Here is a 254,537-nt window from a genome sequence, read left to right on the forward strand (position 1 = left end):
CACTCTCTCCTAACAGGGAGAATGCAGATTCTAATTGCCAATACTTTCTAGTTTCTCAAACAAAAGACAACATAGGCAAAGCTCACCTTACTAATTTAAGATATTTTTTACCAATGGGCTAAGAATAAAATAATGCAACAAGTGCCTATCTTTCAGAGGCAGATTTGAAGTCAAATATCTTCTCTTTTATCTACTAACTGGATGACCCTGAGCAAAATAAATTATACTCTCTAAACTACTTTCTTCACCTGCAAAATGAGAGAAGGTTAACACTACTTTTGAAGGGTTGCTGTGAGGAATAAATGAGGTAATGAATGAAAAGTCATTATGGAAGTGACTTATAAATATATAAAAATATGTGTCCCTAAATTTAAAAATTACCTAACATATTCTAAGTTTTCTAAGTAAACTAGATTCAGTTTTTTGTGAAATTACCTTCATCAAACTTTAAAGAATCTCAAAATAATGTACAAAGATGATAGAAGCAAAATCAATAATGCATTGTTAACTTGACAAAATTCTATTTCACATTCAAATTTAAAGACAGCTAAATAATGGCAAAAAATTTTAAAGATCACCCCAAAATAAAGAAGCCATTTGCCACAAATGAAAAACATTGTCAATGTATTCATTTTTGTGCTGCTGTTGTAAGAAATCACCACAAACTTAGTGGCTTCAAAGAACACAAATTTATTATCTTACAGTTCTAGAGGTCAGAATTCCAAATGGAGTCTCAAACGATTAAAATCAAAGTGTTGGCAGGGCTGGTTCCTTCTAGAGGCTCCAGGAGAATATTCCATTCTGTGCCTCTTCCAGTTTCCAAATGCTACCAGCATTCCTTAGCTTGTGGCTGCATCACTCCAACCTCTTGCTTTCATAGCCACATTTCCTGCTACTCACTGTGATCTCCTGCCTCGCTCTTATAAAGGTCCCTGTAATTATATCAGCCCCACCTGCATAATTGAGGCAAATCCTCCCATCTCGAGAATCACAATTTAACCCTATCTGCAAAGTCCTTCGGTCATATAAGCTAACATTCACAGGTTCTACAAGTTAGGATATGGACATCTGGGCTAGGGGCACTATTCAGCCTACCACAGGGAAAAATGCAAACACAGTCATAATTCAGGCAACAGACACATTAAGAGCACTGCAGTGAGTCACACAAATCAGGTTAAGAAGCAACACATGATACAAGGGTGATTTAACATTAAACCCTCCACAAAGCATCTCCTGATTCCCTTCAATAAGCTGTGAGCAATTGTTTTAAGGCTATGTGTTTAAAAGCATGTGTGGCAAAAAGGGGAAATCTTGACTGAACACCTGCTGTGTGCCATGAACTGTTTGGGCACTGAGGATACAACAGTGAACAACCCAAAGTCTCTGCCTTCATGGAGCCCTCATTCCAGCAGAGGGACACAGTATACCAACAAGTCTTCTAGTAACACCAGCAATGTTGCCTTGATTGAAAGTAGTGAGATTCATACATTCTGTACAACTCCAGTATAAAAGTCTGGAAAATATTAACAATACGATTCCCAGGGCACCTGCCTGAAATAGACAAGGCTAGTGCAAAAAAAGTTAGGACTTATTCTAAAAACTAAAATAAAATAAGCTTACACCTGAAGACATGGGTTTTGCTTTGTTTTTGTTTTTGAGAGGGAGTCTCACTCTGTCACCCACGCTGGGGTGCAATGGCACGATCTTTGCTTACTGCAACCTCCACCTCCTGGGTTCAAATGATTCTCTTGTCTCAGCCTCCCGAGTAGCTGGGATTACAGGTGCACGCTGCCACACCCGGCTAATTTTTTGTATTTTAGTAGAGATGGGGTTTCACTGTGTTGCCCAGGTTGGTCTCGAACCCCTGAGCTCAGGCAATCCACCCACCTTGGCCTCCCAAAGTGCTAGGATTACAGTCATGAGCCACCACGCCCAGCTGAAGACATGGGTTGCTTCATACCCTAGTGAAGGATAGAAAAGAAAATTTGGAAAAGATGAATGAATTCCAGAGGCCATTAATAGTGGGCTGCAGATTAAATAGACTACCTTATGAAGAAGGGAAGCTATTTTTTTCAACCATATAACTCAGTTTAAGGTACAAGAAGACTCCTGAGATATAAAACAGAATATTTCATATGAAGGAGTAAGAATGGCCTCATTTTTCTGGCCAAATTTGACATTAACTAAAATAGGAAAAAATGAATCTGTGTCTTCCAATTACGTTAAACTCACATTTGGTTAATTTGAAAGGTTAACCAAAAAATGTAGCTACAGGAAAATATGAGAGGCTGATCTAATGGGATGATTAGTTTCTTGGTGTGAAATTCTTTTGGTTTATTACTATCCTATTATATTTTCCAATATCCATTTTCCTCTTTCTCCTAATAGCCTACTTCTTCTGAGCTCCCACCTCTGATTCAGTTCTCCTTGGTTAGGGTTTTCTACTTATCTATATGAAATTTACTAAAGAAAGGCAGTAATTAGCATCTTGGCTATTCTGTGTGCCTCATCAAGAAACCAAAAAATAAAAACTATTTTTAGCACATCAAACTTTGACAGTTCTTTTAGAAAAAGTAAGTCTCCTTTTTAAGGCATAAGGAAACACGCTGAGACAGAGAACAACATGGGGAAAATATGCCTCCATGATCCAATCACCTCCCACAAGGTACCTCCGCTCACACGTGGGGATTTAAATTTGAGATGAGACTGGGTGGTAACACAGCCAAATGATATCAATAAGGTAATGTGCAATCAGCCACACCTGAAAGAAGAAGGTGGGAAATCATTAGCAGAATCAGTAAGTGTATCCATTAGAGCTTAATCAGAGGAGGAGGATCACAAAGATGGACACAGAAGAAGGGATTTATTAAAAAGTTTAAACTTTAAAATTGTTTGAGAAGCTGGGGAAATAAAACTCCAGAAGAAAGCATTTTAGAGAATTAGAAAAAAAAAAAAAAAGTCAAAAACCAGGAACCTCAGGCAAGAGCTGATGGAGAGGTCTTTCTGCAAGTCTCTTACCTCTGCACCTGGCAGTGAGTCTGAAGTTGCTACAGGTCAGGTAGGCCAAGAGATAGGAAAATAAATTTGGCTACAAAGCTGGAAAAATCAAGGAAAAACTAGAATCCACGAAGGCCAACAGGAACTCACAAAAACAAACTGAAACCCAAGAGGACAAACAGAAACATACAGGATATCCCTGTCCATAGTGCAACAGTGGTGACCTACAGGAATCTGGTGCCTTTCACTATGGGGCTGTGCAGGTGCCTGGCCCTGGACTTGGAGAAGCTGGAGGAGGGGACCCAGCAAGATCTGACACAGATGCAGACATTGATGCAGATGAACTGCAGGTCTTGCTGCTGCCCGCCCCAAAGAAGCAAATCAGCAGATCATTGGCCATATACATAGAACCCTACAATGAACCTTCTGAGTGCCATTGCCTGCTGCCTCCTCTGCCCTCCAAATGTCACATACATTTCTCCTGTGCCCAACTCTAACCCAGAATCATACAGGAAAGGAGCATCCAGCACAACTTTTCCTTACATATATAATTTATTCAATATTATTTCCCAAGCCTACTATATATAAATTCACATTGTCTCCGTTTTTCTATCCTAATATCCCCCAAATCCTCTAAAGCAGTGATTCTCAAACTTTAGAGAATAGAAGAATCACCTACGAATCTTCCTAAAAGGCAGATTCCAATTCAGTAGGTCCAGGATGGGGCCTGAGGTTCTGCATGTCTAACATATGTCTTTATGAGAGGTGACAGCCTCTCGGCAGCCCTCACAGCCCTCACTCGCTCTCGGCGCCTCCTCGGCCTTGGCGCCCACTTTGGCGGCACTTGAGGAGCCCTTCAGCCCACCGCTGCACTGTGGGAGCCCCTTTCTGGGCTGGCGACTCCCTCAGCTTGCAAGGAGGTGTGCAGGGAGAGGCCCGAGCGGGAACCCGGGCTGTGCACCGCGCTTGCGAGCCAGCTGGAGTTTCGGGTGGGCGTGGACTTGGCGGGCCCCACACTCCGAGCGGCCGGCCGCCCCTGCCGGCCCTGCCGACCCCGGGCGATGAGGGGCTTAGCACCTGGGCCAGCGGCTGCGGAGGGTGTGCTGGGTTCCCCAGCAGTGCCGGCCCACCGGCGCTGCGCTCGATTTCTCGCCGGGCCTTAGCTGCCTCCCCGCGGGGCGAACCCACCAATTCCGGACACATTTACACAAGATTTAATCCTCAGAAATAAAACTGCTGTTGTGGAAATTTTTAAATTGTGTTTCAGGAGGTCCTGAAACACAATCATATAAATAAATAAAAGATTTCATATAGATAAGTAAAAAAACCTAAACAAAGGAAACTTAATTGGAAGAGAGAGCTCAGGAGAATTAGGTTATGGAGAACGAGGAAAAGGGATAGTGGAAAATACAATAGAAAAATAATAAACCGGCCGGGCGCGGTGGCTCACGCCTGTAATACCAGCACTTTGGGAGGCCGAGGTGGGCAGATCAAGAGGTCAGGAGATCGAGATCATCCTGGCTAACATGGTGAAACCCCGTCTCTACTGAAAATACAAAAAAAAAAAAGAAATTACCTGGGCGTGGTGGCGGGCGCCTATAGTCCCAGCTACTCTGGAGGCTGAGGCAGGAGAATGGCGGGAACCCGGGAGGCGGAGCTTACAGTGAGCCGAGATCGCGCCACTGCACTCCAGCATGGGCGACAGAGCGAGACTCCGACTCAAAAAAAAAAAAAAAAAAACAAAGAAAGAAAAAAAGAAAAATAATAAACCAAAAGAGTTTTGTACCAAGAAGCTAATCATCCCGTTAGATCACCTCCCCAGAGGTGCCTAACAGGCCATGGTTTGGTGGGGAAAAAGAAGTAACGGACAAGTTCGGCCTCTGCACCTGCCTTGTCTGCACTACTTTTATCTATTTCAAGGTATTCGAATTTCGTGTAAAATTTCACTTGCAGAAAAATATAGATGAGTTCCCTGGTGATATGGTTTGGGTGTATCCCCACCAAAATCTCAACTTGAGTTGTATCTCCTAGAATTCCCACATGTGGGAGGGAGCCAGGTGGAGGTGATTGAATCATGGGGGCCAGTCTCTCCCGTGCTATTCTCGTGATAGTGAATAAGTCTCACGAGATCTGATAGGTTTAGCGGGGGTTTCCGCTTTTGTTTCTTCCTCATTTTCTCTTTCCACCGCTGTGTAGGAAGAGCCTTTCACCTCCCGCCATGATTCTGAGGCCTCCCCAGCCATGTGGAACTGTAAGTCCAATTAAAACTTTTTTTGTTCCCAGTTTCGGGTATGTCTTTATCAGCAGTGTGAAAACGGACTAATACACCTGGTTTAACGACAACACAGCTTGAAAATCATTTGAGTTTCAATGACCATGAGCTTAATTACAAAATTATTTTGGCATTGTTTTTGAAGAAAGGAAATTAAATGTTCCACTCGGCATTCTCTGAACTACATTATAAAAGTCTTAGTTTGGCACATTGAGAACATATGTTAATTTATTATTTTATTGATCCTTGCCTGTTCAAGAATATGAAATTGTCCTCAAATACTTTTAATTTTTATTTATTTTTGAGAGAAGGTCTCACTCTGTCACCCAGGCTGGAGTGCAGTGGTGCCATCACAGCTCACTGCAATCTCCAACTCCTGAGCTCAAGTGATCCTCCCACCTCAGCCTCCCAAAGTGCTGAGATTACAGGCATGAGCCACCACTCCTGTCTTTCCTCAAATATTTTTAATATATTAACTGAATTCCCTTTATAACCTTAGGCGAAATCACTAACTTTCTCAAGAACTTATTTACGTATGTTTAAATTCAAGTCAACAAACATTCGTTGAATACTAAATATGTTAGGGTGGGGATGTATTGCCTTAGGGTACAAGGGGCTTCACTCATGCTTTCTGTCTTTGAAGAGATTTGCTTTCTGTTAGGAAGAACAAAATGACTTACTATAAAACACAGTGAGAGGAAACCCATAAAAGTATAAATGTGCAAGAATTCAAGTGAGAAATTGTCTCCCGTTGGAATGACCAGGTGGAGTTTAGAATTGGTAATGGAAATAAATCCTCAAAGGATGGATACGAATTCTTCTATCATTAATGAAGAGAAAAAAGTATTTCTGGTGAAAAGCACAGGTTGGACAAAGAATGGAGTCCAGAAAGTTAGAGAAATCGAGGTCCATGGGAAACAAGATGAGAGCGGATTTGGACAGGGAGCAGTGTCTCCATGAATGTTGTGGAATCACTTGTCACAGGAGTTCAGTCTTAATTGTGGGAGGAGCTGGGAAAATGAAGATCCAGAAGAGGGAGTTGGAGGATCAGAAAAGACACTCAGCAGTCCATTTAAGAACCCATGTCCAGCGCAGCAAACGGGACTGGGAAGCGGAGTTCATAAGGAGGTGTATAGGCAGCTGTTGTTAATGTGAAGCTAGCACATCTGAGAGTGCACAGACATCTGGAGGCTTCCCAGAGGCTGATGTTGGTCAACAGGACCAACAGTTGAGGAGCTGGATACAAATCAGAAGAGAGTCAGAGCAAGTGGGAACCCGCTAGGCACCTCTACATCTTTTCATTACCTTATACGACTAAAACCACCTTCAGAGAGTAATGGCCACTACTTCACTTTTGCTTTTTGATTCTCACCTGAGTTCTTCATAAGCCACACAGGGCGACTTATCCTGGGAAATATAGTGCCCAACTTAAATGAGTCAACTCGAACAAGCCACCACATAAGTTGTCCTGTTTAAGAGATATAAGATGCATATATCTCTTAATGTGCTGAAAATCAGTTTGGTTAAGGTATCAGGGAACATGAGAGTGACCATGACTTCCATGGTGTGAAGTTGATAATCAAGGGAATCATCTCTAGTGAGGTGAGAGTGAGGTTTATTTTTGCAGGTTCAGGATGAAAAGCCTGAGACTGATCCAAAATTATCCAATCCAGCATAAGAAAATATTCCTTGACAGGATATCGTAATCCGTGCAGCCATGAGAGGGTTTTATTTAGATGAGAGAGAGCTCTGTAGCAGTGCCTTCCAACTCCTGTGTCAAAGCAAGCCATTGTACTGGTATATGGAAAAGGGTTCAGGTATGCTGAGATATTCATCCTGCAAGCCTGCAGGGCAGCATGTTCACAATCAGAGCTCCTAGACCAGCTGCCTTGGGCAGTGAGCATTTCTGTCCAGGGCTGAAGGCAGTGAGCATACTGGGCTACATTTATTTCTTGCTGCTTCCCCACCATGCACTCAGCACAGTGCGTGGTACTCTAGCACCTGGGCATCTCTTCCAGCAGCCATCTGCAGCATGAATTGCTATTCATAATGAACAAGGTGCCTACAGAGCTGCTGAAGGAGTGCATATTCCAGATGCCCAAGGAGCTCAGCAGGCAGCCATAAGTATACTAGCAGGAGGTAAGAATGTCAGGAGGCCAGGGAGACAAAGTTTTTGGCAGGCACCACCCAAGGAGTAGCTCTGAATCTCTCCCTTCAGTATTTGTAACACATGGGTTTGTGGCTAACTTGTTCCTTTTCTGATTCCAATTAGCTTCAGGTGCACCTACATTCTAAAATTAGAGCCTTGTCATTATTTTAAAATTGTGACATAAAAAATTTCATGTGGATTCAAAATCTGTTAACATTAAAGATAATTTCAAAGTTTCATCTCTGAGGGAGAAATGAGGTCTTCTTTAAATACAGTTTTCAGCTGTTACAAACACTTGAATGGCTGAAAAAAATGGTTTTAATTCTTTAAATTACATGGCTATGTGAACAAAATTTATTTGATGGTAGCTATAAACAAAGTAATCATCATCTGAAATCATTAATATGGAATTTATTATAGCCATTGAGCACATAAGACCTAATAACAAAATGTTATGTTCATGGAAGCAAGTATGAGTTTTTTATTAAAAACCTTGGAAGATTCTATTTGTAAATTTTAATCATGTTCAATTGGTAACAACTAAAAAGTATATATCATGTAAAATAAATGTAATAAAATTTTTCACTAAGCACCACGGAGATTCCTCCAGATCTCCCATTTACTCCAGTGTATTGTATGATTGTAATTTTATGGTTTTCTATTTATTTCACAATGTTAAATATAAAATTGTCATGAAGAACTACTCTTGAGAAGAAAGGTTAGAAATGCACATTTCTTTGGGGTCAGAGAGACACAAATCTTGTAGCTCTAATTCCATATGTCCCCCTTATATCCCAACATTATCTTAACATTATATCCCAGTGGGCTGGCATTATTATGAAGGATATTTACAATTGAGACTCCTGGATGCAGGACTACTCTCCAGCTCCATGTCAGATAAAAAAAATCACCCAGTGCAAATGATTAGTGATTGGTAGCTACTGATTTGTCTTCTCAGTTTATCAATGTTTCTCTGAAAGACTGTGTTAACTGAGTTCTTTAAAACTTATAGATTCAAGACTGCATTTTAAGAAGACCAAACTGGCTGAGACTATATATGATGAGGAGAAAAGGGAGGAATGAAAGAAGAAAAGGAAAGTTGTATGCTCTTGCAATAGTCAGAGGACAATAACGAAGACCTAGCATAAGGCTGTACAGTAGCTGTGGAAAAGAGATTCTTGAGGCACTTTGTAAATAAAATCTTCAGAACTCTTGAGTTTGGGGAGAAAGAGACATATGAAAGAAGTCAAATATGACTGAAATCTTGATTGTGAGAGGATGATAAAATAGAGTTAAGGAAGAGAAAAGGAAGAGCTGGTTTATGGAGGAGAATAATGTATTTGGATCTGGAAATGTTAAATTTGGGTCCTGGGGTAGGACAACAATATAAACTGTTCTGCCAAAAAACCAAGTTACTGATTCAGAATATGAGGAGAAATGCCCTCAAATATATAGCTTAATTCTCAAACAGAAGGAGGAACATATTTTAAAATTGTTTTTCCATAAGTTATTGGGGTACAGGTGGTATTTGGCTACACGAGTAAGTTCTTTAGTGATGATTTGTGAGATTTTGGTGCACCCATCACCTAAGCAGTATACACTGCACCATATTTGTAGTCTTTTATCTCTCACCTCCCTGCCATTCTTCCCCCCAAATCCCCAAAGTCCAATGTATCATTCTTATGCCTTTGCATCCTCATAGCTTAGCTCATACATATCAGTGAGAAAATATGATGTTTGGTCTTCCATTCCTGAGTTACTTCACTTAGAATAATAGTCTCCAGTCTCATCCAGGTCACTGCAAATGCTATTAATTCCTTCCTTTTTATGACTGCATAGTATTCCATCATATATATATGGTGGAATATATATATATACCATATATATTTATATATATGATATATATGATATATATTTTGATATATATAGATATATATATTTTGATATATATTTTGATATATATGATATATATCATATATGGTATCTATATGATATATATCATATATGGTATCTATATGATATATATCATATATGGTATCTATATGATATATATCATATATGGTATCTATATGATATATATCATATATGGTATCTATATGATATATATCATATATGGTATCTATATGATATATATCATATATGGTATCTATATGATATATATCATATATGGTATCTATATGATATATATCATATATGGCATCTATATGATATATATCATATATGGTATATATCTGATATATATCATATAAGGTATATATCATATATGGTATATATAAAATATATATCATATATGGTATATATTATATATCATATATGGTATATATAAAATATATATCATATATGGTATATATGATATATATCATATATGGTATATATATAATATATATCATATATGGTATATATAAAATATATATCATATATGGTATATAAAATATATATCATATATGTTATATATAAAATATATATCATATATGGTATATAGCATATATAAAATATATATCATATATAAAATATATATATATACACACACATACACACACACACACACACACATACACCACAGTTTATCCACTTGTTGATTGATAGGCCTTTGGGTTGGTTCTACAATTTTGCAATTGTGAATTGTGCTGCTATAAACATGCGTGTGCAAGGATCTTTTTCAAATAATGACTTCTTTTCCTTTGGGTAGATACCCAGTAGTGGAATTGCTGGATGAAATGGTAGTTCTACTTTTAGTTCTTTAAGGAATCTCCACACTATTTTCTATAGCAGCTGTACTAGTTTACATTCCCACCAGCAGTGTAGAAGTGTTCCCTGTTCACCACATCCACGCCAACATCTGTTTTTTAATTTTCTGATTATGTCCATTCTTGCAGGAGTAATGTGGTATCGCATTGTGGTTTTGATTTGCATTTCCCTGATCATTAGTGATGTTGAGCATATTTTCCTAAGTTTGTTGGCCATTTGTATATCTTTTGAGAATTGTCTATTCATGTCCTTAGCCCACTTTTTGATGGGATTGTTTGTTTTTTTCTTACTGATTTGTTTGAGTTCACTGTAGATTCTAGATATTAGTCCTTTGTCCAATGTATATATTGTGAAGATTTTCTCCACTCTGTGGGTTGTCTGTTTACTCTGCTGACTGTTCCTTTTGCCATGCAAAAGCTCTTTAGTTTAATTAGGTCCCAGCTATTTATCTTTCTTTTTATTGCATTTGCTTTTGGGTTCTTGGGCATGAAATCCTTGCCTAAGCCAATGTCTAGAAGGGTTTTTCCAATGTTATCTTCAAGAATTTTTATAGTTTCAGGTCTTAGGTTTAAGTCCTTAATCCATCTTGAGTTGATTCTTGTATAAGGTGAGAGATGAGGATCCAGTCTCATTCTCCTACAGGTAGCTAGCCAATTGTCCCAGCACCATTTGTTGAAAAGGGTGTCCTTTCCCCACTTAATGTTTTTGTTTGCTTTGTCAAAGATCAGTTGGCTGCAAGTATTTGGGTTTATTTCTGGGTTCTCTATTCTGTTTCATTGGTCTATGTGCCTAATTTTATACCAATACCATGCTGTTTGGGTGACTATGTCCTTATAGTATAGTTTGAAATCACATAGTGTGATGCCTCCAGATTTGTTCTTTTTGCTTAGTCTTGCTTTGGCTATGTGGGCTCTTTTTTGGTTCCATATGAATTTTAGAATTGTTTTTTCTAACTGTGAAGAATGATGGTGGTATATTGATGGGGATTGCATTGAATTTGTAGATTGCTTTTGGCAGTATGGTCACTTTCACAATATTGATCTACCCATCCATGAGCATGGGATGTGTTTTGATTTGTTGGTGTTGTCATGATTTCTTTCAGCAGTGGTTTGCAGTTTTCCTCATAGAGGTCTTTTGACTCCTTGGTTAGGTATATTACTAAGTATTTTAATTTTTTTGCAGCTGTTGTAAAAGGGGTTGAGTTCTTGATTTGATTCTGTGCTTGGTTGCTGTTGGTGTATAGAAGAGCTACTGATTTGTGTACATTTATCTTGTATTCGGAAACTTTGCTGCATTCTTTTATGAGTTATAGGAGCTTTCTGGAGGAGTCCTTAGGGTTTTCAAGGTAAACGGTCATATTTTCAGCAATCAGTGACAGTTTGACTTCCTCTTTACTGATTTGGATGCCCTTTATGTCTTCTTGTCTGATTGCTCTGGCTAGGACTTCCAGTACTACGTTGAATGGGAGTGGTGAGAGTGGGCGTTTTTGTCTTGTTCCAGTTTTCGGAGGGAATGCCTTCAACTTTTCCCCATTCAGTATTACGTTGGCTGTGGGTTTGTCATAGATGACTTTTATATGTCCCTTATATGCCAATTTTGCTGAGAGTTTTAATCACAAAGTGATGCTGGATTTTGTCAAAAGCTTTTTCTGCATCTATTGAAATGATTATGTGATTTTTGTTTTTAATTCTGTTTATGTGGTGTATCACATTTATTGACTTGCATATGTTAAACCATCCCTACAACCGTGGTATGAAACCCACTTGATCATAGTGGATTATCTTTTTGATATGTTGTTGGATTTGGTTAGCTAGTGTTTTGCTAAGGATTTTAGCATCTATGTTCACCAAGGATATCAGTCTGTAGTTTTCTTTTTTGGTTCTTTCCTGGTTTTGGTATTAGGGTGATGTGGACTTCATAGAATGATTTAGGGAGGGTTCCTTCTTTCTCTATCTTGTGGAATAGTGTCAAAAGGATTGGTACCAATTCTTTGAATGTCTGGTAGAATTCTGATGTGAATCCATCTGGTCTTGGACTTTTTTTGTTGGTAAATTTTTTTTTTTTTTTTTTTTTTTTTTTTTTGTCACCGAGGCTGGAGTGCGGTGGCACGATCTCAGCTCACTGCAACCTCTTCCTCCCAGGTTCAAGAATTCTCCTGTCTCAGTCTCTCGAATAGCTGAGACTACAGGAGCCCACCACCACACCCAGCTAATTTTTGTATTTTCAGTAGAGACAGGGTTTCACCATATTGGTCAGGCTGGTCTCAAACTCCTGACCTCAGGTGATCTGCCCGCCTTGGCCTCTCAAATTGCTGGGATTACAGGCAGAGCCACCATGCCCAGCTGGTAATTTTTTAATTACCATTCTAATCTTGCTGCTTGTTATTGGTCTGTTGTATTTTTCCAGGAATTTATCCATCTCTTCTAGGTTTTCTAGTTTATGTGTGTAAAGGTGTTCATAGTAGCTTTGAATGATCTTTTGTATATCGGTGGTGTCAGTTGTAATATCTCCTGTTTCATTTCTTAGTGAGGTTATTTGGATTTTCTCTCTTCTAGGTTAATCTTTCCAATGGTCTATCAATTTTATTTATCTTTTCAAAGAACCAGCTTTTTGTTTCATTTGTCTTTTGTGTTTTTTTTGTTTGTTTCAATTTCATTTAGTTCTGCTCTGATCTTGATTATTTCCTTTCTTCTGGGTTTAGGTTTGGTTTGTTCTTATTTCTCTAGTTCCTTGAGGTGTGACCTTAGAATGTCAGCTTGTGCTCATTCAGTCTTTTTGATTTAGGCGTTTAGGGCTATGAACTTCCTTCTTAGCACTGCCTTTGCTGTATCCCAGAGGTTTTGATAGGTTGTATCATTATTGTCTTTCAGTTTGAAGAATTTTTAAATTTCCATCTTGATTTTGTTTTTGACCCAATGCTCATTCAGGAGCAGGTTATTTAATTTCCATGTGTTTGCGTGGTTTTGAAGGTTCCTTTTGCAGTTGATTTCCAGTTTTATTCCACTGTGGTCTGAGAGAGTGCTTGATATAATTTCAGTTTTCTTAAATTTATTGAGCCTCGTTTTATGGCCTATCATATGGTCTGTCTTGGAGAAAGTTCCACATACTGTTGAATAGAATGAATAGAATCTGCGTTTGTTGAATTAAATTTTCTGTATATATCTGGTAAGTCCATTTGTTCCAAGGTATAGTTCAAATCCATTGTTTCTTTGTTGACTTTCTGTCTTGATGACCTGTCTAGTGCTGTCAGTGGAATATTGAAGTTCCTCACTATTATTGTGTTGCTGTCTATCTCATTTCTTAGGTCTGTTATTAAATGTTTTATAAATTTGGGACCTCCAGTATTAGGTGCATATATGTTTAGGATTGTGATATTTTCCTGTTGGACAAGGCCTTTTAACATTATATAATGTCCCTCTTTGTCTCTTTTAACTGCTGTTGCTTTAAAGTTTGTTTTGTCTGGTATAAGAATAGCTACCCCTGCTTACTTTTGGTGTCCATTTGCATGAAATGCCTTTTCCCACCACTTTAAGTTTACATGAGTCCTTATATGTTAGGTGAGTCTCCTGAAGGCAGCACATGGTTTGTTGGTGAGTTCTTATCCATTCTGCGGTTCTGTATCTTCTAAGTGGAGCATTTAAGCCAGTTACATTGAATGTTAGTATTGAAATATGAGGTACCATTGCATTCATTGTGCTCTTTGTTGCCTGTTACTTTGTTTTTTTGTTTTTTGTTTTGGCTTTTTAACTTGTTTTTTTGTTTTATAGGTCCTGTGTGATTTATGCTTTAAAGAGTTTCTGTTTTGATGTGTTTCCAGGATTTGTTTCAAGATTTAGAGCTCCTTTTAGCAGTTCTTGTAGTGGTGGCTTAGTAATGGCAAATTATCTTGGCATTTGTCTGAAAAAAACTGTATCTTTCCTTCATATATGAGGCTTAGTTTCACTGGATACAAAATTCGTGGCTGATAATTGTTTTGTTTGAGGAGGCTGAAGATAGGGCCTCAATCCCTCCTAGCTTGTAGGGTCTCTGCTGAGAAATCTGCTGTTAATCTGATAGGATTTCCTTTAAGTTATCCGGTGCTTCTGTCTCACAGCTCTTAAGATTCTTTCCTTCATCTTAACTTTGGATATCCTGATGACAGTGTGCCTAGGCAAAGATCTTTTTGCAATGAATTTCCCGGGTGTTCTTTGTGCTTCTTGTATTTGGGTGTTTGGGTCTCTAGTAAGACCGGGGAAGTTTTCCTAAATTATTCCCCCAAATATGTTTTCCAAGCTTTTAGAATTCTCTTCTTCCTCAGGAACACTGATTATTTTTAGGTTTGGTCATTTAATGTAATCCCAGACTTCTTGGAGGCTCTGTTCATATTTTCTTATTCTTTTTTCTTTGCCTTTTTTGGATTGGGTTAATTTGAAGACCTTGTCTTTGCACTCTGAATTTCTTTCTTCTACTTGTTCATTTCTATTGCTGAGACTTCCCTGAGCATTTCGCATTTCTAAAACTGTGTCCAAAGTTTTCTGAATTTTTGACTGTTTTTTCTTTAAGCTATCTATTTCCTTGAATATTTCTGCCTTCACTTCTTGTATCATTTTTTGAATTTCCTTGCATTGGGCTTCACCTTTCTCTGGTCCCGCCCTGATTAGCTTAATAACTAACCTCCTGAATTCTTTTTCAGGTAAATTAGGGATTTCGTCTTGGTTTGAATCCATTGCTGGTGAGCTAGTATGATTTTGGGGGAGTGCTGAAGAGCCTTGTTTTGTCATACTACCAGGGTTGGTTTTCTGGTTCCTTCTCATTTGGGTAGGCTCTGTCAGAGGGAAGGTCTAGGGCTGAAGGTCATTGTTCAGATTCTTTTGTCCCACGGGGTATTCCCTTGATGTAGTACTCTCCCCCTTTTCCTATGGATGTGGCTTCCTCAGAGCTGAATTGCAGTGATTGTTGTCTCTCTTCTGGGTCTAGCTACCCAGCTCTGGGCTGATACTGGAGGTTGTCTGCACAGAGTCCTGTGATGTGAACCATCTATGGGTCTCTCAGCCATGGATACCAGTGCCTGTTCCAATGGAGGTGGCCAGTAGGGGATACAATGGACTCTGTGAGAGTTCTTAGCTTTGGTGGTTTAATGCTCTATTTTTGTGCTTGTTGGCCTCCTGCCAGGAGGTGGCGCTTTCCAGAGACCATCAGCTGTGGTAGTATGGAGAGGAACCTGTGGTGAGTGGGGCCCTAGATCTTCCAAGAGTATATGCCCTGTGTCTTCTGCTACCAGGGTGAGTAGAGAAGGACCATCAGGTGGGGGCAGGGCTAGGTGTGTCTGAGCTCAGACTCTCCTTGGGTGGGTCTTGCTGTGGCTGCTGTGGGGGATGGGGGTGAGATTCCCAGGTCACTAGAGTTGTGTACCTGGGAAGATTATGGCTGCCTCTGCTGAATCATGCAGGTTGTCAGGGAAGTGGAGGAAAGCCGGCAGTCACAGCCTCCCTCAGCTGCCACACACACCAAAGGGCAGGTCTCAGTCCCACAATGCCTCCCACAACAGCCTTTAGTCCATTTTCAGGTGGAGAGTAATACAGGTTTGAAAACCTGCCCCTGGCCACCTACTTCTCAGCTGCGAAAGAAAAGGGCTTGTTTCTTCCCCTTCCCGTGGAGTCTGCACACTAAATTTGGGCCCTCACCCAAGTTCTGGCCAGGAGGCTTCCCACCCCACTCAAATTGTTACAAAGTTCAGCTAGAGATTTGCTTCTCCCAGTGGAGTTTTACCCCCTGGTCTTCTCCCATTGGATCCCTGTGGTGCCAGGCAGGAATGGGCTGCTAGGGGACCCAGCAAGCTCCCAGCACCTTTCTGCTGCTGCTTCTACCCCTGTATTTCATTTAGCTCTCCAAATTGACTCAGCTCCAGATAAAGTCAGAAACTTCTCCCACAAATAGACCTTCAGCTCCTCCCGTGGGAGTGTGTGTTTGGGAGAGGAAGGTCTCCCTTTCCCACTTCTGTGGTTGGGGCACTCAGTTTTTGGGGGGTCTCCCAGGTCCTGCAGGAGCAGTCTGCTTCCTTCAGAAGGTCTGTGGGTCCTCTTGGGATTGCTGGTTTTTTCTTGCAGTAGATCTGGAGCTAAAATTCATGATGTGAGCCCCCTGCACACTGCTCTGTCTGGAGCTGCAATCTAGTCCTGCCTCCCATCCACCATGATGATCAACAGACCAAAAGGAGGAACATATTCAGTTGGTAGCAAATAAGAGTAATTCAGGCAACAGTAATTCAAATAAAGATTTTTGAGATTCAAGAAGTGTTTTTCATGTTTTGTGCTCTTCTTCTGCATGGGTTTATAGATGTTCTTGGCTTCCCAGACTGTATCCCTAGCCTAATCTTGAGAATTACCTAATTCATGCAGTTACGAAATGGTTTTGTTTAAGAGCGAGAACTCTATAGCAGGGCCGTTCAACTCCTATGTCAAAGCAAGCCTTGTACTGGTGTATGGGAAGGGGTTCAGATATGCTGAGATATTCATCCCCCAAGCCTGCAGGGCAGCATGGTCGCAGTCAGAGCTCCTAGACCAGTTGCCTTGAGCAATGAGCCTTTCTGTCCAGGGCTGAAGGCAGTAAGCATACTAGGCTGCATTTACTTCTTGCTGCTTCCCCACCACACACCCAGCACAGTGCCCGACACTCCAGCACCTGGGCATCAAAAAATTTGTTGGACAACCATATGCTTTCAATAAATCTTTTTCATGCCTTTAGTCTTTTCCACTTGTAGTATTTTCTTTAAACTATTATTCCTCTGAAATGTAGCAAATATCCAAAGTAATGATATTAGCTCTGAACAAATAACACAGCACTAAGATGGAAAAAATGTATTCGTAAGTCTTTTTATAAAATACCTCTATTAAACCATGCCTCTGTGAACTGAGAAATAAACAGTATGTTAGCTTCTGTATCACAGACAGGCTTGAGAATAATTCACTCTGCTGCTGAAGATTAGTGATTGGAAAAATGGTTAAAAAAAAAAAAAATTAGGTTAAAACTTTTTATTTCATTGCAAATATGATAAGTAAATGTGAGCAAATGTCTCAGCAGTACAAAGCTTTATTTCTTCTCGATGAAATGATTGTAATGGCATAGAGAGAAATATCTTTAAAAATGCATCCTTGACCAGGGCAAATGAGTGCATTGAGGCAAAATATCATGATTCCTGTCAAAGCTTTTTCTCTCTAGAGCCTTACACCATCATAGAGAAAAACAAATGTAAATTTCTCATGAATTGCAGATACATTACATATTGTATGAGTCATAAAAGAAGCAAGCGATACTTCATTGTTTAGTTGAAATTACAGACTTATCATTACAATCTTCTTCATACATTATACTATTCAGAGAGATAACCATGCTTTTTTTACTAAAAAATGTGGAACAAGACAAAATATTACCCTCTGTGTCTATGTAATAGTTTTGCCACTTTTAATTAAGTTGAAGTAGGTCATAGAGCTGGAGGAAACAGGGGAGGAGGCTAATAACTTTAAATTTAATTTTGTTTAGTATATGATTTTCACCAGAAAAGTAAAGTCAATTAAAAATATTGAAAGTTTTTGCATTTTACATTTAGAAGGAGATTGGAGGTAGGGGAAGGGTATAACACACTGTTTTACTGTTTAGTAAGTTACAATTTACATAAAATAAATTGCACAGATTTGAAATTTGTTGCATTTTGAGAAATGTGTACACCCATATAACTGAAAAATATACCCATATAACTGTGCTCAAAAGGGCCCTCACGTTTGCTATTACTGCTGTCTTGAAATTCTTAATAATTTTATCACTGAATTTGTGTTTTATAAATTGAGTCTGATTGGACAATGGAGAAATGTGTGTGTCTGCTGTTCCTTGCCATACCATTCACATATGGCCTTTACAATACCACATCAAGAGAGAATTCCAGGGGACAAATGATAGATGGGAGTTCATTGAGACTCAAAGAGAGCTAAGCATGTTGCCTTTATGAATAAGTATGGGTGCCAATAGCCTCAGAAGCCACACATTCTATTCCAAGCAGAATTTCTTTCAAACACAGAAAAAAGGCAATGATTTTCTTTTAAAAACTCCTACTTAGGAACCCTATCATATACTTTGCTACTTGTGTTCTTTGCCTGTATTGGCCAACCACTTATGTTGGAAATGATGCTATAAAAGGAAAGGAAAGATAGGGCAAATGTAACCCATATTTCCTTTTCTCTTCAGACCTTACCTACTCATCACTAAGCCACCAGTAGAGAGGGTAGTAGAATGTTCATGTATCAAGAAGTGAAATAAAAACAGTAGAATTAGTTTTGTACAGTATTTCCACTGTTTGAATAGGAACAGAATACATATGCGTGTATGAACTACACAATATGTGCTGTGTTCTGAATACTTGTGTCCCCCCAAAATGTTGAAACTTAATCTCCAGTGCAGTGGTCTTGGGAAGTGGGGCAACTGGAAAGTGATTAGGTTCTGAAGGCTAAGACCTCATGAATGAGATTATTACCCTTAAAAAAGAGGCCCGAGAAAGCTTGTTTGTCTCTTCTACCACATCAGGACACATCTAGAAGGTGTCATCTTTGAAGCAGAGAGAAAGCCCTCTCTAGATACCAAATCTGCTGGCACCTTGATCCTGGATTCGCGGCCTCCAGAACTGTGAGCAATAAATTTCTATTGTTTACAAATTACCTAGTTAAAGGTATTTTGTTATAGCAGCCTGAATGGACTAAGACAGTATGAATTGTGTAAGTTCAGTTATTCTGCATAAAAGTTAAATGTCCTATATTTGCATGTAAAACTTATGTTGTACAAAAGATGAACAATAATTTTTACCACTTAATACTAAATTAAATTTAACAACTTTAATTTTTCCTTTTGTTACAACAATATTAAATAGCAAATAAAACTACTATGACATGTCAAGAGAGAAACTGTGAAAGAAAGAAAAGGCTTTTATCCTAGTACTTAAAGGCACTTTTTTCCATTTTTGCACATTTTTGTTTTGCACTGAGCTACACAAATTATGTCACCACCTTGCTGCATGACAGAATGAAGTTCTTACAGTTTTGCTTTGTCGTTTTTAGCTATACGTAAAACTTTTATGCGGTTTTTCCATGTTATATAGCAGCAGTTCATTCCTTTGTATTGTTGAGTAGAATTCCATTGCATGACTATGCAATCCCCCTTTGATATTCATATTATTTCAAGTTCAGAGGTATTGAGAATAAAGCTGCTATGAACATGCTTGTAAAAGTCTTTTTCTGGATATTACTTTTTAAATGTTACATGAATATATATTTATAATTTTAAATAAATGCATGAATGGGATGATATTATTCATACAAGTTTAAAACATTCTTTTTTAAATCATTTCCTATTTTTAAAATTTTGGTTTACTCTCCTATCTCCCTGTCATCCCTATACTCCAACCCATATCACATACACCCTTGAGGTACTGATATTAAGTTAGAATTTATCATTCATATTTTTCATGTTTCTGTAAGACATGCAAATATATAAACATACACGGATGTAGCATATACACATATTAATATGCACGTATGCACATGTATACATCTAGCATGTATGTGATAACACCTAGGAAAAATAATAACCATCTCAATACACACATTTCTTGCTTTTTTCACTCAGCAACACCTCATGAAAATTTTACTATGTCTACTAGTATAGCTAACATTCTATTTTGATGAACATTTACTGTTGCTTATTTACTTATGTATTCATTTATTCTATTCATTTGCTTATTTATTTTTATCACAACAAATGATGCAGCAATAGAAATCTTTGGAAATATATTCTTATGTGCTGAGGCTTATAATTCCGTGGGATGTTTTTCAAGTGAAGGACCACTGGGTTAAAATGCGTGTTTGTGTGTGTGTGTGTGTGTGTGTTTTAATTTTAATAGATGTTTCCCAGTTTCTTTTTCAAAAAATTATCAAATAAATATTTTCATAAGCATGTTTGAGAATTCACGTTTTAAAATTCACATTCCCTGTATCCCAGGAGCAGCTGGTGTTAACAGCCTTTTTAATTTTAGCCAATCTGATAGATGGAAAATGATATTTATTTGTGAGTTTTTAAATTTGCCCTTTCCTGATTATTAGTGAGCTTGGTCTTCCTCTCAGCTCTTCTTGGTCATTTAGATTTGCTCTTTTATTGCCTAAATAAGTTTGTCATATTGTTATGTTTTCTATTTGTTATATTAATTGAAACGTATTTATATTGTTATTTGTTTTGTGAATTGTGTTTTTTGCCGTATATTTTTCATGTCTTTTAGTAAACTATTTCTACCTTTATTTGCATAGTTTCTAAGTTTCTAGACCTGCTTAGGAAGGTCTTCCACAAACCTAGACTGCATGTATCCTAGATTTTAATGTGGGAGTTTTATCTTATTTCTTACACTTATAAATTTATTATATAATTAATTTCCAATTGTATTAGAACCATTTATTAAATAATTCACCCTCTGTCCCTGAAGCAATAGCTTTGTCACTTACTAAATTTATTCTTAAGTATTTCACAGCTTTGTTAATATTATGTGTATATATATATATATATATATTTTTTTTTTTTTTTTTTTTTTTTTGAGATGAAGTCTTACTCTGTTGCCCAGGCTGGAGTGCGGTGGTGCGATCTTGGCTCACTGCAATCTCCACCTCCCGGGTTCAAGCAATTCTCCTGCCTCAGCCTCCCAAGTAGCTGGGATTACAGGCACCAACCACCACCCAGCTAATTTTTGTATTTTTAGTAGAGACGGGGTTTTACCACGTTGGCCAGGCTGGTCTGGAACTCCTGACCTCAAGTAATCCGTCCGCCTCAGCTTCCCAAAGTGCTGGGATTACAGGCATGAGCCACCGTACTATTATAATTTTAAAATTTTACTATACAGGGGTTTATTACTACAGTGGAGAACAATGCTTCTTTTCAAATTTAGGTAGTATTTAGTCATTTTATTGTATTTTCTTTTTAATTCCAGTGGACTTCTTGTCCCTCTACCCACATTCATTTTGCCAGGGATATATCCATACCATCAACAACAACAAAAAAAACTAGCTGTAGTTCTCCTCTCCCAAAATATATGCCAGCTATTCTTTTCTTTTCTTTCTTCCTTCTCCTGCTTTTTTTTCTCCTCCTTCTTGCCTTCTCCTCCTCCTTCTTCAATTATTGAAATGCTAAAATCACCAAGACAATTGTAAATAAAAAGGACAATTAGTATGGCAATAGCAAGCATCCCAGCTAACACTTAATTTTAATGGAAATGAATTTAGTTTTGCTATTTCAAGTAATACTCATTTTTTTAGCAAATAGTATGAATCACCTTAAGATAATTTCCCTTCTATTTTCATTTTATTTTGTTAGGAATAGCTACTAAATTATATCAAATTATTTTTAGGTTATTATTGAGATGATCATATTGATATTTTTGAAATTTGTAAATATAGTACATTATTTTAATAGATTTTTCCTCTCAAAATGTAATAAACCCACATGGAACTGGTTTTTTATTGATTTTCTGTGTGGCTGGGCTCAATATGACACTTTTTTTCTGAGATGGGGGGGTCTTGATATGTTAACTAGGCTGGCCTCGAACTCCTGGCCTCATGCAATCCTCCCATCCTGGCCTCCCAAAGTGTTGGGATTACAAGCGTGAGCCACCATGCCTGACCATGCCACATTTTTAACAGAATTTTTTACTAATATATATCACAAATATATTCATAAATTTAATATCTTTTGTGCCCTTTACTCAGTTCTTCTCAGTAGTAACATCTTGTAAAACAAGATGGCAACCAGGACATTAGCATTGATGCAGCCAAGATAGAGAATATTTCCGTCACCACAGGGATTCTTTATGTTGCCCTTTTATAAAGATATCATTTCCCACCTGTCCCCACCTGCTTTGTAGCCCCTGCCACTAACCTATTCTCCATTTCCATAATTTTTGCCATTTCAAGAATGGCATATAAATGGAATCATACAGTATGTAATCTTTCAGGATTAGTCCTATTCACTCAGGATAATTCCCTAGAGATTCATCCAGGTTCTTGCATGTATCAATAATTTATTCCTTTTTGTTGCTGAGTAGTATTCCATGGCATGGATATGCCACAGGTTGTTTAACCATTCACCCACTGAAGTACATCTGGGTTATTTCCAGTTTGGGGCTGTCACAAATAAAGCTGCAATAAATATGTATGTGCAGATCTTTACATGACCATACATCTTCATTTCTCTAGAATAAATACCTAGGAGTGCAATTGCTGGGTCAGATAGTTGTATGCTTCATTTTGCCAAATTGCCAAACTGTTTTCCAGAATGATGTGCCACTTGGCATTCCCATCAGCAGTATATGAGTGATCCAGTTCCTCTGCATCCTTGCCAGCATATTGAGTTGCCACTATTTTTTATTTTAGTCATTCTGATGGGTTTGTAATGATATCTCATTATAGTTTTAATTTGCGTATTCCTAATGGCTAATGATGCTGAACATCCTTTCATGTGCTTATTTGCTATCTATATGTCCTCTGCTGAAATCTCTTCCTGTCTTTTTGTCATTTTTTAATTGCATTGTTTGTCTTGAGAGTTCTTTATATATTCCAGATATATCTCTTGTATACTCCTTTGTAGGATATGTGGTTTTCAAACAAGTGTTGAATTTTATCAAATATGTTTTCAGCATTGATGGATATAATCATATGATTTTTAGGGCTATGGTTGAAGAACTACAGTATCAGTTTCTTTGGTGTCAGCTACGGGCTTCCCATAGCTCCTAGACACCTCTCTCTGGTTCCTGCACACAGACTCCTACATCTTAGAACCAGCAATGAATGGTACATGAGATCCTTTTTATGCCCAGAATCTCTCTGGCTTCTTTTTCTGCTATATCTCACTGGCTCCAGCTAGAGAAAAATTATCTCCTTTTATCAGCTCCTGTTATTAAATTGGGCCCACTCAGGTAATCTAGGATAATCTCTATTTTAGGCCCTTAACCTTAATTGCACCCTCAAACTCCCTTTTGCCATGTAACACAACATATTCTCTGGTTCTAGGCATAGCGGCATAGATGTCTGGAGTGCCACTCTGCCCACGATAGTCTCCAACTTTCCATTGATTTTTAGTATTTGTCCCATTACATGATTCATAGTTCACAATGTGCCAAGCAGTGTGCTAAAACTTTTATGGCCATTAATTCACATTTCTTAATAAAAATTCTACTGTGTAGGTACTATTATCATTTCTATTTTTACAGATGAGGAAACTGAGACACAGAAAGGGTAAGAAAATCCTCTAAGGTCTTATAGCTGATATGTGGCAGAACCAGAATTAGAACCCAGGCCAAATGGCTCCAAAGTCTGCATTCTTAGCATTTCATTATATTGCTGCCTTGTAATTTTCCATTTTATATTTTCTTTGATCCAGTGGTTATGTTCGTATGTAATAGGTTTCAGAGGACGTATAGTCCCTGCCACAATATTCTAATTAAATTTTTGTATTTGTCATCATATACTGTCTCAATTTACTTTGTTTACTGCTTTTAGCCTGACGTTCTTCTCATCTGACATCAATATTGCCATTTCTGACTTCTTTTTGTTTGTATTTTCCTAACATGCCATTCTCCTTCTATTCATTTTCCCTTTACTTAAAGTATATATTTGTAAAGTCACATAGTAGGGATTTTATTGGCCCATCTGACAGTCTCTGTCTTTTAATAGATTAATTCAGGTCTATTTACATTAAGAGTAATGACTCATTTACTAGTCTTCTGTATCTAACATTTTTTCTTATGTTTCTCATGCAATTTATGTTTCTCATGCAATTTATGTTTCCTTTTGTTCTTAGTTCTTATTTTTAAAAATTTGTTAAGTGTTTTCATTCCATAGTTTTCTATGTACATTTGGAAGTTCTACTAATTTCTAACATTTCTTTAATGATTACTACCCATTTCCCTATACTAATTACCAGATACCTATTTCTCTACTATTGTTTGTAAACAAGGTACTACCTTTCTCATCAAGGCATACATTTTCTCCTACCAAGATGTCATAGATCACCATGGCTTTCCTTAGAGGGCTAACTCTGCTTCCACTTAGGGTGTAGAACTCCACAAAAAAATGTTGTTTCTACCTAATAACAACAACAGAAGAAACTAGATAATTTACCAAAAAAAAATCTTTCTTATGCCCATCAGATATACGAGGACACAAGGCAATCAAGTGAAGTAATTTCCGATGAATAAGCAGGCCTTAAAAGGAGAGAGGGGACCTGAAAACTGTTTTATCTTTGGCACTGCATGAAAGGATGAGTTTAACCATCATAAGAACAGATGAGAAGAAATCAGCAAAAATTTTAACAAATTCTTAAAAACTGATTAGAGACAAGCGTGATCACTTAAAATAATTGAAAGCCACAAACCCAAGAGGATTTCTTACTGACAAGCTCTATTCCACTGGCCTTCACTGAGTGCATGCAAAAAAAATTGGGAGTAAAGCAGGCACAGCTCATCTCCTGATTATATTGACTCAACTTCTCACACTGACAGCCCAAAGAATAGGCATCACCATTTCGGGGCATAAGTTCTATTTATCTCAATCTCTGTTTTTCCCAACACAGGATATCTGCCCTTAAATAAAACATAATGAGATACACAAAAAAAAAAAGAGGAAAAAAGCAACCTGTTGTCAACAGAACCAGACTCAGCAATAACCTAGATGTTGAAACCATTAGACAAAGACTTCAAAATAACTATGACTAACATGTTAAAGAATGAAGTGGAAAACATGAACAGCATACTTGAACAGATAAAGAATTTCAAAAAAAAGTTGAACAAATAATTGTTTTAAAAATGCTAGAAATAAAAACATGGTATCATAGATCTGTGCTGTTCAGTATAATAACAGCTAATGTGGCTATTTTCTAATCAAAATTAATTAAAGTAATATTTAAAATGTATTGCTTCAGTCACACTTGCCACATTTCAAGCCACATGTGGCTAGTAGATGCTGTATTGGACAAGAATTTTTTCATCAGCCCACAAGGTTCTATTGGTTAGCACCATTGTAGAAGAAGAAAAATTTTTATAGGTTTATCAGCAGACTAGATATAGCTGAGGAAAGAATTGGTATACTTGAAGATATGTCACTAAAAATTATCCAAACTGAAATACAAAAAGATAAAAGAGTGTAGAATAACAGAGTGTATAAGGGCTGTGATGTATCAAATAGTCTAACATACAGGAGATTGGGTATTCAAAGGAAGAATAGAAAAAGTATATGGCAGAAGAAACAATTAAAGAAACAGTAGCTTAGAATTTTCTGATATTAATGAAATACAGCATAGAACCCAGAAGCTCTGAGAACTCCATACAGAATAAATACAACACACATAGACATTTTCAGATACATCACAATCAAACTGCTGAAAACCAAAGACATACAGAAAATATTGAAGGCACTGAGAGAAAAAAGAAACATTACATACAAACATGAGAATTATACCAGATTTTTTGTCAAATGTTATGCAAGCCAGAAGACAACAAAGGGACATCTTTAAAATAAGAAATGGTCAACCCAGAATTCCAAATGAAGTTAAAATATGTCTCGGAAAGGAAAGCAAAATACAGACTTTCAGACAAACAAAACAAAATTCAATGACAGCAGACCTATACTAAAAGAAATGCTAACTCAGATTGTTAAAGTAGGAAAAAAAAAGTATGCTACTACATGGAAATGTATATTTACACAAAGACATAAAGAATGCCAAAAAATGATTAAATGGTAAGATTTAAATCCAACCATATCAATAAACACAACAAATACAAATTGTATGTAGATATTCCAATTAGAAGATATAGATGGTCAAATTGGATTATTTAAGAAATTAAGGCCCAACTAGATATGGTCTACCAAAAACTCACTTTAAATATAAATACACCAGTTAAAAGCAGAAGAACAAAGAATATATATTAGGCAATGACCAATCAAAACTGGATTATCTATATTAATAACTGACAAAGTAGATTTCTGAACAAGGAATGTGCCAGGGATAAAGAATTATATTACATAATGAGCAAATGATGAATTCATCAGGAAACTATAAAAGTCCTATGTATTTATGCACCTAATAATAGAACTCCAAAAAAAAAGCTGATAGAACTAAAAGACAAAAATGAGCAAATTCACAATTACAATTAGAGATTGCAATACTCTTCATAAAATTAATTGATAGAACAGATTGACAAAATTGCAAGGATATGAAAGAACTCAACCACACTGCCAGAAAACTTCATTGACATTTATAGAAAAATACACCCAACAAAATTAAAATGCTCATTCTTTTCATGTTTAAATGACATAGTGGCTAAGATAGGCCATATTCTGGGGTTACTGAGATAAATTGCATATTTAAAAGAATTGAAATCATCCAATGATATATGAAAATTCACAGTGAAATTAAACTAGAACTTAATAATAGAAAGACATCTGGAAAACCTCCAAATATTTAAAAATTAATGCACCTCAAAATAACCCACTGGCCAAAGAGGACATCACAAGAAAAATTAGAAAATTTGAATTTTATAAATTTTATAAAAATGAAAAGAGAATATGTTGAAATTTCCAGAATGCAGACAAATCATTAGTTATAGGGTATATGTGTTAAATATTTATATTAAAATAAAAGTCTCAAATGAATAAGCTTTCATCTTAAGAAACTAAAAGAAGAAAAGGAAATTAAAGCAAGCAGAAAGAAGAACGTAATTAAAATAAGAATAGAAGTCAATGAAATTGGGGAAAAAAAGAGAAAAAAAATGAAGACTTAAGACCTGCAACTATAAAACTACTACAAGAAAACCTAGGGGAGAGCTCTATGACATTGGTCTGGAAAATGATTTTTTGGATATGGCTCAGCACCAGCAACAAAAACAAAAATAGACAAATGAGATTACATCAAAATAACAGTCTTCTGTACAGCAAACAAAACAATCAACAGAGTGAAGAGATAACCTACAGTATGGAAAAAGAAAATCTCAAACTATACCTCTGATAAAGCATTAATGTCCAAAATATATAAGGAACTCAATTCAATAGTAAGAAAGCAAAAACTGAAATAAAAAATGGGCAAAGGACCTAAAGAGACATTTCTTCAAAGATCTGCAAATGACAAACAGGTTCAAGGGCTCAATATCACTAAACATCAGAGAAATGCAAGTCAAAACCGCAATGAGAAATTACCTCATATCTCCTAGAATGACCATTAGGAAAAAGATGAGAGATAATATGTGTTGGAATCATATGAAGAAAAGGGAATACTTGTACACTGCTGATAGAAAGGTAAATTAGTACAGTCATTATGGAAAACAATATGAAGCCTTCCTCAAAAAATTAAAAATAGGACTACCATATAATCCAGCAATCAGAAGATGAAGCTGCTCACATAAAACCAAGCTCTTCCAAGGAACATGCTTAGCTTTCATTTGAAGCAACACCTATTAAAAACTAAAGTTTGAATAACTCTCTCTTGGAATACAAGTTCAAGCAACTGAAAAGGCCCTGACATGATATGGTCGAGGTAGTCATAATTATGTATACATATAAAATTCAGTCACACACAAAGCAAATTGTGAAGCCTGTCTGAAACATTAGATAGAAAAGGCTTCAGCTAATCGTTGGTGCAACTCTATAAGGTATCGGGGAACACATTCCTAAAATCATTCTAAGATTGAAATCATGCGACTGATAACAGACATTAAGGTTATATGGTTACAGCTAATATTATACTCCATGGAAAAATTGAAACCCTTTCTCCTAAGATCCAGAATAGGAAAAGGATGCCCTCTCCTGCCACTTCCATTCAACATAGTATTGGAAGTTCTTACTAGAGCAATTAGGCAAGAGAGACAAATAAAAGGCACCCAAATTGGAAAGGAAAAAGTGAAATTGTCACTGTTTGCTGACAACATGATTCTATATATATAGAAAACCCTAAAGATTCTACCAAAAAAGCTGTTAGAACTAATAAACAAATACAGTAAAGTTTAAGGATACAAAATCAACGTACAAAAATTAGTAGTGATTCTATACACTAACAACAAACTTTCTGAAAAAGAAATCAAGAGAACAATCCCATTAACAATAGCTACAGAAAAATAAAATACTTAGGAATAAATATAACCAAGGAGATAAAAGACCTGTACACTGAAAACTATAAGACATTAATGATAGAAATTGAAGAAGACACAAATAGATATCTCATGTTCATGAATTCGAATAATTAATATTGTTAAAGTGTCCATACTACCCAAAGAGACCTACAAATTTAATGCAATTCTTAACAAAATTCCAATGGCATTTTTCATAGAAATAGCAAAAAAAAAAAATCAGAAAATTCACATAGAATCAGTAAAAAACAAAACAAATAGACAAGGCAATCATGAGCAAAAATAAGGCTGGAGGCATCACAGTATCTGATTTCAAACAATACTACAAAGCAATAATAAAACAACATGGTAATGACATTAAAATAGATTCTGACCAATGGAGCAGAATAGAGAGCTCATAAATGATCACACCCAGTGCAGGTATGTATGATCAATTGATTTGTGACAAAGTTGTCAAGAATATGCCAATGGGAAAAGGACAGTTTCTTCAATAAATTGTGTAGGAAAACTGGATATCTATATGCAGAAGAATGAAATTGGACCTTTATCTCATACCATATCCAAAATTGACTCAAAATGGATGAAAGACATAAACATAAGACCTGAAAATTGCAAACTACTAGAAGAAAACATAGGGCAAAAAACTATACAACATTGGTCCAGACAAGGATTTTTTACATTTGACCCCAAAAGTGCAGGCAACAAAAGCAAAAATGACAAATGGAATTAAATCAAAATAAAAAGCTTCTGCGCAACAAAGTAAATAATTAACAGAATGAAAAGACACCCAATGGATTGGGGAGAAAATATTTGTAAGCCATACATCTGATTAGGAGCTAATATCCAAAATACACAAGGAACTGAACTCTACAGACAAAAACAAACACAACTAAAAATGGGTTAGGGACCTGAATAGACATTTCTCAATAAGCAGCATAAAAATAGCAAACAGATTAAAATTAAAACTTTTTAAAAAGATTGGTCAATTGTTTATGGGTAGTTGTGTACTGAAGTAGCTTGAGGAATCCCTGTTGTATACACAAGAAGAGAAAACAGGAAGAAAATGATAGTTAATAATAGGTGGGATGTCTGCTATAGCCAACCCTTATTCTTCTTTGCCCAGTAGAGACCTATCGCCCATGAACAAGGCCAGTCTCAATGGCCACTTATCACAGCAGCAGACTTAGAGTGCAGGCATACTTTGCTTTATTGCACTTCATTTTATTGTGCTTTGCAGATATTGCCCTTTCTACAAATTGAAGGTTTGTGGCAACCCTTTGTTAAGCAAGCCTATCAGTGCCATTTTTCCAACAGCATGTGCTCAAGTTGTGTGTGTCACATTTTGGTATATCTTGCATTATTTCAACCTTTTTCTTTTTCTTCTTTTTATGTATTTTATTTATTTATTTATTTATTGAGACTCTGTTGGCCAGGCTGGAGTGCAGTGGCACAATCACTGCAACCTCCAGCTGCTGGGTTCAAGTGATTCTCATGCCTCGGCCTCCTGAGTAGCTGGGATTACAGGCGTGCATCACCACGCCCGGCTAATTTTTGTATTTTTAGTAGAGTCGGGGTTTCGCCATGTTGGCTGGGCTGGTCTCAAACTCCTGACCTCAAGTGATCCGCTTGCCTCGGCCTCCCAAATTGCTGGGATTACAGGCATAAGCCACTGCACTCAGCCTTATGTTTTTATTATTATATCTGTTATGGTGATCTGTGACTAGTGATCTTTGATGTTATTATTATAATTGTTTTGGGGCACCACAAACCACACCCATATAAAACAGCAAACATTGACAAATGTTTTGTGTGTTCCGACTGCTCCACCAATAGACAGTCCCCCCATCTCTCTTCCTCTCCTCAGGCCTCCCTATTCCCTAAGACACAACATATTGAAATTAGGCTAATTACCCTAAAATAGCTTCTAAGTGTTTAAGTAAAAGAAAGAGTTGCACATCCCTTACTTTAAACCAAAAGCTAGAAATGATTAAGTTTAGTGAGGAAGGCATTTTGAAAGCTGAGATAAGTGAAAAACTAGGCCTCGTGCACCAAACAGTTAGCCAAGTTATGAATACAAAGGAAACATTCTTGAAGGAAATTAAAAGTAGTACTCTGGTGAACCCACGAATGATAAGAAAGCTAAACAGTCTTATTGCTGACATGAAGAAAGTTTTAGTGGTCTGGATAGAAGATCAAACCAGCCACAATATTCCCTTAAGCCAAAGCCTAATCCAGAGCAAGGCTCTAACTCTCTCCAAGTCTATGAAGGTTGAGAAGTGAGGAAGCTGCAGAAGTAAAGTTGGAAGCTGCAGAAACTGGTTCATGAAGTTTAAGGAAAGAAGCCATCTCCATAACATAAAAGTGCTAAGTGAAGCCCCAAATGCTGACAGAGAAACTGCAGCAAGTTATCCTGAAGGTGTGGCTAAGGTGATTGATGAAAGTGCCTACACTAAACAACAGATGTTCAATGTAGATGAAACAACCTTCTATTGGAAGAAGATGTCATGTATAAGTTTTATAGCTAGAGAGGAGAAGTCAATGTCTGGCTTCAAAGTTTAATCAACAGGCCAACTCTCTTTTAGGGACTAAGGCAGCTGGTAACTTTAAGTGGAAGCAAATGCTCATTTACCATTCCCAAAATCATAGGGTTCTTAAGAATTATTCTAAATCTACTTTGCTCATGCTGTCAATGGAATAAAGTCTGGATGACAGCACATCTGTTTACAGCATGGTTTACTAAATATTTTAAGCCTGCTCTTAAGACCTACTGCTCAGAAAAAAAGATTTCCTTTCAAGATATTACTGCTCATTGACAATGCCCCTGGTCACCCACGAGCTCTGATGGAGAGGTACAAGGAGATTAATGTTGTTTAAATGCCTACTAACACAGCATTCATTCTGCAGCCCATGGATCAAGAAGCAATTTTGACTGTCAAGTCTTATTACTAAAGAAATACATGTTGTAAGGTTATAGCTACCATAGATAGTGATTCTTCTGATGGATCTGGGCAAACAAAATTTTAAAACTTTCAGGACAGGATTCACCGTTCTAGATTTCATTAAAAGCATTTGTGATTCATCACAGGGGGTCAAAATATCAACATTAACAGGAGTTTAAGAAGAAGAAGGTGACTCTAATCCTCATGAGTGACTTTGAGGGGTTCAAGACTCAAAGTGTGGAAGAAGTAATCATAGATGTGGTAGAAATAGCAAGAAAACTAGAATTACAAGTGGAGCCTGAAAATGTGACTGAATTGCTGCAATCTCATTATGTACCTTGAATAGATGAGGAGTTTCTTATGGATGAGAAAAAAAAAGTTCTTATGATAGAATCTACGGCTGGTGAAGATGCTATGAATATTGTTGACATGACAACAAAAGGTTTAGAATATTACATAAACTTAGTTGATAAAGCAATGACAGAGTTTGAGATAATTGACTCTAATTTTGAAAGGAATTCTACCATAAGTAAAATTCTATCAAATAGCATCGCATGCTGCAGAGAAATCTTTCGTGAAATGAAGAATCAATCGATGCAGCAAACTTCATTGTTGTCTTATTTTAAGAAATTGCCATAGCCACTGTAATCTTCAGCAACCACCACCCTGATCAGTCAGCAGCCATCAACATCAAGATAAGACCATCCACCAGCAAAAAGATTACAATTTGCTGAAAGCTCAGATGATCATTAGCACTTTTTAGCAATAACATATTTTTATATTAAGATATGTACATTTTTATACATAATGTTATTGCACATTTAATGGACTACAGTATAAGAGACACATAACTTTCATATGTTTATATAGTTTGAATGTTCGTCTTCTCCAAAACTCATGTTGAAATGTGATCACCAGTGTTGGAGGTGGGGACTAGCAGGAGGTGTTTGGGTCATGGGGCTGGATCCCTTATGAATGGCTTGGTGATCTCCCCAAGGTTATGAGTTCACATGACATCTTGCTGTTAAAAAAGAGTTCGGCATCTCCCCCTTTTCTCTCCCTCCCTCTCTCACCGTGTGTTACACTGCTCCCCTTGCCTCCTGCCATGAGTAAAAGTTTCCTGAGGCCTCACCGGAGGCCAGGCAGATGCTGGTGCCATGCTTGTATAGCTTGCATAACCATGAGCCAAATAAACCTCTTTTCTTTATAAATTATCCAGCTTCAGGGACTTTTTTACAGCCACACAAATTGGGCTAACACATATGTACTGGGAAACAAAAAAAAATCATGTGACTCATTTTATTGCAATATTTGCTCTACTGCAGTGGTCTGGAACAGAACTTGCAATATTTCCATGATATGCCTATAGTTGGGTAAGAAAACAGAGATTTAGAAATAGATGGCTGGATGTGGTGGCTCACAGCTGTAATCCCAACACTCTGGGAGGCCAAGGAAGATCACTTGAGCACAGGAGTTCAAATGCAAAACCCATCTCTACAAAAAAAATAAAAAATTAGCTGGGTGTGGTGATGTGTGCCTATAGTCCCAGCTACTCGGGCGGCTGAGGTGGGAGGATCACTTGAGCCCAGGATGTCAAGGCTGCAGTGAGCCAAGATAGCACCACTGCTCTCCAGCCTGAGTTACAGAGTGAGACCATGTCTCAAAAAAAGAGAAAGAGTAAAGGACTCTGCAAACACAGAGACACAAACTGGAAACTCTGCCCTGCACCAAGTAAACTTCATTTATTTAATTTCATTATTATGCATTTGCTTTAAGGTAAATATTCTTTGAGAGAGTTAAATCTATTGGTGTTTTGCCCAATATTGTGAATTATATATGACAGATAAGTATCTTTTAAAAAAAAGGAAGTCTTTTTTTATAACCCTTTGGTGGTGGGGAGCTTACACGTTGGTAACTACATGACTGTTCATTTTGCTGGGCCCCCAAATTAATATGCAACTGAACATGTAGGAATTGAGGAAGAGCTGAATTGCTTCCTGAACAAACTAAAATTTCAAAGTCTAGAAAAAAACTCTGGAAGGAAGAAGACTAAAGTTATAAAACTGGGCACTAAGGGAGGGAGAGCAAAGGGACAATGATGGTTTCGTGGCAAAGAAAACTTAGGAAAAAAACATTTAAGATACACTTTAGGTTTTTTGCCATAGATATATGCAATGTAACCTCTCTCCTCCAACTCACCTATGATATAGCCTATAAGTTCTATATTGCTCACTAATTTTTTTTCGGAAACAAATTATTTAGGGAAAGCTCAAAGAAGGCAGTGAGGAAACAGCTGATATCTGATTGAGTTATCATCATTGGGTTGAAAGCTACAGGAATTAGAGTCTCAAGTGGAGGGCAATCCCAAAATGGAAGAAGTAATTTGAGAGCCTGTGGCCCTTTGAGAAAGAGGAAACACGGGCGGAGTATCACAAGTGGGTACTGTGGTGTCCAGAAGGAAGCGCTGGGAGACTGACTATCTGAGGTCTAAGTGAGGGGGCAAAAAGGAGGAAGAGATATCATCAGAAAATAAAGTGTTTTGGGTATTGACAGACCATCTTTTAAAGGTGGATCATGCCAAAAATCTAGAAATCAGTTCTGATTTCTCTTTATTTCACTCCCTGTTTCACATTCTAATCTAACTATAATTTCTGTAACCTCTGCCTTCAAAGCATTTTCTGAGTCTCACTACTCACAGCTGCTGCAGCCACCACCCTGTCTGAGGCCATCATCGGTTCATCTCTCTGAGGAACTCATCAGCAGCTTCCTAACTTTCCTCTCTCACTGTTACCTCCCTCTGGTTTGGGATCGTTTGCCTCCCTCAAAATAACACAAGAGCCCTGAAGGCAGGAGATCTGTCCTGCTCACCTCTGCTGCTCCAGTACCTAGACCAGTGCCTGGCACACAGCAGGTGCTCAGTAGCTATTGAATAAAAGAGTAAGTACTACATTCCAAGTTCAGTGCTGACTGCATTTTACACATCACACTAATTTTCAAAAAACCCTGAAACTCTAAGAAATGACTAAGGTTATAAAAACCACAAAAATAGACCCATAGGGTTTCTTTTCCCAAGAAGCTGAGTTAAATGGACAGAATTTTCTCAAGTTTTGTCTCCTATAAATGTTGCCTAACCAATTGTGCCTACCACCACTGGACACTGTGATGTCTTGTGAGTTATTTATACCACAAAATTATATGCTATTTTATTTTATTTATCAACATTTCATGGTAATGTTGTAAAAACAAAGCATTTCATTTCATTTTGTAAAAAAAACAAAAATATATTTCTAGGCATTCCACCAGTGGAAAAAGTGAAAGAACAACTGATTTACATTATTCATTTTATTCTCAAAATACTCATATGGAATTGGTTTTATTTCCTCCATTTTACAGATAAGAAAATTGAGTGTTGAAGATGGTAAATCATTGGTGGTGTTAAAACAAGAGACTTACATCCATCCAGCAGGAAATTATAATACAGAGATACACAATGTCTTCGATGTGCTCTCCTCCCCTTCCCCAAATTAGGCAACAGCATAAGTTTAGGTGGCTCTGATTCAGCATATCGTGTGGTCAGGGAAATTTAGTTAAATGTTTCCTTTTATAAAAGCAAATTTTATTGAGTATCAGTTTCATCTAACATTTAAACATAAGTGTTTAGGTTTTTCCACCATAATGCAATATACACATTCCTAAAAAGCATCACATTCTGCAAAATTTTGTAGTAAAACTGTCAAGGTTCATGGTGAAGATAGGGTTAGGAGCAGACCATTCAAAACTTATGCAGCTTTCTAAGCACAGCATTAATTACTTAAATATAGCTCATATTAAAAACATGATAAATACATAATAATTAAAGAAATTATACTTTAGATGTAGTTTCCCTACTTCTCAATCATGTAAAAGAAATATTACAGGAAACACAAGACTTTGCCTTTTTTAAAATGTGGAGTCTGCTTGACTCCAAGAGAGGATGGAGGCTGCTTGCCAAGACCATATGTAACAAAAGTCAGGAACAGGCATGGAAACAGTCACCTCCACTCAGATCATGTGGTAAGACTGCCCCAAGGGGAAGAGTGGGCAGGCAATTACTCTGCATCATTCACAGCCCTGCATTCCCCCACAATTTGCTGCATCCAGGGCTTCAATATACTTTGTGTTTAGCTACTGGTATTTAATGATGCAAACCATGAACGTGCAGAGAAAAACCTCATATGAACCGACAGTTACTGTGTTACCCTGACAGTATCCCCTCCTCATTTACCAGTCATGAATGAGCCAATTCACATTATAGAAACACATGTTGTAACAGAACAAGTGTGTTTCTTCATTTTGCAAATAAAGCGAAGTATGGAAAGGCTGAAAAACTTGCCTAAGATTAACAACCAATAAGTGCTGCAACCAAGATTTGAACCCAAATTCTTAACTGCTTCATTAAACTGCATCTTTCAGTTTTCACAGATGGTTTCAAGAATGAAATCTTCCCTTGCATCAAGGCACACATTATAGGTGCTGAGCAAGTGGTAGCTGATTGAATGATTCAAATTTTTATATACTGATCTATCTTCGATTCCACCCTCAGCTCCATCACTGTGGTGATGCATTAGAGGAACTCCTAAAGACCTATTTGTAACAATTGGCTAGAATAGGTGAAAAGTGAAACCTTGCCTGGATCTCTTTCACACATTCTGAATGCAGAGGGAACATTCATTATAGTCAATAGGTGCTCCTGGCTCAGAAAAATAATCTAGTAATATTGTAGATACAATAGCAAAATTCCATTATTATAGCAGATCTAATGTAGGGCTTAATAATTCTCCTACAAATGGGTACTCCACAGTCATTCCACATACTCATATGTGAAAGTATCTTCTGATCTAAGTGTAGTAGGTTTTATACTATCTGATTCACTGGATTGGCATTCTTTCAAATCAAGTACCCACTTTCCTGCCAGCAGCAGGAGTTGCTGTTCATCCTTTGCCCCACAAAAATGAGGGCTGGAAAGCAGGAAGTCACCTTTCTCCCAGCTGCTTTTCACACCCCCGAAGCATTGTGTCAATCTGAAAGCAAGACGTGCTCCAATATCCCATGCCCTTCTCCCTCCATCTCTGTTGATTTCTCTTTTATGTGTAGGCATAGCATATATTGTAAAATAAAAAGAATGAGAAGGAGAATATACAGGGTCATTCATTATAGCCCATGTGTTAGCATATATATATATATATGTATATATATATAATTTTTTTTTTGAGTTGGAGTTTCACTCTTGTTGCCCAGGCTGGGGTGCAGTGGTGCAATCTCTGCTCACTGCAACCTCTGCCTCCTGGGTTCAAGCGATTATCCTGCTTCAGCCTCCTAAGTAGCTGGGATTACAAGCATGTGCCACCATGCCCAGCTAATTTTTGTATTTTTAGTAGGGATGGGGTTTCACCATGTTGGTCAGGCTAGTCTTGAACTCCCGACCTCAGGTGATCCACCCGCCTCAGCCTCCCAAAATGCTAGAATTACAGGCATAAGGAATATTTTGTTTTTAACAAAATATTTGCTACCATGCTGGAGTGCAGTGGCGTGATCTCAGCTCACTGCAACCTTTGCCTCCCGGGTTCAAGTGATTCTCCTGCCTCAGCCTCCCGAGTAGCTGGGATTACAGGTGTGCGCCATCATGCCCGAATGATTTTTGTATTTTTTAGTAGAGACGGGGTTTCACCATTTTGGCCAGGTTGGTCTGAACTCCTGATCTCAAATGATCTGCCCACCTTAGCCTCCAAAGTGCTGGGATTACAGTTGTGAGCCACCATGCGCGAATGCTATATTTTTTGATATAATCAGTTTATTTGCCTGATTAGTTTCTTACTTTGATGTTACATCAAAAAATTATATTTCAGGTTTAAAATGTGTAAAAATACAAAAATTTATACCCATATGTTCATATTAACTCTCTAGGATTTCAGTAGTCTAGGAGATTTTTGTTTCCATGTTTTAAAAAATAGTTTAAAAATGATTTAATTTTCCTATTACAAATATAAATATATGCAAGCTAATACCTGCCTCCTATAAACATCTGAACCATTTCGAACTCTGAAACTATTGACATTTACAAAACCAAACAGGTAAAAATGTCCTTGTTAAATTTATGGCTAGATTTGCAGTTTTGAACTGAACATTTATAAGTGTTTTTTAATGAAAATTAAAGAATTTCATAACACCTACACACACACCCCACTCTCTATGCCCAGCAACAAGGTTGCTATTAAATGGTCTTCAACTTTTTGGCACTCCCCAGCCTCATATCCATTATTCCAATAGAGGCAGAAAAATGGGTCATAAAAGGCCACACCACTGAAGCTTCTTCCAATTTATAAACATCCTGAGCCATTTCCCAAGGGATTGAAATTTCAAGCACACAGGTCAGAGGAGTTCAAGACTGGCTACGTGATGCTCTGCATAGTAATTGCAAAATTTCTAAGTTATATCACTTGCCAAGAAACCTCTGAGTCTCTTCAGGGCTGACTTTGAGATTTCATAAGCAGAATCATAAGTATGACTAAACATATTTTTAACCCTTTGAGTCCAATTCAGTAGCCATTTTGTATTCATCCTCCAGGGAGGTGGAATAGCTTAGTATCTAAGAATATGGGCTTTGGGGACACTGTCATTTTATCCACTTGCCAGTATGGTGGGGTTGAGCACACTACTTAACCTCCCCAAGTTTTATATCAATAAAATGAGGAATCAGAGTTGACATTTTGTGTGTAAAACTTTTAGCACAGTGTCTGGCAATAGTAAGCATTCAATAAATTTTATTTATTAGGAGAGCGTAAAGCAAGTCACGCATCTTTGCCAATATACACAGTGTGTTCAGAACGCAGATTATCAGAACATTGGAAGGTAACTCTTAGAATCATTCTGCAACTCATCTGTTGCCGTGAGTTAGACACAACCTGAGGAAACTTAGGTTAATCCATGTTGAGTGAAACTATAATTCCCCAGATTAATTGAAAATTGCATGAAGGGCAAGCAATGAAAGTTTTACATGCCATAATTTTATTTTCTATAACTTTCCCTATAACTGGAATTTTTCCACAGAATTGTCAAAAGGGCTTGCAATGAGTGAGACATGTCTTTATAACTAAAATACCTGTAATTATATTAAATAGCTCTAAGTATATAAATAATAGAAACTCTAAATATATACAGATATTTCAAATATCACTACAAAAATTAAAATTGATGTACTGGAGACTTTGAACTAGCCATCATCAAACTCATAAGACATCCGTCATGCCAGGACATTTAATACTATATAAAATACCATGTTCAATAGATGTGTGAACTTTATTAAAAACTTAGTAATGTCAAGCTGTGTGCGAGGAATTGAAAAGTGTAACATTAAATCCTAACCATCAAAGAGTTCGTAATCTAAAAAAGGAAACAAACAAACATATTTAAATGTACCTGTTAAGTACTATAATAGATACATATTTGAACAGCCAGGGGAAGCCAAAAGATAAATAAGAGGAAACCAGAGTGGAATACAGAGATGGTGGTGGCTAGAAAGGTAAAGAGAAGTGGTACCATTCGCACTATACTTTAAAGAATGAATAATAACTTTCCATGCTGGATTTTCCAGATAGATGGCATGCTTGTTACATTGTCTCTTAAACTAGACCAAAATGCTCGTGTGTAATTTTTCACCACGGCCCAGAAATGCTAGTTCAAAGGTAAACAAAGCCTCTTCACCTCATCTCTCCTCTCACAATAATCACCCATTTATCCCCCAACTTGCCTATCTGTGGACTTCAGTTTTACACCTCGACTTTCCTATCTATCTCTTTCCCCATTTGATATTAGTCACCTGCTAGATGGTTAATATTTTCTTAGAATCTGGTATACCTACAAAATTTTGCACTTCATTTGTTCCAGTCATGAAGAAATTGTCACAATCAATATTTTACAGTTTTTTCATTTATTTTCTAAGTAAAAATACACATAAATATTGATTTAGGTATTTGCATACGTACAGAAGAAAGAGGAAAAGAATTTCCTACTTAGAAACAACTACTGTCCAACTTGGGGGAACCATGGTAACATTAAGACCTTTTTGTTCCACTGAGCACTTTTGTAGAATAGGTTATATGAAGGTGGGCCTAGAGGAACTTCAGATTTAATCATGGTGAAATAAATTATGCATTTTGTCTTCTATAAGAAATATAAGAAACAGAAATATGCATCTGTCTTTGATCAAACTAGAGAATTCTGCATTTCCAAATCATGAAACAAAAAGGTTACAAAAAGATGTGAAGGCTCAACCTCTATGAAAAACAGTATGAAGATTTCTCAAAGAACTAAAAATAAAACTACCATTTGATCCAGCAATCCCACTACTGGGTATCTACCCAAAGGAAAAGAAATCATTATATCAAAATGACACCTACACTTGTGTGTTTGTTGCAGCACTATTCACAACAACAAATATATAGAAGCAGCCTTAGTGTCCAACAATGGATCAATTGATTTTTTGTAAATGTGATATGTATATATATATATATGTGTACATATGTGTATATATATGTGTATGTATATGTGTGTATATATGTGTGTATATATATTTATATATGTGTATATATTTATATATATGTGTATATATATATGTATATATACACACACACACACAATGGAATACTATTCAGCCATAAAAAAGAATGAGATTGTGTCTTTTGCAGCAACATGTATGGAACTGAAAGTTCATTACCTTAAGTGAAATGAGCTAGGCACAGAAAGCCAAATATTGCATGTTCTCACTCATAAGTGAGTGTTAAAAAATGTGTACAGGGCCAGGCACAGTGGCTCACACCTATAATCCCAGCACTTTGGGAGGCCGAGGCAGGCGGGTCACCTGAGGTCAGGAGTTCGAGACCAGCCTGGTCAACATGGTGAAATCCTGTCTCTACTAAAAATACAAAAATTAGCTGGGCATGGTGGTGCACACCTGTAATCCCAGCTACTCGGGAGACTGAGGCAGGAGAATCACTTGAACCCAGGAGGCAGAGGTTGCAGTGAGCGGAGATCATGCTGTTGCACTCCAGCCTGGGCTACAAGAAAGGGATTCTGTCTCAAAAAAGACTTCTATTTCACCCAGGTATAGTGGTTCATACCTGTAATCCCAGCACTTTGGGAAGCCGAGGCGGGGGGATCACTTGAGGTCAGGAGTTCAAGACAAGCCTAGCCAACATGGGAAAACCCTGTCTCTACTAAAAATATAAAAATTAGCCAGGCATGGTGGTGGGTGCCTGTAATCCCAGTTACTTGGGAGGCTGAGGCAGGAGAATCGCTTGAATCTGGGAGGCGGAGGTTACAGTGAGCTGAGATCCCTCAACTGCACTCCAGCTTGGGCAACAGAGCAAAACTGTTTCTAAAAAAGAGAAACCACAAGAGGATAAACTTCAGCCAAACAATTAAGGAATGAGTAGATTACTCCAAAAAGATTGGCATTGAGTATTGATGTCACTTTATAGGACCAAATCTCAAAATAATAGGGGGATTATAGTTAAAGGACAAATATAAGACAAAAATCCTGATAATCTAGAAATAATGTAACAAATGAAAATCATAATTGAAGTGATGAGAAAAGGTAGGAAATAGCATACATATGTTGATTTCTTCACTTTCCACACCTGAGCATGCATCAAAATATACATTAAAAACTATCGAATCAAGTAATAAAGATAAAAGTATATTTAAGGTTATAAGAGATACTAAGGAAAATCATAAAATCTATTGAAACTGGCAGTGAAGAAGTATAAAAGGAGGAATTATGTTATAGCTCATAGCCGTGGATATTGGCTAAAGAAATAGTGGATTAAATATTTTAACTAGTTCTGTGACACTATAGACTGAATAGAGTTGACAATAATTTATTATACATGTTCAAAAAGCTAGAAGAGAGGATTTTGCATGTTCCCAACACAAAGAAATGATAATTATCCTAATTTGCTCCTTACACATTGTATACATGTATTGAAATATCACTCCGTACCCCCCAAAAAGTTATTAAAATAAACAAAAGCTTTGGAAGAAGTTATATTTTAAATAAAGGTTGAGTATAAAGGTAAACACCAGGAAAAAAACATGAAACTGCCCAATTATCAGAAGAAATATGCAAATTAAAATAAACACAGATCAGTTATAAAGATTAAAAAGGAAAATCAAAAGAATCCATAAAAACAGAAACATAAAGTATTATGGTAGAAGTAAGTGCAATCATAATTAAAATCTAATTAATGCATATAAGCTGAACTAATCTATTAAAATGCAAAACATACAAAAGACTCATAAAAAACAAAGTCACTTCCCATCCCACAACCACACAAATTGCAGGTGGATCCAAAATAGATTAAATTCCAGGTGGATCCAAAATAGATCAAAGATTTAAACATAAAATGAAGTTACAGATAAACTACCAAAAATATGGGAGAATTTTTAATAGTACAGTATTAACGTGGGGAGAATCTTTGTAAAACCATAAAAGTTTTAATAGATTTATTTATAGAAAACAAGAATAAAAAACATTGCTAGTCCACATTTTCAAAATCTAATCAAAGGATAAATGAAAACCTAGGGAAAAATATCTTCAAAATATGAAATGATAACTTCTACAATTGGAGAGTTCTCCTATACCATAATCTAAGTGTGATGGATTGAATTATTTTTAAAAATATTCCATGCTTCTCCTGTGGGATATACAGCCCTGCCCTGTTGAATGTAGATACAGCCACCTTTGCTTTGAGCAGTGGAATATCAACAGAATTGACATATGTTGTTTCCAAGCAATATGTAATCTTTTTTGTTTGGCTTCTTTTACTGGGCAAAAGAATTTTGAAGTTCCTTCATGTTGTTTCACGTATCTGTAGTTTCTTCCTTCTTGTTCCTAATTAGCGTTTCATTGGATTACTATTCCACAATTTATTTATCTGTTTTCCTGTTGATGAATAGTTACGTTGTTTCTAGTTTAGGCTATTATGAATAATCTTGTTATGAACATTCTTATGCAAGTTTTTTTATGGACATGTGTTTTCAATTCTCTTGGGTAAATACCTAAGAATAGAATTACTGGGTCATAAGATAAATTTATGTTTAATTTTTTAAAAAACAAAAACCTAAAACCATAAAAACCCTAGAAGAAAACCTAGGCAATACCATTCAGGACATAGGCATGGGCAAAGACTTTATGACTAAAACACCAAAATAAATTGCAACAAAAGCCAAAATTGACAAATGGGATCTAATTAAAGGGCTTCTGCACAGCAAAAGAAACTATCATCAGAGTGAACAGGCAACCTACAGAATAGGAGAAAATTTTTGCAATCTATCCATCTGACAAAGGTCTAATATCCAAAATCTACAGGAAACTTAAACAAATTTACAAGAAAAAAACAATCCCATCAAAAAGTGGGCAAAGGATATGAACAGGCATTTCTCAAAAGAAGACATTTATGTTACAAACATACATATGAAAAAAAGCTCATCATCACTTCATTAGAGAAATGCAAATCAAAACAACAATGAGATACCATCGCATGCCAGTTAAAATGACAGTTATTAAAAAGTCAGGAAACAACAGATGCTATTGAGGCTGTAGAGGAATAGGAATGCTTTTACACTGTTGGTGGAAGTGTAAATTGGTTCAACTATTGTAGAAGACAGTGTGGTGATTCCTCAAGGATCTAGAACCAGAAATACCATTTGACTCAGTAATCCCATTACTGGGTATATACCCAAAGGATTATAAATTGTTCTACTATGAAGACACATGCACACATATGTTTATTGCAGCACTATTTACAATAGCAAAGACTTGGAACCAACCCAAATGCCCATCGATGATAGACTGGATAAAGAAAATGTGGCACATATAAACCATGGAATACTATGCAGCCATAAAAAAGAATGAGTTCATGTCCTTTGCAGGGACATGGATGAAGCTGGAAGCCATCATTCTCAGCAAACTAACATAGGAACAGAGAACCAAATATCACATGTTCTCACTCATAAGTGGGAGTTGAACAATGAGAACACATGGATACAGGGAGGGGAACAACACACACCAGGGCCTGTCGGGGGGTGGGGAGCAAGGGAAGGGAGAACGTTAGGACAAATACCTAATGCATGCAAGGCTTAAAACCTAGATGATAGGTTGATAGGTGCAGCAAACCACCATGGCACATGTATACCTATGTAACAAACCTGCATGTTCTTCACATGTATCCCAGAACTTAAAGTAAAATTAAAAAAAAAAAGAACAGTTTTCCAAAGTGAGAATTCCTGTTACACAATTTCATCACTAATATTGGTTGTTATCGATCTTTTTAATTTCAGCCATTCCAGTGGGAGTAAAATGGTAATTTGCTATGGACTTAATCTGCATTTTCCTGATAATTAATGATTCTGAGTACCTTTTCACTTGCTTATTGGCTATTTGAATATCCTCTTTACAGATGTCTGTGCAAGCATTTTGCCTATTTTCTTCAAGCTGCTTAGCTTTTTATTATTCTGCTGTAGTTCTTTACATATGACTTTCAATGAGATCAATTTCTTATTTTACTAAACTTTATAAATATTGAGAGTATGTAATAGGTGTATATATTTATGAGGTACATAAGATACTTTTGGTACAGGCATACAATGTGTAATAATCACATGATGGAAGATTGGCTATTCATCCCCTGAAGCACTTATCCTTTGTGTTACAAACAATCCAATTATACTATTTTAGTTAAAATGTTTAATTAAGTTATTATTCATCATAGCCCCTATGTTGTTCTATCAAACACTAGGTCCTATTCATTCTTTCTAACTATACTTTTTGTACCCATTTATCATCCCCACCTCCCCCTGCCCTGCCCACGACCCTTCTCAGTCTCTGGTAACCATCTTTCTTTTTTTATTTTTTTTATTATACTTTAAGTTTTAGGGTACATGTGCACAACGTGCAGGTTAGTTACATATGTATACATGTGCCATGTTGGTATGCTGCACCCTTTAACTGGTCATTTAACATTAGGTATATCTCCTAATGCTATCCCTCCCCCCTCCCCCCACCCCACAACAGGCCCCGGTGTGTGATGTTCCCCTTCCTGTGTCTGATAACCATCTTTCTGTTCTCTGTCTCTATGAGTTCAATTGTTTTTATTTTTAGATTCCACAAATAAGTGAGAACATGCAGTGTTTGTCTTTCTGTGTCTGGCTTATTTCACTTAATAGAATTACCTTCAATTCCATCCATATTGTTGCAAATGACTAGTAATTTACTGTGTATATGTACCACGTTTTCTTTGTTCATTCATCTATTGATGGACACTTAGGTTGCTTCCCAATCTTAGTTATTGTGAACGGTGCTGCAACAAACATGGGAGTGCAGGTTATCTCTCTGATATAGTGATTTCCTTTTTGAGGGGCATATACACAGAACTGGGATTGCTGGATCATATGGTAGCTCTGTTTTTAGTTTTGCAGGACCCTCCAAACTGTTCTCCATAGTGGTTGTACTAATTTATATTCACATCAACAGTTTATGAGGGTTCCCTTTTCTCCATATCCTCACCAACATTGTTACTGCCTGACTTTTGGATAAAAGCCATTTTAATTGTGATGAGATGAAATCTCATTGTAGTTTTGATCTCCATTTCTTTGGTAATCAGTGATGTTGAGCATCTTATCATATGTCTATTTGTCATTTGTGTGTCTTCTTTGAGAAACATCTACTCAAATTTTTTGCTCATTTTTTAATCAGAATATTAGATTTTTTCGTCTACAGTTATTTGAGTTCCTTATATATTCTGGTTATTAATGCCTTGTCAGATGAGTAGTTTGCAAATGTTTTCTCCCATTTTATGAGTTGTCTCTTCACTTTATTGACTGTTTGCTATGCAGAAGATTTTTAACTTGATGTCATCTCATTTGTCCATTTTTGCTTTGGTTGCCTGTGATTGTGGGGTATTACTCAAGAAATTTTGCCCAGAGCAATGTTCTGAAGATTTTTCCCCAATGTTTCCTTGTAATAGTTTCATAGGCTGAGGTCTTCAATTTATGTCTTTAATTCATTTTGATTTTACTTTTATAAATGGCAAGAGATGGGAGTCCAGTTTCATTCTTCTGCATATGGATATCCAGTTTTCCCAGCACCATTTATTGAAGAGACTGTCTTTTTCTCAATGTGTGTTCTTGGCGTCTTTGTTGAAAACAAGTTCACTGTAGATGCGTGGATTTGTTTCTGGGTCCTCTATTCTGTTCCATTGGTCTATGTGTCTGTTTTTATGCCAATACCTTGCTGTTTTTGTTACTATACCTCTGTAGTATAATTTGAAGTTAGGACATGTGATTCCTCCAGTTTTGCTCTTTTTGATTAGAATAGCTTTCCCTATTCTGGATCTTTAGTGATTCTACATAAATTGTAAGATTGTATTTTTCTATTCTATGAAGAATATCATTGGTATTTTGAGAGGGATTGCATTGAATCTGCAGATTGTTTTGGGTAGTATGGACAGTTTAACAATATTGATTCTTTGAATCCATGAACATGGAATAGTTTTCCATTTTTTGTTTGTCCTCTTCAATTTCTTTCATCAGTGTTTCATAGTTTTTATTGTAGAGATCTTTCACTTCTTTGGTTGTTAATTCCTAGACATTTAATTTTATTTGCGGCCATGGTAAATGGGATTACATTTTTAATTTCTTTTTCAGATTGTTTGCTTTTGGTATGTAGAAATACTACCAATTTTTTCATGTTGATTTTGTATCCTGCAATTTTACTGAATTTGTTTATCAATTTTTTGGTGGCCTTTAGGTTTTTCCAGTAAAGCCATTGAGTCCCAGGCTTTTCTTTACTGGAAGACTTTTTATTACAGCTTCAATCTTGTTACTTGTTATTGCTCTATTCAGGTTTTGGATTTCTTCATGGTTCAATCTTGGTAAGTTGTATGTGTCCAGGAATTTGTCCATTTCTTCTAGATTTTCTGATTTATTGGCATATAGTTGTTCATAGTGGCCATTAATGATCCTTTGAATTTCTGTGGTATCAATTGTAATGTCTCCAGTTTCACCTCTCATTTTATTTATTTGGCTCTTCTGTCTTTTTTTCTTAGTTTGTCTGGCTAAAGGTTTGTCAATTTTGTTTAGCTTTTTAAAAAAACAACTTTTTGTTTTATTGGTCTTTTGTATTGTCTTTTTCATTTCAATTTGCTCTTACTTTTCTAGTTCTTTAAGATGCATCATTAGCTTATTTATTTGAAGTTTTTTTGATGTAGGCACTTATAGCTATAAATGTACCTCTTAGTACTGCTTTCACTGAATCCCATAGGTTTTAGTATGTTGTGTTTCTATTACTGCTTGTTTCAAGAAATTTTTAAAATTTCTTTCTTAATTTCTTCATTGGCCTACTGGTTATTCAGGATCCTATTATTTAATTTCTATGTGTTTGTATGGTTTCCAAAATTCCTATTGATTTTTAGTTTAATTCCATTGAGATTGGAGAAGATGCTTGATATCATTTCAATGTTTGTGAATGTTTTAAGACTTGTTTTGTGACAACATATGGTCTAACCTTGAGAATGATCTCTGTGCCAAGGAGAAAAATATGTATTCTGCAGCCATTGGATTAAATGTTCTGTAAATATCTATTAGATCCATTGGTTCTATAGTGGAGATTAAATCCAATGTTTCTTTTTTGACTTTCTATCATGGAGATCTGTCCAATGCTGCAGGTAGGATGTTGAAGTCTCCAACTATTATTGTATTGGAGTCTCTCTGTCTCTTTAGCTCTAATAATATTGGCTTTACAGTATAGCAATTCCTCAAAGAGATAAAAGCAGAACTACCATTCGAACAATCCCTTTACTGAGTATATACCCAGTAAATAATATAAATTTACTGGGTATATACCCAGTAAAGGAATATAAATCATTCTCCCATAAAGACACATGCATGCAATTGTTCATTGCAGCACTGTTTATAATAGCAAAGACACAGAATCAACCTAAATGCCCAGCAGTGACAGATTAGATAAAGAAAACGTGGTATATATATACCATGGAATACTATACAGCCATAAAAAAAGAATAACATCATGTCTTTTATGGGAACATGTATGGAACTGGAGACTATTATCCTTAGCAAACTAATGCAGGAACAGAAAATCATACACTGCATGTTCTCACTTATAAGTGGGAGTTAAATGATGTGAAATCATGAACACAAAGAAGGGAACAACAGACACTGGACTCTACTTGAGGGGGGGAAGGTGGGAGGAGGGAGAGGAGCAGAAAAGATAACTATTGCGTACTGCACTTAATACCTGGGTGATGAGATAATCTGCACAACAAACCTTTGTCACACAAGTTTATCTACGTAACAAACTTTCACATGTACCCCCAAATCTAAAATAAAGTTAAAGAATAATACTATTTGCTTTGTATATTTATCTGGGTGCTTCACTGTTGGGTGCATATATATTTACAATTATTACATCCTCTTGCTGAATTGATCCATTTATTATTATACAATAACCTTCTTTGTCTCTTCTTACAGTTTTTGTCTTGAAATCTATTTTGTCTGACATAAGTGTAGCTACTCTTGCTCTTTTTTAGTTTCCATTGGCATGGAATATATTTTCCATCCCTTTATTTTCAGTCTATGTATATCTTTATAGATGAAGTATGTTTTCTGTAGGCAATAGAGCCTTGGGTCTTGTTTTTTCATCCATTTAGCCAGTTTATGTCTTTTGATTTGAGAGTTTAGTCCCTTTACATTTAATGTTATTATTGATAAGTAGGGACTTACTCTTGCCATTTTGTTGTTTTCTGGTTGTTTTGTGGTCTTCTCCTCTTTCTTTCCTTCCTTTCTGTCTTCCTTTTAGTGAAGGTGATTTTCTCTGTTGGTATGCTTTAATTTCTTGATTTTTATGTTTTGTGTATCCATTGTATGTTTTTCAACTTGAGGTTACCACAAGGCTTGCAAATACTCTCTTATAATCCATTATTTTAAACTGATGACAACACTGATTGCATAAACAAACACAAAAATAAAACTAATAAAAACTCTACATTTTAACTTCATCCCCAGCTCTTTAACATTTTGTTGCTTCTCTTTATGTCTTATTGTACTTGAAATGCTGTTTTAGTTATTTTTGATTGGTTCATCATTTAGTCTTTCTACTTAAGAGAAGAGTAGGTTGCACACCAAAATTACAGTGTTATACTGTTCTGTGTTTTTCGATGTACTTAACTATTACCAGAGAGTTTTGTACCTTCAGATGATTTCTTCTTGCTGATTAATGTCCTTTTCTTTCAGATTGAAGAATTTCCTTTAGCATTTCTTTTAGGACAGGTCTGGTGTTGATTAAATTCCTCATCTTTTGTTTGTCTGGGAAGGTTTTTATTTCTCCTTCATACTTGAAGGATATTTTCACTGGATATACTGTTATAGGGGTAAAAGCTTTTTCCTTCAGTACTTTAAATATGTCATGCCACTCTCTCCTGGCTTGTAAGGTTTCCACTGAAAAGTTGGCTGCCAGACATTCTGGAGCTCCATTTTATGTTATTTATGTCTTTTCTCTTGCTGCTTTTAGCACAGCTCTAGACCTTGCCCAAAGTCCTTCCCTTCATGGTGGTGAGTTACCTAAGGCCTTGGGCCTGACCAGAGATGCTGTATGGGATCCAGGGATTGGAGTCAAAAACCTTAGCAATTTACTGGATGTTCTACTGTGGCTAAGCTAGTACTCAAACCACAACACAAAGTCCTTTATCCATAACCTTTGGGAGTTTGACTATTAAGTGCCTGGAGATAGTCTTCTTTGGGTTAAAACTGATTGGTGTTCTGTAATCTTCTTGTACTTGAATGTTGATATGTTTCTCTAGGTTTGGGAAGTTCTCTGATAATATTCCTTTGAATAAACTTTTTATTCCTATCTCTTTCTCTATCTTCTATTTAAGGCCAGTAACTATTAGATTTGCCCTTTTGAGGCAATTTTCTATATCCTGTAGGTGTGCTTCGTTGTTTTTATTCTTTTTACTTTTGTCTCCTCTAACTATGTATTTTCAAACAGCCTATCTTCAAGCTCACTAATTCTTTTTTCTGCCAGATCAATTCTGCTATTAAGAGGCTGATGCATTCTTCAGCATGTCAATTGCATTTTTGAACTCCATAATTTCTGCTTGATTCTTTTTAATTATTTCAATCTCTTCATTATTTGATAGAATTCTGAATTCCTTCTCTGTGTTATCTTGAATTTCTTTGAGTTACCTCAACACAACTATTTTGAATTATCTGTCTGAAAGGTCATATATGTCTGTTTTTCCAGGATTGGTTCCTGATGATCTATTTAGTTCATTTGGTGAAGTCATGTTTTCCTGAATGGTGTTGATGCTTGTAGATGTTAGTCAGTGTCTGGGCATTGAAGAGTTAGGTATTTATTGTAGTCTTCACAGTCTGGGCTTGTTTGTACCTGTCCTCCTTGGGAAGGCTTTCCAGGTATTCAAAGGGACTTGGCCCCCATGCCCAATAATGCTCTGGTTTTTGCAGACTTGTAGAGGTACTGCCTTAGTGGTCTTGGATAAGCTCTGGAGGAATTCTCTGATTACCAGGCAGAGACTCTTGTTATTTTCCCTTATTTTCTTCCAAACAAATAGAGTCTTTCTCTTTGTGCTGAGCCACCTGATACTGGGGGTATGGTGATGCAATTACCTTTGTGGCCACCACCACTGGAACTGCACTGGGTCAGACCTGAAGCCAGCAAAACACTGGGCCTTGCCCAAGGCCCTTCCTTTCATGAGTTACCTGAGGCTCTGGGCCTGACCAGAGATGCTAGATGCTATATGGGATCCCGGGATTGGAGTCAAAAATCTTAGCAATTTACCAGATGTTCTATTCTGCTGTGGCTAAGCTGGTACTCAAACCACAACACAAAGTCCTTCCTACTCTTCCCTCCCCTTTCCAAAGACAGAGGAGCCTCTCCCTGTGGTCACCACCATCATTTGACAGGGGGTTCTGCCAGGCCACTGCCAATGTGCACCTAAAGCCCAAGCGCTGTTCTGTCAGCTTGTGGTGAATGCTGCCAGGCCTGGAACTCACCTTTCAGGGCAGTGGGCTCCCCTCTGGCCTAGGGCAGGTCCAGAAATGCTGTCCAAGAGCCTAGGCCTGAACTCAGGGACCCCAAGAGTCTGCTTTTTGTTTTACCCCACTGTGGCCGAGCACTGGTGCCAAAGGTGCAAGACAAAGTTCCCTTTACTTTTCCCTCTGCTTTTCTCAAATAGAAAGAGTCTTTCACCACAGCCACCACACCTGGGAATGTGCTGTGTCACCCCTGAAGCCAGCACATCTCAGAGGTCAAGACCCATGGTGTACTCCCTGGGTGTTGTTGGTTACTCAGGGCCCAAAGCTTCGTAAGTCAGCAAATAATGAGTACTGACAGGACTGGGTCCTTTTCTTCAAGGCGGTGCATTTCCTTTTGGCCCATCCAGGAATGTCTAGAAATGTCATGGAGGAGCTAGGGCCTGGAATGGGGGCTGCACAACTTTTCCCAGTGCCCTATCCTATTATGGCTCAGCTGGTGTCCAAGATGCAAGACAAAGTCCTCTTTACTCTTTGCTCACCTCTCCTTAAGCAGAAGGAAGGAGTCACTTTTGTTGGTGTGAGTTGCACTACCTGGGGTTGGGGGAGGGATGGTGCAGGCACTTTCTTAGCTGAGCCAGCTGGTGTCTCCCTAGGTCACATGCCACCCTAGTTCACTAGTTCTAAGCCTAGACTAGCACCAGAAGTTGCCTAGGAATTGCTTGTGTCCTAGACTGCTTTTCAAGTTAACTAGGAGTACAAAGCACTTTAGCCCCCAGCGGCTAGGCTTGCCAAGAAACTCAAGTTCCACTGCTGAGATGGGCGGTTCCCCTCTGGCTATAGCTGGTCCAAATGCTTTTTCTGTGCAAGGGTGCTGCCTGAGCCCAGCACAGCTTTATTCCCCAATGTGACAGAGCAGCACTGAGTTCAATGTAAAGTCCCCCAGCCACTGCACTCTCCTTCCCAAAGTGCACAGATTCTCTCTCCATGCCATACAGCTGCTGCCAGGGGATGAGGGACGGGACGGGTCGTGTCAGCAACTCAAGACTGTCTCTTCCGTCCTCCTCAATGCCTCTTTCCACAATATGAAGCTAAAATTAGATACTGTGATTGCTCGCCTGATTTTTGGTTCTTGTGATGATGCTTTTCTGTATGCAGATAGTTGTTAAAATTTGCTGTACCTGTGGGAAGGACAAACAGTGTAGGCTTCTATTCAACCATCTTCCTCCACTCCTCAAGGTAAATATATTTTTCTTTCTATTACATTTAGTGCTTTCAGCGTCCTTGCTAAGAAATCTTTGCCCACCCTCAGATCGTGAAGATATTGTAGAAGCTTTTCTTTTTATGAAAGAAGCTTTCTCCTATGGAAATTTTACAATTTTAGTTTTTATGTTAGGTTCACATTTCATTCAAATTAATTTTGGGTGCAGCATAAGATGAATGTCAAAGTTCCTTTTTTCCTTTGTATTTACCAATTCTTATAGGCCTATTTGTTGAAAAGAATTTTCTTTACCCATTGAATTGAATTGAAATGATTTTGCAACCGTTTCAGAAATCAGTTGATTGTACATTTATGTCTGTTTGTGGAATTTCATTCTGTTCCAGGGATCTATTTGTCTGTTTTCATGTCAGTACCACTCTGTCTTGGTTGCTGTAGCTCTGTAGTAATTCTCGAAATCAAATAATTAGAGTCTCTAACTTTGTTCTTCTCTGGCAAGATTCTTTGAGCTATTCTAAGTTCTTTTCTTAGAATAGTGAGAGAAAATTAATGATGCAAGAGAGAAGACAATTGTTCATGATATGTCTGTGAGATTACCCACAATCAAACATCATCTATACTAGGTTTGTTATTTTAAAATTGTATATCAATTTGACAGTTGAAATTGATATTTCATTACCTTTATAGCATCACTTGATTACCTAGGCATTTTATGGTTTTGTTGTGGTTTTTACATTTCTTTAAAATTATTTCAATGTTCTTTGTTCATCATTATAGTGTGCTTTTGTATTGTTACTGGTTTTTCTTCAGACAAGAAAGAATAGACCACTCCTGGACTCTCTCAAATGGTGCCAAATTCAAACTTGCTGGGCCACAGTGAATAGTACAATACAGCAGGAAAATTGTGCATTTGGAGAGCAGGCGGAGATGCAAGTAGAAACTGACATGTGAAAGATCTTATGTGACATGAACAAGAAATTGCAGGTGGAGAGTACTAATGTGAAAGCCGAAAGGATGGGCAAGACTGGAGGCACGAAGAGAAGTTAGTGGGCAGTTATTACAACAGTGGGGGAGAAGAAGACCTTTAAAGGATATCCAAGAGCAAAAACAAAAATCATGTCACAGCCAATATCAGAGAAACAAAAACAAAACTACAAGGGGAATATAGAGGCTGGAATAAGGCAACATAGGTGACTTAAGTCAGAATAAAGAAACAGAGGCACAGAGGCCAATTAAAAAACTAATATGACTCATATGAATCAAGTTAATTATAACCAAGTCCAGACATGGAGAGAACCTCAGGTCGTCGGGATAGAAATAAACAACCCACCTCAGGAGATGACTGTAAGCAAAGAACATGCATGTAACAGTTATTCACAGCTAAAAATACTCAAAAAAAAGAAACAAAGGCAAGAACATTCATACATCGGTTTCCAGAACAAATTTTGTCAACACAGTTAAGTATTATTCCAATACTTCTTTTTTGTCTGGTCCCATGTAAATTTTTTTACCCTCAGATCCTAAATGGACAGCATCGCTTATACTAATCAGACATGGAGAACAGGAAAAGTGGAGGTCAAAGATGGTACCAAGATTATCTGCCTGATTGTCTGAGTAAACGATGAAATGACGAGTAAATGATCAAACTGAGTAAATGATGAAACTATCAGCTGATAATTAGAATTCAGAAAAAGTATCTTCCTTTAATATAGGATAAGATGATGCATTGATAAACCTAAGCCAGGAAATAAATGGCAATAAAATCACAAAGAATTAAAGCAAAGAAGAGGACCCAAGAAAAGTGATAAAGATGTGAAATGGTTGTTATAAGAACTGGGAAAAGAAATTGATTAGAATTAAGTAAGAGTACCGCTGAAATGCCAGATGAAGAAGGCATTTATAGATGTGTAACAGAGGCGGTCATATGGTTTTGCAATATTCTGTAGTAGCATTCTGCAGATCAGGCATAACAAGGAAGAAAGTGGGAAAGTAAGCTACAAGTTAAAATGTAGTGAATTCTCCAATGTTTGTGAAATTTTTAAGTCTCTCTAATCAATCAAAGTTTCAATTCCTTGAGAGTGAGGACCTTGAGATACACAATTGCTAATGCTTCACAGCTCCTAGCTCAGTGCCATGTACAAATGAGTGCCTAATATGTAAATATTAATGGATACGATACTGTTATTTGTACCTCTTTAAATGCAGACTATAATAGTATTGAAAATGTCTAGTGTCAGAGGAAGTTCATTTGTTCATGCCTATCATACGAATTGAAATACCTTTCCTAATTTATTTGCATACGTTGTAGTCAAAATTTTCAACTCCAAACAGAATAAATTTTATATACCATAAAAAGCACAGGCATAGAAAGAGTCAAAAACTACTCTCTGAACTCCTTCCCAAGTATAGCAATTACCCAACGCCCTGGTAAAAATGCCAGTCAAAATGTTTAACAGGTAGAGCAGGGATACTCGTTCTTGTAGCCCCAAAATAAGAGATCAACAGAGAGAACCTGAGATTGAACAAAACAAATTCAGAAAAGAGAATCAGAGCTCTTTTATTTCCCCCCAGGGCATGAGCAGTTGCTTAGTCAGAAGTTTCTCCTGCTGCCCAACCCAGTGGGTGACTGAAGATATGAAGATCATCTTCTAGGTTTTGTGTAAAATTTCCTAGATATTTCAGGTGTCCATTTTGGAATTACAATTTTTTATAACTTTGCCCCAGAAGTTTATTAAAATTGGCAAGAATTGTCTCTGAAGTGAATTGATAGTAGTGAACAATTCAACAAGGTACTTAAAAAGAGACACAGGCATTTCTTCCGTACTTTGGTTCAAACAAATGACATAACTGGTTAAAGTATTTCAGCTGGTGGTATTTTCCTACCTACTCCAACCACTCTCCTATTGTTGGTATTCTTCAGCCAAAACTGTAAGGTATGTTTGATTTGTGTAATGAGTACTTTCAGCAGTTTCTTTTTTTTTTTTTTAATTTTTTTTTATTATACTTTAAGTTCTAGGGTACATGTGCACAACGTGTAGGTTTGTTACATATGTATTACATGTGCCATGTTGGTGTGCTGCACCCATTAACTCATTTACATTAGGTATATCTCCTAATGCTATCCCTCCCCCCTCCCCCTACCCCACAACAGGCCCGTGGGTGTGATGTTCCCCTTCCTGTGTCCAAGTGTTCTCATTGTTCATTTCCCACCTATGAGTGAGAACATGTGGTGTTTGCTTTTTGTCCTTGCAATAGTTTGCTGAGAATGATGGTTTCCAGCTTCATCCATGTCCCTACAAAGAACATGAACTTATCATTTTTTATAGCTGCATAGTATTCCATGGTATATATGTGCCACATTTTCTTAATCCAGTCTATCATTGACGGACATTTGGGTTGATTCCAAGTCTTTGCTATTGTGAATAGTGCCGCAATAAACATACGTGTGCATGTGTCTTTATAGCAGCATGACTTACAATCCTTTGGGTATATACCAAGTAATGGGATGGCTGGGTCAAATGGTATTTCTAGTTCTAGATCCCTGAGGAATCGCCACACTGTCTTCCACAATGGTTGAACTAGTTTACAGTCCCACCAACAGTGTAAAAGTGTTCCTATTTCTCCACATCCTCTCCAGCACCTGTTGTTTGCTGACTTTTTAATGACTGCCATTCTAACTGGTGTAAGATGGTATCTTATTGTGGTTTTGATTTGCATTTCTCTGATAGCCAGTGATGATGAGCATTTTTTCATGTGTCTGTTGGCTGCATAAATGTCTTCTTTTGAGAAGTGTCTGTTCATCCTTTGCCCACTTGTTGATGGAGTTGTTTTTTTCTCGCAAATGTGTTTAAGTTCTTTGTAGATTCTGGATATTAGCCCTTTGTCAGATGAGTAGATTGCAAAAATTTTCTCCCATTCTGTAGGTTGCCTGTTCACTCTGATGGTAGTTTCTTTTGCTGTGCAGAAGCTCTTGAGTTTAATTAGATCCCATTTGTCAATTTTGGCTTTTGTTGCCATTGCTTTTGGTGTTTTAGACATGAAGTCCTTGCCCATGTCTATGTCCTGAATGGTATTGCCTAGGTTTTCTTCTAGGGTTTTTATGGTTTTAGGTCTAACATGTAAGTCTTTAATCCATCTTGAATTAATTTTTGTATAAGGTGTAAAGAAGGGATCCAGTTTCAGCTTTCTACATATGGCTAGCCAGTTTTGCCAGCACCATTTGTTAAACAGGGAATCCTTTCCCCATTTCTTGTTTTTGTCAGGTTTGTCAAAGATCAGATGGTTGTAGATGTGTGGTATTATTTCTGAGGACTCTGTTCTGTTCCATTGGTCTATATCTCTGTTTTGGAACCAGTACCATGCTGTTTTGGTTACTGTAGCCTTGTAGTATAGTTTGAAGTCAGGTAGCATGATGCCTCCAGCTTTGTTCTTTTGGCTTAGGATTCACTTGGCAATGCAGGCTCTTTTATGGTTCCATATGAACTTTAAAGTAGTTTTTTCCAATTCTGTGAAGAAAGTCATTGGTAGCTTGATGGGGATGGCATTGAATCTATAAATTACCTTGGGCAGTATGGCCATTTTCACGATATTGATTCTTCCTACCCATGAGCATGGAATGTTCTTCCATTTGTTTGTACCCTCTTTTATTTCATTGAGCAGTGGTTTGTAGTTCTCCTTGAAGAGGTCCTTCACATCTCTTGTAAGTTGTATTCCTAGGTATTTTATTCTCTTTAAAGCAATTGTGAATGGGAGTTCACTCATGATTTGGCTCTCTGTTTGTCTGTTATTGGTGTATAAGAATGCTTGTGATTTTTGCACATTGATTTTGTATCCTGAGACTTTGCTGCAGTTGCTTGTCAGCTTAAGCATATTTTGGGCTGAGACGATGGAGTTTTCTAGATATACAATCATGTCATCTGCAAACAGGGACAATTTGACTTCCTCTTTTCCTATTTGAATACCCTTTATTTCTTTCTCCTGCCTGATTGCCCTGGCCAGAACTTCCAACACTATGTTGAATAGGAGTGGTGACAGAGGGAATCGAGTGGTGAGAGAGGGCATCCCTATCTTGTGCCGGTTTTCAAAGGGAATGCTTCCAGTTTTTGCCCGTTCAGTATGATATTGGCTGTGGGTTTCTCATAAATACCTCTTAATATTTTGAGACACGTCCCATCAATACCTAATTTATTGAGAATTTTTAGCATGAAGGGCTGTTGAATTTTGTCAAAGACCTTTTCTGCATCTATTGAGATAATCATGTGGTTTTTGTCTTTGGTTCTGTTTATATGCTGGATTACATTTATTGATTTGCATATATTGAACCAGCCTTGCATCCCAGGGATCAAGCCCACTTAATCATGGTGGATAAGCTTTTTGATGTGCTGCTGGATTCGGTTTCCCAGTATTTTATTGAGGATTTTTGCATCGATGTTCATCAGGGATATTGGTCTAAAATTCTCTTTTTTTGTTGAGTCTCTGCCAGGCTTTGGTATCAGGATGATGCTGGCCTCATAACGTGAGTTAGGGAGGATTCTCTCTTTTTCTATTGATTGGAATAGTTTCAGAAGGAATGGTACCAGCTCCTCCTTGTACCTCTGGTAGAATTCGGCTGTGAATCCGTCTGGTCCTGGACTTTTTTTGGTTAGTAAGCTATTATTGCCTCAATTTCAGAGCCTGTTATTGGTCTATTCAGAGATTCAACTTCTTCCTGGTTTGGTCTTGGGAGGGTGTATATGTTGAGGAATTTATCCATTTCTTCTAGATTTTCTGGTTTATTTGCATAAAGGTGTTTATAGTATTCTCTGATGGTAGTTTGTATTTCTGTGGTATCGGTGGTGATATCCCCTTTATCATTTTTTATTGTGTCTATTTGATTCTTCTGTCTTTTCTTCTTTATTAGTCTTGCTAGCGGTCTATCAATTTTGTTGATCTTTTCAAAAAACCAGCTCCTGGATTCATTGATTTTTTGAAGGGTTTTTTGTGTCTCTATCTCCTTCAGATCTGCTCTGATCTTAATTATTTCTTGCCTTCTGCTAGCTTTTGAATGTGTTTGCTCTTGCTTCTCTAGTTCTTTTAATTGTGATGTTAGGGTGTCAATTTTAGATCTTTCCTGCTTTCTCTTGTGGGCATTTAGTGCTATAAATTTCCCTCTACACAGTGCTTTGAATGTGTCCCAGAGATTCTGGTATGTTGTGTCTTTGTTCTCATTGGTTTCAAAGAACATCTTTATTTCTGCCTTCGTTTTGTTATGTACCCAGTAGTCATTCAGGAGCAGGTTGTTCAGTTTCCATGTAGTTGAGTGGTTTTGAGTGAGTTTCTTAATCCTGATTTCTAGTTTGAGTGCACTGTGGTCTGAGAGACAGTTTGTTATAATTTCTGTTCTTTTACATTTGCTAAGGAGTGCTTTACTTCCAACTATGTGGTCAATTTTGGAATAAGTGCAATGTGGTTCTGAGAAGAATGTATATTCTGTTGATTTGGGGTGGAAAGTTCTGTAGGTGTCTATTAGGTCTGCTTGGTGCAGAGCTGAGTTCAATTCCTGGATATCCTTGTTAACTTTCTGTTTCTGACTTGTTGATCTGTCTAATGTTGACAGTGGGGTGTTAAAGCCTCCCATTATTATTGTGTGGGAGTCTAAGTCTCTTTGTAGGTCTCTAAGGACTTGCTTTATGAATCTGGGTGCTCCTGTATTGGGTGTATATATCTTTAGGATAGTTAGCTCTTCTTGTTGAATTGATCCCTTTACCATTATGTAATGGCCTTCTTTGTCTCTTTTGATCTTTGTTGGTTTAAAGTTTGTTTTATCAGAGACTAGGATTGCAACCCCTGCCTTTTTTTGTTTTCCATTTGCTTGGTAGATCTTCCTCCATCCCTTTATTTTGAGCTTATATGTGTCTCTGCACGTGAGATGGGTTTTTTGAATACAGCACACTGATGGGTCTTGACTCTTTATCCAATTTGCCAGTCTGTGTCTTTTAATTGGAGCATTTAGCCCATTTACATTTAAAGTTAATATTGTTATGTGTGAATTTGATCCTGTCATTATGATGTTAGCTGGTTATTTTGCTTGTTAGTTGATGCAGTTTCTTCCTAGCATTGATAGTCTTTACAATTTGGCATGTTTTTGCAGTGGCTGCTACTGGTTGTTCCTTTCCATGTTGAGTGCTTCCTTCAGGAGCTCTTCTAGGGCAGGCCTGGTGGTGACAAAATCTCTCAGCATTTGCTTGTCTGTAAAGGATTTTATTTCTCCTTCACTTATGAAGCTTAGTTTGGCTGGATATGAAATTCTGGGTTGAAAATTCTTTTCTTTAAGAATGTTGAATATTGGGCCGGGTGCGGTGGCTCACGCCTGTAATCCCAGCACTTTGGGAGGCCGAGGCGGGTGGATCACGAGATCAGGAGATCGAGACCATCTTGGCTAACATGGTGAAACCCCGTCTCTACTAAAAATACAAAAAATTAGCCGGGCACGGTGGCGGGTGCCTGTAATCCCAGCTACTCAGGAGGCTGAGGCAGGAGAATGGCGTGAACCCGGGAGGCAGAGCTTGCAGTGAGCCAAGATAGCGCCACTGCAGTCCGGCCTGGGCGAAAGAGCGAGACTCCATCTCAAAAAAAAAAAAAAAAAAAAAAAGAATGTTGAATATTTGAATATTGGCCCCCACTCTCCTCTGGCTTGTAGAGTTTCTGCCGAGAGATCAGCTGTTAGTCTGATGGGCTTCCCTTTGTGGGTAACCTGCCCTTTCTCTCTGGCTGCCCTTAACATTTTTTCCTTCATTTCAACTTTGGTGAATCTGACAATTATGTGTCTTGGAGTTGCTCTTCTCGAGGAGTATCTTTGTGGCATTCTCTGTATTTCCTGAATTTGAATGTTGGCCTGCCTTGCTAGGTTGTGGAAGTTTTCCTAGATAATATCCTGCAGAGTGTTTTCCAACTTGGTTCCATTCTCCTCGTCACTCTCAGGTACACCAATCAGACGTAGATTTGGTCTTTTCACATAGTCCCATATTTCTTGGAGGCTTTGTTCATTTCTTTTTATTCTTTTTTCTCTAAACTTCTCTTCTCGCTTCATTTCATTCATTTGATCTTCCATCACTGATACCCTTTCTTCTAGTTGATCGAATCAGCTACTGAAGCTTGTGCATTCGTCATGTAATTCTCGTGCCATGGTTTTCAGCTCCATCAGGTCATTTAAGGACTTCTCTACATTGGTTATTCTAGTTAGCCATTCATCTAATCTTTTTTCAAGGTTTTTAACTTCTTTGTGATGGGTTCAAACTTCCTCTTTTAGCTCAGGAAAGTTTGGTCGTCTGAAGCCTTCTTCTCTCAACTCATCAAACGCATTCTCAGTCCAGCTTTGTTCTGTTGCTGGTGAGGAGCTGCGTTCCTTTGGAGGAGGAGAGGCGCTCTGAGTTTTAGAATTTTCAAAGACTGTTTAGATATTGCTAAAGTTTCATGGCAGTTTATTTTTACTTTTATTAAAAGTTTTAGGAGGTTGACCTCAGTCCTTTTCATGTCACAATGGGACAGCTTTTCTAAATGAAGACATTGAAAGAATTTTTCTATTTTATGTATGTGGAGGTTTAAGATGTTGCAGCTTCCCAGCAGCATGGTAGTATTGAGATAGCTATGTGTGTCTCTGTTTATGCTGATGTTTAAGAATGCTCTTCAGATATGAAATTTTCTTTTTGTTTTTGCTATTTGCCTCATAAATTAGATATTTCATGTGGAGTAGATAAGTACAATAGTGACAAGTGCATAGAATAATAAAGAAGACTTTGATCTTAAATCTAAGAAACTTGGCTAATTCTGGGGATAGCCATATAAAAACTTTAAAAGAGGTACAGGTATGGTGGCACATGCCTATAATTTCAGCATTTTGGGAGGTTGAGGCAGGAGCATCACTTGAAGCCAGGAGTTTGAGACCAGCCTGGGCAACTAGCAAGAATCTGTCTCTAAAGAAAACACACACACACATGCATTTTATATATATGACATATAGAAAGAAAGTAAATGTGGAATCAACCAAAGTCCTCATTTCTACAACATTCATTTACAAAGAAATAATGTTCAGTACAGCCCAACACAAGATTATTGGTTTTCTTTCTTTTTAAAAAATTATATATATAGATTACATGTAAAATTATATTTTTAAAAAAAACTTTAAAACAGAAGTATGGGTAGGTAATTTAAAGTGACCTTATGTCAAATAACCATAGGTTAAGTATCTCCGAAGAACTTGGATATTATTTCAGAAGAAAAAAAATTTTAACTTGAACACATAAATATTACAGAGAAAAAACCAATACCTTCCTGTGCAGTCCTGTTGGAATTTGGACTTGCCGTGAGGTGTTGAATGAAGCCTTGTTTCACTGAGTTGGAGAGACTAGATGTAAATGGCACAGTGTGACTTTGCTCCATCCTGCCTTGATTTTCCTATTCCACCGTCATCAACAAAGTTGTTATTGAATTTTGAGAAGCATTCTGAAAACTTTTCATGGACATAAGATTGTTATGATGTAAATTATCAACAACACAACTCTTCAGATGACGTTGATTCTGGTGTTGGATGTCTTAATGGTGGTAACTTTGTATGCAAAGAAAAAAATGGATGGCATACACATGGAAGAAATGGTACTGAACGCATAAATCATCGAGACGGATACCATGGTAGAAGTTCCTGTTCTTATAGCAGTATTTTCCATTCTGGGAAAAGACAGGTCTACATCAAAACAACATCCCTGACAATGAAACGAGGAGGAAAGAAGACAAGAGTGATTGCAAGCCATTTGAGGGTGAGGATTTTCTATCTTTAAATCTTGAACATGAGGGAGAACCAAATCAGAACAGATCTTTAGCTGCAGGTGTGTGGGAATACCTCTGAATCCTAAATCTAGAGTTCCAAGGTATTAATCAAGGTACTGAGGGCCAATGTGTTGAGCTCTGGTCATTAAGCTATGTAATACAAAATAATGGACTCACAGCCAGCTGGATTCCCAGTAGTAGGATATCTTCAGTAACAACCAGGTAAGAACGGAAATCATTCAAGTGTTTACAAAGATTTAGTCTCTAAATCTGCTGCTCTACCTACAAAACCTATGCAATGGAAAAGCCCAACTAAAGAGAATAAAGTTGGAACTTCTTTTCCTCAAGAGTCTACATATGGTATTGGCAACTTTAATGCTTTTAAATCAACTGCCAAGAATTTTAGTCCATCAACAAATTCAGTGAAAGAGGGTCATCACTCAAACTCCTCTTTGCCTGTTGACAAACTTAATCAGCAGCCTTGTCTAACCAAACTGACACAATGGTAAGAAGAGTGCATTTTTGAAAGCACTGAAAGGAGACAGAGTAGAAAAAGAACAAAAGATGAAAGGCATTACTGGCTCACAGACAGATGATGTCTCATTTAATTTACATAACAGCAATAGTACTCACTGATAGGAACCAAAACTTTGAGGAAAATAAAATTCCACAGGAGGATGACAATGCCCCACTTTGTGCACTCCCCCAACACCCAGAATAAACAAAAAGTGGACTGTAGCATGCTGGCTAAAACTGGAGCAAAGAGCACTAAAACATTAATTTTCTGATCTCAACTGTTGTATTGGTCACCTTTTAAAACATAAATTATTCTTTAGTCATTTGTAGTGCAGTAAATGTTACAGGAAAGACTTGGCCACATTTTCTTCCAAATTTTAAGAGGTGATTTTCAAGAGCCTTCTTTGGGTAGGTTGTCAGACCCAGATTTTCAGAGTAGATGGAGAAGAGTCTTGTGGGAAAACTTATTTTGATAAAATTATTACACATGCAGAAAAACCTGATTACACTGACTAGATCGGTTCATAACACAAAAAATAAACTGGATTTTAGGGGGGAAAAAAGAAGAGAGAGGTACAAGTTAGTATACCGAGGGAAAAAAAAGAGAGAGTGGAAAGCATCTCTGGCACCTGTTTATTATGATGTGGTCTCTAAGCAAAGAGAGAGGATAAAAAAGATGGATTTTAGGCCCTTAAAATTGGGGATTTCGAGGGGGATTGTAACCACAAACCACAAGACTCAAAGCCAATCCAACTCAATGACAGTGTCAAATTCATGAACCAAAACAAGAATAAGCTCTATCCTTCTAATTTAAACTACACATCATTTTTTCTTATTTAAAGTACATTTCAATTTGGAATTATTCACACTGACATATCATGTGAGACATGGATATAAAAGATGCACTAAAAAAGTTCATAAAGAAAACACACTAAAATCTGACTTCAGAGATAAGCCAGACGTCCAACTCTGGAAATGGTATTTAAGTATGAGTTACCTGTCTGCACCCCAACCATCAGAAGTACTTGTTTGAAGTAACATCGTATACAGCTATTGGGTTTCACAGACCATCTGTTCTTGGTCATAGTAACTACAGAAATGAGACATAACGACAAGGAAAGTTCTGGAAGTCATTTTGACTTTACTAGGCTCCATATAACTCCATTCCACCCCATCCAGGGCCTCTTACGCAAGCTATCTTAATGGAAGTGGAAGGAAGTGAAGATACATGAGATCAGTGCAGAAAACAGAGGTGGCAAAAGGTTACCTCTATTTTGGATCAGTTATTACAGAGTTTTAATGTATTATGAAGTCATTTTTAATAAAATGTGCTACAGGAATACAAGAAACTATGCTGTTATGGTTTTTAAATGCCATGATATTTATAAGCAACACATGAGGAAATTTTTATAAAGAATTGGCTATGTTCTAAGGCAGTTATAAAATACAGAAGTTGGTACCAATCAACTCTCTAAGGGTGGTGGTGAACAGCTTCTCTTCCTCCTTCTCCTCCTTCTAATGCACTGCATAATCTTTTTCTTTGGCAGACAGTAGCAACTACTTCTGCAGTTATTTTCAATTCTGACGTTGCTTCAAAATCACCTGCAAAACTTTTTTTAAAATATTGATGCTAGACCTTCACCTCTCAGATATTCTGACTTTGTGAAACTCACATAGAGCCCCAGGATTTTTATACATTTTCCATAGGCGATTCTGAGACAGTGGTGGGGACAAGAACCCCTGTCTTAATTTCACCCAGAACAGTCTATAACTTCTGTATAAATTAAAAGCAACATGGATCCATGGATCCAATTGGTTAATGTGGATATCACTTTGGTTTCAGGAATGAATGCAATTGAGAGATATAACAGTGTTATATAACAATAGTAGTGACACTATTTGAGAATTGGTGGGTTTGCATAAACACAGCCCCTCACACATCTCTTCAGACTTGGTTAATGATGAAGTCTCTATGAAAAGTCTTGATAGCACACTTTGGATCCATTGAGCCAGCATAAATTGATATTCAGCTTTCTCAAAGTTGTTGACAGAAGTAGCAGATTCTAAATACTTAAGGAATTTACTGACTGAGGAGGGCATAGAACAGTTCAGCCCTCCTCTCTCCGATAATGATTTTTGAGGAGTTTATTCTTGTCTGTCTTTCTGAGAACAATGTGAATTTTTCCCTGAGAACTAGTGTGTTTTCTTTTCAGAGATGACATAAAAATATGTAATCTTTTTCTTGTGCCCTTTTTTCTTTGAAAACCAGGAAACCTAGAACCAAATCTGTTGCTCAACTTTAGTAACTGTGTAGAACACCATGACCTGCATATTTTAAACTCATTTTTTCCCCATCTTGCATTATTGTATGTCTTTCCTCATTCAGATTTCAATTATAGTTTTTCTATTTTATTACATGAATTAATGTAATCTTTTATCAAGTCCACTCAATATGGAAAGTGTTTGATGATATTGGAATCAATTGGAATCATTTCCGAATTGCATAATTAGAAAAATGTTTTCTTTTAATTGTCAGACAAAGAAAAATTGAAAAGTTATCCTGATGAGGTTTTCTGAGCCTCTAAAGGAACTTAGAGATAAATTCTGTATCAGAAGGTGTCAGCCTCACCTCCAGAGCTAACCTTCATCACAGTTCACTCTAAACTTCAAATTTCTCCAACCTGGGAACTAGTAGTGATCATCTTACTTGGTTATATGCAGGAAGACTAGAAGGTGAGATGACAGTCAATCACCAAGGTACACACAGGACACAGCACCTAGATGATATTTGTAATCATTGAAACACTGATTTATGCTGTCTTTCCTATTTCATTTCCTAGGGTAGCAGTTCATATTTTTGTTAGAGAATGAAATGTTTAGACATGTCATTGGCTAGTGTATTTTCTGAGTGAGTATGCTTATATAAAAGTCAATTCAACTTTCTCTAGAAATTTTTCAGATTCTGTTCAGACCCTTTTAGGTATTCAATACTCATGACCAAGCAAGGTTTTTCATTATACTTGTAAGAAAAATTGGTCTCAAAGCTTTTGAAAGAGAAATTACACTGGAGCCTTAGAAGATGCTTTTATTTTTTATTACATTGTGCTGCTGTTGCCAAAAAACTGATTTTAAAAGGCCAACGACTTATTTCTATCCATTATTACTAAAATACAGAAAATGTACACGTTAGAGAATTAGATAACCCCTCCAGAAGCTATGACAATTTCATCACTGCCAATCCAAAACAATATTTTGCAAGGTCAGATCTTCTAGATAAGAAGAATAAAAAAACCTAATCTATCATCTTGAAGCTTCATCTTAGCTAGAGGTAGTATGGTAGATGTAGTGTTTGCCTTCTGCCTCCTGCCTTATCCTTAGGTACCTTCTATTTAATGAGGATTATTATTGAAGCCGATGTTTTTTGATTCCCAATCATGTCCCATCTCTAGACCAGTGGCTGCACTATTAAGATCCCATGATGAGCTCTTAAAACTCCTGATGCCAAAGCCAAACCCAGATCAATTGAATCAGGATATCTGGAGGAAAGACCTGTATGTGCACCAATTGTAAGTTCCTCCGGTGATTCCATTAAGCAAACAAGTTTGAAATCCAACTTCACATTTAATTAAATAATTTTAAGGTATATGTAATTAGAATCAAGAATCTCATTACACAATTAAAATAATCCAATCAATAAATGATGTAACTTAAAGATCTCTCTTGGCAATAAATGTCGCCTTGTTTTCTACTATCTCCTCATTCTGAAATTAACAACAGAATCTGAATTAGAGTTTTATTGGTAAACTGAGGTAAGTTCTATAAAACCCTTGATTATCAATTTTATTCAGGATAATTTTTGAGAAATTTTATATTCTTAGTTTAAATTGAGAGAGGGGTCTCAGAGTCAATTACTTTAAAATTTAAAAGATAACAAATTTAATGTCAAAACAATTTGCTTGTAAAATATATAGGGAGAGGGCTTTTAAAAGCACAATTTCTTTAAAATAAAATGCAATGAGCAAGTTCAAATTCTTCTTGAAAAAAATAACTTGAAAGAAGCAGCAATTCTATTTTGTTCCAAAAAATTGGTATTTGAGGGAGAAGAAAAGGCAATGAATATCAAACCTCATTTTTCTGTCATGAATCAGCTTCAAACAAAAAATAGATAGGGTTTGCCATCTTCTTGACGGATTTTTCCAAAATCTGATTTATTGAGGAATTTATTTGGAATACAGGTAGTGTTACAAGTATATACAAAATATCCAAAGAGCCATGGACTGTAAACAAACTCTTATTTGTACTGTATATCAACCTTATTCACATTTTCAAAGGAAAAAGTTGAGATACAAAGACATTGCATGACTCATCTAAGGGCATCAAGTAAATTCAATCAGCAGGAGAAGAAGTAAAGTCTAAATTTACTCATTTTTATGTCAGTAAAATGACATAAAAACTACTGAATCCCAGTAGTTTGCACAATAGCCTCTTTTTCCATGAATGCCTCCCAATTTATACAAATTATAGTTCAAGACCCTTGCCAGAGTTTCAAATATCTCTTAAAAGAAGAAAACACTTGTACCTCTTTTAAAGCTCTGTTCTTTGAGATTTCTGAAACTAATGGTGGGATTTAGTCTTTTGACATCAGTCAATGGAAGCATTCATCCCTGATAGGGAAGAAGACTACCATTTCCAATAAACTGAATAAACTTTCCAAGAACGATTCATGTTTGTGGAAAGATCCACATGTAGTGTTCCAAAGTCTGCCTTTCTGAGCTATCTTCTGTGCCTGTCATCAGACCAGCTGCATAAACCAGCACCTAGCCTTTCCAAGAATTTCCAGTTTTGCTTCCATGAATCATGTTACTGACCTTAGCAAGTGCTTAGCAACTCTTATCTTGCCATAGAAATTGGAGTTTTCTGTCACAGCAAGGGCTATGACTGCTGAGCAGGAATGGGTTGTATTGGGAAAAAGGATTGCTTATTTTCATAAGAATACTAGCCTCAAACTTGAATGTCTAAAATCATTTCATAATTTCCTCTTTATTTACAACGAGATGCATTTTAAGATTATTGAAAAGCAAAACCCAATAATGCTATTTAGAAGATGGGCAAATATTGATAGCCGAGACTCCTGAGCATGGCCAATTTAGCTGGTATCTGGTAACCAAACAAGACTGTCATTTAGTACTTACTCTATGTCATAATTTCCAAGTAAGCCTTACCAACTACAAGCATTATATCATTATTACTCAGAATATGCCAGTCAAGAAGTCAATATTCCAGCCAGGTGCGGTGGCTCACGCCTGTAATCCTAGCACTTTGGGAGGCCGAGGTGGGCGGATCACGAGCTCAGGAGATCGAGATCATCCTGGCTAACATGGTGAAACCCCGTCTCTACTAAAAATACAAAAAATTAGCCAGGCGTGGTGGCGGGCACCTGTAGTCCCAGCTACTCGGGAGGCTGAGGCAGGAGAATGGCATGAACCCGGGAGGTGGAGCTGACACTGAGCCGAGATTGCGCCACTGCACTCCAGCCTGGGCAACAGAGCGAGACACCGTCTCAAAAAAAAAAAAAAAAAAAGAAGTCAATATTCCAGGAGAGCTTAACCTTCCCCTTGTTGAGACGATTTACCCAAAACACCTCAGTGGTATGCCTTTCTCTAGTCTAGGAAGTACTACCCATCTCTCAGACATCATCCTTCCTTTTTCCAGAGATGAGGAATTATATTCTTCTAAGACACAGTTACGGACCCATCACCTATTACTAGACTCTCAAACTCTCACGTTTCTGTATTCTTGCTCTGTTAGATTCCGTTCCTTGATCTTTCTGTCTGAATTGTACCACCCCCTCCAAACCTCTGCTATAACTCTTCAGTAGTCTTTCCATGAGCCTATACCCCTGATGTCACTATCTCTTGACTCTGATGTCAGCTTCATCCTCTGAATTTAGGTACTTGCTTTTCTCATCTTGCAATGTTAACTCACTTGGCTTTCTCCAACTTGTGACCTCACGCTCTCCTCTCTGTGCCGCATCCACCAAGCTCTCCGGTCACTTGTGCCATTTTGTACTGACCAATTTTCATTGCAATCCATCACCCAGGACTGACAGCTGTACATGAAAACACATATTATATAGAAGCTAGGAACGTTTCTCAGACAGAAGTACACTGATCTTTTAAAAGACAACAAATGGTCTTTATTTCGCATACAACATGAGTATCTGTATAAGTAGTAAAATGAGCAACTCACTGAGAGACAACTTTTTAAAAATAAATAAAACTCAGAAAAACAATGTGTCAAAGACAACAGATGGTCAAATAATACAGCATGTATAAAACATTTGGGCAAAAACCAATTGGCTAAATGGAGTGGTTAGAAAAGGCCAAACAAAACACACCAGAGATTTTTATAAACAAAACAATATGTGTACTTTTCAGATAGTCATTTCATTGAAATAGGGAGACCCCCCCCCAAATAGTAGTATTTTTAAAATGGAGTTGACTCCTTTTGGAAATAATGTATAAAAATCAGAATTTTTTCTCGTATTAAATCTTTTAACGAATAATGTAAACTCACAACAGCATTTTAATGGGTGTGCTACTCAATGTGATCTTCTGTAATTAGTTTCACATGTGACTCCTGCCCTCTTATGCAATTACTAAAGGATATAAAGAGACTTGAAGGGTAACAACAATGTTTCATGTTTTATCTTTGCTGTTCCAGTGTGTATGCACACTTGCACATACACACATAAACTCTTTCTAAAATCACCATGGGAATAATAACTAAGGTCATCAGTTTATACCCTTTATGGGGACAGGGGTAGGTTATGCAGTCATTGCAGAAGGAAACTTCTGATGTCCCTTTATTCTTATGGAGCGGGAGTGGTAAGGCAAAGATCACTCCCTCAGATCAAACTGGTGTCATAACCTGTGAAAAGAACATGGAACAAGGAGAATCAATCTAAACAACTTTATAAGAAACATTTCTAAGAATGTGGTGCAGTGTTAAGTGAAGGCTGAAGAGCAAGCTGAAGAAAGAGATTTTTTTTCCATTATCTTCCAGAGTTTCTTTGTGCCTATTTTCTTTTTTCTGTTTATTTCTTTTTATTTTTTTATTTTACTTTAAGTTCTAGGATACATGTACTGAATGTGCCAGTTTGTTACATAAGTATACGTGTGCCATGGTGGTTTGCTGCACCTATCAACCTGTCATCTAGGTTTTAAGCTCCGCATGCATTAAGTATTTGTCCTAATGCTCTCCCTCCCCTATCCCCCCACCCCCTGACAGGCCCCAGTGTGTGATGTTCCCCTCCCTGTGTCCACGTGTTCTCATTGTTCAGCTCCCACTTATGAGTGAGAACATGCAGTGTTTGGTTTTCTCTTCCTGTGTTAGTATGCTGGGATGATGGTTTCCAGCTTCATCCATGTCCCTGCAAAGGACATGAACTCATTCTTTTTATGGCTGCATAGTATTCCATGGTGTATATGTGCCACATTTTCTTTATCCAGTCTATGATTGATGGGCGTTTGGGTTGGTTCCAAGTCTTTTCTATTATAAATAGTGCTGCAATAAACATATGTGTGCATGTGTCTTTATAGAAGAATGATTTATAGGCATGGGCAAAGACTTCATGACTAAAACACTAAAAGCAATTGCAACAAAAGCCAAAATTGACCAGTGGGATCTAATTAAACTAAAGAGCTTCTGCTCAGCAAAATAAACTATCATCAGAGTGAGTAGATAGCCTACAGAATAGGAGAAAATTTTTGCAATCTATCTGACGGAGGCCTAATATCCAGAATCTACAAGGAACTTAAACAAGTTTACAAGAAAAAAACAACCCCATCAAAAAGTGGGCAGTGGATATGAATAGGCACTTCTCAAAAGAAGACACTTATGTGGCCAACAAACTTACGAATAAAAGCTCATCATCACTGGTCATTAGAAAAATGCAAATAAAAACCATAATGAGATACCATCTCATGCCAGTTAGAATGGCGATCATTAAAAAGTCTGGAAACAACAGATGCTGGCAAGGATGTGGAGAAATAGGAATGTTTTTACACTGTTGGTGGGAGTGTAAATTAGTTCAACCATTGTGGAAGACAGTGTGGTGATTCCTCAAGGATCTAGAACCAGAAATACCATTTGACCCAGCAGTCCCATTACTGGGTATAAAGAGACTGTTTTTAGAGACAATTACTGGCAGAATCGTCTGAGCAACGCTGCTCTCTGACAATGTTTTCTCTCTGAGAGCAGTTGGGTCCACCACTTCCCAAACATAACAACGAAGGGTATCTCCCTTGTCAAGACCACATACTGTAAATTTAGACAGATGCAGGTTCAAATCCCAACCTCTTATGTGCCATTTAAATTCTGTGACTTGGAGCATCTTGTTTAATTTCTCCAAGCTTTAATTTCCTCATCTAAGAAATAGAGATAATAATATCATCCCCATAATTACTGTTAAATGTAAAGCATTTAGCTGTGGTGTTTGGCACAGAGCAGGTACTCAACAAATGTTAGCTAAAATGATAAACATTAATAACATTAATAAACTGATATTTAGAAACAATCCATTTGTTTCTCACCAGATTTACTTTGGTTCTCAAATGGCCTGATTGTCCTATCTGGTTGCCAAACTCTTAACTATTTTAATGTAATTGGAGTTCAGGCAGTGTGTAATGGTAAGACAGTCCCCATCAACTAATTATGCCTGCACCATTTTATATTTCTTCAATGTTTCATGTGTGTCTAGCCATTTGGTAGGTCCTTTGGAATTTATAATAACACCTTCCCTGAGAGATTGTAGGTTGAGCTCGTGGAACTGTCTAAGGCAAACAGCATTATCTTGATTAGAAAAACAAATACAGGTGGGAAATAAGCACAAGCCTACTCCAGGACAAGAAGCTACAAATCAGAAGCTCACAGTTCAGTTAGGAGAGCTTAAAAAAGAAGTTAACCATGGAACATGACTTAGTGAGAGGTTGAATAGCAACATGGAACTGAGAGAAAGTCTTAGAGAGAAGGCAGTTTCCTGGCTTGGGTGGTGTGTCATATTTCTCCTTATCCCACTTGTTAAAGATGTGTTTTAGTAGCTTAACAAGTTCTGCAGAAGAAGAAATAGGTTTAGATGACTTTGGATGGGAGGAAAAATTTTCTTTTTCTTCTACCCATCTTAGGTACATTGGCTGGAGCCCTGAGTATTAGACTGACAAAAGACACATTCACAAGAGAAAAATAAACAGTTTATGAATGTGTATAGTGCACATCACATGGAAGAAACCTCATTGATGAGTAACTCAAAGTTGTGGTTAGAACTTCAGCTTATATAGCCTCTTAGCAAAGAAAAAGAAATTTATAGAGAAGGGACAAGACAAAGGAAAAGGGTTTTAGGCTTCCAAAGGTGGCAAACTGTGAGAAGGTAACTATGTGTGGGAAACAGAGTAAGATTTGTTTATGCGGGTCCATCTCAGGACTGACTTTCCATCTTTTTTGTGGTCATAAAACTTCCACAGGAGAGATGATTTATGGCGGTTCTCATTTCTCAGAAATTTCTGCTTTTAGTTAAATAAGAGAAGCTCTGGAAAGGTTTCTTTCTTCATCTGTTGTTTCTTATTTGCCTCCAACTCAAAATAATCTTTATGCCAAGGTAACACATTTTGGAGTGGCATATTTTGCTCCCCTACAACTTCCTAGAGCAGGAAAACCATGTTAATTACTTGCACCCACATAAGCAGTGGGATAGCAACTCTATAATCTTCTCATAGATTACCTACCACCCAGGCTAATGAACTCACCATAAAGGTCACCCACTAACACATGTACTCTGTATGATCCCCCAGGATAGGAGTCCATTGTGTGACTTTAATAGGTAATTTTTAAGTTAGCTCTAAAGCACTAGAAGCATAACAATTGTAGTGGAAGAACTGCAAGTGGAAGAAATGGGAAACTTTTTCCAAAAATAAGAATCCAAACCCAGTAAAGAGCCACAGCTCCAGGTGTTTGGGAATCTAGCCTGGGGATTCTTCAAAACTCAAGGAGCACTGTACTGCAGGGCCCACTGACCTCCCTGAGACTATCATGATGCACAAAGGATCCTTTCTGCAGTGTGATCACCAGGTGTCTGCTTTTCTAAGAGGCAACATCATTTTATAAATATTTCCTGTGGGAATCAATATGTGTATATAACAAAAAATAAATGTCTAGCCGAGTGTCTTACTTTTTAATATTGTGTTATCTTTAAGAGCAAGGCAGTGCCCTTATCTTCACCTGTGTTGTTCATGTGTATAGATATTGCCTATAAAACACATCTTTCAAACATAATGACTAAATTCTGACATTCATTACCTGGAAGGCATTTGCATTTTCTTCTTGGCTTTTACAGCATATCACTGCATGTTCAAAGCACCTAAGGAGAGGTGAGGAAGGACATCTGAAAACATTCATTTTATCAAGGTAGATAATAAGAAAATATCCGAAGAACCTATTCAAAAAAGTGCCAGAATTATCAGTGGAAAACATTAGCGTGCACACACATCCTTGGGCTCCTGACGTGACATCAACTGTTTTATGGATGCTGGTAGCTTAAAAGAGATCTTGCTGAGCACTTCAAAGACTGTCAATGTACATGAGGTCTAGAACAGATAATGAAAATTTTTTGTACCATATCCTCAATTGCTCACATTGTCAAAGGTTCACCTTTTCTAATTCTCCTTTAATTCAGTGGGGCAGGAAAAGAAGTTTATTCTTGCCTTGCTCCATCTCATCACTTCTAAACCACTAATTTATCACCTTCCTTCCATGTACCTTCATTTGAATTTCAAATTTACCGTTCTCTCCAAAGCACCACTGAACTCCAAGAACTATTTCAAAGTTTTGAGATAACAAAAACTGACCAAAATTTTTCTTGTTCTCCTCAACCCTGAGAGTCTTCCCCTAGTCCCACCCCACTTAATCATGCATTTATTTACTCATTTATCCATTTATTAATTCACCAAGTATTGACTTCCTACTATCATGGCCAGTATACCTAGGACTGCCTAGACCTAAGAGGCTTAGACAACAGATATTTATTGTCTCACAGTTCTGAAGGCTAAAAATCCAAGATCATTGTGCTAGCAAGGTTGACTCCTTCCAAGGGCTATGAAGAAAGGATTTGTTCCAGGTCTGTCTCCTTGGCTTGATCATTTTCTTTCTATGTTTCTTCATACCATCTTTCTTTTTTGTATGTCTGTGTCCAAACTTCCCTTTTTTATAACTACACTAGACATGTTGGTTTAAGGGCCCACCCTACTCCAGTGTGACCTCATCTTAACTAATTACCTCTGCAATGACCTATTTTCAAATATTCTGGGCAACATGTTGAGGGACTGGTGGTTATGACTTCAGCAAATTAATTTGGGGTGCAAGGGACAATTTAATTCATAATAGCCAAGTACAATGCTAAGTAATAAAGATAAAAGACCCTGTCTGACATTCTCTTCAATCCCTAGATCTAACCAAAGGCCTTTGCCTCCTACTTTGGAATAAAAACAAGGTTTATTTTGTAGAAATTCCATCAACTGTCATCTTCTTTACCTCTTTATCACATATATTCTCTTGTATTATTTGTGCTTCCATCCTTCCTACTGAGCAAACTAGGCCACTAAGCAAGCCAAAACCCAATTCAGCATGAATAGTCCTATCCTAGGAAAATGAAACTGAGTTTTACCAAGTAGAAACTGCCAACAAACCTCTAACTAGGGATTTTGAGGCAACTGCTCCACTTTAATCTAATATTTTCTTTGCCTTGCTTCTACGTTCACCTTATAAAAGCCTTCCCCCCACACTCCTTCACTGAAGCCCCAAACCACCTGTGGTCTGGAGCTATCTAATTCATTAATTGCTAGTTGCTTAAATGAACTCTTCAAAAATTGAATGTTTTATCACTAAAAAATTGAATCTTTTATCACTATGTAAAGAGTCATTAAATGACTTGGTCACTATGACATCACATATTTGTGATTCAATGTATTAAATTCATGGCCAAGGCAGTTCCTGTTTTAGAATTTAAATGGTAAGTGTTTAGGATATGCTTGATTAGGATACTTATTCAAGGGTTAAGAGGCTCACTAATGTATATCCTGAATTGTCAGGTATATTTACAACATTTTTGTCTCTGTTCAATTACATTTGCCTTAGGAGATAAAACCTTTTATTATATTTCTAATTGAACACTTGTCTCCATGAATTGAAAAACATAGCTTAATTACTACAAAAGAGTACTGAGAAACCAGAGGCCCTGGAGAACAGCAAATGGTACACATTCATAGACATGCTAAGTAGGAAGCAGAAAAATGAGAGTACAAAATGTTTTACAAGCATTGAAAGACAAAATTCCATTAAAAAGTGAAATTGAGGAAAACAGATGTTTTAATAACCAAATGAGACATGTATAGTCAAAAGCTGCCTCTTGGGATGTGATTAAATTGATTTGATATTTATATGCCGGAAAGATCAAAATGGGAAAAGAGCTTCTAAAGAAGTACTAAGCATGACATTCATTCAATTGTTCAACACTCAAAAACATATATTAAGCCTCTGCTATGCTTCAGACATTGTGCTAGGCACCAGAAATACAACATTGGGTAAGAGAGACACAGCTTTAATTAGTTTATAGAATAGGATGCAGAAAAACATTATTCAACAAAATAAGATACTGTTATGAATAGGAAATGCTTGGGATGATGTGAAAGTACATAGCAAGAGCATCTGTGGCTCTTTTCTATTTTCCTAAAGGAAAATCTCCTAAGAGATGATCAGAGCAATGGAGAAAACCAGGTGTCCATGGCAGAGGTAAAGAGAGTCAAAGAAACTAGTTGGGAAGGTGCTGAAATAATTCAGATGGTGGCATCAGCTAACATACTGACAGTGGGGTTAGGAAATGGAATGAAATTGAGAAAGCTTTATGGATAGATTTGATAGCAATTAACTATTGGTGAGATGGAGAAAGTGAGAAAAAGAAAGGAGTCAAGAGTGATTCCCAGATTCTTGGCTTGAGCAAGCCATGTGGCAAGGACCACAAGAGGAGCAGAATTGGGAGGAAAGACAATGATGCACTCTATGCATGCTAATGTCAGGGTGCTGGTGAGACTGAGAGAGGATCTTTCTGGTAGGTAAGTATGGAGCTCAAAAGAGAGATCTTAGCTGGAGATATAAACTCAGGACTTAATGACAAATGGATGGTAACTGAAACTAGGATACTGATGTGATTTACCTAAGGCTTTATAAAAGTAAGATGAGAAAAAGGCTTAAGAAAGCAGTTTGAGGCCAGTACAGTGGCTCATGCTTGTGATCCCAGCACCTTGGGAGGGCAAGGAAAATCACTTGAACCCAGGAATTTGAAACTAGCCTGGGCAACATGGTGAAATCCCGTCTCTACGAAAAATACAAAAATTAGCCAGAGGTGGTGGTGCATACCTGTAGTCCCAGATACTTGGGAGGCTGAGGCAGGAGAATCACTTGAACCCAGGAGGCAGAGGTTGCAGTGAGCCAAGATGGAGCCCCTGCACTCCAGCCTGGGTGACAGAGGGAGATTCTGTCTCAAAAAAAAAAAAAAAGAAAAGAAAAGAAAAAAAAAAGGAAAAAAAAAAAAAGAAAAGAACACAAAACAAAAAGAAAGCAGCTTGACATTGAGAGGAATTTAATCCATTCCAAAACATTTGCATTTTTTCTTTTTCTTTTATATTTTATTTATTTATTTTTTAAATTTTACTTTAACTTCTGGGATACATGTCCAGAATGTTCAGGTCTGTTACATAGATATACATGTGCCATGGTGGTTTACTGCATCTATCAACCGTCATCTAGGTTTTAAGCCCTGCATGCATTAGATATTTGTCCTAATGTTCTCCCTCCCCTTGCTCCCCAACCCCTGACAGGCCCCGGTGTGTGACGTTCCCCTCCCTGTGTTCATATGTTCTCATTGTTCAACTCCCACTTATGAGTGAGAACATGCAGTGTTTGGTTTTCTCTTCCTGTGTTAGTTTGCTGAGAATGATGGCTTCCAGCTTTATCCATGTCTCTGCAAAGGACATGAACTCATTCTTTTTTATGGCTGCATAGTATTCCATGGTGTATATGTGCCACATTTTCTTTATCCAGTCTATGATTGATGGGCATTTTGGTTGGTTCCAAGTCTTTGCTATCGTAAATAGTGCTGCAATACATATATGTGTGCATATGTCCTCATAGTAGAATGATTTATAATCCTTTGGGTATATACTCAGTAATGGGATTACTGGGTCAAATGATATTTCTGGTTCTAGATCCTTGAGGAATTGCCACACTGTCTTCCACAATGGTTGAACTAATTTACATTCCCACCAACAGTGTAAAAGCATTCCTATTCCTCCACAGCCTTGCCAGCATCTGTTGTTTCCTGACTTTTTAATAATCACCATTCTAATGAGATGGTATCTCATTGTGGTTCTGATTTGCTTTCCTCTAATGACCAGTGATGATGAGCTTTTTTTCATATGTTTGTTGGTTGCAATAATGTCTTCTTTTGAGAAGTGTCTGTTCATATCCTTTGCCCACTTTTTGATCGGGTTGTTTGTTTTTTTCTTGTAAATTTGTTGAATTTCCTTATAAATTCTTGATATTAGACCTTTGTCAGATGAGTAACTTGCAAAAATTTTCTCCCATTCTGTAGGTTGCCTGTTTACTCTGATGATAGTTTCTTTTGCTGTGCAGAAGCTCTTTAGTGTAATTAGATCCCATTTGTCAATTTTGGCTTTTGTTGCAATTGCTTTTAGTGTTTTAGTCGTTAAGTCTTTGCCCCATGCCTATGTCCTGAATGGTATTGCCTAGGTTTTTTTCTAGGGTTTTATGGTTTTGAGTTTTACATTTAAGTCTTTAATCCATCTTGAGTTAATTTTTGTATAAGGTATAAGGAAGGGGTCCAATTTCTATTCTCTGCATATGGCTAGGCATTTTTCCCAGCACCATTTATTAGATAGGGAATTCTTTCCCCATTGCTTGTTTTTGTAGGTTTGTCAAAGATCAGATGGTCGTAGATGTGTGGTGTTATTTCTGAGGCCTCTGTTCTGTTCCATTGGTCTATATCTCTGTTTTGGTACCAGTACCATGCTGTTTTGGTTACTGTAGCCTTGTAATATAGTTTGAAGTCAGGTAGTGAGGTGCCTCCAGCTTTGTTCTTATTGCTTAGGATTGTCTTGGCTATACAGCCTCTTCCAAAACATTTGCATTTTAAAGAGGTGAAGGTTGGGCTAGGAGCTGGGTAGATAAATGAAATCTGTTTCATAAATACAAAGTTTGAGAAGCCTGAGATATCCAAAAAGAAGCTAGGTTGGATTTAGCTTCTAGCAAGCATCCTCTTACTTCAGTAACAGTCAAGGAATTACAAAGGTCAAAACAGAAGAGTAGCCACAAGTATTTATCTTCATTCTTTATCATGATCTCTTAAAATTATATGAAGGAGTATAATAGGTATAAACTCACTCTAAATCCTGTAGCAGGAAGATTCAGGATTCCAGGAAGAAGCTAACTGAAAAAAAATTAAAGATGTGATATTATTCTTGAGAAGTTGCCAACAACTTCAGAATGTAATAAAAAGTCAGTGCAATAAATTTGAAATATAAATAAAATCTTCATAAAAAAATTAAAAGATGCTTAAAAAGACAACATAATCATACAATACTGATAGCCAGAGCAAAAGTAATTGCACAGCAATAACAAAATGCACAGTGCATATTTACTGACTTGCAAAATTCATAATCAATTACTAGACAAAAATCCAAAAGAAATAGGATTACCAAATAGAATTTATATCTTATCAACCTTAACAATTTAAAGTGAAAGTTAAAATGTACAAATTTTGGTGAATGAAAGAAAGAAAAGGTGAAGTTAAGTCACATTAGAATGTGAGGATTCAAGATTTATTGCACATAGTTCATGGAACAAGAATTTTAAAAATTATTGAAATTTATTAAGAGGAATAGAAGTATAGTAATTATGATATTGGTGTGGGGAAAGGAAATTTAGTAAGTTTTGAAAAAGTATGCTAAATTTTATCTATCATGGCAGAAACTAATAGATCATGTTTAAATTAAGTAATATGTGCATAGTATATGGTGGTAGGTTGAAACTGCTAGAAGAAAAAGTTTAAAAATAGCGATCTCAAAAAATAAATAAAATTTAAAAAATAAAAACAGCTACCTCTCCAATAGAGGAAGTAGATAATTGAAAGAGATATAGGCCGGGCACAGTGGCTCACACCTGTAATCCCAACACTTTGGGAGGCCGAAGCAGGTGGATCACCTGAGGTCAAGAGTTCGAGACCAGCCTGGCCAATGTGGTGAAACCCTGTCTCTACTAAAAATACAAAAATTAGCTGGGCATGGTGGCAGGCGCCTGTAATCCCAGCTACTTGGGAGGCTGAGACAGGAGAATCACTTAAACTCAGAAGGTGGAGGTTGCAGTGAGCCAAGATCGCGCCATTGCACTCCAGCCTGGGCAACAAGAGTGAAACTCCGTCTCTAAAAAAAGAAAAAGAAAAAGAAAAGAGATATAAGTGAGAACATTTCATCATAAGCCCTTAGCTACTTTTTGATTATCAGCCATACACGTTTTATTTTTTATATAAATTAAAAATATATTTTAAAAAAGTAATGAAGTCTGCAACAGTCTACTCCCAACCTATTTGTCTAACTTTATTTCTTCTTTCTTTCTTGTCTCTTTCTCTCTCTCTCTCTCTCTGTCTCTCTCTCTCTCTCTCTCCTTTCTCCTTTCTTCTTTACCTTAGCTGCAACCAAAATTGTCTATCCAACAGAAGTTACTGAGACTGTTCCATTTGGTGCATTGGAGGAGCGTTATGTGGTACTAGGGGCAAATAAAAGCCAGCTGGAGTACTAAGTATACTACCAACAGCATTTGTCTAGTCTTCTTTCTTATAACTGTACACATACACACACAACCCACCAACAACAATACCCACTATAACAACACATTCATAAGAGATGGTGCCATTTGGTCTTCAACTTAGCTCAGATTCCAAGATTTTAAGCTCTCTGCTACCCATCTACTGTGAGGTTGTTCCTGATATTCAGTGCAGCATAGCTCTTTAGTTCTTCTTTCTCTATTTTAGTCATATTCTCTGCTAACTTAACAACCCACTCCACATTCTTGGTCAGCTCCCAATCCTCAGATTCTGCTAACTTCATAATATAGGTCACCATGTGACTTGTTGACTTCTCCATCTGTCCAAATCTTACACATTATTTCAGATCCACCTCAAATGCCAGTTCCTCATCATTTCTTCTCTTCACTCAACAGAGCTTTGCTTCCTATTTATAAAAACAAAGGTCACCGTGCTTTATATTACAAATTTGTTGTTTATCTAAATTTATTACAAAATTATTGTATATGTATATTTTAAGTTTCTCTCAATTTTAAATTCTTTCAAGGCCAGGATTAAAGCTTGCTAATCTCTTATCTAACATAGTAAATGTAATATTTTAATGCATATAATGCTCCTTAGATGAATATTTAACTATATTTTAATTTTGGTGAGATTCTCACTGTCTTAGTTCATTTAGTATGTTCTTTTAAAGAAATACCTGAAGCTGGGTAATTTATAAAGAAAAGAGGTTTATTTGGCTCATTGTTCTGCAGGCGGAACAAGAAGCATGGCACAAGCATCGCTTCTGGCGAGCGCTTCAGGCTCCTTCCACTTATGGCGGAGGGTGACGGGCAATGCACAGAGATCCCAAGCAAGAGAGGAAGCAAGAGAGAGAGTGGGGAGGTGTCTGATTCTTTTTAACAATCAGTTCTTGGAGGAGCTAATAGACTGAGAACTCACTCACCCCTACCCTTAGAGAGGGTATTAATATTCATAAGGGATCCACCTCCATGCCCCAAACACCTCTCATTTGATCTCCTATATTGGGGATCAAATTTCAACATGAGATTTGGAGGGGAAGAAACACCTGAACTGTAGCACTCATGGATTTTTATTAATTGGGCAATTCGGAATTATTTTCTGTAGGTTTTTGAGGGGAGGCTTTCATTTTCTTCATAGGCATTTACTGTATGTTACATACTTTTTATACTATGGCTCTTCCAAAATAAAGATGGCTTGCAAAATAGTAACAAAACAGTATTACAGGGTTAATAAAATGGAGACTGAAAATTTAAGTGTGGAAAGGAGTCAAATATGTTTCATATATTTTCTGTGATTGAGCCTTAATATTGTTTTTGCAGCTTTCTAATATCCAGAGCAAAAAGGGAAATATTAATTTCAACTGGTGTTTCTAGATAAATGCTCTAATTTGAAGGTGTTGGTAACCAGCTAGACTTCCCAGGGAACTTTCAAACAGTGTGAGGGACATATCAAAAGATCTCACACATGGGAAATTATGATCGATCCTAGAAGCAGCAAATGGGACAGAAAAAAATATTTGGTGACATAATGGATGAATAGCTCCCAAATTTTATGGAGAACATGTTTACAGATTCAAGAAGCACGGAAAACCCTAAGCAGTGTGAATTTAAGATAACCACATCTAGGCATACCATATTCAAACCACAGAACCAAAAAGTAAAGAGAAAATCTTGAAAACAGCCAGGAAAAGAACAGCATATTTGAACAATTATTTGAACAAATTTGAACAATGATTCAATATTTTTTAAGAATGAAAATAAAGACATGTCCAGATAAAAATAAAACTAGCAGGGTTCATCACCAGCAGCTCTGCAATGAAACAAATGTTAAAGAAGCTCTTTCATGAGACTGTCTCAAAAAAAAAAAAAAAAGAAAAAAAGAAGCTCTTTTGGCTGAAGAAAAATCATACCTGATAAAAATCCAAATTTTCAAGATGGAATGAAAAGCACGAGAATCTATAAACATCTAGGTCAATATAAGAGAATATTGTTTTCTCCTAATTTTTTTTAAATGCATATGGTTTCAAAGCAAAAACTGTAATATTCTTTTGTGTGGTTTATAGAATAAATACATATACGTATCAAAATTATAATAAATGGACCTATGGAGTCACAAAGTTTCTCCATTTTTCATGAAGCCATACAATATTAACTCTAAGTAGACTGAGAAGTTAAGAATGTGTGTTGTAATTCCATGAGCAACCATTGAAACTAATGCAAAAAACCCTGAAAATCTAATAAATAAAATATAGTTTAAAAATATTCAATTAATCTAAAAGGAAGCAAGAAAGGTGGAATATAGGAGCAAAGAAGCAGAGGGGACAACAGAAAACAGTAAAATGGTAGACCTAATTGTAAACATGCCAGTAATTCTATTAGCTGTTGTTGGACTAAACACCCCAATTAAAAGATAGAGATTGTCAGAATGAATTTTTTAAACACCAAACATGTTATCTCAAGAAGATGCAGGCTGGGCACAGTGGCTCATGCTGGTAATCTTAGCACTTGAGAAGACTGAGGCGGAAAGATCACTTGAGCTTAGGAGTTCGAGACCAGGCTGGGCAACATAGTGAGACCTAGTCTCTAAAAAATAAAAATAAACATAAATTAGCTGGGTGTAGTGGCAGACACCTGTAGTCCCACCTATTTGGGTGGCTGAGGTGGGAAGACTGCATAGCTCAGTCGGTTTAGGCTGCAGTGAGCCATGTTCGCACCATTGCACTTCAGCTTGGGTGACAGTATGTGATCCTGTCTCAAAAAATCAAAACAAAACAAAAAAAGAAGATGCACTTTAAATATAAAGATGCTGATAGATTGAAATTAAATAGCTGGGAGAAAAATGCCATGCAAACTATAGGCATGAGAAAGGCTAGAGTGTTTATATTAGTATGAGATAAGGTAGACTTCAAGACAAAGAGTATTACTGGAATAAAGAGGGACATTTCATAATGCTAAAAGAACCAATAAATCAGGAAGATATAACAATCCTAAATATGTATGTACCTAATACAGACTTTAAAATAAATAAAGAAAAAAATGAGAATTACTGGAGCAATAGACAATTCCAGGATCATGCTTGGAGATTTTAACACTCCTTTCTTAGCAATTGATGGGCCAATGATTCAAAAAATTTAGGGGAAAACAATGATATGATTTCTGCAAAAACAGATAATCCCTGATGTAGACAATAAAAAGATAGTTATACCAATATTGCTGCTAATATCAAACTGTGAAACAAAATTTACCAATGATCAACAAATGCATATACAGTCATACTTCACTTGATGATGAGGATATGTTCTGAGAAATGAAAAATCTACACAAATCTACATGAAATATCTAATTTTTACTATCACTTCTTGTCATAATACATCTTGGATAAGTTACTTTTTTGAGCCTCACATATGACATCCATAAAATATTAATACAAATATCCATAACTCACTCTCCAAAATCAGAAAGCTGGCCTGATACCTCCTTGGGTTTTCTTTCACTACCAATGTATATGATTCTGCAAAATTAAAGCTATGAATTTTTCACTTGATACCCAAAATCTTGTAAGCTTAGAACTTGAAGACAGGCACAGTATGCAGTCATATAATAAACACAAATAATGCTATCTATAATGAAATTTTAACATTTTGACATTTGACAAAAGAATTCAAACCATCAAAAAAAATATTTTGTGTGTCTGTGGAGAGTAACTTTATTCATTGTCCATAATGATAATTTTCTTATTTTTCTTTCCTGGAATGCTGTGTTAAATAAAATCTTATATATAAATACAATCTTTATAATATAAACACAATCTTATAGAGAAGACACATATATATAAAACAAATGAAACCACAACTGCTCTTGTTGACGTGATAGGTAGGAGCCCAGATTTCATTCCACCTAGGGGAAAATCGAGCACAGGTTCTCCCTCAAGGGGGTGCCTTAGAGCACAGCTGAAGGCTAAAGCACAGGTGGAAGAATCACCATAAAAGGAGTCTCCTTGGCTGGACATTCTTTCAGCTGCCATAATAGTTTCTTATTAAGACTTTCCTGAAACTCCAAAAATCACTGATCTGCATAGTCTCACTTTTTTCTACTCTTCTCAATGCCAGATATTGATGCATGAAAAAAATATGCATCTCAGCATTTTATTACATTCTGTTATAGTGCTTTAAATTGCTTTGCTGAATTGTGTTATGTATAAATCTAATCAGCATTCCCTAATTCCCTTCTACCATAAGATCTCGAAAAGAATATATAAATGCTGAATTGACTAAATTATCAGGATCCAACATCTGGTTTGAATTAAACATTAAAATATATGAGGAAAATATTGAAAGGCTCCAAAAGACAGCAATACAGATGAAAATATATGGAACATAAAGGAAGTGAACCTGTTTAATTGGTCAGTGAAAAGGCAGTGAGAAACTTACTGTCTTTGAATTAGGAGGAAAAAACTATTATGCAGTAATGACTTTTTGATCCTTGCTATTTCATGAGGGATTTGCTACAAAAAGGAGAGATTTCCTCTTAATGAGAACTGACTAGACCCACAATGCTAGTCAGCAATTCCAAATCAACAGACTCACCCATTGTTCTTAATAGTCTTTCTAAGCATTTACCGTATTCTTCAAGATTTCTGTCCCACTTTAACTCTCTGAGAATATCCAAAAAAGAAACTAAAAGGCACGAATAAAGGCAATGAGAGTGGGATTGCAGGGCATTGCTAATGAGAGAAAGATGTGGCAGCTTCTTGGAATAGAAAGGATGTTGGATTTCAAAAGGACAGAGAGAGGGAGAAGTGCCGGTTGACCTCCAGGACTCTGAACTGTGCAGCTCAGTTAGGGGTGCTGCTGTTCACCAAGACTGGGCATATCGGAGAAGGCAGAAGATGGAAAGAAAAGGAAGGAATGCTGATGATTGGGGGAATATGTGTATTCCTTTTGGATACACTGAATCAAAGTGCCTTTGGGAATTGCAGTGGAAATGTCTAGAATGCAGTCAGGTATACACAACTAAAGCTAGGTTGAAACACAGATTTTGGAGTTCTCGGGGTGGCCAATGTCACAGGTATGGTTGAAAATGACCAAAAAGAGCAAGTAAAAGAGAGGTGCTCAACTTGCAGTCCACAAACTCCTGTGGGTACCATGAGTGATCTTCAGGAGCATCCTTTAATCCCCTGAAATTTCATGAGATTTTTGTGAGCCTGTTCTTTTCCTCAGGAGAGAAGGCCTGTATCTTTCTCCATGTTCTCAAAAATTCATTACCCAAAAAGGTTTTGAACCAGAGATCTAGATTGAGAAATGAAAATATCCAGGAAACATGCTCTAAAGAATATGTCCATCCATACGGCCGGGCGCGGTGGCTCACGCCTGTAATCCCAGCACTTTGGGAGGCCGAGTCGGGCGGACAACGAGGTCAGGAGTTCAAGAACAGCCTGACCAACATGGTGAAACCCCTTCTCTACTAAAAATACAAAAATTAGCCAGGTGTGGTGGCGTACACCTGTAATCCTAGCTACTCAGGAGGCTGAGGCAGGAGAATCACTTGAACCCGGGAGGCGGAGGTCGCAGAGAGCCAAGATTGCACCACTGCACTCCAGCCTGGGCAACAGAGTGACACTCCATCTCAAAAAAAAAAAAAAGAATATGTCCATACACATAAAATATATAAATGTTCATACACATAAAGAGAATTAGTTGCCAAGAGGGAGCCTGAGAAAGAGCTGGCAGTCAGAGAGCAGAAGCAGAAAGACGCAAGACTGGATCCAAGAGAAGGCAAATTTTCAAATAGGAGAATGCCCCATTTTGTCACTCAGGGTAGAGATCAAATATTAACCCTCAGAAGGGCCTTCTCTAATCACTTAGCTCAACCACCCATACAGGTGTATTTCCCACATGAAAGAGAAAGTTCGCTGTGAGCAGGAACCCTGAATCCCAGTGCTTGCAACATAACGAACATAAAGTAATTGTCAGATGATTAACTGATTGACTGCTATTGGAGACAATCTGCAATTTTTAAATTTCATTTTTACCTTTCCTTGTTCCAAAAATACATTACATTCAAGTAGTTCAAAGACATTTTTGATTTAATAACTAAATGAACAAGTGAGCAAATATATTACCATTTGTTTCCTGGTACAACCAATAATAATAAGGGCAGAGTGCTATCGAAGAATGCAGAAAAAAAGGAGGAGGCAAAAAAAATAGGTAACTGAACAGTAAAGTAACTAAAAGGGTTAGTCACTGACATTTATACTTATTAGTGAGTTTTCTGACTAAAAGTTATTATTTATGTAGTATAAGCATTGTATTTTATTCTATAATCTATAATGCTAGACAGGAGCAAATGCAGCAGTTGTCAATAATTGCTAAAAGCCCTACCACACTGGACAATTCAAAGGTCTTTATTATAAGCCAAATGCTGTAAAACATAATGTCCTAAGGCAGTTAGGCAATAAATGTTTACTGAGGAAAATGAACTCTTCTTTCCTAGCCAATTTGAATAAAAACAACAAAAGTTATTTCAAACATTTTAGCATAATGCTACACACTCATCTCCAATAAAATACATTATTTCTCAGAGTTATAGGATATTACATTATTGAAAATAGACATGTTTCCTTACTTTTTATATTTAGGCCATGTTTAATACTTTCTATAAATAAACTATCAGACAAGATGATGCCTCAACCCTAAGCAAAGTATTTTATACTTTCACTTTCAGAGATTCATAACAACACTTGATTTACATTTTAAAATATTAAATTCTACTTTCTGAGATGCAGACATAACAAGTACATCAATTTCACAATGGGAAAAGCATCTGTGTATTAAACAATTCAGGTAGAAGATGGTCTCTGAAATCAAATAGCTTGTGAACTGATGCATTTTTCAAAGATTTGTCTTAAATGAATTCTGCTGGGGAGAGCAAGATTTTCAAAGTGGCTGTTGTATCCTCATTCCTGTACTGACTCGTAAGAGCCAAGAAAGGAGAAAGGAAAATTGACATCTGCGCACAGCTTAATGTTGGTACAGGTGCAGGGCTAGCTACACAATTTGCAGGGTCCAGCGCAAAATGAAAATTTGGGAATCCTTTTTCAAAAAGCAGGGGAAAGCATTTTTTAAAGGTACGAAAATATAAAGCTTTTTCATTTCTTCTCTCTCTCTGTCACAGTGGGGTTTTTTATTGAATTAGAAACTGGAGGTAATTTTTTTTCTTTTTTCTTTTATTTTACTTTACGTTCTGGGATACATGTGCAGAACTTGCAGGTTTGTTACATGGGTATACATGTGCCATGGTGGTTTGCTGCACTCATCAACCCGTCTTCTAGGTTTTTAAGCCCCACATGCATTAGGTATTTGTTCTAATGCTCTCCCTCACAGTGTCCCCCACCCCCTGATAGGCCCCAGTGTGTGATGTTCCTGTCCCTGTGTCCGTGTGTTCTCATTGTTCAACTTGTCACAGTGTTTTTTATTTGCACTATAATGTTGTTCTAGGTAAAGAAAAATTAAAATTTTAAATTATTAAAATGAATTTTGCTGTTCATCTGTGTATTGTACAGTGCAAATTTTAAATGCAAATATAGGAATATTTAACTTATACAAAATGACCACAATTAATTGATTTGTATTTCATAGCTCACACATCAATACACATTTTGTTCTTAGCAAAACAATGGAAACACTATGCAAAACTAACTCAACTGTTCTTATTTCACTTCTTAATACATCACATCCTACCAATATTCTCTACGGATAAATAAGGAAGGTTTGAAAAAACAAGGAACTATGAATAATCCTACTTTTCACTTTCCCTCTTTGTCATCATTTTCAGTGTAAATGTTTAGCTAGTATAAAAAAGAGAAAGGAGTAACAAGGATTATGCTAGGGTACCTATGTATGTCATTGGTTTAGAAGGACACTGCCCACTTTCAAAGCAGTTCTTGTTCAAATAGAAAGTGAGCCTCTCAGCCTGTTTGCACTGCACTTAGTTTGACACTCAACTTGCTTAGTTTTTTATTTGTTTTGTTTTGTTTTGTTTTGTTTTATTATACTTTAAGTTCTGGGGTACATGTGCATAACGTGCAGGGTTGTTACATAGGTATACATGTTCCATGGTGGTTTGCTGCATCCATCGACCCATCATCTACATTAAGTATTTCTCCTGCTATCCCTCCCCTAGTCCCCCACCCCCTGACAGGCCCCAGTGTGTGATGTTCCCCTCCCTGTGTCCACGTGTTCTCATTGTTCAATTCTGACTTAAGAGTGAGAACATGCGGTGTTTGGTTTTCTGTCTTGAGTTTGCTGAGAATGATGGCTTCCAGCTCCATCCATGTCCCTGCAAAGGACATGAATTCATCCTTTTTTATGGCTGCATAGTATTCCATGGTGTATATGTGCCACATTTTCTTTATCCAGTCTATCCTTGATGGGCATTTCGGTTGGTTCCAAGTCTTTGCTATTGTAAATAGTGCTGCAACAAATATATGTGTGCATGTGTCTTTATAGTAGAATGATTTATAACCCTTTGGGTATATGCCCAGTAATGGGACTGCTGGGTCAAATGATATTTCTGGTTCTAGATCCTTGAGGAATCGCCACACCGTCTTCCACACTGGTTGAACTAATTTCCACTCCCAGCAACAGTGTAAAAGTGTTCCTATTTCTCCATATCCTCTCCAGCATCTGTTGTTTCCTGACTTTTTAGTGATTGCCATTCTAATGAGATGGTATCTCATTGTGGTTTTGATTTGCATTTTTCTAATGACCAGTGATGATGAGCTTTTTTTCATATGTTTGTTGGTTGCATAAATGTCTTCTTTTGAGAAATGTTTGTTCATATCTTTCTCTCCCACTTTTTGATGGGGTTGTTTGTTTTTTTCTTGTAAATTTGTTTAAGTTCTTTGTAGATTCTGGATATTAGACCTTTGTCAGATGGATAGACTGCAAAAATGTTCTCCCATTCTGTAGGTTGCCTGTTCACTCTAATGATAGTTTCTTTTGCTATGCAGAAGTTCTTTAGGTTGATTAGATTCCATTTGTGTATTTTGGCTTTTGTTACCATTGCTTTTGGTGTTTTAGTCATGAAGTCTTTGTCCATCCCTATGTCCAGAATGGTAATGCCTAGGTTTTCTTCCAGGGTTTTTACGGTTTTAGGTCTTACGTTTAAGCCTTTAATCCATCTTGAGTTAATTTTTGTATAAAGTGTGAGGAAGGGATCCAGTTTCTATTTTCTGCATATGGCTAGCCAGTTTTCCCAGCACCATTTATTAAATAGGGAATCCTTTCCCCATTGCTTGTTTTTGTCAGGTTTGTCAAAGATCAGATGGTTGTAGATGTGTGGTGTTATTTCTGAGGCCTCTGCTCTGTTCCATTGGTCTATATATCTATTTTGGTACCAGTACCATGCTGTTTTGGTTACTGTAGCCTTGTAATATAGTTTGAAGTCAAGTAGTGTGATGCCTCCAGCTTTGTTCTTTTTGCTTAGGATTGTCTTGGCTATGTGGGCTCTTTTTTGATTCCATATGAAATTTAAAGTAGTTTAAAAATAAAAATTTTAAAAAGTAGTTTTTTCTAATTCTGTGAAGAAAGTCCATGGTAGCTTGATGGGGATAGCACTGAATCTATAAATTACTTGGGCAGTATGGCCATTTTCACAATATTGATTCTTCCTATCCATGAGCATGGAATGTTCTTCCATTTGTTTGTGTCCTCTCTTATTCCCTTGGGCAGTGTTTTGTAGTTCTCCTTGAAGAGGTTCTTCACATCCCTTGTAAGTTGTGCTCCTAGGTATTTTATTCTCTTTGTAGCAATTGTGAGTGGGAGTTCACTCGTGATTTGGCTCTCTGTTTGTCTATTATTGGTGTATAGGAATGCTTGTGATTTTCTCACATTGATTTTGTATCCTGAGACTTTGCTGAAGTTGTTTATCAGCTTAAGGAGATTTTGGGCTGAGATGATGGGGTTTTCTAAATATACAATCATGTCATCTGCAAACAGAGACAATTTGACTTCCTCTCTTCCTATTTGAATACGCTTTATTTCTTTCTCTTGCCTGATTGCCCTGGCTAGAACTTCCAATACTACATTGAACAGGAGTGGTAAGAGAGGGAATCCTTGACATGCTTAGTTTATACTACCAGTAGGTCTCCCTGAACTCCCATGCATGTGCATCTGCTAGAATTCTCTGCCTCTGGAGCACTGCAAAAGCTGTGTGCTAATGGATTGGTGAGGCTGTGTGCTAATGGATTCTCTAGGGCCAAAAGAGATTTTAAAATATTTTATTTCAGATCCATCTATATGCTGCCTTTCAAGAAACTCACTTCGGCTTTAGGGACACATGTGGGCTAAAAGTGAAGGGCTGGAAAAAGACATTCTATGCAAATTGTAATCAGAAGAGAGCAAGGATGGCAATACATCAGAAAAAATAGACTCTACATCAAAAACTGTCACAAGAGACAAGAGGGTCATTATATAATTATAAAAGTATCCTCTTATCAAGAGGATATAACAATTATAAATATTTATGCACCAAATATCAGAGCACCCAAATATATAAAGCAAATATTAATGTAACTGAAAGATATAGACAGCAATGCAATAATAGTAGGGGACTTTAGTACCTCACTTTCAACAGTGGATACATCATCTAACAGAAAATCAATAAGGAAACAGCAGACATGAGCAAACTATAGACCAAATGGACCTAACAGACATATTCAGAACATTCCATCCAGTAGCTGTAGAATACACATTCTTTTCAGACACCCACAGAGCATCCTCCAGGATAGATCATACGTTAGGCCACAAAACAAGTCTTAACAAATTTAATAAGACTGAAATAATATCAAGTACCTTTTATGACCACAACAGTATGAAACTAGAAATCAATACCAGGAGGAAAATCAGGAAATTCACAAATATGTGGAAATTAAACAATGCACTTTTAAACAACCAGTGGATCAAAGAAGAAATCAAAAGGGACATAAAAAATATCTTGAGAAAAATGAAAATGGAAATATACAGATATCAAAACTTATGGAATGCAGCTAAAGCAAATCTAAGAGGGAGGTTTATAGTAATAAACACCTACATTCAGAAAAAAAGAAAGATCTCTAATGAACAACCTAACTTTACACCTAAGCCCAAAGTTAGCAGAAGGAAGAAAATAAAGATTAGAACAGAAATAAATGAAATAGATACTAGAAGAACAAAAGAAAATATCAACAAAACTGAGAGTAATAAAAACAGAGAAAAGACTCACATAAATAAAATTATAGATAAGGGAGATATAACAACTGATATCACAGAAATACAAAGGATCATAAGAGACTACTTTGAAAATTATATTCCAACAAGTTGGATAACCTAAAAGAAATGAAGAAATTCCTAGAAACATACAACTGACTATCTTAGTTTGTTTTCTGTTGTTTATAATAGAATATCTGAAACTGGGTAATTTAGAAAGAATAGGAATATATTTTCTACAATTATGGAGGCTGAGAAGTCCAGGGTCAAGGGGGTGCATCTGATGAAAGTCTCCATGGTGAGGACTCTGCAGAATTCTGAAGCAGTACAGCGCATCACATGACCAGGGTGCTGAGCATGCTAGCTCCAATCTCTCTTCTTATGAAGCCACCAGTCCCACTCCCATGATAACCCATTAATCCATTAACCCATTAATAGATTAATGCATTCACAAAGACAGAGTCCTCATCATCCAATCACTTTTTTAAGGCCCAACCTCTTAATATTGCCACATTGGGGATAAAGTTTCAACATGAGTTTTGAAAGGGACAAATATTCAAACCATAGCACCTACAAAGACTGACTCATGAAGAAATAGAAAATCTGAACAGACCATAATAAGTAAGGACTTTAAGTCAGTGCTTAAAAACTTCCCAACAAAGAAAAGCCAAGGACCTGATGGCTTCACTGGTGAATTCTGCCAAATATTTGAGGAAAATTAAACCAATCCTTCTCAAACTCTTCCCAAAAAAGTGAAGAAGAAAGAGCACTTCCAAAGTCACTATGAGGCCAACATTACCCTGATAGCAAAGCCAGACACGGACACTACAAGAAAAAAAAATATGAAAGAATATCCCTGATAAACATAGATGCAAAAATCCTCAACAAAATACTGACAACTCTAGCAAAAATGAACAAATGTAATCACATCAACTTAAAACGTGTCTGTACAGTGAAGAAAACAATCAAGGAAATGAAGGGACAGCCCACAGAATGGGAGAAAGTATTTGCAAACTACCTACCTGACAAGGGATTAATTACCAGAATATATAAGGAGCTAAAATAACTCTCTAGGAAAAAATATCTTATAATCCAATTTTAAAATGGGCAAAAGATCTGAACAGACATTTCTCAAAAGAAGACGTACCAGTAGCAAACACATATATGAAAAGGTGCACAGCATCACTGATCATCAAAGAAAGGTAAATCAATGAGATATCATACAATGAGATATCATATCACCTTGGTTAAAATGGCTTTTACCCAAAAGGCAATAATGAATGCTGGTGAGGATGTGGAGAAAAGAGAACTCTCTTCCACTGTTGGTAGGAAGCTAAATTAGTGCAGCCACTATGGAGAATGCATGGGGATTACTCAAAAAAACTAAAAATAGAGCTATCATATGATCCAACAATCCCACTACTGGGTATATACCCAAAAGAAAGAAAGAAGTATATCAAAGAGATATCTGCACTCCCATGTTTATTGCAGCATTATTTATAATAGCCAAGATTTGGAAACAACCTGAGTGCCCATCATCAGACAAATGGATAAAGAAAATATACATATATAAAATGGAGTACTATTCAGTCATAAAAAAGAATGAGATCCTATCATTTGCAACGACATGGATAGAACTGGAGATCACTATGTTAAGTGAAATAAGCCAGGCACAGAGTGAAACTTTGAATGTTCTCACTTATTTGTGGGAACTAAAAAATTTCAAACAACTGGACTCATAGAGATAGAGGTAGAATGATGGTTACCAGAGGCTGGGAAGATTGGAGGAGGACAGGAGGAAGAGAGGATGGTTAATGCATACAAAAATATTATTAGAAGGAATAAGATCTAGTATTTGATAGCACAACAGGGTGACCATAGTCAACAATAACTTATTGTACATTTTTAAATAACTAAAAGAGTATAACTGGATTGTTTGTAACACAAAGAAAGGGTAATTGCTTGCGGTGATGCATACCTGACTTACCTTGATGTGACTATTACACATTTTATGCTTGTATCAAAGTATCTCATGTGACCCATAACAATATACATCCACTATTTACCCATAAAAGATCAATGTCGAAGAGTATTGTGAAGAAAAGGGAACACTGACACACTGTTGGTGGAAATGTAAATTGGCACAGCCATTACAAAAAAACAGTATGGAGGTTCCCTAAAACTTTTTAAATAGAACTACCATATGATCCAGCAATCCCACTTCTGGATATTTATACAAAAGAAATGAAATCAGTATGTAGAAGAGATACCTGAACTCCCATATTCGTCACAGTATCATTCACAAATAGCCAAGATATGAAAACAACCTAAATGTCTATTGGCAAATGAATGAATAAAGAAAATATGGACTATACATGTAATGGAATATTATTCAGACTTAAAAAAGAAGAAAATCTTCTTTGGGAGGCGAGGTGGACAGATCACTTGAGGTCAGGAGTTCAAGACCAGCCTGGCCAACATGGCAAAACCCCATCTCTACTAAAAATACAAAAAAAAAAAAAAATTAGCCAAGCATGGTGATGAACTCCTGTAATCCCAGCTATTTGGAAGGCTGAGGCACAAGAATCACTTGAACCCAGGAGGCAGAGGTTGCAGTGAACCAGTGAGCTGAGATCGTGCCACAGCACTCCAGCCTAGGCAACAGAGCAAGACTCTGCCTTAAAAAAAAAAAAAGAAAAAGAAAAAGAAAAAAAATCCTGCCATTTGCTGTCACGTGGATGGACCTAGAGGACATTATGCTAAGTGAAATAAACCAAACACAGAAAGACAAATACTGTAAAACTTTACTTATATGTTGAATCTAAAATAAGCAAACTCATAGAGGCAGAGAGTAGAATGGTAGTTGCCAGGGGCTAAAGGTGAGGAAAATGGAGAGGTGATGGCCAAAGATTACAACGTTTCGGTTATGCAAGATAAGTTCTGGAGATTTAATGTGCAGCATGGCAACTATAGCTAACAATACTGTACTGTATACTTAAAATTTTCTAAGAGGTTAGTTCTTAAGTGTTATTACCGCAAGAATAATAATAATAATAATTAATAATTATTATAACAATAAGGGGATAGGAGAAAACTTTAGGAGGTGTTGGATATGCCTTTGGACGTGATGGTGGTAATGGTTTCATGGGTATATATTTATACTCAAACTCATGGAGTTGTATACACTAAGTATGTACAGCTTTTTACATGTCAATCACACCTCAATAAAGTGATTTAAAAATATATATTTGCTTTTCAGATTTAAAAAGGCAGTTAATTCTCCTGATCAGCAGTTTATTTTAACCCTAAAAAGATATGTGGAATATTTTCAAGGCAATGGATATGGAAGATTTTAATTTGTATCTCAAACTGAAATTTCATGCTATACCATAGATATTTGCCAATTCAGATTATTGGAATTGCGTATTTTTTTAAAAAAACCATACCAGTACCTTGGCATGAAGTATTAGGCAGAGAGAGTCAAGGCATAGCCAAGTGGAGTGCCGCAGAGTCCCATAGCAACACCATTCAAGCCCACACTTGCAGGTGGGCGAGACCACTCATCTGTGTCCTCCTCTGATCTTGTCTGGTTCTTGTGTTGATGGAATGAGCCTGCTAACGAGCACACCCATCACTGCCCCTGAGAACCACTAGGATAAATGAGGAAGGATATTCAGAACGCTGCCTCATTACTGCTTAGATTTCTCCTTCCAGCCAGTCTGCACCGAAACCAGTTTAATGTCTGCACATTAAAAAAAGGCAGAGTGAAATGCTCTCCTCAGCTTCTCCCCACCTCCATCTTGTCCTAAAGAGTAACTAAGCCTTTCTGTTCTCCATCTCAACTTGATTAGGGGAGGGAGAAAAATTACTTCATTGTGTTTTAGAAACTTCTCTTTAAAAAAAAAAAAGCCTAGGCCAATCCAGAAATTGCTGGAGCTCCGCATGCTGACACTAACAATCATGTAGCAAAAATCAGTAGCAGTGGTAGCTCTGTTAACTACCATGAACATCCAGGACCATACAATGAAAGGAAGAATAAAGCCAAGTGAATATGGATGGACAGAGAACCAGATTTAATTTAATTTGGAAAAATCAAGGAATATAACATTTCTTGCATTTGTCTCATAACCATTTCTTACCTAAGGTTAAAAAAAAAAACTACCTCAGTTTATTTGTTCTTACCTTTTCAAAGTAGACAATTTCAACTTAAATTCCGTGTCACACAATTTCTTTTAACTGCAAAATTCTGAAGCCTTTTTAAAATAACATAGGGAAATATTTAACTTAAAGTTCAGAGCTCAGAAAAGACAATCCTCCTTATACACTAGATATTCTTAACTAGTGCTTCTATAATTTGCTTCTAAACAAAGAAAATCTGTTCAGCTGGTAACCACAGTCTATTGAAACAATTGAAATAACTTTCAATAGTTAAGTAGAAGGTATACATTAACTTAGAGCTTCTTTAAGAACTATGTGTATTTCTGGATTAAAGTAGTTTATATAAACTAGTTCAGTTAACTATTTTACCGGACACAATATGGCATTCTGCAAAATTCATTACTCCTATAACTATAAAGTCCTGTTCAAGAGACTTTCACAATTATGTTTGCTTCACACATTAAAATGAGAATGTAATCTAATAATAAGTGTTAATTTAGAGTTAAAGATGTAATAGGCCCAGGTTTGGTCCCAACAATGGAGCTTGGCTTTAGGACTTGCCAGCGCCACTTTCTAAAATCACTGGGCCTCAATTATTCTATTTAAAATAGACCTGCTTGTTCCCACTTAAAGTAGACAATGCAAAAACACATATTTTCTTCTTCTACACATACATATTTTCCTCCATTGCTCCCTGTGTTACTGGTTTAAGACAACATTTATTCTTAAAATTACTTCACCAATTCCTAGGATATGTTTTCCCACAATAAACAATTAAAAAAATAAAACAGTCTTAATTTTGGGTCACTGATTCATCTTCTTCTAGACCATGCTGATTTCTTTTTAGCATCTGGCACATGACCCAGTGATAATTTTTAACGACTTTCAAAGTACATTTTTCTGGAAATCAAATAAATACATTTTTCCCCTAAAGCCCCCTTGCATTACTATTGTAGTTTTTCCTCCAAAGTGCAACTTCAAAAGCCACCGTAGAAGGAACTCTCATTGTTTTTGTCTGATGATCAGTACTGATGGTTATTCTTTAGCAACTTGGATTTAGCCACTTAAAGAAGGAGCGAGATCTATGCCTGAAGACAAACATTCTTTATTATTTTTTCATCTCATAAATGAGATAAGAAAGATCTCAACTCCTTCTAGACCAGTGGTTCCCAAACTTGAACGTGTATGAGAATCATCTAGAGGGCTTGTTAAACCATGTGTCCCTGGGCCAACCCTAGGGTTGCGCTTCAGCCCCTGGAGTTGCAGCCTGAGAATCTGTATTTCTGATCAGTTCCCAGGACCACACCATGAGAACCACTGGTCTAGACTATCTGAGTGGTCCAATCAAAAAAACCAAAATTTTTACAAAAACAACTTTTAAGTCACTATTAGAAAAAATTAAGACATTCATACTTCTAGCTCTAAAATTTATCTTATCAGAACCTCACAATGTTTCTTAGAGGAATTTTAGAAAACAATAGTATTATATTCGTTTTTTAAATGTCAAAAATTTGTCTAACATCATTACACTGAATCTGCTTTTGCCTTCGTATTGGGAAGTTTAAGCACTACTACTTTTTATTTTAGCTTGTAGACAATTTTCCAAAGAACATATGTGGTTTTCTTTTTAGAATAACATATGATTAAAGACACTGTTTTACCTTTAAAAAGCAACTAAATTAAAATTTACTTCACATATATTTATAGATTTTCCAAAAATTCCAAGGCAAACTCAAACTGCATAGAAAGTTAATTTTTTCTAAATTCATCCATGAGTATATGGGTATGGTTTACTATCAATTATGCATACCTCTTATTAGAATAAGACCACATTCTAAAAAATTTCCAATTTGGCACCATTTATTATATCACCATTTATGCGATAATCTAATAAATAGCATCTAATGAAAAATACATTTACCTTGGAAAACTATACACATACTATATGAGAGAATAATTAAGATGATGATTGCAATAAAAACAGTACTGTACATTAGTTTCCTAAATGTTATGGTATAAATTAATGTCCAAAGGAAATACTTTTCATTCATCAAAGATTTGAAACCACAAATTATTAAACATATGTTCTAAGAAGCTATTTGTAACTGATTTTAGGCTCTGTGTATTTTTATGTTCATTGAAGCACTTTTTTAAAAGAACAACACGTGCTTGTTTACCGCCACTCGCTGTTCAACTCTCTGAAAACTAGCTCCTCTGCTGCATACTGACTAGTACAGATAAAGACAATTCTGTTGTAACAAGATTACTTTTTAGGACTTTAGGGGTTTTTTTCTTATTGTTTATTTAATGTTCAAGCATAGTTTTAATAACAACCCTGATCAGAAACTCATTTTAATGATGCTAGGAGTGGTAATTCTCCCAGCCTTTCCGAAGGATGTAAATTAGTACTGTGATGTGGAGACTTGCGAAGCAGTTGGGCACAATGAACAAACATGAGAAAATTGCTGGAGGTAAAAAATAGCTACTGTTTACTGGACAGAAGGAAAAAATGGCAAATCCAATAATGGTCATGATGGAGATGCAAGTAAATAGAGTTTGCCATCAATTGACTAATTTGACAAAGTGCACCTAGATTCATCATCTTTCCAACCCTGCTCTTTCTAATCTTTTAATGCATCACCATCATCCAAGGCTCCTTTATTCTAGGACAATAACTGGGCATCCAGAACAGTACTAGTATAATACCCAGTACAATACCAGACAATGTCTAAAGTATCCCATCAGCTGGTTAAAATAGTCTCAAACACAGTGGTCTGGCACACGAAATCAGCCCATTTAGCACCCACTTCCAGAGACCCATCCTCCTCCCACCTGCCCTTCTTTTCTCTTTATTGCTCAATAATGTCCAATAGTCTACTAAGCTTTGTTAAGTCCCTGTTGATTCTTGGTGTTTCCGATTTTTACTGCCCTGATTCTACTTGTCTTTATTCTATAGTTCAGCGCTTTGTACCATGACTGAAGCTGCTGTGTCCTCCTCACCAACTCCCTTTGGTTCCAACACTTACACACATCTTACAATATTTCACCCAGAAAATGTTTTCTTATGTACCATTATAGCAGATCTGGTAAGATATTTGACCCTAAAAAATATGTGACTGTTGAGTATATTTATAGATGGGCAAGTTGTGGAGAAAACCTATTTCACAAGGTGAACAGCAAGCAGTAAACATGATAGGAATGAGGAACTACCAAAACCTATCTCCACTTGGTTCTTACAACTAGACCCAATTATGTATTGTGTTTAGTTGGTCTCTGGAAAATACAATCACCGAGAAATTCCCTGTAACTATTGCATGACATGTAAACATGACCAATAGTCAGTTATCGGGGAAATCATTTAGAAATTCCAGGAACTCCAATTTGAACTCCAGTAATTCTAAAGGAAGATTAAATGAGAAAAAGGAGACACATTTTTGTTTTCACAACTAGGATTTCTTATTCTGACACCTTTTTATTTCAGTAGCACAGCCTGAAGAGTGTTATCTCACCAGGAGGAAAGTAAGATGACAAAATTGATCTGTCTTCACAAAGCAAAATTATAAACTTAATTACATAATTATTTTTTAATATGTGCATTTATGACTATTGTGATAATAGCAGTTACAATTCATGTTCTTCACAAGCTTCACATACACCAGTTCATAAAGCCTAATAATATTCTCATTCAACGTACAATAGTTAATGACCCATTTGCTTGCCATTTGTCTTTTCCTTTGCCAATCTTTCTTTTTCTCAGTACTTACCCATCCTGTTACCCAAAAGAGGCATATTCTGAAATATTCACTTTAGATGTGGCCAGTTCAAATCAATGCAAGGGAAGGATCTTCCAGAGTGTAGACAAAGGGCCATAATAAAAGATGAATTGGGCAGCCCCTGCTAGGGAACAGTCTCTGGGCCTAATTAAGGAATATTTCCTATCCTCAGGTTAAGGAGCCTCACCTTGTTCTACCCAGCAGGATTTGCTAGCCTTCTCCTTTCTAACCAGAATGTTATTACAGTTATTTGTAACTCTTATAGCTGCTCCAAATTGTGCTGTGAAACATACATCAGGGCAGATAGCTTATCTTTTTAGTTCACACATATTAAATCAAGAGAATCCACATCTAGACGTCACGTAGGAGCCACCTACTATGCATCACCCAGAGATCCTGAAGTGTGAGCTTGACACTGTGACTAGGTGTAACTTCTAGAATGTCTCTCTTGAAAAAGAGGTTAGTGCATTATGCCTAGAGATCAGAAAGGCAGACTGAAGTTATCCTTAGTAATGTTCATCAAAATACTTCTAGCTCTCCTCCTTCCAGGCTCAGGGATGGATTGTCCTTTCCCTATCACTTTGAAGTTAGGCCAATGAAATTTAAACAGACATGCTGTGGGTCCCTTCCAGATAGAATTCGCCATGTTTCCTGTGTCCTGCCTTGATAGTCGTGGATGTGTGTGTCAATATAGAATTTCCATCAGCCTGGTACCTGAGAGACTATGGTGATCAGAGCCCTCCACTGACTGGTGATAACCATGATGATCATGTAAAATGAGAAATAAATTTCTGTTGACTTAAGCAACTGAGGTTCTGTGGTTGTTGTATTTTTTCCACAGATCATCTAACCTATACTGACTGATAAGCCTTCTAAAAGCAAAAGGAAGAAAACAGCTTTGTTAATCGAGGCCTCTTCTGCAAAGTTCACCATAGGTAAGAAAGTATTTCTCATAGCATTGCAAATCTGCACCCAAATCTGTACCCAAATCAAAAGTCAGTGCTACCTGGAAGGAGCCAAAGAAATGAGGAAACCCTGACTTCCCAGTCTTTATCCAATATGCCCCACAGGGCAACCTTGGAATTCATGTGGCAGATTAGCTCTGCACATGAAACCATCTATTATTCCTCTCGTCTTGAAGCAGAAGCCAAGATAGCAGCCTTTAAACTAAGGCTTAGGGCCTCCAACAGATGCTAACAGGGAGACATACAAAGGCAGTACCTAGATTTGTTGACCATGACCCAAAACATTGGTTAATAGCTAACAGAATGCATTCTGTTTGAAGCTACTGTGTCCTACCATGATTTTAAAGGACTTGTGCTATCAGAGAGACCCTGAGCCTGGACTAGATCAGTGGTTCCCAAATCATGGTCCACAGACAGGGTCTATGGGACTTTTTACTCATCTTCAATGAAATGAGAAAAATAAGGACAATTTAGTCATTTTTAGTGAAACTAAATATATTCTGTTTAGAAGACTGTGTTTGAACATTATAGCTTTCCTAATTTTGTGATATTAAAATGTCTTTACATTTATCAAATGATGGTAAAAGATAAATGGTAGGGCCTTTATTGTTGCTATTGCTGTTTTTATTTGATAAAATTAAGTTTGGTAACCTTATGTTGTCCCCATTGTTTTTATTAAAATTTGACTTAATTATGGAAACTATTATTTTTACACTACCATCAGGTTTAAAAACTACCGAAGCTCTATAAATCTTTATATGTAGGACACGTATGGTTATGTTTAATATGATAAAATGTAAGTTGATGGAATCTTGAAACCTCTTGCCCCATCCTCTAGAGCTGCACCATCCAACGGAGTAACAACCAGCCACATGTAGCTACTGAGCAACAACCAGCCACATGTAGCTACTGAGCTCTTGAAATATAGCTGCTCCAAATTGTGCTGCATAGTAAAATACATACTGAATTTTAAAGATAAATAATAAATTGTTAGTTATTTGAGAAATCTCCAAACTGCTCTCTAGTGGCTGAACTAATTTACATTCCCAATGGATTCATTCACACTCTAAACATCAGCGTCACACAATATACTTTTGTAACAAACCTGCACATGTACCTCTTCATTCTAAAATAAAGGTTTAAAAAAAGAAATAAAATATCTCATTAATAATTTTTATATTGATCACATGTTGAAGTGGTAATATTTTTAATATCTTGAGTTAAATAAAATTTATTATTAAAACTGATTCATCTGTTTCTTTTTACTTTTTAAGTATGGCTTCTAGAAAACTTTAAATTGCATCTGTAGCTCACATTGTATTTCTATTGGACCTCCCTGTTCTAATGTCAGTGTGTTCATGATTAACCACTATTAAGATTATGTTCTTTCTGGTAATGTATTGTGTTTGCATGCCTTCTCAGTCACACAAATCATAATAGCTGACTTACTTCTGTTACTCAATAGCCTCATTTACCTAGAGTCTCTGCTCTTTCTCATCTTTTGTGTCATATGGTCATGAAACTAGTTTTCTTAGTTAGTCTCCTTTTGATCATATCACTCCATTGCCCAGAAATTGAAGAACAGGGAAGCCTTAGGCACTGGTGGTGAGAATGTAAATTAGTACAGCAAGTCCTCACTTAATAGCATCAATAAGTTATTGGAAACTGTGACTTTACGTTAAAGGACATACTGTATAACAGAACCAATTTTATCATAGGCTAATTGATATATAAACAGGAGTTAACTTCCTATGGCTTACAGTTTGCAATTTCACTTAAAGTCACAGTTTCCAAGAACCTGTCAATGGCATTAAATGAGGAATTGTTATATAGTTACTGTGGAAAAGAGAATGAAGTTTCCTCAAGAAATTAAAAATGCAACTAACATAGGATCCAGCAGTCCCGTTACTGGAGATATACACAAAGGAAAAGAAATCAGTATGTCAAAGAGATATCTGCTCTTCCATGTTTATTGCAGCACCATCCACAATAGCCAAGGTATAGACTCAATCTAAAAGCCCATCTACAGATGATTGAAGAAAACTAGATAGATAGATAGATACATACATACATACATACATAAATACGTACATACAATGGAATACTATTCAGCCATAAAACAGAATGAAATCCTGTCGTTTACAGCAAAATGGATAAAGCTGGAGAATATGTCGTGTGAAATCAGGCAGATGCAGAAAGACAAACACTGCATAATATTATATGTGGAATGTAAAGAAGCTTGTTTCACGGAAGTAGAGAGTAGAACAGTGGTTACCAGAGGCTGGGAAGAGGTTGGTTGACAAGTACAAAGTTACATTTAGACAGGGAGAATAACTTCTGGTGTTTCTGTTACACAGTAGGGTGACTATAGCAAATAACAATGCAGTGTATAGTCAAAGATATAGTTGAAGAGACTAGAAGATTTTGAATGTTATCACGACAAAGCAATGATAAATGTTTAAAGTGATAGAAGGTAATTACCCTAATTTGAACATTATAAAATGTATACAAGCATTGAGACATCACATAAGTATATACAATTACCATATGTTGATTATGAATTTAAATTTAAATTTTAAAATAAAAAATAACCTAATGTTTGACACTCTCCAACAAGGAATTATTCCATAGCTCTCCAATACCAATTATGTTATTTTCTGGCCATAAACCCATCCAGACCTGCTATTTGCACATGCTGAGCATTTGCACTCACTTGTCTTTGATATGAAATGTTGTTTCCATTACTTTCTCTCAATCTATGTCTTTCTTTGTCTTCCACACTCAGTACACAGCTCTTCTTCTCTAAAAAACCTTCCATACTTGACCCTACCCGGCCCTCCAAACCAGGCTCCTTGATGATCTCTCATATCTCTTTTAATACATTATGTTCATGGCATCAATTTATATTTATTGATAGATGTAGAAAAATATATATTTCAGACAATCAGCTATGTGCATTCTGTTTCCATAATTCATAAATTATCTTAAAGCAGAGTATCATATTTCATAAAATGACAGGGCTATAATGCAGCTAAAAGATTGACTGTTTATTTTACTAGTGAGGTAACAAGACTAAAGCTTTTAAGTGACTTATCAGAGTTTACATGTCTAATTAGGAGCAAAAGTGGGACCAGAACTCCCAATGTTCTACTGGTATTCCTGGAACAAGCCACTTTTACTTTTCTAATTTATTCTGTCTTCCAGCATGTAGGAAATACCCCGGTATAAATCAGGTAGTCTCAAATGAAGCATGAAGAAGCATCAGCAGGAGATAGAGCCCAAAGGAGAGAACATTGAGATTATCAGGATAGGGCAAAGAGCACCAGATCTCCAATGGATTGATCCCATGGGGTGAAAAGCAGGCTAGATGATAGGCAAGTGAGTGGGCTTAGAGACAAGGCTCCAATCATAGCAGAGTGGCTGAAGTGCAGTCAAGAAATCTGAAGCAGCTGAGGCTTAACCACAGTGACTGAGCATGCGCCTTAAGATTGTGATGGAAGAGAAAGAAAGATGGCTGCTTAGGGAGCACACGGGTTACCAGACATGAAACAGCAAGGTTAATTTCCAGATCCCACCCACTAACCCAGTCAACAGACTATATCACTTATTTTATCCCATCAGTCTTGATAGATAGTCTAGATAGAATGAACCTAAAGCTTGAATATATTCAATTAAGGGAACTAAGTAAGATAAAGTTAATACTAAGCTCTGCCCAGAGTTTGCACTTACCGTGTAAGATGATACAGAGATGGATAGATAAGGGGCAACACAAAAATCCACATGGCACTTGGCTTACAATGTAATGGTTGATTTTCTGCTAAAATGACAATAGCTTCTCGTCAGTTTTCATCTAGGGTGAAATTGTTTAGATTTTATATAAAATATTTTCTGAAATACCTATGCCTACTAACTGTCTGCTCCAGTTGCACATTTTGCTAGCTATCTATCACTCCCTAAAAGTCATTTCATTTCAGAATTGTTTAATGCTAAATCAAGCAGCTAGTATGTTTGGTGTGACACGGAGGTGATGAATTCCTCAAGGGTCTTGCCTGACTGACAGCTGTCAACTGGAAATGGATGCATAGAATGAACAATTTGGCAGCATGCATTTTAGCCTTTAGATTGCACTTAATATTTTTTAATGTATGGTTGGTTTACTATTATCTGAATATCTCTACATGATGAAGCTCTTATTGAGGTTTTACCAGCCTCTCGCACTGGGACTTTCTCAGGTCTACAATAAAAAAAAAACACATAATAAAATGGCTTTTTCTACTGTTGAAAATGGTGATTGTGAATAGGTTCAGAAACGTGGACAGAAGCCCTCAAGTGTCATTACCCAGTTTTAAAACATGATGATGAAAAAAACAAAGTCATGGTTTATTATTTCCGTCATGGTAGGATGAAAAAGCTGCAAGATTACTGTGGATGTGTATAGTGCAAACAAGTTAACAATGCTTGTTTGGTTTGACTCACTAGGTTGGTTTGAGAAGTAATTTTCAAATAGAAGGTTTTGTTATTCAAAGAGCCTCAACGAGGTTTCAAGAAGAGATTCAAAGATAAGAAAGGGTATCAGCCTCTATTAGCCTATGTCTAGGGTAGAAACCCCTGACATGCTCAGCCAAGTGGAGGCATTGACATCACAGATTCTATTGGGTCCAGAGTGCAAGTTTATAATTGAACAATGTAGGCAGGAAGTGAAGGCTAAGAACATACACCATCTGTTTGTTTTTAAAACTCTTTAATATGTGTCTTCAAACTGCAAAACAAGAGAATGAGAAAACACACTTTAATTCAAATCTTAAGAAGAATTCTATTTCCGTAATCGTAAAAAAAATAATAATAATACCTAAACATTACTTAGGGGAGTCTTTTGCTACAATGCAGTGGTTCTCAACCAGTAGCGATTTTATCCTTCAGGAACATTTGCCAATGGCTGGAGACACCTTTAATTGTCGCAACTGGAGAGTGCTACAGGCATCCAATACATGGAGGCCAGGGAGGCCACTAAACGTTCTACAATGTAAAGGACAGCCTCTCACAATAAGGAATTCTCCAGCCCATAGTAGAAACAGTACCTGCCTCAATGTATGGCCAGGGTATGCTATATTCACTTTTGGGTTTTGCCACCAAAATATTTCTATAAAACTAATAGGCCAGATTCACTGCCTTTGCCAAAAATAAAACAGAAGTGACACCCTGAGAAAACAAACAATGAAAATTATTCATTCAGATAAATATCTATTTTAGTAAAACCTAATAGATTCTTAATAAAATGAGAGGTGATTTGGAAATTTTGCCCTGATAATTTGAGAAGATTAAAACTACATCGTTAACGAGTACTTCCTGGCTACCCGTCCACTAATTGTATGTATCTGTGATATTCGCTCAGGCAAAATTTTCAAAGTTTGCAAAATAACATCAGAATGATTTTGAAGACCTCTGTATCAACAGCTTACTTTTTGTTGATAATTCCCAAAGCAAGTTATTCAATTTTACTATTAAGAAGCTTCTTATGGGTCGCCCTTCTGAAACTGCCCTTGACATGTTCCACAGCATCCTTCCAAAAAACTACTATTTCTAAATAAATTTTAAAAAATCCATGAACCGCTCACATAATAATCTTAAAATACTTCAAGTATTATTAAAAATAGTGAACAATTTATGGGACTAAATTCAGTTAACCATAAGCATGTCCATCAAAAGAACAGTGTCTTCACTAAATCTACTGCTAAATGAATAAGGACTTGTGAAGATTTCTATGTTAAAATTCTTCTTTCATGGAATTAATTATATTTATGGGGGGAGGAAGCAGTGTTAGTATAACCTTTTAGCCCTTATTTAGAAATAGGCTTATTATATTGAAGTCAATGATATACAGATATGTAATTCAAGCAGATTCTACTTGTATATCTACAAGTAGGGAGCATTAACCTCAAAAATAAATTCCTCATGTCAAAGGGCTACTACTCATTTGTTCCAGAAATTCATTAGCAAGTTGAAAAATAAGAATGACCCAGTCTGGTTAAAAGAAAATGCAGTCTACAGAAATGTTCATTGCATTTGCATACTTTTCCCCCCACTGGTCCAATAATAAAAATCATCATATGAATGACTGACACTTAGTAATCACCTATAATGCAGTAGGATCTACACCCCCTCATTATGCCCTGTGCTGGCCATCACAGCTACCTTGCTGCATACATATTTTGCTCCAGAAAAGCAAGGCACAGCCAAGAGTCAGCACCTGCATAACTCTAAAGTCACAGGGGACCTACAATTCAAACCCAGGCCAGCTTTGCTCCAGGACATCCAGTGACATGTCATGGTCTCCATTGTAACAAAATTCACAAGTTCAAAAGGATTTTAAGTTGTTTTATTCCTTTGTATTCTTCTTTCAACAATATCCTATTGTTCGAATTCCCAAACTCAAACAGTTTATAAACGATTGCTGTAGTTACACTTTAATTCCTGTCCCACAGTTAATTCCACAAAGGCATTTTGCCCTGTGTAATTCCATTCTTTTCCTAGTCGTGTGTCATAAGGGGAAAAAGTATGTTTTTGCTTGTGAGATATCTCTAGCTCAATTTCTTTCTGGTAGTGTGTCTTTGATCAGTTCAGACATTTCTCAGACTTCGTATACACCCTCGTTTGTAGATAGCATATGTGTTCTCTGAAACTTTTTATTGCTTTTCAGCTTTGTGTGTGTGTGTGCGCGCGTGCACGCGTGTGTGTGTGTAAAGAAGGAGATTAGGACATTTAGAGAAGGAGGGCGGGGAGGAGAGATCCTGAGAATAGAAAGGAGGAAAGAAAAAAAGAGGAATGGAAAGAGACAGAGAAAGGAAATGGGAGTGGAAGGAGGGAGGACTGCTTTGTAGCTGCTAAGATTGCAGACAGAAATAGCACACAACCACTGTGAGCTGTATGCGATTCAGAAACCAAGACCAAATTTTGCTCACTTTCATTAATCAGTTGCTCAGAGAGAAGGAAATGACATCTGGTTCTGTCTTCTTCTACATCTTAATTATTGGAAAATATTGTAAGTATGCTCAGTGTCTAATTTTGTATACCTTAGTATTTTGTGGAATAACCACAAGCACAAATGTTTATTCCTTATATTTATGCTTTTAAGATAAAATGCACTTGCTGATAAAATTGTAATCTCACTTCAGAATTGTTCTTCTTAGTATATGTCTGGTATTTGTATTAAAGACCATAATATCTTATCATAGTCAATAGTGAAGCAAGACTGATGTGCCGTGTAAACCTAGGCTTCATAATAACCAATTCATATAATTGATATTATAAGCAACATTATAATATTTAAAGAGTAGTAATTCTTAAACTGTATTCAAGGAATATATTCATTGAAAAATCCTAGGAAAGTCCTCACATTTGTGCCAGTTTCTGTGTAGTTGTAATGCTATATCGCCCTTATCCTTTGTGATTTGCTATCATAGGTGTGCTTCTGGGCAGGGAGATGCATTCATAAAACTCTTTTTATTTAGCAAGGTTTATCACTGTTCCTTGAAAGAAAAACAAGGGAAAGCACAAAGCAATGAAAAACATAGGCACAAAAGAAGCTCCAAATGGGCATGTTATTTTTACTATAATGACAAATTTTGTTTTTTCTATGTGTGCTATGGTTTATTTTTCAGAAAATCTTTTTTAAATTCAAGGGAAACAGTTGTGTGTTAAGCTCCATTTGAATTATAGTATGTAGATAGAAATAAAGTGTTTTTGTTTCTTAGGTAATAAATGATGAAAAAGTCAAAGCCAAACCAAGAACAAAACTTTCTGGGTATCTTTAATACTTTATGATTCCGGGAATGTGGGCTTTCACTAATTTGGAAATTAACAAGCCTTTTTATAGTCCTGTGTCTCTTAAAAGTTTGCATAAGTTTTGTTAACTCTGAGCTCTTCTATTAAGGAATGTCTCGGTAACTTTCAGTCCTGACTCTCCCAATTGTAATGTGTCAAAGTGATTATGTTTCCTTTTTCTCCTTCTTTCCTCCTTCCCTCTACTCCATCTCATCTAGAGTTAAAGTTAAAGGACAGCATCAAAACCACAGAAACTATTCAGAATCCTGGGGAAATATTCTAGTCCTAGCCTTCTCCATCTCTAATCTTGATTACTGACATTCCTATTTTTTAACTGAAGGGAAAACAATAAATTGCAAACCACCATCAAAAATGTAATGTTTCTAATTATAATTGCATGTTTAAACTACCAGAGCTTTTGACATTTGTGGCCAACAGCTTCAAAAATTAATGCCATATTTTACCATCCCTATTCCATTTCAGTGAAATGAATAGATTAAATAAGCCAGAGGAATATTTCCAAAATAGTCTTTCTAGTATAAAGAATTTAAGGGTATATAAAAGGTGTTTAGGGCAGGTTGGGAAGCAACTTTGGCCACTGTGTTACCAGTCATTTCAGGTTAGGAAAAAAATTCCATGTTTACCTGTACCCTTTTGTTAATAAATTATTTTCATGAGCAGAAAATAATAATGATGGTGGTGATGATGATGCCAAAACCCTCTGTCTCTTTAAATTTAACTTCTCTTTTGATTCAAAAGAAAATTTGGGAGTGTAGTGTAAGTTGAGAGCTCCAAGTTCTCATCCTTCCACGCCTTCCCCAGGAAATGAGGGCATAAACATTTGCAGCAAAGTTTGGCAAGGCAATTCCTGGCTACATGGTATTAACTGCATATTAGGGTGGGGGAACACTTGTCAGGGACCTCCTGAAATAGCACCCACAGCCGTGGCTCACCTTGAGTTTAGCCGCTCACCCAGGCCCCACCTAAGTGAGAATTTCCTGGGCACATAGCAATGGAAATCAACAGCCACACATAAGGACAAATTCTTAAACCTCTGTAAATGCCCCATGGTTGTTGTTTCTTTGTGTGTTTGCTTTGTTTTATTTTGTTTTTATATCCACTTTCCTGTTACGGGAAAGGTGATGTGATATCATGGAAGACACCTAACCTAAGATGCTTAGCTGCACTACCATGTACCGGTTCTATGATTTTCAGCAAATGATTTACCTCTTCTGGGCATGTGAAATGGCAATCAAATCCTTTACCCTGTCTACCTTTCAGAAACCCTGTGTTCCGTTCTTTATTACAAAAATTACCTCCTGAATCTTCACAACAACTCTATTATGTGGATACAATTAAGTACACGAGGTAGGACATTCAGTGCCTTGTCACAAGACTCGAGCTAATAAATGCCAAGATTGGAATGCTTTCAAAGCCCGTGCTCTCTCCCCTAGCCCATGATAATTCTCAGTAGCCATAATATGTATAAATGGGCTTTGAAAACTATAAAGCCTGTTACAGACGTAAGCAACTATTAGTCATCCTTTCAACCAAAAATACCTATGCATGCCAGAGCAGTGACCATGCTTTATTCACCTATCTTATTAAAGTAAGCATGGTCCCTGCTCTGAAGGGATAGAATGGAGAAGATGGCACGTTGATCTAGAATTCAATTCAATAAGACAAGTGCAAAAATTGAGGTCCACACGAACAGAGGTGACATTAAGACTTAGAAAAGATTTCCTTTTAGCCTTGAGAATTTTTCATTCTTTAAAAATCCTTCTGTCCGTAGTCTAATTAATTGTATTGTGCCAATGTTAATTTTTTAGTTTTGCAATGTACTAAATTTATGTAAGATTAAGGAAAGCTGGGTGAAAGGTATATGGGACCTCTCTGTACTATTTTTTCAACTTCTTGTAAGTATAGAATTATTTCAAAATCTGTAGTTAAAAAACAATCCCCAGGACAACTTGTATTATAAGTTCTTATCAGAAAATGCTGTATTATTTCTTAAATGATATCACTAAGCAAAACAATTCTTTTACTTAATGTTTTAGATAGGCAGGAAACAAGTGAAGATATAGGAAATAGAGGGAGTTCAAACATAAGCTTGATCCACATTAGTATTTTGCCCAGGACTGGCCCAGCTTAGTAAGGTCTTCTCTTTCAGACTCCTAGAGACACTTACCAGGCTACCTGGCCTTTGCTTTGGATCCCAGCACTGGCATAACTTGTAACAGTTCTCTTCTGTAACTATGAAGAAGGGAAAAGGAAGAGACAATTCCAGAACAGACCATTAGCTTGGTTAGTACATGGAAAAAGAGAAAGTTGGCATATTTATCCAATTCCAAAAGATGGGAGAATAAACATACCAATATGCAGACCACGGAGGTATACTTTGTTCCACCTTATACTTTGGTGGGGGAGGGGGTTGGGTTTTTTTTAAATTTGTATAAATTTATGGGGCATGAGTGCAATTTTGTTACATGCCTAGATTGCATAGTGGTCAAGTCAGGACTTTTAGGGTAACATGCATGGTACCAATTAAATAACTTCTCACCACCTTGTATTGTGGAGGCTGCTGACAATTTTGTATTGTTTTTACTATATATTTTGAATCATATTTTTAAGTTTCAAATGAAAGGAAAATTAATGAATCTGTGCAAATGCACCCTGATCTACATAAAGGGAAATTATTATGTTTGTGAACTAAATAGTCTTTCAAGCACAGTTTCACACATTAGTACAAACTTGTTAAACTAAAATGCCTGGAGTTGAGTATTCTAGTTAGGTTTAACTTTCTGTCTGAAAAACTGTAAGCATTTAGACCATTTGATTTCAATCCTTAGTTTACGGGTATAGTTGTTTTTCTATTTCCCATTTATTGAGAGGTCTCCATGGATGAGGAACAATGTAAGTGCTTTACAAACATGATCTTATTTTATTCCCATAATAACCCTATGAGATATTCTTACTTTACAAAATAGGAAACAGAGAGTGAGAAATATTTGGTAGCATTCCTGGCACCACTTCTTAGTAATGTTGCAAAGGAGATTTGAATCCAAGTCTATCTCCTTAAAAAGCCTATGCTATTAAACATGATTCAATTCTAACACTTTCTTAAATTATAATATAGAATTTAAAGTGAACTTAACAGACCCCTGACCTAGCTCACTGGCCTTCAAGCAAGTTAGATCTTTCTCTATTTTAGATATTAATCCATAAAGAAATATTGACCAGCCCAAGGTCTCAAAGCTGGTAAATCCAGGGCTTCCACCACCTACGGTGAGGGCCTCCCCATCCAAGGCAAGTTTAACAAATCCATGCTAGGAGTTTATATATCTCCTCTAATGAGCTGGTGCTATCTGCTTTGTATACATTCCTCAGTGTACACCAACAACTGATGAATTAGTATATGTAAATAATTTGAATATATACGAAGCACTTTTGTTTGCAGCACATGAAACTTAGCTATACATACAGCAAGTGCTAATAAATGTTGACTTAATTCCTACATTAGTTTACCTCTCCCTCCTCCTGGATATTTTATTCACCCCACAACCCCAACAGCTCTATTTCCTGCCTATGTGTAGTGATCCAATACTCTTTCATCTTTTTAAATTCTACAGCTTCATCTACTTCTGTGTTCAGAACAACAAGGACCCAACACTAAACCAAAAGCTCTTTCCTTCTTTGGAGATAAGCAGGGGCAAGTTGTGAATATTTCAAATTTAGGTTTTGTTCTCTATCACAACAAAAATAAATGTCAAATGGAAAAAGGACAGTGTAAAGTGAGATATCGTATTGTTCATGTTAGAACTTGGTATTTTCCTACTAAATAACTGTATTTTATAGCAACCTGGATATTATTAGATTTGTTGTTAAATAGATTCATTTTATAGTTATTTCAATACTACCTAAATTAACTGGGTCTCCTTATTTCTTCAATCTTTTATGATAATGAATATGCCTTTTGGAAATCATCAATGTTTTCAAGAAATTTCTGAGAGTTAATCTTTGGGAATGGTACTCTTGGGACTTTTCACCAGCTGGTCTAGGCCACCTGGAGCCCTTGCCTTTGGCCATTGTGCCAGCAACTCTCTCCACCTCTCTCTCCCCATCATTCTTCCTCAACTCCTCCTCCCATATTGCTCCAGGAACTCAAGTTCTCATTGAGTTCCTATGCAGATGGACACAGCTCTCTCTCTCCTTAGCTCCTGTTTCCAAATGCAATCCTAGGTTTACATTTAGACAGGGTGCTCACTTGAACCAAAATGTTACCCACATGATTAGCTACAAATGAAACAGCAGATAATCTGATACATTCTTTAATAGTAAGATTCACCCTTAAAAAAACAAAAAGTTGTTGAGATTTTAAATAATTTTTTGTTAGAGGATTGAGTGTCCACTTGAACTAAGAGGTCATATAATTATATGAGTTATTCCATTGATTAAAACGTATAGTTGGCCAGGCGTGGTGGCTCACGCCTGTAATCCCAGCACTTTGGGAGACAGAGGCAGAAGGATCACTTGAGGTCAGGAGTTCAAAACCAGCCTGGCCAACATGGCGAAACCACGTCTCTACTAAAAATACAAAAGTTAGCTGGGCATGGTGGTGGGCGCCTGTAATCCCAGCTACTCAGGTGGCTGAGGCTGGAGAATCGCTTGAACCCAGGAGGCAGAGGTTGCAATCAGCCAAGATCATGCCACTGCACTCCAGACTAGGTGACAAGAGTGAGACTCCATCTTCCAAAAAAAAAAAAAAATATATATATATATATACTGTTGCCTCCTACTAATCTTTTCCCTTGGTTCTCATCTAATTCATTTAAGGAAAAATGAAGTTTCTTTTTCCACTTCCCACAGTCTGATCCTCGAGTAAATTGCTATTACTTAGACAGTTTCTACTTAATGTCGCTCAAGTACTATTTTTAATTTCAGTTACATAAAATCAGACTTTTTTGAGTTGGAAGGCAAGGTAAAGCTATAAAGGACAACATCCTCATTTTTCACATAGAAACTAAGGCCATATAGCTGTGTTTCCTTTAGTTTTCAGCTGTCTTATTCTTAACTCACTTTTAAAAGTGGGTCTCCAAATTTCATATGTAGGACAAAAAGGGCAAGAAATATCAAAAGGGTAAAATATCACTTGAAAATAGAAAGAACCTAGACAGAAATTATTAAAATAAATTTATTATCTACCAAAATCCTAGTGTCAATGATTAAGACTTTGCCAATACACTAAGCTAGTATAATCCCTCTTCACATACCTACCTTGTAGAAGAACATTTAAATCATTCTCACAACCAAGGAGAGAAAGATTCTCATTGCACCTGCCCATCACCATGTCTGCAGCCAGAGGAACTTTAATGAAAGGGACTTTAAAAATGCTTAGAGTAAGGCAGGGGGCAGTGGCTCATGCCTATAATCCCAGCACTTTGGGAAGCCAAGGCAGGTGGATTGCTTGAGCCTAGGAGTTCAAGACCAGCCTGGGCAACATGGCAAGACCCCCATCTCTACAAAAAATACAAAATTTAGCCAGTCGTGGTGGCAAGCATCTGTAGTTCCAGCTACTCGGGAAGCTGAGGTGGGAGGATCGCTTGAGCCTGGGAGGCAGAGGTTGCAGTGAGCCAAGATGGTGCCACTGCACTCCAGCCTAGGCAACAGAGCAATACCCTGTGTCAGAAAAAGAAAAAAAAAAAATGCTCAGAGTAAGTCAAAACCCACTGGATGTCTTCACTATTAATGTCTCCTCTCCAGTCCATGCTCCTATCCTATTCCCCAGACAATAGAGTCATCTCTAAAGATGCAGCCCTTTTCATCACATGCCACGCAAATCATGAATCTGGCCCCTGGGGTCACCCCTCTAAGGTGAGAGAGGCTTCATGTGCCACAGGTTGAAAAATGAGACTGAGCATTGCTACAGCAGAAGAAACTTTGCCAACTTCTCAGGAGTAATTTATAGACTATCAGAATCTCTCAGACACTTCTAGTGTCCAGAGAAATGCTCTCTTTTTTTCTGGGTGCCCCAGATAATGTAGGCACCAAATACCTGGGTGCTTCACCGCTCCTATAACCTCTTCATTCCCACCAAAAAAGAATGCCATCTCTTCTGTCTTTCTGCCTATGCAGGTGCCAGAGAGGGCAGACAGTGGAGGCCCTGGTTGTAGGGAGTCGAATATCCCTAAATGTACTGTTTTCTTCCCTCTCCCCACCCCAGCACACACAGTTTCCTGAGATAGAGTAACATGTTTCAATCCTCACCTTTGTGGGGATTGAAAGGACACTCACAGAGCAACACAGAGCATCCTCACTGTTATGTTAAACGACCCCAAGATATTCATTCCTGATATGGTAAAACATAAATCCCACAGTGGTCATAAACTCTGCTATCATGAAAGTCTGATCTCTTTTTTCGCTTGCTTGTTTTGTTGTTGTTGTTGTTGTTGTTTATGAGACAGGGTTTTGCTCTGTGGCCCAGGCTGGAGTGCAGTGGTGTGATCACAACTCACTGCAGCCTCAACCTCCTGGACTCAAGTGATCCTCCCACCTCAGCCTCCTGAGTAGCTGGTACCACAGGTGCATGCCACCACGCCCGGCTAATTTTTGTATTTTTTGTAGAGATGGGAGTTTCACCATGTTGCCCAGACTGGTCTCTAACTCTTGGGCTCAAGCCGTCTGCCCACCTCAGCCTCTCAAATCTCTGGGATTACAGGCATGAGCCGCTGCTCCCAGACTCCTTCAAGTTTTGATCCTGCTACATGCTTGGGTTTCTCCTCCTTTGCTTCTCTCCCAGATTGTCTATTTAGTGCCAAGTGGATTCCCTGCAGCTTTCCCTTTCCTGGCTAAGCAACCTAGATACTGGCTTCCAGTTCTAATTAACCAGTTCCTCTTTCTCCCTCAGCGCTTAATTTCTCCTTCCTATCTTAACGATTCTCTGTATTCCTTAGTCTCACCACACCTTCTGACAAAATACCCACAAAGAGAAACTCTCCTGTCTTGGTCTCAAATCTTGCAACCCAAATTCTGATTTCTACTCATTTCATTTCCCTAATAAATACCTTCTCCTCATGAATTAGGACTTTCATAGAGAACAGCTGCCTGTTAAACATACTACTTGCAGATTATACGCCTCCCTCATTTTGCAGTTACCTGGGTTCATGGACATTTTTGGCCAATTTTTTTCAGTGTTGTGTAAATTGGTTCCAACACCTGATCCTCATAATACAAGCAAGTTATGACCCTGCAGTTTCCTGTAGTTGCAGCCATTTAAACAGATAAATCTTACTTTACAGAGTTTAAATTAAAACATTATAAAATAGAACATGCAAATAGATAGGAAATGACAAATTTTGAACAAAATTTATATGTGTGTGTGCCTGGACCTAGTGAAAGAAATCAGATAAGCTGCCATAGGAAGCTTTTTTGGAAGCTTTTATCCAGGCACATATTGCAAGTATAAGTTAACGAAAATAACTCTTCTCAGGTGCATCACGCATTGGCTTCTGAGATACAGCACAATCCACTCTGCCATTACCTTCACTCATAAAACCTCGGATTCTTTTTATCCTCTTCTCTCACCCTCTGTTGCTCACCCTAGCCTTTTGATATTTTAATGGTTTTTTCCCAGAGCAGGCTAGAAATGTTTGATTTGTTTTCAATGGTCCAGAAGATTTGCCGTTTTTACTTTCTCATTGTGGCTGATTTGCTGGAAATTGCAAAACTGCCTCATGGTTTATAAATGTTTCTACTTTCTCACACATTTCAAACTTAGACACAATGACATCATCAGTCATGCTTTCTGTTAGCTTCTTAACCTCCATTTAACCTCCCTTTTTGTGTTAAGATCAGGAGAGGTGGCCAGTTTAGCAAAGTCAAATTTAGATTTTTATTTCTGCCCTTCTAATTGCAGTCGTTACCCCTGATCCTGTGAACTTGCAGCACCACAGTTTAAGTTCCCTGGAAAGGAAAGAGGGATTGTTTTTGTTTGTTGATATTTTCTCAACCACTGAACATTCGTCTTCAGTGGTGATCTAAAATAATGTGGCAAGTCATTTGTCTATCAAATCCATTTTAATGGAAAAAATCTGTACAGAGCTTTTTGTAGCGCATCTGGCTCTTGGGCACCTTTTTTCAAAGTTTCTATGCTAGTAAACATAGCAGGTTCAATTTGAAAGCTCCACGCCCTCTTCTGTTCTTCAATCCCCTAGAGGCTTTGAGTCTTTTTTGAGACAGGGTCTTGCTCTCCTGGCCCAGGCTGGAATGCAGTAATGCAATCTTGGCTCACTGCAAACTCTGCCCCCTGGCTCAAGCAGTCCTCCCAACTAAGCCTCGCGAGTTGCTGGCACTCCAAGTGCATGCCACCATGCCTACCTATTTAAAAAAAAAAATTTATAGAGAGGAAGACACACTACATTGCCCAGGCTGGTCCTAAACGCCTGGGCTCAAGCCATCTGCCTACCTCAGCCTCCCAAAGTACTGGGATTGAGCCACTGCACCTGGTCTGCCTTTGACTCTTCACTATTTCTCTCTCTTTGATCCAAGGCCCTTGGCCTCACTCTCTGCCCCTCTGTTTCCTCCAATCACTCAGCCCCTCACTCCTGATCCTCTCCTGACACACATATTCCACTACTGCACAGGGTCATCTTGAACACAAAATTTACTTCTATTCTAATTTTTTCAGGAGAATCCACCCTTCGGTTTTTGTCCTTTTTTTCCTCAGAGAGCATGGGGTTGGGGAGGGGTTCAGGGAATGTTAACAAAGGTAATGCCAGCATTCTCTGACATGAAGTTTGAGGGTAGAAGGAAATGTTATAAACTACTACTACACACACACTTTAAATCTTATGCCATCATTAACATTAAGCATACCAAATCCAGGTATGATATATAGTGTAAACATTTTCATGTTTATAGATCACAAACCTCAGATGTGCAAAAATTATATTTTATATTTCTATGACTGAAATTCAGAGCTCATGACTCCTACATAAAATAATAGAACATTTAAATTTGCTAATTCAAAGTAGCTTGGTTTTAAAATCAGGCACTTTTTCTTTAAAATGCAATCTGGGTTTTCTTTTGGTTTGGGTTTTTTGTTGTTTGATTGTTTTACATTTAAGGGGTGTATGCACAGGTTTGTTACATGGGTATATTGTGTGATGCTGAGGCTTAGGCTTCTAATGATCCTGTCACCCAAGTAATGAACATACTACCTGATAGGCAGTTTTTCAGAATTTGCCCCCCCCCCTTTGGAATCCTCAGTGTCTCTTGTCCCCATCCTTTTGTGTGTGTTTACCCATGCACCCAGTGTTCAGCTCCCACTTATAAGTGAGAACATGTAGCATTTGTTTTTCTGTCTCTGTGTGAATTTACTTAGGATAATCTCCTCCCACTGCATCCCTGTTGCTGCAAAGGACAGGATATCATTTTTTTTTATCACTGGGTAGTATTCCATGGTACCATATTTTCTTTATCTGATCTACCGTTGGTGGGCATCTAGATGGATTCCATGTCTTTGCTATTGTGAATAGTGCTGTGATAAACATATATATGAGTGGAGGTGTCTTTTTGGTAGAACTGTGTATAAAATACAATCTCAATCGCTTAAGAAATCTTACTTGCGCAACCCTTTTTCCCTTCTGACCAACAGCATCTGATTTCGGTGACAGTTTTGCAAACATCAGAATTGAGGAGGCAGGTAGAGAGGTGAACATCTCGTCACTTTGCCAGCTACTCATGAGGGTTAACTCACTCTGGCCAGAATGGGTGACACCAGCACCCACCAAAGCATTCAACCACTCTTCCACATTGTTCTCCAGCTAATCCACATGCTTCTCACCAAAGATCACCACCACCGTCTGCTCATAGCCTTCTTAGGAGACCACAGGAAGCCCTCAAGTGTCCTTCCTCACCTGTTGGGAACTCAGGCAGATTCGGGGCTGGCAAAGGCCCTGTGTCTAGCTCACCCATTCACCATTGCCTCCCTCACTTCAAGACCCTGCTTCTCCTAGAGATGTGCCCTTTCTTTGAGCTGGACATTAGGATTTGAGACAAGAATCACTTCTGCTTAGGCAGTCCCCCAAATTCTCTTAGTAATTTCCACCTCCTCCCTCACCCTACAGAGTTTTAATACCAAAGGAACAGGGTGCTTCCTTCTCACATTTCATTCTCAGCAGGTTCAGGAAAACTGCTTTGAGGGCATCACACATGCTTAACCCTTAATTATCTCTAGAGCTTATGGAAAGACTGGATGTTCTGTGTCCTTCATTACTGGGTCTTAATGTTCAAGGCCAGTATGGTAGAATCTAACAAGTGAATAAAAAGAAAGAAAAAATATTATCTCTCTCAAGCACCTATCTTTTGCCATTGAAAGCCATGACTCTAAAGCTGTGGAATTTAAAGCCAAGAAGGTGAGGACTCTAGAAAGTTTTTGGGGCTCTGCCTTCCCTGAGCAATAAAGTACAGTCTAAATTTCTAGTTTTAGTGGTGGAAGAATAAAAAAGGAATAACCCTGAAGGAAGCATACATGGACATACCCTAAAATCAGTAATTATAAACACAAAGCCACAGTAATTAGAAATAATCATTATAACGAAATACCTTAGTAAGAGATGCACTCTTTTTATTTGCAAATCATATCATATCAGATTTTTAGCTATTTCCCAACACTGTAAAATAGACACAAGTGAATATGCATATTTACCCTTACTCTCAAGAAACTTCTATAGGAGAATTGGAATTTTCAAAACTTGCCTAATGATAGATAGGGTTAGTCTATCTTCATTTGGTCATTTATTTTTTAAGTCACACACAAAAAATGTGCTTGCCCTATTTGGATTCTAACTCAAATATCTTGGCTCAAAATTCTGTGCTCTTTCTGATACCACTTTTCCCTACTCTTCTATTCTGTTGCCCACAATGGTTTCTCATATTTCACTTACACCTGCCTTTCATGTAACTTTTATTTTTAATCTCTTTTCCATACACTTTTCTATATGCTTTTTTCCTATTGCTTTATTCAACACTAATCACAATATTATAGATGAAAACATCAATGTATAAAAGTGTTATTATTCAAAGTGTGAAAAATCCCAAATCATTAGGCATATTTATTAAATTTCTCCCATAAATTCTTTCTGATGCAATGTCTAAAACAATAGAATGTGTAATAAATAATTGGAAGGAGTAAGGAATAGCCTCACATGACACTCTCACCCCCTAGAAACTACTGGATCACATTCTTCTGTAATTAGTCTCCCAGGGACCTACACCACTTTTAAATTTATTCTGGGGAAATTGTGGCAGATATTTAATGTATATTATAATGTGCTTCTTTCCATGTACTTAGATACACAAAGTGTTCTAGATCAATGTTAAAATATTCTGAATTTTTTTTTTTTTTTTTGAGACAGAGTTTCGCTCTTGTTGCCCAGGCTGGAGTGCAATGGTGCAATCTCAGCTCACTGCAACCTCCGCCTCCTGGGTTCAAACGATTCTGCTGCCTCAGCCTCCCGAGTAACTGGGATTACAGGCATGCGCCACCACGCCCGGCTAACTTTGTATTTTTATTAGAGAGGGGTTTCTCCATGTTGGTCAGGTTGGTCTCGAACTCCCAACCTCAGGTGATCTGCCTGCCTCGGCCTCCCAAAGTGCTGGGATTACAGGCATGAGCCACCGCGCCGGGCCTTATTCTGATTATTAATAGGAATTATTTACATTGCTAAAGTTATAGGTAAGAGTCGTTAAGTTGTTGATGTTTTGGTTAAATGATAAGCACTCATAAATGTTGTCTGATTATATCCTCACATGAACCCTGAAAGGTAATGTTTTCTCACCTTTCCAGAATGAAGAGAGAAATTTAGAAATTTGTCAAGGTCATGGGCACATCAATGCTTAGTCCAGAACTCGAACTCAAGTTTCTCTGATTCCCAAGCCTGAGTTTTTTCACTCACATACAGACACCAAAATCATGTTCTCTCTCATTTTTATTATTATTATTATTATATATTATTACATATAATACATAATTTTTATTACACATAATAAAATAATTTATATTGTTATATTAATATATTACATATGATAAAATATTATCACTATTATAGATAATATATGATAAAATGATTTATAAGTATATAATATTTTATCATTTATTATATCTCATTTTATAAGACGAGAATTCCTATTCCCATTAACAGGTGAACAAGCTAGCCAAGCAAGTTGAACTGGTTGCAGATTTACCATGTTTTATTTCCCAGGGAGAGGAAAGAAGGGCACTGCAAGGTCAGGTACAGCATGCGCAAGGTCATGGAGACAGCAAAGGACACGGCAGGCTCAGAATATGATGAGAAGTCTGGGGTAGTTTAAGAGGAGGGCTGAAGCAGATGCTTGGAGGTAAGTTAGAGAAGATCACCAGAACCAGATCATGAAGGTCTTTGTAAGCCACGTGCCAGAGTTAGGATGGTAATATATTAGTAATTCAAATTGAGGTTTTGCACAAAATGGAAGTAACTCAGGCAAATTACCAAAAATGGACTAAAATGTGAGAAACTGAAAGCAATCCTTAGAGAGGGTGTGGCCCTTGCACTTGAGTCACTGGAAAGATACAGGCTATGAACAAGTCGAATCAGCTACTGGTTTTCACAAGGAAGTAACTCAGGCAAATTACCAAAAATGGACTAAAATGTGAGAAACTGAAAGCAATCCTTAGAGAGGGCGTGGCCATTGTACTTGAGTGACTGGAAAGATACAGGCTATGACCAAGTCAAATCAGATACTGGTTTTCACATTGTTTTCCTGGGATCTTAATACATTTTTAAAATATTTTCTCCCTATTCCTATCTATAAAATACACAAAATATGTGTGGAACACACTACAGAATGTTTGTTGAATACCCTGACTGTGATAGGACTGGTCTTTTTGATATTGCACTCCACAAATATCCAACTATTATCCCTATTTCTCGTTCTTAAGAGTTTGATCTAGTCTGTGTGTGTTTTCCACAGTTCCTATTTCCCTTGTGTTATTTTCCAACTCACTATTTTCTTTAACTCTGGAAAGCCCTCTGATCCAGTTTACAAATAAGACAATAAATAAAACATAACAGAAAATACTAACGAAGTTTCATACAATAATGGACAATAGATGGACAAAATGCTTATATACAGTTATTTGAATCAAATGGAATGAACTCATTATCTAGAAGTACATACAATCTGTACTCTTTAATCAATCAGTAACTTTCCAACACAAAGGTTGTTACTCAAAATATCAGTCAAAAGATTTAAGAGATTTTATTCAGCAACTATAACCTCACAGCAGTAGAAAACAGCACATAGACAATTTAAAATATTGTGTTTATAGGACCAAGGCCTAATACCTGTAAGAATACAATTTTACTCTCTATTTTAATATATTTACATTTTAATAGTACTACCCATGATATGTTTAATGCATGGGTGTAAATACATTGCTTTTTCTCATTGTATTTTCCTTTATAAAGGACACCTTAAGAGTATGATGAGACAGTGCTGAAAGTTTAAGGTGCATTATGGGAAATGCATCAATCAGATATAACTTAAATATCCTCAGCAGACTTTTAATTTCCCTAAGAATTGCAGAATCATAGTCATGCTATCTAGAGAAATAGCTTGCTCAGAACATCTTTAAAGTAAGAATACATTCAGTCATTCTTGCAGGTAATTATTAACCCAAGTATTGAACTATAAGAGATACCTGACTTAAAATAGGCTCTTTTTGCAAATACTGTATACAGTATGAGCAAATCATTGCTAATGCCTTCCAACATGACTAGAAATATTATAACTACAGGTCACAGAAAACTATAGTTTTAAAACACATATGAAAAGATTAGTGGTTACCTTCAATTGAACAAAGTCATATTCTTCCACAGGATAAATTATTTTCTGGCATAAATTAGACGCATATTTGGAAACTCGTATTAACTGTTTCAAAATAACATAGGAAATCATATACACTTTGGAGTTGCAATATTGTACTAAATAGGGTTTACACTTATGAGCTGAAAGAATTCCATACACGTGGAATGCACAAAGTTTTGTTTACTGTTTCCAAAAAAAGTGACTTCTATGCCAATCTGTCAATTTATATTAGGCTGGTGCAAAAGTAATTGCGGTTTTTGCCGTTAAGTAATGGCAAAAACCGCAATTACTTTTGCACCAACCTAATAGAAACCTAGCTAAACTAGAAAAATAGGTTTGTTCACTTGATTAATACAGGTATATGCTCTAGAATCTAAATCTAAAATCAAACCTCTCTTTATGATTTTACCAATATTTGATAACAAACTACAGCTGTGGGAAATATAGCATTATCCCCACCATTGTGTTTACTGGTGAGCTAGTCCTCATTTGAAATATTTCTCTTTTTATCTCTTTCTTTCATTAACTATCTCTTCCTTTCATCCTTTCCTTCCCTTATCCCCCCAAAAAACAACTAAATTTTCTTAGTCTAGTTGTTTCACAGACAAAATCTGTAGTCCCTAGAGTTTCTATGAGGCAGGTAAAGGGCTTATGTCCTTTGAGAAAACAAGGTCTTGGTGGCAGACTATGTTAACATCAGGCCTGAAATGCCCTTGGGGGATATTTATAGAAATTGGGTCTTACTTAGCTGACAATAGAGTCTGGAGAAAAGAACTACTTTCTATATGCATTAAAGAGAACTTCATGACACCATTATTTTAAAATACTCTTCTAAGTATTTCAGACACACGGACAATTATTCATTCTTCCTTTCCTTAAGCTAATTTTGTTTTACTTCCTACAATATGCCAAGCACCAATACAGGCATCAGAAATAAATGATGGACAACTCCAGAAAGATCCCTCACCTATGGGAATTTATAATCTGGCGGTGATATTTAAATAACAAAAAGTAAACTGATAAACAAGATATCTAAAAGAGTAGTAAGTATTGTGAAGAAGGAAAATGTAGTGGAATAGGATAGTAACTAGCAAGGAATTTAAAGGGATAGAGGGATAGATAAAGGGATCCCAAGCAGTCTCCGTAAGGGAGGGATACTTAAGCTGAGGCTTGAAGAATGAGGAACAGCCAGGCTTGTAATGATCTGAGGGAAGAACAATGCAGGCACTCAGATAGATAGAACAGCCAACTCAAGACGCTAAAGTCAGAGCAAACCTAGCATATCAAGAGAGGACAGTGTTTGTAAGTCAAATTAAGTGAGGGAAGAAATGTGGAAAGAAACCAAGTTGGTGAATAGGATTGGCCCATTTATGTAAGGTAAAAGGTAAAGGTTAAAAGTTTGGATTTTATTCCAAGAACAATGGCGTGTCAGTAGAAGTGTTAGAAGAGGACACATTAATGATCTACTTTAATTTTGAAAGATCCCTCTGGCTGCTGTGTAGAGAACAGGATGAAAAGAGGCAGGCATGGAAGCAGGAAGTCCAAGTGAGAGACAGCTGCAATTAGACTCGATGGCTTGCACTCTGGGGAAAGAAGCAGAGACGAGAAGTTGACTCATTTCAGATAGTCAAGTGCTGAAGGATTGCAAGTGGGAGGTGATGGGCTAAGAGAAAAGAATTCTTTATTCCTAAAAGATGAGAGAATGCAGAATGAATTGTGAGTCAGAGAGAAGCCAAAGGCATTTTTTTTATGGGGAGAAAGAATAGGGGCCAGGCACAGTGGCTCACACCTGTAATCCCAACACTTTGGGAGGCCGAGGCGGGCAGATCACCTGAGGTCAAGAGTTCGAGACCAGCCTGACCAACATGGAGAAACCCCGTTTCTGCTAAAAATACAAAATTAACTGGGTGTCATGGCACATGCCTGTAATCCCAGCTACTGGGGAGGCTGAGGCACTTGAATTCGGGAGGCGGAGGTTGCAGTAAGCTGAGTTCGTGCCATTGCACTCCAGCCTGGGCAACAAGAGCAAAACTCTGTCTCAAAAAAAAAAAAGGAATAGGTAGAAAAATGGTCATATAATCTATGACTTCTGTATGAAATAATTCAATTCTAAAAGAAGGGTGCTTTCTTACACATTCCACAGATGTGCATCCAACCCATGTATTATTCTAATGAGATGAGTACAGATGGGCAGGTGAGCAAGGGCCATTCAAAACACGCCCAGGTGGCAACAGCAATAAGAGAGTATGATGGAAGAGGGAGAAAATGACTCCTTCCTCACTACTTAACCCAGTGACCTGAATTAGCAACCACCTCTCATCATAGGAAGCATTACATCGAGATGGCATCGTGGACAGAAAGAGGAAGTTAGGCAGTTGGCAACAGAAACTACTTGCTCTGTTCATTAAAAGACAAACTGGAATGAAGCTGGAAACCATCATTCTCAGCAAACTATCGCAAGGACAAAAAACCAAACACCGCATGTTCTCACTCATAGGTGGGAATTGACCAATGAGAACACATGGACACAGGAAGGGGAACATCACACACCGGGGACTGTTGTGGGGTGGGGGGAGGGGGGAGGGATAGCATTAGGAGATATACCTAATGCTAAATGACGAGTTAATGGGTGCAGCACACCAACATGGCACATGTATACATATGTAACAAACCTGCATGTTGTGCACATGTACCCTAAAAGTATAATAATAATAAAATTTTTTAAAAAAAGACAAACTGGAAAGGTTTGGAGATGAGGGTGCTCTACAAAAGATGAAGAGTATTAACTAGTTCCTGATAGACACTTATAATAAAAGAAAAAAGGCATATGTAATACCTACTTGATATCAGAGAGGTCTTAGCATCAAATTAGACCACATGTGCTGCTTAGCATTTCAGATAGTGTTTGGCCCATGGTGCTTACAATTTCATGGATTGATGATTGAGTGGTGTGGAATCTAGGAAGTATATTTTTAGTACAGTCATTACAGTAGAGCTAACCATGTCCAGTAAAACCTTGTCTCAGACTCTAACAGCCTCTAAATGCCTTTGAAATTGTCCTTTTGGCTAAAGATGGAAAAAAAAAATCACAGATTTCAAGTCATAAACACACAGGTGGAGTGGAATGAAATATCTGGAAATACCTTAAACTGGAAGTTAAGAGCAATGGGTTTAGAAAAAAGGGAATTGTCATCTAGTACTGAGACTTCTGTGAAAGGTAACAATGAGGAGATTTTGTACATCCATTAATTTTATCTAATCATACCAAACAACCTGGCAGGGGGTAGTTACTGTTACCAGAAAGGGGTCCCGATCTAGACCCCAAGATAGGGTTCTTGCATCTCACACAAGAAAGAATTTGGGGGGAGTCCATAAAGTGAAAGCAAGATGATTAAGAAAGTAAAGGAAGAAAGAATGGCCACTCCATAGGCAGAGCAGCGGCATGGGCTGCTCAGCAGCTTATACTTATTTCTTGATTCTATGCTAGACAAAGGGTGGGGATTACTCATGAGTTTTCTGGGAAAGGGGCAGGCAATTCCCAAAACTGAGGTTCTTCCCCTTTTGGGACCATATAGGGTAACTGACATTGCCATGGCATCTGTAAACTGTCATGGCACTGGTGGGAGTATCTTTTAGCAATCTAATACATTATAATTAGCATATAATGAGCAGTGAGAAGCCAGAGGTCACTCTCATCACCATCTTGGTTTTGGAGGGTTTTGGCTGGCTTCTGTACTGCAACCTGTTTTATCAGCAAGGTCTTTGTGACCTGTATCTTGTACCAACCTCCTATCTCATCCTGTGACTAAGAATGCCTAACCTCCTGGGAATGCAGTCCACTAGGTCTCCACCTTATTTTACCCACCCCAATGCCTCTGACATTACTAATTCTCATATTCCAGAAGAAGAAACTGAAGTTTAAGAAAGCTGTACAAAGCACACAACAGCACATCTGGGAACGTCTAAGAATGACCCTCCCTGCCCCGCAGCAGCCACACTTTAGCCTGTGCTGTAAACATGCCGTACAGGTGTGGGGAGCACACACTAGGGATGGCTGTTGTCTGACGTTGTGACAATTCCAAAAAAAGGCAAAAGCAGGAAAACACACTATTCAAATTTAAATAAGCCTCTTTGATTTTGCTGAATAATAAGTAGTTGTACGGAAATGCATTAAAATTAAACTCACCGGCAAGTAGATGTCATTAACAATATAATAGCCACCATGGCAATCCTAAAAAAAGAGAAGCAGTGGCCACTTTTCTGTAGTCTGCAGACAGCAGTCAGCCAACAGTCACTGCCCTGGGCTGCCCTTGATGGCATTCAGAGTCATGCTTTTTGTTATTTTCCCACAAAAGGTTAGATCCCCGCTGTGCATCATGTCCAGAAAATCCTTGTCAAACTCTCAAAGTCTCTAAATGCCTTTGAAATTGTCCTTTTGGTTAAAGATGGAAGAAAAAATCACAGATTCCAAGTTATAAACACACAGGAGAAGTGGAATTAAAATCTCATAAATAATGTTACTGGCAATTAAAATTCTTTGTGACTTATACCCAGAATTCTTAGAGAGCTTCACACACACACACACACACACACACACACACACACACAGAGTGTCCAGGGTAATTTCATATTTACTCAAAAACTGTATGAGTATATGCCCAAATTCTAGGTAGAGGGGGAGTCATATATTCTAAAAATAGTGGAAATTTCAAAACTTGGAAACCATTTCAGCTCCAAGTTTAAAATATAAAAATATTTCCTAAACTTATTTTTTAAAAACATTTTATTTTGAAAAATTTCAAACATACACAAAAATTACAAAAGTAGTACAATCACATCCATACACCTTTCACCTGGATTCACTCATAGTTAACACTTTTCCCCATTTACTATATCTCCTTTACCAAACATACATATATATTTTTTCTTGCTGAATCATTTGAGACTCACTGGCAACATTATGACCCTTTGCAAGCACTTCAGCATGTATCTCCAAAGAGTTACAGTCTCTTAGCCCCCATATAATTACTAAATACAATTAACATTGAAAAATAATATTATTTAACATAAAGTCTATATTTCAGCAATCGTCTCGATCGGAGTGGCGGGGGAAATGATGCTTTTCTTTTTTGTTTTTGTTTTTTTGAGATGGAATCTCACTCTGTCACCCAGGCTGGAGTGCAGTGGTGTGAGCTCGGCTCACTGCAACCTCCACCTCCTGGATTCAAGCGATTCTTCTGCCTCAGCCTCCCGAGTAGCTGGTACTACAGGCAGGCGCCACCATGGCTTTTTTTTTTTTTTTTTTTTTTTTTTTTTTTTTTTTTAAGGAGAGACAGGGTTTCACCACATTGACCAGGCTGGTCTCGAACTCCTGACCTCGTGATTTGCCTGCCTCGGCCTCCCAAAGTGCTGGGATTACAGGCATGAATCACCGCACCCAGCCCAGAATGATGGTTTTCTAATCCAGGCTCCAATCCAGGATCACACATTACATTCAGTGGCTGCAGCTGTATAATCTTTTTTAATCAGGAAACAATGACATTGTGAGATTTGAAGAATATGGACAAGTTTTTCCATAGAATATTCTTCAATTCAGGTGTGTCTGATGCAAGCATACTTGTATATACCTAAAGTAGGCCTTTTGCAAACCCAAGGCTGTTAAAAAGCTTACCATAAAAATACAGCAAGGAAAGAAAGCTACATGTTAAGTTCAGGGACTGGTCTCCTGTTAAAGTGCCTCCTTAGATTTGCATCAATTTTTCTTTAAAATTATGACTCACAGGACTTCCTGCTTTTGTATCTCCCTTGTTCCTCTAATTGTTGTCAGCCAGTCTTCAAACAAAAACATCACATTTATCTATCCTGACTAATTTTCCAAGTCATTTCGAAAGCCATAACCCTAAACCCCACACCTTGCCTTCACCTTTTGGCAATCATTGCAGAGTTCCTTTACTTAATTTCAGTTCTTTTGCTCCTTTCCATAGTAGAGAGTCTGTACTGCTATTTTCATCAGTCCCTTCTGTATCAGTTAGAAATGCATCATAGGTGCAACAAAGAGAAGGACCAAGCAACAGTGACTTAAACAAATAAGAACTTAAGAATTTTTTTTTCACATAAACAAAGTCCATATGGACACTAAGAAGGGAACTACAGACACTGGGGCCTACTTGAGGGTGGAGGCTGGGAGGAGGGAGAGGAGCAGAAAAAAAATAACTATTGGGTACTAGGTTTGGTAACTGGGTGACAAAATAATCTGAAAACAAACCCCCATAACATGAGTTTACTTATATAACAAACCTGAACATGTACCCCTGAACCTAAAATAAAAGTTTAACACACACACACACACACTCCAGAAGTAAGTGCTTGCTGGCATTGCAGCAGCTATTCAGTCATGCCCTGAGGCTCCTAGTTTCTTCCTACCTTTCCCGTTCCTCCATTCTTCAGGCACTGGTTTTTATGTTACATTGACTCCTAATAGATGGAAAGATGGCTACTGTCGCTTCAGACATCAAGTTCATGTTCAAAGCAGGAAGAATGGGAAGAGTGATGTAAAGCTGGATTTTCCCCCAGTTATCAGGAAAGCAATGGCTTTTCCAAAAATTTCCCAAGAAGATTTCTAGTTTTTAGGTCTCATGGTCAGAATTGGGTCACACAGTCCCACCTCGCTGACAAGGAAACAGGGAAAGCCAGAAACAGGAGTCACCTTATTGCTTGGGGCAGTCACCTCATCTAATGGTGCAGAACACAGTGTCGCCACAAACAAGATGGGGATCGTGTTAACAGAGGAAAATGGGAAATGAAGAATCCGTAGGCAACTAACAGTTTCCCTGAGCCCTCCCAGTCAGTATTTATATTTATTTATTCCCCACTTCTCTATTCCATTTCATATTTCTTCTCAGTTTTTCTTCATTTATCTTCTCTCCCTAGTACTTCCTCCTGAAGAATGAACTTTCAAACTATTTTTTATTAACACTCCATCTCCCACCTAGAATCAAATAATATTACAACAGGTGGCACTGCCTCTTCCTTTGACACTGAAGAAAACCTAAAATCCAGTAAGACAGAGTGGCATGCCACATTTGCCCATCAATTTAATGGCACATCCAAGAATAAAGCAAAACTCCACTGAATATCAATATAGTAGTATCTGCCTCTGAGGATTCTTGGTGCATATTTTTGCATTCTGCCCTGTTTGGTCCATTTTGCCCCTACCTTGGGCATTTAAATATAAAGATTCCCATGAGGTTGGATCAATTCAGCTGTTTATTTCTAGAGATGTCTATAAAGAGAAGAACTAACAAGGGAACCATCTTTTTATTTTTTTAATTTACTTCCTAAATATAAATGAAGGAGAATCTAGAACCACTGTCTTCATTGGAAATCACTGTTCCAAATGAACCACGAGTCTGAGTTTATAAAGCTGCCATCTCCAATATCTCTGTTGAGAAATATGTCTATTTACCTACATCATGTTTGTTTCTGACCTTGTGGGACAATAACTTGGAATGCCCTGAACAACACAAACATAAAATACTCTGATGAGACAGCATCTCATCCTTGCACTGAAGGATTTCAAAAGAGGGACAGATCACCCAGAATGGACGTGGTCATAGAGGAAGTAAGTTAGAAGTTATAATTGACCTTGATCTTAAAGGGTAAGATCCAAATAGGTGAAAAAAAAAAAGATATTCAGGAACACTGCCATAAGTCCAAAAAAGGGAGATAGAAGTATCAATAACCTTTCAGGGCTCATAAGCAAGTCTATATGGGGAATTAGTAGAGGCACATTGGTTAAGAACACTTGTTCTGGAATCAGACGGATCTGCATCTGAATCCCATTTCCACCACTTACCAGTTCCATGATCTCCAAGCAATTTATTCCTCTATGCTTTAGCTTCCTAAACTATAAAATCATGATAATATTAGAACTTATTTAATGGAGTTTTATGAAGATAAAGTGAAACAAGGCATGCAAAGTGCTTAGCCTGGTGCCTAAAGCATATTAAATTGCTCAAAAACATGAAGAAAAAAAAAAAAGCAACTACTGACCAAAGTGAAAGGAGTCAATGTAACAGACTATTAAGTTTTAAAACTAGGTTGTGGACCTAAGTGTCCATCAACAGATGATGGATAATGAAAATGTGGTATATATACATAATGGAATATTATTCAGCCTTTTAAAAGAAAGAAACTATCATTTGTGACAACATGGATGAACCTAGAGAACATTATGCTATGTGAAATAAGCCAGGCACAGAGAGACAACTACTGCAAGACGCTTTTTATATGTAGAATGTGAAGTAGCCAAACTCATACAAGTAGAGAGTTGAACGATGAGTACCAGGGTCTGGGGAAAAATGAAGAAATGTTGGCCAAAAAATGTGAGGTTTCTTACACTTCTCTTTGTTGCATAGGTGCAACAAAGAGAAGGACCAAGCAAGTGACTGAAACAAATAAGAATTAAAAAATAACTTCCAGGCCAGGTGCGATGGCTCACGCCTGTAATCCCAGCACTTTGGGAGGCCCAGACGGGCGGATCACGACGTCAGGAGATCGAGACCATCCTGGCTAACACGGTGAAACCCCGTCTCTACTAAAAATAACAAAAAAGTTAGCCGGGCGTGGTGGCGGGCACCTGTAGTCCCAGCTACTCGGGAGGCTGAGGCAGGAGAATGGCATGAACCCGGGAGGCGGAGCTTGCAGTGAGCCAAGATCGCGCCACTGCACTCCAGCCTGGGTGACAGAGCGAGACTCCGTCTCAAAAATAAAAATAAAAAATAAAAAATAAAAAAAATAAGTTCCAGAGATCTGTCATACAGCATGGTGACTATAGTTAGTAATAATGTGTTGTACACTTGAAAATTGCTAAGATAGTAGATTTTAAATGTTCTCACCACAAAAAAATGATAAGCATGTAAGATGATGAATATGTTAATTGGTTTGATTTAATCATTTCACAATGTATACATATATCAAAATGCCACATGATACACCATAAGTATGTACAACTTTTCTCAATTAAAAATAAACAAATAAATAAATATAGGCCAGGCACTGTGGCTCATGCCTGTAATCCCAGCACTTTGGGAGGCCAAGGTGAATGGATTGCTTGATCCCAGGAATTCGAGACCAGCCTGGGCAACATAGTGAAACCCTGTCTTTACAAAAAATATAAAAATTTAGCCAGGTGTGGTGGCATGTGCCTGTAGTCCCAGCTACTCAGGAGGCTGAGGTAGGAGGATTGCTTGAGCCCAGGAGGTCAAGGCTGCAGTGAGCTGAGATCACGCCACTGGTTACTCCAGCCTGGGTGACAGAGTGAGACCTTGTTACAAAAATAAATAAATATAAAGAAATTTTTAAAAAATAAAGACCCACTCAAAAAACAGAAAAGTATATTGAGACCAGCTGGGGATACTTTGACAATAAGGCTAAAGTGTCACAAAGGAAGTTATTAAAAATGTGTTATCTAGATGTGAGCTAATACACATTAGAATCACAGTTGAGGCAGTAGGAATGGAAATAAGGTGTGAAATGGAAATGCTATTAAGAAGAAATACAACTGCCCTTAATTTAGGATTTTTATTTCTTGGCTGCACTACCAGGATAAATCAATAAAAGTGACTGTTATCACACCAGTAAGTAGGAATAAAATGTGATAGTTGGATAGTCTAGAAAAGAGTTTTGTCATAGTTTGAGACAGATGCTAGAAATGTCTAAGTACAAAATCCGTGGCTAGAAATGTATAAATATGAAACCTCAGCCAATTTATGTGTTGGGAAATATGTACATTTATTCAATAAATGCTTACTGAATGTGAACTCGTGATTATGACAACATCCCACTCATCTGAGAATTACTTATCCTAGACCCTCAAAAACTTGGATTCTTCAAAACCTAGGCATTAAAAAAAAGGAAAACATCTTATGTTGTTTTAGGCCCTCATTCCGAGCTTATTTGCTTACTTTCACATAGAAATCTAATATGTCCAAGTAGCTGTGTTTCGGGCCACAGCAGTTTCAAGTTACAAAGTAGAAATGGGAATTAGAATAGTGAGACTACAGAGGCAGACAAATCAATGATAGTAGAAGTGACAGCTGGTAGAAAATTGTGATGAAAACTATAAAAAGTTGGCAAGAGTCTGTGATAAAATTTATAGGACAAAAATACCCTCAAATGGCCCTAAAGGTATCACTGTATTGTTCAATATGGGAACCCCAATTTACAACTAAAGGTTAATGTTATGTCCAACAAATTTCCAAAACTTCAAAAGTAAAGCTAAACACAAAAATTATATCAGATGGCTAGGTGCTATGGCTCACATCTGTATTCTCAGCATATTGGGAGGCTGAAGCAGGAGGATCACTTGAACCCAGAAGTCTGAGACCAGCCTAGAAAACATAGCAAGACCCTGCCTCTGCAAAAATGAAAATTAAAAAATAGCCAGAAGTGGTGGAATGCTGCTGAAGTCCCAGCTACTTGGGAGGTTGGAGTGGGAGGATCACCTGAGCCCAGGGGTTTGAGGCTGCAGTGAGATCCGATCATGCCACTGCACTGCAGCCTGGACAATAGAGCAAGATCCTTTCTCTTAAAAAATAACAATATCAGAGACACCAGTATGGGAATTTTTTGACAAGTTTTGCTAAAAAGGAGAGAAGAAATGGCAATATAGGTGGATAATTGATAACTGAATCAATAAAATATTTTTTGTTTTATTTTGTCCTGTTTTAAGAAGGGATACATAACAGCATGTTTTCAGGGACTAAGCCAGAAAAGAGGTAAACATTGATGATGCTTAAGAGAGAAAGGGAGAATTGCTAAAATGTGTCCTGAGTAGGAGAGAGGGGATGGAACTGGAAGCTCAAGTGAAGGACTGATACGGGACAGAGGCAAAGACAGCTCATCCATAACAACAGCAAGGAAGCAGAGACAGGAGGGTGACCCGTGGAGGGATTCACTGTGGGGATTTGTGCAGGTACAGGGTAGGCCACCTTCTGGAATGTCTTATTATCTACTTTCAGACAAGTTAGGTCAGAGCATTTCTTTATGGCTAGCTCTTAGGCAGAAAGGCAGGGGAAGGTTAGAGTCATATTTCTAGGTTTCATGGCTGATTTAGGGGGAAAGGGATTCTAGTTTCTATGGCCTGCCTTGGGGGAAGAAGGGGAATAGGAGAAAGAAGGGCAGGAGAAGGTCAGAGAGAGACTTTACTTCTGAGCCCCTTCTAATGTCCTCCAGTTCAAAGTACTCGGCATGCTAAAGTGCCGTACTTTGGGATATCGCTTTCTAAGCCCCAAAAATGGCATTGAATGGTTTCCCATTGATTATTCACCAATGCTTTGTTCGAGGTTTTTCATCCTGGGCAATGTTGACATTTTCAGACAGATAAATCTTTGTTTGGGGGAACTGCCCTGTGCATTGAGGAATGCTTAGCAGCATCCTTGGACTCTACCTACTAGATGTCAGTAGCAACCCCCAAGTTGTGACAATCAAAAATGTCTCCAAACATTGCCAAATGTCCCCTGGGTCCAAAATCATCCCCAATTAAGAACCACTAGCTTAGTCCCACCTTGTTACAAAATATCTAGAGAAAACTAATATTACAATTCAATAATCTTTTCTCTATAGCTAAGAAACCATATTTTTACACTCTTGAATTATCTGTAAATAACGTCAGAGTTTTTTTATTATTGAAAGAATACTCACTTTTTAAAAGCAAGTCAAGTTTTTCCTAAGTATATAAACTGAAAAGTAAAATCCCCACTTTCTTCTGCCATTTTTGGTCCAACTTGCCAAAGACGACCACTGTTAGCAGTTTCATGTTAACATACCATAATTTTATAAACACAAGCATATATGTCTTTTATCTTATACAAATAAAAGCAAACTATATAGATATTCTTCAACATACTTTCTGTAACTTAATGATATGCCTTGAACAACTTATTATATCAGTGGATATAGATCTACTTCATTCTTTCAAATTGTTTAACTGGATATACCTGTGCTACGAATTTATAGTTCTGTAATTGCACCATATAATTTATGTTTAAATCCTGTATTTATAATTATATTTTTGTTTAATTTGTTTCTGGATCTCTGAAATCATTATTGATAGACCTGATTGAAGATAAAAATTATCGTTAAACATAAATGAATCAGGCTGGGCACAGTCCCTCATGCCTATAATCCCAGCACTTTGGGAGGCCAAGGCGGGTGGATCTCTTGAGTCCAGGAGTTCGAGACCAGCCTGGGCAACATGATGAAACCCCGTCTCTATTAAAAATACAAAAATTAGCTGAGCCTGGTGGTGTGCACCTGTAATCCCAGCTGCTCGGGAGGCTGAGGCAGGAGAATCACTTGAACCCAGGAGGTGGAAGTTGCAGTGAGCCGAGATCACACCACTGCACTCCAGCCTGAGCAACAGAGCGAGATTCTTCTCAAAAAAATAATAATAATCGAATATAGGGAAAGTTTGTGTTTGTGTGTGGTTTCCTTTTTTGTTTTCTTTTGTGTTTTGTTGTTCAATTTTACTTCCTAACCAGACATTTTAGCAAATTATTTACACACTTTTGAGACTGGGGGCAATGATGTAAAAAAAAAGTAGGTGTATTGAATATTTTTCATGGATCGTAAAAGGATTTCAAATGCTGGAAATAAGTCATAGAGTATAATTAAACTCTTAGTGCTTGAAAAAGTCATAGCTGTGCAGAAACACTATAAACATTTTAAGTAGAAATGATAGATATTTTAATCTGCTCCGCTGTTGTAACCATGTCACTAGCTATATGTATCTCATAATATCATGTTGTAAAGCTTAAATAAACACAATATTTTTAAAAAATAAAGTAAATCTGATGCTTGGTGGAAAATATTTTAATTAAATTTATCAATTACACTCTATTACTTTATTTTAAATTTAAGTAAACAAAACTACCTTTAATGCAGTGACTGCATTGATTTCAGAGCAATGATATTAAAATTTTCCATATTAACATTTAATGTTGTTACAGAATGGGGGTTATAATTTTACTGAGTTATTGTTTACATGAGTTCCCTAGACACAAATTGTAAGTATTTTTGCATTTCTGTCAAAAATCTGTAAGAGAGTAAAAAACTTAGTTTATTCCACTCCAATAAGTCACTAAGAACTTAGTTCCCAAGAAATGTGTATTGAAACGCTTAAGGTTTTAGTTCTGAGACAGGAATTCATGATTTGAATATAACTCAGGTCAAACTATGTTTCCTCCCAAAAATGATAACCAGCCGTAGCATAGTCACCTTACTGTATGAAAAGGGTGCAATTTCCTCAAAAGCACATTATAAAAATATTTCACTGTACTTGCTCTCTGGCTTTGGTCTTTGAATTACATTAGGACCCAGATAATGTCAAAGAGAAAGGTGCAATAGCTGCGCACAGGTTACAGCATTTTTTCCTTCTCTGTGCACCACTCACACAGACCCCACAAAATGCATACAATGCACACAATTTTATGCTCATAGGAGAACGATTCATTTTTAGAAAAAAGATTCCACTGATATCCACTCAATACTTGTGTCTCACTTGGCAATTGGCATACGTGACTGTTCCTCTATTTTTCCATCTACCTAATTTCAAAGGATTTCCAGAAGGAAAAGAAGATTTAAATGCTTCATTTCAAATATTTCTGAGTTTTGACAAAGGTGCCAAGACCACACATCGGAGAAAATGCAGCCTTTTCAATAAATGGTTCTGGGAAAATAAAATATCCACATGTAGAAGAATGAGATTACACCCCTCCCTCTTGCAGTATACAAAAACCAACTCAAAATGAATTCAAGACTTAAATGTAAGATGCAAAACTATGAAACTACTAGAAGAAAACATAAGGGGAATACTTCACCACATTGGGCTTGGCAAAGATTTTTTAAATAACACCTCTTAAATACAGGCAACAAAAGCAAAAATAGACAAGTGGATTATATCAAACTGAAAAGTTTTTGCACAGCAAAGGAAACTATTAACAGAGTGAAAAGACAACCTACAGAAAGGGAGAAAATATTTGCAAACCGTACATTTGACAAGGAGTTGATATCCAAAATACATAAGAAACTTAACAGCAAAAAAAAAAAAAAAAAAATGAAAAATGGACAAAAGGCCTTAATGGATGTTTCTCAAAGAAAGACCTACAAATGGCCAACAGATATATGAAAAAATACTCAACATCACTAATCATCAGGGAAAAGCAAATCAAATCACAATGAGATATCATCTCACTCCAGTTAGAATGGCTATTATCAAAAAACCAGAAGAAAACTAGTACTGGCGAGGATGTGGAGAAATGGGAACCCTTACACGCTGCTGGTAGGAAATTAGTACAGCCATTATGGAAAACTGTGGAGATTCCTCAAAACATTAAAAATGAAACTACCATATGATCCAGCAATCCTACTCCTGGGTATATATCCAAAGGAAATAAAATCAGTATGTTGAAGAGATATCTGCACTCTTATATTTACTGCAGCACCATTTGCAATAACCAGGGTGAGGAATCAACCTAAGTGTCAGACAACAGAATAATGGATAAAAGAAAATGTGGTATATGTATATAAAGATATACAATTCAGCCACACATATATTCAGCCATAAAAAAGAATTAAATCTTATCATTTGTGACAACATGGATGAACCTAGTGGACAATATGATAAGTAAAATAAGCCAGACACAGAAAGACAAATTCTGCATGATCGCATTCATATGTGAAATATTTTAAAAAGGTGATACCATAATATCATAGATACAGAGTAGAACAGTGGTGACCAGAGCAGAGAGAAGGATGGGGAGAGGTTGGTCAAAGGACACAAAGTTACAATTACATAGAAGGAATAAATTATAGTGTTCTATTACACAGTAGAGTGACTATGATTAACAGTAAATTATTATACATTATGAAATAGCCAGAAGAGAGGCTTTTGAATGTTCTCACCACAAAGAAATGATAAATACATGAGATGATGGATACACTAACTACCCTAACTGAATCACTGTATAACATAGATATATATGGAAAAATAAAATTGTATCCTTAAAATATGTATAATTACAATATGTATAATTGATATGTATGTATCAATTTTTAAAGTAAATAATTTTTCAATATTTCTGCTGTTGGGATTTAAATGTTTAAGCATGTTTCCAAGTTGCTCTCAAATTTTTAACTAATAATTTAGGTTTGTATGTGTTGGAGTAGTTTTTCAGTTAGGAAATTTTTTTAATTGATAAATTCCTTAAAGTATCAGTTTGTTTGTTTGTTTAGAGACAGAGTCTCTTCTGTCACTTAAGTTGGAGTCGTTTTTCAGTTAGAAAATTTTTTAATTAATTGATAAATTCCTTTAAGTATGAGTGTGTTTGTTTGTTTGGAGGCAGGGTCTCCTCTGTCACCTAGGCTGGAGGGCAGTAGTGCAGTTGTGACCATCAGAGCTCACTGCAGCCTTAAATTCCTGGGCTCCAAGGAATCCTCCAGCCTCAGACTCCCAAAGCTGGGTTTACAGGCATAAGCCACTGCGCCCAGCCTATGAATGGTTTTTACACGAGATGAGAATATTCAAATTAAAAACTGTAATTCAAAAAAAGTCTAATTTTAAGTACCACTAAAAACAAGATGCATTTATATCCACATTAAGTGTTAAGTTAATCCATGCTAAAAGAGCCAAATGCCTCATCATTGTCGTGGAGTCACCTTCACTGACTGTCCACTGCTTCACTGGAGCTCCAGTAGGTGTTTCAATTCCATTCTGAGTTTCTTTTGCTGCTCGATCTCTGTTAAAATTATTAATGTCCTGCTCCCAGTGCCTTAGAAACTCCTAGTGCATAGATATATTCAGATATATTAAATACTTTATTGATTTGATCAGAAAGCCTTCAAAACATCTTGAGAAATATATCTACTCCTAAGCCACACATTTTTCCTACAAGGTAAGCCTACTAATATCTGCATTACATACCACTTTGTTAAACTTTTCTATCTCACCTGTTTGTTCTTGATCTGAGAAGGAACTGGTTCTCACCTTTAGGAGTAAATAAGTTTACTTTCTAAATAAGCAGGAAAAATTCTTCAAATGAAGCCGTCACCTTCCTCATTGGTGTCCTCATTCTGTGTGCTCTAATGCTTGGTGCATACATTTGCAAATGCACACACAGCCAGGAGGAACACAGAAAGAGTGGCAGGTAGTTGCTTCCTCCAATTAAACTTCATATCAACAAATCATTGAGCCTTCCTTATTCATAGCCAAACAACACACAGTCATCTAAACACAGATTCTCAGTAGAGAGTAGCCTATTGGAATTGAGCAATGGGTAGAGTAGGGCACACGTGGTTTGGCATAGCATATTCAATATTTTAATATAAATATATTTTTGGGAAAACCATTCCTCATTCTTTCCTTAATAACTGGAAAAAAATAAAGCTGAACCAAATTTTCTTGGTTGGTGGGGGGGCCACAAAAGATATATAGTCTTAAGCAAGGTATATATTCACCCATATGAGAAATATATCAAAACCTTAGGGAAGTTGTATAAAATACATTTGATAATCAAAACTGAACATAGATTTTGAAGGCCTGAGAAATCCTGAATTGATATGAATTCTAAATGAGGCTGCTGCTGGTCATGTATAGAAAAAATAGCTTTTGGGTACAGAAAAGCTGTAGACATGAAAGAGTGTAATTGAAGAAGCAAGCTAAGTGATCAGTATTTTTAAAACTACTCAATACATTCACAAAATATATTTATTATAGAATCAGTCAATAAGAATAATACAACCAAATATGAACACAAAAATTTTAAGTGACAGCTGTCGTAATATTAGCCTCAACAGATTTTGAAATCTCACTCTTCATTTAAACAAAGCTGGAAAGATGCTTATTCAAGATCTGTGTTTACAAAAAAAGGTTAATCTGGTTGCATAAGTTAAAATGTTGACCATTTACACTGTGTTAAAATTTTTACATATTTAACAAAGTTATATGTGCCTTTACTATCATATTTTTAGTCTGAAATGTATTTTGAAAAATAAAATTCTGGCTGGGCACAGTGGCTAGGGCCTGTAATCCCAGCACTTTGGGAGAACAAGGCAGGAGGATTGCTTAAGGCCGGGAGTTAGAGGCTGCAGTGAGCTATGATCATGCCACTGCACTCCAGCCTGGGCAACAGCAAGACCCTTTCTCCAAAAAAATAAAAATAAAATTCTAGTCAAAGACTTGCAAAAACTGATGTACCTTCCTGAAACCCTAATTTTATCCAACCATGTTTAATACCATTAGATGAATGTTACCTCTTATTTTCCAGATGATGAAACTTAAGCTTAAAAAATTTACTGAAGGTCACAGATCTAGAAAGGTGACAAATGAAGGCTAGACCCCCCTGCCCCGCTGCATTGATTCCCAATACTGAGCTTTTTTTCCCTATACCAGGAATAGATGTGCTTTAAAAAAAATTTTCATATACCTGTTACATATCCAATATTAAGACAAGCAGCTGTTAATTATAATTTTATGGTTGATGTATTTATGACAAAAAAGCCACTTTTTTCTACTTTAATGTGAAGCACAAGATGGTATCATGCAAACTAGGAAGGCAGAAATTCTTCATAGAATTGCAGTTGTCTTTTCAATGGCAAATTGGTATCTTTACACAATTCTACAGTAATTTTTCTGTTAAGTACTTCTGACTGTTGCACTGATATTAGTGAATTTCCATAAGCTTGATAGGTGAAATCAAACTATTTAAACTTAGGTCAGAGAAACATCAGAACTATGAATATACATTCATGTAAAACCAAGTTATAAAATGTTTACAAGTTATTTTACTCAGTAAGGACTTCTTTCCCAAAGAGTAAAGACAACTTCTATTTTCCTATTCCAGGAAAGTTTACATAATGTCTGCAGGAAGAAAAAGGATGGAAAGCTTTCCTCTGGCTTTTTCTCCTTCAGCTGCATGGATGTAACTAACCCAGGTAGCTGCAGGTAATGAAGCTGGCAGGCTGCCTGAGACCATCACTGAGCACATCACATAAAGTATTGTCTACATATCAGTCCCAACAATATCTCCACACCATAAGCCATCTTTCTCTTGGGGCTTCCAGTAGACTGAGTCCCAGACATTTCTCTTGGGGCTTCCAGTAGACTGAGTCCCAGAGAAAGATTTGATCGTTCAGGGATGATTTTTTTCCCAATCAGCCCAACACGGACCACTCATCCCACCAAGCCTGAAGGAATTTGTATTGCAGTTCACACCTGAGGCTCAGATAGCATGGACTCCTTCTATTGCTGTCCCTACAAGCCCCATCAGTCTTTCACTTACTCCTTCAATCACCCTTTCAAGTAAATTGCCAACATGAGCTTTTTCATGTCTGGAATGACTCTGCAGAAAGGACACTTTGGAGTTTCTTGAGTTTCTTGATGTATCAGTTAGGAATGCACTTTCTTGCAACAAAAGAAAACCTGACCCGGCATGGCCTAAACAAAGAAGCGTTTATTTTTCTCACCTAAAGAGGAGTCTGAGTAGCCTGATGATTCCAGGGTTGGCATTTTGTAGGTATCTGTGGGTTTTCTTGGTCTTGCCAGCACGTGTGTTGCCTCATAGATGCAAAACTGTTGCTGCAGTTTCACACAATCATCCCATCATGTTCAAGACAGAAAGAAAGTGGAAGACAACAGCCCCATCCATCTCTTGTGTCAAGAAAGCTAGCACCTCCAGGACTTCCTCAGCAGATGTCTGCCCATGTCTCACTGGCCGGAACTGTGCCCCTTAGACACCGAGAAGCCAGCCAGCTGGGGAAGAAAGTATTTTGCTTTCCAACTTCTTTAACAGAAGGGCAGCAAGAGAGAAGAGTTTTGGGAATCACTGTTGAATCAACAAACCAACAGTGTCTATTATACTTGGGTTTAAAATTAATAATGCATTTATTATAGTAACAACTTCAAAAACCATGTTTCCCTTCAGCCTTTAACTTCAATTTACAAACCTATTTTCTACTTATAAATCTTGTAAAATAAAACCAATCTCCTTCACTTTTTAGTTTATAAATGTTTAAATCAAGTTGAAAAAATTGAACTTTTAACCAGTCTCATTCAAGACAACGTATAATGAACTGTTTTAAACAGCATCTTAAATGTAATGATTAATTTTATTCGAAATACAAGTGGATTATCCCTAATCTGAAATTTTGAAATCCGAAATGTTTCAAACTCTGAAACTTCTTGAGCACTGTCAAGATGACATAGTGGAAAATTCCACACCTGACCTAATGTAATTGGTTGCAGCCAAAATGCAGTCAAAACTGTTTCATGCATAAAATCATTTTAATATTATATAAACTTACTATCAGGCCATGTGTATAAAGTATATATGAAACAAATAAATTTTGTGTTTAGATTTGGGTTTCATTTCCAAAATATCTGAGAATGAATTTGCAAATATTCCAAAATCTGAAAAAATCTGAAATCTAAAACTCTTATGTTTCCAAGCATTTTGAATAAGAAATACACAATCTGTATTTTTTTCTTTTTTCTTTTTTTTTTTTTTTTTTTTGAGACAGAGTCTCACTCTGTCACCCAGGCTGGAGTGCAGTGGTGTGATCTCGTCTCACTGCAACCTCCACCTCCCGGGTTCAAGTGATTCTTGTGCGTCAGTCTCCTGAGTAGCCAGGATTACAGCGTGTGCTACCATGCTCGGCTAATTTTTGTATTATTAGTAGAGATGCCGGGATTACAGGCGTGTGCTACCATGCTCGGCTAATTTTCGTATTATTAATAGGGACAGGGTTTCACCATGTTGTCCAGGCTGGTCTCGAACTCCTGACCTCAAGTGATCTGCCTGCATTGGCCTCCCAAAGTGGTGGGATTACAGGTGTGAGCCACTGCACCCGGCCTCAACCTGTATTTTAAATGCATGCTTAAAAACTTTAGAAAATCCAATAAAACGTATTTTAAATATAGTAAATGTCAAGTTACCTTAAATAGTCCAGTGCTGCTTATACACTTAAATTCTCTTACAATGTAAAATCACAAATTTGAAATTAATTACCTGTTTTAAGTTGAAATTAGTAGGTTCATCTGTTATTCCTTAATTGCCTAATTCTCTTAATCATAAAAAACACTCCAACCCCCCAATAAGCACAGATTATTCCCACATTAAAATATAATGCCAATACTATACATTTGATTAATTTTATTGTCTCTATATTCTAAAATTTATCACAGTTTAAAATACACATATTTCTTAAGGGGAGAATTTTATCATAACAGATCAACAAGAGTTTCATCTCAAACAAGCTGAGATTACTTTTGAGCCAACAATTTTTTTTACCAGGATATATATCTTGAGTTTCCTATAACTGGGATGATTCCACCTGAAGCTTTTGTTAAAGGAACCCCGAGTGCACACCCATCCGGGGCAGTTGATCTTAAAGTACGCATCCCCTGTGTTCAAGTTTCCCAGAGGAAGCACTTTTTCTTTGCCCTTATGCTCAAGGACTGGGAACCTGCAAATTAAACCAACAAGAGGCTGATTTGTATGCATATGGCAGCTAACTAAAGTAATAGCTAGCTTGCCAAACAGGTAAAGTTAGAGGCTAATATTCCTAAGTAGGGGAAAGGGAGAGGGAGAAAAGCCTTCCATGGGAAGAAAATCATTTCTTTAGGAAGCACAAAGGGATTTTTAGAAGAAAAAACAGGAGATAAAGTTTGTGATGATGTTTGTTTATGCAGGCGCATGTAGCCTATCCATCCTTTAAGGATATGAATTTCCCCAGGGAAGGGATTTATGACAGGTTTACTGTCAGTCTCTCTCCTGGGAGTAGACTCACCCAAAAGAGGGAATTTAGGGAAGGATTATTTCCCAGAAGTTTCAGATTTTAGTCAGATAAGGGGAAACTCTGAGAAAGCTTCTTTCTGCATCTGGCATCTGTTGATTCTCAAATGTCTTCACCTTAAAATAATCTTTGTACCAACTCTGGGGTTCTGAGTGGGTCCCCACACCTGTTAAAAGATAATTTAAAAAGAAGTAGAAGTGAAAGGAGAAGGAAGAGGAGGCAAAATCATGATATTCATATAAATATAAAATAAAAATGTCTCAAAGACCTCAAAGACTTTAATTCATTTACTAATGAGGGAACCAGTAAGATGTTACAAATAATTCAAAGGAGAATTCAACGCACACACACACACACACACACACGCCAACAGGAATACTGAAATAAATCTGATTAACACAGGCAAAAGAGACCAATAATCTATGGGGCAATAATCAATGTATCTCACAATCTGCATCTATCTGTCACACATAATCTGCATTTCCATGAACAATAAACTGTTTGTGTTACTATAAGTATTCTACAACTTACAGAGTTGTAACATACACTCATAGAACATTTCAGTTAGCCATGGAACAGACCCTGTATATGACAGCGGTCCCATAAGATTACAATGGAGCCAAAAAATTCCTATCACCTAGTGACATTGTAGCCATTATAACATTATATTATGTTATATGTTATATAATTATTATATATTATATAACATATATATAACATATAACATAATATATAATGTATAACATTATATATAAATGTCATATAACATGTGTATATAAAACATTATAATTATATACTGTTATAGCATTATAAAAGCACAATTACTTTAAAAAAAAACGTAAGATCTGATCTTAGAAATTTTGTTATTGGGCTACCCAATTTACAGCCTTTAGGAGTCATAAATATGACAATTCCAACACTAAACTATTCAAAAGTTGGCATTCCAGCCATACCTGAAGGACCCTATTCAATACAACTGGTGATCATTCACATTCCAATAACAGTATGTTTTCATATTTTACCCCATATCCTGACAGTTCCACATGTAGAGATATTTTGGAAAAGCTACCAGGGTACAGGAGTGGGGGACATTTTTAAATTGTTATATACAATCCCTACTGTCTTATAAGCAGATCTAAGCACCTACCTATGGTTATGCAAATATTTGGAAGAAGACTAAATTACTCTGCATGAGAAATAAATAAAAGATACAGGAGCTGAGGGCAGATCCAAACCTTAAGAACAGTGGCAGCCAGGGAGGCTGGAAACTCAGTGCTGGAAAAGCTGAATCCCTTTCATCCTCCAAGCCAGAGAGACTCCATGACAACTGTCAGTCTAAAGAGGATAGTTAAGATAATTTGTACTGAAATATAAACTCTGTTGTCTCTCACCCCCTCAAAATTGTCAACCACTTAAAAAAATTGTCAACCACTGAAATATTTAGGCTGGTTCAGGACAAAAACAGCATTCAGGGCAGATGGATAGCTGGGTTACACAACAAGGGCATGTTTACTTGCTCTTCTAGGAACTATTACTTCTGTAACTCTTTGGGCATACTTTTCCAGAGGGATTCAATATCATTTTTTCTATTGATTTGTGTTATTGCACTGTGAATTATTGCTGTTCTTAAGGATATGGTTCCATGCTAAAAAGGAAATGCTTTTTGTTTTTGACTTTCCCAACGTTTCCCTATAAACATCACTTAATGGCTCCTTGCCTTTCTACTTCTGTTCCTAAACAATTGAGTTCTAAAGCCATTTGGTGGATCAGAAGAAGGTATTTTTCTGTGTTGAGTGTGATAGAGTAGTGGTCCAGAGAAGAATTTCGGAGTTCCACTGGGGTGAGAAGGGCATCCTTAGAGGTGGCTGGTGCCTGGTCCTAAACAGGGTGGGGAGAGAGCTCATGTAAGTGAGAGTCTGCACTGAGTAAGGCGAGGAGAGCATCCATGCAGGAAAGAGGATCTGTCAAGATAATAAATAAGTTAATAGAAAGCAAGCTTCTCTCACTGTCAGGAAAAGGAGTAACAGATATGTAAAGGGAAAAAATTAGACTGAGCCTGTAGTGTTGGATAGGAACGGGAGATGAACTCATAGTTTTCAGTATCTAGAAATATACAGAGAAATTAATATAGATGGAAATGTGTGTATGTATGAATAACCATACATATATTTCCTAGTCTGTCCACTGAGAGACCTGGTGGCAGTGACACCCCACTATCAGTGAGCTTACCTTGTGTCTACATCTTGGCTTCTAAATACCATTCCACCCAGAGAGGACCCAGAGCTCCTTAGAGAAATGGCTGGTTACCCGGCTATAGCAGGGAAAATGCAAGATGATCCTGAAACATCTTGTAGTGCCAGAAGGAAAGGAAGAGTGCTCAAAAAATGATGCATAAATATTACAAAGACACCAAAGCTAGGTTAAAAGAGTTCCTACTGGTCCAATTTGAGACAACTTGCACATCAGAATACATAATAATAATAAACAGATTGTAACCCATTGAACAAAATAAGAAGCCATAAGTCTACCTGATAAAAATAAGTAAATGAATAAATTAACACTTTGATGAGGAAAGGGACTTTTGCAGTTTCAAAGTACCCCTCTACAAAATGTGTATTAATTACAAAGGAATTTGGGTGAAATCACTAATCGAAAAAATTAACATCTTGTACTACCTGACAGGTTGAAATGAGCATCACTTGTGTGAATTTCATGCCAAAGATGCACAACCTGAATCTAATTATGATGGACATCAGACAACCCAAATTCAGGAACATTCTACAAAATAATTGACTTGCATTTTTCAAGTGTCAAGGCCATGAAAATGAAAAGAGGCTAAAGAAATGTGACAATTAAATGCAAGGAGCGATTCCAAACCAGATCCTTTTACTACAAAGGAGATTTTGCGGGGACAATATATAAACTTTAATGGGTTCTGAGGTTTAAGTGGTAGTAACAACTCCATGTTAAATTCCTGATTTTAGTGGTTTTATTTACATAGGAAAATATTCTTGTTTGTAGGAAATACTAAAGTAAGGGTGCTAGAGCATCAGGTCAAAAACTTACTTTCAAATGGTGGGGTGGTGGGGAAATGTTCTTTATCCGATACTTGCAACTTCTCAGTTTGAGATTATCTCAAAATCTTAAAGTTACTCTTTTTTTTGAGACAGTTTTGCTCTTGTTGCCAAGGCTGGAGTGCAGTGGTGCAGTCTCGGCTCACTGCAACCTCCACCTTCAGGGTTCAAGTGATTCTCCTGCCTCAGCCTCCCGAGTATCTGGGATTACAGGCGCCCGCCATCACACCCGGCTAACCTTTTGCATTTTTAGTAGAGATGAGGTTTCACCACATTGGCCAGGCTGGTCTCCAACTCCTGACCTCAGATATCTGCCCACCTCAACCTCCCAAAGTGCTGGGATTACAGGCATAAGCCACCACACCCGGCCCAAAAGTTACTTTTAAAATATCACTTAAAAATATTTAAGATTTCTGATATAGCTGTTGAATCATAATGTTATGAAAATGTAGAACTAATTTCATGATACTGAGAGGTGACAGTGTGCTGGCAGCCCTTGCAGCCCTCACTGGCTCTCGGCACCTCCTCGCCTTGGCACCCATTCTGGCCATGCTTGAGGAGCCCTTCAGCCCGCCGCTGCACTGTGGGAGCCCCTTTCTGGGCTAGCCAAGGCCGTAGCTGGCTCCCTCAGCTTGCAGGGAGGTGTGGAGGGAGAGGTGCAGGCAGGAACCGGGGCTGCGTGCAGCACTTGCAGGCCAGCGTGAGTTCCGGGTGGGCGTGGGCTCGGCAGGCAGCACTCGGAGCGGCCTACTGGCCGCCGGTCAGCAGCAGTGAAGGGCTTAGCACCTGGGCCAGCAGCTGCTGTGCTGGATTTCTTGCCGGGCCTTAGCTGCCTCCCCGCATGGCAGGGCTCAGGACCTGCAGCCTGCCATGCCTGAGCCTCCCCCTCACCCCGCCTTGGGATCCTGCGCAGCCCGAGCCTCCCCTACAACTGCCGCCCCCTGCTCCACGGAGCCCAGTCCCACTGACCGCCCAAGGGTTGAGGAGTGCGGGCGCACGGCTGGGACTGGCAGGCAGCTCCACCTGCGGCCCCTGTGGGGGATCCACTGACTGAAGCCAGCTGGGCTCCTGAGTATGGTGGGGACTTGGAGAATCTTTATGTCTAGCTAAGGGATTGTAAATACACCAATCAGCACTCTGTATCTAGCTCAAGGTTTGTAAACACACCAATCAGCACCCTGTGTCTAGCTCAGGGTTTGTGAATGCACCAATCGGCACTCCATATCTAGTTAATCTGGTGGGGACTTGGAGAACCTTTATGTCTAGCTAAGGGATTGTGAATGCACCAATTGGCACTCTGTATCTAGCTCAAGGTTTGTGAATGCACCAATCAGCACTCTGTGTCTAGCTCAGAGTTTGTAAATACACCAGTCGACGCTCTGTATCTAGCTAATCTAATGGGGAAGTGGAGAACTTTTGTGTCTAGCTCAGGGATTGTAAACACACCAATCAGCACCCTGTCAAAACGGACCAATCAGCGCTCTGTAAAACAGACCAATCGGTTCTTTGTAAAACGGACCAATCAGCAGGATGTGGGTGGGGCCAGATAAGAGAATAAAAGCAGGCTGCCCGAGCCCACAGTGGCAACCCGTTTGGGTCTTCTTCCTCACTGTGGCAGCTTTGTTCTTTTGCTCTTTGCAATAAATCTTGGTGCTGCTCACTCTTTGGGTTCACACTGCTTTTATGAGCTGTAACACTCACCGCGAAGGTCTGCAGCCTCACTTCTGAAGCCATCAAGACCACGAACCCACCGGGAGGACTGAACAACTCCGTACACACTGCGTTTATGAGCTGTAACACTCACCGCAAAGGCCTTCAGCTTTACTCCTGAGCCAGTGAGACCACGAATCCACAAGAAGGAAGAAACTCCGAACAAATCTGAACATCAGAAGGAACAAACTCCGGACTCGCTGCTTTTAAGAACTGTAATACTCACCGCGAAGGTCTGTGGCTTCATTGTTGAAGTCAGTGAGACCAGGAAGCCACCAACTCTGGACACAATACAATCATTGAGGAGCTATATTTGCCACTAAAAATAAATTTTAAAGACAGGACACAAAAAGATAATATTCAGAAAAGAAGTTATGTGGAGAAGAATATTCAAAAGAGCTGCATGAAAACACAGGCAGGTATGGCCAGTTAAAACATCTTCAAAGTATCTGTAGCTGGATGCTAATTCATCAAAGAATTTTTCTTAAAATCTTGGTGTTTAAAGTGTCCTTAAAAAATAAAGATACAAAAAGTCTCAACACAGGTTGGTTTATTTATATGTATGCCTGAGATCTCTGAAATATGTGATGTTCTGCCAGTAATGGCCTTCAGCATGCAAATCCCTTTTTTTGACTTTGTTTTAAACAATTGGTTGAAAAAAGATTAATTTTGAATAATTTCACAAGTGAGAACATTAATTAGCACAGCTCATTATTACATTTGACTATGTCCTTTATCAAACTATGTGCTCTGAAATGACTACATAGAGTCAAAGCCTGTCATACATGGATTCTTCTCTATGAGAATGTTAATTCCCCTGTTATTAAGAAGTCCCGCCCACTCCACAAAGGAAGTAGTACTTTCATTTTTTCATGCTTTGGTCATTGACCCCAAATACGTTTTTACATAATAAGCTTTTAATGATTATTCAAACTGTTCTTATTTCTTCATAATTATGAGTATTCTAGAAAGTTCCAAAGATTTACAAACTTGGTAAGGATAATGGGTGCATAACTGTACTGGGAGTCTACAGATATCTCTGAAATTATATGAATCTCAGATTTTAAAGTGTTATAGTTAATATGTGGCTGACACAAAAACCTGCACACAGGTGTTTATAGCAGCTTATTCGTAATTGCCAAAATTTAGAAGCAACCAAGATGTCTTTCAGTAAGTGAGTGGATAAATATATATTACTAAGTGTGAGAAGCCAGTTTGAAAAGGCTACATACTGCATGATTCCAATGACATAACATTCTGGAAAAAGAAGAACTATGGAGATAGTAAAAAGTTCAGTGGTTACCAGAGGACTTTCAGGGCAGTGAAACTACTCTGTATTATACTATAATGGTGGATACGTGTCATTATACATTTGTCCAAATCCATAGAATGCATAACATCAAGAGTGAACTCCAGTGTAAACTACGGACTTTGAGTGACAATGATGTGTCAGTGTAGGTTCATCAACTGCAACAAATGCACCACTCTGGACTGGGGAGAGTGTTGATGGTGGAGGAGGCAGGGACTATATGGGCATTCTCTGTACCTTTTGCTCTATTTTGCTGTGAACCTAATAGCTATAAAAAATAAGTTCTACTTTTTAAAATGGCATTGTTGCCCTTCAAAGTCAGAATAGGATGGTTATGTGAAACGTTATCAAATATTCATACCTTTCAATTGTTTATGGAACAATTTTTACTCCTTAAGTTTGTCTCCTCTAATTTTACTATTCAACAAGTAATTTTCAGCATCCCTAACCAGAGATACAAACAAATAACGACATGGGCTTTGTTTACAATGAATGTTCTTTTTTGTTGGTGGGGGGTGGGGATAAGATTAAAGCACTCGAAACAATTGGACAACCAATATGTGATGAAATTTAATTAATTGGTTGATGAGTGTGTCTGGTGCAAAGAGGTTAAAGTGGACTGCTTTTTGAAGTATTGATAGTTTTAAAGTTCTTATAGTGTTCTTCATTCTATTAAATGTTTATTTGTAGGGGTATAAATACAGAAAATCAGATAATATTTCAAAACTTTAATCTTTAAATTAGCTTGGACACTCAAACATTCTTTCCTAGAAACGCGATTGCAAATAATGACTAATTTTTCTTCAATAAAGGAAGTGAAAGAATATTTATCTAATAGGATTAGAATCTCACCTAGATGCAAGCCAATAAAGTCTGAGTCAGGAATTCCAACAAGGCTGGAGCCCAAATTTCAGGAGGAAGTGATAGTGACGAGGGGGAATGGTAGTGATGGAGGAGGAGTTCCAGGAATCGGGGAAGGTATAAAAAACCGGAATGGGACTTCTGGATTGAAGATGGAGTTTGAAAGTGTTGAAGTGAGTGAGAAAGTGTTGAGCTGAGTTAGAAAACTCACATGGTGAAGCTCTTGGGTAAGGGTGGAAATGAAGGCAAATGAGCTATCTTTATTCTTGCACCCTACCGTTCCCCCAGAGAGTCTCAGTGGTGGCACTGCCATGCTTCCAGCTGGTCAAGCCAGTTCAGAACATTCTGTCCATTTCCATTCTACCCCTAAATTACATGTCAAATATGTTCACTTCTCTCCTCTCCACTGGAGCCATTCTAGCCTAAGCCTCATTTGTCTATTACCTGGAGCACTGCAAAGTTTCCTAATCAGCAGCCCAGCTTTCCCTCCTACCCTCCCCTCAAGTCTCCTACCCAATGGCACTCCACCCCAGTAGCCAAAATTATGTGACCAAAACATACCTGTTTCCTAAGTGGCCCCTTGGCTTCAAATTCTTCATTGATTCCCCTTTGCATTTTAAATAAAACCCAAACTTCTTCCCTTTGCCCAAGGATACTTCTCAACCTCATCAACCTCAGCTCATGTCACTTGTCCCTGCCCACTGGGCTCCATCACCACAACTTTCCCAGAGTTCCCTAATCCTCAGCCTGAAGCCTCTTCCTCACCACTTTAACTACCACCACCACTTCCCCACTCCTACCTCCCCTAATCTCATGGGTGATTTCCTTTTCTTCCTCCAGATCTCAGCTTAAATGGCACCATTTTACAGAGGCCTCCCTCTAACTACCCCTTGTACAAAGCACCAGCACACAGTTATTTTCCATTACATCACCTGTTTTCTTTCTTTTTGGACCTCTCCATAAATTGTAAATATTTATTAACTTGTTCAATGTATCCTCCCTGGGAGACGGTAACCTTCCCTAGGGCAGGAACTCTGTTTCATTCAATGATGCATGCATAAAATCTTGCACAGGGCCTTAACACTTAGCAACTATCCAATATAGAAATGATCACATGGCACCTGCTTTCCTGTTGTCCTCTATGTTTTCTTCTTTCTCTAATACTAATACAGGAGTTATTAAGAAATTATTTTAGGCAGTTAGAAAGGGTAAAAGAGGCTGGGCGCAGTGGCTCACACTTGTAATCCCAGCACTTTGGGAGGCCGAGATGGGCAGATCAGCTGAGGTCAGGAGTTCAAGACTAGCCTGAGCAACATGGTAAAACCCCGTCTCTACTAAAAATTAGGCGTGGTGGTGCATGCCTGTAATCTCAGCTACTCAGGAGGCTGAGGCAGAAGAACCGCTTGAACCCGGGAGGCGGAGGTTGCAGTGAGCCAAGATTGTGCCGTGGCACTCCAGCCTGGGCGACAAGAGCGAAACTCTGTCTCAAAAAAAAAAAAAAAAGAAAGGGTAAAAGAGTCCTCGGTGGAATTTTCCTTTAATAAAAAGCAGCCCCAAACCATTTCTTTTCTAACAGAAAGCAGCCTGAAAAGTCAAGCTGCAAGCACAGATATGCAAGCTGGAAGCTTTCGTATGTAAATGTCAGCAGCTGTACCTGGAAGCCAGATACATTCAATGTGGCGATTCCCGCTCCCTTTTCCTTATCACCATGTGTGTGGGTATCACAGGACTGGCCAGGTAAAGCCACATGTGCAGGTATCAGGGTGACAGCCAGGTAGAAGCCACATTTGCATAATAAAAGATTAGGGTGGAGGGCCAGTCTTTTAGGTCTTTTTGCAGGCTATGTAAATGACACACCTGGTGAAACCAATCCCCTGGGCTCTATGTAAATCAATCACCGCCTCCTCAAGCCTCTGTACAAAATCAATCATGTTCTGCCCCAAAACCCGGAAACCCTCTCTTGGGCCACTGGCTTTCTCATCATGAGGAAACTTTCTCTCTCTTCTTTTTTGTCTATTAAACTTTCCTCTCCTTAACCTACTCCACGTTTGTGTCCGTGTCCTTAATCATCTCAGGGTGAGACAATGAACCACAGGTTTTCCACAGACAATGAAGTCGTTTTAATACTAGACCAGCCTGGATTCTGAGCCCATAGTAAGAATATAACAAATTTCTGTTTTTAAAATTATTGGCTGAAAATTGTTAGTAGAAGAGGGTAATTGGATTGAACTGTGAAGTATGGGCAGATGTTTCATAGAAGAGAGGAATGGAGAGGCACTCCAGGTGGGAAACATCATGAACAAAGGCAAAGAGGAAAATGTTGGCATCTTCTGGAATCATGGAAAGAACATCCTAAGAGGTGAAGGTTCCTAGAAAATAACTGGCATCAGGGTTGTATGTAGAAACCATGATGAGAAAGACAAATGATTATAAAATATCAGGGAGAAACTGCTCTTTGCCATGCCTTTGTATTAACCGCCTTCAAACTTTATGTCTTCTCCCCTTTTCCTCAGTTTCTCATGGGGGTGGACAGGATGTCAAGTGCTCCCTTGGCTATTTCCCCTGTGGGAACATCACAAAGTGCTTGCCTCAGCTCCTGCACTGTAACGGTGTGGACGACTGCGGGAATCAGGCCGATGAGGACAACTGTGGTGAGTGAAGCCCCTGCAGTCATGGTGAGAGAAAGGAGCAGAAAGGACTGAAGGTGAAGTCGCTGAGACTTCTCTCAACAAAAAGACAAAACTAAATTGAAATACAAAACATATGTTGCTTAAGGAAATCTTACACGTATTTCAGTAGCTTAAAATATCCACTCTTTTCTTGGTGTATGTGTTTTTTTGTTTTGTTTTTTTTTTTTTTGAGACGGAGTCTCGCTCTGTTGCCAGGCTGGAGTGCAGTGGTGCGATCTTGGCTCACTGCAACCTGTGCCTCCCGGGTTCAAGTGATTCTCCTGCCTCAGCCTCCAGAGTAGCTGGGACTACAGGTGCCCACCATCACGCCTGACTAATTTTTTGTATTTTTAGTAGAGACAGGGTTTCACCGTGTTAGCCAGGATGGTCTCAATCTCCTAACCTCGTGATCTGCCCGCCTCTTCCTCCCATTGTGCTGGGATTACAGGCATGAGCCACTGTGCCCAGCCTTAATATCCACTCTTTTCTATGTAATGGTATCACAGCCAATATTCCAGGCAAGTGGTGGTTGCTCATAGAGTAAGTTTTAACCAAGATTGTCCAACCCGCAGCCTGCAGGCTGCATGTGGCCCAGGATGGCTTTGAACGCAGCCCAACACAAATTCATAAGGTTTTTGAAAGCATTAGATTTTTTTGTGATTTTTTTTAAGCTCATCAGCTATCATTAATGTAAGTGTATTTTATGTGTGGCCCAAGACAACTCTTCTTCCAGTGTGGCCCAGGGAAGCCCAAAGACTGGACACCCCTGTTTTAACCCAACAAACCTGCCCAAGTAAGGTGTTAGAGGCAGAATACTGTTGAAATTGAGAATACGGGCTCTGGAGCCAGACTGCCCAAGTTTGAACCTGGGTATAACGATAACCAATTATGTAAGCTTGAGAACATTTCCTAGCCTCTCTGTACCTCAGTTTCCTCATTTTATAAAAGGGTGTGGTAATTGTGCCTATACTATAAGAATTCAGGAATATTAAGGGTACAGAATTAGAAGAGTACTGGACATCTAGGAGGTGCTGTCTAAGTGTTGGATGCTGTTGCCCTTTCTTATCTTTTGGGAAGAAAAGTGAGTCCTTCTAAAAGAGACAAAACAAACAATATGTAAATACAACTTACTTCCTACTTAACCAACAACCATACCTCCGGTTTTTTAAAGCTTGTAAGTAGGGCTTCTGGCCAATTTGAATATGGGAAAATAGCTTTCAGTTAGAATTTTGTTCAAACTTCTGAAGCCTTAAAAATACAAAGTTAGAACCTGAATTGTTTGGATCTGAGTCACTGGGAAAATAAACTTCGGTTAATAATGTAAAGTAGTAAGATTTCTCATCTGTCAAGAAATAAGGCACTATTTTGGGAGGACTAAAAGATGCATAACAATGTTATTATGCAAAGTGTCACATAAATAATATATGCTAATGAGGCCTTCCTGTGATCAGTCCCCCAAGTATTTCAGGCTTTTTAAGAAACCACCTTGAAGGAATTAAGTTTCCGTTAACATAAAATAAGATGAACACCAGGCTTGAAAATCCTCCTACCTAAAAAAAATCAGCTAGGTCACACAAGCAAACCTTAGCTGAGCTTATTTCTTGAATGTAACTGAAACTTAGGTTGTTTCTTGTAAATGCCTCTGATAATCACAAACAAAACTTAAATCATCTTTCTAAAGTGGTATAAGGTAAATCACTTTTAACCAATCCGCTATCACCTGGAAACCCCGTTGTAATAACCAGTCATGGAAAAGGTTGAAGAACTTCCTCATTTTCACTTTATGAGCAATCCTATAATACACGCCTCTGAGCTTTCTTACTGCCTGGGCTGAAATCTCCCTGATGTTGAACTGTACTTTCTCTTACTGTATGATAATAAACTTTTAGATTTTTATAACTCGATCTGATTTTGACACTTCTTAGTTTGAAACACTATTTCTATGTGATGGCAGTAACTCAGATATAACCACACTATCTAAAATAGTGAGTTTAAGTTGCAATTGTATTTGATTTGGATGGCTATAAATATGTTTTCATTTATTTAAAAAAAATAACATCTTGTTAAAATAAATTAATATTACATAATTTTTTAATTAGATGAAGCAGTGTTTTGCCCACTGCCAGCCAGTTCCCCCTCGACCTGCTGGCAGTTCAAATAGAGAGTTCTAGACAGAGCAATAGGGAAACTTCACTCCAATTAAAATGGCAGCTGGAAGCAGGAAAGGAACGTGGTGGGAGTATCAAATTTACCAGCAAGTGTAGCTTCTCAGTGGAAAAAAAGCTTGGGAACTCTAGCTTTAGGGCTAAGTTTAAAGAGGCCAAGTAGCAAAAGTAGCAATCCTTACAGTAATAGTCCTTAAAATCATGCAAGTTTCTCAGGATTCACCAAAAAGCACATTTAGACAGAGGCAATAGGGCATTGGGGTTTCAGAGAGAAGTTCAGTAATCAGAGTTAAACTCTAGCTATAAAGGGAGGCAAAAAATGGCTTGTTTTCTTTTCTATAAAACTGGAATAATAAGTATCCATGTTCATGGGTTGTTAACAGTATTCCATGAGATAATGTATCCGAGATGCTTAGCAGAGTACAGGTGCTATGGACTGAATGCTTGTGTCCCCCATAAAGTTCATATGTTGAAGCCCTATCCCCCAGTGTGATAGGATTTGGAGGTGGGATTTGGGGGATGTAATTAGGAATACGTGAGGTCATAAGGGTGGATTAGTATCCTTATGAGTCCTAAGGGAGCTTGCTTCATCTCTCCACCATGTAAGGAAACAGCAAGAAGACTGCTGTCTGTGAACCAGAAAGTGGGCCATCACTAGACATGACTCTACCAGCACCTTGATCTTAGACCTCCTAGTCTCCAGAACTACGAAAAATAAATGTTTATGTTTAAGCCACCCAATTTATGATACTTAGTTATAGTAACCTGACCTAAGACAGTAGGACATGAAATTAGCACTCAATAAATGTTACCTAGTGTTATCAGTTAGCTGTAATTATATTACAAACATAGTGGCCTAAAAAGTAACCATTTATTTAGCTTATGATTCTTGGGGTCAGCAGTTTTGGATGGACTCCACTGAGATCAGCTAGGCAGTTCTGCTCTCAGCTGGATTTTCTCATGCACCTGCAGTCATCTGTGGATCAGCTATGCCATGATGCCTGGGACCTTGTCTGTGTCCTTAATTCACCATTGCCAGTCTTTGAAAACTCTCAAGTCCAGTTTTGGAAATCTGGGAAAGATCATAATTCACTCTTGTAAAGACATCTCTATGTAAAAAATAACTATTTCAATTTGTTACTGATCTTCTTATGCCAGAATCACATAACTTTCTTGAAATTCACCTAGACCACTGGATCTCCAAAAGTAGTCCTGAGACCAAATTCATCAACATTACCCAAGAAGTTGTTAGAAATACACATTTTGACCAGGCCCGGCGACTCACACCTGTAATCCCAGCACTTTGAGAGGCCAAAGTGGGAGGATTGCTGGAGTCCAGGAGTTGGAGATCAGCCTAGGCAACATGGCAAAAACCTGTCTCAATATTTTTTAAAAGAGAAAAAATAATTATTTTAAAATATTTATATAAAAATTTTAAAAAAGAAATTCAAATTCTTAGGCTCCATCCCAGACCTATTGAATCAAAAGCTCTGTTTTAATTAGAGCCTCATGTCATTCTAATACACACTAAGTCTTGAGAACCACGAACCTAAACCCAATGAGCAGAAAATCAGGAATGCATACAAAATGGTAGCAACAGCAGAGATGCATTAGAATCAAGTTTTCAATATGGTACGCAAGCATTCTAACTTGCTCACAAACTCCATTATTATCAATTATCTACAATTTTTAGCTCCTCTAGGAAAACCAGTACTCTAGTAGTGGCAGTCATCTAGAAATAGAAAAAAAAAATTAATTCCGTTCAAAACCTCAGAGATGCCGAGTTGGCATGCTGCTGCTGTCCATGCAAAAATAGGCTGGAACTTTCCAGGAAGGATGGCAGAATTTCATCACCATCTTTAGAGTCCAGGTGATGGAAAAATTATGAGATGCAGTTATTTCTGTTTGTCTCTAATTGCTTTAATTTCCCTTGTGAACTGAGTGTTTTTTTCCTTCATTTTATAGTATCTGGATCATTTATGCTCCCAAGGCTGTTCTTTTTTTCTTCGTCTTCTTCTTCTTCTTTTTTTCTTTTGAGACAGTCTCACTCTGTCATCCAGGCTGGAGTGCAGTGGCGTGATCTCAGCTCACTGCAACCTCTGCCTCCAGGATTCAAGTGATTCTCCTGCCTCAGCCTCCCAAGAGCTGGGGCTACAGGTGCATGTTACCATGCTCAGCTAATTTTTTGCATTTTTAGTATTGATGGGGTTTCACCATGTTAGCCAGGATGGTCTCGATCTCCTGACCTCGTGATCCACCAGCCTCGGCCTCCTAAAGTGCTGGGATTACAGGCGTGAGCCCACCGCACCTGATCAGCTGTTCATTTTACATCCATATGTAAATTCTGTTTAATACTAATTAAATTAAGTCAGAAAGTTGCTTCATTTCAGAATATGTAAACTTCATGCATATTTTCAGTCATGTAAAATACAATATCTTAACATACAAATATAAGAAATACAAATATAAGAAAACCCCATAATTAAAAATCACTTTTAGGTAATAACTTACAACTTAATAATATATTGTCAAATAAAATACCTTCTTTTAATAAAAGGGCTTTTTTCTTAATCAGACCTTTTAAGGTATATCTTAAACTCCAAAAACCTCTCCCTTATTCTGTCAAGCTATTTAAACCTTGACACTAATAATAATTATTAAAATGGAAAAATAAGTCAAATCGAAATTGTAGAAATAAAATTTAGGGAGATCGCTGAAAAAAATGAAACACCAAATGAACTAAATTGCGTCCCTGTATTTGAACTAATATATGAACTAATTATATTTAGAAAGAACTGTCACTTTTGTGTTATCACAGGCACTTTAAACAAGTACTCTTATTTAGTACATATTAAGGTCCCAGTTTTCTCAGAAAACCCATAAATAATTAATTTCCCTATAATTAAACACCTTATTAAGTATAAAAAATAAAATATTTCAGCACAAAGAGCATTGACATTAACTCAGTGAAGATTTTTTGTGAACACAATGCAAGCAAAATCAATAGATTTAAAATTTTTCAGTTGAATTCATATGAATCCTTTTTTCTAAAATATTTACACAATATGGAATTTATGTATGTATGTATACAGACATACATATATCAAAAACTGATTACACTATTTTTATAATAACTTTGATCCTTACTGGTAAACTTCAGTATAGAAATGTATAGATGTTTCCTGAGTTATGCAATTTTATATAATTCCCATATAATTCCATTTATTTTTTTGCCATGTGTCACTAACCCATTCTTCATCTCTGCTCAGAACTGTCACAGACACAATCAAACAGCATAAGGACCAAAAAAATTTTTTTAAGTCATCAGAGCAGTGTTTGATATGACAATGACAAACCCAAAAGGAGGGACCTTTCAGTTTTTTCAGCTAGAACTATGATACCTGAGAGAATACGTCTGGGTAAATAATAAAGGAACCTGATAACAAAAAGTTGAGGGTTCTTCTTTAGGAATCATCTGTGTTCATTTTCAAATGAGTGCAAGCTCAGTAGTAAAAATGTTAAAGGAGCATCAAATTCTCAGATGCTATTAAATTAGTTCACTACCTCTAGATTTGTATTTAAAAGAAACTCTTTGCATTTCTAGATTAGAATTTGCTCTAGCATTCCTTCTGTGTTATAAACAGAAGGCTGTGCTAAATGAGGGCTCCCCCTCATGGTTACACTAACCCAACCTTATCCGAGAGACAGGTTGAATTACTATACTGGGAAGACTGGCGTTCTGGTGCCTCTCCACTGTACTCTTGTTCTTTAGCACTTTAGCAGCCTTGTCTACAGGAAAAGGATAAAGGCCTTTGTCAGTCTGTTTACATATTACCAATTCTATAACCCGTAGGGGAAATGGAAAACCTCTTCTAATACATTTTGGGTCATTTAGTGTGTTAGTATCTGCCAAAAATTAACGTGCAAATAATGTGACCTTATTTGGAAATAGGGTCTTTGCAAATATAATGCAGGTAAAGAGTGACATCATGCTAGATCAGGGTGGGCCCTAGATCCAATGACAGTGTCCTCACAAGAGACAGGAAATGGCATACAGAGATGCTGGAGAAAAGAAGGCCATGTGAAGACAGAGGCAGAGACTGGAGCGATGCTGCCACAAGCCAAGGAACACCAGGAGCCATCAGAAGCTGAAAGAGGCAAGGAAAGATTCTCCCCCAAAACCTTCTGAGATGCTGAGGCCCCGCTGACACCTTGGTTGCAGACGTCTGGCCTCCAGAACTGTGAGAGAACAAACTTCTCTTGTTTTTGATTTTTTGTTTTGAGACAGAGTCTCACTCTGTAGCCCAGGCTGGAATGTAGTGGCGTGATCTTGGCTCACTGCATCCTCCGCCTACCGGGTTCAAGCAATTCTCCTGCCTCAGCCTCCTGAGTAGCTGGAACTATAGGCACGTGCCACCACACCCAGCTAATTTTTGTATTTAGTAGAGATGGGGTTTCACCATGTTGTCCAGGATGGTCTCGATCTCTTGAGCTCATGATCCGCGCATCTCGGCCTCCCAAAGTGCTGGGATTACAGGCGTGAACCACCGTGCCTGGCCAGCTTCTCTTGTTTTAAGTCACCAAGTTTGTGGGAATTCGTTACAGCAGCCTAACAATGCACGTTAGGACAGGACATGGAGAAGGGTCACCTTCTGTGGGCCTAAAGAGACATTATTAAGGTCAGCATAAAGTCCTGGTCCAGATTAAAGCGAGCCTTAGAATTTAGTCTTAGTGAATTTTAGACAGAATTTCCAATGAGCTGTTCTTATGCATAATTGTATGTGGTATAAAACCTCCTAAAGACGATTTTGCTTCACTGTTCACTTGCAGTTCTGGGTTGTGCTAAACTTGAACCACATGGTTTTTACCAGGTGTTTTGTACTCTTTTATGTTATGGCGAGTCAGGTATGGCTACAAGAGACACCAGGGAGGCTCAGAAACACAAAAGTTCATTATTCCCACAGGTTCTAGAGACAGGAGGCAGGGCATACCGTACAGGGCTAGATGGGAAAGACACCAGGATGGTCAGTCAGGAGGCAGAAGACAGGGGTGAGAGGGGAGGCATCAGGCCAGAGCCTTTATTGGGGTTTCTGAGGGAAATGCAAGGCAGTGCAGGGTGAGCAGCTTAAGATGTGCTGGATTGAATAATTTTGGAGGGCTCTAAACACTAGCAGTGGTCCTTGCTTCCCAGCTACCTGGCCCTGGGATGATGAAGCGGAGGACTATTGCCTCCAGGGTGTGTGGGCTAATCAGAGGAGCTCTAGGTCTGGATTGGTTTGCATATCAAAGGCATGCTCTAAGCACCCTTTACTCTCTAAGAACTGACAAGCCCTAGGAAAGACAATCTCTTACTAGCCTAGAAAGTTTTTTTAAAAGATGTTAAATATCATAATATACAGAAAAAAAGTGTTTAAATGTACAATATACCAAGTCTTTCTCAAGTTCAACTTTGCCAGCACTTCCCTCCCTGCCTCCCACTTTGCAAATGTACACAGAAAGTTGCGGGAACAAACAACAGTAAGTAGAAAGTCACCTTTACCATGTAGCAAACACTGACCTCTGCATATGAATGCTTCTCTGGGAAGCTCCTTGAAAGTATGAACATTTTCCCACGTAGAGTTTTCTATTTCAGCTCCTTCCCAATGTGATCTTAAATGCTTTGCCTTCCCTCCCCACTGCACTAGACTTTGTTGTCTGTTAGTAATAGTTTACTTTGCAATTTTGCCATTCACTGCGTATTTTAGGTTTGAAAAGACATCTTATGTTCTAGGTTTGTCTATGCATGACTACTTTTTTATTATTATTTTTGAGACTGAGTCTTGCTCTATCACCCAGGCTGGAGTGCAATGGCGTGATCTCAGCTCACTGCAACCTCTGCCTCCCAGGTTCAACCGATTCTCCTGCCTCAGCCTTCTGAGTAGCTGGTATTACAGGCACCTGCAACCACACCTGGCTAATTTTTAGTGGAGACAGGGTTTCACCATGTGGTCCAGGCTGCTCTCGAACTCCTGACCTCAAGTGATCTACCTGCCTTGGCCTCCCAAAGTGCTGGGATTACAGGCATGAGCCACGATACCCAGCCTGTGCATGACTATTTGTGACACTATCTTCTAACCCTCCTAGGAATATTTGGTTTTGTCTAATAAGGGTTGTAATAATAAAATTAATAGTGTCTATTTTTTTTAGTATTTATTATGTTTCAGACATAGTCCTAGTCCTTTAAGTACATTATCTCATTCCTCCTCACTATAAATTAGATGTGATAGACTATTTCCATTACACAGGGAAGGAAAATGGAAGTATAGAGAAGTTACATAACTCTTCTGACATCATGGTTTGCTCAGAATTCATACCAAATGCTTGGCTTGTTCTGTTTTGTTTTTTGATTGGGAGGAAAGAACATGCTTATGATATTGATCATTGTGTAGTAGGGCCTTCAAACAAATCTCTTATTGATAAAATTTGAATTCTATGAAGTCTTCCCTTTAAGGATTTTGGTTTTAAAAAGGTAAATTCTTTTTAACTTTCTTTTTAAAATATAATATATAAGAGATTAGATGAACTTCCAAACCTAAAATTGCAAGTATAATAGTATGAATAATGAATAGTATTTTTATAGTACTTTACATTTTGAGTGCTTTATACATTTTACCTCATTTAATCCTCATGACAACCCAGGAGAAATGGACTGTTTTTGTTCCCTTTAAAGATGGAGACATTGATGCACTGCATCAATTTCATCCACATGGTGGATGTCTGTTTTGCATTGTTACAAAGGAATAGTTGTGGCTGGGTAATTTATGAAGAAGAGAGGTTTATTTGGCTCATGGTTCTGCAGACTTTCCAAAAATCAGGGTGCCAGCATCTGCTCAGCTTCTGATGAGGGCTCAGGCTGCTTCCACTCATGGCAGAAGGCAGAGGGGAGCCAGTGTGTGCAAAGATTACATGGCGAGAGAGGAAGCAAGAGAGAGGAGGGAAGGTACCAGGCTCTTTTTAAGCTAGCTCTCTTTTGAACCAATAGAGTGAAAGAGAAGTCGTTCACCCTGAAGGGACAGCATTAATCTATTCATGAGTGACCAACATTCATGATCCAATTTAGGACCCACCTCCCAATACTCCTAATACTACCACATTGGGGATTACATTTCAATATGGGGTTGGGTGGGAACAAACAGCCAAACTATAGCAGTAGACATGACAATCAATTCAAGTTCTCAAGTGAGTAAGAAATGTAAATCTTCATTTTTCTATGGCCAAAGGTAATTTCTGCTACAAGTCTCCATTCTTCCAAGTGGTAGAAGTCTAAACCAAGGCAGTTAAAGGTCTGATTCATTTCCCTTCACCTGGCATTGCAGTTGAGCTCAGCAGTCTCTGTGGTGCCAGGACATTGTGTGGGGGGTCTGGTTGCCTGTTGTCAGCTGATGATGGCAGCATCCCCTCAGATGTGCATAAATCTATCTGGTCCTCTGCCATAAGTCACCACTCTGTCATCTCCTGCCTGTTTTAGGCCCTTTCACATCCAGTGCCTCTCCTGCCTACATCTGCGGCACTCTGGGGCTCACAGGAAACATTTAGTACTCCTGAGCCAGGCTGAGCCCAGGAGAATTTTTATGCTTATATTTAGGTCCATCTGCCTAGGCCCTTATGGCCATTTCTCCTCTACTATTCCCGTGTCAAGCCAGAGTGTGCAATAATTCTGTGGGTCCTGCCATACATATGGCCTCTACTTAGCAAAGGACACCAGGCTACCCCTGCTCCCAGAGCCCAGAAACCAATGTGGGAAATGTGTGGTTTCCCCTAGATTCAGCCCAAGGAGGAGGGAAGGAAGAAAGACCCCTCCACTCTCTCTGGTGCAAGTCTCTTGTTAAGTCTGGGAACAGCAAAGCTCAGCTCTTCTCTTTCTTGGTTTTCCATATCTATTGTCAGTGATCAAATTTTAAGCATTTAAAAATCAAATACCAAGAAATTTGACTCCCTTATTATCTGTAAACTTCTGTCTCATCCCTTTCAGGCAATGAAAGTGGTTAATTCTAGCTGCCTAGGATAGGAAAAGGGGCAGAAAGTGCAAGGAATTTAAGAGAAGGAAAACTTTGTTAATGCCCCAGAATATTTTTCCTGTCACTGGCTTGGCACTTACTAATCCAAGAGAATTAGATAAACAGTACTTATTTATGGGTGTGATGGTGATGATACATATTTTCAAATCAGATTACAAGAAGTTTGAAGTATGTCAAGCACTTTTAAAATTTTCAATTGGTCCTGCCTTTAAAGTTCTGGAACATTAATTATTCCATTATTTCCAAAGTACAACTTATTATACAGCTATCAGAATGATGGCAATGCCAGGTGGTTTGATGGAGACGTTAGCGGTTCTCATTTTAGAATATTCCACTAAAGTTGGTGGTTTGTCTTGTTTTCAAGTTAAAAATACAGAAGGATACACATTACATGCCTGTATCAAAATATCTTATATACCCCATAAATATATAGACTGACCATGTACCCATAAAAATTAAAAATGTAAATAAAACACAGGAGGAAAAGTGATGTGAGTCATAAATATGTGTATTAATGCACAATCATTGCATTGTATTTTCAAAATTTTCTGGTTTTCTATTTATTTTTCTCAAAATAACATTGCAAATACCTAAGTAGCTGAACCCTAGGCTTCTCTGAAAATACAGACCTAGCTTTAACCTCAAATTTGTTTATTTGTGTTTTATGATACTTAAACTATGTATGGGTTACCACCACAAAGATTTTCCTCTCAGAACACTTCCTTCTATATGGGACACAAAAGGTAATTTGTTAGTGGCCTCAATTTCCTTTAAAGGATGTCCAGGATAATGTCACATCCTTTGATTTCCATAAACAGTTGCCTCCAAAAGGTATTAAGACCCCAGAAAGAGGTATATGTATTCTGTCCCACAAACTGCTGTTGTCATTAAATTCAAAGAAACTTCACACAGTTTGATGAATTGCTCTGCCTGGCCAGCCTGCATTCCAAGGTTTACTCTGGTGGCCTAGGGCACCTCTGCTCTTGGGGGTAATAACCTCATTTTACTTTATGAGCAAAAGATGTTCCACTGTGTTCAAAGAATGAGTACTGAAAGTTGAGTAAATATGTGAGAATCAGAAATGCTCCACTTTAGGGCCAGACATGGTGGCTCACGCCTGTAATCCCAGCACTTTGGGAGGCCGAGGTGGGTGGATCACGAGGTCAGGAGTTCGAGACCAGCCTGGCCAATATGGTGAAACCCCATCTCTACTAAAATACAAAAAATTAGCTAGGCATGGTGGTGCGTGCCTGTAATCCCAGCTTCTCAGGAGGCAGAGGCAGGAGAATCGCTTGAACCCAGGAGGTGGAGGTTGCGGTGAGCCAAGATCATGCCACTGCACTCCAGCCTGGGCAACAGGGTGAGACTCTGTCTCAAAAAAAAGAAATGCTCCACTTTGCATAAATCCAAGCCTTATAAATTAACCACTTATTCATTAATCAATAAGCATGTATACTTATTAAACTATCAGATTTAGCCTTTCATTTTCATAAATGATCATACCGTTTAACATGACGTCATCACACACTCTGTTCTGGCCTCTTCTCTGACAGAGATATAAGTCCCTCAACCAAACATCAAGGGAGCCCAGGAGTGACCCTGCAAATCGACAGGAACGTTTCTGAGGACTACCTGCATCTGAGCCACCTGGGGGGCTGTGAAAGATGCTGAGTCCTAACCCCCCACCCCAGAAATGCTAATCTAATAAGTAGGAGTAAAGCCCAGGAATCTGCATTTTTTAACAAATACCCCAGATGACTATCAAACCAGTTTAAGTTTTGAAATAATTCACATACCAATGGAGACAATTTTATTATCCAATTCGTAACACCTAGAAAATGATTAGTCTAAATCAGAAGTTTTTAACGTTGGCAGACATCTAATCACTTGGAAGGCTCGTTAAAACATAGATTGCTAGGCTCTCAGGTTGCAGACTTTCTAATTTGGTTCATCTGAAGTAAGGCCCAGAATTTGCTTTTCTTTCAAGCTCCCAGGTGATGCTGCTGCTGGTCCCAGATATACACTTTTGAAAACCACTGATCTAGACAGATAGTCTTCTTGTGCAAATGCAAAAGCAAACATTTTTCAAAATGTACTAATAGGTGTCATATAGAAAGAGTTAAACAAAATTAAAGCTATTTCTTTATTGCCTGAGTTCTCGTTTCATCATACCAGCATGTATTACTAATTCCAAGTGGGGATAGAGGATGCAGCATTTCCAAAACATATGTTACCATAGAACTCTCTTCTCAAGGATACTGCTGAGAAACTATTTCAGAAAAGCCTGATAAGGCACTATGACAAGTTAATGCATCCAAGAAACTTGGAAGTTTCCTATCCCCAATCAAATCGCATCCTTTGTCCTCATCCCCCAATGCCAATGCCAGGGGAATCTAACAACATGCGGGGAGAGAGATGCCTTCTCCAGAATTCAGATTGGTATACCTCACCCACTTTTCCATAAAACTAAATTGTAACTAATACTTGGTACAAATGAAATCATGTTCATGCATTTTATGTACTTTAAACACTTTATGAGGGCTAGTAAGAGCTAGATTTCAATGATATTAAAAGTACCTTATGACATTTTGAGCTGGATGATAAAAGAAAAAAAAGATAAAAGTACCTTAGTAGTCACTGAGGTATACAAAAATACATAGGTAAAAAAGATTTTCTACTATACTCTCATAAGGACACAAAATATATACATTAATAAGCATAGCATGAAGCAGATTACAATAAGTATAATAAGACCGTTATAAGTAAAATGTCCTTAAGTTGGGAACCACCCACATTAATCTTATTTGAGTGTCTTAAACTATTTGATGGTCAACATCCAGCAACTTTGCTTAAAAGAAATACACTCCGAGTCACAGGATTTTTCTGTGACTAAATTCTAGCTGTCCTCCAATGCAATGTGAGAAGGACCCAAGTTGGCTATGGCAAATCCCATAATGCAGTTCTTCCAAAACTTGCTTTAAGACTAACCTAGGCCACTTATGAAAAATATAGATTTCGCAGACTCCATGCTGACCAAATAAATGAGAGTCTCCAGTGGAGAAGCCTGTAAATTTGTGTTTTTGATAAATGCCCCAGCTCTCAGTTTTTATTTTAGCATAAGGGAGACTGAGCTTTCTCTCAAGTGTCTTTAAGGACAGAAATCCGATCATTCATTCATTCAATCAACAAATATTTAGTAAGCTCATGCAGCATGCAAGATCAGATTTTTCTTAATCTATGTTTTTAGACTTTATTTACAGCATGACTATATCATTTTTAGCTGAAAAGCTCTTTTTTAGTAAAAATATTTGTTTTATTGGTGCCATTTTTACAACACTACCAATACATACTGGAAACCATATCCCCTAACACAATGTTCTCTTCTATGCAGTGCTTGTTTCACTACCCTAGACTGCCTCGAGATAAATCAGAGAATAAATTTCATCAGGATCATTACTGAAGTATGAAAAACCATTCTGATCACTGCCCTATACATCCTTAAAATATGAAGGACACGGGATTTAAAATATAGAAACACATATACCAAAAGCTGTTTTTTTAAAATGCTAACTCCCCAACTTTGCAATTTTGGCAACATTTCCCATGTTCTGTATTTCTGCCTTCTTCCTTCTGGTGGGAGGAAGTAATGGGTAGAAAGAGGAAAATACCTTGGAAAGGCAGAAAGAAAAGTAAAAGCTGATTACTAAAAGGCTTGTTTGTTTGATGATGTTACTATTTAATAAACACAATGGTGAGGACAAAGGATTAGGAAATGGCACATAGCCCATGGTTTTAAGCATGGCATTATCTATTAATGGTAAAAAAAAAAAAAGTGCAGCAAATTGAAGTTGTCTATTTGTAAAAGCTCAGTTAAATATAGGATCTGCTAAAGAAGCAGAGTGAAAAAATCAGCATCTATGGCAGTCACCCAGCCACGTCTCATGAATTTCATAGCAGCAGTGAATCATTACCCACAAAACAGCCCCGTGTTCTGGGATGCTGTCACTTCACCTAATTTCCATCACTGATCCTGAGGTAGGTGGATGTGGCAGTAACAGGAACATGAACGTGGTGCACAGAGTGAAGCGAGGCCCTGGTAGCCTGCAAGGTCGAAGCCTTCAAACCTTCGCAAGCCCACTTCTCACTCACCTTCTGCAGATATGCACGAAGACTGTTTATATGAATACTCAAAGCCTCAACATACTCTGACCTACCTACTTACATGCTTTATTTGTAACATCGATAAACATATAACCACTCATAACACTACAATGTTTTTGGTAAATTGTTTTTAGTAATACCTTGATTTGCAATACTTTCATTGATTTCATAAAGAAAAATAATATGAATTTAAATTCCAGTTAATAACAACTTCTGGTTATTATTTAAATAAACTTTTTTATAATTCACACAATTCTGATGTAAGAGCCTCAATAACAGAAGTGAAACAGACAACAGAAAAATAAGCAGCAAATAGTAATAGCTAAATACTTAAAGCTGATGTCCCACAAAAGGTGAAATTCTATAGATAGAATGTAAACATTACATAATTTCTTTGGCCTAAAAAGAAATACAATAATAATTTATTATTTGAATTATTTAGTTATTTTTAATAAATCTGTTTCTTAGTCAAGTCAGCTAACCTTCTTCAGTATCAATTTTTCTATCTGCAGTATCAATTTTTCTATCTGGGTTTCTGCTTATATATATCTGTAAGTGGAGATGATGATAATGACCAAATAGAGTTATGAGGATAAAATGGAGTACCTAGCACAACATAATGGGTACTTGCTAAATATGACTTCTTTCAGGGCTAAATGCTAACATTCAGCCTCTCTGTTAAAAGGGATGAATGAAAGTCTCTCAAAGAATTCTCCTTATCTAAAGATATGAAACAAGTTTACAAAAGTAAACTTGCCAAAAGGTCAAAAAACTCTGCAAAACTAGGAAAGGAAGACAATCCAATGCCATAAATTTCCAAAATCTCAAAACCTGACAGCCAAGGAAACATATGGTGATTCCAGAGCCCAATAGAACAGAACATTTTGTAAGGCTCCTGACCCCATCCCCAGAACCCACGTGACTTTTTTTTTTAGGCAACCACAAAACTAAACTACACTAAATTTTGGGTTCAGAAAAAATGCACTGCTTTTTCACCCTCATGAGATTCCACTTGAGCTCCCCAAATTAACTAAATGTCTAATCATTGTTCCGCCGTACTTTAATCCAATGATTCAGTCAGCCTCCCCGTATCTGTCATTGTTAAATGGAAAAAAACGGAAACTACTCTGGGTATATTAGACAGAAATTAGGTAAGCAGAATCTTCTCAGAAGGGCTGGAAGAGTGGGTGTAAACAAAGTCGACATCCGTGCTGTTGGATCCATCATGGCTGCGACTGACAACGGAGACAGCTGCTGCTCCCGCCCCCAACACAGCTGCCTCTCTCGACACCCACAAGGCTGGTAGTACCTGAAATCTCCTTCCACAATTGCTCCTATGTCTCTGTTTTAGACAGAGCAGCAAACAAATGACCTTATACCTCTCTTCTAACCAAGATACATGTGAGTGGATCCCAAATCCTGCTCTACAGGAGGCGTGAAATGTTGTCTGAAGTTTTTCAGTCTCTGCTGCACAGGAAAACACCAATGAAGTTGGGTCAATCTACAGCATATTCCACAACAGGTTCCTTGCAGTTGTACAATACCATGGCTGTTCCTCATGATCTGTTCCATTGGTGACTCAACATTTGTATGCATTTGCTCCTCAATTTCATTTCACGTAGGCCAGCATCGGGTTCAGATTTCAGTCAACAATCTAGCAAAACTACTGCTTGAGCTAACACATGGAATCCAGAAATTCCAGGAGGTCACTGTATTAGTTCGTTCTCACGCTGCTACGAAGAAATACACGAGACTGAGTGATTTATAAAGAAAAGAGGTTTAATTGACTCACAATTCCACATGGCTTGGGAGGGCTCAGGAAACTTACAGTCGTGGCCAAAGGCACCTCTTCACAGAGCAGCAGGAGAGAGCATGAGTGCCAAACAAAGGGAGAAGCCCCTTATAAAACCATCAGATCTCATGAAAACTCACTCACTAGTAGGAGAACAGCATGGGGGAACACGCCCCCATGTTTCAATTATCTCCACCTGGTCCCACCCTTAACAAGTGGGTATTATTACAATTCAAGGTGAGATTTGAGTGGGAACACACAGCCAAACCATATCAGATACCCAGATCGATTAGCTTTGCCTAACCTAAAGCTATATTTCTACTTCCTGGTCTAATGCTTGCAGAAACCATTCTCATGCAAATTCCTTGGGTTTCTGCTTATATAAAATAGCAAAATCTGGGGGGAGGAGCCAAGATGGCCGAATAGGAACAGCTCCGGTCTACAGCTCCCAGCGCGAGCGACGCAGAAGACGGGTGATTTCTGCATTTCCAACTGAGGTACCGTGTTCATCTCACTAGGGAGTGCCAGACAGTGGGCGCAGGTCAGTGGGTGAGCGCACCGTGCGCCAGCCGAAGCAGGGGCGAGGCATTGCCTCACTCGGGAAGCGCAAGGGGTCAGGGAGTTCCCCTTCCAGGGGTGACAGACGGCACCTGGAAAATCGGGCCACTCCCACCCGAATACTGTGCTTTTCCGACGGGCTTAGGAAACGGTGCCCCAGGAGAGTATAGCCCGCACCTGGCTCAGAGGGTCCTACGCCCACGGAGTCTCGCTGATTGCTAGCACAGCAGTCTGAGATCAAACAGCAAGTCAGCAGCAAGGCTGGGGGAGGGGCGCCCGCCATTGCCCAGGCTCGCTTAGGTAAACAAAGCAGCCTGGAAGCTTGAACTGGGTGGAGCCCACCACAGCTCAAGGAGGCCTGCCTGCCTCTGTAGGCTCCACCTCTGAGGGCAGGGCACAGACAAACAAAAAGACAGCAGTAACCTCTGCAGACTTAAATGTCCCTGTCTGACAGCTGTGAGGAGAGCAGTGGTTCTCCCAGCACGCAGCTGGAGATCTGAGAACCGGCTGACTGCCTCCTCAAGTGGGTTCCTGACCCCTGACCCCCGAGCAGCCTAACTGGGAGGCATCCCCCAGCAGGGGCAGACTGACACCTCACACGGCCGGCCAGGTACTCCAACAGACCTGCAGCTGAGGGTTCTGTCTGTTAGAAGGAAAACTAACAGAAAGGACATCCACACCAAAAACCCATCTGTATATCACCATCATCAAAGACCAAAAGTAGATAAAACCACAAAGATGGGGAAAAAACAGAGCAGAAAAACTGGAAACTCTAAAAACCAGAGTACCTCTCCTCCTCCAAAGGAACGCAGTTCCTCACCAGCAACGGAACAAAGCTGGACGGAGAATGACTTTGACGAGCTGAGAGAAGAAGGCTTCAGACGATCAAATTACTCCGAGCTACGGGAGGATATTCAAACCAAAGGCAAAGAAGTTGAAAACTTTGAAAAAAATTTAGAAGAATGTATAACTAGAATAACCAATACAGAGAAGTGCTTAAAGGAGCTGATGGAGCTGAAAACCAAGGCTCGAGAACTACGTGAAGAATGCAGAAGCCTCAGGAGCCGATGCGATCAAATGGAAGAAAGGGTATCAGCCCTGGAAGATGAAATGAATGAAATGAAGCGAGAAGGGAAGTTTAGAGAAAAAAGAATAAAAAGAAACGAGCAAAGCCTCCAAGAAATGTGGGACTATGTGAAGAGACCAAATCTACGTCTGATTGGTGTACCTGAAAGTGACGGGGAGAATGGAAACAAGTTGGAAAACACTCTGCAGGATATTATCCAGGAGAACTTCCCCAATCTAGCAAGGCAGGCCAACATTCAGATTCAGGAAATACAGAGAACGCCACAAAGATACTCCTCGAGAAGAGCAACTCCAAGACACATAATTGTCAGATTCGCCAAAGTTGAAATGAAGGAAAAAATGTTAAGGGCAGCCAGAGAGAAAGGTCGGGTTACCATCAAAGGGAAGCCCATCAGACTAACAGCGGATCTCTCGGCAGAAACCCTACAAGCCAGAAGAGAGTGGGGGCCAATATTCAACATTCTTAAAGAAAAGAATTTTCAACCTAGAATTTCATATCCTGCCAAACTAAGCTTCATAAGTGAAGGAGAAATAAAATACTTTACAGACAAGCAAATGCTGAGAGATTTTGTCACCACCAGGCCTGCCCTAAAAGAGCTCCTGAAGGAAGCGCTAAACATGGAAAGGCACAACCGGTACCAGCCACTGCAAAATCATACCGAAATGTAAAGACCATCGAGACTAGGAAGAGACTGCATCAACTAACGAGAAAAATATCCAGCTAACATCATAATGACAGGATCAGATTCACACATAACAATATTAACTTTAAATGTAAATGGACTAAATGCTCCAATTAAAAGACACAGACTGGCAAATTGGATAAAGACTCAAGACCCATCAGTGTGCTGTATTCAGGAAACCCATCTCACGTGCAGAGACACACATAGGCTCAAAATAAAAGGATGGAGGAAGATCTACCAAGCAAATGGAAAACAAAAAAAGGCAGGGGTTGCAATCCTAGTCTCTGATAAAACAGACTTTAAACCAACAAAGATCAAAAGAGACAAAGAAGGCCATTACATAATGGTAAAGGGATTAATTCAACAAGAAGAGCTAACTATCCTAAATATATATGCACCCAATACAGGAGCACCCAGATTCATAAAGCAAGTCCTGAGTGACCTACAAAGAGACTTAGACTCCCACACATTAATAATGGGAGACTTTAACACCCCACTGTCAACATTAGACAGATCAACGAGACAGAAAGTCAACAAGGATACCCAGGAATTGAACTCAGCTCTGCACCAAGCGGACCTAATAGACATCTACAGAACTCTCCACCCCAAATCAACAGAATATACATTTTTTTCAGCACCACACCACACCTATTCCAAAATTGACCATATACTTGGAAGTAAAGATCTCCTCAATAAATGTAAAAGAACAGAAATTGTAACAAACTGTCTCTCAGATCACAGTGCAATCAAGCTAGAACTCAGGATTAAGAATCTCACTCAAAACCGCTCAACTACGTGGAAACTGAACAACCTGCTCCTGAATGACTACTGGGTACATAACGAAATGAAGGCAGAAATAAAGATGTTCTTTGAAACCAACGAGAACAAAGACACAACATACCAGAATCTCTGGGATGCATTCAAAGCAGTGTGTAGAGGGAAATTTATAGCACTAAATGCCCACAAGAGAAAGCAGGAAAGATCCAAAATTGACACCCTAACATCACAATTAAAAGAACTAGAAAAGCAAGAGCAAACACATTCAAAAGCTAGCAGAAGGGAAGAAATAAGTAAAATCAGAGCAGAACTGAAGGAAATAGAGACACAAAAAACCCTTCAAAAAATCAATGAATCCAGGAGCTGGTTTTTTGAAAGGATCAACAAAATTGATAGACCGCTAGCAAGATTAATAAAGAAAAAAAGAGAGAAGAATCAAATAGATGCAATAAAAAATGATAAAGGGGATATCACCACCGATCCCACAGAAATACAAACTACCATCAGAGAATATTACAAACACCTCTATGCAAATAAACTAGAAAATCTAGAAGAAATGGATAAATTCCTCAACACATACACCCTCCCAAGACTAAACCAGGAAGAAGTTGAATCTCTGAATAGACCAATAACAGGAGCTGAAATTGTGGCAATAATCAATAGCTTACCAACCAAAAAAAGTCCAGGACCAGATGGGTTCACAGCCGAATTCTACCAGAGGTACAAGGAGGAGCTGGTACCATTCCTTCTGAAACTATTCCAATCAATAGAAAAAGAGGGAATCCTCCCTAACTCATTTTATGAGGCCAGCATCATCCTGATACCAAAGCCTGGCAGAGACACAACAAAAAAAGAGAATTTTAGACCAATATCCTTGATGAACATTGATGCAAAAATCCTCAATAAGATACTGGCAAACAGAATCCAGCAGCACATCAAAAAGCTTATCCACCATGATCAAGTGGGCTTCATCCCTGGGATGCAAGGCTGGTTCAATATACGCAAATCAATAAATGTAATCCAGCATATAAACAGAACCAAAGACAAAAACCACATGATTGTCTCAATAGATGCAGAAAAGGCCTTTGACAAAATTCAACAACCCTTCATGCTAAAAACTCTCAATAAATTAGGAATTGATGGGACGTATCACAAAATAATAAGAGCTATTTATGACAAACCCACAGCCAATATCATACTGAATGGGCAAAAACTGGAAGCATTCCCTTTGAAAACTGGCACAAGACAGGGATGCCCTCTCTCGCCACTTCTATTCAACATAGTGTTGGAAGTTCTGGCCAGGGCAATTAGGCAGGAGAAGGAAATCAAGGGTATTCAATTAGGAAAAGAGGAAGTCAAATTGTCCTTGTTTGCAGATGACATGATAGTATATCTAGACAACCCCATTGTCTCAGCCCAAAATCTCCTTAAGCTGATAAGCAACTTCAGCAAAGTCTCAGGATACAAAATCAATGTGCAAAAATCACAAGCATTCTTATACATCAATAACAGACAAACAGAGAGCCAAATCATGAGTGAACTCCCATTCACAATTGCTTCAAAGAGAATAAAATACCTAGGAATCCAACTTACAAGGGATGTGAAAGACCTCTTCAAGGAGAACTACAAACCACTGCTCAAGGAAATAAAAGAGGACACAAACAAATGGAAGAGCATTCCATGCTCATGGGTAGGAAGAATCAATATCATGAAAATGGCCATCCTTCCCAAGGTAATTTACAGATTCAATGCCATCCCCATCAAGCTACCAATGACTTTCTTCACAGAATTGGAAAAAACTACTTTAAAGTTCATATGGAACCAAAAAAGAGCCCGCATCGCCAAGTCAATCCTAAGCCAAAAGAACAAAGCTGGAGGCATCACACTACCTGACTTCAAACTATACTACAAGGCTACAGTAACCAAAACAGCATGGTACTGGTACCAAAACAGAGATATAGATCAATGGAACAGAACAGAGCCGTCAGAAATAATGCCACATATCTACAAGTATCTGATCTTTGACAAACCTGACAAAAACAAGAAATGGGGAAAGGATTCCCTATTTAATAAATGGTGCTGGGAAAACTGGCTAGCCATATGTAGAAAGCTGAAACTGGATCCCTTCCTTACACCTTATACAAAAATCAATTCAAGATGGATTAAAGACTTAAATGTTAGACCTAAAACCATAAAAACCCTAGAAGAAAACCTAGGCATTACCATTCAGGACATAGGCATGGGCAAGGACTTCATGTCTAAAACACCAAAAGCAATGGCAACAAAAGCCAAAATTGACAAATGGGATCTAATTAAACTAAAGAGCTTCTGCACAGCAAAGGAAACTACCATCAGAGTGAACAGGCAACCTACAAAATGGGAGAAAATTTTCGCAACCTACTCATCTGACAAAGGGCTAATATCCAGAATCTACAATGAACTCCAACAAATTTACAAGAAAAAAACAAACAACCCCATCAAAAAGTGGGCGAAGGACATGAACAGACACTTCTCAAAAGAAGACATTTATGCAGCCAAAAAACACATGAAAAAATGCTCACCATCACTGGCCATCAGAGAAATGCAAATCAAAACCACAATGAGATACCATCTCACACCAGTTAGAATGGCAATCATTAAAAAGTCAGGAAACAACAGGTGCTGGAGAGGATGTGGAGAAATAGGAACACTTTTACACTGTTGGTGGGACTGTAAACTAGTTCAACCCTTGTGGAAGTCAGTGTGGCGATTCCTCAGGGATCTAGAACTAGAAATTCCATTCGACCCAGCCATCCCATTACTGGGTATATACCCAAAGGACTATAAATCATGCTGCTATAAAGACACATGCACACGTATGTTTATTGCCGCATTATTCACAATAGCAAAGACTTGGAACCAACCCAAATGTCCAGCAATGATAGACTGGATTAAGAAAATGTGGCACATATACACCATGGAATACTATGCAGCCATAAAAAATGATGAGTTCACGTCCTTTGTAGGGACATGGATGAAACTGGAAATCATCATTCTCAGTAAACTATCGCAAGAACAAAAAACCAAACACCGCATATTCTCACTCATAGGTGGGAATTGAACAATGAGAACACATGGACACAGGAAGGGGAACATCACACTTTGGGGACTGTTGTGGGGTGGGGGGAGGGGGGAGGGATAGCATTGGGAGATATACCTAATGCTAGATGACAAGTTGGTGGGTGCAGCGCACCAGCATGACACATGTATACATATGTAACTTACCTGCACATTGCGCACATGTACCATAAAACCTAAAGTATAATAATGATAATAATAATAATAATAATAAAAGAAAAAAAAAAAAAAAAAAAATAGCAAAATCTTCTGGTATGTCAGTCTTCTCTAAGTCCAGTTTGTGTTCTGCAGCATCCTGGGCTCTGGCTCCATTTATAATAGGTTGAGAAGCAAAGAAGCCTGGTAATGAAAGGGCCTGAGGAGAGTTGGCAACTTATTTACCTCAAGTAAAGTAACTCATGTGTCTTCAAACAAACTGCAACTAACCTCATCAGACAGGAAAGGGGAGCTGCTTTTGCTTGCAAGGGAGGTTTTGTGGGAAAGGGATTTAGAGTGGTCATATTCAACTGAACACACACAAATGTCCCAGTGCAATTCACAAGGTCTGTCTCACCAATCAGTGTTCTAATGTTCACTTAAAAGATACGAGAGACTGAGCACAGTGGTCCACACCTATAATCTCAGCACTTTAGGAGGCCAAGGTGAGAGGATCACTTCAGACCAGCCTTAGCAACACAGAGAGACCCCCATCTCTACAAAAATAAAAAATTAGCTGGGCATAGTGGTATGCATCTATAGTCCCAGCTACTCAGGAGGCTGAGGTGGGAGGATCCCTTGAGCCCAAGAGTTTGGGGCTGCAGTGAGCTATGATCACACCACTGCACTCTAACCTAGGCAACAGAGTGAGACCCTGTCTCAAAAAAAAAAAAAAAAATTTTAATGATATGACAAAATATGAATTCAACTTATACTGTAACTTAACAACCCATAGGATCAGATTCTATATAATGTAGGGATACATCAGTCCTGAGCTAAGGCTACAAGAGATAAAAGATTATCTGAGGGTAGTTCTATCACCCAGGCTGGAGTGCAGTGTGCAATCTCGGCTCACTGCAACCTCTGCCCCCTCAGTTCAAGCGATTCTCACGCCTCAGCCTCCCGAGTAGCTGGGACTACAGGCATGTATCACCATGGCTGGCTAATTTTTATATTTCTAATGCGGGTTTCTCCACCTTGGCCAGACTGGTCTCAAAATCCTGACCTCAAGTGATCTGCCGGCTTTGGCCTCCCAAAGTGTGGGTATTCCAAGCATGCGCCACCGTGCCCAGCTGTTTCCTTTCTTTAATCTCTCCAGAGCTATTTCTTTAGCAATCCCACTTCACAACCCTTGAAATTTCTCATTCTCATTCTAATGATTTATCATAGCAAGAACTTTGCCAGAGTCTAGCCTTCTAACAGACACATCATTCCAGGAAGCCATAGCAATAATTTAAGTGACTTCTTTTTGTTACTGTGTACCATTAATTATGAGAGTCCCATGTTCTAATAATAACATGATTGCCATTATCTGTAAGAAGAATCGGAATAGATAACCCATCTGATGTTTCCATCCTTGAGATGTCTGAGAGTCTGTTATCTGTAACCCCTTCTGGAAGGAGGAAACAGAAACCACTCTAGATATTTTTGGGAAAGATAAGCCTAAGAAAAAAATATAATTTATACAGGAAAAATGTGTTTGTAGAATCATTTTAAAGGCTGCAGAAGGAGTCAGAGGTAGGGAATACACCACTGTATAGTTGCAAGCCCAAGATCAAGAAGCATTTGCTTCTGTCACAACTGCTACTGCTAATCATCTCTACATCCATGAAACTGGGACCCTGAGGCTGGCTGCAGTAACTGCCCCAACTACCACTAGATATCCATGACGCTGGCGTGTATAAACCTCAGGTCTCACAAGAGTGCATCCAATTGGTAGAAGCTTATCTATAATCTATAACAAGAATCCTGGCTGCTTGAGGTCTGGAAAACATATATTTAAGTAACCAACTTCTAAAGAATACGAAAGCATGCTAAAGTGGGGGTAGAATAAAAGAGGAGCAAACGTTCACAAAAGCCACCACAGTCTCAGGAAGTTTTAGTCTCTATTTGGCTATATATGCCGAATCTTTCAAATCTGCTTTTCCTACTCCTGTTTCTCTGCCTAACATATCAACTGATGCATGTGTTAAGAGTTGGGCAGCCACCTTGAACTTTTTCCTGGGTGTTCAGGGGCTGGTATTTGCTGGTTTCTGGGGCATTGTCCCTTGTCCACGAAGTTACTGATGGCCTTCTATAGTCCCATACAGAAGTCTGCAGTGGCTCACGCCTAATAATCATAGCACTTTTTGAGGCCAAAGCAGGTGGATCACCTCACCCTAGAAGTTCAAGACCAGCCTGGGCAACATAGCAAAACCCCATCTCTACAAAAAAAAAAAAAATTTGGCGTGGTGGTGCACACCTATAATCCCAGCTACTCAGGAGCCTGAGGGAGGAGGACCACTTGAGCCCAAGAGGGAGAGGTTGCAGTGAGCTGAGATTGCACCACTGCACTCCAGCCTCGGTGACAGAGCAAGATGCTGTCTCAAAAAAATTTTTTAATTTTAAAAATTTTTAAAGAAATAAATGCTAGACTTAATACTAACTTACAGAAATAGGACAAACTTTTATAACTTCACTCTCTGTTTATATGTTTGGGCATCCTTAGAGAGTCCTGGCAGCTTTCAGAAAAAAATTTAGAAGTTCTAGAGAAGATCACATACAAACCCCTACCAAGAGAATGAAGGCTTGTACCATGTGCAGAGATCCCCAGAGAAACTGCTTCTTCATCCCTATTCATTAGTCCACTCTATCACATGCTTGACTGCACTGTCTCTTATGTTTAAAAGTAACTAAAAGATCATTAGGAATTTTGTGAGAAAAATTGTCTTCCTTTTATCCCACAAATAAAATCTTCTATTTTTTTAAAAGTGACATAGGGGTTTAAAATATAAATAAGAAAATATCGAAATATATATATAAGCACTCAGAGAATAATCACTTTAGATACCATGGTGCCTTTCAAAAAAGAAAAAGAGAAAAGAAATGAGATCATGCCAGTCATGTTTTCTTTCTTTCTTAAAAGTTAATCGGCCAGGCACGGTGGCTCACGCCTGTAATCCCAGCCCTCTGGGGGGCCAAGGCTGGCAGATCACCTGAGGTCAGGAGTTCCAGACCAGCCTGGTCAACATGGTGAAACCCCGTCTCTACTAGAAATACAAAAATCTGCTAGGCGTGGTGGCGGGTGCCTAGAATCGTAGCTACTTGGGAGGCTGAGGCAGGAGAATCACTTGAGCCTGAGACACAGAGGTTGCAGTGAGCCAAGATAGTGCCATTGCCCTCCAGCCTGGGCTACGGGAGCAGAACTCCATCTCAAAAAATAAATAAATAAAATAACATAAAAAAAGTTAATCATCATGGCTGTCTAGCCATGTTTATACATCTCCAACATCAGTTTTAGAGATTGAAGAAGATGTAGGGAAACATAATTATTGTAAAATGCTAAGAACAGTGTGCCATATTTGGATATGTCTAAAATACTGCTTCTTAAAATGTCAAAATATTACTTACTTCAGGAACACCTATAGTGCTTGTTAAAAACAGAGAATAGCCAGGGCATGGTGGCACACGCCTGTAATCCCAACACTTTGGGGGGCTAAGGTGGGCAGATTTGAGGCCAGGAGTTAGAGACCAGCCTGGCCAACATGGTGAAACCCCATCTCTACTAAAAAAAAAAAAAAAAAAAAAAATTAACCAGATGTGGTGTCAGTTTCCCGTAGTCGCAGCTACTCGGGAGGCTGAGGCAGGAGAATCACTTGAACAAGGGAGGTGGAGGTTGAAGTGAGCTGAGATCGTGCCACAGCACTCCACCTGGGCGACCAGGCGAGACTCTGTCTCAAAAAAAAAAAAAACCAACAAAAAACTGGAGAATGGCTTTTTCATAATTTACTCCCCCAAAATGTTTTTAATCGAAATAATTAAATTAAATTTAAAATGGTGACTAGGGAGCCCATCTCAGACTATAAAATGAGAATCTCCAGGTGGGGGTCCATAAATTCACATTTATAGCAAGTTTCCAGATAATGTGTTTATCTCGCTACATTTGGAGAACCACTGGACTGTTTTAAAGAGAGGACCTATTTCCCCACAATATACCAGAATATTTCTGTTCCTTGAACTTTTTTGTTCTCTGATTTTTATTTTAGGAGACAACAATGGATGGTCTCTGCAATTTGACAAATATTTTGCCAGTTACTACAAAATGACTTCCCAATATCCTTTTGAGGCAGAAACACCTGAATGTTGTAAGTAATCCGAGCAGTTATTTTCTTTTCCATGAGTTCATAAGACACCATTTTTAAAAGTTTGATTCAACATTAAAAAAAAAGATTGCATCTCAATCTGGAAATCAGTTTTAATTAAAGAAACTTAAAAATTCGTAAGAGGTCAATTATAGTTTTCTAATTGCAAACTCTATTAAATATACAACTTTAACTAGGAAAATTTATTTCAAAAAAGACTCAGGGATCTTAAGTGTAGAAGTAATAAATGGTGTCAGATATTGTTATGAACAAAATCAATGTCAGTCAAGGATGTTATTTTATATGAGTTATCTTTTCACAATCACTATAAAATGTGATGTAAAGAAAACAGAGAAAGTAGAGAGGGCAGAAAAGCTGTTTGGATTTTAATGTTTGCCAGAAAAAACTCTTCTGAGCTGCAAAACCCTTATTCATTATAACCTACTATGTTCAGTCATACACTGAAAACTTACAAAAACACTGGAGGGGTATGGAAGTTATAAACCTAAGGATTAACTATAATATTTTAGATCAGAAAGATATATGAAAATAACTCCTCTTAAATAAATTTTGTCTGTTCTAATAAATTATGCAAATGAAAATCTGTACCTTGGAGCTGTCATTTTGACCCTAGCTTTTCAAAACCTTGGTTTAAGAGCAAGGCATATTTGCTGTTCCTCTGACATTCCAGACATGGTTCTATATCACAGCCTCTATACAGACTGTTCTTTCAGAAACTTTCTCCCATGTATCTGCTTAGTTGGTGACCCTCACCTTATTCAGGGCCCTGTTCAAATCAAAGAAGGCTGCACTGATACCACTGTATAAAACAGCCGCGTCCTCAGCCCTACCCTCATTACTCTATCAGCTTACTCTGTGTTATTTTCTGGGGTGGCACTATCATAATTGCTGGTGGTAGTGGTGCTGGTTGTGGTGGTGTATGAATTATCTCATCAGATCCTAAGCACTATGACAATGACTATGACAATAGGTACTTTGTTTGACTTTTTTTGTTGTTGTTGCTCTTCTAGTGCCTAAAATAGTGCTTTGCACATAGTGAGCTCTCAATAAATTATTGTTGAAGTCTATATAGGAGGCTATAGATACGATGTTTTGTTTTATTTTTCCTCTTTGTATCTGCCCAGAAACATACATATTTCATGGATTGATTATGGTTACAGTAAAACCCAGTTGAATTTTTTAAGCCCAGTTGAATTAGTATATTTTTAAACATGTATTTTTTTATAATAATTTTTCTTATAGCTAAAACTTTTAGTTTTTTAGCTAACAATGAAAACATTCACAGAATTCTTTGCTGAGTTTTAAATTCATGGTTTATTTTTATCCTTTTTTATTCTGAAGCATGCCAGATTAACAATATGTCTGAATAACTGAGGCTTTATTTATGTAAATGTTATATAATAATAACTACATTTTAATAACAAATGCTTAGGTAGTTATTTTATAACATTAGTTTTCTAAAGTTGCATTATCCTAAGTTATGTCTTTAGTCATAGATATAAGCACAATGTATTATGTAGGCAGTGATTTAACTATTGTAGAGTTCAATAATTTAAAAGAGTAAAATTTTACACTATGAGTTCTAGAAAATACATGTTTATACATACAGCCACAGTTTACCTTTTGCTAATCCTAGTAAATGCTAATTATTCAATTCTCTTACTCATCATCACGTTTTCTATTCTCTCCGTTTTGTACAACTTACATCACTCCCACCTTCCCAAAGCATTATCTGGGCAGCTTTGAATGGAAAACAGTCATGAATGAGCAATCAATGGCTATTCACTACAAAATGGTGGATAGGTGACTAAGAGTTTATTTTAGACAAATTTTATATCAAATATTTAGTTTCTTCATATCACCTGGCAATACCAGCTCCTCCTCTGTTCTTTTTTTCCCATATAGTGCCTTCCCGGTCATATCCTTTTCATAAAACCGTTTAAAATGAATAGGTAATGGCCACATATCAAATACTAGTGTTATGAATTAGTAGATCAACAAAATATGAAATATTAAAATGTAGGGATTTCCTGTCTGTTGCAAATATAAAGTTTTTTCTCTTGCAAAAATTATTTTTAAAAAAGCAAAGCATAGAGGAAGAAATCCTTTGCTATATTTTTTCTTTATGTTCTACCATAAATTGTAAAGTCTAGCTTTTTAAATTTTTAATATTTTTTATCTTCACTACTCAAATGAGGTTGATAAAATACTACTAACAATCCCTAGTTTAAGGGGATAGACGTCACTCTTGTGATATTCACAGGGTACTCAGCAATCTGTCTCAGCATCATGCCATTATTTAGAGGGAGACCAAATAATTTGCCCATTAAAAAGCTAAAAATTGGCTGGGCACAGTGGCTCACACTTATAATCCCAGCACTTTGGGAGGCTGAGGTAGGAAGATCTCACTTGAGACCAGGAGTTCAAGACCAGCCTGGGCAACATAGTGAGACCCCAATCTCTCCAAAAAAAATAAATTAAAACTTAGCTGTGCTACTCAGGAGCCCAGGAGATTGAAGCTACAGTGAGCTGTGATTGAGCCACTGTGCTCCAGCCTAGACAACAGAACAAAACCCTCTCTCAGAGGGGGGAAAAAAACAGCTAAAAGTTTTTGGGAAAGGAAAAAGTTAATAGATATAATTTAACTGATAATATAATGTTTAAAATAATGAATTAAGCCATGTTGTCTCAAAACAGTTTTTTTCTTTTATCATATATTGTTTTCTTTTTATTTCTTAATTTTTTTTTTTGAGATGGAGTTTCACTCTTGTTGCCCAGACTGGAGTGCAATGGCGCAATCTTGGCTCACTGCAACCTTTGCCTCCCAGATTCAAGTGATTCTTCTGCCTCAGCCTCCCGAGTAGGGATTACAGACATGTGCTACCATGCCTGGCTAATTATGTATTTTTAGTAGAAACGAGATTTCTCCACGTTGGTCAGGCTGGTCTTGAACTCCCAACCTCAGGTGATCTACCTGCCTTAGCCTTCCGAAGTGCTGGGATTACAGGCATGAGCCACTGCGCCCGGTCTATTTCTTAAATTTTAATTGAATCTTTTAATACCTCACCTTATTCCCAAAAGGATTTTCAGCAACTTGCAATTAAAATACAGCTACTAAAAGCCTTAAACCATTAACATGATATAAAAGACAAAAGTTCAGTGGTGAGTGGAAAGCGAATGACAAAGAAAAATTAAGAAAATCCTTCCTGAGAAAAGTTCAGTGACTTCATCCGAAGCCTAGTTATGAATTTCATAGCTGTTAAGTCCAAGAGAGAAAATAATGGGTTACATAACTTTCATAGTTTGTAAAGCAAAACAAACAAATGGGGAAAAACCAGATAAGTCAGCAAGAGAAATATATTTTTGCCTGATCCTGCACCCTGGAAGACATTTGTCACAAGTATAATTACATAAAAGGAATGAGGCTATGTAATAAATGCTGTATTAAAAAAAAAGAAGTAATTTTTTTCATCAGTACTTAACGAAAACAAATATATCATTGAGAGTTAAAGACAATTTGTCGGGGAGAGTGCAGCTAATAACTAAATATATTTTTCAAACTTGAAAGCAGTGTAAAAATAGAATGGCAAGTGTAGTGTAAAACTTGGGGTTAAAATTTAAGTTAAGGTTCCTAGTGTCCCACCTTATTTAAAGCAGATTATTATAGGGATTTATTGGAAATTAAACTGAGCAAAGCTTATAATCATTTTTGACTAGAATAATGTGAGAAATTCACATTATTAAAGTCATCTCTCAAGGGCAATATCATGGAAAATATAATATCTATGGTGAGCCAATAAATTAACAAAATTTAAGTTTAAAGGATTTGAAAAGAATTACTTACTCAACCATAATTTGACCATTCAGAAGCTACCAGCATTAACTTGCTACTGCATTACTCGTCTTTTTTTATTTTAACATAGTTGAAATTTCCTATACAAACCATTTTTATCAAATTTTCAATTAGCATTTTGGCATAATCAGGTATCCATATTACAACAACATCTTTTAAAATATTCCATGTAATAGTATATTTTGTAAGTGACATAATTTCCTTAATCATTCCTTGGCTGTTGGATATTTATGTGTTGTTTTTTCATTTTTCCCTATTGCAGATAACCCTGTAATCAACATATATGAATTATCTTAATTTAGTCTCTATATATGAAAAAAACACACTGGGATTAAAACTAATTTCACTGCCCTCCGTTTCTGCCCTTTCTACTTCATTCTCAGGACCTTCATCTTCCTTCCCAACCTTTTCCATCCCATCCCCACAGCATACACACAGACTCACATATGAGATATGATTGTAACTTAAAGAGACAACATCAGTTTTCAGACATCCACAACCAAAGTGGGTACTTGCAACTATAAAACTGTTTTAAAGTTCTTGGCAGATACTCTGTTTATATTAAACACTAAATCTAGGTTATGGTCCTGATCTCTTGTAACCCTGTGAAGAAGTCTCTGGAGATATTTGGGAGGAGAGGAAGAACACATGTCACCCCATATCTGAGCCAAAAAGCTCCTCATGAACAGTCATTTACAGAGGTCTCTGGTTAGCCACTGAGACACTTGCCTGCTCTCTGCAAGTTTCACCATAAAGGTCAGAAACAGGAAGCCTACAAGCAGAAAACTCTCATAGATGGTTTTGTTTGTCCAATAATATTTTTAAATGTTTTCAGTTAGCTAATATCAGTTTTTAAATAGATAGTTATATATAAAACATTGTATTTCTGGCTTCTTTGAGGAAGTTGGTAGATGTAGCTACACATGTTCCTATTCTAATATGGCAACAGATGAGAGAAGCTGTTGCAGTTGGACATCTGCACACACTCTACAGTGACATTGCCTGACCGCTGGAGACACTGGAGTCTGTAATCCCTGCTGTATAGGTTAGGGCTCCAGAAGTCAATATGGGGGGAAAACATTTCTCATTGCTCTCAGGAATTCGCCATTCCCCATCAGAACAGGAATCAAACTATATTTATTATCCTAAATAATAATCTCATTATTCTGTTTAGCTATATGAATACATCATTGCAAATCTCTAATAGACTTTAGATGTATTGACTCACATCCTAACACTATCACTACAGCCCCACAAAATGGCCAAGGTCATACACCTCATTCTCCCTCTCTTTCCAACACCAAATACCAGTGAAAATAGAATCCTATGCAGAAAAAACATTCACTCCCATAAATAAACTTTTATTCATCCTTTACCCCTATTTAAGCCAAAAGATTTTTTAAAAAATTATTTGAAGAACTCCTGATTAAAAAAAAAAACCATAGACACTGTCATTTGCCTTTAGTTCTCCTCGTTCTTGCTAGTTAAAAGTGATTTATTCCTCCTTTAAAGGTTTTGATTATGCTAAATAAATACTTTATTTTTAAGTGGCAGTTGTAGTATGAACATTAAGCCTCATCACACATTATCATGTTAATCCTTAGCAGACTGTTCTCCATTCATTGCAAAATCAATGAAATAAGAGCAGATTATTTCATTCATTTTGCAAAGAATGGAGAACAGTCTGCTATTTTTTAAAAAATGCATGAGCTGGTGTGTGTTTCCAAATGTTAATGCTCTACCATCATTTTAAGGTTAAATTAAAAGCAAACTTTGGAGCCTTAATTTAAAGCATTGCCTAAATTGCCTACGTAGCACATGATATGCTTTTGTACTAAATGATTTTCTCATAGCTTTTCATTTCTTTCTTTTCATTACCCTCCTCTTCCTGGTCCCTCACTGTCATCACGCCTTACCACTTCCCCTTGATTCAGTGGTCAGTTCCGTGCCAGTACAATGTCTTTGCCGAGGTCTGGAGCTTGACTGTGATGAAACCAATTTACGAGCTGTTCCATCGGTTTCTTCAAATGTGACTGCAATGTAAGTAGAAAAGAATGACTTCATCCTGACAGCTGGGTAGCACCTGTAAAATTGTATTATAATTAAGACCATGTCATTATTAATAATATATTTTTATTCAAAGATGATGTCATTTTTCCTGGGTCAGGTATAATAATTACTGATATTTATTTTGCATTTATTAAATGCTAGACCCCACCTTAAATTGTTCTTTATATTAACCCCTCATAATAATCCTGTGAGGTATGGAGTATCACCATATTTTATCTAAACAAAAAAAGTCATCAATTGCATGTGCTACTAAAGAAAAAATGGCTTCTAATTAAACTATTACATAGAGCTTTCCTATTACATAGAATTTTCACTTCACATTTATTGAAAGAACTCTTTTAGAATTTATTGGACCCAAATTTTAATATAATCTGATGTGTAAGTTAAAAAAGAAAATAAGATAAATTGGATAAGATACAAAATGTCATATTTAAAATCTGTTCTGAATCACATTTTGAGTCATAGATGTTAATGTTGTTGTTTTCTTAAGGAATTCAAACTTACGTATGTAAAAAAAATTATCACCATAAGTGGTTTGTTGATTTCTAGTACCTGCAGTGTTAGTTTCCAGTACTGATTTGAATTCAACAAACTTCAGCAACACAAACATATACATTTGATTGAAACTTTTTTAAAAGAAATTAGTGGAGGACAGCTATTTTAATCCAATATTTTTGCTGAGTTTCTTTTTTCATTTAGATAAAAATGAAAAAGTGAGTGCCTTGTGGCTCTCACTTTTGGGTATATGAGGACAAAATAAGAGTAATTCTTGAGTTTATGAATATTGACAAGTGTTACCATTTTCAAACCAGACCACATAATACAACAATTGAAATACTTGATATATGAGATAAGAGCTACAACTCAGAGTTCCTGTGCATAGTGGTTCCATTGAATTCACAGATCTGAGAAGTTTACCCAATTTGTGGTGGTCAGGCAATATGAACTGAAAATATCAGCAGAGTTTTCCAAAAGAGGGAACATTTCCACTTGAACTAAGGAAAAGAAGAGCTCTTCAGCATTCTATCCTCTTCTTGCCTTACCATGGCTCTTTCTCATAGCAATTAGTCCTGCTAGAAAAAAGTAATAATCCCCCAAAAGAACCTGAGGTCCTATGGAGCACTTCTCTGATTTAAATTCTAACTGGAAATTCTGGGTATAAGAATTAATGAATAGTCTGGGCAACACAGAGAGAGCCTATCACTACAAAAAAAAATAAAAATTAGCCAGGTATGATGGCCCACACCTGTAAGTCTCAGCTACTTGGAGGCTGAGGCAAGAGGATCACTTGAGCCTGGGAGGTCAAGGCTGCAGTGAGCTATGATCAAGCCACTGCACTCCAGCCTGGATGACAGAGTGAGACCCTGCCTCAAACAAAAAAAAAGAATTTATGATGATTTCATTCTATTTTCAGAGAAAAAAATCATAATCCTTCTCCACTGCTTGTATCAAATTACTAGAAAATCCAAATCAAAGGATATTCTGATGCAGCCAATTTCATTTTTCATTTTCCCATGAGTAAGATTTGAATCCATTCTTTAACAATTCAACCAACATTTGTAAAATAAAGAACAGAGAGAGAAAGCTGGGGGAATGGAGGGGAATAAGGCAATGGCTAACTAGAGAGGGCATGCCCCACACAAAGGTTGAATCATTGAATTAATTCCCATTCAATTTTAAAAATTGTCGTGATCTAGTATACACATACATACATACATAAAGAGATGTGGGCAGAAAACTGTGACCTACCAGTTTTCAACCCCTGGTATAAACAAAAAAACTGGGACCAGGTCCTTGTAAATGATTGTCTGCAAGAAGGCAAGAAAGAAGGAGTCAGAGATGACTCCAAGGTTTCCATTCTAAGCAACAGTATGATCGGAGAATGAGGAGACTTGGTGGCAGTAACTGAGGAAGATGGGGACTCCGATGTTAGATGTTTTTTCCAATGTGAGATTAACGGGTCACTCAGTGGAAATCTCCAACAGACAGGCATTTGGAGATATAGGAATAAAGCTCAGGAGTTTATGTCTATGGTATTTTTTATTTTATTTTTTGTTCAAAAAATAGCATTCTCTTGTGCTTTAGGTTGAGCCACTTGATTCCAGTTGTCCATTTATACTTTTCTCTGCAGAACACTGGCTTAGACTCATACCTAGTCCCAGTCTGTTCAGTTCCATACAGAAAAAGAACTCTATGCTTTATAGCAAATACATTAAAAAATAAACATCAAATTTCATTAGTCAGTTCTTTCCAGACTTTGAGTTGGATCTATTATAGGGAAATGTTAGAAGAGGACTGAACCATATGTAAGTATCAAAGAAGCTAATACTCCAAGTAATGTTTATTGAAGTTGGGATTTTTTAAGACATTTCACATAAATGCTAATGAACAAAACAGGCAAACAGAGATAGATATGATTATTTTTACTTTTTTCTAGCTTGATAAACACTGATTTTGACTATTTGAGACTTGGCTTTAAGATCCTGGAATTTAATCACTAGAACTATATGATCTAATACTAAGAACTTTCTTTATAAAAACTAGAACTAGCTTTGACAATAATGATTAAACTAGACCATTTCTCTCTCACACACACACAAACACACACCCTCTTTGACTCTGTGAACAATCAAAGTTGGACTGTCAAATTTTAAAATATAAGGATTTGTTATATTATAAAGTATTTTGGGTTGTTCTATTCAATGAGAATGACAGCATCTACCTCTTTCTATCCCAATAGGATATTGTGAAATATAGAGAATGTTATTTGTCAAAATATTTTATGTCATTTAGAAAGAAGTAACCTATAAATCCTAGACACTATTAATAAAAACTCAACTTTTTAAGTAACATTACTTAGAGGTCTTTCAATGAGCCTCACTTTCCTCTATAGTAACTCTCCTCCTTCAAGTGCAGTTAACCTCTTCCTCTTGGGTTTTCTCATAGAACCTCACTTGTGTTTCTTTTATGTATACTAAACATTCTTGCTTGTACTATAGTGATTCAGGTCCTAGTACCTACCTGAAAAAGGAAAATGCCATGGCCTATATATCCTCCAAAGTTCCTAATAGAGTCTAATAATCCATAAATAAATGTTATTGAAATGAATTTATAAATAAATACCAAAAAAAAAAAGAAGTTGGTTGCCTCTTTAGCCCTGGGCTGTAAGACTAAAGTTATTATTCAAAGAAAATTCTCTATTTATAGATAAAGTATAATTTGTGCAAATAGAGTATAAACTTCTTAAAGGCAGGTATTCAACATGTGCAAATGACAGGCATTCAACACGTTTTTTGAGATAATGAATGAATGAACACATTTTTTTTTTTTTTTTTTTTGAGACAGAGTCTCACTCTGTCGCCCAGGCTGGATCGCAGTGGCGCGATCTTGGCTCACTGCAACCTCTGCCTCCCAGGTTCAAGCGATTCTCAAAACACATTTTTAAGGACACACTAAACTTTCATCTATATCCTTAAATCAAACTCAGGTTTTTTTGTTTGTTTGTTTGTTTGTTTGTAAACAGACAGGGTCTCACTGTGTCCCCCAGGCTGGAGTGCAGTGGTGCAATCACAGCTCACTGCAGCCTTGACCTCTGAGGCTCAGGTGATCCTCCTGCCTTAGCCTCCCAAGTAGTTGAGACTACTGGCATGCACCACCATGGCCAGCTAATTTTTTTAATTGTTTGTAGAGATGGCGGGGAGGGGGTGGGTCTCACTATGTTGCCAAGCTGGTCTTGAACTCCTGGGCTCAAGTGATCCTCACACCTCGGTCTCCCAAAGTACTGGAATTATAGGTGTGATCCACTGTGCCCAGCCAAATCCAAATATTTAACAATTTATCTTGACACAATATAAACATTTAAACAGGATATAAGCAGAATTTAGAATCTAAGTCAAGTCAGACTCATTAGCAGAAAAGAGATCCTCAATTAGTTAATATATACAAGGAAATAATATTTGGTGACAGCCAGCAACTGAGAGTAGTTTCGAAAGGGAATTACTTGTTAATCAGCCTTTGATATTATTTATTTAAAAAGCCATTAAGTGTCCCATATGTGTAGTCTAGAAAAGTGATTTTTAACTTTTTTTCTTTCATTGTTTCCCTTCCCCCAGGGAGCCTTTTTAGACTTTTTTTTTTCTATTTGTCCCCTCCTGTGAAATTTTAATACTACAGATATGTGGACAGGCGTGGTGGCTCACGCCTGTAAACCCAGCACTTTCGGCGGCTGAGGCAGGTGGATCACAAGGTCAGGAGTTCAAGACCAGCCTGACCAACATGGTGAAACCCTGTCTGTACTCAAAATTTAAAAATTAGCCAAGTGTGGTGGCGCACACCTGTAATCCCAGCTACTCAGGAGGCTGAGGCAGGAGAATCTCTTGAACCCAGGAGGCAGAGGTTGCAGTGAGCCGAGATCGTGTCACTGCACTCCTGCCTGGGCCACAGAGTAAGACTCCATCTCAATAATAATAATAATAACAATAATAATAATACAGATATACTATATATGTTCTTGTGTATATCTGCATTATACATTTAAAAAGTAAGATTTTTTTTTCTTAATCAATTCTCACCTTCATTGAGAGTGCATGGTCTTCTAGACTCTAGAACAGTGTTTCTCAAATTAGATTCCAAAAATGTGTTCCAAAGAGTCCAAGAAAGTTTTTTTTAAGAAGGATTTATCACCAAGTTTAAGCAACACTGCTTCAAAACCTAAACATTGTTAGTGCTTATTGTATAAAACTGTCTTAATCTGAGTTAAGTTAACTTCCAGACAATGCAGTCTGTTGCTCACTTATTAGTATCTGCTCCATGGTACTATATAATGATAGTACTAATAACATCATATTATTAGATACCATCTAATCCAAATCCCTCCTTGCACAGTTAAAGAGACTGATTTGGAAAGTTGTGTGTGATTCATGCAAGGAACCCCAGCTACACTGGTTTTGGTTTTTTTATTGTTTCATTTATTTTGCTTTTACTATATTACATTGCTGTTCTAAAACAAAAAATTAAGGGCTTGGGACCTTTCCAGTACAACTAAAATTATGTGGATCTCGTCTGTGTCAAACAGCTTATTAAATTGCGATACAAAAGAAAATCTTTCTTTACAACTTCTTAGAAGTTGAAATGGAATCACTTATTGAATAAAGATGATCCAATTATAGGTACCAATTGATGTTTTCCTTCATAACTGATTTTAAGGTGGTGGAATGTGAGCAATGAAATATTGAGAAATACAATATTTAATTTCTTGAGTGTTTTTTAAACAGAAAACACTATTTTTATTGTCACTTAGAAACTGAGATGCCTTCTGATGTTTGTTAAATACAAATAGGAAAGAAAAACATAACTGAAAATCAATTTTTTCAATTTTATTTTTTAACATTTTTTGTCAGAATTACAGTTATAACCAAAATTTAAGAAAATATGAATAGCTTTAATAGTGCAAAACTAACAGCTAGATCTAGTTTAAGTGATATATATGAGAGAGACATCATGAAGCAAAATGTTTCCTGAAAGCTAGTACTAAAGTAAATAGTTTGTAATTATACCTATTGTTGTAATTTAAAAGTAAAGAAAAAACAACTTTAAGAATCAAAATTTACATTTATTTCAGGTCACTTCAGTGGAACTTAATAAGAAAGCTTCCCCCTGATTGCTTCAAGAATTATCATGATCTTCAGAAGTTGTAAGAAAATATTTAATTCCTGGTATTAAAATTAACTAGCATTTTTGGGCATATCTGTTTCTTCCTACTTCTGTGAACACCAACACTATTCACTGCTTATGTCTAATCCCTGTTCAGGGAAGTATTTAGCTGTTAACTGAAGACTTCCAGGTAACACTTATTTTTTCTGAGTAATTTTAGAAACCATTCTAGAAAAACCTCAGACACATATTTCCAAAGGAACTGGAACATGTGTGCTGTGAATCCTCCTACCACACTCCCCCAAAATGGAGATACTTAGAAGCTTTTATCCTCTGCGTTATTCTAGCATGGAATACCTCAATGCTCATCTTAGAGAAAAACGTTACACTCTTTTGCCAGATCCACCATCAAGAAAGTGAAGAACTTTCTTCCATGTGTTTTCAAATTCATTATCTACCTAAAATAGCAAGTCACTGTGGGTTGAAACCTCTGAGCATGTTGTCTTGGAGACTTGATTCCATTTGCACATCTGCCTTGTGAGTTGGATTTCATTTTGGCCTTGAGTAGTATCTGACATGCTAGCTTCCATTCAGAACTCTCAAAATCCATACTGGCCCACGTGATCTTTACCTGTTATTTAGGTCTACTTTGTGACTAAATTATGTTGTCATATGGTGAATTGTTGGGTTTAGATACTCTGTACCTAAATCACACTAAGAAATATCTCAGGATTCATTGTTTCATTTTTATACCGATATAGATTAGTTCTTATTTTGGTTTTACAATAGGGAAACCTGATAAATTAATATATATATGCACATTTTTAAAGATAACAGATGGAAATTGAGTGGAATCAGAAGAAAAATTAACCCACTTCCTTCAGTGAAATGTTCTAAAAACCCAGATAGTCTGCAGAAGTATCTATTTCATATTTGAAAATAGAAACTCTAATGAAAATAACTTTTCGGAATTTCATTCTGAACATTTATCAGTCAAAAGAGAAGAACTTTTCACAATTAGGCTTGACAAAACTTCAGGAGTACACTGACTTATTCTATTTTCTGATTTCTGGAGACTGAAGAATTTTTCTGTAGCATCACCTTGTGTCCACTTATTTAAAGGAGCTAGACTACAAATCTAAATATCAAAATTCAGATTTATATAATGCAGTGGCTTAGCATTTTTGCACAATAAACATTGAATTAATTCTCTTTTTTGAACTAACCACCGTACTAATGTGAATGAATTAATTCCTGAATGGCCAATTTGTTCCATGTAACAAAATGATCAAAATAGCCTAATTATTTAAAAATTTCTAATTGGTTATTAAAGGTCTATACCTTTATACCTCCAGGCAATGCAGCCTATTCCTTAGTAGATCATTATAACACTAGAAATAAACAAATAAATGCATGATAAATGAGAACCATTCATTACCTACTACACGATTGGGCCCACAGCATGTCAGGTTCAGGTGCATAATAATTTTTTTTTTAAGAGACAGGGTCTCACTCTGTCACTCATGCTGGAGTGCAGTAGTATGATCATAGTTCATTGCACCCTCAAACTCCTGGGCTCAAGTGATCCTCCCACCTCAGACTCCCAGGTAGCTAGGACTACAGGCATGTGCCACCACACCTGGCTCCTTTTTTTTTTTTTTTAGAAATAGGATCTCACTATGTTGCCCTGCCTGGCTGGTCTGCTTCAAATGATCCTCCTGCCTTGGCCTCCCAAAGCTCTGGGATTATGGGCATAACGCTCTTCATCCATCCTATAATAAATTTTATAATAACATTTCACAATCAAAGTTAGGTTTTCTTGCATGTTGGAGAAATAGGGTACTTTTCAGCCAAAATTTCTAATTTAACTGAATGTTCACTCATATTGATTTCTTTCTTATTGCTCCTAAAAGTTATAACAAATTACATATAAACTTTCAGGACACTCTAAAGAACAATGGTGACCTGCACTCAGAACATGAAGGCAGCCTTGAAATCCTTACTTTATCATTCCCACAATCTGGGGCAAGTACACATAGAAGTGCAAAACTTTGTGTGGGTGCAATGATGCAACAGCGTATACTCTGGTACCCATTTCCTTTGACCTCCAGTTAACTCAAGGTCGTATTTTCAGTATTACTTTAGTTAACTATGTAAGCCTGCATTCTTGTCTTGACATTCCAATCTAATTTATATTCTTCTAGTCCTGATTATTTTTATTTATGTTTTTCTCTTTTGCCACTTCTACTCCTTATAAATTTCCCCCAAACAGTCTTTGGAACAAGGTTTGGATGTCAAATTAATGAGATCAAAATTGACTTGGTTGACAGATTTGTGATTAACATAGAATATGGCTTGGGACATTGAAAACATCATACACTTTTAGGTTGGCTAGCACTGTGTTGAGCACTTAACAAATTTAAAGAATTATAACAAGACCTGTATTAAAAGTCTGGCTTCTAGACTTCTGATTTATGAGGGCTTTACTATGTGTTAACATTTTATTTCTAGAAAATTCAAATAGTAAGCTTTGGCTGTTATTCATTCATCTTTATAACTAGAATTTCTAAATACAAACCAGCCTAATTGTACATAAATTTAATAGAAACATGAAGTGACATGATAATCCGGCTTCACTAAATTATTTTGTAATGTTTACCTTTTTCAATTTTTAAAATGTTTAATTGTCATCAAATACACATAACATAAAATGTAGCATCTTATCCTTTTTTAAGTGTACCTTCAGAGGCATTAAGCACGTTCATATTGCTATGCTACCATCACCATCATCCATCCACAGAATTCCTTTTGTCTTGCAAAAGTGAAACTCTGCTTCATTTTTTTTTCTTTTTAATAATCATTTTCACAGGTACCTGCAAAACAATAAGATTACATCCATCTCCATCTATGCTTTCAGAGGACTGAATAGCCTTACTAAACTGTAAGTACCAGTGCGAATTAATTTGCCCATTCCATGGTAGTCTGACAGCCTAGACTATTCCAATCCAGACCAGCCTCCCTGTCCATGACAGTACCAAGGAGCCACGCCAATGGTGCTGAAGGGGCAGTAGAGCACCGTGGCTAAGAGCGTGGGATTGTGAGTTAGACAATCAGTCCGAGTCCTGATTGCCTTATTTACTAGGTGTGTGACCTTGAGCAATTTGTATTCCTTTCTTTTTTTTTTTTTTTTTTTTTTTTGGTTTGAGACAGAGTCTCTCTCTGTCACCCAGACTGCAGTGCAGTGGCGCAATCTCAGCTCACTGCAGCCTCCGCCTTCCAAGTTCAAGCAATTTTCTGCCTCAGCCTCCCGAATAGCTGGGATTACAGTTGCCCGCTACCACGCCTGGGTAATTTATTTTGTATTTTTAGTAGAGATGTGGTTTCACCATCTTGTCCAGTCTGGTCTTGAACTCCTGACCTCATGATCTACCCGCCTCAGCCTCCTGAAGTGCTGGGATTGCAGGTGTAAGCCACTACGCCCAGCCAATTTATATTCCTTTCTAAGCATAAGTTGCCTCTACTATAAAACACAAATTATAATAGTTCCTACCTCAGGGATGTTGTAAGAAACAAGAAAATCCATGGGAAGCATTAGGCACACCGTGCCTGACACATACTAAGAATTCAATGTACATTTGCCATGGTGACAGGAGTGATGACTGAATGAACTTAGACAAAGTAAAAGCCTGATGCAGCCAAGCAGGGTGGCTCATGCCTACAGTCCCAGCACTTTGGGAGGCTAAGGCGCAAAGATCCCTTGAGCAAGAGTTTGAGGCTGCAGTGAGCTAGGATTGCACTACTGCACTCCAGCATCCAGCATGAGTCATAGACCAAGACCCTGTCTCTGAGGAAAAAAAAAAAAAAAAAGCCTGATGATGATATTTGTGATGAAGAAGAAAAAACCCGAAGACTTCCCTAGTTATTCAATTATTCTTTTTTCACTAATCCCACTTTTACAAATGCATGAAATACTGTAAGGTTAAAGAAAGAAAGCTTTTTGTGGTAAAATATACATAATCTAAAATTCACCATTTAACTGTTTTTAAGTAAACCATTCAGTGGCATTAAGTACATTCACATTGTTATGGAACCAACATCACCATCCACCTCCAAAACTTTTTCATCTTCCCCAACTGAAACTCCACATTTGTTGAATAATAACTCCTCATATCTGTCTTTCCCCATTTCCCCCTCTCCCCAGCCCCTGGCAACCATCATTCTACTTCCTGTATTTATTAATTGGCTACTTTAAGTACCTCATATGAGGAGAATCATAAAATATGTAGTTTTTTGTGTCTGGTTTATTTCACTTAGCACAATGTCTTTAATGTTCACATGTTGTAGCATTTGTCAGAATTACTTTTTTTAGGGCTGTGTAATAGTCCATTGTATTTATATACCACATTTTGTTTAACTGTTTATGTGTCAGTGGACATTTGGGTTGTTTCTACCTTTTGGCTGTTGTGAATAATGTTGCCATCAACACAGGAATACAAATATCTGTTTGGGTCCCTACTTTCACTTTCACTTTTTCTGGGTATATACCCAGAAGTGGAATTGCTAAGTCAGATGGTAATTCTTTGATTTTTAAGGGACTGCCATTTGATTTGATTTTGATTTTTTAAGGGACTGCCATACTGTTTTCCACAGCAACTGTACCATTTTACTTTCCAACTAGTGATGCACAAGAGTTCCGATTTCTCCACATCCTCACCAACATTTGTGTTCTCGTTTCATTTGCTTGTTTTGACAATAACTATCCTAATGGGTGTGAAGTGGTATCTCATTGTGCTTCTTTTTTTAAAAAAACAGGCTTTCTCAATGTTCCATTTTATTGAGTTCTGCCATGCAGCATTCTAGAAGTAACTGGAAAGAAGTATAACCAAAAATCACATGAATACATAACTCCCTGTATTTCCATTTGTGTCCACTTGTTTTCTACCTATCCTGTTCTCTATCCTAATGCAAGAAACCCATTCCAGTCAGATTTTTAGCTTGTGGTATCAGAGTTTGGGATTGAGTCAAGAAGAGCACCTAGTAATTTACTGAACTTGAACTTGGGGGGGCGGAGGTTGCAGTGAGCCAAGATCGTGCCACTGCATTCCAGCCTGGGCATCAGAGTGAGACTTCATCTCAAAAAATGATAATAATAATCATTAGATACCTGATGATTTATGGATCTAAATAATGATTAGATCCATAAATATTCATTAACCCTCATAGAGTGCACGTATTTTAGGTAGACACCATGAGGGCATAGAAAGATAACTCAGGCTGGCTCCTTTTAAGTAGTTATACCTTAGTGTTTCAGGTAGAGCACTGAGCTGTCACTGGGGAGAGGCAGGACTCCTGTTCTCTAGAAGTTTATGATCTAAGATGGGAAAATAATGCCAACATATATACAACATTAGAGAACCACTTTTTAAAAGTACTTAAGTTCCAAACCTGTGTTGCTGAAACCAAAATTGCTATTATGGTTCACTGAAAGGAGTGATTATCTCAGGTCCAGAGCAGTAAAGGATGGCTCTGACAGATGAAGAGGACTGGGCAAAACAGGTGAGCATAGGGAGCAATAGTGGATCAAATGTCTTTTACCTGGAAGTTTTTTGTATAAGAGAACCCCCTGAAGTTGTAAGTCATTTCTTACCCCTTACTGTGCCCACCTGGGCTCCAGGTTTGCAAAGGAGGGAAGGAAGAGGCTCTATCATGGGGTGCCATTGCTCACTAGCCCTGAGCAACCCAGCAAGGGAGAACAGATTCCTGGCAGGAGAAATTCTATAGGATGTTTACTCAAGATATGAAAGACTGAAGAAGAGAGAGAAATCAGTGTGAATCCTGTATTAGTGGAAGTGAAACTTGAACTCTTACTTGCATGTGAATCATAAGCAGAAAGAAAAAGGAAAGAGGGAAGAAACTGGAGTAAGAGGCGTGAGCAGAGACACTGCTGTAAAACATAATGTGTACTGAATGTTTATGGCATGCATTGCCTCTATTAAACCATAGGAAGTAGATCCTGATATTATCCCCATTTTAGTGTTGGGGAAGCTGAGGCTTACAGGAATTCATTGCTTGCTCAAGGTCACTGTTAATAAGTAGAGGAGTCAGGAATCAAACTGTTCGATAGCAGATTTAGTGCAGTGAATTGCTACACTAGAGAGATTGAGACATGAGTGAACATGGCAAGAAGAGGAGATCAACACAATAGAATAGAGAGTTATTTCACTTTACAGAGGAGGGGGATGTAAAGATGGGTAAGGCAGAGTCAAACTCTTTAGCAAGGGATGCAATACCCTTTTGTCCAGAACAGGCCCCTGCCTGCCTCCTAGGTTTATCTCCTGTCTCTCCTCATAGCCCCTTCATGGTGAGGCCCCATTGAATTACCTGGTGATTTCTTAACTTGTCAGACTCTCATACCTCTTGCTTTTGCATAAGCTATTTCCTCTGCCTAGAATAGCTCCTGCCCATTCTTTGCTTTGTGAATTGCATGTCTTCATCCAAGACTCTTCTCAATTGTGCCTCTGTTTAGCAAAGCCTTCTCCTGTCTCCTCATTCCTCCACACTCTGAAGTCCCTACCCCTAGCAAAGCTGGGTGCTTTCTCCTCTGCAATGGCAGAGCAACCATGCATTATACACTTCCCTCTATTTCCCTGACATTACAAAGTAATCTGTTCACATGCTGTGGCCTCTCCAGACTCAAAGCCCCTTAAAGAAAGGGATGGCATGCTTAGCACAGTGCCATGGGGTAAGTATTCAAAATAGGTTAATGAATACATGAATTGATGAATGAATAGATTGATTAATTATGGGGAAATTTAAAACTAGGTATGATAAGGTAAGTGATAGCAATTCTTAGAGATTCAAAGGCTGGGAACTGGCATGATGAGAATGCTATATGAAAAAATTTAAGATGGGTGATTATTGTTTATACTTTTCTTATTGTAAGACATCAAAAAGATACAAATTTATTGTAGTCATTTCTCCTTTTCCAGGTATCTTAGTCATAACAGAATAACCTTTCTGAAGCCGGGTGTTTTTGAAGATCTTCACAGACTAGAATGGCTGTATGTTTAATTTATGTGGCATTTTATAGCACTAGTTTTTAGATTCTAGAGATATATAAATGAATTAATCTTTTTCTTCTGGCTGGCAGGATAATTGAAGATAATCACCTCAGTCGAATTTCCCCACCAACATTTTATGGACTAAATTCTCTTATTCTCTTGTAAGTACTAAACTAAAGCAAATATTTCAATCAAAGGCAAAGACATGAATAAAAATTAATGCTTAAATTTAATACCATTAAATTTGGATTTGTTAAAACCCCAAAGAGGCCTTTTCAATGAAAAACCTTTTCTTAATCATATTCTATAAGGCTAATTATAGTTCCAACAATTTTAAAAGATTTTCTGTCTTCTAGAATATCAGCCCATAAAAACTGAATACATTCTCACTCATTATTTTATCACAATATTCTTTTTTTTTTTTTTTTTGACATGGAGTCTCACTCTATCACCCAGGCTGGAGTGCAGTGGCGTGACCTTGGCTCACCACAACCGCCGCCTCCTGGGTTCAAGCCATTTTCCTGGCTCAGCCTCCCGAGTAGCTGGGATTACAGGTGTGTGCCATCACGCCCAGCTAATTTTTGTATTTTGAGTAGAGACGGGGTTTCACCATGTTGGCCAGGCTGGTCTTGAACTCCTGACCTCATGATCCACCTGCCTTGGCCTCCCAAAGTGCTGGGATTACAAGCATGAGCCACCGCGCCCAGCCTTTATCACGGTATTCTTAAGCACATCGTTACTGTCTATAAAGGCAGACCTCAATGATATTGTGGGTGTGGTTCCAGACCACTGTAATAAAGCAAATGTCACAATAAAGCAAGTCACACAAATTTTTTTGGTTTCCCAGTACACATAATAAAGTTATGTTTACACTATACTTAGTCAATTAAGTGTGCAATAACATTATGTTTAAAAATGTGCATACCTTAATTTTAAAATTCTTTATTGCTAAAAAGTGCTAACAATCATCTGAGTTTTCAGCGAGTCGTAATCTTTTTGCTGGTGAAGGGTCTCATGTCAATGTTGACAGCTGCTGACTAACCACAGTAGTGGTTGCTGAAGGCTGGGGTGGCTGTGGCAATTTCTTAAAATAAGATAACAATGAAGTTTGCTACGTTGATTGACTCTTAATTTCATGAAAGATTTCTCTACGGTATGCAATGCTATTTGCTAGCATTTTACCGACAAGAGAACTTCTTTCAAAATTGAAGTCAGTACTCTCAAATCCTGCCATTGCTTTATCAAATAAGTTTATGTAATATTCTAAATACTTTGTTGTCATTTCAACAGTGTTTATAGCATCTTTACCAGGAGTAGATTCCATCTCAAGAAGCCACTTTCTTTGTTCATCCATAAGAAGCAACTCCTCATCCGTTGAAGTTTTATCATGAGATTGTGGCAATTCAGTCACATCTTCAGGCTCCACTTCTAATTCTAGTTCTCTTGCTATTTCCACTACATCTACAGTTACTTCTTCCACTGAAGTCTTGAACCCTTCAAAGTCACCCATGAGAGTTGGAGTCAACTTCTTCCAAACTCCTGTTAATGTGAATATTTTGACCTTGCTTTCATGAATCACAAATTTTCTTAATGGCATCTAGAATGGTGAATGCTTTCTAGAAGGTTTTTAATTGACTTTGCCCAAATCCATCAGAGGAATCACTATCTATGGCATCAATAGCCTTACAAAATGTACATCTTAAATAATAAGACTTGAAAGTTAAAATTAGTTTTTGACCCATGGGCTATAGAATGGATGTCGTGTTAGCAGGCATGAAAACAACATGAATCTCCTTGTAGATCTCCACTGGAGCTCTTGGGTGACCAGGTGCATTGTCAATGAGCAGTGTATCTTGAAAGGAAATCTTTTTTTTCTGAGCAGTAGGCCCCATGAGTGGGCTTAAAATATTTAGTAAACCATGCTGTAAATAGATGTGCTGCCATCCAGGCTTTGTTGTTCCATTGATGGAGCACAGGCAGAGTAGATTTAGCGTAATTCTTGAGGGCCCTAGGATTTTTGGAACAGTAAATGAGCATCGACTTCTACTTAAAGTCACCAGCTGCATTCACCTCCAACAAGACAGTCAGCTTGTCCTTTGAAGCTTTGAAGCCAGGCATTGACTTCTCCTCTCTAGCTATGGAAGTCTCGTATGGAATCTTTTTTCAGTAGAAGGTTGTTTCAGCTACATTGAAAATCTGTTGTTTAGTGGAACCACCTTCATGAATGATCTTACCTAGATCTTCTGGATAACTTGCCGCAGCTTCCCCATTAGTACTTCCTGCTTCACCTTGTAATTTTCTGTTATAGAGACAGCTTCTTTCCTTTCCTCATGAATCAACATCTGCTAGCTTTAAACTTTTTTTCTGCAGCTCCTTCACCTCTCTCGGCCTTCATAGAATGAAGTAGAGTTAGGCCTTGCTCTGGATTAGGCTTTGGCTTGAAGGAATGTTGTGGCTGGTTTGATCTTCTATCCAGACCACTAAAACTTTTTCCATCAGCAATAAGGCTGTCTTACTTTCCTATCATTTGTGTGTTCATTGGAGTAGCACTTCTAATTTCCTTCAAGAATTGTCCTTTGCATTCACAATTTGGCTGACTGGTGCATGAGGCCTGGTTTTTTGACTTATCTCAGCTTTCAAAATGCCTTTCTTACTATGCTTGATCATTTCTAGCTTTTGATTTAAGGTGAGGAGGTATGCAAGCAGTATATCTTGAAAGGAAATCTTTTTTTTTCTGAGCAATAGGTCTCAAGAGTGGGTTTAAAATATTTAGTTAACCGTGCTGTAAACAGATGTGCTGTCATTCAGACTTTGTTTTTCCATTGTAGAGCACAGGCAGAGTAGATTTAGCATAATTCTTGAGGGCCCATAATTCTTGTGGGACTCTTCCTTTCATTTGAACACTTAGAAGCCATTGTAAGGTCATTAATTGGCTTAATTTCATTATTGTTGTGTTTCAGGGAATAAAAAGGCCTGAGGAGAGAGATATGGGGGAATGGCTGATTGGTGGAGTAGTCAGAACACACACAACATTTATTGATTAAGATTGCTGTCTTGGCTGGGTGCGGTGGCTCACGCCTGTAATCCCAGCACTTTGGGAGGCCAAGGCGGGCAGATCATCTGAGGTCAGGAGTTCGAGACCAGCCTGACCAACATGGTGAAACTCCATCTCTACTAAAAAAAATTAGCTGGGTGTGGTGGCACATGCCTGTATCCCCAGGTACTCAGGAGGCTGAGGCAGGAGAATTGCTTGAACCTGGGAGGTGGAGGTTGCAGTGAGCCGAGATTGCACCATTGCACTCCAGCCTGGGCAACAAGAGCGAAACTTTGTCTCAAAAACAAAAAAGATTGCTGTCTTCTATGGGCATGGTTTGTGACACCACAAAAGTACTGCGATAGTAACATCAAAGATCACTGATCACAGATCACCACAAACAATACAATAATAAAAAGTTTGATGGCTGGGCAGGGTGGCTCACGTCTGTAATCTCATGCTTTGGGAGATCGAGGAGAGAGGATAGCTTACGGCCAGGAGTTTGAGACCAGCCTGGGCAATATAGCAAGACCCCATCTCTACCAAAAAAAAAAAATTGTTTTTAGTTAGCAGAGCATGGCGACACATGCCTGTAGTCCCAGCTACTCAGGGGGCTGAGACAGGAGAATCACCTGAGCCCAGGAGTTTGAGGCTGCAGTACACCATGGTCACACCACTGCACTTCAGCCTGGACAACAAGGCAAGACCCTGACTCAAAAAAAGGAAAAAGTTTGAAATACTCTGAGAATTACTAAAATGTGACACAGACACACTAAGTGGGCACATGCTGTTGGAGAAATGGCATTCATAGACTTGCTCAATGCAAGGTTGCCCCAAACCTTCAATTTTAAAAAATGCAGTATCTGCAAAGTGCAATAAAGCAAAATACAATAAAACAAGGTGGGCCAGGTGCAGTGGCTCACACCTGTAATCACAGCACTTTGGGAGGCCAAGGTGGGCAGATCACCTGAGGTCAGGAGTTCAAGACTAGCCTGGCCAACATGGTGAAACCCCATCTCCACTAAAAATATAAAAAGAAAAAAATAGCCGGGCATGGTGGCAGGTGTCTGTAATCCCAGCTACTCAGGAGGCTGAGGCAGGAGAATTGCTTGAACCTGGGAAGCGGAGGTTGCAGTGAGCCAAGATTGCACCACTGCACTCCAGCCTGGGCAGACAGAGCAAGACTCTGTCTCAAACGAAATAAATAAATAAATAAATAAAAATAAAACAAGGTGTGCTTACATTAATCTTGGTAAAGAAAAAAATTCCTTTAAATCATTTCCTTTCCACCATTTGTTGTTGAAGGGTTTAGGCTTTTTTTTTTTTTTTTTAGTTACTAACATTACTGCTTTCCTCCATATAATAACTTATATTTGTTAAAATTGTATTACTATCAAGTATTTACATATAATTAGATTATAATTAAATTATAATTTAAATACAATTAGAGGGAAGGCTGGGCATGGTGTCTCACGCCTGTAATCCCAGCACTTTGGGAGTACGAGGTGGGTGGATCATTTGAGGTCAAGAGTTCGAGACCAGCCTGGCTAACATGGTGAAACCCCGCCTCTACTAAAAATGCAAAAATTAGCCGGGTATGGTGGCGCATGCCTGTAACCCCAGCTGCTCGGAAGGCCAAGGCAGGAAAATCACTTGAACCTGAGAAGCAGAGGTTTCCATGAGCCAAGATCGTGCCACACCACTCCAGCCTGAGTGACTCCATCTCAAAAAAAAAAAAAATTAGAAGGAAAAAACAACTAATTTAGTGGATTTGTGTGGTTTCGTAAGAATAATCATAATACCATGTTTGACCCAAGATGAGAAGAGAACCAGAAAAATGTGACTTGTTTGTCTTTTCCTTTTTCAGAGTACTGATGAATAACGTCCTCACCCGTTTACCTGATAAACCTCTCTGTCAACACATGCCAAGACTACATTGGCTGTAAGCGATTGTATCTTTTTTTAAAGAACTCAACTAAATTTTCTGTTTTTACCTAATTCATTCCAGGTATAAGATTGTTTTAGTTTTTCTTAAAAATGATAAGGGTTTTAATATCATATCACATTTCCTCAAACTGCTTTAACATGATTTTTATGTTAAACATCTACATTATCTAAACTAACATCTCTAAACTCTCAGCAAAATAAAACATCTCTCTCTATATATATATATATATACTCTCTCTCTATATATATATATACACTCTCTCTCTCTATATATATATATATACTCTCTCTCTCTATATATATATATACTCTATATATATATATACTCTCTCTCTATATATATATATTCCCTGCTGATATACTTACCTACTAATTTGGTACAGAAAGACTAAGTCGTTTTAATTTCACTCTAGAATTCTGAATAATAAGAATATGATATTTAGCATTTATTTTTAAAACACTAATCATGATAAAATATGTTCCATGGAATATTTTACACAGTAGCTTTGCTTGTAGTAATAAGTATCACTCCACCATTCAGAACTCAACCATCCAGTAAATTTGCCTATTTAGAACACAAGTAAAAAATAAAAGAAAGAAATAACCAAAATAGCTATTAACAAGTTCAATCAACAAACCGCAATATGCTCTATCATATGAAAACTCCCTCTGTCTCTTATTTTATAAGAAATTCTCACAAGTTGATTGTTTGATTTCTAAGCTCATAGCAGATTACAAATGTCAAATTAAAAGGAAGAGGAAAAGTTAGAGTCAGAAGCATTGATTGTAGTCAGAAGTGGGGGGGGGAGGGATAGCATTAGGAGATATACCTAATGCTAAATGACGAGTTAATGGGTGCAGCACACCAACATGGCACATGTATACATATGTAACAAACCTGCACGTTGTGCACATGTACCCTAAAACTTAAAGTATAACAATAATAAAATTTAAAAAAATAAAAAATAAAAATAAAAAAATAAAAGTTAAAAAAAAAGTAACAACTATCAGCTTGATAAAAAAGCATAAGTGAGAAATGCTATAAAAAGCAATGACAGCAATTCAAACTGTACTAATTTGCAACCTCTCAGAAAAAAACAAACATCCTGAAAAGTTACTAAGTCCAGTAGGCATTTTGGTATGACAGTACAATACTGTACTACACATTGAAAACAAGCTAAAGCCATAAAGGAAAGGACAAATTAAGTTCAATATCCTTCATTAAAATTGAATTTTGGTTCAAATGAATACATTAGCATCTATTACAGCCTCAGTAATCCCAACTTAGTAATTAAGCACAATTGAACAATACTTACATAATTAGCAATTAAAATGTGTGCATTTAGACCAGAAGCAACTGTGTGCAGTATTATGCACAAGCAATAATAAACCTTGCCTTTGTCTATAAAAAGGCAAGAAAATATACAATATACTTCAGATAAACATCAAAATGATTAAGATGTATTACTAAAAAAAATTACAATTAAAAATGTAAAATTAAAAATTTTGTTACTAAAGTTTTCATATGTAAATTCTAGCTATCCAAAACAACTTATTCCATTTGAATTCCTGACAGTGAATATTATCCTGATTTTAATTCTAGTAATAATAATACTTTGCTTTATAATTATTCACCTTTTTATAACTAATCATACTATTCTTACCTTGCATGAACTTTCATTTAGCACAGTATGAACTAGAAAATCTGATAGATTTGTTAGCCAAACATCATTTTAACTCTGCTTTAGGGGAAAGATACATACAAAATAAAGAGACAGATGACAGCCCAGGAAATTATGCTTCTAAGGTATTTGCAAGACAATAAACTGAAACCTATATTGGTTCTTGCAAAGCAATGAGGAACTGTAAATGCCACATTAAAAGTTGTAAAATTCAAAAAGAAAGAAATATAAGTAACAAGCAAGCATAAGGACAGATATGGCAATAGCCAAAGGTGAACTAAAAGTCAAGAAATAAAGTAAACTTTTCTTTTGAGATGAAATTAAGCAAGTTTACTTATTAGCCAAAGAAGTCAATATGAAAAGCTTGAAAATATAGAAGATGATGGGAATACATAATAGTGCAAAGTACTAGAAGACATGGAAAAGAATGGAAAAATTAAATGTGATCACACACACACACACATACACACAGCGGTGAAAATGAATGAACTATCAGTACTTCAATCAACATGACTCAATTTCAAGAACATATGAATTACTCAAGAAAAAGTCACAGAAGACTACATATATTACAATTCCATTCCTATAATACTGATTAAGATATAGAAAGCCACAAGATAGCAGTACTTCCTCTCTACCAATAAGAAAGAGCTTTATAATCTACAAAGTCATAATTTTGTGGAGCCCATCAGTAGGCTACAGTCATAAGGTAGCCAAATAAATGGAATTCTAAGAAGCAACAAGGAGATGTGGGACATACATACTATTTCACCTTTGGCAGAGCACAGGATGAAGAGTTGGCTGGCATGAAAGCAGGTACAAAGAAAACTGCTAAAACTTTAATAAACTTGTAAGCTTAAGTGTGGGCTACTATAGCGCTTTAGAAGAACTGGGAACCCCATATGCAAGAGGATTTAGCTATCTTTAACAGGCTGTTTTTCACTGATCTCCACCAACCACAAGAAAACTAGGAGTAGGTAAGGAAACCAGACAGAGCCCTCATTGGTAGCACAACACAAAATTCCACCTTCTTCTCTAAACTCACCCGTCTCAGGGAACAAAAGCATCAAGACTTTGGGAGTGGTACAGAAAATCCTCCTGCACCCGGGGACCGGGCAAAGGTCCATTACTTCCATAGGAGGAATAGAAACTAGAGCATTCTGCCCCAGGGTACCAACAAAAAAAAAACCACTCCAGCCCAGGATCTTGCACTGATCAAAGCAGTGGGTAGTGCCCATTTGTATCATGGCAGGAAATGCTCTTATGAGAGTTTGGCTTCTGGAGAAGGGGTAACAGCAAAGCTGAGACAGCCCCATCCCCAAAAGGGTAAGGAAAAAGAAGTTCATGTCAAATTATAAAGCAATCAACAGAACCAGAACCAGCAATAACTCAGATTTTACAACTTCCAAACAGAGACATTAAAATGCTTATGATTAATAAGTAATATAGTGGAAAGATGAATAATATGCACGAACATAAAGAAAATGTCAGCAAAAAGATGGAAACTACAAAAGAGAAACAAAAAATTATTTCAACAGCCTTAGCAACAGAATGAACACAGCTAAGGAAAGAATCAACAACCTTGAAGATAGGTCATAGAAAGCTTTCAAATTGAAACAGAAAGAAAAAGAGACAAAAATAAAGGCAAAACAGAATCCAAAAGCTGCAGGATAATACAATTGTCTAACAAATGTGTAAATGGACTCACAGAAAAAGAATAGAGGAAGAACAGGACAGAAGACATAGCTGGAGAAATAATAGCCAAGAATTTTGTTACATTAATATAATGCAACAAACCAGAAATCTAAGAACCTCAGAAAAATCCATGCAGAAGTCAAGAAAAACTAGATAAATTATAGTCAAACTGCTGAAAACCAAAGATAAAGAAAAGTATCTTAAGGCAATCAGAGAAAATAGAAACATTATACACTGTAAAACAAAGACAAGAAAAGCAACTTTTTTTTAAAAGCCAGAAGGACTATGGTAATATTGGCAAAAAAGATTTCAGAACAAGGACTATCACCAGGGATAAAGAGGGATATCATATAATAATAAAAAGATCAATTAAGCAAAAATATGTGATAATCCTAAATGAGTCAACAGTTTCAAAATACATAAAGTGAAAACAATGAAACTGTATAGAGAAATAGCTAAAAGTCAAAGGATGTCATTTAAAGCTGATGAATCTTTGGCTGGGCATGGTGGCTCACACCTATAATCCCAATACTTTGGGAGACCGAGGCAGGAGGATCCCTTGAACTCAGGAGTTTGAGACCAGCCTGGGCAACATAGTGAGACCCTGTCTCTATTAAAATTCTTTTTAAAAAAAATAGCTGAGCGTTTAGCTGGGCGTGGTGGCGCGCACTTGTAATCCCAGCTACTCGGGAGGCTGAGGCAGGAGAATCACTTGAACCCTGGAGGTGGAGGTCGCAGTGAACTGAGATCACGCCATTGCACTCCCGCCTGGGCGACAGTGAGACTCTGTCTCAAAAAAAAATAAAAAATAAAAAATAAAAATTACCTGAGCATGGTAGCATGCACCTGTAGGCAGTCCCAGCTACTCAGGAGGCGGAAGTGAGAGGATAGCGTGAGCCTGAGAGATCAAGACTTAAATGAGCTATGATTGTGCCACTACACTCCAGTCTGGGCAACAGAGGGAGACCTGTCTCAGGAAAAAGCAACAACAACAACGGACAAATCCATAGATTAGATAGACAGTGGTATTCCCAAGGTGAACACTAATAAAAAGCATGTAATTAACCAATATTGTATGGTAAAGAGAGGCAGAGGAGCAGAGAGGAAGACAATGTGCACAAGTTTTATCATTTCTTAGTATCATCAAAAGAAAGAAGGTATAGTGCATTAGGTAAAGTTAAAAAGATTGCCAATAGAATATACAAACCTTTCTAAACATCGTAAGAAATAAATTTTTTAAAACACCATTAAGTTAAGATAAATATTACACACAAAAAAAAAACCTGAGGTGAAAGTTTTTTAAACCTGTGGAATCATGTAATAATATTTTTTAAAAAACCAACTAAGGCCAACTATATTAATCATATCAATAAATATAAGTAGGCTAAACTCACCTATTAAAAGAAAAAAGACAGGGAAAGAAGACCTGGGAAGATATTTCTCAAAAAATACTTAAAAATGGCCAACAGGCATATGCAAAAATGTTCAACATTACTAATCATCAGAGAAATGCGAATCAAAACCACAATGAGGTATCACCTCACACCTGTTAGAATCTCTATTATCAAAAAGACAAGAGATGACGAGTGTTGACAAGGTTGTGGCTAGAAAGGAATTCTTGTGCACTGTAGATGAGAATGTAAATTAGTACAGCTGTTATGGAAAACATATGGAGCTTCCTCTAAAAATTAAAAATAGGACCAGGGGCGGTGGCTTACGCCTGTAATCCCAGCACTGTGGGTGGCAAAGGTGGGTGGATCACTTCAGGTCAGGAGTTCGAGGCCAGCCTGGCCAACATGATGAAACCCCATCTCTACTAAAAATACAAAAATTTGCCGGGCATATGGTGGCGGGCACCTGTAATCCCAGCTACACAAGAAGCTGAGGCAGGAGAGTCACTTGAACCCGGGAGGCGGAGGTTGCAGTGAGCCAAGATCACACCCCTGCACTCCAGCCTGGGTGACAGAGCAAGACTCCATCTCAAAAAAAAAAAAAAAAATTAGAGCTACCATATGATCCAGCAGTCCCACTTCTGGGTATATATCCAAAGGAAATTCCATTAGTATGTCAAAGAGATATCTTCACTCCCATGTTCATTGCAGCATTAGTCACAATAACCAAGATATTAATCAAACTTAGTGTCCAACGACCGTTGAATGGATAAAGAAAATGTGGTAGATATATACAATGGAATACTAGTCAGCCTTAAAGCAGAGATCCTGCCATTTTGACAACATGTGTGAACTTAGAGGACATTATGCTGAGTGAAATAAGCCAGAGACAGAAAGAAAAATACTGCATAATCTCATTTATACGTGAAATTTTTTTTTTAAGTTGAACACATAGAAACAGAGAGTAGAATTGTGGCTATGGGTCATGGCAGGGGAAATGAGGAGATGTAGGTTCAAGGGTACCAAATTACAGTTATGAGATGAATAAGCATACAGATCTAATGTGTGGCATGAGGACTATAGTTTAATAACACTGTATTGTATAGTGGAAATTTGCTAAGAGGGTAGAGTTTAGGCACCTTTACCATAAAAGAAATTAACTATGTAAGGTGATGGATATGTTAATTTGCTTTATTGTAGTAATCATTTTACTATGTACTGTATATCAAAACAGGCTATATACCTTAAGTATATACAGTTTTTAAAAGTATGTCATGTAATTGCAAACAAAAGAAAGCAGGCATCATATATTTTATCTAAGTAGGTAGAATTCTGGCCAATATGCATTAAATAACACAATGACATTTTAATGCTATAACTGCAATTTGCAATAAAAGATATCACATTATAAGTCTATACACACCAAAGAAATTAATATAGCAACCAAAACAAAAGAAAATGTAGACATACATAAGTAGTAAGAGATAATCCACTACTGGGTCAGGCGCAGTGGTACATGCCTGTAAACCCAGTACTTTGGGAGGCCCAGGCAGGTGGATCATCTGAGGTCAGGAGTTTGAGACTAGCCTGACTAACACAAAAAAAAATTAGCCAAGTGTGGTGCCAGCTACTCGGGAAGCTGAAGCAGGAGAATCACTTGAATCCTAGAGGCAGAAGTTGCAGTGAGCCAAGATTGTGCCATTGCACTCCAGCCTGGGCAACAAGAGTGAAACTCCATCTCAAAAGAATTAAAAAAAAAAAAAAGATAATCCACCACTGCACACTCCATAAAAGATCAAGTAGAACCAAAATAAATAAATAACATAATTAGTAAGTTAATGCTAATCAGTGTATATCAAACTGCAACGCCCCTTCTCAATAACAGAACTGCTTTCTTTGGGACAGCAACATAACTAGCTAAAATACTACATTCCCACACTTCCCTGCATCCACATATAGGATATGTCTTAAGTTCTGACTAGAGAGGTCTAAGTATTACAGTGTAGAACTTCAGGAAAATCTCCTTAAAGAGAAAGATGCAAGTCTTTTCTTTTCCTTCTTTATCCAGGAAAAAAAAAATGAATATGATGGCTTGAGCTTTAGCAACCTCTTGTACCATGAAGACAAGGGCATGTGATCAGTGAATATGAAAGATCCTGGGTTTCTAACAACTTTGTAAAACCACCATATCAGCCCTGAACTGCCCAATTCTAGATTTTTTTTCCTGGGGGAAAAAACCCCAACAACTCTGTGTATTTATGCTATTATAGATAGGTCTCTGTTATATGTACATGCACCTAATCCTAATAGATATGAACTTGAAAGCAAAGAATGCCCAAAGGACATTCACCAAAATTGACCATATATTTTAGGACATACACATACACAAACCAAACTCAAGAAAACAGATGGAGGGATTAGCCTAAAACAGGAGAAGGGTCATCTCTTCCTCTGAGATTAGAAGGAGACCAGGTGCATATACAGATAAGTTTATAGATGTTGGGCAGCAAGTCAAGGGCTTTTCCCTTCTTCATCACCTCAATTTTCTCTGTGAAATAGGAGCCAGAAATGTTTAAAAGGTAGAGGAGGAAGCAGATAGAGAGTAAGATTTGCATGTTTTGAATGCCACTAAGGGACAAGCTGAGGGAGAATAGACAAGATTATAGTTTTTGTCTTTTGTTATTGTTGTTATTCAGATTGAAGAACCACCAAAGTTTTCATTTTTATCCAATTCTACCAGGTATAAAGGGAAAAATAAAATGGTTAGTCTCAGAGGCTCATTAGATAGGAAGGGTGGTGGTTTAAACACAGTAAAAAATAAAAAAACACGCCTTTGTTAACTCCATTAAGCTTACAGCTAGGGAGCAAGAAACAGATTTTTTGTTGTTATTTTGATTTTGTTGTTTTTGCGTCAGCTAAGAGGTATGCTGCAAACCAGATCCCTGTATATCAAGGACTAAAACCCCTAACTTTAGGAAGAAAATATACATATTCATATGTATGCTCGTATACATGCCCATAGAAACACATCATACAAATGTGACCCCAAATGTTTTTATTATTAACACGGGAGGGGGGAAAAACAGTAAATATACAACCCAAGGTTAAAATAAACTCAAAATTAAACTACCAACTTAATCAAATGTCCTTAATTTGTGCCCCAATATGTGCTTCTTTTTGATTTTCACAAATTAGTAAATTAGTACTAACAAATATTTTTGCCAGCTTAATAGAAAACAGTTACATAAGTAACTAAATAGGAACATCAACTCACCTCATTAAGTGCATTTTGTGAGACTTAAGAGAGCATCACCACCTGGTGGTAGATTCAGGGTAATGATTAGCAACCAAATAGAAGGAAATGGCCAGTCCCTGTCACGGATAACATACATTATGAGAGGCCAAAAGCCTTGGCCAAAACTAAGACCAAAAAAAGTAGCACTATAAGTGATTAGCTTCCAACTTAATAGAATAACAGAAATTTGGAAGGGTGATCTAGAATCCACATTTAAGATTCTAATACAATATCCCATGTAGTACAAAAATCCTGTCTATAAAACTATAGAGATATGATACATTGTCTGTGCTAAATATCTGTAGTAAAAAGAAACAACTTCTCTGGATATCATAGATTGCTAGATAGGTTTAAATTGGGTTTAAATTTGAAACGTTTTATGTCCCTCAATCAGTAAATCTAATTTTGAAATCCAATGCAACGTAGAAAACCCCTGATATATTCTATAGCCTGACTTCAAATATATCTCTCATTTTGTTTTCGTTTGTTATAAATACACCCCATATTCTTCAATTGCCTTGATTTCTAGATACCTTACATCCTGGTCTTCCAGATTTTCCAGATATATTTGATTTGTCAGCATCTATTTTTAATGCAGCACCAAAAATAAAACTGACTCACATGTAGACAGTGGAGTATAGGCACTTCTATTAATACTTTCCATGTTTCCTTTCAGATTTTAATAGCTGTATCACACTTCTGCTCACATGTTTTAGTCACAGTTATTCCTGAACAGCTTTATGTTACGTGGTGACCAGTAAGCTGAGTGTTAGAAGAGACTGAATAGATTTAAGGGCCAGCATTTACTTTTGAAAATCTATCCCTAAACCTCAGCTCTCTTCCTCTGCTCTATAAAGTTCCACCATATACTCACTTATGAAAGAAGAGGAACAATAAAAGAGTAACTTCAAGATAACCATGAAGACACAGTAAAACATAAAAATTTTGATACATTTTTATGCTTAGACCATAAGGAGGTTATAGGCATCACACAGCAAGGGAGCCCCAGGAGGATTATATTTAGATATCTAGATATCTAGATAGATGATAGATAGATAGATAGATAGATAGATAGATAGATAGATAGATAGATAGATAGACAGATAGAGGTAGAGATAGAGATAAAGATATATGCAGCTCTCTGAATTGGAAATGCAGAACCTAAGGCAGTCTGCTGTTTGCTCTCTGTCTGCACTGGCCTTTGAGGCAATATAAAAAGCAAATAAGGGTATTCTCAATAGTAAAAGATTATCAAGGATTTTTTCTGGGGAGTGATTAGGCTGGAAAGGTAGGAGCTAAATATTGTTTTGGCAGCAGCAGCTTTTGCAACAATAATAGAATCTGATGCAGACTAGCAAAATAAAATCACACCACTTAGGGAAATGCCATTGGTAACTTTGGACAAATGTTTCATATGGTTCATTATGAAATATCGGTTAATAAATTAGGTATTTATCATAACAAATGTTTTCAATTTGACTTCTTGTTCTTTTCAATTTCTCATATACATGCCCATATGCACTCATGATACAGATGGGACGCAAAACATTTTTACCTTTAACATAGAAAAAAGTGTATAATATAGATATTTATATATGTAATTTCAGCTGTAATAGAAATGGCCACAAGTGAGAGTCTATATGAAATAAACAGTATGTAAAGAAAAGATATTTTATTAGAAGGCAAATAATTTTAACCAATTTATTTCTCTCCATGATTAAGATTTAGCTGTATCGTTTTATTTTTATGTTCCAGGGACCTTGAAGGCAACCATATCCATAATTTAAGAAATTTGACTTTTATTTCCTGCAGTAATTTAACTGTTTTGTAAGTAATATGCTATGCTTTTGAAGTAATATTATATTTTCTTACAAATAAAATTTAAAAACACCCATTTTATGGAAAAAAAATCCCAAAGAACATCAAGAGTCTGTTGTTGGATCTCAGTTTGAGAAACGCTAAATTGAAGTCTTAGCCTATAAGAATGTTTATCCTTTGCAAATTATTACGGCATAAATTAAGTTTTTCTTTATCATTGTGAAAAAATAGTTACAATCAAAATGAAAAACAAAATACCGCTGAATGTTCACAGCCTTGAGAATGTAATTATGGACATCAAGATAAACCTTGAAGTGTTAATGAGTGTAATTCCTTCTTATGCATCTCTGGCCTATTTTAAATTCACATGGCATTTTCTGTTGAAAGTAAAGGATGTTAGGTCTTCCTTCAGTAAAAAAAAAATCCAACTCTCCTATTCACAGCTTATTTTACCAGAATGTTTTTCAAACTATGGATTGCAACTAATAAGTAGGTGATGAAAGTAATATGAAGCACAATTTATTATACCCTTGTCAGCATTTTTAAGGGAAACAGAATTTAATTGAATAGATTATATCAGACTGCAATGCAGATAATAAATGTATTGTTTCATGAGCCTTGGGGTGTGTGTGTGTGTGTGTGTGTGTGTGTGTGTTTTATGATCCAATATAAAACACATTTTTTACTGTGTGTTACCACAGGAATGATTTGAAAACCATTATCCTAGACTACACAGGACCCCTGTATATAGGCTATACAATAGCTCCCACTGATATTACCATATGTTTTCTCCAATTCCCCCCATTCCAATGGGTTCTGACGAGTTCCAGTTTGAACTCCTCCTGAGTTCAGCAATCTTCTGGTACAGGGTGCTTGATATAAATAATGCAAAATAGTGTATAGTAATTGCCCAAAGGAAACCAAATTGCACCTGAAGGACACAGAACAAATAGATATCTGAAAAACTTAGAATTTCTTTTCTATTGTACTTGTATTTATTTTTTAAGGAAACCTTTGTATTAAGAGATTATTTATGGATTTCCTCTTGGCAGGTGTTGTGCTTTTAAGGTCCAAGAATATTGGGAAATGGTGGTAATGGTTTGAAGTGCAGTGAGGAAATAAATGGGAAAGGACAATTTGAAGACATGTCATACAATGTTTAAAAAATTAAAAGCCCTTTAAAACTTAGTTCTGAGTTGGTCCTCTAGGCTAGCTGGTAACACATGAGATCAGTCAGAAATGTCAAGAGTTAAACAGACTGATTCAGCATCCCAAATTAGAGATTCTTCTAAAGGGGTTCAGCTAAGAGTGGACTTCCTTAGGCAGATCCGCCCTAAATCACATCAAGTAACAAATGAGTAGGAGTGCTGTGGTGTGTGGGCTATTCTGTTAGACAGTCATGCTATGCAGACTGAAGAGACAAGTCTAAAACAGCTCCTATGCTCTTGGTTGCAAGATATGCAGTCTGTATTCTCAAAAGTTGGGGTTTTCACCATTTCTCGTGCAAAGCTCTTCCCTCCCTATTTCACTTAAAATTTTGAATTTCTATTATTATCATCATCAAAACATTTGAGGAATTTAGGATTAAAATTAAATTGGATAATTTATACTACTTCAAAATGTCTTTATGTGAAAAATGTACTGTATATTGATTATCTTTGTTTCTGCATACTGTTCCTCTCTTTAGTAATTCTTGTCAGTTACCTAAAGAAGTTACAATGTATTTTTCTTTTTACTTTCAGAGTGATGAGGAAAAACAAAATTAATCACTTAAATGAAAATACTTTTGCACCTCTCCAGAAACTGGATGAATTGTAAGTATGACTGAACATATACTGATAAGAATTTTCTTTCTGTTTTATTTTTCACACTTGTACTTACATGTGTTTATACATTTAAGAAATATTACTTATCTCCTCTTTCTAAGCATTATTTACATATATACACCTCAAGCCACAAAGGAATTCAGATGGCGTACAAAAAATATGGAAAATAAAAATATAAATATTTGAGGAAAGTGAGTTAAAGGAAACACAGCTGTAAAGAAATAATAAAGCCAGTATAAAATTAATAAATAAAATACATTCTACACCACTCTGTTCTACTCCTAAAGAAGGATGGTAAATTTGTGGGGGGTTTTTTGTTTTGTTTTTGTGTTTTGTTTTGTTTGTTTTGAGACAGGGTCTCACTCTGTCACCCAGGCTGGAGTGCAGTGGCACGACCTCGGCTCACTGCAACCTCCGCCTCCCAGGTTCAAGCAAATATCTTGCCTCAGCCTCCTGAGTAGCTGGGATTACAGGTGCATCCCACCATGCCCAGCTAATTTTTGTATTTGTAGTAAAGATGGGTTTCACCATGCTGGCCAGGCTAGTAAATTTGTTTTTATGTTTCCTAAAGGATTAGGATTCAGGGACCATAAGATTAGAAGATACCACTTTGCTGATCTGAAACCAAAGGATAATCTTGGATCCATAAGGAAATTAGACACTACTGTGGATAATATTCCTACCTATAATAATGGTAGAGATAAGTTATTTTTATAATGCCCCTTTTTAATGCCAACAACATAATTCCAAAGGACACTGTAACAATTCTATGATGAACCAAAGCCTGTGGTCTAAGCACATTGTAGTTGATTTTCAGAATAAAATAGATGTAGAACAATGGATGAAGTGCTTATCCTTCAGACCATTTTTTTATATTTTAGTGTCAGTTTTTTTCTTTTCTTTTTTGGTTTGCTTTTTTTCTAGTACCAGGGTGTCACTCTATTGCCCAAGCTGAAGTACAATGGTACAATCATAGCTCACTGTAACCTCGAACTCCTTGGGCTCAAGTGATCCTCCCACCTCAGCCTCCTGTGTAGCTAGCACACCACCATGCCCAGCCAATTTTTTTTTATTTTTTGTAGAGACAGGATCTCTGTGTTGCTGGGGCTGGCCTAGAACTCCTGGCCTTAAGCAATCCTCCCGCCTCAGCTTCCCATAGTATTCATATTACAGACATGAGCCACTGTGCCCAAGTAGTATCCATTTTCTGGAAAGAATTTGAATGTGGACAGAGCTACATGTTTTGACAGTTAGCTAAGCAGAACATTGATTTATTAAAACTTTTCCATAAAACTTAAAGAATACAATTAGAATGTTATGAAAATAACACCAGGACACCTTACCTGAGCACTCAAGAAGTTACAATGTGTTTTTCCTTATGCTAGGTAGAGGGAATACGTGTGCCAGGAGCAGGAACGTTTCTCAGGTAACAATCCTGCATTCTGCCCCAAAACATCAGGGAATGAGCCATTAAAAACCCAACATTTTATCTGTAGCCTGAAACACTTTTTGGTGGTCAGTACCAATCATTCACAAAATGTGCAGGAAAATCTCAAAAACAAATAGAACCAACCATCTGTTGTAGCAACTCCTAGTACGTGACAATTGAACCATATCATCAGCACATAGGAAAGTAGTCTGAATAGTAGGGGGAGATGCAGCTGGATGATCCAAAGTATTATCTAGACATTAGAATACAAGTTAGTCAAGGGATACTAACTATATACTTTTTCTTGTTTCATCCACTTGAAATCACACCTGAATATCAAGGGATGGTTCCTTCAAATCCTAGCCTTCATGGTGGCAGTCAGGTGCAGATTTTATATATCAATAACCAACAGTGAACATGAACTCAAAGGGCTTAGTGCATAACCAATGCTAATCCAGGTTCAGAAGTAAAGGAAAGAATAATACAAACTGCAGAGGGTAACCAAGGCCAATAATTTGTCTTGCTAATTATTAGGTGGACTTTAATGCACCTAATCCCATATTAAACACTTACCTGAAAAATCAGATTCACCAGGACAAAAATGGCATGTTTTCTAAGAGTCGATGGCTTTCATTGGATGAGTCTATATCTAAACTGTCCTTTTGAGAGAGGGTTGAACTATACTCTGTGCCCCTCCAGGCTCCATCACACCAACAGAGTTAATGAGGACAAAGAGGATTCACTTGTCACAGAGGACTATAAGTAGCTCTAGTGACAGAAAATCTTTGCCACGTGGGTGACTTAATTTGAGCTTTTAAAGTCAACTACTGTAGTTTACAAGGTGTTTCCTGAGTTCATTCAGAAATGGACCTTGACTCCAATTAAGTTTAGCCTAACTTTCCTAAACTTAAGCTGAGAAAATGGCCCTTTCAAATGTCACTTGGGATCTGGGCCAACACTCTCCCATTACATGATTCATGCTGTTAGAACTATATGCCAGGATTTGCTCTGATAACAAAAACCCACACTCCCACCAGTAATTGTTGAACAAGACATTTGGAATTTTAATATCCCAGTGCACCATTTTAAATCCGTTTGGCACATTGCTTTACTAATATGATCAATATTTTACTTGGCTTCCTATACAAGGAACTGAAATTGTGCCCCACTTTTACTAAAGATGAAGCAGATAGACTCAATCTATTCATAGTCTTCTAACTGAGGATGGAGAAAACAGCTAGTCCAAAACTGAGCTAGGCACTGGGTAGCCCAGATGAATAGATATCGTTCTTGTACTCAAAGAACTCACATGTTTCAGAAAGGAAGCACATATGTACAGAAACAGTTGTACAATGATGTTATATGTGCTATATGTGTTATACGTGCTATAATAGAAGTGTGCAAGAGGAATGCATAGGAGAACAAAGGACAAAACACTTAACCTCCCTGGGCTCAGAGGTTAAACAGAGGAATGACGTTTGAATGAAGTCTAGAAGGATGAATATGAGATCAGAAGGAGGGAAAGAAGAGCATAGGGATTAAAATACTGAAGTGCATTTGGGCCATGGTGAAAAGTTACTTTGGGTAGAAAGTGGTAGGCAGGGAGACTGGAAACATAGTCAATGACAAGACATTTGAATATTTAAAGGTTCATTATGGCCAGGCACAGTGGCTCACACCTGTAATCCCAGCACTTTGGGAGGCTGAGACGGGACGATCACTTGTGCCCAGGAGTTTGAGACCAGCCTGGGGAACATGAAGAAACCCAGTCTCTATCAAAAATACAAAGATTAGCTGGGTATGGTGGCATATGGCTGTAGTCCCAGCTACTCCGGAGGCTGAGGTGGGAGCATGGCTTAAGCCCGGGAGGTGGAGGTTGCAGTGAGCCGTTTGTGCCACTGCACTCACACAATGCGGTTTTGATTTCATCTCCTAAGGTACAGTAAGCTATTGAAGGAGATTCCACCTCTTTATGAAAGAGATGGAATTTTAGAATAATTCCTTCAGTTGTCTAATCAGAACAATCTATCTTTGTTGACAATTCACCGATAGATATGTAAATAACAGCAATAGTCTCCAGGTTCAGTTTACAGCAAAGACATTTATAATATTTATCACATTATATTAGCCACTTATTTTTAGTCTTAAAAACTCAGTCTAAAATTGTCCTACCCTTCGAGGTCAAAAAATCTAACGTTTGCCTTATAAGCAAACCAGCATATATAACAAATACATCTCTTCATTCTCCTACCTATCCCAGGGGCAACAAATATGATTTGGAGATGAATAGAAGAAAAGGTTAGACTTTCCCTTAGTATCTCTTGATCACCTTACAGAGCTCAAGTCTGTTGAAACTTTGTCTTGTATAAAAGAATCTGAGGCCTTTCACATGAGAGCTGCCACTGTCAAAGCTACTACGAGAGGTGCTGCTGTCAAACATCTTTTTAGGATTAAGGTACGAGGTCATACCATGTTAAGCAGACCCTCTACACATACATGAGATGACATGCAAAGTATCCTACCCCAGGATAATATGAGATCCTGTGTATATCAGCTGTGAAAGAAACTCGAATTTGAAATAATACACTTCCATAATAATCATAACAATCCTAAGCAGAAGAAAAAAATTAAGATCACAAACCATATATCTATTCTAACACAAAAAAAAAGAGAACAAAGGAAGAAGGGGCACAACACAAAAATTAAAAGAATTAGAAAATGCGATTGATTAAAACCAGATCAGGCCAGGCGCAGTGGCTCACGCCTGTAATCCCAGCACTTTGGGAGGCTGAGGCTATTGGATCATGAGGTTAGGAGTTCAAGACCAACGTGGCCAACATAGTGAAACCCCGTCTCTACTAAAAATACAAAAATTAGCCGGGTGTGGTAGCACACACCTGTAATCTCACCTACTGGGGAGGCTGAGGCAGGAGAATCGCTTGAACCTGGGAGACGGAGGTTGTGGTGTGGTGTGCCAAAATCACACCACTACACTCCAGCCTGGGTGACAGAGTGATACTCAGTCTCAAAAAAAAAAAAAAAGATCAAATACCATCAAGTATTTGTCTTCCAGGGGATGATGAAATGGAATAAAATATTTTTATATTTTCCTATTTTGCTCCTTTTTTAAATTTTTAGACTTCTGGTAATTAATATAACTTACCAATGGCATTGTTGAAAAGTTGTATAGTGGTTTCCTAATGAATTTCAGAACAATGAATAAAGTCTTAAGAAAATAATATCACATATTTGCAATTATTTCTCCAGGGATTTAGGAAGTAATAAGATTGAAAATCTTCCACCGCTTATATTCAAGGACCTGAAGGAGCTGTCACAATTGTAAGACTGATGTTAATTTTGCCACCTCATTTCTTTATTTTATTATTTTTTTAATTGTGGTAAAATATGCATAACATAAAATTAGCCATTTTTAAGTGTGTAGTTGAGTAGCATTAGCTACATTCACATTGCTGCACAACCATCACCACCATCTACCTCCAGAAGTTTTTCATGTTGCAAAACTGAAACTCTAGCCACTAAACACTAACTTCCCACTCACCCTTCCCCCATCCCCTGGCTACCACCATTCTACTTTGTGTCTGTGTGAATTTGACTACTCTAGGTACCTCATAGAAGTGAAATCATGGAATATTTATCTTTTTGTGACAGGCCTATTCTACTTAGCATACTGTCTTCAAGTTTCATTTCTGTTGTAGCAGAAATGAATTTCCTCCTTCTTAAGGCTGAACGATATTTCATTGTGTATATGTATTGCAGTGTTTATTCACCCATCAATGGACATTTTAGTTGCTTCCATCTTTTGGCTATTGTGGATAATGTTGCTATGAACCTGGGTGTACAAATATCTGTTGACCCTGCTTTCAATTTTTAGGTACCTACTCTCAAAAGTAGAATTGCTGTTTCATACATTTCTGTCATTTTATTTTTAATGTATGTTTCATTCTGTTTTCCATAGGAGTTTAACCATTTTACATTTCCGCTAGTAGTATACTAGGGTTTCCATTTCTCTACATCCTTCCCAACACTTGGTATTTTCTGTTTTTTTGATAATAGGCATGCTAATGGATGTGAAATGGTATCTCACTGTGGTTTTGTTTTGTGGTTCCCAGTGATTAGTGATGTTGAGCAACTTTTCATGTGCTTATTGGCCATTTGGATACCTTCTTGCAGAAAAATCTGTTCAAGTCATTCACTCATTTTTCAATTGGATTGTTCAGGTTTTCTGTAGTTGTTAGATTGTTGGAGTTCTTATATATTCTGGATGTTAACTTCTTTTCAGATACATAATTTTCAAATATTTTCTCCCATTGCATGGGCTGCCTTTTCACTCTATTATGGTGTCCTTTGATGCACAAAAGTTTTTAATTTATGTATAGTCTAATTTTTAAATTTCTTTTTTTGTTACTTATGCTTTTGATGTCATATCCAAAATGACACCAAATGTCATTGGTGTCATGTCATGAAGCTTTTCCTGTATGATTTCTTCTAAGAGTCTTACAGTTTTTAGCTTTAACATTTAGATCTTAAATCCATTTTGAGTTAACTTATGTACATGGTGTAAGGTAAGGATCCAACTTCACTCTTTTGCATGTGGATGTCCAGTTTTCTCAACACAATTTATTGAAAAGACTGCTCTTTCCCCATTGAATGTCCTTGGCACCCTTGTTGAAAATCATTTGACCATATATCTGTGGGTTTATTCCTGAGCTCTCTATTCTATTCCATTAGTCTACATGTCTGTATTTCAGCCAATACCACACTGATTGCTGTAGTTTTGTAGTATGTTTTGAAATTAAGTAGTGTAAAATCTCCAATTTTATTCTGCTTTTTTCAAGATTGTTTGGCTATTTGGGCTCCCTGTGTTTTCCATATGAATGTTAGGATGGATTTTTATATTTCTGCAAAAAAAAAAAGGCAATGGGATTTTGGCAGGTTGCCTTGAATCTGTAGCTCACTTTGAGAAATACTGACATCTTAATATTAAGTCTTCTGATCTGTGAACATAGCATGTCTTTCCTTTCATTGGTGTCTTCCTTATTTTCTTTCAGCAATGTTTCACAGTTGCCAGGGTATTTATCTTTCACCTCCTTGGTTAAGTTTATTTAAGTATATTATTCTTTTGATGCTGTTGTAAATGGAATTCTTTTCCTCATTTTCTTTTGTGATTATTCATTGCATATAGAAACACAGCTGATTTTTGTGTGTTAATTTTATATCCAGCAATGTTGATGAATGTTTTAGTTCAAATGGATTTCTTTTTAGTTAAATCTTTAGGATATTCTACATGTAAGATTACATCATCTGTAAACAGAGATAATTTTTTTCTTCTTTTACAATTTGGATGCCTGCCCTTCATTTTTTTTTCTTGCCTAATTTTTCTGATTAGGACTTCCAACATTGTGTTGAATGACAGTGGTAAAAGCAGGAATCCTTGTCTTGTTCCCACTCTTAGGGGAAAGCTTTTGGTCTTTTACCACTGAGTGTGGGATTTCATATACATCGTTTATTATGTGAGGTAGTTTCCTTTTATTTCTAGTTTGCTGAGTCCACTTCATTTTTTTATACAACCCACTGGTCATTGTCATTCTTTCTCTCTTTCCTTCTTTCTGTAACTGTGGCTCTCCCAGCAGTTCCTTCCATCCCCCATGTAACTTACAGTCTAATCTTCAGTAAATATTTTTGTTTATTTCCTCTTTTTTTTTTTAATTTTGTTTTTGTAGAGATGGGGGTCTCATTATGTTGCCCAGGCTGCTCATATTGGACTTCAAGGCTCATGCCATTCTCTCACCTCGGCCTCCCAAAATGCTGGGATTACAGGCATGAGCCACCACACCCAGTCTAAATATTTTAAAAAGAGAAATTTTCCTGAGAAGTTTTCTTTAATCAATGATTCTTGTTTCAAGGTGTTGTTTTTCAAAGATTCTGAAATTTTCTCCATTTAAATTTAGCTTTCAGTTCTCTTTAAGAAGGCAGGTGCTTGTAGTCCCAGTGAGTTGAGAAGCTGGGGCAGGAGGATCCCTTGAACCCAGGAGTTTGAGTACAGCCTGAGCAACACAGCAAGTCCCCATCTCTAAAAAATTAAAATATAAAAATAAATTCCCTTTAAAGTCTGCTTTTCATTTCATGTTTCATGACTTAAGATTTATTGTAAAAGATATGATATATATTATTTCATTAATTCAAATTTTGACTAAATGAGATTATTTTATTTCATTTTATTTAAACCATATCTGATCTTAGGTAAAATGTGAAGTAGGTGCGGCTCTTTCTCGGTTCCCCTACCACTTCTCTGCTGGCAGCCCTTTCTTGACAGCTCTACCTTCATGCCCATGTTTTATTAGCTGTCACTCTATCACTATCATAATCACAGAGTATTTACCACAAGCTGGGCACTGTTCTAAGTGTTTTGTCTTAATTAATTCACTTAAATGTAAAATCAACCCTGTGAGGCCAGTGCTATTACTATCTCTTTATTTCATTGACAAACAAAAATTGTATATATTTATCAGTACAACATGATGTTTTGAAATATGTATACATTGTGGAATGCCTAAATTGGGCTAATTAACATATGCATCATCTCACATACTTATTTTTGTGGTGAGAACATTTAACATCTGCTCTCTTAGCAATTTTCAAGAATACAATACATTGTTATTAGCTATAGTCAGCATGTTATACAATAGAAGTCTTGAACTTATTCCTCCTTTCTAACTGAAATTTTTGTGCCTTTTGACCAATATATTCCAATCCTTTCCCACCTGCCTCTCGTGACCACATTCTACTCTCTACTTCCATAAGTTCAACTTTTTCAGATTCCACATATAAATGAGATCATGTGGTAATTGTCTTTCTATGCCTAACTTACTTCATGTAGCATAATGTCCTCCAGATTCATTTATGTTGTTGCAAATGACAGGATTTTCTGTGTTTTTTAAGGCTGAATAGTATTCTATTGTGTATGTATACATTTTTTTTATCAAGTCATCCTTTGATGGACACTTGGGTTGAATCCATACCTTGGCTATTATGAATAATGCTGCAATGAATATGGGAGTACAGAAATCTCTTTAATATACTGATTTTATTTCCTTTGGATATATATCCAGTAGTGGAATTTCTGGATCATGTAGTAGTTCAATTTTTGATTTTTGAGGAAGCCCCATACTATTTTCCATAATGGTTGTACTAATTTATATTCCCATCACCAGTATGCAAGGGCAACCTTTTCTTCAAATCATCCTCAGCACTTATCTTTCATCTTTCTGTTAAAAATTATTCTAAAAGGTGTGAGGTAATATTTCATTGTGGTTTCAGTTTGCATTTCTCTGATGATTAGGGATGTTGAGCACTTTTTCATATACCTGTTAGTCATTTATATGTCTTATTTTGAAAAATGTCTATTCAAGCCCTTTCCCTAATTTTTAACCAGCTGATTTGTTTTCTTGCTGAGTTGTTTGAGTTCCTTACACATTTTGGATATTAACCACTTACCAGATATATGATTTGCAAATATTGTCCCCCATTACACAGGTTGTCTCCTCACTCTGTTGATTGTTTCCTTAGCTGTGCAGAGGCTTTTTAGTTTTACGTAATCCCATTCATCTATTTCACTTTTGTTGCCTATATTTTTGGGGCAATATCCAAAAAAATCATCACCCAGGTTAATGTCCTGGGGCTTTCCACCCATGTTTTCTTCTAGTCATTTTGTAATTTTACAGTTTAAGTATTTCATCCATTATGAGTTATTGTATACTTTTGTTCATAAATATGTTAAAGTAACCCAAAATAAACAGATTCACTTGCTTTACTCATGTAGTTTTTAGAAATGACCTATTGCTGCTTTTTTTAAAAAACAGGAATCTTTCCTATAATCCAATCCAGAAAATTCAAGCAAACCAATTTGATTATCTTGTCAAACTCAAGTCTCTGTAAGTATTCACATATGGGGATAGTTTTATGATAAAATTGTTTTTTAAATATTAACAATGTATATTTTTATATATTTATTTCAAATCATAAACTTTATTTCCAAGACATTAGTTTAGCTCTACAAAAACATATAAGGGCTTGCTGAACTATAAACAGACAACTATTAGTTTTATCTTATATATTTGTAAATTTAAAAAAATGATGAATTATTTTATATTTTTCTATAAGTCACTAGGAGCTTATGTTGATTTGTTTGCTTTGACCCTTCAAAGACATCTGTGCATATTCACTCTCTTAACACTGGATATTTTATAATTTATTATAAGTGTTTTTACCCCAAGGTAGAATATTCTAGATTATATAAATCCTTACTTGTACCACACACACAAAAAAAGACAAAAATTCTGTTAGAGCCAAAGAATTGCCTTAAAAGATAAGCTTCAGGGCTGAGTGCAGTGGTTCACACCTGTAAACTCAGCACTTTGGGAGTCTGAGGCAGGAGGATTGCTTGAGATCAGGAGTTCAAGAATAACCTGGGCAACATAGGGAGACCCTGCCTCTACAAAAAAATAAAAATAAGCAAATTAGTTGAGCGTGGTAGCATGCACCTGTGGTCCTAGCTACTTGGGAGGCTGAGGTGGGAACATTGCTTAAGCTGGGAGGTTGAGGCTGCAGTAAGCCATGTTTATACCACCACACCAGCCTGGGCAACAGAGGAAGACCCTGTCGCAAAAAAAAAAAAAAAAAAAAGGTAAGCTTCACTTCATTTATTTTGAGTGTGCCCTCAGTAAAATGACATTTTATTAGAAAAAAATTATTAATTAAAAATTACTAGGAAATTTTTAAGGATGTAAAACATCTCTGCTATTGTAATATTGTACAAAAGATAACGCTTGTGCATTTATTCCACACATATTTATTGATTAGTTAAAACGCATAAAGCATTGTGCCATGATCTGTGAGGATCTAAAAAAAATCAAATAAGGAAGATAATATGTGTACAAATAACACAATCAGAAGGAGGAGGATTTGGGGAAGTGGGTGGGCTGAGTATAATTATTTTGTTCAGAGTAAGTGTTAACTAAAAGCATTTTATTAAATTGTCCTTCACTAAAACTCAATTTATTAAACCATGTATAATATGTGTTCTTTTGATTGATTATTAATTTGATATTTTTAGCAGCCTAGAAGGGATTGAAATTTCAAATATCCAACAAAGGATGTTTAGACCTCTTATGAATCTCTCTCACATGTAAGTAGATATTTTATTGCTTTTCACTGTGATTTTAATATTTGTTTCCACGTATATTATGATAATGCATCCAATCTATTAATATTTTCTACTAATTTGCCAGCTATAAACTGAATGTTTGTGTTCCTCCAAAATGTATATATTGAAATACTAACCCCACTGCAATGGTACAAGGAGGTAGGGCCTTTGGGAGGTGACTAGGTCATGAGGACAGAGCCTTCATGAGTGGGATTAGTGCCCTTAGAAAACAGACTCTGGTCCAGGCCAGTGGCTCATGCCTGTAATCCCAGCACTTTGGGCGGCCGAGGTGGGTGGATCACCTGAGGTCAAGAGTTCAAGACCAGCCTGGCCAACATGGTGAAACCTCGTTACTAAAAATACAAAAATTAGCCAGGCATGGTGGTGATTCCAGCTATTCAGGAGGCTGAGGCAGGAGAATCACTTGAACCCTGGAGGTGGAGGTTGCAGTGAGCCAAGATGGCACCACTGCACTCCAGCCTGGGCGACAGAGTGAGACTCCATCTCAAAAAAAAAAAAGAAAAGGGAAAAAAGAGACTCTGGAGACCACCCTTGCCCCTCCACCTTGTGAAGACAGAGAGAGAAGATGGCCATCTATGAAACATGTGGTCCCCTACCAGACACTGAATCTGCTGGCACCTTGATCTTGGTCTTCCCAGCCTCCAGAACTGTGAGAAATAAACATTCATTGTCTAAGTCAGTCTATGGTATTTTTGTTAACGGCAGCCAAATGGACTGAGACATGTCTAAACAATAATTAAAACTCTTGTTCATCAAGGATATTGGTCTAAAATTCTCTTTTTTGGTTGTGTCTCTGCCCGGCTTTGGTATCAGGATGATGCTGGCCTCATAAAATGAGTTAGGGAGGATTCCCTCTTTTTCTGTTGATTGGAATAGTTTCAGAAGGAATGGTACCAGTTCCTCGTTTTACCTCTGGTAGAATTCGGCTGTGAATCCATCTGGTCCTGGACTCTTTTTGGTTGGTAAGCTATTAATTTTTGCCACAATTTCAGAGCCTGTTATTGGTCTATTCAGAGATTCAACTTCTTCCTGGTTTAGTTTTGGGAGGGTGTATGTGTAGAGGAATTTATCCATTTCTTCTAGATTTTCTAGTTTATTTGCGTAGAGGTGTTTGTAGTATTCTGTGATGGTAGTTTGTATTTCTGTGGGATCAGTGGTGATATTCCCTTTATCATTTTTTTATTGCATCTATTTGATTCTTCTCTCTTTTCTTCTTTATTAGTCTTGCTAGCAGTCTATCAATTTTGTTGATCCTTTCAGAAAACCAGCTCCTGGATTCATTGATTTTTTGAAGGGTTTTTTGTGTCTCTATTTCCTTCAGTTCTGCTCTGATTTTACTTATTTCTTGCCTTCTGCTAGCTTTTGAATGTGTTTGCTCTTGCTTGTCTAGTTCTTTTAATTGTGATGTTAGGGTGTCAATTTTGAATCTTTCCTGCTTTCTCTTGTTTGCATTTAGTGCTATAAATTTCCCTCTACACACTGCTTTGAATGTGTCCCAGAGATTCTGGTGTGTTGTGTCTTTGTTCTCGTTGGTTTCAAAGAACATCTTTATTTCTGCCTTCATTTTGTTATGTACCCAGTAGTCATTCAGGAGCAGGTTGTTCAGTTTCCATGTAGTTGAGCAGTTTTGAGTGAGTTTCTTAATCCTGAGTTCTGGTTTGATTGCACTGTGGTCTGAGAGACAGTTTGTTATAATTTCTGTTCTTTTACATTTGCTGAGGAGATCTTTACTTCTAACTATGTGGTCAATTTTGGAATAGGTGTGGTGTGGTGCTGAAAAAAATGTATATTCTGTTTATTTGGGGTGGAGAGTTCTGTAGATGTCTCTTAGGTCTGCTTGGTGCAGAGCTGGGTTCAATTCCTGGGTATTCTTGTTAACTTTCTGTCTCGTTGATCTGTCTAATGTTGACAGTGGGTATCCACCATGATCAAGTGGGCTTCATCCCTGGAATGCAAGGCTGGTTCAATATATGCAAATCAATAAATGTAACCCAGCATATAAACAGAACCAAAGACAAAAACCACATGATTTTCTCAATAGACGCAGGAAAGGCCTTTGACAAAATTCAACAACCTTCATGCTAAAAACTCTCAATAAATTAGGTATTGATGGGACGTATCTCAAAATAATAAGAGCTATCTATGACAAACCCACAGCCAATATCATACTGAATGGGCAAAAACTGGAAGCATTCCCTTTGAAAACTGGCACAAGACAGGGATGCCGTCTCTCACCACTCCTATTCAACATAGTGTTGGAAGTTCTGGCCAGGGCAATTAGGCAGGAGAAGAAACTAAAGGGTATACAATTAGGAAAAGAGGAAGTCAAATTGTCCTTGTTTGCAGATGACATGATTGTATATCCAGAAAACCCCATTGTCCCAGCCCAAAATCTCCTTAAGCTGATAAGCAACTTCAGCAAAGTCTCAGGATACAAAATCAATGTACAAAAATCACAAACATTCTTATACACCAATAGCAGATAAACAGAGAGCCAAATCATGAGTGAACTCCCATTCACAATTGCTTCAAAGAGAATAAAATACCTAGGAATCCAACTTACAAGGGATGTGAAAGACCTCTTCAAGGAGAACTACAAACCACTGCTCAATGAAATAAAAGAGGGTACAAACAAATGGAAGAACATTACATGCTCATGGGTAGGAAGAATCAATATCGTGAAAATGGCCATACTGCCCAAGGTAATTTACAGATTCAATGCCATCCCCATCCAGCTACCAATGACCTTCTTCACAGAATTGGAAAAAACTACTTTAATGTTCATATGGAACCAAAAAAGAGCCCGCATCACCAAGTCAATCCTAAGCCAAAAGAACAAAGCTGGAGGCATCATGCTACCTGACTTCAAACTATACTACGAGGCTACAGTCACCAAAACAGCATGGTACTGGTACCAAAACAGAGATATAGATCAATGGAACAGAACAGAGCCCTCAGAAATAATGCCGCATATCTACAACTATCTGATCTTTGACAAACCTCAGAAAAACAAGAAATGGGGAAAGGATTCCCTATTTAATAAATGGTGCTGGGAAAACTGGCTAGCCATATGTAGAAAGCTGAAACTGGATCCCTTCCTTACACCTTATACAAAGATTAATTCAAGATGGATTAAAGACTTAAACGTTAGACCTAAAACCATGAAAAACGTAGAAGAAAACCTAGGCATTACCATTCAGGACATAGGCATGGGCAAGGACTTCATGTCTAAAACACCAAAAGCAATGGCAACAAAAGCCAAAATTGACAAATGGGATCTAATTAAACTCAAGAGCTTCTGCACAGCAAAAGAAACTACCATCAGAGTGAACAGGCAACCTACAAAATGGGAGAAAATTTTCGCAACCTACTCATGTGACAAAGGGCTAATATCCAAAATCTACAATGAACTCAAACAAATTTACAAGAAAAAAACAAACAACCCCATCAAAAAGTGGGCGAGGGACATGAACAGACACTTCTCAAAAGAAGACATTTATGCAGCCAAAAAACATGAAAAAATGCTCACCATCACTGACCATCAGAGAAATGCAAATCAAAACCACAATGAGATACCATCTCACACCAGTTAGAATGGTGATCATTAAAAAGTCAGGAAACAACAGGTGCTGGAGAGGATGTGGAGAAATAGGAACACTTTTACACTGTTGGTGGGACTGTAAACTAGTTCAACCCTTGTGGAAGTCAGTGTGGCAATTCCTCAGGGATCTAGAACTAGAAATACCATTTGTCCCAGCCATCCCGTTACTGGGTATATACCCAAAGGACTATAAATCATGCTGCTATAAAGACACATGCACACGTATGTTTATTGTGGCACTATTCACAATAGCAAAGACTTGGAACCAAGCCAAATGTACAATAATGATAGACTGGATTAAGAAAATGTGGCACATATACACCACAGAATACTATGCAGCCATAAAAAATGATGAGTTCATGTCCTTTGTAGGGACATGGATGAAATTGGAAATCATCATTCTCAGTAAACTATCACAAGGACAAAAAACCAAACACCGCACGTTCCACTCATAGGTAGGAATTGAACAATGAGAACACATGGACACAGGAAGGGGAACATCGCACTCTGGGGACTGTTGTGGGGTGGGGGGAGGGGGGAGGGATAGCATTAACAGATATACCTAATGCTAAATGACGAGTTAATGGGTGCAGCACACCAGCATGGCACATGTATACATATGTAACTAACCTGCACATGGTGCACATGTACCCTAAAACTTAAAGTGTAATAATAATAAAATAAAATAAAAACAAATAAATAAGAAAAAAAAACTCTTAAACCTTTGATATTGGGTGAGATGATTTTTGTTTTCCACAGTCTGGTAGCATCTCATAGGAGATTTTTTCAATCTCAGGAAACATGAGTGTGAGGGAAATCCACTTGGTCTTGTAAGAAGTTCTCCTCACCTCTAATAACTGTTCACAGATATTGATGTTTGCCTAATGAGCTAGTAATTTGTGTATAGGGTGTGTTAGTCCATTTAGCATTACTATAAAGGAATATCGGAGGCTGGGTAGTTTATAAGGAAGAGTTTATTTTGGCTTACAGTTCTGTAAGTTGTAAGAGAAACATGGCACCAACCTCTAATTTTGGTGAGGTCGTCAGGAAAGCTTTTAATCATGGCAGAGGGCAAAGAGGGAGTAGGTGTGTCAAATGGCGAGAGAGAAAGCCAGAGAGAGAAGAGGAGGTGCCAGCTCTTTTTAACAATCAGATCTCATGTGAAATAATAGAAGGAGAACTCACTTATTACTGCAGGAAGGACACCACACCATTCATGAGGCATCTACCCCATGACCCAGACACCTCCTACTGGGCCCCACCTCCAACATTGGGAATCAATTTTTGACATGAGATTTGGAGTAGACAAATATCCAAACCAGATGAAGAGGAAGGAATTTATATAGGCAATATAAAATAATTATAAATAAATCAGTGCTGCAAATGAAGGTAGTTAGGAAGAAGTCTTTCTTAATGAAAATATCCCCACATATCGGCATGATTCAAGCAAGCGTGCATGGATGAAATGGTAAACTTTGAAAAATCTTTTATTCAAAGAGTATGTCTGGTTGTACCTGTGATTACATGCTTTAGAAACATTTTTTTAATTGAATGCAATTTTATAGCAGTTATTAGAATGATCCATGCCATGGAAATTAATTTTCAATAATTTAGAAAATGTCAGCTACCATCAACTCTGTAATCTTGCTTGTATTTTAAGTCGTAACACAGAACCCTGTTTTTGTTGTCCATAGTTCCTCAGAAAGATGGCTTGTAAAAGATTCCTTTCTTGTACGCAACATAAAGCAATCTGACTAAATTAAACAGAACAGAATTTATTGGAAGAAAATGGTATAACACAAAATCTGAGGAATAATTTATAGCCACTGGAATTATCCATCCAAGTGTCATTCAATCAGATTCAGAGTTCCAGGAGAGAGAATCTAGTTGATCACGTCTAGGGCACTTACCTACTCTGGGCTAGGGATTGCCTCCACTGAAGGTCCCACCATAACTTCTCAAAAAGGGAGAAGTAATTCTCTCAAAGGAAATCAGAACACTATTATCAGAAGAGTGATTAAGTGCTGGGCAGCCAAAGTAGCAAACAGAGTTACTATAATTCTGTTGATAAAAGCAAAACTTCAGCCTAAGACACACAGTAAAATACCAATCAACACTCCTTCTTTCCTCATGTTCTGCTCTCCTGTCCTTCATGGTTTACAGAATAAATGGATATAACTGAATGGAAATATCAGCAATTGACCTTGAGCTTGACAGGACAAATTGTAATCATCAGGTTTTTATCTTTTCTTACTGTAGCTCTTTATACACTAAAGATCCTTTATATTTTTTGGCAGAACACATGGCTTTATAGAAAAATAGATCTAATTTGAAGTTCAATTTGCGTATTTAGTAGAAAATTTCCTAGCAAATAACTTGCCTCCATTGAAGATTCATCTATTCCTATTAATGATGCTAACACCTACCTCACGGAATTCATTTGAGAACTTATTTCTGATACTTAAGAAATGCTCAATAAAAGGTGTTGGTGTTGGTGGTAACACAATAGTAATTATAAATTATCCACATGGTATATTTATCAACAAGGAAAGTCTCTCTATTGATGAAAGAAGTCACTCAACAAATATTTATTGAACACTTTATTATGTACCAAAATCTAGTGTGAGAGATAGGCATGTTAGCAAGTAGTTACAGATAACATAACTTCTTTTTTTTTTCTTTTACTGTGGCACTTCCATGTTTAAAATCTTTAATATTATTTTGTTATTTTTATTAATTGACAAATAATAATTGCACATCTTCGTGGGGTACATAGTGATGTTTTGGTACATACAATGTATAGTGATCAGATCAGGATAAAGGATAATTAGCATATCCATCCTCTCAAACATTTATCATTTCTTTATGTTTAGAATATTCAATATCCTCCTTCTAGCTATTTGAAACCATACATTATTGTTAACTGTAGACATCCTACCATGGTATAGAATATGAGAACTTATTCTCCTTTCTGGTTGTAACTTTGAATTCTTTAATAAGTCTCCCTGTCTCTTCCTTCTCCTTACCCTCCCCAGCCTGTAGTATCCTCTGTTCTACTTTTACTTCTGTAAGATCAACATTTTTAGCTTCCATATATGAGTGAGAACATGAGGTGTTTAACATTATTCCTGGCTTATTCCACTTAGTGTAATATCCTCCATTTCCCTCTTGTTGCCACAATGACAGAATTTCATTCTTTTTTTATAGCCAAATATTCCATTGTGTATATCTACCACATTTTTTTATCCATTCATCTGTTCATCAACACCTAGGTTGACTCCATATCTTGGCTATTGTGAATAGTGCTGAAGTAGCATTGTTTGTATGGGGTAATTCCTGAGGTTTGTTGCCTCACACCAAGGAAATTAAGGACGTGGACACACAGGGAGTGAGGTTAAGAGCAGAGGTTTAATAAGGGAGAAAAAGAGAAAAGCTCTCTCTCCTGCAGAGAGAGAGGGGCTCCTGAATAGGTCTTCCAGTTCTGTGGTGAAATGCACAGGGTTTTATACAGTAGCTTGAGGAGGCCATGTTTGATTTACATAGGGCCCAAAAGATTGCTTGGACCAGGTGTGCCATTTGCATAGCATGCGAAGAAGCTGGCTGCCCCACCCTAATCTTTCATTATGCAGATGGGTTCTCTACCTGTTTGGCACCATGTTGTCTGCTTCTTTATCGTACATGTGGTTGACAAAGAAAAGGAAAGATGGAGCCTCCATGTTGAACATGCTTGGCCCCCAGGTAGCCTTTTCCTATTGGCACAGCTGCCAGCATTCACCTGTGCAAGCTTCTAGTTTGCTTTTCTATGTCGGCAGCTTGATTTTTCAGGCTGCTCTTTGTTAGAAAAGAAATTATTTGGAGGCTGCTTTTTGTTAAAAGAGAAAGCTTACCGAGGACTCTCTTACCCTCACTAGCTACCTAAATACTTCCTTTTTAGCTCCTGTATCAGTGCTGTGATAAACATGGGGGTGCAGATATCTCTTTGATATGATTTTCTTTTCTTTGAATAGATTCTCAGGAATGGGATTCCTGGATCATATGCTAATTCTTTTTTTTTTTTTTTGGAGACAGAGTCTCACTCTGTCACCCAGGCTGGAGTGCAGTGGCGCAATCTCAGCTCACTGCAACCTCTGCTCCCACAGGTTCAAGCGATTCTCCTGCCTCAGCCTCCCAAGTAGCTGGGACTACAGGTGTGCACCACCATGCCTGGCTAATTTTTTGTATTTTTAGTAGAGACAGGGTTTCACCATTTTAACCAGGATGGTCTCAATCTCCTGACTGCGTGATCCACTGACCTTGGCCTCCCAAAGTGCTGGGATTACAGGCATGAGCCACTGCCCCCAGCACATATGCTAGTTCTATTTGTAGTTTTCTGAGGAACCCCCATATTGTTCTCCGTTCTCCATAATGCCTATACTAATTTACATTCCCGCCAATAAGAGTTCCCTTTTCTCCAGATTCTCACCAGCATTTGTTTTCTCTTTTTGGTCTTTTTGATAATAGCCGTCCATCCAACGTTGGAGTAAGATGATACCTCATTGTGGTTTTAATTCGCATTTCCTTGATCATTAGTGAGGTCGAGCATTTTTTCAAGTATAATTGGCCATTTGTATGTCTTCTTTTTTTTTTTTTTTTTTTTGAGGCAGAGTCTCGCTCTGTCGCCCAGGCTGGAGTGCAGTGGCACGATCTCGGCTCACTGCAAGCTCCGCCTCCCAGGTTCACACCATTCTCCTGCCTCAGCCTCCCGAGTAGCTGGGACTACAGGAGCCCGCCCCCACACCTGGCTAATTTTTTGTATTTTTAGTAGAGACGGGGTTTTACCGTATTAGCCAGGATGGTCTCAATCTCCTAACCTCGTGATCCGCCCGCCTCGGCCTCCCAAAGTGCTGGGATTACAGGCGTGAGCCACCGTGCCGGGCCTTGTATGTCTTCTTTTGAGAAATATCTGTTCAGATCATTTGCCTATTTTTTAATGGGATGTTTTCTTTTCTTTTTTTTTTCTTTCGTTGGTGTTGAAATAACATCATAACCTCAATAACAAAAAGCCATGGAAGCACAGAAGAGAAAACACTTAACTCTTCCCCTGAGGGATAGAAAGCAATCACTTGCAGCACAATAGGAGCTGTGTAACTTCATTTACATATACTAAACATTGCAAGTACGATAAAGGTTTCTCTGGAGGGATTCATTCTCTTGATCACATCTAACAGTTTGTATTCTAAGACATGTCTAACACTTGTTATATTTATTATGCCTATTTGCTACTCTCACCCACACATTCTTTAACAGTGAAATCAAGCTAGTGATAATTGGATGTAAGTTTAAAGTTTCAGAATCCCTAATGTTTTAGTCCTCTCAATTTCGTCTTAAGACATTTTCTTTCTACCAATAAAATGTAGGAAATAAATATGAATGTATGGTGACACTGAATTAAATGGAAAATCTTATTTTACCTTCTCTTTGTATACCAGATATTTTAAGAAATTCCAGTACTGTGGATATGCACCACATGTTCGCAGCTGTAAACCAAACACTGATGGAATTTCATCTCTAGAGAATCTCTTGGCAAGCATTATTCAGAGAGTGTTTGTCTGGGTTGTATCTGCAGTTACCTGCTTTGGAAACGTTTTTGTCATTTGCATGCGACCTTATATCAGGTCTGAAAACAAGCTGTATGCCATGTCAATCATTTCTCTCTGCTGTGAGTATTTCCTGGTTAAAGGGGAATTGTAGTTTTGAAATACACAAAAGCATTATTATTAGAAAATACGTTGTGTGAGTGGTAGAATTATGGAATTTTACATTTTTCTCCTTTTTGCTTGTATGCTGTTTTCACATTTTCTACAAAGAAAATAGAATTACTTTAGCAATAAGAAAAAGTATGTTTTTTTAAACTAGGAAATTTAATCACCTTACACAAATTAAGGAAGCTTTCATTTATTAGTTCTCTCTCATACAGTGGCTTCGAAGGCACAATATTTTGTTGACGCATCTAAAATCTTTCACTACAAATAAAATTGCAACCTCCTATGGTCACAATTTTACGTGCAGACCTATACTTACTTTTTTATGTGTATGTCCAGTTCACAGATATTGACTTAACAAGTACATGCTTTCCTGATCTCTGAGCTACTAGAAATTTTTTCCACTCTAACTGAAATGTGTAAATAAGAAAATGTTTTTAGGGAGTATTCATTTTTTCAAAAAGTTGTTGCAATGTAATGGCAAGGTATTATGTTAAATGAACACTGCAAAGAAAAATAAGGAAGAAACCAGTCCTCAGGATGTTTGTAGTCTAGGTCAAGTGGCCTAGAATTTATCCATGCTCCCTCAAGCAAGTAAAGCATCAATCTACATGAGGTTCTACTTTTATATGTGTGCTGCCCCCATGTACTGTCTCCATCCTTATTCAAAGTCTAATGTCTAAATTTTTTTTTATTGCAAGCTATGTAAGAAACAGAACTCAGAAGCCATTTACTATTTTGTATTGCTAGCTACAAAATTTTTAGTCAGTTCAATTTCCTTGGTGAAGCCTAGACTGTAACTTCAGAGTTAAAGGCTTAGGGTCAGCCTTGTGATTTATACAGTGATGTGATTTTAGGGATTTTGTGTAGAATGCTTGTGCAGTCCAAAAATCTCACCCACTTTCTGATATGTAACGTTTGCTTAAAAAGAAATATGCCAAGTAGTGTAAGAGAGCTAATTCCTGGGATTGGAGACCCTAAAAAGAGACAGAAAAAGATGTAAAAATTGAAAGAGAGAGAAAACAGTTTTGCTTAGACCAACTCTGGTAAGTAATTTAAGCCCCTTAAAATTGTACTGACTGCAAAGCAGTTCATAATTATTCATATCTCTTAAATTATAGGCTTCAAAATTCAGTCATTATTCTATCATAGGAACTTGTGAATTACTTTCTCCAAGATTTTATATGACACCTTGAGCTTGTTGCGTTGGGAGAATTTCAGTGGAAGAGCTGAACCAAATAATGCCATCCTCATCTAAGTCCCTAACTGAATGCTCTACGTGATTGCATTTTGTACATTTATTTGACACTTCTACATGATGGGTCTAGAACAGATAATACAATAGACAAGATCTCTGCTCTTAGAGACTTGCACTTTAAAGGAAAATGAAGAAATGATTGCATAATTAACTGTAGAGAGTACCTTTGAGAGTGCTTACCAAAGAGAGTCTATGAATAGATCCTCATCTGTAAATGAACTCTTAGGAGAATAAAAGTTACCTCTTCCTAAGTTGGAAGAAACTTGACTATTTTTTCTAGCATTAAAAATATTATTGCTTATTGATGATTTTATGATACCTATTTATTTCTCTAAATTTGTGAAACTATGACTCCTCTAGGTGCCGACTGCTTAATGGGAATATATTTATTCGTGATCGGAGGCTTTGACCTAAAGTTTCGTGGAGAATACAATAAGCATGCGCAGCTGTGGATGGAGAGTACTCATTGTCAGCTTGTAGGATCTTTGGCCATTCTGTCCACAGAAGTATCAGTTTTACTGTTAACATTTCTGACATTGGAAAAATACATCTGCATTGTCTATCCTTTTAGATGTGTGAGACCTGGAAAATGCAGAACAATTACAGTTCTGATTCTCATTTGGATTACTGGTTTTATAGTGGCTTTCATTCCATTGAGCAATAAGGAATTTTTCAAAAACTACTATGGCACCAATGGAGTATGCTTCCCTCTTCATTCAGAAGATACAGAAAGTATTGGAGCCCAGGTTTATTCAGTGGCAATTTTTCTTGGTAAGAAACTAAGAAACTAATGTTCACAAGTTTTTATTTCAAATCTTCCAACCAGTTTTTGTTAGTAAGAATGAGGGTGAGTTCTATCAGAATCCCCAGCAAGGATTTTCCTCCCCAAATTATACTCTGATATAAATTCCAACCTGACACAGCTTAATAAAAGACACTAAACACCTGTATTTCATGTATTCACCCTAAACATGCTAAGCAACATATGTTTTGGCTCTTTGCTTTACAATATGAACGTAATGATATTTATTATCTTTTCAAATTCATGGCAACACACATCTTTGGCTTGTGAGTATACATACAACTGTTCTAAACCAGCAATGTAAAAATATTCTCAAGAGTACAGCAAAAAGTAACTGAATTAGAAAAAAATCACTAGGCCAGGCACAATGGCTTGTGCTATAATCTCAGTACTTTGGGAGGCCAAGGTGGGAGGATCACTTGAGGCCAGTAGTTGAGACCAGCCTGGGCAACATAGCAAGACCCCATCTCTACAAAATTATTTTTAAAAAATTAGCTGGTATGAGGCCAGGCGTGGTGGTGGCTCATACCTGTAATCCCAGCACTTTGGGAGGCCGAGGTGGGCCAATCATGAGGTCAGGAGTTCAAGACCAGCCTGACCAATATGGTAAAACCCCGTCTCTACTAAAAATAGAAAAATTAGCCGGGCATGGTGGCACGCACCTGTAGTCCCAGCTACTCAGGAGGCTGAGGCAGGAGAATTGCTTGAACACGGAAGGCAGAGTTGCAGTGAGGCGAGATAGTGCCACTGCACTCCAGCCCGAGCAACACAGCGAGACTCCATCTCAAAAAAAAAAAAAAATTAGCTGGTGTGATGGCATGCACCTGTACTCCCAGCTACTTGGAAGGCTGAGGCAGGAGGATTGCTTCAGCCTAGGAGTTTGAAGCTGCAGTGAGCTATGATTGTACCACTGCACTTCAGTCAGGGACAGAGCAAGAACCCATCTCTAAAAAAATTAAAAATAAAACATCACTAATACTAGAAAGCTTAAAAACCCAAGATATTCATTGAATTACTGCAATTTCAATATCTCATTTTAAAAGTAAACATTTTATCATTCTTCACTACTTCCACAAAACCTCATCTCAAAAAAATTCATGATTTTTGTGGACTTTAGTAATTCTTTGTGAAGAAAAAAACCCACACATTATAGTCTTTGTATCTTTAGTAATAACATCTTTGTATCTTTAATAATAAAAATGTTTTATTTCTGTTTGTTCATTTTGAAAGAAATATTTCTATGCATTAATAATACTGTTTGTATTCCAAATAGGTATTAATTTGGCCGCATTTATCATCATAGTTTTTTCCTATGGAAGCATGTTTTATAGTGTTCATCAAAGTGCCATAACAGCAACTGAAATACGGAATCAAGTTAAAAAAGAGATGATCCTTGCCAAACGTTTTTTCTTTATAGTATTTACTGATGCATTATGCTGGATACCCATCTTTGTAGTGAAATTTCTTTCACTGCTTCAGGTAGAAATACCAGGTACAATATTTTTAAATCTCCTTAAAGAAATAATAAATCTGTTTTTACAGTGTTCTTTTAAGGAAAACATTAAAATTCTTAACACTAAACAATTTAAAGAATTGTACATCAGATCTGAGCACAGTGGCCCATGCCTGTAATCCCAGTACTCTGGGAGGCCAAGACAGGCGGCTCACTTGAGGTCAGGAGTTTGAGACCAGCCTGGCCAACATGGGGAAACCCCATCTCTACTAAAAGTACAAAAACTAGCTGGGCATGGTGGTGCACTGCTGTAGTCCTAGCTACTCAGGAGGCTAAGGCATGAGAATTGCTTAAACTCGGGAGGCAGAGGTTGCAGTGAGCCGAAATTGCGCTACTACACTCCAGCCTGGGTGACAGAGCCAAAAAAAAAAATTTTTTTTAAATTGTAAGTCAGAGTTGTAGGTACTTTTGGCTCTGCTCATCAATATAACATTTACTGGGGAAGAACTGTTTATTTTTTTCCATAAACGCCTAATAATACAATTACTATGAAACAAGCAATGAGTGACCAAAATAAATTCCACATTGTTGAAATTCTAATCATCACGTGCTTAAGGTGACTAGAAAGGAAAACAGGCCAAAACAATTATTAAATAATTACTGCATTTTTTTTCAGAATATAAGAAAATTTTCTTCCTGTAATACATGCAATTTAGAGAAGATCATGCCAGAGTGTGAGAGATAATAGAAGCAAACATTCTTGGCATTTAGAAAGAATGTAGGCTGGCATGTTGGCTCATGCCTGTAATCTGGCACTTTGGAAGGCCAATGTGGGAGGATCACTTGGGCCCAGGAGTTCAAAGCTGCAGTGAGCCATGATTGCACCACTGCACTCCAGTCTGGGTGACAGAGCAAGATCCTGTCTCAAAAAAATAAAAATAAGAAATAAAAAATAAACAATGTGCTTTACATCCATTAGGATGACTACTATTTTAAAAAAACACACATACAAAAAAAATTAAGTGTTGGTAAAGATGTGGAGAAATTAGAATCCTTGTGAATTGCTGGTAGAAAAATAAAATGATACAGCTGCTATGGAAGACAATATGGCAGTACCTCAAAAATGTAAACCATCCAATGGTTTAGTTACCATCCAGTGTGGAAATGGTCCAGTTACCATCCAATGTGGAAATTCTCCTTCTAAGAAAAAAACCAAAACAATTGAAAGCAGGGACTCAAACAGATATTTGTACGCCCATGTTCATTGCAGCATTATTCACAATAGCCAAAATTTAGAAGCATTACAGATGTCCATAGATTGGTAAATGGATAAACAAAATGTGGTACATACACACAATGGATTAGTATTTAGTCCTGTAAAGGAAGGAGATTTTGACAAATGCTGCAATATAGATGAACCTTGAAGATACTGTGCTAAGTGAAATAAGTTAGACACAAAAGGACAAATATTTTATTTCACTTACATGACGTTTCTGATATAGTCAGATTCATAGAACATAGAACGGTGTTTTCTAGGGGTTGGAGGAAGGGAGAATGGAGAGTGATTGTTTAATAGGCATAGAGTTTCAGTTTGGGAGATGAAATCATTCTGGAGATGGATGGTGGTTATGGTACAATGATGTGAACGTACTTAATGCCACTGAGCTGTCCACTTAAAATGGTTACATGGTAAATTTTATGTTATGCATATTTTAACACAATGAAAAGTGCATATATCCTGTTAAATATATATAAAAATATATAAAAATATATAAAAATACATATATAAATATATATAAATATATATATATATATAAAATGCAGTTTGTATTCACATTTTAAAATTTTCATGTAGCAGGACACAGTGGCTCACACCTGAAATCCCAGCACTTTGGGAGGCTGAGGTGGGCAGATCACTTGAGGTCAGCAGTTGGAGACCAGCCTGGCCAGCATGGTGAAACCCCGTCTCTACTCAAAATACAAAAATTTAGCTGGACCTGGTGGCATGCACTTGTAGTCCCACCTACTTGGGAGGCTGAGGCATGAGAATGCTTGAACCTGGGAGGCAGAGACTGCAGTGAGCGGAGATTGTGCCATTGTACTACAACCTGGGTAATAGAGCGAGACTCTATCTCAGGAAAAAAAAACAATTGTATATATTAATACGTAATTTTAATTGTGTTCTGTACCATGGATGATGGTGATAGTATCTTACATTTTATGAACAACAAAAAGAAGGCCAAGTGGGGAAGACTGATTGAACCCAGGAGATTGAAACCAACCTGGACAACAGGGAGACTCTGAGACCCCAACTCTTTAAAAAATAAAAAAATTAAAAATTAACCAGGCATGGTGGCACATGCCTGTGGTCCCAGCTACTCAAGAGGGTGAGGTACAAGGATCACTTGGGCCCAGGAGGTCGAGACTGCAGTGAGCCATGTTCATGCCACTGTACTCCAGCCTGAGCGACAGCATGAGACCCTGTCTCAAAAACAAAAACATGAAAACAAAGAGTAATGACAGCATCAATTAAATTATAATAAAATCAGAGTATTTTGGTATTTCTATATATATTAGAGTGATTTTTAAGATGGGTTTAGCCAAAGTTATTTTTTACAGAAATAAATATCTGGACAAAAGCTAAAAAAATGCACACTTCGGCATCAAATGGCAAAAAAGAAATCTATTAAATACAAGCTTACATATTCTGGCAAATACTATATGCACTATTAAAATACTCGAAAAGTGTTTTAATTATTAGGCACTTAAATTTATGACTTAAATACTAAACAATATGTTTTTTCCTAAAATGTAATCATAATATGTAATCACTTTGTGAAAAATATTTCTACCTAAAGGAATATTTTTGTTAGTGCATTCAAGAAGAGCTACTTAGCAAAGAATGCCATTCTTTTTCAGCACTAGCATTCCCCTCACACACTGGCACTCTGGAAAGATATCTTGGAAACAAATATAGACTTGGTATTTAATTATGTGACATCAAAGGAAAAAAATCAAAACTCAAAAAGGGGTTGGGATGAAAGAAACAGGGAAATTGGGTTTCTATACCTTGTAAACATCTATAAACACTAAAACTATTTCATTTTTCTTTTCTAGGTACCATAACCTCTTGGGTAGTAATTTTTATTCTGCCCATTAACAGTGCTTTGAACCCAATTCTCTATACTCTGACCACAAGACCGTTTAAAGAAATGATTCATCGGTTTTGGTATAACTACAGACAAAGAAAATCTATGGACAGCAAAGGTCAGAAAACCTATGCTCCATCATTCATCTGGGTGGAAATGTGGCCACTGCAGGAGATGCCACCTGAGTTAATGAAGCCGGACCTTTTCACATACCCCTGTGAAATGTCACTGATTTCTCAATCAACGAGACTCAATTCCTATTCATGACTGACTCTGAAATTAATTTCTTCACAGAGAATACTGTGGGGGTGCTTCATGAGGGATTTACTGGTATGAAATGAATACCACAAAATTAATTTATAATAATGGCTAAGATAAATAGTTTACAAGGACATGAGGAAAAATAAAAATGACTAATGCTCTTACAAAGGGAAGTAATTATATCAATAATATATATATATTAGTAGACATTTTGCATAAGAAATTAAGAGAAATCTACTTCAGTAACATTCATTCATTTTTCTAACATGCATTTATTGAGTACCCACTACTATGTGCATAGCATTGCAATATATTCCTGGAAATAGACAGTACAGAACCTTTCAATCTGTAGATGGTGTTTAATTACAAAAGACTATACAAAGTCCATCTGCAGTTCCTAGTTTAAAGTAGAGCTTTGCCTGTCATGTGCATCAGCAAGAATCATAGGCACTTTTAAATAAAGGTTTAAAGTTTTGGAATACTCAGTGTAATTGCATCATAGAAAATGTCTGACTGTTTGCAAAATAATATTCTGTTTTAAGAATCCATCTTACCTCTCTTTAAGTTTCCATACACTTGAGAGCAAACACAACATATTTATTACTAAAAAGATGCTTTGCTAGAAACTCAAAAACAGCACTTCTTTTGGCACTTCCTGCCCAGTTTTCTCTTTGCTTTAAATGAACATCATCATATGGGATTGGAATAGGAGAGTATGAGTACTGCAGAGAAGTGGATCACAAAAGCTACAATGAGGATAAACATTTAGATCAGTGGAAACTCCTGAAATAAATCCTTGTATTGTCAGTTAACTGATTTTCAACAAGGATACCAAGACAAAAAGGCTTTCAACAAACTGTGCTGTTTTAAGAACAGACTTAAGTGGTTTAATTCACCCACTTTAGATGGGTGAATGTTATGGTGTGTGAAATATCTCAATAAAGCAGTTAAAAGGAAAAAGAGCTGGAATGCACTGATTCAGGAACTTAATTTCAGGAGGGAAAGGTCTGTATGTACATGTTTCACTTTAAGCAGAAAATCTTTCTTCAAGAAATGACTTTACCTTCTCTTTGCACTGCCAGCATGTGAGATACTAACTTTTTAACTAGTTGTTCTCTAGTCTCTACGTTATTAGAATTTTTTGCTTTCATAATTTGAAAACTTTAAGCAGGAGAAGAGAATGTTTTCAGATAGTTTCAAATACACCAAAAATGTTTGAAACACAAAAATACTGGAATCAAACCATAATGCACTTATTGAATATATAGTTGTATAGATTTGTTTTGAAAATAAATTATCTGAGATTTAACTCTATTAAAAATGCATTGCTTTGGGTTTTTTTCTCTGCTTACTTGGAATAATCTCAATAAGTTTTCTACATGAAGAACATGGTATAATTTCAATGTAACTCAGAGCATAATAGAAAACTATAGTTCTGTTTATAATATTCAATAATATAACTACTGATAGTTCTATAATAAATAAAATAGCCAGGTGCAGTGACATGCAACTGTAGTCCCAGCTACATGAGAGGCTGTGTCCAATCTGGGCACCCTAGTGAGACACTGTCTTTAAAATATAAAGAAATAAATAAATAAAATAGGCTACAATTTTTAAATTAAAAATAGCCTACAAAAAGTAAATTTAAAAAAGCTTATACAAAATGAAAACAGGCCAAGTGCAGTGGCTCACACCTATCATCTCAGTGCTTTAGAAGGCCAAGGCAGGAAGATCATTGAGGCCAGGAGTTCAAGACCAGCCTAAAGAACGAGACCCGAAATTAAAAAATAAATTAGCTGGGCATGGTGGCACATGCTTATAGTCCTAGTTAATAGGGAGGCTGAGGTGGGAGGACTGCTTGAGCCCAGGAGTTGGAGGCTGCAGTGTTCTGTGATTGTGCCACTGCACTCCAGCTTGGGTGACAGAGCAAGACATTGTCTCTAAAAAAATTTTTTTTTAATTCTTTGTTGTTTTTTTTTTGTTTTTTTTTTGAGACAGCCTTGCTCTGTTGCCCAGGCTGGAGTGCAGTAGTGCAATCTCGGCTCACTGCAATCTCTGCCTTTGAGGTTCAAGCAATTCTCCTGTCTCAGCCTCCCAGGTAACTGGGACTACAGGCACGTGCTACCACACCTGGCTAATTTTTGTATTCTTAGTGGAGACAGGGTTTCATATGTTGGCCAGGCTGGTCTCGAACTCCTGACCTCATGATCTGCCCACCTCGGCCTCCCAAAGTGCTGAGATTACAGGCATGAGCCACCGTGCCCGGCCTAATTCTTTCTTAAGATTATTTTAGGATTAATTCCTTAGAAGTCCTATTACTACTAATTCCAAGTAATAGAATAGGAAATTTTATTTTTATTTTTTTATTTTTTATTTTTATTTTTTCCGAGACGGAGTCTTGCTCTGTCACACAGGCTGGAGTGCAGTGGTGCAATTTCAGCTCACTGCAACCTACGCCTCCTGGGTTCAAGCAATTCTCCTGCCTCAGCCTCCCAAGTAGCTGGGAATACAGGTGCATGCCTCCACGCCTGGGTAATTTTTGTATTTTTAGTAGAGATGGGGTTTCACCATGTTGGCCAGGCTGGTTTCAAACTCCTGATTTCATGATCCACCCGCCTCGGCCTCTGAAACCAAAGTGCTGGGATTACAGATGTGAGCCACCACGCCCAGCCTTTTTTTTTTTAAGATGGAGTCTCTCTTGTCGCCCAGGCTGTAGTGCAGTGGCATGATGTCAGCTCACTGCAGGCTGGAGTGCAGTGGCATGATCTCAGCTCACTGCACCCTCCACCTCCAGGGTTCAGGTGATTCTCCTGCCTCAGCCTACTGAATAGCTGGGATTGCAGGCATCCACTGCTATGCCCAGCTAATTTTTGTATTTTTAGTAGAGACGTGGTTTCACCATGTTAGTCAGGCCGATCTCAAACTCCTGACCTCAGGTGATCCACCCACCTCAGCCTCCCAAAGTGCTGGGATTATAGGTGTGAGCCACCGCACCCAGCCAAATATTTTTATTAGAATAACCAAAAAAGAATAAAAGCAATACTCATGGATACAAGAAATTTAGTCCAACAAAAATCATGGTCTTAACCTGTTTAAGAGTCTTAGAAATGCATTAAATTTACGAAATACACATCTGAAACTTCCTTTAGCATTTAACATATTTTTAAACAACTTTCTAGAGGCCATTTGACTTCCTGTCTGCTCAACCCATTCACTCTTCCACCCTTCGACCTCCTGAAATAGAGTAACTTCAATTTAATTTAATTTGATAAGTAATTATTAACATACTACATAACTATCTCCTTAGAAACTTCCACAGATAATGCAACAGAAGCACTCAGTTAACTACGATTTGTATCAAGGTTTGCTTAGAAATGTAGCTTATAACCATGATCTAGGTCAAATCAATCCTCTAAATCAAGCGAGCCTAAGTTGTTTTAAAAATCTAAAGTTTATATCAGGAAAACCTCAACTTTTATTTTTTACATTTTTTAAGAATTACTAATTCATCATACTAACACATCATCTCTCCTAAATGACTGGGTAAACCTTGGCAATTTAGATGTGGATAAAGTAGAAGGCAAAGAGCAAAGTGGAAGGAAGACACAGCTGGAATTGTAAAGCCATGCATTTTACTTGACAAACTGTCAAGTGAATTGCTCTAGGTAAGAGACCTCAAAAATACAAAAAGTGGTTTAATTTTTATAAAATTGCTCCTCTTTTAGAGAAAATCTTTCACTGGAAGCCTCATTCACTCTTGTTTTAAGCCTTTTTCTTATCTACAGACTAGGGCAATCTCATCCACTTTAATATGTCCTCAGATACCATGGATATACTAATGATTCCCATATTTTTGCCTTTAGCTTATTCTCTCCCTGAAACTGCCCACTTGTGTATACAACTGCCCACTTGACATTTCCACTTGAGTATCTCACTGGCTTTTTAATGTCATTATTATGCATTAAATAATAGACTAGAATCTGACATCTGATTCTTCTCCTATAGACCCTGTCTTGCTGAATTGCACCCAATGGGCCAAGCTCAAAATCTGGGAGTCATCCTTGACTCTTCCTTCTCCTTTATCCACAATATCAAATCACCCAGTCCTGCCTTGATTCTACCTCATACACATCTCTTAAATCCATCCACTCTCTTCATCCCAATTCCCAGCACCTTAGTTTGGGCCAACATTATGTCTCATTGCGATATTTGCAATAACCTTTTAACAAGCCTCCATACCTCCAGTTCTAATTTGGTCGGTTGATTTTTATAGGTTTTTAGAGCTTATGAAAAAAATTTAAAATAATCTTAGAAAAAAAATTGAGTGTTATACATTTACTAGCACAAATATTCTGCTTTTGGATGTTGTATTATTTTGGGTTTGCCATAGAAACAGAGAGAGAGATTCTAAGGAATTGTCTCATATGATTATGGAGACTGGCAACTCTAAACATCTGCAGGGCCAATGTCCCAATTGAAAGACACACAGGCTGTTTAGAACCAGGAAGAGCCAGTGCCAAAGGCTGTCAGGAAGAGCTGATTTTGGAAGACCAGGCCTTCAGGCAGAATCCTCCCTTGCTGGGGGAGGGTCAGCCCTTTGTTCTAGTCAGGTCTTCTAGGGATAGGATGATCACAACACACACTAGAAAGGGCAATCCACTTTACTTAGTCCACTGATTTACATGTTGCCTTCATCCAAAAACATCCTGACTGAAAAAGTGAGAATATTATCTAAACAAATATCTCGGGATCTGTAGCCCAGACAAGTTGAAACATAAAATTAACCATCACATATGGGGAGAGTAAATAATATAATAAGCCTGAGTATTAATAAGTCTAGCTAGGTGGCTAGGCGTGGTGTAGACAAGCGTACTAGTTTTGGCGTCAAGACTCACAGGCATATTTTATCTCAGCCTGTTTCCTTTTGGTAAACAGTAATGACACTTTCCTCAAAAAACTGATATGGTTACATGAAAAAAGCTTTTTTTTTCTTGAGACGGAATTTTGTTCTTGTTGCCCAGGCTGGAGTACAGTGGTGCAATCTCAGCTCACTGCAACCTCCGCCTCCTGGGTTCAAGCGATTATTCCGCTTCAGCCTCCCGAGTAGCTGGGATTACAGGCGCCTGCCACCATGCTTGACTAATTTTTTGTATTTTTAGTAGAGATGAGGTTTCATCATGTTGGCCAGGCTGGTCTCAAACTCCAGACCTCAGGTGATCTGCTCCCCCACAACGCCCCCAGCCTCCCAAAGTGCAGGTGAGAGGTGACAACATGCTAGCAGCCCTGGCTCGCTCTTGGTGCCTCCTTGGCCTCGGTGTCCACTCTGGCTGCACTGGAGGAGCCCTTCAGCCCACCACTGTGCTGTGGGGGCCCGTCTCTGGGGCTGGCTGAGGCCGGAGCTGGCTCCCTCTCCTCGCAGGGAGGTGTGGAGGGAGAGATGCGGGAGGGAGCTGGGGCTGTGCGCAGCGCTTGTGGGCCGGCGTGGGTTCCGGATGGGTGCGGGCTCGGTAGGCCCTGCACTAGGTGTGGCCAGCTGGCACCTACTGGGCTTGATCTGGGGGACGAGCTCCCTCTGGGCTGCCGGACTGTCTGGGCTAGGTGCCGCAAAGTCCCACGGCGAGTGCCATTGAGAGGTGAAGCCGGCTAGGCTTCTGGGTCAGGTGGGGACTTGGAGAACTTTTCTGTCTAGCTAAGCGATTGTAAAGGCAGCAATCAGCATTCTGCGTCTAGCTAAAGGTTTGTAAACTCACCAATCAGTGCTCTGTTAAAATGGAACCATCAGCTCTCTGTAAAACGGACCAATCAGCTCTCTGTAAAATGGACCAATCAGTAGGATGTGGGTGGGGCCAGATAAGGGAATAAAAGCAGACCACCTGAGCCAGCAGTGGCAACCCGCTCAGGTCCCCTTCCACGCTGTGGAAGCTTTGTTCTTTCGCTCTTTACAATAAATCTTGCTGCTGCTCACTCTTTGGGTCCGCGCCGCCTTTATGAGCTATAACACTCACCACGAAGGTCTGCAGCTTCACTCCTGAAGCCAGCGAGACCACAAACCCATGGGAAGGAATGGACAACTCCAGACGTGCTGCCTTTAAGAGCTGTAACACTCACCGTGAAGGTCTGCAGCTTCACTCCTGAAGTCAGTGAGACCACGAACCCACCAGAAGGAAGAAACTCCGGACACATCTGAACATGTGAAGGAACATACTCCAGACACACCATCTTTAAGAACTGTAACACTCACTGTGAGTGTCCGCGGCTTCATTCTTGAAGTCAGCGAGACCAAGAACCCACCAATTCCGGACACATTTTGGCGACCACGAGGGGACTATCGCCTACCATCAAGTGGTGAGACTATCGTCAAGCAGTGAGACTATCGTCAAGCAGTGAGACCATTGCCTATTGTTGAGACCATCGCCTATCGCCAAATGGAGAGTCTCATCGAACCCCTTTCGCTTGCTATTCTGCCCTATTTTTTCTTAGAATTCGGGGGCTAAATACCGGGCACCTGTCAGCCAGTTAAAAGCGACTAGCATGGCCACTGGACTAAAGACATGGGTGTCAGGCTTTCTGGGAAAGAGCTCTCTAACAATCTCCAGCTCTTCAGAGTTGGGAGTGTTGGTTTGCCTGGAACCAGCTTCCGCTTTTCCTGTACTTCTGGGCTGAGCCGAGCGTCGACAGAGAGGAAAGCCATTCAGCTCCGGGGTGCCAACAACAAGTTGGTTGACCCCGCAGCCATGAGCGGAACTCTCAAAGGCATGTCACCCAAGTGAGACTCGCCTGTCTATCCTATCTATCCTGACCCTTGTTCCCTGGGTCCTAATGCTTGCCAGACAAACTTCCTCTTGCCTCTTTTCTCTGAGGCTAGCCCCCCTTCTAAAAACCACTCCGTATCACTGGTGCTTTTCTAGTTTCTCCTATAACAATGATTTCTAGTATAAACTTCAGGACTCTGTTATCTTCTTTAGGCACCCAGGCTCACCAATCAGAAAGACATAATTTTTGCCCAAAGCCCCATCATAGGGGGAACTATCTGGAATTTTAGGATACCTCCTCAGACAAGCAGGCCTAACAAAAGCTATTCCTGAAGCTAGGATATTGGGAGCCTCAGAAATTGTATCCTTCCTATTCATATAAGTGAGGACAAAAGGCATCACTCTTCCAACTCTGGAGATCCCTTCCCTTCCTCAGGGTATGGCTCTCCACTTCATTTTTGGGGTATAACATCTTTATAGGACACAGGTAAGGTCACAATACTAACGGGAGAATGCTTAGGACTCTAACAGTTTTTCGAGAATGTGTTGGTAAGGGCCACTAAATCCGATTTTTCTCGGTCCTCTTTGTGGTCTAGGAGGACAGGCAAGGGTGCAGGTTTTTGAGAATGTGTCAGTAAGGGCCACTAAATCCAACCTTCCTCAGTCCTCTTTGTGGTCTAGGAGGACAGGCAAGGGTGCAGGTTTTTGAGAATGTGTCAGTAAGGGCCACTAAATCCAACCTTCCTCAGTCCTCTTTGTGGTCTTGGAGGAAAACTAGCATTTCTGCTGCTGTGTCAGTGAGTGCAACTATTCCAATCAGCAGGGTCCAGGGATGGTTGCAGGTTCTTGGGCAGGGGTTGTTTCTGCTGCTGCATCGGTAAGCACAACTATTCTGATTAGCAGGGTCCAGGGACCATTGCAGGTTCTTAGGCAGAGGGAGAAACAAAACAAACCAAAACTGTGGGTGGTTTTGTCTTTCAGATGGGAAACACTCAGGTATCAACAGGCTCACCCTTGAAATGCATCCTAAGCCATTGGGACCAATTTGACCCACAAACCCTGAAAAAGAGGCAGCTCATTTTTTTTCTGCACTACAGCCTGGCCCCAATATTCTCTCTCTGTTGGAGAAAAATGGCCACCTGAGGGAAGTACAAATTACAATACTATCCTGCAGCTTGACCTTTTCTGTAAGAGGGAAGGCAAATGGAGAGAAATACCTTATGTCCAAGCTTTCTTTTCATTGAAGGAGAATACACAACTATGCAAAGCTTTCAATTTACATCCCACAGGAGGACCTCTCAGTTTACCCCCATATCCTAGCCTCCCTATAGCTTCCCTTACTGTTAATGATAATCCTCCTCTAATCTCCCCTGCACAGAAGGAAATAAGCAAAGAAATCTCCAAAGAACCACAAATCTCCCCAGACCATCGGTTATGTTCCCTTCGAGCTGTAGGGGGAGGGGAATTTGGCCCAACCTGGGTACATGTCCCCTTCTCCCTCTCTGATTTAAAGCAGATCAAGGCAGACCTGGGAAAGTTTTCAGATGATCCTGATAGGTATATAGATGTCCTACCAGGTCTAGGGCAAACCTCGACCTCGCTTGGAGAGATGTCATGATGCTGTTAGATCAAACCCTGGCCTTTAATGAAAAGAATGCAGCTTTAGCTGCAGCCTGAGAGTTTGGAGATACTTGGTATCTCAGTCAAGTAAATGATAGAATAATGACAGCCAAAGAAAGGGATAAATTCCCTACTGGTCAGCAAGCCATCCCCAGTATGGATCCCCACTGGGACCCTGACTCAGATCATGGGGACTGGAGTCGTAAACATCTGTTGACCTGTGTTCTAGAAGGACTAAGGAGAATTAGGAAAAAGCCCATGAATTCATGAATTATTCAATGATGTCCACCATAACTCAGGGAAAGGAAGAAAATCCTTCTGCCTTCCTTGAGCGGCTATGGGAGGCCTTAAGAAAATATACTCCCCTGTCACCTGAATCACTTGAGGGTCAATTGATTCTAAAAGATAAGTTTATTACCCAATCAGCAGCAGATATCAGAAGAAAGCTCCAAAAGCAAGCCCTGGGCCCTGAACAAAATTTGAAGGCGTTATTAAACCTGGCAACCTCAGTGTTCTATAATAGGGACCAAGAGGAACAGGCCCAAAAGGAAAAGCGAGATCAGAGAAAGGCCACAGCCTTAGTCATGGCCCTCGGACAAACAAACCTTGGTGGTTCAGAGAAGACAGAAAATGGAGCAGGCCAATCACCTAGTAGGGCTTGTTATCAGTGTGGTTTACAAGGACTCTTTAAAAAAGATTGTCCAGTGAGAAACAAGCCACCCCCTCCTCCATGTCTGCTATGCTGAGGCAATCACTGGAAGATGCACTGCTCCAGAGGACGAAGATTCTTTGGGACAGAAGCCCCCAACCAGATGATCCAACAACAGGATTAAGGGTTCCCAGGGCAAGCACCAGCTCATGTCATCACCCTCCCTGAGCCCCAGGTATGTTTAACCATTGAAGGCCAGGAAATTGACTTCCTCCTGGACACTGGCATGGCCTTCTCAGTGTTAATCTCCTATCCTGGACGACTGTCCTCAAGGTCCGTTACCATCCGAGGAATCCTGGGACAGCCTGTAACCAGGTATTTCTCCCACCTCCTCAGTTGTAATTGGGAGACTTTGCTCTTTTCACATGCCTTTCTTGTTATGCCTGAAAGTCCCACACCCTTATTAGGGAGGGATATGTTAGCCAAGGCTGGAGCTATTATCTACATGAATATGGAGAACAAGTTACCCATTTTTTGTGCCCTACTTGAAGAGGGACTCAACCCTGAAGTCTGGGCATTGGAAGGACAATTTCGAAGGGCAAAAAATGCCCATGCAGTCCAAATCAGGCTAAAAGACCCCAACACTTTTCCTTATCAAAGGCAATATCCCTTAAGGCCTGAAGCTCATAAAGGTTTACAGGATATTTTTAAACATTTAAAAGCTCAAGGCTTAGTAAGGAAATGCAGCAGTCCTTGCAACACCCTATTTCTAGGAGTACAAAAACCAAACGGTCAGTGAAGACTAGTGCAAGATCTTAGACTCATCAATGAGGCAGTAATTCCTCTATATCCAGTTGTACCCAACCCCTATACCCTGCTCTCTCAAATACCAGAGGAAGCAGAATGGTTCACTGTTCTGGACCTCAAGGATGCCTTCTTCTGTATTCCCCTGCACTCTGACTCCCAGTTTCTCTTTGCCTTTCAGGATCCCACAGACCACACACCCCAACTTACATGGACAGTCTTGGCCAAAGGGTTTAGGGATAGCCCTCATCTATTTGCTCAGGCACTGGCCCAAGATGTAGGCCACTTCTCAAGTCCAGTCACTCTGGTCTTTCAGTATGTGGATGATTTACTTTTGGCTGTCAGTTCGGAAGCCTCATGCCAGCAGGCTACTCTAGATCTCTTGAACTTTCTAGCTAATCAAGGGTGCAAGGTCTCTAGGTCAAAGGCCCAGCTTTGCCTACAGCAGGCCAAATATCTGGGCCTAATCTTAGCCAGAGGGACCAGGGCCCTCAGCAAGGAACAAATACAGCCTATACTGGCTTATCCTCACCCTAAGACATTAAAACAGTTCAGGGATTCCTTGGAATCACCGGCTTTTGCCGACTATGGATCCCCGGATACAGTGAGATAGCCAGGCCCCTCTATACTATAATCAAGGAGACCCAGAGGGCAAATACTCATCTAGTAGAATGGGAACCAGGGGCAGAAACAGCCTTCAAACCCTTAAAGCAGGCCATAGTACAAGCTCCAGCTTTAAGCCTTCCCACAGGACAAAATTTCTCTTTATACATCACAGAGAGAGCAGGGATAGCTCTTGGAGTCCTTACTCAGACTTGTGGGACAACCCCACAACCAGTGGCCTACCTAAGTAAGGAATTGATATAGTAGCAAAAGGCTGGCTTCACTGTTTACAGGTAGTTGTGGCAGTGGCCGTCTTAGTGTCAGAGGCTATCAAGATAATACAAGGAAAGGATCTCACTGTCTGGACTACTCATGATGTAAATGGCATACTAGGTGCCAAAGGAAGTTTATGGCTATCAGACAACCGCCTACTTAGATACCAGGCACTACTCCTTGAGGTATCTGTGCTTCAAATATGTACGTGCGTGGTCCTCAACCCTGCCACTTTTCTCCCAGAGGATGGGGAACCAATTGAGCATGACTGCCAACAAATTATAGTCCAGACTTATGCCGCCCGAGATGATCTCTTAGAAGTTCCCTTAGCTAATCCTGACCTTAACCTGTATACCGATGGAAGCTCATTTGTGAGTAATGGGATATGAAGGGCAGGTTATGCCATAGTTAGTGATGTAACCGTACTTGAAAGTAAGCTCTTCCCCCAGGGACCAGTGCCCAGTTAGCAGAAATAGTGGCACTTACCCAAGCCTTAGAACTGGGAAAGGGAAAAAGAATAAGTGTGTATACAGATAGCAAGTATGCTTATCTAATCCTACATGCCCATGCTGCAATATAGAAAGAAAGGGAGTTCCTAACCTCTGGGGGAACTCCCATTAAATACCACAAGGAAACCATGGAGTTATTGCACGCAGTGCAAAAACCCAAAGAGGTGGCAGTCTTACACTGCCAAAGCCATCAAAAAGGGGAAGGCGAGGGGAGAACAGCAGCATAAGCAGCTGGCAGAGGCAGAGAAAGATCAGCAGAGAGAAAGAGAGATACAAAGTCAAAGAAGGAAAGAGAGAAAGAGATAGAAAGGAAAGAGAGACAAAAAGTCAAAGAAAGAAGGAGAGAGAGGAAGAGACAGACAAAGAAGGAGTCAAAGAGAGAGACAGAGAGGAAGAGAGAGACAAAGAATTCAAAGAGAAAGAGAGATGGAAGTAGTAAAGAAAAACAGTGTACCCTATTCCTTTAAAAGCCAGGGCAAATTTAAAACCTATAATTGATTATTTAAGGTCTTCTCTATAACCCTATAACACTCCAATACCACCTTGTTGTCAGTGTAAACAATGGCATAGCCTGAAAGCACTGAGACCACTGACAACCCGTAGCCTTCCTATCAAAAATCCTTAACCCAGCAGGTTTCCTAACAGGAGATCTAAATCTGAAGGTCCGACCACACATAGGAGGAACTCCCTTCAGGACAGGATGATAGATGTTTCCTCCCAGGCAATTAGGAAAAAAGACACAATGGGTATTCAGTAAGTAATAAGGAAACTCTTATAGAAGCAGAGTTAGGAAAATTGCCCAATAATTGGTCTGCTTAAACATGCGAGCTGTTTGCACTCATCCAAACCTTAACGTACTTACAGAATCAGGAAGGAGCCATCTATAATATGGACTGAACAAGGTCTTATTAATAGCAAAGAATAATTGAAATCCCAAACTTACAAGGTTTTCAACTAAAGTAAAGTTTGCTAAAAGTTAGTAGTGTAACATGCATTATCCTACTGCCACACACTCTCAAAGGATTTCTCAGTTTACAGGAAGTGATGAAATCTATTCTTAATCTACAATCCCAAATAGACTCTTTAGCAGCAGTGACTCTCCAAAACTGCCAAGGCCTAGACCTCCTCACTGCTGAGAAAGGAGGACTCTGCACCTTCTTAGGGGAAGAGTGTTGTTTTTACACTAACCAGTCAGGGATAGTACGAGATGCTGCCTGGTGTTTCAGGAAAAGGCTTCTGAAATCAGACAATGCCTTTCAAACTCTTATACCAACTTCTAGAGTTGGGCAACATGGCTTCTCCCCTTTCTAGGTCCTGTGGCAGCCATCTTGCTGTTACTCGCCTTTGGACCCTGTATTTTTAACCTTCTTGTCAAATTTGTTTCCTCTAGAATCGAGGCCATCAAGCTACAGATGGTCTTACAAATGGAACCCCAAATGAGCTCAACTAACAACTTCTACTGAGGACCCCTGGACCGACCTGCTGGCCCTTCCACTGGCCTAAAGAGTTCCCCTCTGGAGGACACTACAACTGCAGGGCCACTTCTTCACCCCTATCCAGCAGGAAGTAGCTAGAGCAGTCATCAGCCAAATTCCCAACAGCAGTTAAAGTATCCTATTTAGAAGGGGGGATTGAGAGGTGACAATGTGCTAGCAGCCCTGGCTTGCTCTTGGCACCTCCACGGCCTCAGTGTCCACTCTGGATGCACTGGAAGAACCTTCAGCCTGCCGCTGCACCATGGGGGTGGCCGAGGCCAGAGCCGGCTCCCTCTGTTCACAGGGAGGTGTGGAGGGAGAGGCGTGGGAGTCAGGGCTGCGCATGGTGCTTGCGGGCCGACGTGGGTTCCAGGTGGGCTTGATCGAGGGACGAGCTCCCTCTGGGCTGCTGGAGTGCCTGGGCTAGGTGCCACAAAGTCCCATGGCAAGTGCCATTGAGACATGAAGCTGGCTAGGCTTCTGGGTCAGGTGGGGACTTAGAGAACTTTTCTGTCTAGCTAAAGGATTATAAAGGCACCAATCAGCACTCTGTGTCTAGCTAAAGGTTTGTAAACTCACCAATCAGCGCTCTGTCAAAACAGACCAATCAGCTCTCTGTAAAATGGACTAATCAGTAGGATGTGGGTGGGGCCAGATAAGGGAATAAAAGCAGGCCACCTGAGCCAGCAGTGGCAATCTGGTAGGGTCACCTTCCATGCTGTGGAAACTTTGTTGTTTTGCTCTTCACAATAAATCTTGCTGCTGGTCACTCTTTGGGTCCGTGCCCCCTTTATGAGCTGTTAACACTCACCGCGAAGGTCTGCAGCTTCACTCCTGAAGCCAGTGAGACCACGAGCCCACCGGAAGGAACGGACAATTCCACATGTGCCGCCTTTAAGAGCTGTAACACTCACCATGAAGGTCTGCAGCTTCACTCCTGAAGTCAGCGAGACCATGAACCCACCAGAAGGAAGAAACTCCGGACACATCTGAACATCTGAATGAACAAACTCCGGACACACCATCTTTAAGCACTGTAATGTTCACTGCGAGCGTCCGCAGCTTCATTCTTGAAGTCAGCAAGACCAAGAACCCACCAATTCCGGACACACAGGGATTACAAGCGTGAGCCACCATGCCCCATCATAAAGCTCTTAACATAGTACCTGGCACATCTTTCAAACTCAGAATGTTTGAAACGTTAACACTTTTTTTTATGTTAACAATTTCATCTTACTGACTTTAGTCTCTTGAGGCTTTAAAAAATTTACATCAGCTGGGCGCAGTGGCTCACGCCTGTAATCTCAGCACCTTGAGAGGCCAAGGCAGATGGATCACCTGAGGTCAGGGGTTCAAGATCAGCCTGGCCAACATGGTGAAACCCCATCTCTACTAAAAATACAAAAATCAGCCGGATGTGGTGGCGTGCACCTGTAATCCCAGCGAGGGAGGCTGAGGCAGGAGAATTGCTTGAACCGGGAAGTAGAGGTTGCAGTGAGCCAAGATCACACCACTGCACTCCAGCCTGGGCATCAGAGTGAGAATTTGTCTCAAAAAAAAATTTACATCATTCCTTTGGGGTTTTTGTAGGGCTGGTAATGGACTGTTTACTAAGTTTAAAAAAAATTCTTAAGTCTTTGAGGAAATACTTACGC

At 37.8% G+C, this 254,537-nt stretch overlaps 1 protein-coding gene and 1 pseudogene across 3 annotated transcripts; both read left to right on the top strand.

Annotated features, from left to right (window-relative positions):
• Window positions 1-53,414: 53,414 nt before the first annotated feature.
• LOC129034623 (vasculin-like) lies at window positions 53,415-62,119 on the top strand (annotated as a pseudogene).
• Window positions 62,120-105,730: 43,611 nt separating this feature from the next.
• RXFP1 (relaxin family peptide receptor 1) lies at window positions 105,731-241,518 on the top strand. 3 transcript variants are annotated; one of them, XM_054486087.2, is made up of 18 exons: window positions 105,731-106,042; window positions 151,047-151,184; window positions 177,819-177,917; window positions 183,723-183,828; window positions 189,479-189,550; window positions 192,380-192,451; window positions 196,500-196,571; window positions 196,661-196,732; window positions 201,473-201,547; window positions 211,371-211,442; window positions 213,176-213,247; window positions 217,956-218,027; window positions 222,569-222,640; window positions 223,822-223,893; window positions 233,002-233,231; window positions 234,893-235,303; window positions 236,608-236,826; window positions 239,905-241,518. In XM_054486087.2, the coding sequence occupies exons 1-18, from the start codon at window positions 105,928-105,930 to the stop codon at window positions 240,201-240,203; spliced, it is 2,340 nt and encodes a 779-aa protein (XP_054342062.2). In that variant the 5' UTR covers window positions 105,731-105,927; the 3' UTR covers window positions 240,204-241,518. The 3 variants fall into 3 exon arrangements, with proteins under 3 accessions (XP_054342062.2, XP_063520312.1, XP_063520313.1); XM_063664242.1 differs by having other exon boundaries at window positions 105,869-106,042; window positions 223,825-223,893; XM_063664243.1 differs by lacking the exon at window positions 105,731-106,042 and adding an exon at window positions 146,162-146,782.
• The last annotated feature ends 13,019 nt before the right edge of the window (window positions 241,519-254,537 follow it).

The sequence above is a fragment of the Pongo pygmaeus genome, chromosome 3 (genome assembly GCF_028885625.2).
Source record: "Pongo pygmaeus isolate AG05252 chromosome 3, NHGRI_mPonPyg2-v2.0_pri, whole genome shotgun sequence".
Lineage (NCBI taxonomy): Eukaryota > Metazoa > Chordata > Mammalia > Primates > Hominidae > Pongo > Pongo pygmaeus.

Bases quoted from the DNA above. Each gene is read 5' to 3' on its own strand.
- RXFP1 (XM_054486087.2), top strand. From the start codon at position 105,928: ATGCGATTCAGAAACCAAGACCAAATTTTGCTCACTTTCATTAATCAG. The intron at 196,572-196,660 runs GTATGTTTAATT...TCTGGCTGGCAG, and splicing joins CTTCACAGACTAGAATGGCT to GATAATTGAAGATAATCACC. The intron at 236,827-239,904 runs GTACAATATTTT...TTTCTTTTCTAG, and splicing joins GCTTCAGGTAGAAATACCAG to GTACCATAACCTCTTGGGTA.